At 45.0% G+C, this 235118-nt stretch overlaps 23 protein-coding genes and 1 non-coding gene across 27 annotated transcripts; 12 read left to right on the top strand and 12 right to left on the bottom strand.

The window, feature by feature from the left end:
* The first annotated feature begins 9485 nt into the window (after positions 1-9485).
* On the top strand, positions 9486-14185 carry LOC131294735 (pancreatic lipase-related protein 2-like). The gene is made up of 5 exons (XM_058322780.1): positions 9486-9816; positions 13118-13178; positions 13264-13655; positions 13721-14051; positions 14131-14185. Exons 1-5 carry the CDS (start codon positions 9486-9488, stop codon positions 14183-14185), a joined length of 1170 nt encoding a protein of 389 aa, XP_058178763.1.
* Positions 14186-17245: 3060 nt separating this feature from the next.
* On the top strand, positions 17246-18130 carry LOC131282118 (uncharacterized). Its single transcript, XM_058311515.1, has 4 exons — positions 17246-17395; positions 17513-17641; positions 17758-17889; positions 18041-18130. Exons 1-4 carry the CDS (start codon positions 17246-17248, stop codon positions 18128-18130), a joined length of 501 nt encoding a protein of 166 aa, XP_058167498.1.
* A 919-nt stretch (positions 18131-19049) lies between these two features.
* LOC131282222 (uncharacterized) lies at positions 19050-19861 on the top strand. Its single transcript, XM_058311631.1, has 4 exons — positions 19050-19223; positions 19369-19494; positions 19564-19692; positions 19757-19861. The coding sequence occupies exons 1-4, from the start codon at positions 19050-19052 to the stop codon at positions 19859-19861; spliced, it is 534 nt and encodes a 177-aa protein (XP_058167614.1).
* A 739-nt stretch (positions 19862-20600) lies between these two features.
* Positions 20601-21835, bottom strand: LOC131281417 (tetraspanin-9). The gene is made up of 6 exons (XM_058310747.1): positions 21773-21835; positions 21480-21671; positions 21223-21417; positions 20992-21146; positions 20810-20924; positions 20601-20741 (listed from the first exon to the last, which is right to left on the bottom strand). The coding sequence occupies exons 1-6, from the start codon at positions 21833-21835 to the stop codon at positions 20601-20603; spliced, it is 861 nt and encodes a 286-aa protein (XP_058166730.1).
* A 14451-nt stretch (positions 21836-36286) lies between these two features.
* On the bottom strand, positions 36287-42911 carry LOC131294734 (UDP-glycosyltransferase UGT5-like; the record flags this gene model as incomplete). The annotated part of the gene is given in 3 exon segments (XM_058322779.1): positions 36287-37411; positions 37500-37989; positions 42846-42911. Coding segments are annotated over 3 exon segments (1638 nt in total), but the record flags the coding sequence as incomplete, so codon positions are not given.
* Positions 42912-43242: 331 nt separating this feature from the next.
* On the bottom strand, positions 43243-53866 carry LOC131282237 (hyccin). The gene is made up of 6 exons (XM_058311648.1): positions 53535-53866; positions 53211-53471; positions 52619-53141; positions 52414-52530; positions 43776-44258; positions 43243-43694 (listed from the first exon to the last, which is right to left on the bottom strand). Exons 1-6 carry the CDS (start codon positions 53682-53684, stop codon positions 43333-43335), a joined length of 1896 nt encoding a protein of 631 aa, XP_058167631.1. The 5' UTR covers positions 53685-53866; the 3' UTR covers positions 43243-43332.
* Positions 53867-74156: 20290 nt separating this feature from the next.
* LOC131294733 (uncharacterized) lies at positions 74157-74965 on the top strand. The gene is made up of 3 exons (XM_058322778.1): positions 74157-74616; positions 74799-74865; positions 74956-74965. Exons 1-3 carry the CDS (start codon positions 74157-74159, stop codon positions 74963-74965), a joined length of 537 nt encoding a protein of 178 aa, XP_058178761.1.
* Positions 74966-76426: 1461 nt separating this feature from the next.
* Positions 76427-78734, bottom strand: LOC131283165 (probable lysine-specific demethylase 4A). Of its 2 annotated transcripts, none has more exons than XM_058312746.1 (3): positions 78537-78734; positions 77514-78466; positions 76427-77443 (listed from the first exon to the last, which is right to left on the bottom strand). In XM_058312746.1, exons 1-3 carry the CDS (start codon positions 78648-78650, stop codon positions 77200-77202), a joined length of 1311 nt encoding a protein of 436 aa, XP_058168729.1. In that variant the 5' UTR covers positions 78651-78734; the 3' UTR covers positions 76427-77199. The 2 variants fall into 2 exon arrangements, with proteins under 2 accessions (XP_058168729.1, XP_058168730.1); XM_058312747.1 differs by having other exon boundaries at positions 76427-77440.
* A 1949-nt stretch (positions 78735-80683) lies between these two features.
* Positions 80684-92190, top strand: LOC131294732 (protein eiger). Its single transcript, XM_058322777.1, has 7 exons — positions 80684-80842; positions 81085-81186; positions 89702-90198; positions 90588-90759; positions 90850-90996; positions 91067-91327; positions 91915-92190. Exons 1-7 carry the CDS (start codon positions 80684-80686, stop codon positions 92188-92190), a joined length of 1614 nt encoding a protein of 537 aa, XP_058178760.1.
* Positions 92191-104886: 12696 nt separating this feature from the next.
* On the top strand, positions 104887-107585 carry LOC131284116 (trichohyalin). The gene is made up of 8 exons (XM_058312974.1): positions 104887-104973; positions 105053-105149; positions 105236-105394; positions 105457-106518; positions 106591-106822; positions 106888-107060; positions 107147-107271; positions 107334-107585. Exons 1-8 carry the CDS (start codon positions 104887-104889, stop codon positions 107535-107537), a joined length of 2139 nt encoding a protein of 712 aa, XP_058168957.1. The 3' UTR covers positions 107538-107585.
* Positions 107586-109734: 2149 nt separating this feature from the next.
* LOC131284127 (phospholipid scramblase 4) lies at positions 109735-110908 on the top strand. Its single transcript, XM_058312984.1, has 5 exons — positions 109735-109867; positions 109928-109993; positions 110077-110223; positions 110281-110813; positions 110876-110908. Exons 1-5 carry the CDS (start codon positions 109735-109737, stop codon positions 110906-110908), a joined length of 912 nt encoding a protein of 303 aa, XP_058168967.1.
* Positions 110909-114655: 3747 nt separating this feature from the next.
* On the bottom strand, positions 114656-122028 carry LOC131285622 (protein nervous wreck). The gene is made up of 9 exons (XM_058314484.1): positions 121924-122028; positions 119492-119721; positions 117144-118227; positions 116946-117081; positions 116268-116851; positions 115949-116192; positions 115655-115768; positions 115516-115538; positions 114656-115423 (listed from the first exon to the last, which is right to left on the bottom strand). The coding sequence occupies exons 1-9, from the start codon at positions 122026-122028 to the stop codon at positions 114656-114658; spliced, it is 3288 nt and encodes a 1095-aa protein (XP_058170467.1).
* A 2410-nt stretch (positions 122029-124438) lies between these two features.
* LOC131282317 (UDP-glucosyltransferase 2-like) lies at positions 124439-126349 on the top strand. The gene is made up of 3 exons (XM_058311737.1): positions 124439-124557; positions 124626-125807; positions 126064-126349. The coding sequence occupies exons 1-3, from the start codon at positions 124439-124441 to the stop codon at positions 126347-126349; spliced, it is 1587 nt and encodes a 528-aa protein (XP_058167720.1).
* A 4581-nt stretch (positions 126350-130930) lies between these two features.
* On the bottom strand, positions 130931-145298 carry LOC131294731 (PHD finger protein rhinoceros). The gene is made up of 7 exons (XM_058322776.1): positions 144681-145298; positions 144404-144598; positions 144110-144326; positions 143853-144042; positions 135284-143607; positions 132721-135199; positions 130931-132657 (listed from the first exon to the last, which is right to left on the bottom strand). The coding sequence occupies exons 1-7, from the start codon at positions 144986-144988 to the stop codon at positions 131351-131353; spliced, it is 13020 nt and encodes a 4339-aa protein (XP_058178759.1). The 5' UTR covers positions 144989-145298; the 3' UTR covers positions 130931-131350.
* Positions 145299-155041: 9743 nt separating this feature from the next.
* LOC131292968 (BTB/POZ domain-containing protein 10) lies at positions 155042-158553 on the top strand. Of its 2 annotated transcripts, none has more exons than XM_058321057.1 (4): positions 155042-155502; positions 156425-156957; positions 157040-157417; positions 157502-158553. In XM_058321057.1, the coding sequence occupies exons 1-4, from the start codon at positions 155282-155284 to the stop codon at positions 157660-157662; spliced, it is 1293 nt and encodes a 430-aa protein (XP_058177040.1). In that variant the 5' UTR covers positions 155042-155281; the 3' UTR covers positions 157663-158553. The 2 variants fall into 2 exon arrangements, with proteins under 2 accessions (XP_058177040.1, XP_058177033.1); XM_058321050.1 differs by having other exon boundaries at positions 157499-158552.
* Positions 158554-158925: 372 nt separating this feature from the next.
* LOC131283137 (glycerol kinase) lies at positions 158926-161207 on the bottom strand. Its single transcript, XM_058312712.1, has 3 exons — positions 160982-161207; positions 159431-160900; positions 158926-159357 (listed from the first exon to the last, which is right to left on the bottom strand). The coding sequence occupies exons 2-3, from the start codon at positions 160811-160813 to the stop codon at positions 159181-159183; spliced, it is 1560 nt and encodes a 519-aa protein (XP_058168695.1). The 5' UTR covers positions 160814-160900; positions 160982-161207; the 3' UTR covers positions 158926-159180.
* Positions 161208-161458: 251 nt separating this feature from the next.
* Positions 161459-163113, bottom strand: LOC131281265 (uncharacterized). Its single transcript, XM_058310539.1, has 3 exons — positions 162849-163113; positions 162177-162727; positions 161459-162111 (listed from the first exon to the last, which is right to left on the bottom strand). Exons 1-3 carry the CDS (start codon positions 163006-163008, stop codon positions 161986-161988), a joined length of 837 nt encoding a protein of 278 aa, XP_058166522.1. The 5' UTR covers positions 163009-163113; the 3' UTR covers positions 161459-161985.
* Positions 163114-163464: 351 nt separating this feature from the next.
* LOC131285361 (isovaleryl-CoA dehydrogenase, mitochondrial) lies at positions 163465-165356 on the top strand. The gene is made up of 4 exons (XM_058314217.1): positions 163465-163541; positions 163644-163819; positions 163919-163998; positions 164117-165356. The coding sequence occupies exons 2-4, from the start codon at positions 163661-163663 to the stop codon at positions 165159-165161; spliced, it is 1284 nt and encodes a 427-aa protein (XP_058170200.1). The 5' UTR covers positions 163465-163541; positions 163644-163660; the 3' UTR covers positions 165162-165356.
* Positions 165357-165885: 529 nt separating this feature from the next.
* On the bottom strand, positions 165886-173413 carry LOC131287320 (ADP,ATP carrier protein 1). 2 transcript variants are annotated; one of them, XM_058316370.1, is made up of 4 exons: positions 173402-173413; positions 170418-170571; positions 169248-169744; positions 165886-166526 (listed from the first exon to the last, which is right to left on the bottom strand). In XM_058316370.1, exons 1-4 carry the CDS (start codon positions 173411-173413, stop codon positions 166281-166283), a joined length of 909 nt encoding a protein of 302 aa, XP_058172353.1. In that variant the 3' UTR covers positions 165886-166280. The 2 variants fall into 2 exon arrangements, with proteins under 2 accessions (XP_058172353.1, XP_058172346.1); XM_058316363.1 differs by lacking the exon at positions 173402-173413 and having other exon boundaries at positions 165887-166526; positions 170418-170673.
* On the top strand, positions 172205-173724 carry LOC131287311 (GDP-mannose 4,6 dehydratase). Its single transcript, XM_058316351.1, has 2 exons — positions 172205-172394; positions 172465-173724. Exons 1-2 carry the CDS (start codon positions 172320-172322, stop codon positions 173479-173481), a joined length of 1092 nt encoding a protein of 363 aa, XP_058172334.1. The 5' UTR covers positions 172205-172319; the 3' UTR covers positions 173482-173724.
* Positions 173725-173836: 112 nt separating this feature from the next.
* Positions 173837-175572, bottom strand: LOC131288615 (F-box only protein 9). The gene is made up of 3 exons (XM_058317769.1): positions 174808-175572; positions 174432-174743; positions 173837-174368 (listed from the first exon to the last, which is right to left on the bottom strand). Exons 1-3 carry the CDS (start codon positions 175542-175544, stop codon positions 174050-174052), a joined length of 1368 nt encoding a protein of 455 aa, XP_058173752.1. The 5' UTR covers positions 175545-175572; the 3' UTR covers positions 173837-174049.
* A 598-nt stretch (positions 175573-176170) lies between these two features.
* LOC131281519 (RNA-binding motif protein, X-linked 2) lies at positions 176171-176814 on the bottom strand. The gene is made up of 2 exons (XM_058310852.1): positions 176673-176814; positions 176171-176598 (listed from the first exon to the last, which is right to left on the bottom strand). Exons 1-2 carry the CDS (start codon positions 176684-176686, stop codon positions 176187-176189), a joined length of 426 nt encoding a protein of 141 aa, XP_058166835.1. The 5' UTR covers positions 176687-176814; the 3' UTR covers positions 176171-176186.
* A 12373-nt stretch (positions 176815-189187) lies between these two features.
* LOC131294730 (uncharacterized) lies at positions 189188-191530 on the top strand. The gene is made up of 3 exons (XM_058322774.1): positions 189188-189486; positions 189807-190107; positions 190373-191530. The coding sequence occupies exons 1-3, from the start codon at positions 189188-189190 to the stop codon at positions 191528-191530; spliced, it is 1758 nt and encodes a 585-aa protein (XP_058178757.1).
* Positions 191531-192059: 529 nt separating this feature from the next.
* Positions 192060-192131, bottom strand: Trnaq-cug (transfer RNA glutamine (anticodon CUG)). Its single transcript has one exon. It is a non-coding gene; the product is annotated as a tRNA-Gln (tRNA).
* Between the last annotated feature and the right edge of the window lie 42987 nt (positions 192132-235118).

Raw genomic sequence — 235118 nt, 5'->3', positions numbered from 1 at the left:
TTTCTAATAAAGAAATTTTCGTTTCGATCACAAGAAACTTCATAACGCAAAAGTATACCGGTAAGTGTTTAAACTGAAATATGCCACCACAAAAGAAGTCAGCCCAGTTAAACAAATAACTAATCCCTAATCGCATCAAAACTGTGACGTTCAGTACCCAGAGGAAGAAAAGTTGTCATTTATTGTGAACTCATTATACTTTTCCGTTTGGAAATGGACAGCCGGACCATCGCCTACAAATCTCAAAGTCTTTGACAGCGTTATTCAATTAGGAGGTTATGGAGAAATATACTGCTCAACCGAAACATTCGCGAGCATACCCGGGTTCGGTCGAAATCAAACTGCTCGGTGAACATTCCAATGCCAAAAGTATTCGCAGGTAAATGGGGTGGGATGAAACAATCATTATTATGGCCGTGTACCGCGCCTTTGGAATGCTTTAGAGGGAAAGTTTTGTCCCGACTCGAAATTAAATTACGGTTTCAGGTGGCCATCCTACACATCCTGCGTGCTTCATTTGCTTTCGGGCTTGAACCAACACGCCGTGCTGACCTTCTTTCGAGCGCTACCGGAGAGCAATCCGTACTCCTTGCGCTATTTTACAGACTTCTTGCCCATGGTCCACACGTTCGGCACCATTGGGAAGGGAATTCCATCGATTGTCATCGTGCGTTTGAAGTTTGAACTAGCATCGGGCGAAATGCCGTCGGCCACCGGATTGGATGTCGGAAAATCGCGAATTGGAAATTTGTGTACCACGTACGCGCATTCTGATTGTAGGCGTCCGTTTGATCTGAGGTACTCGAGCATTTTGCTTAAAAAACAGAAAAAAATGATGGAGGATGAATGCTCGCGTCGAAAGGACTATCCTTCCACGGTTTTCTGCATTCACGATGTAAAAGAGACCCGTTTCGTCGATACTGAAAGCTGCGTGCTTTTTAGTCAACAATCGGGACTTCGCCCTCGAGCAGCATTATTTGCTTTTTCCCGCACTCTGCACGAAGGTGTCTTTTTTTCCTGCCATACTTTATGGCAAGCAACAGGTCGGAGAACGTACTCCTGGTTCGATGACGTCCATCGAGACCGCTTAACGGTTGCGTTTTCCAGTGAACGGCCCCCATAAATCGGATTAATCTGTTCCATTTAGACAACTTTTCGTCCGACACACACAGAGATCTCGAGAAACATCTCGCCATTTCCCCTTGGTGCAACCTTGGATCTTTCTAGACAAAATCCAACATCGCCGAAAGGTTTAATTTCATTTTGCATTATCAGCCTCGGTTTTGGTGTTGTGTGCGCCTCGGTTTTAATACACCACGATGGATCGTTGCTTGGAATCAGCCCGAGTTCGAGGTAAATTCAATCTTTCATGCTAAAACTGTCCTTATCAGGTCAATGTTTGCAGGCTAAATGGAACTTTTAGTTATGGATACTAGCTACGGCCCTTTTTGCTATGTAATCAATCGTTTGACTTGTTGGGGACTTGTTTATATAAAATCAATAGCTCTCGGATCAATTTCGGATGCACCCCGGACCCATATTATTAACATAAAAGAGCAAGACGGCTATTTTCTAGTGGTAACGGATACTTATTATTATTATTTCGCAGTTAACGACGTCTTACAACGGTCTGACCTTGGCTTGGGCGGCGAAAAGCTCCCAGCACGTGCCGATTAAATAGACGAGATGGAACCCTAGATCCCGTCCCGTTTTGCTAATCCGATGCAACAATCGACCGGGCAGCGTTCACGTGCATCGGAAACAGCATCAGTAGGTGGCGTTCGGTCGGAGAAAATGCGTGCAAAAATGAACCGACACATACAATACACGTTTGTGACAAGGACGTGACTTTTCATCGATGGACACGCGCAGCTTCAGTGGAAATCAGCAGCACTCTTCATCCTCCCCGCCGGAAGTCCTACAACGTTTTTTTTTTTGTAGAATCAATCAACAATTCATTTTCCCGAACGAGGGGCGGGCTCATGTAGAGTTTGCCTAGGAAATACTGGCGAAATAGCCGACAGATGGAATGATGCCAATTCCAGCCACTTCGAACATCTCGTGGAAAAGATCATCACCGTTTTTCTATTTCGCTTTACTTTGTGAAACTATCATGAAACCCCGCACTCCTTGACCCCCCGGGGGGGGGGGGACGATTGTGGTTCGTTTCATTTTCCTTGTTCTTCCCCCCTTGGCTCGGGGTGGACATTCTGGGAAAACTGTCCAACTCACGAACACGTGTCCCAAGCAATTGCAGTTGCTCGATCCAGCAACGTCACCCAGCGGGAGAGCCGATGAAGGGGAAGAGGAAAATTATCATTGAGAGCACAGTTTTCACTGTATTTTATTACATTTTTATAAACATAAACACACCTACACACTTTTCTGCAGCACCAAGGGGATACAGGCGTTGCCGTCGATCGATTGTTCACATTAGTATCATAATAAGGACGGCGCAAAACCCGGCGGAGCGAAAACAAAACGAGGAAAAACCACCCAACAACCTGTTGCTTGATGGAACCCGGCTGATTGCTTCCCCGGGTGCTGATGGTGCATAATGTAAGCTGATTTAATTTCATTCCAAATTCCGGAAACTTTCCACCGTGTTCCGCAAGGGGATATCTTTATCCCCTTGGATGGCGTGTTGTTAATGGTCTGCGCTGGAAACGTTGCTGGCAGGTTCCCATAACCAATTCCAGCGACATCGATGGTGTGTTCCAATGGCCATGCGTTGAGCAGGGATGAGTGATGGTTGCAGCACGGCACTAAGGGCCATCCATCCTGCGCAATTGATATTCTATCGATGATGTTAATTAACAACCCATTGCAGCACCATTTGACCTTCTAACGTTTAAAAAAGATTAAGCACCGGGATATTCGATGCCGGATCGAATGGAAGTAATTGGAAATATTAAACTTTATTTCAAAAGATGCAAATAAGGCACGATACATAGGAAAGCCGGGTAAAAATTGAAAGATGTAAACCAATGGGGAGTTTAAATTGTGACAAAACTGTCTTCGATGGGGCATTGCAGCACCATTTGACCTTCTAACGTTTTAACAAACTTTATTACCAAAAACTCGTCAAAATATGCACCTTATGCTAATTTGAAAAGTTTATAAAATTCCTCGTTGGGTCAACTTTCAAGCGGGTTAGAAATTTTGAGCCACAAACAAGTTTACTCCGCTCAAGTTTTGTGCAGAGCCCCCGTGCAACGGAATGTAGTTGGAAAATTGCATCGTTCCTCTCGCTTCGAAACGCTTCCTGGAAAGCTGTTCGCACAACTCAGCAGAAATGTGATACATTACGGCAAGTGTGGCTCGTACACGATCGCTCATTTTGCATGCATTGCAAAACCATGCTGTAGTAATAGCGAACCAGGGGAACATCGAAGCGCCCGTACACCACACGTTCGGAATATATTTTCCCTCAGGTTCGTGCTGCTCCGGACCAAATGGGGGTTGTGACCGGCAAAAATTATTATGTATGTCATATAGTGGTCCCGGCATAGCAATACACCGGGCGGTTCTCGGCGGTACATCCCGCTGCGTTGAGCACTCTCGCCAAACTAGACCGCATGCCAGGGGGAGCACCATTTCTGGCGAGTTGAGGAAGGAATAGAAAAATGTCCGGAGGAGGGGACGTGATTGAATTTCAACCAACCAATTCCCCCGGCGGGCAATGTTGTGCATGTCTCGGATACGGAAATCCAAGGCTCGTCCTGCGAAGGGAAGTAAAACTGCCCAAACCGATGCACTTTAGCTGTTAGCAAGCATTAAGCCGCGATTGTGTGATTACACGGCGGCACGGGAATGCTCAACAAGGAACACTGGTTTCCAATCAGGCTCGCATTTTCCAACGTTCAAACGATCGACGCCGGAAGAGGGCTTTCGACAATTGGGTCGATCGTTGCGTTGGCCAGCTGTAGTCAAACTTCTCTCCACAGGATGTTGTCGTCGACCGGCGCCACCGACGTGCTATGGCCCATGCTGGGTGGAACATGGCAATGCAATCAGAGCAAAGCCACCACTGCCTCGGGAAATGGGAAATTCAAAGCAGGTCAAGCAGTAGGCAAAACACAACAAAGGTATTTTTCCCCCAGAGTAGCCGGACCAAAGTAGGCCAGCGAGTGTTCCGAGGGGTGGGAGTTGGGAATAGTTTTTCAACTTGAGAGGTCTAACAAGATTCTTCAAATCCTCCGCCAGCTGCTAGGTCGGATGTCATTAAAGAAAGTAGTTCACCGGTATTGGCGCCTTGCTAGCGTTGGAAAGGGAAGGAAGTGGACACACACACATACACAGAACGGCATGATTAGGCCGGATTGGGTTTCAAGGAATCAACCGAGCCGGTCACCTCGAACCAAAACAAATCTCGCAAGAGAAAGGGTAACGGGCTTGCACAGGCCGATAAATATGGTGTCCATACCATTGAAAGCCCCAACAGCGCAGCGATAGTGTCGGACCAGATATATCGTGTGTCTGTCGTCTGCCATCGGAACATGTTGTTATCAACGATAAGCGATTTTATTCGATAACACTCGTGCAACGGCGCAAATACAGGGCAAACACCACACAGGAAGCGACTGACTTTCTGGGGCGATTCGAAGCTTCAGTAAGCCGTCTATCATCATCATCATCACCATCACCACTATCATGACCACCGTCAGCGTCTTGGGAAGTCATAGTAGGAAATTGCAAGCCATAGAACTCTCTCCCTCGCCTCGATGGCCTCAATGTTTCGAGCGCCATATTTACTTGCCGCGCGCGCAATCAATAAAAGCACTATAAACATGATCAATTCCTCCGACCCGAAGTGCGAAGATGGTTACATTCATTAACTTTTTTATTGCCCTCAAGCACCAAGCCGCTAGCTGGAGGGTAGGGTAAAAACTACCATATAATTTGTGGCATCCTTCGGCGGGATGGAGGCGCATGGTGGATAGCACCCAGATGGTGACATGATTGTTTCCCTCGAGGAAAGATTAAAAAAAAAGAAACCCAACGGAGGAAATAGTAAGTGTAAGCCACTTATGTCGCGAGTAAAACGGAGAAAGAGGAGGAAATTATTAACTTTGCTTTATTGAAAACTGCAAAGTAACGAGAAAAAACCCTCAACAAAATGAAAATCGGACTCGCGAGTGGCAGTAAAGGTAAATACAAAAGGGGAAACGAAACATTTCTCGCAGAAACGATAATAGCCTTTCTTACTAGAGGCAGCCATTTTTGTAGATACTGTTAGATAATAGCGCTTCGGACGGACGAACCTACATAAATAGGCTACAGTATCTCACCTGCGGTGTGATTCCGCTTTTCTTTTCGACCATCCAATCAATAATATGGATGCCATGTTTGATAAATGATGAGGGTTCGATCTGTCTTAAGCACCGTTCTTCCTTTGCATACCTATCCTTGTGCTATTTTTGTTTGTTTGTTTTCCGTTCCCGCAAAAGTGTTCATCTGGGACAGAAGCCTTCGACCTTAATAAAGCGTTACCGTGCTTCACCTTTCAGTTTATATATTCATTCAAGAACTGTTATTACGCAGTTTCTCACGCAGTTAAATGTCATTGTCCAATTGAAGAAAGTTTCAAGAGCAACCGTTCCACGGAAAATTCCTTCAACTCATTGTAAATCATCGATAGATTGCCCATAAAAGCATGTGAAAAATACTTTTCCAAGCTTAAAGTATGTTCCCCATCCTTTCTAAGAGATCTGAGGTACTCGTTTTTGAAAGATGAAGTTTGGGTGAAATTTGAGCAGGTATGTTATTTCTCATGTTACCTTCTTCATTCTATAGAAACCTCGAGTATAAACTTGAAAATCCATCTTGCTTGTACAGCTAACAGGAACTGTATAGAAGAAATTTCTTCAAGGTCTCGGTACGAGATGTACTGCCTATCTCTAGGAGTGAGTAAACAGCGTGAAACACACCGTCCATGTCGGTGCTTTAGGGGTAATCGCATCGGACCTAACCAAATACGTACGTTGAGAGTTTAATCGGTAAGGCAATGAACAAATATCACCGAAAAAATGGGTTTCCTGTGAGCAACATCCGGCCCTAATTTCCAGCTACCGACGAGGAGCCTTCAGGAAGCCTTCCTGGGCGCTTCAACCGGGACCCGGGAGTATAGACGATAAAACAAGCGAGGATCTCCTGCCCGAACGTCATCAGCTTTATCTCCAGCCGAGCACGGGTTCGGAGGGTTTTGAACCGTGTCCAAAACCAACACGCAGACTATCAACAGACAGGCGACACGGTCGGTCTCGCCAGGCACTTCCTTTTGTCGGCGACAGAGAGACCCGGACCGACGCAACCGAGGCGTCTGCGGAGCTAACATCCTTTCCCCGAACCGAACCGTAACCTTTTTCGCCGGAATTTTACTCAACCAAACCCATCCGGTCAAGTTAAAACTCGTCCGAGGGTGATTCAAATCTATATATGTGTGTGTGTAAAAGTAGTATGTAATCACCGCGAGCATTCGAACCAGAACCGCTGCCTGTCTGACCACATCGTACCTCCCCAGAGAAGAAAAAATAGGTTACCAAAGGATTAACCAATGGAAAGTGCAAACCTTTTACGCCTAGGTTATAAAATGTCTCGGTTTTCGAGCAGGGTTAGTTGCTTTTTCCTCGTTATGAGTTTTGTCTTACTCTTTGATGAAGGATAACTCGATTCCAAACTGTCTAATTAACCAACTTAGGGCGGTCTGGTTGAATTATACTACAACCGAATTGAGAGGAAACAGTAAATGAAAAGGCTATTTCAAACAGCAATTCAATCATGTTCAGCGTATTTTATTTAAAACAAAACCTTCTCACTTCTAAGAAATCTAGCGACTTATTCAAGGTTCGCTAATCGCCTTCGATAAGGACAAAGAAGATCAAAACAAAATAACAGTTCATGAACATAAATACAAGTATGATATTTTCTTGTTCTGTTTGTGAATATTTGAACAATCTTCTTCAAGATAGAAATTCGAAATTGTTTCAAACGTAGTTCATCGTAAAAAATATCCAGAACAAACTCTCTTCACTCATTTCATCATTTATCCCGCCGACGTTTTAGTTGAACCGAAAAATCGGTATTTCATCAAAGCTTTTTCGTGAACCCCGGGCAAAACAAAAAAACATTTCATCACAAATTCACAGGGCAATCAAACACAGTTACAAGGTGGGGGCAGGTTCTTTTTTTCTATTACATTAGAGGAGGGTTTTCCGCGGAAAATTGCAACATAAAACCCCGGCACAATTAAAACGCTGGAAGCGTACAGTTTTTGTTGCTCGTTCGTGGTTCATTGTTTTTTTGCAACGCGTTTTTAATTTAAATAATGTGAAGGTGAAGGTAAAGGGAACTAAATTCCCAGAACAATGGCATGTGGAACTGGCGTTTTTTTTTTTACTTGTTTGCAGTGTGGATTTATTGATATTAAATATTTGATAAGCTGTAGGCTCGATCGGTTCGTCACGATTGACCAGAAACGGTAGAAGGATCAAATTAACCATAATCCGTACGAAATGTTTGAATCGGTAAAAACAGTACATTAATGCTTAAAACATTTTTCCGGTCACAAATGGAGACACCTGGTGGTTTGTGGCACACGAGGGAAATTCAGTACAAAAACCACATTACAACTGTAGAACCATACAGTTTTGAGTAAAGAGAATTGGAAAACTTCCCATCGCAGTTGGATAAAGCGTTTTCAAACTTATTATGTTCTACAAAGGTGGTTGTAACAGTTTTGCCGCAAGTGCTTGAACGCGAGCGAGGCAGGAGTTTTTCGAGGAATTCTTTTTGCAAAGTGAAACATCATTCCGAACTCATTTTTGCACTTGACGGGCGATGTCTCCCCCGAAGCAAAACAAAGATCACTGGTTACCCGCTCGCGGAGCCGTTTTTACAAGAAACAGAAGAAAGTATGGCAAACATTTTCACTCAGGGCCGAAAAAAAAGGATCTTTGATGGCAGCAAAAGCAAGACAGAAATTAATGGCACAAAGAAACAGGGACCCGAGAAGAGATGCCAACGGCTCAGAAATGACAAGAAGAACGAGCGACGAAGAGTGTGGGAAAGACTGGAGGGTAGAAAAATCTTCCCCCCGTAAATAATGAAGCAACACGATACACTTCAAACGCACTGTCGTCCGATGCGTTACCTTCTGAATTGCAGTCCTCCGGCTGAGACGCTGCTGCCGACGCTAGACTGTCCTTTGCGGAAGATGATTATGGTAATAATAATTTCACGATGCAATCATAAAACCCGGTTCACCCGGAGTCGTTCACTGTTGATTAGGCTGCGTGGATCGATGCCAGGTCGGAGCAGTTTCCTTCCGAATGAGCTTATGTCCTTATGGTTGACGTGGTTTGGAAAGGGTTTTCGTTCCCTAGTTTTTTTTCGCCCACTGGCTGCACCGGCGTTCACTAATTAAACGAAACTCAGGCGAACGAGTTGATGCTGGGAAGAGTAAACACTCGCAGCGGTTGGTCAAAGTTAATCAGCACCTCAAACAGCCTGGTGTTGACTTGCCAGTCAAATAAAGACTCGAGAACCGGGTAACACGACAGGTTCAAACCGGTGACCGAACAAACAAAACACAAATGCACAAACACTATTCAGCACTAACAAACAATTAGTTGTCTCTAGCAAAACGAGTCATTTTTCCTCTTAAGCCGACGGGAAGTTTGTTTCACACAATTTAAATTAATTTTTCTGTAAGAAGTGAACCCCCGATCTCTTCTAAGCGCAACGAACTCTCCAACGACGTCCGGGAACGATCTATTATCGGCGGCTGCAACCAACGAGTGTGCGATAACGAATGATAGCGGCCGACAACATTGCCGCCTCATTTATATACTTTATCGTCTCGGGAAAGCTTTTTCCGCTTTCACTTCGGTTCCGGGACTGAACTCTCTCTCTCCCTTGAAAGCATCCGCCGTGGAAAACTGAGAGAGAGAAAGAGTGGCCGACAGAAATGAACCGGAGTAGCGTCCCGGTTGGATACATTTAACGAGATTTTCCTCGTTCTTGCTCGCCATTTTCCGGCATGGGAAGGACGGTGAACTTTTCATTCTGCTAGCAAAATTTATCTTGTGTAGGTCATCCAAATGTTTGAGATTTGATGGCACTGAGATGGAGAAAAGACAACCGACAGCGAGAGAAATGTTAGAAGGAGATGAAATGTGGGAAAAATGCCAGATTATAGCATTATTGCCATGGAGTACTTTTTAAGGATTTATCACAAAGTAAAATTTTTCGTGTATTAGTGAACATGGGGGAAGGTTTTGTAATTGTAAATCCTTCCCTTCTTAGAGCGCTCTTTTCCGATAAATTTTCCTTCACTTCCGATTGACATGTTTGTAACGTATCCTCGGTCTTTTTTGCAAATTAAATCTCGAGCGCCACGATGGTTATGATTTATCACCATACAAACGCACTTGTCTGTACGTTCCCTGGCGGGATATTATCGGCAGATAAAGCAAAGCGCTGTCATGTCAAAATACATCAGCTTTTTGGGAGGGTTGAAGGAGGCGGAAAACGACAAACTGGCAGCGCGGGAAGGAGCAACAAGAGATTTGCAATGTTGTTGGGGTAGGCGAGTGAAATCAACCGCAAAGAGATTGCGCTGGGAGGATGAGAAGACAAATAACAGAGCGCCGAATAATACTATCATCAGACAGATATTCGTTCGGTGGAGTAGCAGCAGTAGTAGTAGTAGTAGTAGTAATGCCGAAAGCTTGCCATTGGCAACGGGAACGAGCCCCTCGCGTGAGCTGTCCGATGAAAAGCCTAGTGATATCCGTCGGGAAAAGCTGTCAATTGGTATACCGATGCTGGGGGAAGGAGCGGAAAATCGAAGGTACAAAGAGAGCAGGGGGAAAACTGGGCGTATTAGACTCCCATTAGTTGTAGCGGGAGTTTTACGTAGCGTAAAAAATAGAGCTCGGCACCGATGCCATCTAGTAGGCAATTTTTAATTTTTGTAGCATCCCCGCGATGCGAAGTTGCATCGCACGAAGGCTTAAGATAGGCTTAAGATTTGCTTAAAGGAAGTTAGAATCTTAAGCCTATTTTGAGTGACCGTGCGAGTGAATATGAGTTACCTTGATGAACTTCCCCATCCCCGATCTTGAAATGTCATCAATCCCTTCGGAAACGAACACAACACCAGTCGTAAATTCACAACAGAATTATTTATTTCTCACACCAACTTACATTCTATAAGCTTTACAATTCTTTTCACTTTATTTATCTGAAAACAGAAAAATATACGAGATTTATTATTCTGTTTGACGATTTTTCACGTTCACGTACTTACCCGATGCGGTACGGCTAGAACTTGGTTGTAGGTTTTTGTAGTGCTTTACACGGCTGATATGGCCTTTACTTACCGTTTTAACATTCTTCCCACTAAATACACATGTTACAATCACCTCTAATCTAGATTTTCTTCATTTAAATTGGTTTTAATTTGCTTAATTTTGCAAAGGCTGCCTGCACTTCCACTTACAACGAATGAAAACAACAAACTGCAGAGCCGGCTGAGATGTCAAATTATATGGCGAGGACTCTATGTTGTTGCACGATGAGCAAGTTTGTGGACATGCGGGGTAGCATACATAGTGGAAACATGGAGAAACGGGTGGAATCTGAGTGAACTGAGTGATTTTGTTCAGCCGGGATGTTTGAAGATACAATAAAATTCAAACGAAATTTAAAACTGTTTTGTTGAATTGCATTTAATCTTGGGCTTTCTTTTATTGTCAAACATCTGTAAAAAAATTGGGACATTTATTGTTTGTTTCAGTTGATTAATCAATCGTCAAGAACAGGCATTCTAAATAATAACTACCATGCTTAATGAATCCGTTAATTGCAACGGCTTCAGAAGAGGTGTTGAATTTATATAATTCCTCCTAATACCATGTATCAAATTTGTCGCTTGAGGACACTAGTTCAGCATTCGTCTCGTCGCCATCGTTTACTTACGCACTTCAGGGAAAACAGCGAGAGATAACACGAGGCACTGGAAGCTGCAAGGCAACAAGTGGAAAGGCATCTCCAAGCGAGAAGCGAGAGAAGAGTGATGCAATCGAAGCAATCGCCCAAGCGTTGACAGCTCCGAACTCTGGTTCTGGCTTTTAATCATCGGAAAACGATCCCATTGCGGGCGCTCGTCGCTTTCCATCACGTGCCTCCAGCTCCCAACCCCCGGATTCCGTTCCTTGGAAATTTTCCACGTTCACTCTCGTCTATCGTACGGCATATATATGTGTTTGTGTGTGTTCATAATGCTAATGCGTGCCAAGTTTTCCACCGTAACTCCCGCACGAGACTGCGGGAAATCTGTCAAAGTTGCTCCCCGCACGCTCCGCTGGTGTCACTCCGTTTGATGTGGTGATGAAAATGGGCATCCCGACAAACACTTACAGACGTTCCTAAACAACTCCTCGCAATGCCCAGCCCCAACGCGCAACAAGTGTTGGGTGAGGCGCGAACATTGCATGGGGGTGAGGATTTTGGGAAATTTACGTCAGTCTTTTGACGATTTTTTAGACATTTGGTACGCGATTGCCAAATCTGTTGCATGTTTTGAATCTATAATGCACTAAGTCGTTATTGATCAGGGAGAATTTGAGGCCGATAAATTCCACCAGCATTCCAGAGACGGAAAATGTTGTTACAATCATCAAACCATGTGCGAACTGGACATGCCCATTTCGACATCTAATTCAATTGGGAAACTGAAAGGTCATTGGGTTCGAGCAGTACACCGCACAAGCCAAAACATATCGAATGGAAATAATTCTTCGTTCCAAGAAAAACGGCATCTTCACCTTTTCCTCCAAACACTCGATCGCATCCTTTTTTTCCCGTATCCAGGAGACTGCGCGTACTTTTCCTTTTGGGCACAAACGGAACGCCTCGTTTGGGGGAAAATGTCAAACCATCTTTTAAAGTGTTTTCCCGCGACCCGCGAGGAGGATTCGCTTAATGCCGCGATACAACACTCGACCGTGCACAAAAGCGAACCAATCGAAGATGGAAAACCGTACGGCGCCGATATTTCCCGGGAAAAGCTGTCGTGTTTCCGTGAACATTAAGGTTTTATGAGCAGAGGTAAAGGTTATTCCCACCAATCAGCCCGCCGTGGTAATTGTTTAATGTTTGGTGGAAAATTGTGCACGGTAGCGTGATAATCTTCAATCATAATGTAGATCAAACGAACTGTTTAACATGTTTCACGACACCAGGGAATACGTTGTGATGTCTGGGCTCTTAAAGTGTTCAATTTTAAAGGTAACCTATCCGATTAACCATCCCTACGAATTCAAGCACCCGATGGAAGCGGCGTCCAAGGAACCCAGGCAATAAAAATCCCTCTTGCAAACATTCCTGTTCGCTCAAGCAAGTTGAGGAAGAAAGAAAAAGTGAACTGAACTTGAAGGGCTCATGGGTAATCCAATAATCCTGAGCGTACAAAAACAAATCGGGAATGCTCGAAATATTTATTTCGGCTCGGATTAAAGAAGACAAACAACACGTTTGCGTTTCCACGCCAGAAGTGGAATAAGAAAGAAGTTGTAGACAGATTCACAACAACCGACAAGATGATTTCAACAGACAAGTTTAAACGCACCGCGAAAAGTGAAAGAACTTTATCGACAGCTTATCGATCGCAATAAAGCAGACTCCAGGAAAATAATTAGCCCAACATGCATGCCGTTGGCGAAGCAGGTTTTCAAATCGTTTCCCCTTTTTTGCATCTTTGCCAGCGTTTGTCTTAGTTTTGTGGCATCAAGAACAACTGAGAACAACGTGCGCAGGGATGCCGAAAACTAATACATGCGGAAGGCCAAATTATCATCTAACGCAACTCTTGAGTATAAAAGAATGCACCCAAAATGTGCATCGTTGCATTCGCCGTCGGTCGGTGAACTTGTTCGGAGACGTCACTCGCCAGTGCTGAGTTTATTTTTAAACGGTTTTAGTTTTTAGCAAGTGAAGTGAATTTTTGTTGGGTTTTTCAAAGGATCTCCTGTTCAATAATTTCTTAGAATGAAGACCTTATCGGTGGTGTGTTTTGGGGTGATATTGGTGGGGCTTTTCAATAATTCTGCAGCTCTTCTTGGAAGCGTCAGCTTAGATTACGATACGGTTATAAACTTCCTTATCTATGATTGGTAGGTTGAGAAGTATTTTGGCCAGAATTGGAACCAACGCTGTGTGCGCTGTTTGAAGACTTGTACGTTGTCTCTGTAATCTCAGGAACAAGAACACCTTTGCCGATCATGGCACCCTGGAGACGAACTTCGATGCGTTCGGCTGCAAAGCGACCGATCCGTTCGTGGTGATCGTACACGGCTGGACGGAGGGTTGCAGCAAAACGCAGTGGGTCCGGGAGATGCTCAACAACTTCGTCCTCAAGCGGAAGGGCTGCATCATGTGCCTCAACTACGCCACCATCGCGGCCATGGAATACACCAAAGCCGTAGAGCAAATGGACGCCATCGCGCGCACGTTGGAGAAGAAACTACGCCAACTGTTCGCCTTCGGGATGGCGCCAGCGAATGGCATGCTGTTCGCGTTCAGCTTAGGAACCCACGTCGCCTTCCAGGCGGGCCGCAACCTGGGCACGCAAAAGCTGGCCCGAATCGATGGTGAGAGAGTCCTGCCGGACGGAACAGGTTTTGCGACTTCGTAATTCGTCATTCTTCTTCTGCAGCCTGTGATGCGGCGTGGCTGGGATTTGACCAGAACTCTACATACAGCAGTCTGAGCGTGATGGATTCGGCCACCAGCGTACAGTGCATCCACACCAGCACCGACTTCGGCACGCAGAGGCGCGTCTGTCACAAGGACTGGCAGATGGGTTACTGCGGATGGTTCCAGTTCGCCGCCGGCACGAAGACTTCGCATGGTCTCTGCCCGGAGTTCTACAATGCCGCGTTTTGGTTCGACTTTCCGGCTATCTCCAACCCGTACTATTGCCCCACCACGCGCGCCGTTAGCTCCTGGCCGTCCGGGTTTAAGATGGGTTACTACATGCCTCAGACGTGAGTTTTGGGTGGATTTAAGAATCGCAGATTAAACCTCATGTTGTTTCAATCCTTCTTTTCTTCCATTTGATTCCAGCTCTTTCGTAGGAGATTTGTTCGCGAGAACTTCAACGCAGTATCCGTACAACTGATCCCACAGAATTTGACACAGAATCAAGGAAGAAGATATAAATCGAATTTGAAATACACTTAATCATCAATGGAAAAGCGGGCGCATAATAATAATAATAATCTCATCAACATGCTCTGTAATTAATGTGACTCATTTCAGCGAACAAGAACAATTGAGAAAAAAAAGTGTACCGAAATACATACCACGCAACCGTAGGCAGAAGATCGTACGTCATAGTCGATAAGTTGCCCGACTAAATGAACGATATAATCGACATGGCATTGGCGTCATAGTAAGACTTTCCATGCATACCAGACGCCGAACACGTGTGTGATACATGAGTACACGCTTTCTGATGGCGTCATCAAGTGGAATCTTACACAACTAATTTCGAGAAGAAAGCTTAACACCAGGATAGTAAGAATTTTACAGCAGTTGCAATTAATCCCTCAATAAACTTGAAATGATAAACTAAGCTGAACTAAAAATTTCAAATCTAAAACAAGAAAAACTTACTATAGATAGTTCAGCAAAATAATAAGTACAATTAAAATGAAAATGTTGAGAAAACAAGTAAACCATGATAGGAAAAAAACAGGACTCCTGACTCCTTTTCCCGTGTCCTGCATTGCCGTGTAGCGAACAAGGGTCGCATTTCAATACACGTTTTTCCTAGTGGATTCGTGAAGCACGCGACGATTCGCACCACGGCATGTAACTGACATGTAGCGACTAGCGACTTGGACACGAGTTTGCGGCTTTGCTGCCATCGGAGAATGGGATTATCGGTGATAAACCGTGGAATGGGACAAAATGGAAACATATCCCGGCAGTTTGCGCGTGCCACCACCGTTGCCTGTCCGGAAGATTGTCTCCCGTTTAATCTCCTTTCATCGTCCTTTTATTACCCTCTTTTCGCGCGCTGAAACTGATGGATCCCCTCGGTGTACTTATGGCACGGCAACGTGAACTCTATCCCGTGACGGGACTCGTGATTTATCTCACCAATATGTCTCGCCCTGCATTGGAAGCTGGATGAGGGAAACATTTTCCCATGTAAAAGCGTTGAACCCACCTGGTTACGCATGTTGAATATTTGAACATAAAAATTTCAACCTATTGCGCAAGAATTATTGCCGGTTCCAATGATTTTTTTGGAGCATCTGCACGATTAAAAAGGAAACAGAATATTGATTCAAGAATGTTCCATTGATAAGGATGAATGAAATTTCTTCGTCCCGCTGAACTCAACCGTTTCAAAACACCCTACGTTAATCATGTCCTCTATTTTGAGTCTCTCCACGCCGGACCGGAAGCTGATTTGGCTTGGCCGTGCTCTTTGGCATTTATTTTCGCCAACCCTCTCTGAGAAAGTGTCGTGAATCAACAGATGGTTGTAGATAAAAATGTCCGTCGCGGAATGGCCTTTCGTCGCTGGCACCGGATATTAGGTCCATCATTTCAATTTTCAGCCCATTCATCAGGCAAACGTCCCACGTTGGGAAGGTTGTTTTTCTTAGCCGGACCTTGGATGGATAAACATTTCTTTTCGGAGAATACGCTTTAACCGAACCTTCGCCAGAATGTTCTATTTTGGATCCCATTTAAATACAACTGGACTACTCCATTTTCCTGGCGAGATGTTCCAAAAGGTGTTCAAATAGAAAACCGATAAAATAGGTGTTAACAAACAAGGCACAACACAAACGAAACCAATTGAGGCAACCTTGTCTTAATTTCCCCCAAGGTCAACGTTTCGACTCGCGCGCTCGAAACCGGAATAACTCACGCAACACAACGTGGATGAAAGCACACGGAAGCGAATTGACGGTCGAAAGAAATTGTCAAGGTTTTCGACGCGTCTTGATCTTCACGTGAAATGATTCGTCACTGTCGCGACAACGAATATGTGTGAATAATTAAACGTAAGGCGTTCAACTGAAATAAATAAAGGTTGCATTTAGAGTCAATACGATAGAACATTTATCCATGAAGATAAATTTAAGGCTTTCGTGTTTGTTGAATCAATGTTTCATGTCTGCAATGGTTTTGAAGTCATGCTCCAAATGTCCGGCACTACAGCGACTCCAATAAAATGGCCCAATCAGTTGTATAGTTGTTTTAAAATGATACTGGAACCTTCCAAAACCGGTACCACCTTGCTTGCTTTGCTCCATAGCTGAGCTCTCCAGCTGATTTGTTGAACAACAAACTGTTAACCCTTGAGAGGGCAGTAACACTTTTCCTTAGCAACTTGAACTACTGTTGTTCTCGCCATAAACGCACAACAGCACCCAAGGGTTTAGGGTGCACGGGTCGCGCTTTGTCGTAGTTCACTGATTCGGCGTGCCGGTGCAGAAGTCACTGCATCACAGCATCATTGGCAGCAGGCGACGAACCTGTAGCCGCAAGTGCGCATGGCCCATGACGCCGCGCCGACTTGGAGACCTACTTCGTACCGTGTAGCCAGTTTGCCTGCGCTTGCGGACTGCATAACACGTGTTAAGTAACCACCACACGGCGGCCGAAGGCGCGTGCTGAGTGCTGATGAAAATATAAAAAAAAGCCGGCGACTCTTTTGGTTTCGAAAATCGAATAGGCACGCCATTCCCCCCACCCCTTGCTGGGCAGGGGTTGCAGGGAGAATCCAACCCCGACCAGCCAGTAAGTGTGTCGCGGCGGTGTCGACTGTGTGAGGGTTTAAATGACCACTAACTACCACCTGCCAACCAGCGCCCGTGCGCGCGTGCACACACAAACAAATAACATGATCGTTGGCTCTTTCGTAGGCCGGCGGAGAGGGAAAGAGTATGGCCTACTAATATAAAAAAAAAAGCGGTCGCGATCTGGCGCTTCTTCCAGCTACACTTTACCACAAGCTCGAGAGTTCTTTTCACTTTCAGTTTTAACCGTGCATTACGTTCGGAACGTTCGATAGCTGATCGCAGCAAGGTAGTGTGCACTACACTCGAGGTTCGTCGTCTGTTCTTAAGGGTGAAATTAGTTGAAAGCCTCAACTTCGGTTTATCCTTTCATTCCACTGTTTAAGGATTAAGCAAAAGAATCAGATTAGAAAAAGATGATTGTGCGAGTTAATGTGATCCTGTCCCTGTTCGGTACGTTCTTGCTGGTGAAGGCCGCACCCTACGGAAAGCAAGATGACGATGAGTTTCGTGATAAAAAGTACGACGAGCAGGTGAAGCAGGTCACCAAAGTGGGCAATACTTATGTAAGTGGTAGGATGTTTGGAATAAGTTCAAAAACATACAGTGCGATAAACGTGTTTTGTTAGTGAATTTAGTTCCGTCGTCAAAGGATGATTATGTGGTCTTCTTGGTGCTTCCAGGTGGCTGCACTAGAAATTTACGACAACCCGCCCGATCAGGATAACGCTCGCAAGGAGGTGGACAATTTCCCATCGAACATCTACAGCAAGTACGATGGTCTGCAGCATAAAGTGAAGAGCTTTTTCGATGTAAGCCCCCGCGTCATGGTCTCGTTTATTCGTTGATCGCAATGTCTCAATCCAATTCATCTCTTTTGCTTCACGTGAATTCGCGAAATGTTCCCAAATAACGGACGCATCGTCAGGCCGAACCACTCATCGATAACATCAGGGAATCGGACAAGTATGGCAACACGGGCGACCAGTTCTACTTTATCACGAAACCGCTCGTCGAAACGACCGCCAAGGTGAACATGTTCATCAACTCCGTCATAGCGGTGAGTACCGTCCCGTTTAACAACTCAGTCAAGGACGTTCGTTCCCGGGGTTTACCGGGTTTGTTTTTTTTGCGGAATCCTCGGCGAAAACCATTTCATCCCGAAGCGACTTTTGATTGCCATTTTAACTATTTTATTTCTTCATAAACAGGCACCAAAGAAACTTCTTAGCGGATTTCAGAAGCAGGCCAACGATAAGCTGAACGACGTTGGAGCAGCTTTAGTAGGTTTGAGGCGATGATGAGTAAAGAGGTGGTAGATAAAGGCTTCAAGATCCAAAAAAAACATGTACAGTGTAAAGTGATAAAGGATAAGTGTATAATGTAAATAAACCTAAAGTTTGTACTTGCTTAGAAATATTAAACCAAATTATTGTGATTGTTGTAGGATGTTGCAGAATAAAGTGCTTTCTAATTTAAATTGATTTTCATATTTTATTAGAAGACAAATGGTTGGTAGAGACACGAGCATCGATTCCCAAAGTTTAAAAAATCAGTAGTCGCCGGGAGTTCTCTATACAACCAAGAAGCTGAAATGCATCTTAACCTCTTCAGGTACGACAGCGTGTGTGGACGCATCAGAGGTTAAGATATCAAGTGTACACCTTTGCTTGACCGACCGTGCAGCCGTGGTAGAAATGATAAATTCAAACAAACCCGCATTCATCAATGGACTTCTGCTGCGCGAGCACATTGTAGATGCGCATACGAACGCGCAGAGCTGCGTTTTCGGTTAGATAATCGCAAGCGACGGCTGGTTCGGCCGACGGAGAATCAAGTCTGCGCCATGTTCAGCCCTGCCAAACGTCTCCGAAGCAGCGTCCACTCAGCAACAGCATTTTACTCTGCCTGCAAAAGCAAACGCGAACCGCCGTTAGCTAATATTTGGCTTGATGTTTTGGAGGGTTTTCGGTAATAGCCGAAAAGCACGCGGAGAGGTGGAACATTTTGGGCAAGTTTGGCAAGCAAAGATGTGAGCAGAACGATGAGGTCGCTTGCACAAGACTGCGAGCCAGTTGCCCGTGATCGATCGAACGGATCAGGGGAGTTTCAGTTTCGGTGCGCTGCTGTATCTTTTGCTGTGTGAAGTTAGTTGTCATTTGCAGTGCTACTATAAGAAGGTTCCACTTACTACGAGCGATAAACGATCCGAAAAGCAAGATGATCGTACGATTCGGAGCATGTATTTTGGTGTGGTGTATCAGCATTTTGTCTCTAGTAAGTCAACTGCATTGCCTCCCACTACCAGGCCGTCTTAATCCAGCCGATGTGGAGGCCAAAATCCGAGATGACCATGAGCTACTACATACAGTGACCTACGTGGGAAACAACAAGGTGAGTCATGCCAGTCTCACGGTAAAGCAATTTGTTAAGCTCATGTGTTCACTTGGAACTTATGGTTCATCTGTGTACAGTTTTGTGTGATAAAAATGCTGTAAAGGAGTATAAAATGTTATTTTACATGCAATTGTCATTATAGGTATATGGCCTGTTATCAAATGAACAACCACGGATGCGTGAAGCAAAGCTCGAAAAGGAAGATTTCGATTCCAGTGTGTTGACAAAGCTAGACTCTCTTCAAAAAAAGTTCGTCGACAAAGGAAATGTAAGAATAATAAAGAAGCGAGATTATTAATGTGATATTAATAGAATATTTCAAACAAAATCGCTACAGGTTCCGGCACTTGTTGACCAAACACCACCGAAGGATTACTTCGGTAACGACGTAAAGGACGAACCTCTGCGAAGAGGAGTCGTTGGCATAGTAGAGCAGTTATCCAACGTGTTTAATGCAATTATTGAGGTGAGGATATGAATCCACGAATCTCTTCCACTTGAAACTTATATCTTTTGTTTAACCATTGTAGAAAATTCCGAAAGGTGCCGTCACCAATCTGAACAAGAGCGTCCTTGACCGACTGAACCAAATCGGAGCCGTACTGGTTGGGTTGGAAGATGCGGAAATCAAATAAGTCTATCGAAAATCAACCTCTCGTCTGTCAATCGTAATTTATTGGTTCTGTAAATACCTAAAATCGTAACATGCGCTGGGTATATAATTGCCTGGAATGTACCTCTATTGATCCTTTTCCGTGACTAAAGCGTTCCTGCACGGTGTCAACGAACCGAACACGCGAGAACTTGATCCTTGGTAATGGGGTTGTGGTAGTTGTAGGCAGTTTTTGTCGCCCCGTGTATTACGCGCGAGATATCGGCCAAACCAAACGAATGGTGGCCAAGAGTTAAAAATAGGTTTTCAATGTGTATAAATAAAAATCTGAAGTTCTACCTCTAATCTAGGGTCCCTGTCGCATCGCATATTTCTTAAACTGTAGCGTCCTCTTTGCTACATCAGCACCATTCTCCCATATTGCTCGTGCATCTAATCACGGGTTTCATTTGACCATTTGATCTGTACTTACGTCGTTATATTGTCTTCATTCATGCAGTTATCTTATGCATCCCGTGTTACTTTATGTTAGTTGATTTGTCTGATTTGTTTCATCGTTTTTGGCACAATCTTCTGCGCTATCTTGTCGCGCATCGAGGATCACACGTACGCTCTCGCGTACACACAACCATGTCCCTGCTTCCTGGCGGCGCAAAGCTGACCCCGGAGGAGCAGGTGAGTATTGATTCCCATTTTGGTTTAGTGTCGGTGCTGTTTGTGGTGTTCGGCTTTGGCGTTCGCGAAACCACTCAGCCATACAGTCAATCGTCCATGTAGGTGCCACTGGTTCCGTTGCGATTGAGCGTCGTGTCGACCGTTGGGGAGTATGATTTGTACGTTTTTGAGGAACGTTTGTGCTTGACCGTACAGAACAACAGCATCGACGATATTAGACCAAATAGCTGCCAGGGAATAGAAAACGAGAAATTCAACAGGCTATCTCACACCACAATCAGGGACGCATTGTTACCTGAAGGAAACCTATCACTAGGCCAACCGTTCCTACGATGTGAAGCCGCTGAACAAACCACATCTGGAGAATCTGACCACAGCTTTTGTCCCACAGCAGGGTTGGATTACCCGCTCTAAAAGAAAATTATTAAGAAAATGACGTTCATGGCCACGATTGTGATGAAGTGTGTGAACACCTACTTCCTACAATCAACGTTCGGTAGATCATCTCCAGAGCCCTCCGCAAACATTGAGCCATACTGAGGACGACAGCAGGATCGTGGAACCCATCGCTCGCCTGGCCACGCACTGATATCGTACCAATCTTCGTAGGATGACACACCACAGCATTGCAACTAAAATAAACAAAAAGCTAAGCGTCAGGAAACAATCCGCTGGAACACTTTCCCCGGAGAAACTTTCATAGCTTACATCGACTTGAAGATTGTCCCAAATGGAAGCTACCGAAGGGGTCAGGAAACCACCACGATCGGACACATTGTAGTGCTTCTCGATGCCGTACTTCAGCTCCTGGGCCAGCATGCGACCGATTCCACCGCGGAACACAAACGCCAACGAACCCAACAAGAACTCACTCAGGAACAGCAACACAACCAGTGTGAAATACTACAAAAAAAATTAAGGATGTTAGAAAATGGAATTTCACTAGCTTGTCTAGGGAGACTTACTATCACGAGAAAACATCTCGATTGGAACCAGGAGCCACAGCAGCCGAAGAAGGCGATCACGAAACTGATCACACCTACCGTGATGAACATGGAGTCGGCACTGAGCACGGCATGTTCGGGCAGTAGAGTTGCATAGCCGGGGTAGGCAAAGTGTAACCAAACACCTATGGCAAGGAAACCACTGCCGCAGAGCTAGTTGTTGAGCAAAGGGAGTCGTCACGGATTCGACGGGAGAAAAGACGACAAACGAAATCAGTAGAGGCTGTTCATGCCGAAACAACCGAACTACCTACCCAGATAAGAATGTTGAACGAGCAGAATGTCCGTCGTATGCACGTGTAACCTGTACTGCCCATTGTTCTAGAATTACAGCAATAAGTAGAACAGGGAGTTTAACGAAACGATTTTCAATAATTGCTAAATTGTTTTGCTATGAAAAATGTGCGCCCAAATGTATGCAACAAGCTAAGCAACACGTGCATGAATAGCGTGCAAAAGCGATGAAAAAGCCAAGCGATGAAAAAAGTATGAAGTTTTCAACGAAATTACTACTTTTAAACTATCAGAGCAATTAAACCAATCTTTGTGTTAGTTAGAAAAAAAAAACATGTGCAGTGTGTATTAAGTAAAATCATAAGTGAAAACAAATTTTACAACCAGAGTTATTATTTCTTTTTAAAGAAAAAGGGTGTGTAAAATGTGCTTACAAATGTTCCATTCCAAATAAACTACTTTTCTTACAACGACATCAAATATTCCATATTTTAGGTAAAACAATTTAAAATTAAACTAATTTTTTTTTCTTACCTCCCTATTGTAGGTTGCGTTACTATGCAATATTTACTAATAAATCATAAATTAAGCAAACTAAGCCCTGGGAACTTTGTACCACGGAACATTACCAACCCCTTTCCACAGCTTGGAAGCACAGCGAAATTATTATCGTTGATAACCCAAATTTCCGCGTGACGATAGCCTTCCTCCCTCGGTTGAGGATTTGGATTTGTTTTTTTTTTTATTTCGTTGCCCGCAACCTTGATTCTCAATTCCCACAGGAACATTTCGAAGGGTTGTAGAGCACTTCCCAACCCCTAGGGGGGAGGGCAACACAAACGCATTATGAGACGATCCGCTATGCGAGTGTCTTCTGCCGAAGCGGATGTATTCATTATGTACCATCATTTGCATACCGGTGTGGGGTATGATGAACCGAAAAAAAAGAAAACGAAACAAAACGGCTCTGGAAAAAAGGCAAAAACAGCTTCCGCGGTACGGAACTGCACATTCATAAATGTATACAAAACGACGGTTTAGCTTCGGGCTGCGCTCATAAAATATGTTTCATGTTAATATTTCAAAAGGGCCGGGAGGTGGTATCCACGTTGAGCTTTTTTTATATGGAAAGCGTGTTCCACCGTCTTCAAAAATACGTGGAAAGCATAAGCCCCGGTGCCTTCGGCCTACAACCGTTAAGCCAACAAAGGGCCCAAACATTAGCGGCCAATTATGCTCCGGGCTGGCTGCATCGGTCAGTGGCTTTCAAGTCACATCGATGAACCCGGCGGTATCGTTTCTTTGACTTTACTTTATGGTTCCGGAAACATTCATATGATCCTCTTTAAGATAATCCCTGCTGCCATAGACCCGGAAAAGCCCGACAAAATAATGAATTCGTTTGGCTACTGATATTGAATACGAACGAAAGCTTAAATTTTACCCATTTGTAATTCTATTAAATTCTATCCATCAATAACAGTGTCTGAGCACAAGAGCATTTACATAATTTGGAACGGAATGGAAAGTGCAACGTTTTGGAAGGTAAATCCAAATAAAAGCATTTTCATACAACGCCTAATTTTTCCATTTTTAAATTGTAGGGTTTCACATACGTTTCGCACTTTTATCGGAAAATGAAAATCCACAATTTGAAACACAATAAAAATGCACTTGTCAAGCAATTTCACCTCAATCAAAATAAATTATTGAGCACGTTGAATCCATCTGCTGAAAGCTCGCAATAGATTGACCGTAATAATGATGTTCATTGATTTCACTAAGCAGAAAGTATTACGGAAACACTTCGGGCATCCTACAGAAAAGTGTTATTTTGTAGTTTTGTACGCTTGACTCATCCCGAGTGTATTGATAGATTAGTCACTATGTTGCCTAGGAAATAAAACATCCTATTCAGAAAACGAGTAGCCGCACATAATCTGACCGTTTTATCCGTGACTATTTTGTTTCTACATTTCATCTAGCCTCTCTTTATGGACAAGTAGTTAAGACTCGCACACAGCCCACACCTAAACACCGGTGGGCGTCGATGAAGCGGAGGCGTGCGAGTTGATTTTGCGCTCGCTTTTGCCCGCGCCTCGTATTTTGCTCGAGAGCTTGTTTGTAATTGGTAATTAGCTGGACCACAGTAAGTACCCGTCGGTTCCGAAAAACAACTGACCAATTTAACTTAATCTCCCCCTTTAAGCCACAAATTTGTGGTTTTCGGGTTCGGCTTCGGTGGTGGTTAGTGTGGGCAAACGAAAGTGAAGCGTGGTCTAAATGGGCGAGGAGGTTGTCTGCTCAAATCTCGAACGAATTAGCAAATACGTACACTAGCGAGGAAACGCGATGAGCATCAATCTCAGCACACTTCGTTTTAACAAAAATCTATAGAGAAGAAAACAGAAACTTTCACCGACAATTATAAAGGAATGATTACAGTGTTATCTAGTTTCTTGTGCCGATCATGAGAATCGAAAGTAATCGCATATTGGAAGCATTAATGGTAGATCAGGTGTAGGAATGGAACATTCAAGGTTATTATGTTTGTAGGAACCTCGAAAGCTCAATAATCATATTTGGACGATTAATTTTAATTAGTAGCTTACTTAAATGTTGGAGAACTTAACTTTGACAAACTTGACTCGGTGTTGGACAAGAATAAATCTTGATCCCAAATTCACATTTCATCCAGCCAAACACACGATGCTTATTATGCAATATTCGATGAAGTCATTGCACCTTGAAACACAATTCCAAGCGAATACATTACACTTGGATAAACATTCTCAAGTTAGGTAGCCGTGGTACTAAGCCCCGAAAGAGCCGAATCATGCCTAGAGAGTTTGAATTATTCATAGCCCAAAAGCCATCTCCTGCTTCGACAGCGACTATTGGGGACAATAAATCATGTCTCGCCCGTCGTGACTTTTCCAGGTTTTGAAATTTACATTTCCTCTCGGACGGAAGGCAACCGAAATGGTACATTTTCTTTTCCGACAATTGTCCGCTCGATGAGCGTCAAGTTCGCGCCACATGAAGCAATTATCCACGGTTTGAAGGTGGAGAGAAGTGAAGCATACCAGGCCATTTGGAGGAAAAAAAAGCGCCGGCTCCAATGTCCAGCATGAGAAACGGTTTCTCATTCGTACACCAGCCTTTTTGTTGGTGGATGAGTTTCGTTCTTTAGCGTCTATTTTATTATCACCATCTTCATTACGCGCCCCGAGGTCCACGGGGCTGCTCGCAATCCACCGTGTATACCGTTAACCCTTTTTTGGGGTTGCCTACCGGACGACAAACGCCGTTGGATAAAGGCCACCAGCCGTATCCACCCGGCATGTCCGGTATGAAAGGTATCATGGGCATTTTTTCCTCCAAACTTCACAATCCGGAACGAACGGAACGAGCGGCTCCGTGAGTCAGAATCTACGCTCGAGACCAAGTTCCAGGCGTCAGCGACCAAAATGTAAGCGGTGACTAGTTGTATCGTTCCAGTTTGGTCGGTTCCAGGGGATATTCCAAAGGCACACGGTAAATAGCGCGGGTGCTCCCGATGTCCCATTTTGGGAACGTCACGAGATCGAGATGGCGGTTGGACAGAAATTGTATTGAGTTGTTATACATCTTTAGCATGAAGTCGACCGGGCTAAAAGGTGACAAATAATAAGGGTTAAAAATGATGGGTTAAGTTTTATGCGATATGAAATTTATTAGTACCATGCGCAGGGTAATTTTGTGAAAGCAATTATTATTAACAATATGTACACAAAATAATGAATTTGCATTATTCTACTCACTCTCAGTTTCAGTTTTCAGCAAGTTTTGTTGATAAGAGTTCCTTTAGAACATGTCAAAAGCACTCTGAAATAGAAGAAGAAAAGGAAATTAAAAAATAACCAATAAAAGACTATAAATTGATAAACTTAAAAAAAACGATAAAAAAGATATAAACGAGGGTTACAGAGAGTCTGTAAGCAATTCATTTGCGAATGAGAACCAGATTATAACAAACCTAGTTCGAATAAGTCTTTTTTCGAATGGGCATACATGTTTCAACTGCTAGACAGTTGTGACATGCCTTGATGCAAATTTATGAAGTGTGCCCTCGAATCCCCTCGTGTATTATGTCATCTCCACTGCAACCTGTGCCCCAGCCCCGCTTTCCTCCCCCTGCGCCTAATGGACGAAGCGCTGTGAAGTAGCCATGTCCGCTTGCGTTGAACTAATTTTCTCCCCAAGCTCTTCCCCTTGGCCTATTAAAGCCTTCCCCAACCACTGGCTCTAGTTTGCGGTGCACTTTGCCTGCAATAATCATAAACTCTATGCTCAGCACTGAGCGAATGTACCTTGCCTTTCCCTCGTCACTGGTGGCCGCGTTTTCGGTGCGGCGGAAATGCACATTTGTACTCGTTGCAATCACAAACTCTACTGCGGACCTCGGAACGAGCCGACAGACGGAACGGAAACCATCAACACCGCAGCGTTACCACTCAGCGAGGGTTACGTATGATTTATCTCCAGTCCTGTCAAACAAAACTGTCCCGTCGGGTTCCGCCAGATTTGCCTCGGCGCTTCGTGATGAACTTGTTGCTTCATTTTTTTTTACAAAACATGCCCTTTCGAACACGTGCCCCATACTTAGCTTTCGCCGGAAAAACATTTTCATTAAGCGGTGTTCTATCAATTCCCGGTTTCAACAGATCAGTAAGCAAAAGTCAAATCTAAAACATCTCAAAAAACGTGATGAAAGTGGCAAGTTAGCTGGAAGTAAAAGAACATCGGCTCGTGCTTTATTCCGCATAGAGAATAATATTTACTCGCTTAATCCAACTGCAACTCCAGCTCAGAAGCGCACACTAATGCACACGGGCAAATTACTGCAAACAATTGCATTCAAGGCGAATGCTTATCAGGAGCAACATTTAAGCAGGTAATCGTACCACCAGTTGGCGTTTGTCAAGATATAAATTAATACGCTTTTAGAGGCCTCCGTAAGGCCGAGCCCCCCATTCGTAAACCTTGAGCAGTTGCGAATAGACAAATGAAATGCAAAATTGTATATCTGATAACATACATTCAAGACATTCGAAGCAAATTAAAAGACCGTATTTTTTCTCATATTTTTTATTTTTGAATCATGAAAATCTAATAAGCTATCACTTCCATTCCTGAATTTAATCAATCAAACGCAAACTAAAGCTTATCGGGATGAAAGTACACAAATCAAACTAAAAAACAAAACACATAAACTGAATGTCTTCTTTCACTCGCTCGATGTTAAATGTCACCCAAGCTTGCCTTCGATGATGTGCGAGTGATGATGTTTGTTCCGCATTTCTCCGTCGTTCGATGGTAAATATCACTACAGGGCTTATTACTTGGCCATCGTAAAAGTTTGACGATTCCCTTGGTTTTCTTTGTGTGTGTGTGTGTGTGTGTCTGTTTTCTTTTAACTCCAGCCCAAGTCTTGCCTAAGGCTCTTAGCTTCGCTACACCTGGGAATAGATGGGGAGATGGGAAGCCGTAGAACACACACGTACGTTTCACACTGCTGGCACAAAGCGTACGGCAGACGGCAATGCCCGGCACATTGGGAAGCGGAAAAGGAAACAGCTTTGAGTCCACAAATGGGCAAAAGCCACAGCTCGCCGTCCGCAACCGAGCTGGCAAAGTGACATCGTAAATGTTGGCCGATTGGCCTCTTTCTCGGTACATCTTCGGTCTTCGGCCTCGGTCCGGGGGAACCTTTTTCTTACCTTCTCTTTCTTCAAATCATGCGGGGAAAAATCAACTCCACACGAGCGTTGCGGAGGGAGAAAAATTAAAACTGGTACCCCGGTGCTGTTTTTCACTCGATTGCATGATAAAAAAAAAAAGATCTGGAGACCAACCGCTCTTCAGTCACATCGGACCTTCGCGCTCGTCGGGAAAAGGGCTTTTACTTACCCCACTAATGGCGATCCAGTTCTCACCTTCTTCTAATGTGGGTCAGCATTCGGTTTAGGAACACTCTTTTCTATCTTTCACTATTCTCCCCTAAACACTGACCACCTCGCGCCTCTTGGGGGAAAAGGGACTGATTGTTTTTAAGATACGGTTTGAAAGCCACCCCCCGGTGGTGGCAATAAAACGATAATCCACGTGCTTCAAGATCAAAATCTAAGCAATGGTGAAGGGAAATTCTTTTACGGAAGCAAACGGGTTTTCTTCAATCTGTTCCGGAATGAAAATCTCGTTGGTACCACAAGATTTAAAACCGGTCAATTGTAGGGCCTTCTGAAAGAGTCATTTTTAAAGGTGAGAAAATCTCCCATGAGTAATTAAAATAAAGCGTAAGTATAGGTTTGATTTCACACAAACTTTTAATAGAGTTTTCTTGTCGCTCAAGTTTAGTGGAGAAATAGTACAACATTTTAATATAAGTTTTTTGTCGAGCAACATTTATTTTAGTATAGTAATTTTATATGAAAACAGACCAACTCAAATGTACGACAAGTCAGTTTATTAAAGTCATTCAGTTGTGTTAATAGTAATGGTCATTAATTACAGCTATAAAACACAGTAATAAACAAAATTGAATAAGTGAGACGGTTGATAAAAAATGGAACAATCTTTGGCTATGGAAACCGACAATAAATAGTTTCCCAACGTCTATCGCTGGTGCTATTTGAATTACAACTCATTCACACATTCTTGTGCTTCGGGGCAACGAACAGGAGAAAAATGTCTTCACAGAGGGATAGATACATACAAGGTGGCTCCTCAGATGAGAGTGAAGTAACACGTCGACCGGCATGAGAAACCCAAAGCGCTATAAAACGGCAAAACTGTTCTTAAGAATATGCCACTAAAAGCGGTGTGACTTAGCGTGTAGTAAAATTAACAACGATAATACCACGCCACCATCGGATCGACGAGGGGTGGTGAAGTTTTATAACTCCGCGATGATGGGAACCATGGATGTTGTGGGACGATTGAGTTTGTTTTTGCATTTTCCCTACCGCGTGCCAATAAAGCCACATCGGCTCGAGGCGAGTGAAAAAACACCAACCGAAATTGCAATGATTATGATGTTCACATGCGCGGGCCATCTTCGCCGCCCAGAAGAAATAAATAAACGTTCAATCTCACCTCCACTCGACCGTTCCTCGGCCCGGCGGCGCAAGAAGATGAAAATGAAAAGCTGGAAAAACGGAAAGGAAATGTGCGCATCGTAATTCTTGCGTTCGAGAGCCAACGCGAGAGCTTCTGCCATACGTAACCGCTTTTGTTTATGTTTTCACTTTCCACGTAACCAAGCCGGTGCTGCAGGCGTCAGGAGGGCAATTTTCCTGATCGTTCACACGTTTTGCTGTAGATCTGTGATTTTGTGCCCCGCAGCAGCCGGCTGATGAATTGCAGTCAAATTGCACGCAGCAGCAGCTTGTGGGAGAGACCGTTCTCTCTACATCATCTTCCACATTTATTTTTATCCCCAAATAAAAGGCGAAAAAGAAAGGCAACGTCGAATGAGTAATTTTCTCACATTACCAAATACCGCCGTGTAACTTATGCTTGCAACTTGCACTTAAAGATCACATCTTTCTTCAATGATGAAAGTAAAAGGAGGCTAACTAAACCCGGTTCCGTGCCGTTAGAAAAAAAAATCGTTCTCCAAACAATCTTCACTGGCGTCCAGAAAGAAGTTACGCAAGCGAAAATAAAGTTCCAAACCACAATAGAAACATGATGAACCGAGGGAAAAACGGTGCGTGCAAAATTGTCATTTATAATTTCTACACTTTTCTCCGACCCTTAAGAAAAAAATATGAACAGACTAACCGAGTTTCGTCGGTACGGGGTTTTTGTCCGACAGCGACCGAAATTGAGTTGATTAATTTTCCCAACCACTGACCACGAAGGGAAACCTTCACGCGTCCGGTAAACGAAGATGACGATGATGATGAAGCTATTAATAATTTCCACCGCTTACCCTCGGCTATGGTTCGTCCGTGATCCCCGAGCCGTTGGAAGCATGGCAACATAAACTCTCATCGAATTGATTCGCGTAACATGCATTTTCTTACCCGTCGAATGGACTAACAAATGCAGTTTGTGTCACGATCACTTTCGTTCGTAGATCGCATCGAAATGGGAAGCAAAAAGGTTTGGCGCCATTTCGAGAGTGAGTCACTGTTTTCCTTTCTTGCGGAAAAACATTTTCGAACTAACTGTGGTTGCGTTTTACCGGTTTTTCTTTTGTTTTCCCCCCGTTCGGTTCGCGGGTTTGTGTACATAAGAATTGGCTTTTGTGTGTATGTTTTATCCCCCGCTGCTTGTTTTTGGCTCATTTTCTATTTTCTTTCTATTGGGCAATGTGCTTTCCATCTGGAAGAGGGATGCAGGGGAATTACAAATTTGATACTTCTATTGCGCAATCGATTTTAATCTTTACAAACATAAAGTTGCATAAGCATGGGAGAGCGGTAAGGAAACAGGAAAAAAAGGCTATAACGAGCCAGCAATCCAAACTGGTATAATTTAAAACAATTAAGATATTTTTACGTCCACAAAAGTGCCTCGTAAAACGGAAGTCGTAAATTAATCCAATCACTATTCCATTTAAATAAATTTCAATATTACCTTTAAATGGGTTTAAGATAAGGATGTTTTCTGTAATAGACTACATTTGGAGGACAAGTGAAATGACAATATCTGCTAAAGAAGTTCATCTGCTAGCGGAAGCATTTTTGAATGAATTCCTTCTGGTAAGTGTGGAAAGATGAACGTGAAACCTCGAGACCTACTTCACGTGCAGCTTCTTCTAAACAAACCCTCGTTGGAGTTCCTGCCCTCAAACACTCAACATGTTCAAGCTACCCGTTTCCGGCATCATTCGTGGGTTCATGAAGTGAAGGTCAATTTCCGGATCATTAACACCCACCGTGACGCTTCAGATACGAAGTGATCAGTCGGCACAGAAATGCGCTATGAAAGATCAATTTAATTCAGAAGACAAAGGGCTTAGCTAATCATTCGCTTCATTTGCTCACTGAACGATTAAGTTATTTCTTTGTTCGCTTTAGTCGATGATGATTCGACGAGGTGTTTTGGTAGTACTTATATATAATTTAACATTTATTATATTTATACTACAACAAGTGTCAATGTTACAAACATATATAAAGAATGTTTATAAGTCAATGAACCACAACTTGGCTTATGGATTAGTAACTCTTTTTCATTTCAGACACCATACGGACGAACAGTTTGGCACATTTTTCCCCGCCATCAACACCATGTGTATGATCATATCTCACGCTCGATCGCTCCCCATTCGTTAACCCTCTTCTTACCACCCTTCCCATCGTGCCAACGCACCCGTGGCCCGTTTTTCCAGCGCAACATTCGCGCAACCACAATGAGGCGACAATTACCGTGATAATTTAGAACAATTTACTCGAATCAATCCAATCCGCGCCTCGACAATGCAGCAGAGTCCGGAGCTCTTGGCGGTTGAATTTGCGTTTGCTGCGTTTGGTGTTTCGGTGGGGAAGGGAATGATCGAGACGTTGGCAGGAGTTGACGTTTCGTTTTCGTGAGATGATCCGGAGCGAGGTCTCCCCGGGACCGTCGTCTCGTTTCGGTCTTTTATTTATGTTCTCCGCAGGTATTATTATTCGGTATCAGAACCGTGCATTACCATAATGCCCAACCTCCACGCGCCACCCTGCTATTGCATCACGAGCCGCCCAGCTGAGAGTGTGTTGGGAGGGTAGTAAAGTTTCCTGCCGCGAAACGGGTTGCATTTGTAACTTCCCGCGCCAAGCAGTCAACCGTCGGTGATGGGAAGGGGAAGAACCAAATCAAAACATCCAACCAAGCAACCGCCGACACGATCGCATGCGCCTCGTGAGCCAGGTTATCTCGGGGAGACCTATGGGTGATACCTCAAGGTCAGGCTGACCCGCAGCACCGGGTCGTTATAATCGGCGGTCAACGCGCCAACAACGGTCCAAGATTATGCACACCGAAAATCAAGCAAACACCACATTCGGCTGATCGTCCCCCTCGTCTCCCTTTGATCGAGAAGCACGTCCCCAACCGTTAGGGATGGTAGGAAACAGCTCGTTTAGGCAACCCGGATAGGAACGAAGGGGGTGAAGATAACCGTATTTGCTATTTTCAAATACCTGGAAAAAGGGATTTTTGGGGATTAGAAGTTTTCTGTTCGAAAAAGGTTCAGTTGATTCATCAGAGACATTTCCAGGAATGTTGACGTTTAATTTACTCATCACATAACGAAACCGATATTCGGCTTCTTTATGCTTGCTGTTTGCTATCTAATGTAAGTATCCGAACTAACGTTTGGCATAAAATGTTTGACTCGATGCTTTGCACATTTAACCGTCTGTTTTATGATTTCCGCCCGCTACAGCGAACCGTTTGATTCCGACGCACCAACCAAATTGTTATCTGGACTGGCTACTAATTTTGCAATCAAAAACAATCAAAGCAATGATCTCCAAACAGACCCCACGCTCGTCCCATCGGTAGAATGAATATTGCACAAACATGGTTGCATTTGTATGATATGCTAATGTAAAACAAGGGGTAACCGTAAGAGTATCTTTGGTCGTTCTGCGGGATTTCCGTTAGCATTTCAATACCATGTCAAAGTTCGTCTACAATGAAACCGTGTTGGTTGTTTGCTCACTGAGCCAGATAACAGCAACCATTGATATGACTGTACGAGCGAGGGTCACATTCGTTAAAAATTGCTCAAAATGTTGCAGAAATGAAACGATGGAAATTTTAAACTTTCTCTGATAATTTTATTGTTTTTGTCGTTGAATTCCGTTTTTGTGCCATCGACTTCAGAAGCAATGCCCCGTAAAGATGCTGATAAAACACATGTCTTACATTTTACAATCCAAAACAGTTCGTTGGTATCTGCTTTTATGGTGGTGATAAATATAAGTGAAAAACTAGAGTGAACCACATTGCGGAACCCTCGGAAACTTGACTTAATTGCGAGATACAATAAAATGAGGTCTACATTGAAGATCATCGTGTTCAAACCACTTTCTCGATCTTGGCTATAAGTAAGTTTTTGTTAAATATTTCTTCAAATCGTTTCAAATTTTATTTAAAAAAAACTCATTATACCCAATATAGCCATCTTCAACCCCCAAATTTGTTCATCTACATTTCTTTGGCCGGTTCGTTTTTCCTTGGCAAGCGAACTTCATCATGATGGTCCACCAAAGACTGAATTGATCAATTTTCCCATTTGAATGTGTTTTCCATTCAAATCTGCTCCGTGTGTATATCTTGATCGGTCATTAATATTCCGTAAAGAAAGCGAAATCGTACGCCACCTTGAAGTGGCCGGCATTCGGTTGGCAAAATAACCGTACCGAACTCCGTACCCACAGAAAAGCTTTCTTTTTCCGCATTTTTCACGGTAGCATGTGTCGCTCGCGAAGAAAGACTCCACCCTGCGAACCACACAAAACCAAACAAAGTGGCCAAAAAACCCTCTACGCAGCACCTCGAAAATGTGCCTCCAAATCTTGTTTGGCCGGAGATCATTTGCATGAAAAGAGAGGGAAAAAAAACATTTTGGCTATTAGTAGCCACCAAAATCATTATTCACCCCTCCCGCACAATTTCGCGGTCATTTTCCTTTCCGGTTTTGAGGCCCAAATTTATTCACACTTTTGGAGTGGCAGTTTTTGATGCCTTTAGTGATGAGACGCTCGAGCGAGTATGGTCAAAAAGCGAAGACATAAAACATTACAATAGTAAATATTGTTTCAACAAAAAATGCAGACACTACTTTTTCGATTCAAGCTACTTCTGTATCCCCAATTTGGAAATGGCACACAACGTAGTTCTTGGATATTTTGTCCAGCATTTTCGATGATATCATACCAAGTGCCGTCGACGTTGGCACATTAACGTCAGACGGTGTTAATCGTTTTCGGAATGTTTTCGTTCCTTGAAGACACTACAAACGTGCCGATGATCTCACGGAGCAAGAGTTGGTATACTTTGGTTCTTTGATTCTCAGTTACGTTACAATTACAAACCAAGGAGTTGAATGTAGAAATACTTACCACCTTCAATGGATGTCTAGCTGACTTTAACGATCTGAGCACGCCCAAGCCGTTGTCGAAGGTGACAGCGAGATAGTGTCCCGCTTGGCAAACTTCACGTTTCCGTTTTGCTCCTTTTGCTTGCTGTTAGACGATCACGTTCCCTGGATAAGCGGCGTTTAGGGCTTTGAGCAACGCCCAATGCAAATATAACAACGAAGCACTATCACACAACCGAAGACACGGATGCAAGCTCGGTTCAGTACCAAATAAACTCCACTAATTTCACACACCGCACCACAAACTTACCCGGCACTAAATCACCCACTCCGAAGTACACGTACAGCTAAAAATATGCAGAATTTTTTAAATTTAAAATAAACACAACTTTCCATTTCTTTACTTTTGCTTAATGGGTCAATTTGAAACACTCTGTTCGCAACTCGCAGCTCGCGGGGCGATCGCATTCCAATGGCCGTTTGATCGATTGATCAATTGATTGATTCATCACAATGAGAACGCTTATTCATTTGATATAGCCACCGTACTGCTCAGCCCTTCTAACGCCACGCATAGTGCACAATATGGCGACTGACGCGATCGGTATCAATCAATGGCGTCGCCGCGGTAGAATGCAGGCGCTAAAGTTGTCTCTTGTTTCACTGGAACTGGAATGCGTATACTAAAACAACAGCTACTACACACGATCAAGTATCCGGGTATATTACAGTGGCAGCTTCGTTCACCTGCATTACAAACCTCTAGCACATATTCGTAGCACATTGCACGCATAGAACGGTATCTCCTCCTTCCATGTTCTTATTGTGCTGACTGGCCGCCGTTTGTGCTGTCGGTGAAAAATGCTACCTTTCACTACCGTCACCGTTGCAGGGAAAAAGGCTGGGAATGTTTGGCCCTGCACCCATCCTCAAATCCCTTCGCTCCCACCGTGAGAGTGGCTAGTAAAGCAACGCGTTGTGGCGCAAAATAAAAAGCGACAACTATTGTAACTCGTTCAGCTGCCCAGCGGGCATTGTTGCGCATCATTTGCTTGCAACGCTACACATTTTGGCTAATCTTTAGCTAATCCTCGAAAAAGATTAGCCAAAGATTAGCCAAATATGAATGAACGAATCGTGACGTCACGCGTGACCATTCGAATGGTTCACGCGATCGCCTCCGTGAACTCTCCTCTCTTCGTGTGTACATTCGCCCTGCACCTCGAGGTTCCCAATACCCGAGGCGAACAAAACACGCCAGAATGAAAGGAAAGCAAATGATGTTTGTTTTAGAAAGATGTTTTTTATTATTTCATCACTTCCAAATGATGTCGTCGCCTCTCCACATGCATTCTTTTCACATTTGATATGAAAACATAACGTTTTCACGCGTAAATTCGTCAACTTATTTCACTGAAAACTTATCACTGTGTTCGCACCAAAACCCAAAACAACTATGATCGAGTTGTCAAGATTCACTCGCAGAGCTCGCTAGTGATCGCAGCGCTAGGAGAGGGAATGCAAATCACGCCATACACACGCAAGTACATGTACCGTATGCGTGGTAATGTGCTACGGAGTAGTGTGGCGTTTTTAAAAAATGAATTGTGTCGCACTTCGCGAGCAAGTGTGGGATCTAACGGGGGTGCGGGGAGAAAAAGCATGAAATTTGAGGGGAATTTGATAGGATGTATTGCAACAATGCCCGCTGGGTGGTTTGCGATTCTTGTCACGTATCACCGCGCACTGCTTGTATACCTTTTGTTTGGTGCTTTCTTTTGATTCACACACGCGTTTCCTTAACCCACCGGGGAACAACAACACCAACTCCACCAGAAAACAACAATTTCAACACGGAACGAATCAACGCGGCCAAGCACCGAACACGCGCGTGCTTCTTTCAGAACGGCCGAACGTGAAATGAATGAGGTTGAAAGATCGCCGCGCCGGTCGTACGCACCTCCGCTGGCGCAGCTGTTGCTTGGCTGCGTGTGCGATCCGCGTGCTACCACTACACCTTAACGCGAGGGCGTGCAAAAATCGTGCGATCGCTTTCTCCGGGGGATCCGTGACCGTACTGGCCGAGTGCTGGTCGAGAACTGATTGATCACACGGAAAAAACACTAGACGCCATCGCTGGACCAGTTGTACGATCAATTGATGATCTGCATATCACTTGCTTCATTTCATTTGTTAACTCTTATAAATATTTATAAATCGTAGGAACCTACTGAAAGAAAGAAAGACAATTTGAGATTTCCTAAAGTGTTGAAAAAATATTCATACTAGTTTAATAATAGTTAAAAAATTAAACAATAGACCATAGTGATCGAACACGAGTGTACTGTAAGTTGCCTACATTTAGGAGCAATCTTATTCAGAAGAACGTACCGGTAATTCAAATCAAATCGTTTATTACATCTTTACACCGCAACCCTTTTACATTTATCATCAAGCCTTAAGCTCTGTCTCAGATATTATATTTTATAATATTAGTCGCTTTTCCTTTTTGTTTTTTCATTCTTACCGAAAAGAGTTGAAACGATCTTGCGCAACGTAACGTAAATAACCAGCAGAGAAAGTAGCCCCAACGCAACGAGATCAAGGAGCGCAAGACTTATCCAAGGCAGATCCATTGCGGAGGACCGTAGCTGGGTCGCACCCTTGTACCGCGTTACGTATTCTATCCAGTAGATGGCCTCGTCGAGTGCGGGCAATGGGCGATCCCGGAACATTAGCGAAACTCGGTCAATATTTTGCTTGTAGCTCGGATTGTACAAAACCTCCTCCAGGGCCCATCGGAACGATTCTTGTGTGATGTTTGGAAAGTCCAGCTTCACGGCGTACCCTCCGACGGTTGCCTTGTTTATGTTCAGATGCTGATCGCAGTAAATCGGAATGCCTACCATCGGAACAGCTCGATGCACGCCTTCCTGTGTCCCCAGTAGACCACCGTGTGTGATGAACACCTTCACATTGGGATGGCCAAGTATATCACTCTGTGGTAACCAGCTGCGAACCAGTACATTCGGAGGTAGGTTTTTGATATTTTCATTCTCGAACTTCCAGACCACCCGTTGCTTCATGGCACCAAACACACCGAGTATGATGGCCAGTTTCGCCGGGGGCAAATCGGCCGAGCGGAGGTTTGTGCCAAGACTGAAGAATATCACGCCATCCTTTGCCTCGTCGATGAACTTTTGCAAATCGTCCGGAAGCCGCTTCGGTGGCTTTATGTGTAGTCCTCCGACCTGGACTAGCCCGGGTACCTTCGCTCGAACCGTAGTCAGCGGAAGGTGGCTATTCAGCAGGATAACCGAAACCTGCCGCTCGAGATTGGCTATGCGGGGTAACGGACCCGGCAGAAACCCGAAATGCTTGGCCGCCATCGCTTCCTGCTGCGGAAGGTAATACCAGGAGCGAAGCAGTAGCTCGTACATGCTCACGTACGCGTTGTAGGCTCTTTGGGGAAGTGACATACGGTCGGTGTAGGGTAGAAACTCGTGCGGAACATGCGACCAAGTGCTCATCAAACCCATCATGGGGCTCATATACTGCGCAAAGCCGAAAGTGCCTGTGGGTTGAAACATTGTACAGTAGAACATCGATTCTTCAAAACATTAAAAAAAAACCTTGATTAAGACGTACAAGCATCATCTTACCTATTGTAACGATCGGTACATTATACTTGTGCGCCAACATCAAGTAGGATTCCTGATAGAACTGCTCCGCTAGCAGCAGATCGAAGTGACCGGTATCGTTACGTATAAAATCTGCAACGTTTGCACGAGTGTATCCATACTCTGCCGTCTCCAAACCAAGCGGATACAGGAAGCCCATGAGCATGTGGTGGATCGAGATCTCGGTCAAATCATACAACGAGTCCACCTTCACCGACTTGCCCCAGAAATCGTACACGGGGGCGATAACAATTTCCGTGTAGTTCGGATGTGGTTGTTTGCGGGGATAGTTCGTAATGACGGTCACCTCATGGCCACGCTCGAGTAGTCCTTCCAAAATCGCACTGATCATCATCCAGTGGCTGCGTCCGGGGAACACGTTAACGGACAGTATCCGTGCGCCATCGGTGGTTGGTAGAGTAAAAGTAAAAAATCTGAAGCCGAGTAGAACACACACACAACCGGGTAGACGCTGGTAGGATGTTATAAAGTATGAAAAGACGGATACGATTTCAAAAACCGGGTAGAAAAACCGCTGCACTATCAATTGCATAGATCTAACGTCTTGGGCTGTCTTTGTCCGGGTCGAATGAAACAGCGAAAAATTTGCATGTCATCTAAACAAATCACTTTAAAAGAAAAAAAACGCTTATCATTGCAATGCTTCCCTCCCGTTTGGCCCATGACGTTTTTAACGACCACCCAAGATGGATGCAATTAAACACAACTAATGCTGATGAAAACTGCAACTTGTTTCAAACTGCAACTATTACACTGCCCGAGCTCTTCTAATGTTTTTCTTCTACTAAGTTTAGTTATTAGCAAAATACAAGTTCTAATCAAATTTTAATTTTCCAAAGTATGGTAGTATACACACCATTGCTTAGACCTGGCCAAAAACACACTGATTAGCTCGACTGCAGCCTACCGCAACTTGAACACTTGATAATCACATCCAGCTTCTACGAGCAACACAAGGCAACTAACGTTCGTAATGGATGAGCGCACCTTTTAACGCGGCACGATCAGGTTTAATTGCATGAGCCCGTGTGTGAATGATGCTTTATTTGTTTGCTTTATTGGCACTTTTATTTCCGATTGTAAGAAATATTTTGAAGCAGAATAAGTGAAAATGTTTATCACAAACATTGTGCAACAGAAACCATATCGCTTGGGGTGTTTCACATATTCTGCCATAATGTTTGTTGCTAGTAGACGAACCTAGGGAAGCTTGATAAGTAACGGTTCGTCCTCTATATGTGCAACCGCTAAGAATACCATCAAGCAATTTTTCAGCTTTTGTTACCAATCTGTCAAACATTCACAACGTCACGCAATAATATAATGAGGGCCAGCATTAAATTTTCAATTTTAAAATGTTTTTCGGCATTTCCTGTGTGGGCCAATTAAATCAACTATAGAGTGGCACGCATTTAAGCACCTAAAAATAGTTAGGTTTGTGGAATACGATACGAACTAGGGATAGAGGATAACAATGATTATGTATGAAATTATCAATAGATTCAGAACCCTACTCAAATATCGGACACAAGCTTTTCTTCTGGCGATGATTAGTTATGGCCGCTTGTAACATTTCATAATCATGTAGAACAGAAATAGAATTCGTGTAGAGAGGAAGTTAACAATGAGTTATGTCATTTTAATCACGTCATGCAATTATCTAAGTAGTAATCCCCCGATGGCGGTTTTCGGTTGGACTTAATTTCGGAATTGTTCAGTTGAAAGAATTACTCTAGGTGAATGAATTAAACTATATTCACTTACCATTTGTTCGAGAGGTTACTGCATGGCTGCGAACTGGAAGAGGTTATGTAAGAAGACAAAAATAACCGAGGGCACTTGTTTAGTTTGTTCGTAACGATATCATATATTATCCTTTCCTATACAGAATAGAATTTTCTCTGTTTGCTTGCGCCCAACCCCGTACACGCTCACAATTTCCCAATAGCCCGTATTTCCCTGCACTGCATTCTAGTCATGTTAGTAATTTTATTATGTTCACTAGACTCTTGCCCAACTACAACGATTAATACCTTCTGTGGTGCTGTACCATCTTGACCATACCATCACCGGAACTTGGAGGTGTGACACCATTAAACAGTTACGCCCTTATCCCTCACCGTAAGGTTCTCTTCGGCTTCGATTCTCTACCGTTCATGCAAAAAGATGTGTGCCGAGTGCAATTGATCCTTTATTAAGGTCTGACTACAACTATTTCAGTTATCTGTCTCAGAAACACCGATCCTTATACGCCTTCGCTAGTGCTCACGCATCTTCCTTTCCGGTTCCGCTGTGCTTCAATATCGTTTACTGTTGGTTTCGAGAGAGATTACACTGAAAATCGATTCCGTTTTAAATAGGTGTGTGTGTGTATATATTTGTATATATATGCTCTGTGAATTTTTCGTCAACAATACGATTGAGAATTTTCTCCACCCCCAGGGTGGACGATGGAAAGAAGAGAACAAGACACAAATGTGAACAATCGGTTCGCTGGAGCTCCCCTGTTTGTCACTTTCCGTTTTCCTGTCCACTCCCGCGGGAAGTGGTTGGATGTCTACTTAAGTATTTACACCGACTTTAATGAAATCTTACTGTTTTTTTAACGAATGTCTATGTACTGTGTATATTTGTTGTATATATAATCATCTTTTGGATCATTTTCTCCACTCGCTTTTTTCATCCCAAGGTGCGGGATCTTCTAACGAATCTTGTTGTGGTTTCATTGCAGTTGCTATACTTTTAGTTCAACTATTCGTAGATCGTGGGTAAGGGTTTTTTTTTTGTGGGTAGATGAAGAATTACTTTTTACAATACTTTTCCAACATTTTATCTTTCGTTTCGATTCTCTGTACGATGTCGTTGATGAAAGGTTTCTACCGGCCCCGGCATCAACTATGGAAAAATCAATACATTTCCTAACGATGACACAATCGAAGCTCAATGAAGTATAACAAGTGTTTGTAAAACATATATTCAATAACATAGCAGCGGCTAAACTGCTTTGGCTTTGTTCACTGACAGACAGTGCCTCATGCGGTAAATTATAATGATCGAAAATGATATGTATTTCGAAGTGTAAAACCCTATCCGTGGGGGCTTTTGAAGCACTCGTTCGTTCAATCGATGCCGCCTTCTTGCGGTATAGTAATATCATACGCATCAATTGTCCTTTTAAAGCAAACAATTGGGGAAAACATGAACCGTATAAACGTTGCAGCAATGATCTGCTTACATTGGATCAATCTAGCCTATGTTTAATGTTTTTGAACGAAAGTTGATATATTAGGATGGGTAATCGTCATAATCACATAGAAATGTATTACTTCTCATCATAACTTTCATAAAGGTCGACGAGGCAATCTTATATAATACGCTTGCAAGATGGTGTTTATTCTTAGGATGTTTTCTATTGCTTTAAGTTTACCTTCACGTTGTATGCGCGTACTGGTTGTTTTATGGGGTTTGTTATAGGTCTTACAACTTGAGACAAGGATGAATGAACCCATTAAGAAAGACATTAACGTTTTGCCATATGTGTTGAATTCCGCAATTATTATATCATGAAGCATCATTCAGTCATTGTTGTTTACAATTAGACAACGATTATTCACCACACACGGCTCATTTACCGATGTTTCAAACAGTTGCAAACAGTTTTGTTTGTTCGATTAACACAAATCAAGTAAAAAAACAACAACAAATGACGTTATAATAAAAATAAAACACATACGTACGTTATTGGCACATTCGCATGGAAGAAATGTAGCTTTAAAACAATCTGTTGACGCGAGTACATCTGTACACCATCGATCGATAGGATAGTAATTTACACTTAATGAAAAAATGCATAATAATCCTTCATAAATTCCTTTAAAACAAACACTTGGCATGCTCCTAAGCATGGTGCCAACGTGTTTTTGTTGTTGTGTAGTGCCTCTAACATGGAAACAGAACCACCCTACAAACCCCCCACCCGCGTGGCTTGGTGTTTATTGATTAGTGCGGAACGGTGCCATACTGTATTGGTGCTTCGACAGATTAGAGATGATAATCTTTCTTTGCAATCACTTCGTGCCTTTTCGAATTAGACGCCTCTGGCGGTGCTTTAGATCCTCCAAAGCTGCATCACATGGTCGTGGAGAAATTTGTGGCGTTATTGGTATCATAAGAAATAACGAAAATAAAATACCAATTCAATTTATCATAGTTGTTGATCTGCTGATACTGCTGTTGCTGCTGCTGCTTGTGGGCAGAGTTAAACAGACATGAACTGAATTTTCGCTAGCTTACCGGGCGTTTGGGTTCTACCAACTTGTTCATTGTGATGCACAATCAAATCAAATCAACATAAAATCACACCAATCTAAACAATTAAAAACCAAAACAAACACAACATTGCGGGCTGTTATCAAGTTATCACGCGTAATTGAAAAATATAACTCGAAAAAACCCAAAAAAAATCTCTCTACTTCCACGAATGTGACAACGGTTGATAAAGGAGCAGGATATTATACATCTGTAGGAGTTTTGCTCGAATGAATGTTATCTAGATTACGCCTACACGCGGTAATATGTGTCAATTACGCAAATGAAAAGGATGCCAATTACGGTGGCGTTGGAAAAAGAATTTCCGCTCACGCCACGGAACGAGCCACTAAGGATGGGTAATGAAATGATACTTTGGATTAGCTGATTCATTCATCCCCGAGATACATTGGAAGCGTAAAATCGTACGCTCCGCGCTGGTAGGCCATTCATATTGAATGCTATTGAAGCTGGAGGAGCACTTTCCCGCGGCATACGGAAATAAACGTACACTACAGTGTGTGGGCAGGATGTGGAGCCTACAGTCGTGTTCGGTTCACCATGCTACGTCACGTGTAGCTTCAAAGAACACGAGCTACACACTCAACATGTTTGATTTTTGTGTGAGGCAAAACGAAAATCGTGTTCCACCACATAGAAAAACATCAAGAACCAAGGCTTTAAACGGCGATATGCCCAAACTCCCACGGACAAAGGATACCAAATGAACAAAATATCAAGAAATCTGACAAAATAATGGTTTATGTACAAAACAGGACGCATAACGGCAAATAAAAACAAAAGCTATATACTACAAGAGGGAAATGTTTCTATCACATTAATAAGCAAAACGCATGTAATACTAAAATCAAACGAAATAATTCAAGCAAATACACCAAGAAATTGAATACTTTATAAAACGCGTAGTTTAGGTTGGATCACATTAAACATTTTTCCGATAATAAAAACAAGGTCTTATGAACTTTCGCTAGCAAAAACCGATAAACAAAAACATGTGTATAACATGAAACGAAGTTTTACGAGGTTATATGAAACTGGAGTTTAACGGAGCAAGGAATGGGGTCAAGCAACGTAAACGCGAGGGATAATGTCTCTCCGTCTCGCCACCTTTCCGGCACTCTATTGCGTACGATCAATTGTTCCTAACCTATCGTAGCTATATATGTATAGTTTTTGTGTGCGTGTGTATGTGTGTGTACGTGAGTGCCATAAGTTGTTATCATGGCGTAAACACAAGCGTATCTCCTCAAAACGGACTCTTTACCGTTAAAAAGTGACCTCAATTTTACGAATTGTGGAACAATTTGCACCAAAAACTCATCGTTACAATTATCAGGCTTCGTGTGATTTCCCCGGTGTTAGGTAAATAAAAAAAAATCAATCAAGGAAACGCTCCTACGCGCGCGCACATACACACAGACACACGAAAACACACAAACAACACCCAATGTACCGAAGGAACTATCTAAACTTGACTAACTTGTATGCTTCCGTGGTTCTTCATGTCCAGCACGGTGGTTTTAATCGTGCTGCCCCCGTTGCTGCTGTTGCTGTTGCTGCTGTTGATGACGGTGTTGCAATGATGCTGGATGAGCTCGCTTCCGGAATCGAACGATTCGCCATTGTCGAGCGATTGCTTGCCGAGTCCACCGTTCGCGGTGGCACCTCCACCGGCCGAACTTGGCGCCAATGTTGCCCCGATGATGGGTCCACCAGCATCCGTTCCGTCGCCATTCGTCGACGTAGCACCAGGACCGGAGCCCATCAGAATGCTGCCGTTGGAAAGCACCACCACCGTGGCCGGTTGTCCACCGCCAACACCGGAAGCTGTAATAACCCGAAACAAAAAAGAAAGTGAAAGAGTAAATTCAGATTCATTGTCTACCTCCAGCAGGTGCCGGTACTAACCACTTAGTTTATCCTTCGAGTTAATCTTCTTGGCCGATGACATCAGCGCCTTCGCTTCCTCGACTAGTGACGTGCCGCCAACGGTGGTTCCGGTACCGGCACTTCCCACCGGAACCGTCACACTGCCCGTGCCGGTTGACACGAGTACGACCGGCGTCGGACCGCTAGCATCTTTGCTGTCTTTATCTCTTTCCTTATCCTTATCTTTATCCTTATCCTTATCCTTCTCTTTATCCTTTTCCGGTTTCAGCTTCTTAAAGCCACCGAGCACCTTGTGGGTTTTGGAGTCCTTCGGTTTGCCCGGGGTAGACGTCGTCGACGCACCACCACCAGCCCCGCCCGCCGTAGCATTACCCCCAACGATGCTGCCCTTCATGCTCCCGTCCGCCGATGGGAGCCCACTTTCGCCCTCTTCGTTGATGCTGGTCAGGTGGGGCGGGCCACTGCTGTCGTCCTTCGTCGGACCCTGTATTGGAATATCATCTGCAAGCGACGATGCCGCATCATTATCATCATCATCATCGTTGTCCGGACACAGAGGGTGCGCAAAGTAAGAAAGTAAAAGCAACGAGGGAAATTAATTAAAGTTTGTCATACACCCGGAACGCACCGTCGATGGACAACAGGACGAGTGGGTGTTGGTAGTTTCTTTTTTCTCCTAAGGGGGGGAGTGGGCAGGAAGTTTCGATGCGGAAGAGGAAAAGAAATCAAGAAACACGAGGAAGTACCTAATCGTGCAAATTCGGAATAGACTTCCATAACGGGGAAGGCAAGATCTGGTGAGGATGGGGCACGACATTGCTGTGATAACACAGCACCTGACGAACCGATAACAACACACAAGAAGTTACAAATGGCAGCCCGTCAGAACACACAGCTTGAACCAGAAGGATGGAACTTGTTTTTACCGAGAAAGAAAAAGTGTTCCTAAGACAACAGTTTTCTTTTAAAGAGGTTTTGTTTATTTTTTGTTCCTGTTTTTTCTTGTGCTCACGGTAATCACCACGAAGGTTGTTGGAAAAACTGTGTCACGTTGCAAACTGAGAACGATTTTCTTTTATACAACGGTTACGGTAAATAAATTACTTGGGCAGATGGTTATTGAAAACTTTGTGGAAGCATAGGATTTTAATAATATGACGTGGTTTATGTTCAAAAAAACCTAGAATCATTAACATGTGTGGTAGGATTTTGTATATATTCAAAGGAATTTGTTTCCTTTCGTGGCCAATAAAAAAACATGGTTATCAACAGGGTACACACCAATGGTTTACAAAGGATTTCTTTTTACCTTATAAATATACATGAACAAAATAATGCGTTTCAACTCACGTTGCACATGGATATCAAAACAAGAACGAAAAACAAGCCTAAAATCAAACGTGTTCCGATTTCCGTCAATGAAATACACCGTCTCCTCAACGGCTCCATTGGGGTTAACGCTGTTAGGAAGATGAAAAACATCGTGATGGAGAAGGACCGATACGCGAATTGAAAAATAAAGACACAAACCACAACGCAAAAGCCGAACGATTCCATATGTAGAACGCAATCGAACATACGCAGCAGAACGCGGATTGATGTGTACTACACGTGGCGTTCGAACCACGAGAGAGTCATAAATAAAAACGCAAAAAACAACTTCACTCCTACGTTAAACGTAACGACCATGGAAAAACGGAAAATTGTTTGATGTTGTTTCAGAACAAACAAAAACTGGGAAATACGAAAAAAAAACCGTTGCACAACGCATGAAAAGAAAAATCACAACCCAAAAGCAAAGCTCTCTCGTGCCAAAACGTGTACGCCAACAACCTGTGGCGCAAATATTTGCTTTGGTTTCCGGCCGGGGATAAATACGCCACGTTGGCAACGCGGCGTACGGTTTAATACGGATGTGGAACGCGAAACAAATCTTTAAAACCTTACAAGTCTGGGGACTCGACAAAAGCCATACAGAACGAAAAATGGTATTCATGTCCAATAATGTATCAACATAGCATGTGCCACATTGTGAAATTTAATCAAAAATTATATCGAAGCAGTATAAAACGCAACATAAAATCGTACATGTGACCCGACATCGAAGAACTTGAAAGGCACAAATGATACTACAAACTATCAACGTTTTACTTCACAACAACTTTACCAGCAGTGATAAGTGAACTAGTGAGGACAGCAACATATAAAGGGTGTTTATTTGCAAAGTGGACAAAACAATTTCGCTTCTAATTTGCAAACGTGGTCTTTCTCCCACATTGCAGTGCATTTGTGCTGGTGCATGTGGATGTAGACAGGCGAAGTGGTGGACCACAAGACAAAAGTGACCATTGCAACAAATCACACGACAGAGAGAATCCAAACCGCTAATACTGAATCGAAATCAACGAAATCGGGTGCTTCGAGCAACTTTCAAGGCAAACTTGGATGCCATTTTACCGGCAACAGTCAGCAAGCACTGGATGCAGTGAAGCCGAAGGAAGTAGAGTAGTGCAGAGGAGCAAAGAAAACGTGAAGAGACACAGAAGAAGAGCGGACAGCGTACGTAGCGTTTGCGGTAGAAGAAGGACTGTTGTCAGAATTGCGTTGCAGTGGAAGCGATCGGATTGAAGATGTCTTACTTGATCGGCCTTCGTGAGATACTTTTCGAGCCACACATTTCTGGCTGTTGCTGAGGGTGAGTTTAATGCAGGTCAAAGTTGGCATCGCTTTTCTTTTGCTTGGGTAGATGTGGATAGGCTAAGCTAGGATCTCCTATCAATCGGTGGATCGGCGTATTATAGCGGCGTACAGAATACGGTATTTCTTAACGACTAGATCCTGGCTATGGTGGTTAAAGTGTGGACCTTTGATTGGCCATAGATTGGCAAGTATATAATTGTGGTGTAGAAGCAAGTGACCCCCATAAAGGATCGCGTGGTGATGCGGAGCTCTTAGATAGTTCGAGATTCGGGCAAGAGTTGATCCGTTTCGTGGACTCAGTATAAACCAGGTATGGTGGACGGTTGAATCAGGTGGATCGTGGCCGGGCGTCCGTTAACGATCAACGCCGCCAGCTCGTCCGAGTCCGAGTCCTGAAAGCTACTCTCGAACTCCTCGTACAGGCGGGCACCGGCGCTGGCCCTCGCCTCCGACCGGTTCACCGGTGACTGCTGGTTCTTGCTGGAAAGAAACTTCTTGCGCCGCAGGGATGCCGGCGAAATGCTGCTGTTCGAGTTGACATCCTCTACCTTCCCCGTACCGAGCAGCAGCTTGTGCTTCGGAGAGTCCGCCGGACTCGAGTGACGCGTCGAAGCTCCGGATCGCTTCGGTGAGTCGGCTTCCTCCTCGATGCTGGCCTGCTTGGGACGCGGTTGCTCGCCGTTAGTCGGGTTTGCATTGCCGGTGTTCGATTTCCAGCCCCAGTTCTTCCACTTTCGCGAGGATTCCTTCTTTTTCGGCTCCACTCGGGGACTGTTCAAGTCGTCCGGATTGCTTCCCGTATGATCCGTCGCTAAGCTACCATTGGCCATCGTTGGACCGCCACCATTTAGCGCTGATTGCGACCCACCAATGCCAACACCACCACCAACACCTGTTCCCTGCAGTGCTGTGCTGCTACTTGGTCCGGCAACCACCATTCCGGCGCCATGGGACGTGGTCCCATTACCTACGTCAGCATCAATCATGGCCAGCTTGCTCATCATCTCCTGCTGTGTCGTCTGCAGTGAGTTCACAAACTCTACCTCCAAATCATCTACATTTGAGCGGTTTGTCATTTCACCAGCATTATCAACATTCGCACGGGATTTACGGGATTCATGTAATGCGTTACACAGTTGATTTTTTAAATATAGAGAGAAAAAGATGGAGAAGGAAAATTAGAGAGAAAGTGGAGAGAAAAAAAGGAGAAAAATCTTTCATAAAGCATTCCATGGCAATTATCAAGAACGTCTTGTGCGGCCAAAGAGAGGAAGACCGGTATTCCGTCGTCTTTGCCAGCGTCAAGCAGTCTCTTTCGGGAAAATGTGCGATCGATGTTGTGTTGTGTTTGCTTGTGGTTGTGCAGGGTATTAATAACAGTAAAGAAAGAGAAAAAAGCCATATTTTAATATTCGCTCGGGCAAAAAACAAGCTCGTATTACAACTTTCCATCACAATGGCACATGGCCGCTTTTGCGCAGGAAAAGTAAAAGATGTTAGGTGAACAACAAAAGTATATCGGATAATGAACAAAACTCGTCAGGCGTAAAGTATTGCAATTGCTTCTGCAGACCCCAGACCCTGGGCCTATTAACGAAAGCTTCGAAGCAAAGAACAGCCAAGACATCGCAGAGATTTATTAATTTACAAATCAAACTGAAAAATAATGGTTATTACTTGAACAACCAAGCGAACACAATCCTGCCATGGTATGTGTAGGACAAATATTGTTAGAGAAACATGCACCCAAACATGCTACTTGCATGAGTCGTTAGCAACAATGCAGGGTAAGATCAGTCTGTTGGATCTTTATGAGCATAAGAATATCTCAATGGAATATTAATGTTTTGCTTTTTTATTAACAACCATTCTTATTAAAGTGTCAGTTTTAAATGAGGTGAAAAATAGAGAAAAATATTAATGATATGCTTCAATAATCAGCTGTGACACAAGATAGCGACTTAAAACAAAACATCGATGGTTATAGGTTATTGAAAAGCTCCACCGTTTACTATCTACAGTCAAAAGGAATTCTCCAGGTCCATATGTTCTACCGAATATCTCCATTGTTTGGATTGTTTCACAGGCTCTTTGCGTAAGATTTTGCCCACTCACTCCTACAGAGAACTTGTCAAAACCAACCAAAAGATGAACCCCCGAGGAGCAGCAGATACGTCTAACCGGCACCAACAAGCCTCCAACCTCGTGGAAACCACAGTGTAACAAATGTAGCAACTTGCCACTGCTTGTATAACAGATCTGTAGTAAAAACGCGTTTTATTTTATTTCCATCATTTCAGCCTATTTATGGATGTAAGTTCGTTACGATTGGACACCTACGAGTGGCAGTTTATCCACCCAAAGGCGAATAAACCAGTGGGCAGCAATCAGCCAGAATTATAGCACAACCTTCCCAACTTTACACGTTAATGACCACCGGTGTGCAAAGGCGATCTACCAACATAAGCGATACTTTTTTTCAACCACGGTGAGGAGGAAGGAAACCTCTCCACGGGAAACGGGCCCTGCCGCCAGTCAGTTGGAAAAGGCGTTTGTCACACGCATTCCTGATGAGTGCTTCCTGTTTTGCGTAATCATTTATCAAGCGTGCAGAAAAGATTCACTAATCGATAACATTGGTCACGTTTTTGTGCGTGCGTTGTTGAGTGAAAGGTAGGTCGGTCACATCCTTTCGCATTGCGCTGTTCAACCGGCTGTTAGAGATTATTTTCCGGGTTTGCATTTCGCAACCTTGTGTACGAATTAATTGGCTCCACAATGTTGGCATTACATTGTTTTGATTGAGTCAAACGATGTACGTTACGCTCCTCTGTTCATTATACTTAAACATGTTCCTTTTGCGTAGCTTGGGGCGATAGACGTCGCTTCATACTTTATGCAACAAAAAGGCTCCTAAATAGAGTTCACTGGTGCTTGATTTCAATCCATAAAACCGGATCAATCAGAGTCTAGCACAAGGATAAATGTTCTTCAATGATGCATGATCCAACAGACCACAGGATGATAGCATATTTCACTATTTTCACTAGAAGCGTTCTCTTTAGACGGGCAATGAAACTAGGGCTATGGAGGTAGAACATTTAAATTGCCCTTAGACATACCGGTGCCTTTAGAAAGGAAAGCATTGATTTCAAACGCCAGAGGCTGAAACAGAAGGCAAAACATGGCGTGCTTCTATTAAAAGGGGAATCCCGTTCCCAACTCATAGCTTGACCGGGATTCCTATGGGTTCGAGGGGCGAAAAGTTACGAAATCATTGTCTTCGCCACACTCAATCCAAGCTCTTTGTAGTCTCACGTTGCTGTGAAACGCCTAGTCTTAAAAGATAGCCGGTAGCAAGAATTGGTAATGAAGTTATTCGACGTGACTTATACCGGACCGCACCACTGCGTTGAACAGGTTGCTCTCCCTACCGGACAAAGATGATTTAATTTGGAAAGAGAAAGCTCCTTTTTTCCTTTCTCGTAGCCCCATGGTTTGTACGTTGAACGGTACGACGGACGGCCTAGGAACAATAGACTGTGTTTTCACATGGTTCACGTCTAACAAGGAACATCACAGTACACACAGATTTCCATGGCAACACCATTAAGGTTCAATCATGCACGCTGCGTTTCTTATACCAGTTTGTACACAGCTAAGGTTGCAGCAGCTAAAGAATGGACAACATTTAGATTTTAATTACAAAGTACATGAGATTACCGACGGTGGGATAGAAGATCTAAGATTCTTGGGGAGGAACACCAATACACCGGACCAAACATTTCGACCAGTAAACTTACTTGCCACATGACGAGCAATGAAGAATGTTTTTTAAACTTCCCGGAGGCCGTATGGATTCGACAATTCGGACACACTATAAACACCTGCGATCGTCCTGCCCTAAATCCCTAGCGAATCGAACCGTACAGATGGAATGCGCACTTTCCAAGAGAGAAGAAGAACGTAAACACAGTGATTTTGTATGTTAATATTGAACCGTATGCAGGAATTTATCAAACATTCTACAAAAGCAGATCCTTCCAACGAATTTTTCTTAGTTTCCGTTTGTTGTTGCTGCTCGATTGCTCCACCGATGCATTCACTTCCTGCGAGAGAATTTCTACCACCAAAAGACGCACTTGTTCTTGTTCATTTTTTTCCAGTAAGGCTTCCGGGAAAAAGTTTTCTTCTAAGATGAAAGAAGAAGAAAGGAAACCAGTATGAAGAAATTGTTTGATATAAAAAGTGGCATTGTGTAAAATATCAACCGTATCTGAATCGGAAAGCAAAGTTATGAAATAAAACAAGAACAAATTCCGAATACGCCCACATCATAGCCCGTATTGGATAGCCGAGTGATATTTTTCTGTCATTTTGATCAATAATTATCCTCCTCGTTGGTTAGCTGGATGACCATAATGATTATCTGCCAGTTTTTCTCTCCACGAGAAGCAAGTTTTTCCTACAATTTTTTCTTAACGTCAGAGACTTGAGACCACCAGGATAAGCCCACCACCATCGTGGAATACCAAGGATACTGATACAAAAACACTGCCAGTGTAGCGCAAGCCATCGCAGTGTAGTTAGACTCGAGGCAAATGTATAGTGAAGTCGTGGAGGCAAACACTCCTACCCACGTTTTCATCCATCCATCGTTTCAACCCTGGGAAAATGCACGCGGCTGCCGCCATCGGGGGAGTGAATCATTCGTTCCCTCCCACGATTGGAGCTTCTTTATCCAGCTGAGCCGGATAAACGATCTCGTGGAATACGGCAGTGACGGGCGGCTCGAAGAAATTAGCTAACTCTCGGTCTCGAGGCGCGTTTGTTTTCCACACCACCAACGCACACAACCGAAGGCGCTCAGTATCGTCGTACCTCAATCGAGATCCTTTCTCCCTTGGGATGATTTCAAAACCAAGATAACGAAGCTTACGAAGAGTGAACGACGCTGTGACAGATTTGCCACTGTAATGCCGAATTGAACCAGTTAGAAACAATTCAGCAACTTTATTTGTTTTGCCGAGAGAACCAACCCGGAGGAATGGAGAGACTTGCATTCTAGGAGAATTAAACCGTCGAAACAAACCAAATTGTTAGCAAATATTTTGAAACAACACTCGATTGAGTTTCCCTACCAAATGTCAAGGTCGTTTATCTGCCCATGAAGAGAAGAGTGCCAACGAAGTGAGTTAAAACAAAGCGAACACCAAGTGAACTAATTCTCGTTACCGATGGATTAACCTTTGAACGAAGGAGTTATAACTAGTAACAGTCCAGAGAAGTCACAGAGGTACGGAGATGTAAACTTCAACAGATGATTCAACTAACCAAATCCAACTACATCCTTAAATCCGTTTACACCGGGCTTCTACGGTGAATGGCAGGGAAACATATCAATTGCTCGTATTACCGGAATATTTCATTGTAAAGGTATGAAATCAAATCAAGCTCTAGTCACAAATGAACAAGGAACGTGATTGGACAGAAGAAAGGAATAGAATCGAAAATATACAGAACACATTAACAACAAGAAAGCATAAAGCGATTGGAATGTTGCCCGTTTCAGGCTGAAGCAAGAGGACTAGGGGGGAGTCGGTGGAGGTGGTGGAATGTGAAATGTACGACACAAAATGGTGAAGAAAATTTGAAAAGTTTGCTCTTTGGGTAGGTTCCATTTTTCCCGGACAAACGGTGCTTCGGAAGGTGACGGATTGAATGCTACGAAACGTCAATGTTGTCACCTTCTCGAGCACTTCGATGTCGCTTCGTTTTCGTAGACGGAACCTTTTTTTCGTGTGAATTTGCCTGATTACGATTCGCGACGAAAGGGGGGGAAAGTGAGCGGGCAAGAATGGAAGGTCACGCGCAGGTGAAATTGTGACGCGATGGTGAGTTTGGCGACCTTCGTTGGCGACAAAGCGATCGTCATTGGAACCGGAGATGTACGTACCTGGCAACTTCTTCGTCCGGAAGGATGCATTGGTGATCATCGACTTCGAGACCGTCACGGTCGTTGTGGCGGGTGTCAGTGCGACACTGATACCCATCGGACCGTCGCTCGGTTGGCCTGTGGAGGAGGAAACAGGAGGAAAACCAAACGCCGTAATTAGCACACACCGTTTGACGCGGGCCAAACACTTTTCACGTGTCCCTACCGGAAGGATTCGCGTGCAGCGAGTTTCGTATCGCGTTTGAGACCAGTATCACCTCGGGCAGCATTTCGTAGCACGCCCGACTGTGCAGGTCCGTCACGGCCTCAATCGCGGCCGACGCAAACTCGTTGAACATGGCGAAGTAATTGGCGTGAGCCAGCTCGACCAGGAACTGCGCGTTCACGGCGATCCGTGGTGGAGGTCGCACGACATGCGAGGGGGCCGCCATCGCCATCGGTTGCTGGGGTGAGATCGGATCGCTACCGTACGACGAACGGTGCATGTGGCCACCGGGTAGCTTCGGGAAGCCCTGGTTGACCAGCAGCGACGTCGTCTTGCAGAGATGATACAGGGCGGGCTTGTGTATTTGGTTCAGCTGCTGGTTGTACGTGAACAGCAGTGCCGTCATCACCTTCAGTCGGTTCTGAGCGTTGATCGACTCGATCGTGGGCAGTGGGCCCCAGTTAATGTCCTTGTTGCTGTTTTCCTCCCATCTACGCAGGTCGCTCGGTTGAAGACTTTTTTCCTGCAAGCACAGAATAACGGCAAATATGGAAAACGCATTCGTAACAACGTAAGGTGTGAAGAAACCCACCTCATGGTATACCGATGCTTGGGCAAGAACGGGCATCCGAAAGGATACCACCTTCGGGCTGCCGTCCTCTGAGCTGACCTCGATGTTGTAGATACAGATCAGCAGCGTTTCGATCGACCGACAGCCTTTTTTGTCGCCGAGCGCCACCGAGTTCAGATACAGATAGATCAGCATCGGTACGAACTGCAGCGTGAACCGGCGCAGCTCCACTTCATTTGACCGGTAGAAATTGCACAGCTGGTTGCAGATGGGATGTATGAGCTGGAAAGCGAAAACAAATTTTATAATAATCCGCGCCGTTGATGAATGCAAAGCTACACCTACATCTTTGTATTTGGTCCGCTCGTTCAGGATCGTGTAGAGGGCCTTCGAGATCTCAAAGTCATTCTCATGCTGGGCCGCAAACGTGCGCAGCTCCGTGTCCTGCAGGGAGCTATAGTCGGAGATCCAGTCGGCAATGATTGCCTCCGCCATCGCTTTCGCCTAACGCGCACCACCGTACCCCGCACCGCACCACACCACACCGGTAGCCGGCCTCTTTGAGCAATGCGTTTCCTCGTTTTCCGTTGACACACCTGGTTGGTGTGTGTCCGAACGGAGTGTATGCTGACGGTGGTAGGTACTACGTCCCGGGGATTCGATACATTCGGAAGCGAACCTATTTAGTTTGAGTTTTTTTTTCTCTATCACCTCAACCTTTCACTATCTTCACAAAACACTTGAGCCAGATAAATTCGACGTGTGTTCAATTATGCGACCGCTGATTTAAAATGGGATCATTTATCGTTAAAACTCAGTTATCACACAATATGCGCCAGTTGGGCTGAAAATTAATTACAGAGAACGAATGGATAAGGCGAACTGTAACCAATCGATAATAAGTTAATCGATTGCTGATGATCCGATAAGAGCATAACATTGCGTCATAATGAAGATATCATCGACACAGCTGTTCAATCATGAGAAGTTGACGACATTTTCATTCCAGCCCAGACGGGTTGCCGATGCGACGAGTATGTAAATTTCGTGCCAAAAGCTAAATTTAATTGCGTTCTATGAAATTGGTTACGTCCGCTTTGCCTACATGACGTTATTGTCGATTGGGAGAGGGTGTATTGTTAAAGAAAATTTGCGTCCAATTCATGTTAAAGATATAGCAGCTCCGAGGTATAGATATTGTAAAATCCTCTTGTCCTACTTTTTCCAATCGTTTTCCTACCTCGAACACCTGGTGGACCGCTTGTGCAACTAAAAGTTATTAAGGACACGAACGTGCCCCGCGAAGGCAAATGGCTTAATTGTTTCGTGACAGTATCACTGCCCTCTTTGAATCGCACTTTCCTATTCCAATCCCTCTGGAAAATGATAGGAAAACATAAAAAACATATTCCGACGATGTAATGCTCCATTGCAAGGAAAGAAATATGAACTCACCCCGCGAACACAGTTGCAGATTGGAGTGGCTCAAAAAAGACTTTACGATAAGCTTAGTCTCCGACGGTTGTCTCTTCTGCCGGGACGAGTCCGCGTTTGCCAGAGGGAACATCGAACAAATTTATTATCCAAAGTCCAGACACGACCACCAAAGGGAAAGTGGAAGGTGATACGCCGTTGGAGAAGGGAGTCGATTGATCAGAAATCGATTTCAATCCACTTATCGTCGATTCCGCTACCTTTTACCGATTCCGTGCGCCATCCGATGGTGCAATATCGTATCCGGCAGGACCATCACCTCGGGAGTAACGACGGTCCATAACTTGATGCGGTGTTTCGTTCCGGATGTACTACATTCGGGAACATTTGAACTTTCGAAAGATGGTGAATTTATGCAACGGGCGCTCGGAAGAGAGATTAAACGAAACCCGCCCTGGTCGAACTGCACGATGAGCACGAAGTTCCAGAGTGCTTCCGGAACAAATCAGTGCAAGTTACCGACAAGTTGAGCGTATATGTGGATATCCAAAAAACAATCCGGACATTCGGTCTAGTTGAAACGATGATTCTCAACCGCTTAACACGCTTGAGTCGGTAAACACATAAATAATCAACGAGCTGAATTCATTATGCGATACAAATCATGCCTGAGTTAAAACTAGCATCATAAACTACTTTCTGGATACACACCAATCGGAGTTCCACCGCAAACGCGAAACTTTACCAAGTGCCTCAACGAAACCAGATGCAAAGGAAGAAACTTCAGTTGACCAACATCCTGCTGGGGGAAGGGATGTAATAAACACCCATCTTAGCACAACTTTGAGGCAAACTCTGTCGATCTGTGTTGCTGTCCGGAAAATTGGGGAATTAAAAACTTTCCTCCAAGACAATCAGAGGAAGGAAAGCAATAAAGTAGGTCCGACAAACAACACGACACGTCTGGGATTGTTGCAAAAAACCTTGAACTAGGAGGTTCTATGATTAATTCTGAGAATTTGTTCTTACTTAGGCCGTCAGATGATTTTAAACCATACTCTAACTTAGTTTTTTCATACTACCTCTACGAACGATAAAAGCTTTACTACTTGAACTAAATGCAGCAGCAACTTTTAAGGGCAATTAATGTCCGTCCAAAGTAGGCCTTTTGCACGCATACGTTGCTAGAGCGTCGCACCATAATTAACATGGATAGCACCAGCGCTAGCTCAGCCCTCTATCGTGTGCGGCTCCATCAGTTCTGCCAGTTCATTGCTTGCACGACGCCAGTTGTCTTTCAGTTAAACTTTACGTAACGAGACGGACACTGCTGCAACCCCAATCACGGTCGCAGGTTGTCGTCATCCGAGATGAAATCATTTGCTAGCCTAGATGAAGTTGATATTCAAAGACGGTTATGGAAGCAACCAGGTCCAATAGATAAGGGTTCCGGTGGTACAGAGCCATCGATCTTACCTATAAAATGTTTACTATCAACAAATGCATTATTTTAATGATGGTTTGAAATGTTCTCCAACCTTGCATAGCCACTCGTAAGTGTTTTTGAAGAGCATTGATAAACTTGATCCGAGTGTGCCTCGAGTTGTCCACAGTACATATAAAATTCATCACATCTTTAAACCATAATACCCTCGGGTGGAATGGATGTCGTCGAGCACGACCGGGTCTAATTAAATCATGGTGATCCAATTAAATCATCAAAACGGTCTGGGAAAGCGGAATTTTTGGTGAATGCTGAGAGGAACAATCATACGGCCAACACACCTCAAATCAATTTCAGGCAACTAAGAGCAATGATGGAGCGTTTTCGAATGAATAAATGATTAAAAAAAAGTCAATTTCAATTGTCGTACAAATCACCCCAAAATATGACCGAAACACCTTGGGGAGGAAAATGATAGCGCAGCAAGATAACCTATGTCTACAATTATGTGCGGTTAATCTTATCAAGGAATGTATCAAATGCAATCTTGTACACCTCGACATCGACATTGAACACACCATGCCAAATTCTTGTCCAGCTAGTCGTACTCAAGTACGGCGCGTGAATGTGGTCATGATGATAAAATCAACCGGCGAAGCGAAGAATCTTCAATAACAAAACCCTAAGAAAAATCGGAAAATTGCCCCTCGAAGGGAACCGAATGGGCCCAATTCAAACGCACATTAATATTCCGTCCGGTGAGTGTCGAGCAACAGTTGGAGATCCATCGCAGCAGCCGGTAAATCTATCGTGAAAGTATCATAAGCGGTGGCATAAAAACCCCTCGTTACATATGTGGTTCTTTACAAACCTAAAATAGAATCAATTTTCTTCTGCCAACAACGCCGGCAGAATGGGCAATAAATCTCCATATTTCCAATTCGCCCCGGGCGAGACGGACAAACACACGTACCGGGGGGGACAGCAAAGTGTGTCGATTTGTTCATCCGAACTGAATCGCTTGCGACACTTCTGCATCTTCCTTTGTGCAACTGTGAGGGGAGGGGGAAAAAACGGATACTATGATGTCTGCGAGCAATAAGTGGAGAAATTAAATCATTCGGAAACATTAAACTCAAAAGCAAGGCAACTTTGGGCGGAGCCCTCTATGACACTGCAGTTTAAATCAATATTTAAACCTGTCAGTGATACTAAACTCTACAAACATATAACGAGCACAACATTAAAGTTCTCTCAAATTTAGTAAATCAATATTAGTTGAAGGGTCAAACACATAACGTGATGACATAACTAAAGGCGGCATAAGCAATAAGTTGTAGTATAAAAATGGAATTACTTCTTTTACGGCAAAACCACATAAAGTGAAAGTAAAAATGACTCATATAAGAGAAGCATTCAATTTGAAAAAAAAACCAATTTACGAGCCATCCCTAATTGGATATTGCATTTGGCTATTTTTGGTCAAACTTTAGGGAATCAGTAATCAATTTGATAGGCAAATCAATGCAGTTGTCTGCGGGGAAATTGAAAGCAAAGTAGGCAGGAAGCGAGTGGACGAACGTATCGATTTTAGGCGACGAAAACTATGACATAAGAAGGATAGTTCTTAAAGTAATACACCAGATAAATCATGGTAGAAAGGTGACCTTTAACCTGGCCGTGTGTGGCAAAGTAGCAGGCCTCCACAACTCATGTGGCAACGTCTAAAGCGAGTCTTACTCGCTATGCAAATTGTGCATACGTGTGCATCGATTGATTGAGGTCAAGGTTGTGTACTGATGGCTCTGCATTTTTCCCACCCACCAACCCAGCGCTCCAAGGGCATCCTGCGGAAAACAATTAACACCATTCACAGCCCCGAGGGGCATTTAATGTCGAAGGGAGGGTCAGTGGACGTAAAGGACACGCCAACGAGAACGTCTCTGTCTCTCTCTTTCGGTAACTAATTGGTGGTGAAGGCGCGTTTTGTTATCAGTGCCCTTATTATTGTGGGCGAGCCGCCTCGGCAGTAGGGCGTTTATCAGCATGAACACGCGCTTCCCTTGGAAGGTATCTGACAGCGAGGTAGAAAGGAAAGCAAACTTGCTGGCAACGACCATATTATTGGGGCGGTGATTTCATTACACGTTTTCTTCCACATGTTGGCCAATGCTTGCGGTCAATCAATTCGTCGCACTCCGTTGCCTTGCAGCGCGCAGGCAATATTCGCAATCGCTTTTAGAAAGCAGCTTTAAGGTGTGATCATGTTGACGATGAGCTCACTTTTCATTCCGGTCGTACCACACATCACTACGGGCTTGGCAGGAAGTACACAAGTATAGCACAGATGTACAAACTCCACACGAACGCGAAACACTGCTGTTAGCAAGCTCTTTTACTTTTCCACTGCCGTTTGCAACCTTTGGCAGAAGAAAGCACTTCAATTTCACGAAAACATCACAACACACTCTTTGACGTAAGACTGCTTTGCCCTCCAGCAGCGGACTGACTGGTGTGACTAATATATTCACGATAGTTTTCCTCCAGCGCACGGGGTAAACCCACCGAATCCCATGATCCCTTAGTGCACTACTGATTACGACACTTCTTCCAAGGACCCACGTATCCTGTCGTTTCACCTCAAGGATGTTTTCCGTAATGTAACACATTCACAACAGAACACGGAACATCCTTGCACATTCCCCAATCCTATTACCTTGGTAGGAATTTAGAAACCGAATAACACCATCACGCGGCACAACGCAACAACGATACTAATGATTTTCTGGAGCACCGAAATTCCGGGGGCGTAATATTTTGAACGAAACTTTAATTGTACAGACGGCACTGTGGCGTACCGCGGGCGGATAGGCTTTTCAGTAGTTGTTTTGGAAAAGTTTGACATTTCAACTAGTGTTGGCAGAATCGGGACTCGGAAGATTCGAAGATTCGATCCCTAGAGGGATTCTAAAGATTCGAATCCCATTTGACGGATTCTAAAGATTCGAATCCCTTTTGACGGATTCTAACCGCGTGACTACATTAGGCGTACCATACCAAAAAACTGGTGCGGCCCAGGTGGTAAAAACCGTTTTTTCTCTCTTTCTAGCGCACCATCGGCTCTGGTACGCTGTCACTCGATCGTACCAAGTTTTTGGTATGGTACGCCTAATGTGGTCACGCGGTAAAGATTCGAATCCCTTTTGACGGATTCTAAAGATTTGATTTGTTTGGGACTCAAATCTGTTTTGATTTGTTTGGGATTCTAATCTGATTTGATTTGTTTAGGACTCGAATCTGTTTTGATTTGTTTGGGACTCGATTTGATTCGATTCTGACTTGATCCTAAACTGTTTGAATCGACTCACAATGATTTGAGTCGAATTAGTCACATAACTAGTCGATCTAGAGACAATGTAATTGATTTAAATTTACTCAAATCGAACGCTGGGTAGAATGTCCAATGGACATAGATTGAGTTTTTTGCGCGATTTGCGAGTTAGGCTCTAGAAAAATTCCTAGAACCTATTTTTTACAAAGAAATACAGTAGAATGTCCATTATCCGAGTGCTTGGACCGACTGTTTCTTGGATTGGGATTCGGATTTGGGGATTTGGTTTACCCACCACTAGCATAAAGCTGCAGCGCGCCAACAAGCTTCAAAAACTTGGTCGCAGCTTGAAATAATAACTGAAATAGCCAAATTGCTAATAACTTTTTAGTGCCTAGGTCAATTTCAGCAACAGACACCACTAGTTTTGTTTTGGAAAAGTTTGACATTTCAACACGATGGCGTGAATTTGTCAAATTCTGACATCAACAAGCTTCAAAAACCTTAGTCACAAGTGGAAATAAAGGCTAAAGCAACTAATTTCTCAATAACTTTTTAGTGGCTTGGCCAATTACCTCTTAAATGAAAGGTCTTTTAAAGACTGATAACTCTGTGCAACAAAAACTCTTCCGTAATTCTTAGTTTATGAAACTCGGAGGCGTAGGTGCAGAAACCTTGGTTGGTATTTTCTGTTCAAATATCTAATTTGTTAATAACTTTAGAATTGCTGATCCGATTTGTACATGAAATTAAATTGAAACGTCTGCTGAAGACACACAGCTTTGTGCTACAATAGAACTTTCTATATTTTCTAGTTTTGGAAAAAACTAATTGTGTGGAAAAGAGACAGCACTCTACCGGGAACAAGGTGAATAAACTTCGATCTGCCTATTTGTTAATAACTATTGATTCTTTTAACCGATTTTCACGATTGACCCCTTAAATGAAAGGTCTTTTCAAGACGCGCATTTGTGTTGAAGGTAGATGTTACCGTTCTTTCTGGTTTTTGATAAAAACCACACCTGGAAAGTGTTCGCCCGAGGGGGCAAAAAGGTAAATCAGGTTGATTGACAATTTAGGTTAAAAAAGCCAATTGTCGCATAAATGGTTAGTTCCTTGACCGATTTCCACAAATGACCCCTCAAATGACGAATCGGAATCGATTTTCCCAACACTAGTCTTGGCACCAATTTTGTTTTTTTAATTAATCAAGGTTCTTTCAACAAAGCTTCACAAAAGTCCCAAAAAGGGCTTTTTCACGCGTTTTAAAAGCATAAAAGTCCGCAGCAATTTGATTCGTTTTTGAATTGACTGTTTTAAGTCGCTCTAAGCTACGATGACGATTTAAATATATTTGAGCTCGTTTGTGTAAACATATCCCAATTATTTCTGTTTCATACAGTACCATTTTCTCATACATTCTAATTTGCTGCTAAATGGTGATAGTTGTAATTCATTTAACAAACGAAATATGTCTATTGGAACCTCCAATTCTATGGTTCACACTTGTTAACGAAAAAAACCAAACCAATGACCCGTAACATGATGACCTATCCAGCATATATATGCTCGAACCATATCTGCTTGCTTGAGACTCAAGTGAAACTTGTTTCGCAATGGGTCATCATACCGTCGGCGAAAAGTGACCGCTTATCACCGTATGAACAGCATTCTGAACGTTCGGGACGAAATAGAACGTAGCGTCCAAATTTCGATTCAGCAATAATGAGGTCATTAACTCCGCCATGTTGATAGTCACTCTAGTACTATACTTAAGTATAATGCACGTTTCTACTCAAGCGTAGAGCAACTTCGGCGTGAGACTCACAGTCGCACGGAATTGTGATGGAGCAAGAAAAACAAAAGAACTGATAAGAGAGGTTCTCCAATTTTCCAACGGATCTATAATTTTTTGCAATTGTCTGCGTGTGGGAGATATTAACCGAATAAGAGATATTACGGATGCGTAATTTTTGTCATCAGACGCGGCTTTTTATAGAGTTGGACAACCCTCACCAGAAGGAGATAAGATAAGCAGATCGGTCCGGTTTGCGCTGGGCCGACGGTTGTATGTTTTACTTACTTATGACATTATGGCACCATCCAGCACCAGAATCTTGTCCTCCTATCTGATAGGCACCACCACGCACTGATTAAACCAGGATCAACCTTGGCTTCTGGCTTTTTGTGCGATGCATCTGCCCAATGATGGTGAGTGATCGTGATTCTCCTCCGAAATGGGCACGAGAAAAATTGCGGTCACCGGAAGTAAGCGAACGTTTGCGTCAGTGACATTTGACCGTTGGGGCGCTTCCAAAAACTCGTTGGCGATTTTGCGTTGTAGAAGAGACCGGTAGAAGCGAAGTGAAATGAAAAGAAGAAGATGCTTGGGACGATTGAACTAGAAGTCGCGGCTGGACACGTGCTTCTGGAAGAAGCGCGATTCCTTGAATCCCGTGGACAGCGAATGATCAAATAAAGTACGAGCCGAATGATCGATAGACCGCACAGTGGACTTTATCAACTAGATAGAAAGGCACGCTGTGGTCATCGATACGGTACCTTCGTTTCGGCCTCCGCTTAAACGTGATTATCTGCCGAACGCCGCCGCCGAGGCGCAAGGTTGCGCTACGTCCTCGACGCCGGCAAGCGGACACAACGGAGGCGTAGTGGGTGAAGGAACCGGGCTATCAACGCGGTATCAACACGCGGGTCGCCTCGGCCACGACGCCCCACAATCGCACACATTTGGGGGATGGGCTCGACCCAATCGGCTCCGATTGCCCCTTGGTAACCGCGGGCGACCATTGGAAATGCGGACTTTCGCTTGATAAGCGCAACTCACGTGCACGCATGCTAGGGCAGAGGCAACGCTGACTCAGCCCCGTGCATGACCCGCTCGGAAACGGTTCAAGGATTTTGGCAAGCCAGCCCATTTCCCCGAAAACTTGTTCGCTGCATATTTTTAAACATGTCTTGGCTCAAACGGGAACCATGCTTTATTTTTTCATTCCCGTTGTTTGGTTTGTTTCTTTTAATTGTTGCTCGGAATAATGCCAATGGTTTCAAGTACTCCGAACCCCCTTCATTAACATAAGCATAAGCGATGCTCGATCAGGCTGGATAGGCTTCCAGCAACGCACGGAATCCCTCGCCGTCAGACACGATGCGGGGGATTAAAAATTAGACTTTTAAAATCCATTCCAACGAAGCAGCTGACAGGGACTGAAATCGTACTTCCCCTCTAGAACGTTAAATATTCGGTGCCGTCCGTGCTGGTGGGTGGGTGGAACGATTCTTGGTACGCATAGGACACGTGTGTTCCTTTTTCGCGAAGCATAAGCGATGTTTGGAATCTGTTGGTTCTTTGGTTTTTCTTCTAGACGTTGATAAAGTATTCAAAAGATTGATTCTACAGCGTGATGTCGGTTTTTTCAAGAATAACGGAATCAGGAGAGAAACATAAAATCAGCTAAACTGACAACAATTGTTCTAAATAAGGATTTCAATCATTTCAACTTTTAAATTATGTTTTTTTTTAACGATTTGCATGTCAAATAAGCTTTGAACTAATTAAGTTACTTCCTGGTGTATGTTTTTCTTCGTCCATTTTACATAATCGAAAAAAAACGTTATTTTAGTTCAGTAGCACATCGATCTTTTCAAGAACCTCTTATTTCAGATGCTCGCCATTGATAATAGGCGACCGTTTTGCCTTTTTCTCTTTTGTTGGTTCATCATCCCCTGCTACAATCTTTGCACGCCCTCGATTTATTGCTCGATGGATGTTAAATAATCATTTAAACAGAAAGTGACAACGTTCAGTGCCAAAGTCTTTGAAAAAATGTTCAAAGGCAGATAGAAAATGTTCGGGTCAGGGTACTAAGCTTAAAACCAAAAATATTAGGCCGATTCATTCTATGGATCATAAAAGTTAGAATGGTGATCGAGGAGATCAAAGGTCACATTGAATTACGTGGAAAATCTGCGCAAAAGCTAAACATGTTTTACCATGTCCCATGGCCAGGCAAAATTTGCCAGTCTAATCTGGCTGTGATCGGTTTAGGAGGAGCGTAAGATGTGTCCTGTCCTTCAACTTCCACCCTGCGGCGATAAGCGTGCGACGAGGCTCGGAAGTCGTTGCTCCCTGATCGTGCCCAACCCCCGGGAAACATCTGTTTACATGCTGACGTCTGGAGTTCCAAGAAGTCCAATCCCCCATCAGCCTGTATTTCATTTCAGTTCATTCAAAGCCGCACTTTCCGATGAACAATGAATTGGCGAGTCGATCGCCAATCAGACGTGCTGATTCAGCCTCGTTTTCGCTGATTCCAAAGCGGCCGTTAAAGTAAAGCGATCCAGCGAAAGCCTGCGGTCGTTGCAGTTTTTCATCCCACAGGAATCGTCCAACGTAGTCATTTTTCTAGTCGACGTCGTGGCGTGATAAGGCCCTTCGGGAGCCGCCAAATAGGCCACCATCCTGCAGTTGTGGGAATCGGAAAACTTTCCGCCTCATTACCGTGCCGCCACTTAATTGCCACTTCGAGTAGGCCAGCCGTAGGACGTCGGGCGATGATAAGGACCTGCCGAGTAAAACAAATGGAGCTGTACACGTACATTACTGTGAAAATAAAAGAAAACAAATAAATTGCGTCGTAAATCGTGCATCCGAGTCGACGTGAGGTGCCGGGAACGGTTTGACCTGGTCGGTTGATGTTGGGGAATCGTTAAAACATTACTACTTCATTCAAGATTACGAGGAAACTTTTGATTGAGCCACACACCACGCAGGAAGGAAACACACCGCTGCCTTCTAGAGCATTGAATCACGCATTTTAGAAATAGCATTTGATAAGAGTTGGCTTGAAATTTTGATGTTCAGTCGTTGGACAGTTTTGGATCAAATATGGCACCCATTAGGACGTACAAAAATCAGCGTCATCGAACACGTCGGAAACATGCCGGTCGCCATACAAGCAGCAGGACGCGAAAGGTTATCGGGACAAGTGGCAAGATTCTCCATTTCTGTCAAGCTGTTTTACGATTATCGTTGCGAATGAGCGGTGCATTCGCTCGAATATTCATCGGCGGTCTTGATGGCGATAATGCACCGACAGCTGATAACTGCAATACACAACCCGGCGGTGCATAGTATTTCGTAGGGGAGTTTGAGTTTTTGCCCATCAGACCATTTTGGGACGATAAGAGACGACCTGATTTATTTATTAAGAACTTCAAGGGAAGTTTTCTTAAAACATTTCTTTCAGCTAGAGAAGCCATGGTTAGTGATTCCTTTATTTTCAATTTCTGGTATTCCTATTAAAATTCCTGGCATTTATGGTATTTGTGGTAACCGTGGACATGTTTAAAATCTAGAATTTTCGAAGCCGCCTTTAGACTCTCTGAAGTCGCTTTCTTCTTGTTCCCTTGCTGTGACGTCGGTCACGGTGTATAGCCGTGAGGCCGTAACAAAAACCCCCTGATGGCTGACGCCAAGGATGACGGAGGTCGCGGTTCCTTTCTGCGAATGTTTAGCAACACCGACGAGCAGCAACCGAACCAAAACAAAACCCAATCAAATAAACAAACCAACTTTGCACCAGGGCTGGAAACAGAAATAGTAAAATCCAAACACGGACACCGCCGAGTTTGACTAGCGCTTGACACGGTGACTTTATTCTATCCCGGTGCAAGCAGCCACACGAACGCCAATTCGTCGGGATTGACAGATTTGTGCGAACCGATGGTTCCCAGCAGTGGAATAAAGATCGGCCAGATCTGACGTCTATCGCTAGTCGAGCCTCGTAGGGAGGTTATCAGTATCAACGATCGGGAGGAAAAAGGCGAGGTCTAAGCCTGCCATGATTGGTTCGTTGGGTTTGTATAGGCTATGGCCCAGTAGAAGCGGTAGTTTCACATGGAGATGCAATCGAAGGAATTGGTCCCCTGCAACTTCAGTCGGGAGATGATACTGGAACTGGCACGGCTGGTGGAATGGCGTTGGGGATTCGTCGCATAAATATTTATTTCCGACGTGGTATGTTTACTACAAGGATCGGGACCTTTCTGACGGCAATCCAACGCGATCGGTGATTTGCCATTATGATACGGAACTTTGTTTGAAACGATGCTCGATCGATTATGGTGCAGGTCGCTCTCAAGCGTCATCTACCTGACGTAGAATTGCTGCGGAGCTGATTAGCGCTGGTGAACAGCAAAGAACTTGGTCTAGAATTGCGCGGGTTAAGATTCTGATGCCTACCATTTGAAGACCTCCATTTGAACTCCATTCTGCGAATCATATCGTATCGTTGATACCTTGAAATACAAACCTTCATCGAGAAGGATCGATTCATCGACTTCGCAATGATTTCGTAAACTCAATGAGTTGAGTTCTGGAAACTCGATCAAGATACGCCGGCAAAGTCGAATCAATCAAACTTTAACGGCTAAGAAAAGGTAGAACCTGGAAACCCAGAAAGTTCAACGCCTAATCGCTGGTGACGTGCCGTATCAGGGTCATTGATTGGCGAAGAATGAGCTGGAATGATGATTGGAGGACCCTCGACGCCAGCATATTCGTGTGCTAAATATAGATTCCATTGACCATCAATCATTCCGGTGAGTCTCATTTGCGCACGCCAAATCTTGCCAAGCCAAAATCTCGACTGGTCCCTGCCCCGCTCGTAACTTACGGCGTACGTCAAACATCGTAGCCAAGTGCCGACCATCGTTTTATCAAGGTCGATCGTGTTCATTCATGATCGTGGAGTTGAGCGAACCGATGAAATATGCCCGGTCTGGAAATACAAGGAGTTGCACAGGGTCTCGCAAAAAGGAGACGAAGACCGTACCGCATTCCGGCGTTCACACACAATTCCGCCCGTTGGTTCATCAGACGATCGTTGGGGAGGGCATTGATCATCGATCATCCGATGGCTGGTTGGACCAATGGCGTGTCTGGGGCTCGTCGCTGGCATTTCTGGCATCCCGTCCCATGGGTAGGTCCTGTCCGCGCCGAAGGAAACTGGAGGGTACCAAAAGTTCCTTCTAAAGAAAAGCGCAACGATTCAAAGACCCCGAAAAAGGAATGCCAGTCGGAATGCGCACCGTAGACTCGCCGAGTCAAAACAAGTAATTTCGGGAAGCCCATTAACGAGGCGGAGGCATAAACGATCCGAAAGAAAAAGGTCATCGAGCTTCCGATCGAGCCTGTATTTTGCTTTTTCTTGTCCACCGTCGCCATCAACACGATCGTCGTAGCGGATCGCGTGATCTGGAATTCCCGCCAAAATGGGAAGGTGAATGGAAGCGACCGACAAGCCATTGCCATTCACAAGGAAACGAGAAATTGGGCTGACGAAAGACGACGCAAGTGGCGCGTCATCAAAACGATGGGGGGAGACCCGAAAACGCAACCTAAGCGCCAATTTTACTTTGGTCAATGTCAAATCGCCATCGAGAAGAAAGCCAATGCGCAAAAAACTGCACAAGATAGAGCGAAGATAAGATGAAAGGAATAGAAAATAAATCGCACCCTCAGGTAGCTCAGCATGTTTTGGTTAGTCAACCAGAGGTCGGCAACTTGTTGACCAAGCCCATTACTCGATATCCTTTAGGTCTAGCGTATCTTATTGGAATGCAGAAGCTTTTTTTCAGCAGTTCTAGCGACCGGCTATCAAAATGTCTTTAAAACAGGTAGACCAATCTTTTTTTTAAATAAAATAATGACAAATTTGTAAAAAAAATTTGAAAAGTCTTATAACTTGTACAACAATAGTTCCTATTATTTTAAATCGCACAACATATTTTAAATCGAACAACTCTCTTCGACGTGATAAAACCCAACATAGTTTCTGGGTTTACCAACCCCTGATCGAGCATGATGCAATCGATCACTTTCGGTCCGTCAGCGATGAAATGATCCCGCGCGACACCTGGCACTGGGGAGCATAACCGAGAAGCAAATAAAAAGATAAAACCTAGCATCGGCCTCGCTACCATCACCCGTTTACGTTCTTCCCGCCAGGCGTGTGTGCCATAAATGTATGGTGGGCAATAAAAATAAAATAACGGTGAGGTGAAAAAAAAACGAAGAAAATCACATACACCAATTAACGAACGTGCCTCGTCGAAAGTAGCATATCGACGAAAGGGACGCTATCGCAAGCACGCACACAATCGGCGTGACGTGCACAAAAACCCTCTGCGCCGACGTCGTTTTAACTGGGGTGAGCCGAATTTTGAAAATCTGATGCAAACGTCCGTTGCATTGCCGCATCGGCCAAGAGGAATTGACGAAGGTGTGGAAAGGGCGCACTGGGCAAGAAATAGGGGTTCGAAAGGAAAAGATAAGAAATGTTGCGCTGCGTGGTGAAATCAAAGATTTGTGGTTTTTATAAACAGAAAAGAAGCCAATTGGCATGATCTTGTTTCGTTCTTCACAGCCGAAACCGTTCGGAGAGTTGAAGAAAAGATTTGAGAATCATAAAATAAACCATTTATGATATATTCCTTATTATAAAATGTTATTTCATATAAAATAATTAAACAGAACTGTTACAAGATAGTCGTACAATCTGGCTAAATCCAATTATAACTGAATCTACATACTACGAAATAAACACAATGGGTCACAAATCAAAGCGCACATTAAACAGCCCGACTTAATCGTCTTCTTAATCTTCATCCTTATCGCCGATCGTTCGATCGCGTACGCGCTGGTATGGGTTACGATCGTACGTTTCCGATCCATCCATCATCGGCGCTTACTGTGTCCCTTGCGAAGGTTATCGAGCAGAAGCAGCCACCCAAGGCGTACGCAATTGGGAAGGCCGGCGGTCGAGATGATAGGCACAAAGCTGAAGGGAGCCTCGTGGCATCTCACGTGCGGCGGCGACTTCCAGTACGAGCCTCCATGTTTAATGTACGCAATCAGCACCTTCTGCGCGTTTGACTGTGACGGCATAGGTGTCGAATGCGCGTGGCGTTTATTAGGTAAAGAGTTATAATAATAAAACATCGTATGAGCACAAGTGTTTATTGTTATTATTTTCGGTTAAAAATAATTCCAGCACCGCAAGCTAGAAAGATCATCGAGGTGAAACATGTGCTGCCAGATTATGTATGTCGATTCGAACAATAATCAGTGCTTTCCATTTGAAGTGACACTTGACAATATTTATAGCTTTTTCAATAAAATATTTGTTTGTAATGATATTGTTACTTAACTGCTTTTATGCCGAAAGACGAGAAAATTCTGTTGAAATGGAGGCGCCTAGTCGTTCACAATGTTTCGCAAATCAAACTTTTTCAACAACACACCAACAGTTTGGCAACTCTAAATTGTATATACATTTAATTATTAGCTTTAAAATTTTCAACTTTAACATTTCTGTAACACTTTAAAGATGATTTAAAGTATAAAGTCTATATTCAGTTAAATTAATTTTTAACCCTCCGCACTGAGCCATTTAAAAAAAACCCCTGAGGCTAGGTTTGACTGTGCTCTCCCTTCTCTTATTGCAATGCAAGGAAGTGAAGTCGGAGAATTTACTGGAACACCTTTTCTTAGTATTGTGTGACTGTAGGAATCAGCTGAAACAATAATAATTTGTTGGTGTGTGGACTTTCGTGGCGAGTAGAGAACATTTCTGTGGAATTCAACCATAATTAAATCGTGCATAACTCACGTTTGAACAGTTTTATTATTTCATCATTTGTCTCACACAGTTTTCCTTTATCTTAACAACAACTGGATAATAAAAGTGTCATAAGCGTTATTCAATAAAAAAAATTAAACACATCGTAACAGTCATTTAAGTCAAAAACCGAAGGGACCAAAAATTATTCGCGACATACCAGCGATCTATCAGCGAAGAAGTTAAAAATCATAATCAACAGGTGGCAAAGCAAGTAAACGCCAAAGGGACGCGGAAGTGGAGGGTTGAGAGTTGTAAAACAGTATGTTAAAAAGATCCAGATAAGCCAGAGCAAGCAGGCGATAAAGCGTGAGGGAGAAACCCGGTACCGGAGATAGCGAGGCGCAGTCCAAAATGAAGGCACGAAATCTACAGTGAAGTGGAGAGACGAGGAGAGAAAAAGGGAGAGCACAAACGAGCAGAAAGAGATGGAGTGTAGGCTCACGAACACATCGCGATGATCGCGTCGCGTCTTGGCGAGCGGCCAGCGAAACTCTATATAAAGAAGTGGTTGGGCCGTGGTCGGCATCAGTCTAGTTCTTGGCTACACCACGATAAGAAGCAAGAAAGCAAACGGTGGGGAACGAAAGCTCACAAGGAAGTAACAACGTACCAAGTTCGCCAAGCAAAGGTGCAGAGCCGACTACAACAAATAGTGAAAAAAATTTCAATGCAGAAAGTTTGCAGTGCGAGAAAAGTGTTTTGAAACAGAAGTGAACAAAGCAAAACATCTGACAAGTTTAGTTGAAAAGATTTAAGTTGAAGGAGTTGAAAAAGACCATTTTGCTGGAGTAAAACACCTAATAGTATAAAGACTAAACAACTGTTTAACGTGGTGGTAAAAGAAATAAAATAAAAGTGTTTTAAAGTGAAACGAACGTAAACGTAAAACTATTTTACAAGGAGCGAAAAATACATTCATCAAACGGCGATACAGTACTTCAACATTAGAAGGACACCTTAAAATACTTACCCATACCTAAGGTGAATATTTTTATGTTATTATTGTCATTATCTCTATTATTAGTCAGCTTTAAACTGCTCTATAACGTTGTTCAAAACACAATGAATCACTATTTATTCGTGGAAATTCATAATTAGAGCGAGCGTTTGCTACACTTTACCCTGAGCATTGAACGGGATCGAACGAGGTGGGGTTGGTGTTAGTGTTATGCCGCGGGGTAGACTACCGAAAACAAGACTTTTTCTCTGGCAAAAAAAAAACCTCTGCTCGTTAGGAACGGTGGTTTGGAAAGCGTGCTCGGAATGGAGTGGCTTTTCCTGTTTTTCCCGTTCGCCTCCGTTATGAATGCAAATTCATCGACGGCTTCACGGATCAACGGGTTTTAATAACGGGCGGTTTGGATGGTCGCGCGAAACATATGCGAAACAGGCAAAATAAATCCCAACTCACACAAATCACTTTCCTCCTCAGTCCGACGGGAGGCCAGACGAGGTTACCATTTAACCTGTTGCTCACGGTGGAGTTGTTTTCCCGCCGGTCAACAAAACGACCCACTTGTTGCTTCTTGTAGAGCGACCACTGCACGACCTCAATGCCGAGTGTTGGAGGATGTTTTGTTACTTTTCCTAGGTGAAATAGGTACAAAACCAGCACCATTCAATAACCTCTTCGTCTACCATGAACCAGATGATTTTCTTATTTTCCCTACCCCCATTAGCCCGTACTCGGGCCGGAATGCGTCATTGTTGTTGCACGAATGGGAACGAAAAACTTGCCCACCATGACAGAACAGGAAAGCCAACTTCGCAGAGAAAATTCGAGTGCTGGCTGACATGCATTTGAAGGAGTGCATGTATGTTTTTCACAGCTCGTTTGATTTTTGAATGAATAACTCGTGGATGCTAAAAAAATTATGTACTTATTTGAAATTCAAATTGAAATGTGAGACAAAAAAGGGTAGGGAGAAATTTAAAGATAAACAAAGATCACTTACGAATTCGCAGTATGGTATGATATATTCACCGAACTTCGATCCAACTTCTCCGAACGCAAACAAGGATTCTGGGAAACTCATCCTATGGAGCTCATCCATATTTCAAAATCCCAAATTTCTTCGAGCAACAGCTTTGAACAGTTTAGTCGCAGCAGGCCCTATCCATGCTGCTGCCTACTGTGATTGATTTTGGTGACCGGAATTTGGCGCCGATAATGTACCGAAACCGCACAGATCGTGAAGTCAGCAGATGGAGCACTCTCGGTTTACCGAAGGAATGTAGGAAGTGTGTCTCCGTCTTTCCAGTAACCATCGAACGTTAGTTGCGTGGGTCGAGTCGATGAAGTTTGACTCGAATCAATTGAAATCCCTCACGGCTTACCAAAGCCTCACGCAACGAACGGGCATCGTTTTGGGGTACAAAAATGTATTTTTCGCCCAACTTAACGTTCGAGATGAGAATGTCCCACTTGACGATAGTGAAATATCCAAAGTATGGCTTCTTCATCTGCGGCGTAGCGCGTCATCGGAAGAGCACCCACGAACAACGGCCTAAAGGACGGAAATATGCACTTGTTCAAGGATTATCTCCATGCTTTCTTGGGCCGCCGAATATGAGCCCACCCCGTTTCGAACGCCGCCCAGGACTTTGACGAAGGGTTCAAGATACAATTTTGGCGGTGACGTGTTTCCGAGAATCTAAAGCACGTGCTCAATGTGGTATTCTCTAAAATAGTGCCCAAGGCCGGTACCTAGAAGGCAAGTGAAGGTCGTACGATTGCCGGAACTTTTACAAGACTAATTAATGTGTTCTTGTTCTTCAACCCTGTGTTGATGCCAAACTGGACAAGTTATTAAGTAGCCCTTCACTTCTTTACAGAGTTAAATATGGTAACTTTCTCAACGTCAAACGAACAAGAAAAGAGTATCGACCCATCCAGAATTAAAGCTGTTTGGAGCTGTTTTAAGTTACCAGGGTCTGTGGTTTGCTATGTTCTAAAATTTCATCGGGTATGGTCGATACAATGTGAGGCGTTCTATCTTCCTACACGCTGCCTAAAACGAGTAGGGTTGATCCATACGAGGAATTTAACCGACTGAAATGTATGAATGAATAATGGGAGATTGAATTTCGTTATTGATTTAACATTTAAAATTTAAATACATACATAAATACGATAATAAACAATCTCAGAAAGACAAAAATAGCTACACTCTTCTTCTATTCGCCTTTCAATCGCGCTGGTACGTCATTCGCGTCATCGCAACCTCGGAGGATCATGTTTGGTTTCGCAAGATGGTGACGTGGATTCCCGCCTCGTAGCGGGTCGCGACCCGACAACGCGAATCGTACGATTTCGATGCGCCCGATAGCGATATGCGGTCGTTCATTCATTTTTGCTCACTCGCCACAACTTTAACTGCCGTTTGCATGGAGTTTTTCGCCGTCAAATATGTTAAACTCTTCTTTTACTAATTATCCTTACGAATGTTAATAGACGGTCATTTTTCTCTCACCCCTTGACTGATGGCAGTTGTTAGGAAAGTTTATCACTCTATTATTTTTTCCTACAACTTCATCATTTGAGGCATCACTCTACCTCTTTATGCGCATAAAGTAACGCTCTAGAAAAAAAGGTGGAAGGCAAACGAGAAAAAATCAAAATCGGAAGTGGGAGACCAAGTGCATCGCCAGTAATGGGTAGGAAAATGGTGTCGATGACGAAGAAGACAAAAAAAACCCGAATGCTCCACACGCGGCGAAGTTTACATATTGCAAAGCGGGCGTGGCTAAGTAACCTGAGGGAAAAAAGAATAAATCACGGAAAAGAAATAAATCATAATGATACGGTATTATGGATTGCGAAGAGTAGAAATCGGAACGCTCCGATTGGTCGTGAAGTTGAATGTGGCAAAAGCACCAACTCCAATAAAAGAATATTTGATTATGTGGATGTTAAAAAAAAAGCTTTTCATCGTTTAATACAACTCCATTCCTATCCACACAGTTTGTATTAGTCTCATTTGCATTTAAATTTTCCGTCAATTGATTATTTTCAGTTGAATTAGGAAACGGCAAACCTTTCAGAAAAACAGATTCAGTTCTAGTATTTAAAAATGAGTGAAGGATCCTTACTATACTTCTGTTAAACTTACATGTTGGTGTTGATTGATTTTTAAATCGAAGTCAAATTTAAGCCATTTTTTTCTCTACTTTTAAATGGCCTACTGATTGCTATTGAAATTTTGGGGAAATTTTGAATATTTAATTAGACAAACTTGCATTTTGAACATTTTGTTGTATTTAATTCAAAACAATTATTCTTTGTTGGATTGTAACAACCCCCAAGGAGGTAATGTATTACTTTCGAAACAAAGAATCACTGATCTTGACCAACCGGGCACGGGTTTGCGTGCAAGGTCAGGTCCAGGTAAGGTGTGAATTTGTACAAGTGCCAGGCATAACTTGACTTGCACCGAATGCACCGACATCGAATGCATACACCGTGTAATAGTGGTAACCTACCGTTACGCAACGTGACTTTCGCAGACCTAGTTGTTAGCAAAGCGTTAGAACTTTCTGGCAACAAAAAAGCATGCAGGACTTTTGCCACAATCCTTGACGAATGGACGTGCGACAGGAAAGGAAGCGTGTGGGAGGTTTGATTAAGAAAGTGTTGGCAAGAAGTTTCTTCTGCTGTGGTGGACGGAGGAGTCTGGAGTTTTTATTTCGGCAGAAACCTCGCTGCTTCGAAGGAGAAGCGGTAGGTTAACAATAATTAGGGAGATTGTTAGCAGCGCAAACTTGCTCGTGCAGTTCGGAAAACATCGAATTCTAATTGTTTTAAGAGAGGTTCAAGCAACGGAAGTTGGTAGCACATGAAGGATGGAAAGGGGAATTTAGTACAACATCAAGGATGCAAACTTTTTGACTAAAACAAATTTGAACATTCGAAAAGTGGCCGATAATTCTTGAGTACACATTTCTAACCAGCCCACCTCGTCGGGTTTTCTCTTGCTTGCAGACGTTGGCGGAACAATCCACAAGGTTGGCGGAAGTCTGATAGCCTACGGTAGGCACTGAAGAAAGTAGTCAAAATGATTACCCATTGGACGCTGATGGTGTTGGTGTCGTTGGCGATTTCCGGCCCGTACAAGGCACTAGCCCGACCGATGGAACCGGAAGCGCCGGCGGAACTGTACAGCAAGCTGGCCGAGGAGTTCCAGCGGTTCCACAACCAGGAGATCCGCTTCCTGCAGTATTTGTCGGTGCAGGCGGAACGCCAGCAGCGCGAGGAAAACTATCTTCAGCAGCAGCGCGAACAGCAGCAGCAACTGCTCGATTCTCGCAACTCCCTGCTGGAGGACGGTTCGATACTGGACGAGTTACGGCCGGAGTTTGGCGTGGACAACCCGATGGCGGCGGTGGACGATAGCATCGTGTCCAACAATGGACGTGCTCTGAACGGCTTCGGTCATGACGTAGTGGCTCAAACGGAACCGGCGCAGAAGGAAGCCCCGCACCAGAAGAGCAAAAACGAAAAGAGAAATCACCACTGTAAGTATTCCCTACTTCCTTACCCCAAACGCTGTCGAACAAATCAATAAACAAACTATTTTATCATTTAATTTTTTAGTAAAGCACAAGTGCTATTTCAAACTGTGCAACTTGCTTTTTTAAAAGTCGTGAGTTGTTGAGCAAATGAATAAAAGCACTGTTTTATCATTTACCTTTTGTAGACATGTCCTTGTGCCATTTCAAATTGTGCAACATGGGACGCAAGCGTAACCAACGATTTCCGCAATTGTAAGTATCCTCCGAAGCAGCCTTAGAGCGACATAAACCGTGCATAAACTGATCTTGTTTTTCCATCTTCTTGAATTTTTTCTCCCACAGCTGGAACTAAATAAAACGACTGCGCATGAATTAAGGATACGAAAATGTCACCCAGCGAACACATTGGCGCATTGCAGCAGCGCATGGAGCACACAGATACACTTAAACACACATACCCAATTATGCCATGCTGATGAAAACTCTATTTTCATCATCCTTTCTCAGTTGGAGAATCGAGATGAAACGTTTAGCTACATTAACCCCTAAGTTGGTGTAAAGCATTTTAAATAGAACTATGATAGCCGCAAAAGATAGAGAAGCGGCACACGGCACCGTCCGAGGGGGGCAAAATTATTGCTAGGGAACGTAGAAGGAAAATCTGTTCCTGGGCTGCACCCCACCCCAGACAACGATCAAATATGTATCAAACGGAAAAGAAACAAAAATACGAGAGACAAAAAATCTAATTATTTATGATACCTTAAATTATTGATTGACAAACTATTGAAATGTTACTTAAATTTATCTATTCACAATTCTCGATATTCACGATAGAAGAAATGAAACGCGAGCGAGTATGGAATATAGCAACCTGAGGGAAACAGTAATGAAGAGAAACAGGACTTAATGTATTACGAAACGTGCCAAACCCGTTTACGCCTGCGACATCCGCGGTTTGGGCGACGCGTAGATTGTTAATTAGGATTAGCGGCATGACAAAAGCAGGACAGCTCAGTTGGAACATGAACAAGTATTTAGAGTTCTTTGTTTTTTTTTTTGTGTAACTTCATTCAACGCCCTCCCAGCCTGCAGGCGATACAGCATCTCAGCGTCGTTTGTTCGTTGGATAGGTTAGGCTTACGGTACCATACACTTCATACACTAAAACAACAAATTAAATTATCTGCACGAGCCAAAAGGAAACATACTATTCGTATTATTAGCTTTAGTTACCCTCATTCACATCCCCATTCGCCTAGAAAACATGTGCAAATTGCAGTTAGGTAGTGATTATGTTAGCGCTAAGACAAAAACCCTGTGCGATGAAAAACCAAGAAACTGAAGAAAGACTTTGAAATCAAACACAAAATAAGAATCAAACGGACGTTGAAATTTAACCAGAATGATCCGAAACCGTCTGATAGCCGCTCGGGAAAGATATGGTAAATGTTGGAAGGGAACGAGAACAAAACAACTTAAGTGTGTCGATGTTGGTTTTATTTCAAGATGATAAAAACACAAAAAAATATTTCAAGTAAATCTATGGCAAAGCAAACCAATTGCGAAGTGTAACTTGAGTTCGATGAGAAAACTATGTTTGAAAGCAGAGATAAAAGATGTTGGAAAAGACGGTATATACAACTAACAAAATCAAACATCAATCTATTTATTAATCCAACGGCATGTAATGTTTCAAGCTCATTGAAAAAAAAACCTATATAAGATGCTGTATATGTGTATATATATGTATGGTAGTTGTAATCATTATCGCCATAAATAATATCGCTTGTTTTCGAAAGCTGTCGTTCGTGCATCCGCCGGAAGTGTTCATCGATTTCTTGTGTTAAAATGTCCAACAGCAAAGGATCAAAACTACACCAAGGTTTTGTTGCAGATGAACGAATGATTATATTTATTGCAGGCGGATTTCTAGTCTTTCGTCCCCATTCTACCGCCGTCCCTAATGCAAATACTTATCCCAAGGCAGGAGGGGCCTTTTCTATCATCGCACTAGAACTCTTCTTCCGTCAAGTATCGCACTTTGGTGGAACGCTATTCTCGTTCCGTTTACGGTTGCATTACTCTCCTCCGAAGCTCTTCCGAAACTAAACACTACACATGAAAGGTGAGGGCAAATGTTTTCTTACACAAAATTTTGTTTAAAAAATGCACATCAAACAAATAGAAAAAAAAAAAATTCATGATTCATTATGGTTCATCGAACAACAGATCTGGCTAGGGGGGTCATAATCCGTTGTGAGATCTGTTTTTCTTTTTCGTTATAGGAGTTGAGCGATGCAAAACACAAAAAATACTTGAAACATAATAATTACCTAACTACCGACCACACTGTTTGGTTCCATGCTAATTGGGAACAGTACGTCTATTGCGTACACTCTCCGGGTGATTCTACTTGCCTTCTAGTACTAAGATATTTTACCGATACGAAATTAATATTACAATTTATAACGTCCGTCAACACTGAAAGAAAATCCGGCCGCTCGGTTTGTTACGATTCCATACGACAAACATGTATGCCAAAACTGAAGCCTACGAAACACCATCCGTAGCTACGGTTCAACACTAGACAGTGTTGTTGTTGATCAAGTTAATGGTTTGCGTATGGAAGCGAAGGTTGTTGCTGCTCTTGACCGGTCCATCGATGAGCAGATCGGTTGCGACACCGCACTCTCGACCCTCCAGCTTGCTCCAGACGGATTTCAGTCTATCTTTCGCCTTTTCGCTCGTCTTTTTCACTGTCTTCTTCTTCTCCATCTTTAGCGGAGCACAGCCACGTTTCTGCGGCACTGGCGCATCGGGACATCTGCTGTTTGAGGCAAAGAAAAAGGCTATGTGTTAATCTTCACAAACTTGAACTCAATGCACTTGGATGATACCTTTTAAAATTTTTGGGAAGCATTGGCTTCGGTGCCGCATAGTAGTTGGTGGGGTCCTCCGGATGGTAGCCGAAATCTTCACCTCTTAGCCAACGCTCGTACCGCTCCGGTTGGAAGCGACGGACGAACGTTTCCATCGAAATTTTCACCATGTCCGGCCGGCAGTTGCACACCGACGCACGCTTGCCGTACTCGATCCATCGTTCCGTGGCAAAGTTGGTCGATTCCGCACAGTTGAATCCATGGTTAAACCCGGCATGGTAACCGTACGGGAAGGTTATCATAATCTCTCCCGGCTCCTGAGTAATCTTGTTGAACGGGATGCCATTCGCTTTCAGTACCTGCGTGCTGATGAGCGTCATCTTGTGGCGCAGGAACGCCTTACACTCCTGGTAGTTTGCCGGAAAGAAGCGTTCAGCCAACTTCTCCAGTTTCCGCCCGTGCTCGGGAGGAATCGCGTACCACGTTTTCGGTGCCCCAAAGTGCAAATAGTTTATCGAATACAGATCCATATCTTCCGTGTGCCAAGCGAACGTGGTCTTCCACATGCCGAAGTACAGGTAGGCGGTGTTCACACCGGCGATCGAAATATTATAATCGGCATTCACGTAGTCCAGGATGGTTCCCAGGCAGTTGATGTTCCACACTTTGACATCCGGATCGGTGATGCTGCCCGGTACGTCCGCGCCGTAGATCGGTGCCACATACGTAATGTTTTTCCAAAATTTCTTCTCTATATCCGCATAGTCGAAATGCTTCGGTGTGGCATGCCGTTCCTGTTTGGCTTTCTCGTAAAACTCCTGCACCGTCATTGCACGTTTCTGGATGTTAATCTGCTGGTAAATACCCTGCCTCCCGGATACCTCCTGCTCGATGGGAGTGCGAATGTTTATGTTTATGTCTTTGATGTCGTAGCCCTGCTTGCGCGGAATCCACTCCGGCGGTGGAACAACCTGAAAGTAAGGCACAATTACCGACCAACCGCACGACGGATGCCAAGGAAGTACCATACACTTTACGTACCTTTACCAGCCCAGCCTTGTGTGCTCCCTTCGATTCCATGTAGTCCACGTACGCGGAGAAGTCTTGGAACTCTTCCCACGTTGGTCGAAAGACCATTATTCTCGGTGTTGTCATGTTTGGATAGATGCAAAGGCTTCTCCTTTTATTGCATCCCCAAACTAAATTTGTTTTCGCGTTTCTTCGCTGGTTTCTCGTTTGTTTTGGTTGACTCTAGTGTTGGCAGAATCAGGATTCCGAAGATTCGAAGATTCAATCCCTAGACGGATTTCAAGCATTTGAATCCCAACTGACTCGTTCCAAAGGGTTGATTCGATTGGGATTCGATTCAGATTTGATTTGTATGGGACTTGATTTGATTCGATTCTGACTTGATCCTAAACTATTTGAATCGACTCAAAATGATTGGATTATGGATTGAGATGTGGATTCAAAGAAACGGATCTCAGAATAGATCTGAATCAAAAGATTCGAATCCCAGGGATTCAGTTTCCCCACTAGTTGACCCAACCGTTTGACGTTCCGCTGTCAATTAGCTGTTGACAGCACGAAATTACCTGCAGGTGGCGCTAGTGACTAGCTTCTGATTACGGACGTTCAATTTGAAACGGACTTTGAATTACCGACTCGGTAATAACTAAATATTTTTTGAACTTAATTTTCTCGAATATTGAGTTTCTTTTATGCTTAAGAACAAATGCACACATTTCAAACCAGTACCATTTTTTGATATTAAATAATTTTGTTTCCTACCCCAATTGGTTTGTGATTCACATATCCACTTAGTCTCTGATGCGTTCGTTGACATCAACCAAGTTAGTCGCAATAAGATGCTGACCAACCAAGTGCGAGGGTACGATACATAACATTAACTTTTATTATCATACGCTCATTTCACGATCCATTGGTGCTACCGAACATGCAGCGCATTCCAGTGCTAGCAAATGACCTCCGTTCTACGGCTACTTGTGTGAAAATAATACACTTTGATTGAGCCATCGGCAAACCGACAGGCGCCAACGTCATCTGGTCAAGTGATTAAGCGTGTCTGTGGATCTTGGATCGATCTTAGATTGATCTTGCGCAGGGATACAATAACATTGAAATTTTCTGTGCAAGGTTATGATCTAAAATGTACGCCAAAGTACGCTGAATGAATTAAATTTATCTAAAATATAAAGATTATTAATTTGTAATCGTGTAATCGATAATTGTGATTTCTATTTTGAACTTTACAAAAATTTCAAACGTTATCGTCATTATAAGAATGTTAATAAGTATTGCACATACGCCATTTTCTTATTTTTTCATATGTCGTTGGTTGAAATTAGTAAAATCTCATTTTAGAAGACACATTACACATTTAAACGCAATTCGAGATAGTCCACTCGACAAGCAACTATCGTCACCCTTTGGGTCACGTGGCGTCATATTTGCACGACACCAGGATGCCTCCATCAAATGGTTGCTTTTGGCGCAAAAAGAAATGCGCCCAAGATGAATTTACGATCATCGCATCGCGAGGGCGATGAGATGACGAAGGGTGAAAGAAAGCGATACGTAGCAAGATAGAATCCTCAAGATAGCATCGAGACGATGCGAACGAGAGAGGAAGAGAATAAAAAAAGAGAGAGTGTGTGTAAATGATCGTCTTTAAGATGAGAATTAAGATCACTTTTGTAGCGCGCACAGTTGATCGAAGCGTTCAGTTGCTCGACGGCGCTCGAGTTGGAATGCGCTTCTAATTGTTCCCTCATTTCGCTTCAAGATCGCGACGCGGGTGTGCGTTTGTCCCTTTGTGCAAGTACCGAACTTCCCGAGTGCCGATGTCCGCAGGAGGAGAGTTGTGAAGAAAGTGATTTTGCGACTGCTGAGAATGGCGCCATAAAATAACCCAAGTTCACGGCTGTATTCTTTTCGGCTTGAGCACCAGTCCGATACGGCGTAAAGCTGTTGGATTACAGAAACGTGTCCCAAGTGGCCACAGCATCGGCAGTTACTAAAAAATTTAGTTAGTGATTTGTGAGGCGCGTTTGGTGACAGTGTGTTTATTGGTGAACTTCGTGTCTTTTATTGTTCAGTAACGCGTTTTATAGAGCAGTGGGTTAGTTGCTGACGGTCAATTAGTCGACATCCTTTACTGCTTCGTCATGACGGCGGAGTCGCTTAAACCGTTCCTCAATCTACCGAACGCCACGGCAGCGGATCTGAAAGCGCACTGTGAACAGAAGTCCAATGCAAAGCGTTGTCTAGTGGTGCTGGGATGCATTCTTATTGTTGCAGTCTGTGGCACATTGATCGGAGTACAGGTAAGTCAGCAGACCATACAACTCCCAACGGAAAATGTAGTTTCGTGATATAGAATATTCGATTATGCAAAATGGAGAAAGTGCTACAGAACACTTAAGGAATGCTGCTCCACATCAACTAATGTTTTAAAAACATCAACTTTTAGTTATAATTTATGGCATAACCATGAGTAAAGGAGTGGGAGTTTCCAATATATTTAAAATTGTTCATACCATCCCGAATAACCTCTCAATTTTCGCAGATTTGGCATTTGGGCCAAACAGCTGCCCTGCAGCGAGAAGTCGACGACCTCAAGCTTCAACTGCAACAGTACAATCGAGCTGGCGAATTCAACGACTACGAGGTAAGTGCAGCAGAATCACTACAAGTATAAATACCAACAAATGCCAGCGCCAATGGAGGGACAACGAGCGACATTCTGCAGTCAGCATTCCGCACATTGAAACGACATTTAATCTTCTCAAGGGGTCTACCCGCTTAAATTCGGGCCATCACAAAAAGTGAACAAATGGCCACCGGAGATGACCGGATGTGTACAATTCCAATGACTTGGGGGCTGTCTGGAAGAGCTAGATGTGAAGGGTAACTGTTTATCGACAACACCGTGGCGTCGGCGGCATACCGTAATCCGACCGCGACGCGTGGGTGCAAAAGACGATGTCTATTAAATCAAAGCTCTCCAAAAACTGTGAGCAAAAACCGGGAATGGCGTCCCAGCGGTGAGACTGTGTTTTGGTGGCGGCAACGACATAATGTGTTTAACTGGAGCAGCAGGGAATGTCTCGACGGTGTGATGTGTTTATGAAGATCACTTTACGGAAATCTGAGAACGTGCCTTTTATAGGCACAAGCTTTTTGCCTACCAACGAGGCATATGCTTTAGAATGCTGGGACCAGCGCGATTCGATTTGCAAAACTTTCAAACAACTTTCTGCCAATTATCGGACCGCTTAATGCTTGACCCATCTGCAGCTGACAGCAACCATTCGAGTCATGCTAGACCGAGCAGTCACGCAGCCCTCGTATCGGCGATAGTCTTCCAAGAAGCTGAACAAACCTACAATGCACCCACATGTGCCGATAGTTTGGAGGCGAATGGCAAAGCGTGCAAGTAATGAAAATTAAATTTCCGTCCCTTTGCTTGACCCTCAATGGCCTCACTGATGACACTGATAAATTCTTTTCACTCTGTGTTTTGGGCTGGTGACTCATTGGCTCCCGGTGTTTATATCAAATTTCCTGCACGGGAAATACCGGACCTCACTGGATCATCGGTGAAGGGCAAGAAGGGCTTCAAATGAACCTTCCCATTGCAGATGATTGCCGAAATGGCCTCTTTTCATTATGTGGATCATTCATGTGAACCATGACACATCATGATAAGGGTTTGAACATGGAAAAACATATGCTAGGTTGGTTTGCAAAACAGAGACACATTTTATCTTGGTTTCGTAGGTCAAAAAGATGTCATTCAATGGAGGAGGATGTTTTCGGTTTCAATTTAGTGGCGAATTCGATCGTAACGATTTCACTTTGTACTTTAACGCTTCGATAACTATTTGATAAATCATTTTAATGTCCTCTACCAACTCAACGCCTGCCGGACGATCCATGCTTGGATACGTGTGACCCTTTCACCGGTCTCCTCTGGGGCGACTATTAACGCGGTGAGATGTCTTCGTTTTACGAGGAATTTTAAGCAAAACAGCATCATAAAAATTTGATCTCAAAGTAACCAAATTTCCACCAAACAGGGGGAGAGGGTGAAGGAGGTTGAAATTTGAAACATACTACAAATCAGATCTGTTTATGACAGGATGTTTTGTCGTGCCGAATGGTCAAGCGCACCACCGGACGTGATTTATGTTCCGCTAGGACCCCAAAGGCCTAGCATGTACGCTGAAATGGGAAAGACATCATGGAAAAGCACATTTTTCTTTCTTCCAAACGAAAATAGCGCTCACCGCTGGGAAATTTTTAGCTCAAGGCGAATTCTTCTCAGTTTTTACAAGAGGTGGCTTCTCTTGAACAGCATCGATAGGTCGGATAGACAAATGATCAGTCAGAAGAAGGAATGAAAAATTTATCACTAGAAATTGATATCTATTACCGAAACATTCTGAGGGTCGACTGCTTACAAATCAAACTTGATGTCAAACATTTGAACAAACTTGTAGAACAACTTCTTGAATCTTGCCAAGGTTAACATTCAAGTGAAGGATAAACTCTGACAGAGAAAAACATGGAACCAATAAAATCCTACTTTACACCTTGCGTTAAGTTTTTCCCGGTACGCTTTAAAATTCTCCAAAAGAACTTTGTTTATAGTTGATTCCATCCTCCACACCGAGCGTGCGGTATTTATTCTGGGTAATTATCGACTCGTTTTAAAAGCCACCCCAATTGATTCCCTTGCTACGAGCAAGTTAAAACCCCTTTCTCCGACCCCATCCCAGGTCTTTTCCAGGATTTAAAACTGTCCATAAACACACGCCAAGCTGTTTACGAATGACTGAACCATAAACAATTTCGATAGCAAGTGCATGTTGTGCAGCAACACAAGTGCATTCGTACGACGAACAATTCGAACCGTGCCGCACATGGTTTGCTCCGGAAAATCTATTTTTGTCTCATTAATAAGAAGCATCCGCGAGTCGACTAAGTTGGAGAGAAAATACCTTACCATGAAACGTGTACTTTTTCAAAGTAAGTAATCACAATTTTCAAAGTAATATCAAAGCCAACAGTGAACAGAGAGTTGAACAAATTGAAGAAAAAATGACAAAATTTCGAGTCCATTAGCGCAAATTGTTGCCAAATGCTACTCATCGTCTTTGGTTACTTTGAGTTTTCCTTCCGCTGAATGGACGGAATTTAGTGAGACCTGATGGACGGGACGCCCTGGACCTACACGCTCGTGTCAGTGCCGGAGAATGGCAGTTTTATTAGTTCAACGTGGCCATTTGCCGTTGCTTTCATCATGTCGTCCGTTCTGCATCTTCCCTGCATGGTGGCTTTAAAATATATCGGTTCTAACGGCGTCCCACCCACTGGCGCTACAAATTAGAGGTTCCACAGGAGGCACCACCGTGAACGGAAGCGGAATACCGAGTGCGTATGTACATGTGTGACAGTATGTAAACATCATGCACCATTTGCGTCACCATTTACAGTTTTACCGCGCCGCGTTGTGTTTGTCCTTGACTTTGGCCAACGAATTCGAACCCCGCACATTTTAGCCGGTGTCATGGCGGTGCATCGTGTTCACACAAACGCACACACATACGCATGCACTCATGAAAGACCATCAATTAATTCTTTAGATGATCCGTCTTGATTTGTCGTCAAGTGGACTTAATCAAGCCGGATGGTGAAAATATAGATGATCTCGGCAATAACATCAATGGGAATAAGGAATAAATGTTCTTGTTTCTAAAATCATCCAAATTGAGCCGAACCGAAAGTGTAAACCAAAGTATAGAAAACGTTGGGAAGTGGCTCAGCAAACCATCGCCAATGGGGATTTCAATCGGAAGAATTCGATCGACATCAAATGTTGGTACAACCGACTTAATTTACATTGCATCCTATCTTACAGAAACGAGTACCGACGCCAGCTGGTCAATATGACCTTTTGCCGGTTTGTGGTAGTATTCAGAAGCTTCTGTACCAAGTGGAAAAGGAAAAGTTTAGTGAGCGAGGGAGCCTCGCAAGTCCAAGACCTACCCCTCGCCTCACCTATGGGTAAATGTTCACATCATTGTACGGTAATGGACGGAGAAACGACAAGGCGCCACCATTTGCTGATTGTCCTTATTGACAGTTCGTTTGTGTGTGTGTGTGTGTGTGTGCGGTGCAAACCCTCAGACCGCCCCACAAATGGGCCGTTTACTCGGTCCGGGCTTATCGGTCGGCCGGCAATCGAGTGCCGGACGCCAAATCGTGCCAGTTCTCGAGCCAAGTAATGACCATCTCTTCGTTTGAGTGGCACAAACATGGCACATTCTCTAATCAACCATCGGTTTGGGTTTGTTTTCGTGCCCGAGTGGGTTTTCTACCTCCTAAAAGGATACGGTGTGGTTATTCCGAAGTCAAAAGCGGGTGATTACGCCATATTCTAGTTGATCCCTTCGGTGAACGTGGGATTCAAAAGTCTTAATCTATGTTTTCTGCGTTTTGTAGAAGATATCGAGTTCTTAGTCTTCAAAATAATACTTAAAGTTTGAAGGAAAAAGTTTTTGAAGATTTTTTAACTAAAATTACCAAATTAATGAGTTTAAATACCATGGTTTGAAAGCCAAACAACGTTAAAATTATAGGCTCAACTAGTTGCTATCTATAAAGATGGATTAAAGAATGACATCAAAAACATGATTCAAATGCTTGTGAGTATCGAAAATGGCCTCGCTAGAGTCGCGCCACAAAACGCGTCACGCCGAAACCTTCGGGAGAAGGTCATCGCATGGTGCTCTACTCGACAACTAGATCCAATTATGAACTCGTGAACTACATCTTATGCTGTGATCCATTGGGTTGTCTGCAGAGTTGGACCTAATGAATCAAATAGTACGCTGAGAAGCAAACGGGGCTTTTTGATTCGCTCGCCGAATAACCCTTTAGAACTTTCGTGGCCAAATATGGCGGTACTAAAGCTGGTCACTCTTGCCACCGTTTGTCTGGGACTGACGTTGATTTATAACGCTTCCCTTTTTTCGTTTGGCGACACGCGGGTTCGAGGGATTCGATCTTCCAACGAACGTGACACACTGGGCCTTGCGGATGGGCAGGTTCGAAGATTGAAGGTGCTTCAGAGATCGAAGCGGTGTGATAGCGTCGGCGAGGCGTGAACCGATTGACACACTTGCCCCGCGTAACATTAACCATGCGCTCAGTGGAAACTATAACAAACAGTTGAGTTGCAGTGAACTGATTCTAACCTTCGCCCTGTAGACTTTTTCATGCGAATCATTTTCTTCTGAGTAAGAGTTATTAAATAAACACCGACACTCTCTATTGGTTACTCGTTCGGTGTTACACACGATCCTCAGATCACGCACAAGAAGCTCTTGGCGACGAACAGAGAGCAGAGGCGTTTACGCGTGTAAACAAACCCGTCAGAAACAGCTGTAGAGGTAAGGAGGCGGCAATCTATTTTCAACTATACTCGGCTCGGTTTCGCAGTGCATTAAACTTGTTAAGGAGGTGGATGTGGTGGCTTCTTACGCCGCTTTGCCATATTTGTTTCAAGGGAGGTTATTGAAAAAAATGAAACTGTTCTTGGTTTATGAGTTTATTTTTAACCGCAATTGGTGTGAAATTGACCCGGGAGTTATGAATGATGTGGATTTATTTTAAGACCACTTATGGCCACGACTTCTAGAAACGTTTATAACAGCGCGTCCACTTGAGTTGCTTCAATATTGTATACCGAATGTTAATAACCACTTTTTTCTGTTTGATTCTCGTCTTTTATTTGCAACTATCATTGACTCAACTTGTGGATTCATTCGCAAATGCTTAATCACACACACCGCATGCTGGGACAGGGTAGCGCCATGCGGCCGCGGCTTCTGCACGCTTCTATGCGCTCGAGGAGCATAAATAACCGAAGCGGGCGCCACTCGGTGTGACAAGTAACGATTCATAAACAAATTCACTCGCAGCGCGCCATCGGGCGGAAAGGAATGGGACGCCAACCGGACGTGAAAACGCCGATGCGATCACTTTTGCTACCCATTTGTACTACACAGAACCGAAAACACTGCCGGCCAGGAGGAGGTCCGGAGGGAACGGAAGCGATTGGGAAAACCGCAAGAACCAACTGCTTAACCACAAGTTGGAATTTGGGCGTTTATGGGTTTTTTCTTCCCTCACTCCTTCGGGTTGATTAACGGTTTCGGTCTCGTTTGAACCGCCCGATGATATGACCGCCGAAGGCAACAGGCAGCATCGAGGGTTGAGATAGTGGCTCGGCAAAAGACTCGCTATCATCTGGGCAGACGCCATATTGCTGCGGCCATCGGCTCGGCGAACCATTCTAGTTGTTACGGGGGAAAAGCAGGAACGTCACACAAGTCGGATAACAAACAACTTGCAAACACATTGTTTTTTTTTATTCCTCTCTGTATCTTGCTGACAGCCAGAAGGACAGAAAGTTTAGACAGAGAATTAACGAAAACAGCAGCAGCACGCGAAAACATTAAAATGGAAAGATTTATCGCTTCACCGCCACTCGCGCGGATCCGCTGCTCGCGAGCGCATATGTGCGATGTGGTTATTTTTTATTCATTAACATTTCCCCTCCCGCAACAGAGATGTCTTATTTTTAAACCCTTATGTCCGGCATGTGGGACTCCGGCCGGCGGATCCGGATATAAGGCAGCGCGGCGAAACGACGCAAACGCAACGCCATAGTTGTTGACGCTGGTCAATGAGTTTTTCTCATTCTCGGAGGAAACCGAGAAGCTGGCCGCGGAATTGATGGTGATGGCTGCGTTGTTTAAAGAGTTTTAATTGTTATGATAATTTTTATTGAAGCCACTCTTCAATCGCCTCCGATTTCACTAACTTCGGAGAAGGTCAGTGACGCGTCTGTGGTTCTCGTGGTTGCAAGGACGCAAGTGTGTCCATCGGGTTGAGTTATCGACCAACGGTTCGGAGGCGACAGGATGTATACAGTAAAAATTCAGTGCCTATTTTAAACCATAACGCTAATGCTTAATGATTTTAAGATGTTTCTGAACATTGTTCTTTCCATCTGTTAGGTTGGTGGAGTCATCTTTGCAAAGGGCGCGGTTAAAATTATGAACAGATTATGACTATAGATTGCCGCCATAACTGTTTTATGGCTATCAGTTTTGATATTTCGAACCATAATGTGCTGACGTGAAACATTTATGAATCATTTTACGGACAGGATTAATGCTCGACAGCACTAAAGAAAAGCGTAAATGTATTAGGATCCTTTATAAATACTTCTTCGAACAATCTAAGTGTTACTATGACAAAGATAATACAATACAAAAAAGCAAGTTCTCGAATTAAAGTAACGTTAGAATACGAACTAGGCTAAAACCATGCATTAACAGCTGCTTCATCGTCGGGCGAATCAACACCGAAAGCATTCCGGCCAGTTCCGGACTGGCGCCAGCCGCCTGTTGCTCGTCCGGAGCAGGCACTCATAAACAACATTCCTACATAAAATACCATTCACGCTATCCAGCTCTTTTATTTATGTCCCACTCACGGATGGACTCACGCCGATACGGTTCTTTTCGATCTTAAATAGAAGAAAACTCATTAGAGGAAGGATTTTTCTTTTCTTTTTGATTCATCAATTTAATGGTTTGCAACAGTTCCTTTACCTTCAGGTTTGCCCCATTTGTTTTTGCATTACAAGACTTTGCGTAACCCACGCAACTGTTCGTCTCAAGTTTAGCTTTCATCCACTTCTATTTTTTACTTTTTTACTATTTATGTGTTTTTTTATGTGACATAATCTACTAAGAAAATAAAAGGAAAACTATGACTTTTATAAAAACTAAATACTTTCAATAAACTAGCAAGAGTCGTGAATGAAAATCGTAATCGCATTCTTCTGGTATGGTGTTGGAATGGAAATCGATTTTTCGAACTCAATTATACTCAAACTCAGTACACTTCAGTTTCAGTTTGTGAAGAAAATGGAAGATTGTAGACGAGCAGAAATAATCGCAATAAGTAGTCGCGCCGGGAGCGAATGGTAAAAAATCGAACTCGGTTTATTTTTAGTCACATAATTTAATGCGAGTATATTTTAGCTCAAGAATACTTCAAGAAAGAACGAACGTTCCCCTAAGTTCAAGAAACTTCTCCCATTTTGATGACGCAGATGGTTCCACCTTGCATACAGAACCATGCGAAGCATAAACGACGAGGTCCCGACAAAAAAAAAAGAACAGAGTGGAATGGAGATGGCCCCGGGAGCCGATCGGACATCGTGCTGTCTATTAATTTCGCCTTTCGGTTATTCAAAATATTTGTAATTTACTCCACGATCATTCGGACCATGATTAATGCCGCGCGTGGGTGGCCAAGAAGATGCCGAAGAAGCGATCCCTTTCATCGTCTTGCGTTTTGATTTCCCTTTAATTCGTGTACCTCTTTGCCGGGATTAGAAAAATGAACCCCCTTATAAAAAAAACACTTTTCAGAAGAAAGAGCTGTTTATATTGCGCGAGAAAAATTGGCCTTAAAATATGGCGTCCGTTTCGAGAGGGAATTAACGTGAAGTGTGTCATTTATCATCTGGCAAAATTTTATCTCGTGCGCTATACGGTGAGTTCATTAACGGAGACACTGATGTATATTCTCATCCAAAGAACCATGTGTTCCAGGTGTATTTTCTTATGAAGCATACACTTCCAGCATCACGCACAGCTGTTCAAGTTTTCCCCAATTCTTGGCAGGTTATGAGGTGTTTATGATGTTTGGATTATTCTGTCAGTTTTACAATGTGTTATTTAAAACACAATATTTAGAGATTTTGTTTGTTATTTAAATTGACACAAAAAATAACATAACTGTTACTGCGACACTCACTTTACGTTTACACTTAAAAAGACATTTTATTCTAATGAATTACTAGTGATAGTGTTCCAACCATTATAACACTATACTTCTAACGAAACGAACCATTACGGTTCCGGTTGACAGTTTCTTCTAATGGTGACGCACCAAGGACAGGATTCGTCGAATAACGAGTTTGAATGTTGACTTTTTTTATTCGTGCTAACCTTTCTTGAACTGCTAATTATTTTACTTCTCCTTTTTCTCCTTCCTTTTCTCATCGTTAAACGCCACGCTTTGACGTCCTTCAGTTCGATAATGAACTGTTCGCTCATCCGGACGAGTACGATGCCGGATATGAGCCGGATCTAGACCTCGACCTTCCCGGCGAGCGGGAAGCAAGCGAGCTGCTCGAAAGTGGCCTCGCCAGCAGCGGTATGCTCGACGAGGACGACGACGACGAAGGGGCAGCCGGAAGGGATTACACACGCACCGGAGACGAGCAGGGTCGCAGCGAGGACGACGAAGACACCAACGGCGACGACGAAGAGTACGACGGGGACGACGGTACCCTTTACGAAGCCGAGGACATCAGCGTGACGGCGGTGGAGGCAGGAGGAAAACGTCGCGCCCGGTCCATTTCCGGCGTCACCCGGCAGGGGGTGCCGATTGTGGACGAACCGTACGTTCCGAGGCGTAACCGGACGCGCCAACCGCACCGAATCTTCGAGCAGCTGCGCCATCGACCGGTAGAGGTGGTCACTCCACCGACCTCGGGTGACATGTTTCGCTGGGACGAGGAGAGCAGGTAGGGAGCCATATAGTGTTGTGTGAATCAGATTCAAATTCAGATGAATCTTCATAAATCTTTGAAAAGAATCAATGAATCTGAATCTCCATGTTAGAGATTCATGAATCTCCACGACTCGGCTTTGCTAGAGCTTTAAAACAACCAGGAAGAAAATGAGAGGGCACCAAGTGGAGAAAAGTCATTTACCAGAAATGGGTTGAGGGCCCCCCTTTTTTTTTTTTTTGGTCGCATAATCCACGCCTCCCTAAAGAATCGTGGAGATTCGTGAATCGTGGAGAATCGTGAATCGTACAGGTTCATGAATCTCACGAATCGGATTCAAGATTCGATTCGTGAATCTCATTTCGAACCACTTCTTGCTCGTGGATCTCCACGTTCTATTGTAGATCAACACAAGCAGCACAGCGAACGGCAAGTTCCCAGCAGCAGGAGTACGGATCCATCAGCATTAGGCCTTTCCCGCAGGGATCGCATCATCGCCGGCATCATTACGACTCCAGCACACCGGTCCCAGCATACTCTTCTCCCGCCAGTCCACTTTATTATCCTTACAACGAGGTGAGTAGAATACTGTGAAACAATTTACCGAGGCATAGAACTTTCTCATTAATCTGAACTCATGGCTCATTGGTCTCCGTGATATTTCAGCTAAACACTGGCAATCCGACAAAGGCCCCGGCACAGATCATCAACCGAATGAGCCGCGTGCAGAGTACGAACGGCGAAAGCAGGCGAGAAAAGTCGCAACAGCAAACGAGATTTCCCAAGGTGATCAGCAATCCTGGCACACACAAGGTCGGTCCACTAAAAGGAAAGAAAGTTGCAGAATGAAAGAGGTACCAATAATTAACTCTCTCCCTAGCAGGAGCTAGTGCGTTCACCGGAAACTCGTGTGCGGATGCGGTACCGTAAGGCCGGCGGACAGCAGCACGCCTCGGAACCGCTGGCCAAAGGTGTCCACTTCGTCAAGCAGTACCTGTCCGGGATGCGTCACCAAAACAAACGCCACACGCACTGGACCTCGAAGGACAACGCGAACCGGCACGCGATTGAGTCGAACACGTTCCGCTTCGAGAACGACGATCTGATCGTGCAGGAACCGGGACTGTACTACATCTACGCGCAGGTGGGTGACCACGAAGGTCGGCTGAAATATTTCCATAATAGAAGTGGCGCGTGGGTGCCAGCATTCCACACGAAATTAATTGGGAAAATGTGCTGGGAAGGGAGGGTCGGATGGGTGTACAAACAAGGATGATTTTTGGGAATTTCCAGCATACGCGTTGTTGGGAAACACCGGCATGAATTTTTACAAATTTTTCACAGAAAATCTACGTCCTAAATAAACATAGATTCCAGAGATTAAAAATAGTTCAGGATATTCAGGAGTACCCTAAAGTGACATCTAGTTTATGAGCTTCAATTATGATTTGTTACACCTGGAAGATAATTTGATAAACTCAGCATTCTTCGAAGATTTCTTCATTTCTCAAAAATCTTTGCTGAAGTTTTCTAAATCTTATCATGAAGAAAAATGAGTATCACTTAATAATAATTATTACTCACGTGGGTACGGAAATGAAGGTGTTACCCAAAGTATGAAGAACTCACTTTCACTTGCTCCTAACTAACCTGTTGCATTGAGACCCACCCATTAGATAGACGACCTTGATAGTTAATCTGTTTATGCACTTCTGCTCCCTTCCTTGCTAGATAACGTACAGCAACGAGTTCGAAACGAACGGCTTCAGGGTGCTGGTCCAAAACCAGGTCCACCTATCCTGCACCGTGCACTCGAAGGGCGAAAACACCAACACCTGCTTCACGGCCGGCCTGGTGAAGGTGGAGTCCGCCGGAACCCGCATCCACGTTGAGGATGTCGACCCGCACCGGCAGCACGTCATGTACCCGGACAAGACGTTCTTCGGTGCGTTCAAGGTGGGTCGGCTGGCACCGCTGACGACTCAGCAGCAGCAGCACCAAGCGTAAACCCCCAGCACATATATACACTCGAAGCTGTATTGCATCGTACCTGTAGAAGTAGACGATGGTTGCCGGCCGGACCAGTAATCGGTTGCCGTGTTTATCTCATCCTTTGCGACGACCGTCGGCCGGTCGGCCGGTGACGAATAAGTGTATTTATTTCTCTCTTACTAAAACTCCCTAAACGTTAAGTTGAGCAACGTGTTTAATAACCAGTTTGTAGCTTGAAGTCGTACTGCAGTCGTCTTTGGAAAAGGAAAAGCGGCAATGGACAGTGATGCGATAACACAGGCATAGAAAAAGAGAACGCGAGAGTTGGCAGGACGAAGGAACGAAAAACCACAACATCAATTTCACATCTAATTGTTTGCACGGTCAAAGAAAACGGAAGCGCAACTGGCACGGAACGCAAACGGTTTGTGATATTTTTATAGTAAAACGTGCTCCTTCTTTGCCGCAAAAAGGAACGGGCGTTTGGAGGTGGAATTAAAGCGACGTGAAAGAGCATACTAAGCACGGAACGAGAAAAGGCGTAACGATCGATCGGCCGAAAGCTCTGTAACTCGATCGGCCCCTGCATTGCGATTGCTAAAAGTTGTTTGTACGAATGGCAAGTTTTCAAAATAAAGATGTACCATTTGAGGACGCCGAAAGAATGCTGATCGTTTTCCCGATGTGGGGGGCAGGGGCCCACAAACGTTCGGGACGGTAACGATGACGATAACGACCGTCTCCGGCGGACGACAAAGTGGTAAGGCGAAGAATTTGTCGTTTGATTCCACTCCGTTGAAGATTTTCACACGCTCCGGTTTTTCGCACGCGGCTCCGGTTTGCAAGTTTTTCGCATTCCTTCACGCCGCTAAAGGGAAACCCATTTTCTCCCGGTCACTCACACTCACATCCTCCACACACACGCATGCACAGCCTTTTAAAGTGACATCGGTCTGCTGAGAAAGTGTAGTCAGGCGAACCGGGACAGCTCCTTTTGTCAATTCCGGCCCCGTTCTTAACCTGATCCGTGTCTTGTTTCGTCCTTCCCTCGCTCGAGAAGGTGGCAAATTCCATTCCATTCCATCCTTTTCAACAACGATGTGGAGCCGAGCTTGCAAAGGATCGGAGGAAAGAAGCTTACGAGGGCGCACGAGGGATGGCAAAATGGGGGAACCGACTTCATTTTCCCGCATCGCAGCTGTACGCCAGGCACGGAACATCAGAACACCCTCTATCATAAATGTGCACGGTGGCGTACATATTAAACTTCCCGGGCATCGGAAGGCTTCTTCGGATGGCAGCCTTCGCCTTTCCCTTTGCGAGATTCACGATAAAATTTGGATTATTTTCTGATGTATCTGTCCCAGCCCGGTTGACGTCATTAGAACGCCCGGATTCGGCGTCCCGTCCGTTCCATTTCGGGTGACAGAAAATATTCTTTTCGTGAGCAGCATTAAGCCACGCCAAATGGCCTGCCAGAAGCTAGTAAAGTCATCGAGTGACAAGGCGGGATTCATTATGGCGAGGGATTTTCGCTCAACAGGTTGGAAGGATTTCTTCACACTGTCGTCCATTTTCTTGACGGGGTTAAAGACACCAACAACATACAACATTCATTGCTTTCTTGGCACTGAGATGTTATATTTGCTTTTGTTTTTAACTTTGCATTTTCCCTGAAGCTATAACTTTAACGATATTTATTTACAATGTCTCATTCTAATGTTTCCATAAGAATTCCTTCAGAACATTTCCTTTCAAACATTCAACAGGTGTCGTTGTTATACGTGATTCGTGAAATCACACCATTATTTCTACCCAGATCGCATCCAAACAGTCACCATTACTGGAAAATAATAGAACTACACCAACGAAAGGGTGTGTCATTGCGTGTTCGCTCCATCGTCGGTTCGCTTTCACTGCCAAAGGATGCGAACGTGTCCAAAGTGGCATATTTTATAGCAACCGGCTTTGCCCCCGTCGTTCCACCGCGATGATGACGATCATCATATCCGCCCACCGCGTTTTATGCTGATGGTGCTGATATAATAATAAAAATGAACCATCGGAGAAGAAAAGTAAAAAGAAAAAAATGAACCGTGGTCGTCAGGAACTTTCCACCGACCGGAGGAAAAGCCCTTCGCGGGGGTGTTTCTGCATCTCGTTGAAGAAAGCTAACGAATGGTGAAACAAACCATGGAAAAACCACCCTTTGCAACGTGAAAATGTGATCGCTCAAAACCAACGAAATGGTGGCGCGGGGGGGAACCGAACCGGTGTTGGCAACGTGCGGGAACGGCTCTTCGGCCTGGAGATGGATGAGTGGAAATATTTCACAAGCTAAAGTCTTCAGCGAAAAGCATAGCGAAGGAAAAGCATAGCATAAAAAAAAGTCTCCCATTCCAAATGATTTGTCCGTTGCGTAAGGTTGGATTATTCTTTCCATTATGTGTTTTCTCTTATTATTTATTTATTTTCACTTATCGTTTCTTTAATCCCCTTTTGCAAAATCGCAGTTGGTACGCTTTTCTGGTGTGCAGGGTTTCTCAAACTTTGGAAGAAATTGGTTTTGTTGCAACCCCTGTAACGATGTATTTCGTTTCACTTTAAAAAAAAACCTTTTGCTTTTAACATAAATAAAAACGTTTTATTTTATCTTTTTACTTGTGATATAAAATTGTTTCCTTGAGTTGATTGCTTGTTAGATACATCTATAAATATTTGTTTACCGTTTACAAACTGAACAAACTACAAAAACAAAATTTGAAGCTAGTCACCACATGGAGTAGAATTTAATTTCCTTCCTGAAGTAAAGCAAGTCCTCGACGGGCAGGTAGTACAGGTTCACAACATCCTTAGGTATCCCCCAAAGCGAAGCAACCAAACAACAAAAACAAACCACTTCAAGAGTCGATGACAAAGTGCTGGCCCAAAGTGGCGTTAGTAATTTCCCAACCATTTCCCAGCCGAGTGGCATTAACGCGCGTGGATGGCGTAACAATTGGCCACGCAGCGAACCGGAACAAGAACAACATCGGAGCGGGGAGCATGAACAGGTCGGACTCTCTGTATGAGGCTGAAGATTAATGGTCAACTGTTCGAGGCGGATCTATAGCACCGGAGACGGCCACGGGGGGGTTGCTATTTCCCGTGGGGAGGAGGGATCTCTCTCTAGCAATCATGGGAGTGTGTGTGTGTGTGTGGAAAAGGAAGTGTGCGACCATGTGATCGTTATTGATTTCACTTAAGGACACGCCAAGGGATCCCGCCTTGTCCGGATCGTTGAGCACGCGTTCAAAATTTGAGTGGGATGGTGGTGGAAAACTGCTTTTGCAGGTAAGGGGGAATGCCAAAGGTGAAAAGGAAAACCAGAATCGAGTACGCCGCGTCTGACACGATGAGTTTTAAGCGGCGGACACACATTTTCGCACATTCTTTCGAACCGTTCCACTCGGGTCGATAAATATGGATGAGTTGTGGATGAATTCCCAGCGTGCGGCACAATTTCCATCATTCGACCCGCGCAGATCGCTTTTCTCTGGAAAACAGAATCGATATCAAATGACTACAGGCGAGTTTAATGCAAAAGTCCACTCAAACACCAAGCGGATGCTGATGGTGAACCGTAGAATGCTGGAGAAATGATCACTAATTAACTTTCGCTTTAAAAATAGTTCCATCATTGTCGAGCCACGTGCCTTCAGCAACCCATTGCGCTTCCACTGTAGTACCCGAACTTTCTCCATTTTCCTTAAAATTATTTTCCCAAACTTTGTGCAATCTTGCTGAGCTTGTTTATATTTTACCCTCGGCGAAAACTAGCCCGAAGCGGTTCCGTTTTCCAACATGTTGGGAAGATGTTTGGTTCAGACTTGATCAGGCTTGTTGTTTCTATGTTTTCTACCACAATTGAGACAAAACAGAGCACCAAAGTTAGTTACTTTGAGTTTTACACGTTTTTCATGGTAAAGGATTCTCACACAGTTTCGCGAAGAAAATAAATAACTTTGGATAAACATTTAAATTATGTATAATTAAATAAAATTGCTTCATAAATCACCATTTTGAAAAAAATAACAGTCCTTTTTGTATTAATACCTCCAAATGTCATTTAAAAAAAATCATTGCTCTAGAAGAATAAAACAAAGTCGTAATATAAACTGATTAAAGTGATCAACAAATATCTTATCACCATTCAAGTGTTGAATGAAAGTGCAAAAATAAACCAATACATTACGCAAACAGCCGGGCCTAACGAAGCACCGTACAAATGGGACGCCAGAAAACTTTCTCCACTTCCTTTGATCGCCTGCCCATTACGCGTGTCATCGTTATCCTCATCATAATCCTACTTACCGTTAAATGAATGCCCCACTCAAGCGTTTCCCGGGCGGTTTCCAAAGCCGGCTACATTCCACATTCGCATCCGGGTGGAATGAAAAAATGGTGCAGAACATTCTTGCACATTTCTTGCGCTATTTTCGATAGCAAGAAATACATCCGTCCTAGGTACGGTTTTCCCGATGGAGGCGCCAGGTGCTTCGTAATTTTTGCATTGTCAATGCGTGAAGTATTCAAGGGAAAGGGAAAGGGAAGGTGAAAAATTCATCCCCCCGATCTTTTTTTCCAATTTTCACCTTGTCTTTCCTTTCCTTTTATAGAAATCGACCTAATCCACTTCCACCGAAACCACTGGAAGCGACGGCTGCGACGGACGGCACGGTGAAATTAATTCAATTATATCATACTCTCTCCTGGCCCAGCGCATCCCTCAATGGGCAGGCTGCTTTTCCCTCCCCAGACGGAAAACGGGAACCCGAGTACCCTCCTCCGACAAAGATGAGGGGTCACAACGTCGCTTCCCATTGGTACGGCATTTTCCTGTTGCTTTGCAACGACTGGCGTGCCTACCGACACCAAGATATTAGCACAGAGCAGATATTAGCAGACAGGTGCGGGTGTATGTGTGACTTGTTTTCCTTTCATTTTGAGGCAGTTGTTTTTCCTCCATCTGATGATAAGCTTCTTCGTTTCCCGACGACAAGCGAGGTGCCCTGAACATGAATGAATCGAACGCGTATGAAACACCGTATGAAACATTGAGAGACGTTTATATATGTTTGTGTGTGTATATTTGAGAGAGAAAACAGGATTACTCTCCACCAGAAAGCAACATAAGTAATCTTTCCAGCCAACAGTTTCTCGCTAGAAAATACATGGTTGAACAAAGACAGCGAAAGCATGAATAGAACAAATCAACCACGGAAAATGAGAAGCGGAGAGAAATGAAAATCAGAACATTCTCCAGTGACAGTGAAATGAAAGGTCAGTGAGCTGTAGAAGAGAATTGCAGGCGCAATATAATCGATCCTTACACAAACTCGTCCAACATAATGGACAAAATCGTCCAAAAATCCAACACAAGACTCGATTTGAGGTATTCATGAGGAAAATGTCATCCTTCATACTTTCCCACTGTTCCTAGCCAGGACTCTATGTGCGAGTGGGAGATTTCCTGACGCTTCAGAAGCTCCAACTAATTTTCCAAAAAACTCTCTCCCGCTCTGTTTCGAATCCTTCACCAACACCACGGATGGTTCCGATGGGAAAAACTATATAAATAGGGGCACACGGGATTCATTTTCCAGCCGATCGGTTAGTTTGCACAACTCGGCAGCACGTTCAGTTGGTTGTGTGGTTGTTTGCCTGGCGGTGGACCAGGACCCGACTCTTTTTCCCAATCACCCGCATTGTGCGTGCGTCTTTGCGTGCACCCGTGAGTGTGCCCGAGTGTCGTGTGTGTGCTTGCGTGTGTCAACTTACCAGAAAGCGAGGAAAAGGTGAACAAATTGATTGAACTGTAGTGGACGCACCAGGCACGGCCGTGTTGGGGCCAGTGTTGGGGAGTTGATAACCGCAAAATCCCTCCCAGTTTCCCATAACGAGAATCTGGGCGTGTGTGTGTCTGTGTAAGTGTGTGTGGTGAGTGACAACCAGGCCTAGACGCAATCACAGCCCCGTCAGGGTGCCTTTGATGTGAGGTTAAACCCGTCGAGGATACAGGGAAAACACCAGGCAAAACCAGCAAAAGGGAAAAGTCGGAAGTCGGAAAGCGAGACGTCACTTGCCGAGTGGCAGACTTCGGTGAACTCATCAGCGCAAAGTTTGACGGTAATTAGTAAATGTTTGATGTGCACTGTTCATTTCACGCCTGTCTGTCCGATCGTGTAGCATTAGCGACAGTCTAATCAACTCACGGGAAGAAAAACAACTCGCGAAAGGAAAATCGCTCGCTACGTTAATTTTTATTTCTTTCACATCACGCACTTCACGGTAATTTGGTTAAGTGTGTATTAATTCGAGAACTCGCATCAACTGCGACAATCTCGTATGGGACGTACGTGTGTTTGTATGTATGTGTGCCTGTCCCCGATGAAGGACGAACCCGTGTGCTCATGTACAGCATGCGAGTAGGCGTTGAAGCTAATTGGCATCCAAAGGAGCGATTATAGTCCCTAATTCGTATTAAATATATTCTTGGCCAGGCCAGTGCAGAAGGAGGGTGAGGGTGCTCATTTTCTCCAGTAAGAAAAATTTTCCTTACTGACATTTCTTGACGTCGTTTCGAGATGCCTTTTGTGCGCGCACGATTGACGGGCTGCTAAAGCTAATGGCTGGAAAAATAATGACAAGTACTTGCAGAGCCTCCTTTTGTGTTTTTCCCCATGATTTTCTCGAGGCAAAAAGAGCACATGTTGGACGGAGTATGGCCGAGGAACGGCATGTTCGGACGAACCTAAGGATGCTAGCGAGCCTGCATGGAAAAGGACTCGCCCTCCTTATTCTATTCGTCCCGAGGATGAGCAACAAGTTATACACCATGATGAGATGGTCCCTGCGGCCTCTGTTTTCCTTCCGATGGTCGGTGTACTAACTTTTGCCGCAAACCAAGGACGACGGTGGTTGGGTGTAGGTGTGCGTAGAGGGAAGATGGTCGGGACAACGGGTTGCTGTTTATATTTCACCCCATGCCTCTGGGAAGGATCATTTACCATCTTTACCTTTATTTCACCGCGAGGCATGTAGGAGCGAAGCATTTTCCTTTACTCCCTTTATTTGCTTATTTTCATACCCCAGGTCGTAGAAAAATGCCAGCCATCGTTTCCCAATGAACGATGCAATCATGAAATTGGATTTTCATCCATTCTCCCGGCGTCACCTGCCACTAAAAGGTAGGCACCAGCAAAGGATGCGGATAGTTTGATCGGCCCGCTTTCCCATAAGAATAACAGCGTGGGGATGAAATTAAATTTCGAGAATCTCTTTTCTCCAGGGCAAAAGCTAACGCAAAGAAGGCAATCAAACCGTTGTGAGGCAAAGGGTATTCGATCCTTTCCATCCTCTCTTCCTTATGAGCTGATGAGGTGGGATGAAAAAAGGAAAATAATTCCATTGCTTCCTTAATCCAGCAATGATCCAGCGATCTTGATTCATTCCTCTCGGTCCCTGCAAATATCTCCGTTTCAAACACGGACTAGAATTCTTTGGAAAGTATTTTAATGAAATACTGTCCCCGGACCGGGTGCCTTCAAGCCCTATCCCATGATCCCAAATTGCCCATTGATTCTTCGTTGCTTTCACATTTGATATGCAAATTGCGCGCACTGTTCTTGATTGTTCACCTCCTAGCACTTAGGCCTGGTGATTTGGGTCAATTTGTCAGCATTCAATCAAGGGAAGCTAAGCTGTTTTGTTTGTTTAAAAGTATTTTACTGTAGAGAACAAAAGCACAATAAAACAATCTAAAAGATTCTTGAGGAATTAAATAATAACCGAATAATTTACGTTACATTTCATCACGAAAAATGAAACTAAATAGAAGGGGATGAAATCAGTAAAAAAATTAAATTATGTTCCTTAAGAGTTGCTCGAAGGAAAATCGATGTTTGATACCATATGCGATTGTGTATTGAAGTGAAAAGGATTCTTTTTGAACACCCAAACTACCCAGCCGCGAAGAATACTGCGCTGGGCAGGGTTTTGGTGATAAAATAGGAGACTTTCATAATGCCGCATCTATCAATCACACCTACATACAAGGAAATCGACCCAAAGGATTTAAAGTGACTTATGCGACAGAAGAAAAGGTTCCTTACTCCCACACACGCCCTGTTTCTTTTGGCAGAGGCTTTGCTACCGAACGAAGTGGCTACCGTGGGCATCTGTTTGCTTTCTATTGCTTGCTTTAAAAGGTTGTATGGTTTTTTCCCGATAACCCAGATTTTTTCTTCCCGGGTTTACTTTTTGCTTTGGTTGATTGTGTTCTTTCTTTTTATACGTGCATGTGTACCGTGTGTATGATTTATTTGAACCCGTTCGAACACTCGCCGCCGTTTGATAATCTCTCACCGAAAGGTTAAGGGAGTCCCCGGAGCCGAAAGCTTTTACTCGTCTCAATGGCTTCCCAAGCGAGGAGTTTTTATTTACTACGAAGCCGACGGTTCCGTACACATTATCATACATCACCGGCGTCAACATTAGTCGGCACAATCTACCGGCCATAACCGCGCGTGGGTGTGCAACCCGAGCGCCCGACGTGTCAATTCGCGATAAGAGAAAATAAAGTGAAACAATATTTAATAACACTCTACCGTATCGCGCCGGGAACGCACCGGCCTGTGAAAGGGAAATATATGAAACGGGTGGTTCGTGATTTTATTTTCCCACTTGTGACATTCGATGAACGATGAGGACAGCGCGAGGAATCCGAAACCGATACACCGACGGACGCATGGGACGTGATTTGAGTCGGCACGAATCCGGCAAACACGAAATCACATTTGTACGACGTGCTAATGGCGCTGGGAAAAAGGGTGTGCGGGGTGAACCAACTTGTTGAATTTGATTGATTTTGAAGGGTTAGTAGATGTACTCCGCCCGCCGCTTTCCTCCACCCATCGGAAAGTATCTGATATGTGCGAAAGGACAATATTGATCAAGCAGAATCGACGGAAAACAAACAACTAAATAAACAAATTCAAAATCCTTTGGCAACCTCGATTCCGTGCAGAGGGTAATTTTATTAATTAACCAAATGATTGAGTCATTTGTCACGAGTTTTTCCCAAAAAATCAAGCCACATCGAGCAAGTAGTTGGCGTGTCCTGACCTCCTGAAGCCGACTCACCGACTCCGGGAGATTAACGGTGGTCGGATATTGAAATTCACCCGTCTGCGGAAAACTCGGCTCGCTGGTTTTGGAATAAATTACAATTTTCGATCCCCGACCCGGTATTGCGGAAAATGTGTTCACCATAGGACGGTGGCGTGAAGTTGGCAACAAATAGGAAGAAAAACTCAACCTCAAACCAACGACCGCTAACGGTAACGAATTCCGAATCGATGCGGGCCGAAACCCCCCAGACGGGAAAATGTCCGGCACCACAGGACGGAATTCGTTACGGCCACGGGGAGAAGGTAAAACTTTGCAATCGAATCCGGTGAGATGATTGCCGTGTGCGATCGTAATAAAAGCAATAAAAAGCGATAATAAATTTTCCCACCAAACCCTCTGGCGCTTCCGCGGCTCGCTCGTCAATCGGTTTGAGCACTTTTCCCCGACGTCGTGTTCCTCACGGGTTTTCCAAGGCACGATTGATTGCCGTGGCACCGTGTGAAGGGAGGAAACACACATGAACGAACGGGAGAGTGATTGAAAATGCTGTACTAATACATAAAATGCAATTATAATTTCAACTCACCCTGCTCACAAAAGTGTGAAAATTTCTGATCTCTGAACTGCAACTGAACGATGAAAAGGCTATTTTTGCCAGTACGTCCTATAATCTACAACCTAATTACACTTCATTTCAGGAACGAAAAGGTTGGAGAGATCCGGCAAATCAATTTGCTGGTTTCCACCCGGTGATCGGAAAAGTTTGTCAATAGTCACCATTACCACCCAAGTGCCACTCAATCAAACTCATTCAGGAACACACCGTGATTTTCCGCTAAGCAAATCATTCGTAGAAGGTTGGTCCTAGTGACCGTCGATGAGACTTTGACATAAATGTCCTCTGAAACACACATACGTATACACTCGACCATGACGCACGTCTGGAAATTTGCAATTCAATCGAAGTGGAACTATTTGGTTTGGTATTTCACAGAGGGAGTTCAGCTGTCAACGACATGCGATCAAAAGCGATACCTTCTCTCTTGGTGCCCCTGAATTTTCCTCCCTCAGAATACCATGTCACAAAACCTGGAAATACAATTTACGAGTATGGAGGTATTTTGGTCCAATCCAGATCTTTCGCCTCTGAAAGCAAACGTTTGAGTGCGATTTCCAGCTGCCGGATCGTCCAAAGTGACCACGTTCTTCTCTACTTACCATCTCAGTTTAGTGCGACAGGTCAAACGACATGTGTACGACCGACATAAAACACTCTGTATTGCTTGCTATCTTCGCCACCAGTTTTCTGCCCGGTGAAGCCTCCGCCGTAATGCGATGAAAGCTGAGCCTCGGATGTCCCAGGGTGGGCCATAAATGTGATACCCAAGGCAACGTGTTGTTGGTTGTCGCTAGACCGGAGAAAGTAATGGACTGGCCCGTAACCCTAGAAGCGTTGTGGCGATGCCAATGGTCCGTTGCACCGGGTAGTGGAATGGCCACCGTGGAACAATAGTTACGGTCGCTTATAAAATTGTATAATGCACAACATGTTACCAACCTTGACACACATTTATGTCATATTTTCATTCCACTATATTAAGGGCTGCTTCACTAGCTTCCTTTGCATACAATGTCTAAACCTTTTGAACTTATATCTACTATAACTATAAGCAAAAATAGATGAACAGAAATCTATCTTCAACTAAGAGCTACTGCAAACTCTAGCTCCCTAATCTAACACTGATGGCATCCGTTAATCCGATTCCTTGGAAGCCTATTTAAAATAAGCAAATCGTTTAGAGCCGCCACCTGACAGTCCTCGAAGCCAATCAATTCCGTCGCGGTTTCATCCATCGGTCGAGCTGGGATTGGAGTAAAATTAATTAATCAGCAATTTTATCATTCTACCGGCCGGCTTGTCTGTAAGCTTGGCAAACTTGAGCCGACCGTTGGATGACGATGACGACGAGCCTGTCAGCAATGCTGGTACCCAACAACTTTCACCTAGGGTTCGAGGAAATCGTTTGTTATTTGCGCACCCAGCGGAAGTAGGCTTTCGTGTCGGACGAGTATCGAATGTCCTCCCGAGGATGGTTTGAGAGACTTTCTGTGGGAGTCCTGGAAACGGTGAAGATTAAAACTTATCGCCGCAAGCACAATCGCTTCTCTGTGCCGATGAAGATGGCATGATTGATGGATAAATAAAGGAACCTAGATGTTAGGGTAATTCTTCAGAATAAGGGTTCCCCTTGGGGGGCTGAAATTGATTAAATGAAACAAGAGCAATACATTTACCTCGACAATGATCACTTAAGTATGGAAGACAAACATAAAGCAACTATTTCACGCTTCTACCAACTGTAAATATTTATTCAAGGTTTCATTAACAACTTTGCGAAACGCTTATCAGGTGAATCAGATTCCCAGCTGGGTGTCCACTCTGCGGGAGCATTTCTGTTGAAACGTATCCCTTATCTGTCATAATCAGCCGGATTTAGTCAACTCTCGGAAAGCCTTTGAGATGCCCATGGGGGTCAGTCCTCTGCCGTGACAGTGCAGTGTGATATGTAACAGTCATCGACAGGTTGAGTGCCTAGTACGACTTAAAGGATAATGCGTCACCACAGTTTTTCACAATACAAAAAAGAAAATTAAATATCTCACATGAATTCTTTTCCTACAACGAATTGTAATTTTCTACCGGTTGGGAATGTATTCAGAATAGCAACTTTTTGTCCATTCTTTGCGGTCGCCATTGCCCCGAGATTTTCATTTCTCTCTAACCACAATGTTACACAAAGACCGAACTAAACATTGCCATAGACGAAGCTGCGCTCTCACGCGGCTAATTGCATTTCCAGTAGCAAGTCTGTCGCTAGATAAGCATTGCGTTATTTTTATCCTCTAGTCTTGCCCACTTTGCACAAGCACCCAGATCTCTGGCATCCACAAGGACCATGGCAAGTTTAGCTGAGAGTGATGTTTGACGGTGATGCGGATTTCCTCGCTAAAATACATCATCTCCCCCAAGAGAACACAACTTTGCAATAAACGCAAAACGTGACCAAAGGCTTCGGGGCGTTTGTTGGAAAACCGGGGAAAAGATAGAGAAGAGATTAGATAGCGCGGGGATGTTCCGTTGCTAAACGGAATCTGACGTCAGCTTACTGGATAGCACATGAGGTTTTTCTTTTTCCTTTTTTTTGCGAAAGTGGTTGGGCATGCGAAAGGCCACTTTCAACGGTTACAAGTGCCATTAGATATCAACAAGAAATAACGAGCGCATACCAGGGAGCATGCAGAAAATTGAGGAATGGGAAATTGAATGCTCAATTGAGAATGTGTAGTAATAGTTTGTGAAACGTGAAGCTAAAAATAAAACTTAACTCGATTTACGTGAATATCGAAAAATGTCATTAAGTTTATAGAAAAGTATCGAGGACAAAATCGTCCATTGTTATCTTTCCGAAGAGGATAAAACATAGAAATACATCTGAAGAAGAATATTTGCCCTGCTTCACAGAATCCTCATCAACCATCATGGCCGGATTAACTATTTACTCGATGCTGCTTCTCGGAACAAGTCTAGCCGTTCTTGGGTCACAGCATTCTCCTTACTCGCTACAGGTAAAAGGCCCTTCAATCCTTGGCCTTCCTCGCTTTCGAATTGGGTTTATTTAGCTTAACCTATTCCCACTCTTTACAGGCTGCCATCGATGCTCTGCACCGCCGGGAGGCACAGCTGGCATTGCGTGAGGAAGCGGCCGCCGAGCAGCTGGACGAGGACGGATACTGGATGGAGCGTAAGTATGCACGGGATATTGATGGTGTTGTCTTAACTCCCGAGGATAATTTCGGAACACTCACTTGTCGTCACTTACGGAAACAGCGACGGCAGACGAGCAGCAGCAGCAGCAGTTTCGCCCAAATCGCCAGCGCCTGAATCGGATTCTGGCTAACTACCTGCGGCGTGACGAAGAACCTGAGGAGGCGTACGATCCATACGACCTAGAGGCACGCAAGCGCTCCGTCTTCCGGGAAAGAGATGGTGAGTAACAAATTGTGTTCAGCCGTCGACGTTCCTTATCCATCGTCGTTTGGTTGCTGCAGAACTGCCCTCCTACCCGACGGTGTTCCGCGAGCGCGAGCTGGAAAAGACCTACCCCCGGCCGGACCTTTCATCCGAGTTTCTAAAGGAGGTGGACCGCCAGGCTGCGATGGAGCGCGACGAAGAGTTCCAGGATCGACTGCAGCGCCTTTGGAACAAGTACCAGCAGGAGGAAAACGAAATCGAACAGCAGCTATTTGAGGATGAACAGATGGCTCCTCTGCTCGCCAACGGATACGAGAAGCGACAGGGATTCCCCGTGTCACAGTCAGAACCCTCCGCCATGTACGGCCCGCCGATGGAGGAACGCAAGCGAACGCTCCCAATTCTACCCTGGCTTCCGGCGACGCGCAAGAAGCGGTTCCCGGTGGCGAAACGCTCACCCAAACCGGAAGCTCCAACATTGTCCGGAACCGATGAAAAGGTGGCCAAAGATTTGCAGGCCCTCTTCGGGGCACCGTCGATGGAGAAGGAGAAGCGTAAGCGATCGAGCGAACCGGTACATGCGCCCAGTTCCACCGTGAGCTCTGGAGTGGCCTCTGTAAGCTCCACGCCCGGGTCCACCACCGAACGAGTTGGATCGGAGGCGACCAAGACCAAACGGGATTCGAGCGATGAACACCACGAGCACAGCTCGGAGGAAGGCCCCGACGAAGAGGATCACGATCATGACCACGAGCACGATCACGAGGAGTCTAGCGAGGAGTTCGAGGGTGAGGACGACGACAAGAAGAAGCGATCAGTGCGGAAACGCTCGAATCTGGAGGTGGTAAAGGAGGACCAGATCTTGCCAGGCGACATCGGTGAGTTCAAGTCGAAAAAGTCGATCCAGTGGAACAAGTACTTCGGCATAGATCGCAGGAAAAAGGATGGCCGCAGTGAATCGGGACCGATGGCAGCAAATGGTGCCCGCGAGTACCCGCTGAGCTTCTACAAGTCGTACGACGAGGATCGCAAGAAGAAGATGGTCAACCAGGACAAACTGGAGGGCATGGATCAGAAGCTGAAAAACATCGAAGACCTCATCCTGGACCAGACGGTCAAGTATACCGGGGATCATGAAGGTGAGTTTGAACCAATCTTCTCCTTCAATCCACCGGTTAAAGGATAAATCTTCAACTCTCTCCAACCACAAGGACTTGTTGAGCCGGACGAGCTACAGAAACTGAAGGACAAGGTGGTGGCCCGGCTGGCGACGGCCTACAGCATCGAGAAAATGCGTCACACTCTAGAAAAGCTGAAGGAATCGGTCAACGGTGAGCCAAACTATCGCGTCAACGAGGTCGAGCCCGATTTGATGCTGGAAGAGAAAGAAAAGGCAAAACGAGTGGCGATCAAGAAGGAGAAGGCTGAATACGATCATAACCAGTGAGTGGTGCCTATGTAGCACTTGATCCATGATGTGTACTTATGATATCTTCCTTGTACGACAGGCACAGTATGGAAGGAACCGACAAAGTAGCGCATGAAGAGGTTGAAAATAATCTGGATGAGTTGGAGGCCGATAAGAAGAAGAAAAAGCGCACACAGAAACGCTACCAGGAGGTTTTCCGAGGTCTAGAGGAACCGGAAATGGACGACGACTACAATCGAGGATTAGTTGTTGGTAAGGCTTAATTGAATTCAGCTCAAACGCTTGGAAAACGCTTGGTAACGTTATCAACAATGTTGGAAATAATTTCATTTTGCCAGAGTCCACCGATTGTCCGCTGTTGGATGCTTTTGAACGTCGGTGTCGTGGTGTGGACGTCCTCAGTGGGGACATCTATCAGGAGCTTCTGCCAGCATGCGGTGCCCATCAGCTGTGTTACCTTTGCGTGAGTTCTATCCTTTGCGTAAACTGTGTAATTCCAATGCTAACGCATACGTTCTCTTGCAGGGAGTTTCTCCTAAAGTCTGCGACCTTCAGTATCTGTCCGAGGCGGATAATATTTGCGAAACGCAACCCGACTGCCTGTCGACCGCCAGATCGGTGTTGATGATTCTGCGTGGGTTCCCCGGACCGCAGCTCGGTCCCCGGGAGTGCGCCAAAAACCCTTGTCTCTATCGGGCCATGCTGGAAGTTGGCGTCGTTGTGAACTAAAGAGGCCACCAAAGCAGCAGCTCCGATACCCCGACGTGTCTCAAAGTGAAAAGGTTGAAACAATATTTACCTAAGTTTACTACCACAGGAAAACACTTTATTCCGCTGGCGTACGATTGCAAATGAATTGACCATGGCTGTATATTTAGTCGGGGAGGAAACAGAATTGACGCAGGTCCACTACAATAAGGACATGCGATGGTCCAACCTCCCCAGCAACGTCGCTTGCACAATAAAGTATGAAACAACGATGATCAGTATAACGAGAAGACTCCCCGGGGGAGAGGACCAGATCGCGAGTTTGCCATCCTGGGCAGTGGAGGAAAACCTGATACATTTCTTAACCTGCTTCTGGTTCTCCCTCTCTCTTTCTAACACACACACACACATTCTATCGCTACCAGCGACTGTATCGATTTGTTTAACCGATTCACCTACTTATGCGTAGGACATGTTTTAATCGCATATCGATAACTATGGATGTTTAACACGCACACATACACATACTTTAAGGCCAGCGATAAGCATATAAACAGCTTATCGGTCATTTTCTGTTGACGCATACTGGTTGAGGCATTCCCCAAACGGTGTGTGTAGGTCAGCATAAAGATAGAACGTCTAGGTGTGAACATAATCTCTATGAGTATTTTTCAAGTCGAGACAGAAATATCTATTTGCTTGGTTTTTTTTTGTATTTTGTTTCTTAACAATGTGAGTACTAACATACGAAAATAAACATTTTTGTCCAGCATTATTTACACAAGTATGGAAAAGACAGCGAGGAAAATATTTGACAAAAAAAACATATAAATTATAAATACATGTACGAACACAATGGATTTACTAGTTGTGTGGAAAAGAAACTCTATATTGAATCTATAGTATTTACATATACTGTGAATGTGTTTATGGCATTATTTATGGCTCTAAAACAAACGTATCAGTTTTAAGACGAAAAACATAAACCTTAAATGTTATCTACTAGCACTAGTCACGAACTACCCAAGGTAGGAAGCAGCTGTGGTACAACGGCAAAATTGAACTGCTAGAAAAAAGAATAAAAAAAACAATGCTGAAAAGCAAAGTGAAGAACAGTAAAAAAAACACAAACAACGTAAAACTCCGACAATAAGAACACATACGACCGAAAAAGTGAAACAAAACCTCACAAAAAACTCATTCCTGATGACTTCTTCGCGAAACGACAAGAGGAGTGGAAAACAAGAGTCAGAAAGACTACGCTGGCGAGACGAGTAGCGACCGGTGAGCAGGACAACACTGACCGCAAATGAACGATACTAAACTACCTACCACTATAAACTACTGAACGAACTGTGTGCAGCTAATAGATTTAATGGCTAAAAGAAACAAAAGAAAAGTAAACAAAAGCTAAAACATCCCACTATTTGTAAGAAATAAATAAAACACACATATTCTACTCTAGTCTCAGTTGGTTCGGACGAACGGAAGGGGGAACAGTCGTTCATTTACAACCGGAACATCAGTATGGGTATTTAATAACCTTAACGAATCATGTTTGTCGCGCTAAAGTGGCACTGTTAAAACACAAAATGGTTACACTTGGAACAAAAACCCAAACACAACAGTACCCCGCATAAGCCTGGTTCTATTGTAGGTGGCACTTGAACAGCGTCAGGCATTCGTAAAACTCAAAGCTGCGGGCCGACAGTGAAACAGTCGAATACTTACACTTACCTAACAAAGAAGAAATCATTTAACACACTAACAGCTCGTTTGACCCACAAACTATACCGAAGCTACACGAGATAACACACAATCAATGAGACAAAATCAGTATTTGTTGAAATCTTAATAAACTCAAACCAGTAAAAAGCATTTAGTTTCTTGGACTTAACTGAAAGAAATTGTATTTTTCCTTTCTTAGTTTCTGGCAGCTGTTGGTCAAAGCAAGCGGGTTCTCTGGTTTGAGAAACTTTTCTGTAAGTACAAGACAAACGTTGTTAGCAGAGCCGCTGCTTTCTGCACCTCTGACTCAAGACAAGCCTATCCAATCGGATACTTGAGTGCTATCAATGAAATGAAATGTGACTGATGGAACCGCAGCGATAAGATAACCCTGCGGCGAGTGAAACCGTGTACCATCCGAACGGCACTCAGTTTCACTTGGAAGGTCTAACCAAAAAAGTCGTCCCAAAATTGTGTTACATCGCGCACAATGTCTTCCGCTAGGGTGCCACCACAACAGCAGCCGGATTTCCACGGTCCGGATACACCAACGTTTGATCTGAGCTGGGACTACAATTACGACTCCACGCTTACGGCGCCACCCAACAATGTTCCACCCGTCGGTAAGATGAACAGTCGAGCTACCATTGACGGAAGTAATAGGCGTTGGTTCGTTCTTACAGTGCACAGTGGAGAGAGTCGGATTATCACAGCACAACCACAGTCGCTAGTCGCCGGAAGAGATGGAAGTAAGGTGTCTTAATAACATGGACATGTTAGCTTGGCGGCTCATTGCCATACTTTTCTTTCTCTACGTCTCGTTCTGAGTCAGTGAGCCTCCGGATACCTTCCCAGCGGAGCGATCCGATCCGTTCGGTTAACAGCCCTTTTCTGACGCCGTTCTCCCCCAGAGCGGGTCTTGATTTTCTCTACGGACTACCGTCGGTGTTTATCCAACAGACCTATGAGCTGAATGAGTGTAGGTTGAGTTAGTTGAGTCACGAACGCTCTAAACATCCATCATTCATCGTTCCAGTGCTGTCAGGTGTGTCGTCAGATAATCGGTTCACCATCCGAGGGCCCTCGAACGAAGCCCTCTACGCTGCGCTGGAAACGTCCGACCCGAAGGACCGCTTCTGGGGCTCGCTGAGACCCTTCCGGCTGTCCCTGGTCGACCGGAGCCATCAGGAGGTGCTGCTTTTCAAAAAGAACCTCGGATGTGGTGTGTTTTGTTGCTTCTGCAAGAATCAGTTCCTCGAGGTGTGGGCCAACCCTGGCGAGCTGATCGGATGCATACAGCAGGACTATGGCATACTGCGGCAGGAAATCGTGCTTATGAACAGTGACATCAACACAATGTTTCGCATACCCATACCGTTCGCGAACGCGCTCCGCATGCCAAAGGAAACGCACTTTGCCGTCATGGATCGGGATCTGCTGACTCAAAAGGGGACGATCACGCGCGCTTGGAACGTGAGCTCATCGAGCTACACGAACAACATCTACTACTCCGATCCTAACATGGACGTGAAGTTTAAGTCGTTGTTTATTGCGGCCGCTTTTTTACTGGTAGGTGCCATCCATCAGACGTTTGCTTGGCCTTGGTAATTTATTCTCTTTTCTTTTGCCAGGAATATCTCTACTTTCAATCCAATTGCTGTTAGCTCAAAATGACCGGGTCTATGATTGTCGACGTAACTTCTCAGCAGACCCACCACCACTGCGCCGCATGTTTTTGTTTGCAAGGCTACAGTATCCAGAACTGAGGAGGCGTTGGGAAAAATATTTATGGAAAATATTTTAAACTTTAAGAAAATAAATGTAAGCTGCAGAACATCACAATGGAACTTACCTTCATTTATTTTGACCACCTCTTGACAGCAGATCCTTAATGTAACTGAACAGATACACACTGTTCCGTTTAGCATTCTCATAGATTTATTTCATGATAGAATTAAGTACAATCATAATGGCAATCAGAGGTATATCAACACAGGATATTAAACTTAACCATTTCATTATTCTCTAAATCGCGCGACATTTTGCACTAGTGACCGCGTAGCTGGGATCCATTTATACTATAAAGGGCCTACGAAGTGCAACCGTACCGGGCGCGCCATTTTTAACTGTTGCGTTACCACGCGTTACTACGGCCGTAACGGTACATTTTACTGAACTGCAACAACGCGTGCACGTGCTCGGTTGCCGGTTACACTCGCTCCCAATTGCAATCGTGAAAGTTCGTAATCACTACTACTTAACATAACACAATGTAATCATTTAAACGGCATAAGGGATACAGGTGAACAAGGCGCGATTAACCGTGTGAGTTTGGTTTAGTGTTTTGAAATATTTCGCAACGCATTATCTACTTATTATTTATTGCTACATGGATGTACATAATGGGGCAAAATGACACGTTCACTTCGTTTACCGCGTTACCTACTGCTCGGTGATTTCTACGATTCCATCGCCGCCGGCCTCCCAACCGTTTCCCGATTCCGATTAAATGTCCAAGAGGAAATGAACGGGTCAGTGGTAGAGTATAACGTTACGTTACGTTTGCTTGCGCATTCGGTTTTTGCTTTGTCGATCGAATTCCATTAACAGGTCACAGGTAATTGCAAATACGTAATAGTAGGGGGGGGTAATGTTTATGTATATGTAATTGTCTTGAGATTTTATGTAATGCGTTTCAATTCTCCGATCGAGAAAGGGATTATAACGTGCGTTGATGCGGATGATGAATGTATGCGCGGTCGCAACGAGCGACATCGAATTTGGAAAACCAATTGGTGCCTAATGTCAGTTTCGTTGCCACCTCTCCTGGACCCCTGCTGGTTTGCCCCTCCACAGACTTCACACACATACTAGCTACAGAATACAGTGTAACCCGGAACGCACTACTCTCCGGTTAAGTGCCGGAACAAGAACTAAACAAATAAGATACAGGCGGAACTGGTCGCTAAGAACTGGTTACTGAAGCGGCATCGATCCCTTGGAACGTTTTTAGTTGTCACCTACGAAACATCAACCTATTTTTACTGATGTTAGGGACTAGCCTAGCCTAGATTTTCAAGAAGTTGCGCATCCAAAAACATACACTTGGCGCATGCAACGATTCAGTAACCTGTTACTAACGATGTGTTGAGTTTCTCTGCTAACGATAGGCGATTGGTTATAAGATTTCTAGTTTTTCGAAGCTACGGCGTGAGAGGAGCGTTACACTAAACGAGAACACCGGTTGGTCATGGACGACCCCATAATATAGTTTGTTCTGGCAGAACATGTCATCCGTATCATTAAATGCATTAGCAAGCCCTTTGCTCCTTACGCTCTTCTTATCCAACTGTTGCTTCATATATTCTGGAATGTGCTATCCTGCGTTTCGTGTCTTTCGTTCTGCTATGCGCACTGTGAGTAGGAGTGCTCAAGACCGATCCATACGACAAACAAGTTGTAATTTTTAAAATATCCCATTCCCTAACCCATCTGCCTTCCCAATAGCGCGGAGTTAGTGCACGAATGTTTGTTTTTCTTTTTGTATTATCAAGTTAATTTAGTTAGCATATTGTATTCAGGCGCATAGTTTACTGTTCCGTACCATTTCCTTTTTGATTGCAACGTGTGATTCTGTAATGGTTGTTTTGTTTTTTAAATAAAATGAATTGTCTTCGTTAATCTCTGCTTTTAATACTCGGTTAACGCCAACGAGGATTCGTTCTCCGATAGGCTATTACTTCATCGTCGTCGCTGGTTTGCTTCATTGGCAACCGAGTTGCGAATAGTAATTATTGTACGATTTACTCTTTTTCACTCCGATCCTCTCGTTCTACAGCTGGTTATATTGAGCTGTTGCGATAGATTCGATAAATTCTATAGATATAGGTCAGATTTGTGTATGGTATAGCTTTACTAGTGACATTCCGTTCGTGAGTATATTCATCTTTATGTTAGCTTCCTGAATCTCTCACTCTGTGCTCGAGCAAGCTGTTCCACTGTTCTTAGTTCTTCCCACTACTTTCCTTTTTCTTACGAACCCTCTCATTTCGCAACCATAATACTGCGATTCCCAATACGAAGAAGGAAAGACATGCCAACTCTTTGGGAACCAGTGGAATATGTAGAACTAATGTATGTTCGGCATATTATTAGTACATAAGGTAACGCGTTGTAGTAGGCAATAGGTTTGTTACTGGCTCGTCGTTTAGTTTCTTCTTACTAATCGCGATCCCGAGAGAGAGAGAGAATTTATTGTACACCTGACTACTACTGGTAGCTTTTTTGACTGCTTAACTCTGTGCGGTTGTACAGCGATCGATAGGAGTTTCTGCTCCCTTCAAGATCCTCTACGGAGTGGTATAGTACAGTATAGGCGAATGGAATTCTTTTAGGGTTTGCGGTTCCGTTCAATTCTTTCCGTCTCTTCGTCGTTCTTTTGCGTGCCTCCAGTCTGTAGTTTAGTTAAGCAAATTACCATTAATCTTTTGTTAGACTGCTTTCGCATAGAAATTGCTTTAGGATACGTAACGAAAACTAGCCACCAAATATCTGCATAGTTCGGGATGCACCCCATGATATGTTAAAATCATTTCAAACAACTCAACTTATTGCCACAGTACAACTGAATCATTTCTTCGGGCTGATAAGACTTCTCAACCGAAAGAGGCAAACATCACGCCGAGTCCTTTCGACGCCCATTTAGATTAGCCAAGACAATCACAATAGTAGACTGTTGCAAGTCCATTCCCATCGGTACAGTTTATCACATTCATGAAAAAGTGTTGGCCTCAACCAGAACCCTCACAGAGAGAAGATGAAGAGGATGGCCAACCCCTCTTTGAATTCAGCCTAGTCCTACTCGCTTCTGGCACGTGCAAACGACGACACTGACTACGACTATGACGAGTACATGCAAAATGGTGGTCGAGATGGAACCAATTCCGGTTCTCTCCAGACTCTTGCATAATGACACAAATACACACACACACACACACAACATATCAACGGATGTCAGGAGGCTGGGTGGTGGAGAGGGAGGACATTGCCACACTACATACACAACGAGTCGAGTGCGATCACGAACGCACTTAACCGCACTAAAAGAGGGTGTGAGATTGATCCTATTCGAAGAGTTATAGTTGCCGGAAGCAGTAGCCTAGAGATGATTGTTGCCGCAGTAGATTGTTTGGATTTTCGATCGCTTTGTATGAGTGATCGTTTCGCTCGAAAAATCCTCCGACAGTTTGAGGTTCGTGATCCTGGTCGCTTGTTACGAATTCACCTAAAAGCTTCATGAATACTGTTGTCTCGCTGATAGTCCTGGTTCCTAGTAGTTCGTCCATACCGCATTAGCATACCCTATCCCTATCTGCGCCCCGACGACTCCGTCACGATCGATCGGACGTCTATTATGCGTTCGACTCCTTCAGGTTCTGTAGCCGCGCCAGCTGGTGTGGCTCGAGCTCCTCCGGTATACTCGCACGCCCACCGACGACCTGCTTCGGAAGTTCCGGCTGGTTCGCGCTCTGCCCGAACGCGTCATCGAAGTTGGCATCGAAGTTAGCTTCAAAGTTCGCCTCGAATCCGCCCGCACCGCCACCGAATGACTCCCCGAACGGAGCGATCGGATCTTCGACTGGTGCCACCTCGTCCGACGAGAGATCCGCCTCGGGTTCCGGGTCCGGTGCCGCCCTGGTGCGGTCCGGCTTTTTGGCCTGTGTCTTCGGAGTCACATTTGTGGGCTTGGGGGCCGTCGCCGGCTTCTCCGGTTTCGGTGGTGAAGGTGGTTTGGCTGGCTTCGGTGGTGGTCCCGTCGGTTTTTCCGGCCTTCCCGCGGACGTCTTTGTTGGCTTTTCCTCCGGTGGTGATGCCGGCTTCGCCGTCTCCTGCGCGTCCTGGGACTTTTGTTTGCTGCTCAGCTCTTGCGTTTCCTGCTCCTGCTTCTCGACGATCTCCGCACCGACGGCGCCGGGTTCCTCGTACTCTTCGTCGTCCGTGTCGACCGGTTCGGCCGGTGGGAACTTCTTGTTCTCCTCATGCATCGGCGTGGCCGCCGTCACGATGATCTGCGCAAAGTTGAGCTGATTGCTATCGCCACCGCTGCCCGCTCCGCTAGCAGTAGCTGCTGCCGCTGCCCCTTGCCGAGATTCTTCTTGCATAGTGGCGGCCTCTTCCGCCTAAAAAGATAAACGTCTTATTAATATAGTAAACGGTAATACATCATTGAAAAACTGAATTTGATTTTAACTCCACAAACGGGAAATTTTACCTCAGGATCCTCACAGATTACAACTGTGATTAAAGTATGCGCAAAAGGGTAATAGTAAAGACCGAAATGAATGATTGTCTTCCACACATTCACAGACATCTAGACAGTTGTGAGTGGAAACCCATTGCACGACACTTACCTGGCGGTGGTCGGGCTGGTGGAGGGGCAGAAAACTGCGTCCCATACTGCTCGTGTTGGTTTGTGTTCATTTCGAACTCGAATTTGTCGATTGCCGGTCCACTGTTGGGCGATTCTAAAACGAAACAGTATCGGTTAGTACATTTTAATAACTTTCTCCTACAGTCTATCCTTTTCTAAGCTGAGGAACCTGTCGGAGGGGTCCTATATTTCAAGCCTAACTAAGCCTTTTCGGTTTGGAATTCACTAGTCTTTAGAGCATATAAATGAATTGATGTTTCACTGGAGTACGTACTTGGACTCTCGCCTTCCGGTGGTGTTGCCTCGTGCAGGATCATGGGTGGCGGTGGGGCAGGGGCGGCAAAGGTTGGCGGTGCCGACGGTGGAGGGGACTCGTCCTCGGCGTCCGTCAGTGGCTCGCCGTTCTCATCGCACTCTTCCACCACCAACGACGGGAAGTTACCGATCTTGCCCATCAGCTCGCCTTCCCACCAACCGTCATCAACTCCGTGCGGGCTCTTGGTGATCAGTTTGATGATCTGTCAAGGAAGGAACAACAAATCATGATGCTTTGATGCAAACAATCCTCCGGATGGGTTAGTTCTCCATCTCACCTGTCCCTCCTCGAAGGTCAACTCGTCCTCGGCGGTTGCATCGTAGTCGTACAGCGCCACGCAGTACAGCTGGTTGTTGACCTTGCGCGGTGCCGAGATGACCGAGATCTGATCCGGCGACTGACCCGAGTCCTGCATCGGATCCTGGTCCTCATTGTCGACCGTGTAGTCCACCGACGAGAAGGATATCTGCGTCGACAGCTGGGCCGGCGTGTGGGTGTCGACCGGAGTGTCCCGCTCGACGTCGAGATAGTTGTGCGGCACGAAGCCCTCCTCGCCGCGGTAGTTCCGTGCCCGCAGCCACCCGTCGCCATCGCCCTCGCCGACCACCTCCAGCTGCTCGCTCTCGACGATCGTCAATTCGTCCGGATTTTGAGCGGTGTACGAGTAAAGCGCGGTACACTTGAAGGTTTGGCTGGCCGCCTGCTGCGATTGTTGCTGCTGTTGCTGCTGCGCGGCCGCTTCCGCTGCCTGGCTGGCAGCCGCCGCAGCCGCCTCCTCCGCACCCCAGTCGACCTGGGTCGGATCATCCCAGCCGTGCGATATTTGCTCAATCTTCTGTCGCTCTTGTTCAACGCCAAACTCTGGAAGGAAATGAAATGAACGGAGTGTTGTGACTTTAAATCCTATTCTAGAAATTACAGATAAAATTGTTATCAACCTAATCATCAACCATACCTTCGTCTTCGTCACTATCGGCAACAAACTCATCCAGTGGAGGTTCCGGTTGTTTCGGCGCTGGCGAAGACTCCGACACCGGTTGATCCTGTTCGGCATTGTCGCTGTCGTAGAACGAGTCGGAACTCGGATTCTCCTGGAAACGAACCGACAATTAACATTGCGTTGTTACACTTGCTTGCGAAGGACCTTACTTACCCCTTGGCCGGAAGCATCGGTGCGCATGGAAAGGGAGCTCGCCGACCGAGGCATCTCCTGCACGCTGAGCGTCTCCGCCTCCTGTATCCACTCGTCCACGTTGATGCCCCCGATCCGCAGACACTCCAGCCGGGCCTCCGCCTTCGCCTTCGCAATCTCCGACTTGCGGATGTTCTCGCGGAACTCGTCGATCTTCGTCTCCAGGTCGGGGCCGTTCTGGTCGTTCGGGTCGGTCCGATGGCCGGCCTCGCGCAACGCCGTACACACCGCCAGCTTCCGGGCGCACTCCCGAATCACGTTGCTCTCCCGCGCGACCCGGCCCGCCCAGCGCTTGCCCTCGCGGCTGAGCGTCTCCGCCGCCGACTCGTGGTCGGCCGTGATCTTGCGCACCGGATCGTTGTCACACGCCTCGAACTCGTACTGGATGTGCTGCTTCAGCACCGGGTAGTACAGATAGCAGCACTGCAGGTTGTACTCGCGCGTCAGCTGCTGGGCCTGGTCGCGGATCTTGCCGAACGAGTTCTGGGTCGCCGAGCAGGTGAGCAGCTCGGTGCGGCCGATCAGTGCCAGGTAGTCGGCCACCCGCTCGTACACGTAGTTCTCCATCGTGGCCATCGTCGTCTGCAGGTCGATGGTGAAGTAGCGATTCTGGTGCGCGTTGGCCGCCGCCAGGCTGAGGATGTAGTCGTTGCGGGCGCCGGTCGACTTCTCCTCCAGCTGCTCCTTGCGCGACGTCACCCGTGCGCTGTTCTTCTGCAGCGACGTGATCGACTGGAAGAACGAGCCCTTCTTCTTCTTCAGCTTCTCCTCGATGTCGCGCGCCTTGTCGCGCACGTCGTGCGCACTGTGCTCCTCGTCGAAGTAGATCTTCTTCGTCTTGTCCACGTCGGTGACCGAGTTCTGCAGCTCCTTCTGCACCACCGACAGGTTCTCGACGCAGCGCTTGCTGCTGTTCAGCTTGGTGTTGCGGAGGACCTTCGCCTCGTCGGCTATCTGCTGCTGGAACACCTCGACCGCCGCCAGCCGTGCTCGAGCGAGCTTTTCGTTTTCCTCCAACACCGTCTGCCATACGCTCCACATGTTCCTGAGTGAAGAGTGAAACAGGACGATTAAAACATAGACTTAAACCATACCAGCTAGGTGTGTTTTTTTTATATTATATTGCAAGTACTTGAATAATTCAAAAATGTTCCTCTCAAATGCCAAGAACTGTGCTCAAAATCATCTCTATATGACTTAAAGAAGTATCGATACTCATCCGCTTTGACGTTTTGTTTGATGGAGACGCCTGGTGTGTGACATCGAGAGAAAAAATTCCCCCCTTGTTTTTAAAGTCGATTAAATTGTTTCTATTCCATTTAATAAACTAAAATTAAGATTTATATAGTGTTTCATATTCAACATTATCCAAGAGATGATGATCGATACATATTTTTTTAATAAAATGGAGGCGCATGGTACTTGTTGATACCTTTTTTTCATACTTCAATACCCTGACTCTTATTTCTTCCATATCTTTTCAGGGTAGGTATTATTCATACATGACCTCACAATCAATAGACTTTCTAAGACACTGAATTGTGTATCAGTGAGACATGCACTGCTGTCGCCAAGCTGACCCTTTCAAGTGTCCTTGTGCGGTGATGTTCATAATTTAGAAACTTGCTTTTCCTTTTTCTTCTAAAGCATAGATGTCGTTACATGTCTCAAGAAAAGGAATCTAAAACACAAACGACCCAAGCTACAAAGAAGAGGTGGAGTGGAAATGTCGTTAGTTCAGCATGATAGTATCATCAGTCCTTCAACTTGCTTACTTTGTGTCTAAAATTATACCGAACCGAGCCTGTTTTCCCACCATAACCAACAATGAGCCACCGGGGGTGTTTATGCATAATAAATAACTTTCTCGGCCACGCCGGTGTAGCACATGTCACCTTCACGATTGACAGTGTCAGTGAAAGGATATTTATCATTTTCGGTGAAGGTTTAGGTTTTTTTTCTGTTTTTATTCTGCTTTTCCTTCACAGTCGCTCCCCAGTCCGCCCCAACCCCTTCCCTGGTTTACCACAAAAAAAGCTAAACCACATGGTAAAACACAAAACACATCAAACACTGGTATGTTAGTGGGCGAAAAAGTGTAACGCTCACCACACTCCTCACTTGCTCACTCAATTTCTTCTCAGCGTGAACGTAAGCACAATCCCACGCCATGTTCGGTGGATTGTTATTATTGTTGTTGTTGGTCTCCCCAGTTTCATACACCGTTAAAATGTTTCGTGTAAAGCCATGTCACTTGGTGTGCACCTGAATGTCACGTTTACCTCTCCGACCCACGAGCATCCGCTTACCATTTCTCCTCCGCACCGTCCATTTTTATCTCCGGTATGCAGGCCTGCTTCTTGTTCAAGTAGGCGGACGAAATCTTAAGCAGCGCCTCGCTGTACGATTTCTCGATGGCGGACCGCTTGAGGGTAAACTGCCGGATATCCTCCAGCAGCTCGCACTCATTCTGATTCTTGAGCGCTAGCTTCGCCAGCTGCTCCGTGTGGAGATTCTTCAGAAACTTTGTGTAGTTTCCCTGGAAAGAAGGGAGCACAAAATGGAGTGGTCAACTTTAGGGCTTCGCAGATTGGATTCCCGGGAATATTAAATTTAAAAGAAATAAAGCATACGATTAAACTGAGAAAAAAGAAGAAACCACTTCTACAGACAAAAATTCTTCGCAACGCTAGCTGTCGTTCGCTTTTCACTAACAAAAACTCGCAAAGCTATGGGATGGAAAAACTTCTTACTTTCCGCGGAGGTGGCTGCATTTTGACGTTTTAGGTGCTCTGCCGAATTGAATGCCTAAGAAACGGAACCTTTAGCACACACTTTACGAAGTTGCACGGTTTTTCTGCTTTCCTTACTTTCCACTTCACCACTACTCCTCAACTGCTACCGTGTACCACTTTTCCAGCGGTGGCCAGCGGGGACTCGGCCTCCGTTTTCTTCACTCCCGCAACACTCACGCACAAACCCTTCCCACACTCATATAGACACCGCGTCGGGCCAGCTCCAGTTCTCCCTTCACTGTCTTAGAGAAAAGTTGGAAACATTTTAGAATGAAAAAGATTTCCCTCCCACTCGGTGGTGAACTCGGTTGTACGGAACGTTTCATTTTCACTTGCAAATTGCTTCCGCTAGCTCGCCATCGAAGAACGCCATGGAAATAGAATGAAACTGCGATGTTTTTCCGTCGCGAATTTTTTCAGCGAAGAAAAGCAAAAAAAAAAAACATCGAAGTTTCCGTCGCGATAACTTCACAGCCAATCGATAATGGGGAAAAGCGGTGGAAAAATTCGTTCTATTTCAGGCGTTCTTCTGTGGGGCGGTGTGGTTTCTCTGCCGTTTTTCTGTCCTTTCCAAGCGGACAACTTCCTGCCCCAGGATGTTCACACACACACACACACACATACACAGAGACGTTCAATCACAGACAGGAGTGCACAGATTCACGGTGCTGGTTGTTCCCTCAGATTATTGGGATGGTTAATCGTTTGGTGCTAATTCCAACCCTACCACGGAAAAACGTGTTTGATTTTCACTGGACGACAAGAGTTAAGTGTACGGAGGAAAACTGGTACACCACCTACACCTTACCGAGGATTCTCAGTCGCCTGCTTTTTATGTAATCATACACTCATTCAACCCGTGCACACGCGACTCACGTTCAGTTTCTCCTTCCTGGTTCTACACGCACTTTTCCTCCTCCATTGCGACGCACACGGACACGGACAGGGCAGGACAGCAGAACGCACTAACGTGCCGTGGCAAAGGAACCGTCTTCGTCCACCGTGGTCGGTCGTGAAAATTTTTGCTACCTCCCCCTCTGCTGCTGCCACCACCACTACTACCACCGCTTCGATTAGCACACCAAAGTCCTACTCTGCTGCCGTCTGAGGCGACCGTTCGCCATAAATGCAAGGAGCAGAGGCTACTGTGGGCCGTGTATTGATTCGTCCTCTCCGCGCACCAACACTTCGGGAACCTTTCGCCGTGTTAGACACACGCATACGGACGCCAGGCGCGCTAAGGGTCGTGAATGAACGGCGTGAAAATGGCTCCTGTACCTCATACACAAGACAGAAGCAGCAACACTAGCGTCATCCCGCTTCGAACTGCACCGAACGATTGCGTCACTCGTCCTTACGATTCTAACCCGAACGCTCCCAGAGTCACACTGGTATCTCGCTGTCTCTTCCTCTCCCGAGCAGTACTGGGTCCTTTTCGTTCCCTCCCACACCACCAATGGCTATCTTGTATGCATTTCCTTCTCTTGTTTTCCCTCATTTCCCGTATGCGCATGACGGGGTTTCCTTCAAAATTCCTTCACCCCATGCACCGTTGGTTGTTTCTAACTCTTTCTTTCTTTTCCTCTTATGCCTCTTCATCAATGTCACACAACAGCTTGTCACGCAAGGGTTAAAAAGCTTCAACGAATGAACGCTTTCGTTTGGCAGCTTCCACAACAAGTGCTGGGTAAGCTTTTCGCTGAAAATGTCGTTCCTACACTTTTCCGTTCCAAAGTGAGACATTTTTCGCGCGTTTTTTTATTCGCTAGTGAACTTGTTGATAACTTGACGAGTTTGACTTAAAAATTTCTCTTTTAAAACTGAAAACACGAATGATATTACAAAAAAACACACTTTCTTTTCCTCCCACGAAACTAGCATAATCGGTAAAAATTATCGAAAAAACAACGTGCTCAATCACCATCCCTCACCAAACTTTTCCTTACCTGTCGATAGTAGTATCGATTCATCAACTTCTGGCGCCGACGGGTCCGTTCCGGTGGAAAGGGAAGGTTCGGCATAGAGCCGGAAAAGTGCAACGCTTTCCCCATGGTTCGCCGAAACTAGCTTCGACGAATAGCAGAGTATTTGAACGTATTTACTTTGAATTATTTTTTCACACTTTTTCGTCACTTTTTCAGTAAACTGATGAGTTATCGCTCGAAAGCTGCCGCTGGTATCGGTAATTTGTTCCAACTGTTTTCAAAACCGCGACATACTCATCGTGCACTGTCCAGGTATCGGTAAGTGTGAGAGAGCTGCAGATAAGGTATCCACTTTGAAGGAGAGGAGGGTCGTTATCGGCCAAGGTAGTCCGATAATGGAAAGGAAGCGATTGATTTGGCGTCGTGTAAAAAAGGTCACCGTGCGGAATAGTTGTTGACAATATGTACTGGAACAACGACAATTATTTGGGAAACCTTGATTGATTTTACCTTCCTTATTGGCGTGTAGCGCCAGAGAGATAGTAGCGTTAGTAAGTGACACATAGTGTAAAAACTGCGAACTTCAGATATATTTATAGAATATTATTGAGAAAAAAATTAAATAAGCGTTTTCAAATGTCGTATCAACTAAATGTCGTGTCTATTTCTTTCTATCAAGCAGCAATTTGAAAAGTATTCCGCACATACGTAACTCGAATCACATTCTAGAATACATGTTCTGTGTTAACAGTTCAAACTTAATTGAACACCTAATTTGAAGCGCGCCTTCACGCCTAATCGGAATACATCATAAAACGAACGAGACAATGTTTTTTGTCGAGTCATTTCCAAAACAATTGAAGTATTTGCTCAAATCAGATGAATTGTTATCTCCCGAAACCGGTTGATTCCAGATTCGGTGGTTTTGCTAAAATGATCACTGGCAAGAACCTATTTCTGACGCGACCACACACGCAATGGACGCTCTGGAATACATCGTCTAGCGCCAAATTGAACCAAGGTCATCAATTCGCGTTGCCGGGTTCTCGGGTGCTGCCTTCTCTTTCCCTTTCAATCCTTCCATATCTTATCAAATGCGGTGAGTTGATTTGGTGTGGAGACCACAACATTTGTTGACGACAGTCGGCATGAGTTCTTGCTGTTTTGGTACACTGTCTGCAGTCAATCTGCGGGTCGCAGAGATGGCGTCAAGTACTATGGTAAAGAGTATTTTCCTTCTGATTAGGTGTCTTAATGCGAGTACCCCAGGATCGAACATATTGTACATTAACACGATTGCATCCCCAAGTCATATCGTTTGGTGAGTTAATTTAATAACTGGAAGGTGAAGGAATGATTTTAATATCCAAAATTACTATCGACAGGAACCGAGCCCTTATATGTGCTGGCTGATGATGGTCATAACCTGACCGTGTTCAGTATGGATAATGATACAAACCCACAACCAAGGGTAAGCACCTTCATCTTGATCGAGGAAGTGTACAAGTGAATACAGACTACATGGCGCAGATTAAGACGAGACCCTTTGCAGTACCCACAACTTTATCCTGGGAGTCTGACGGTAGACTGCAGATCATTAAGTCTAAGCTACTACCGGGGAATCTGGTGAAGCTACTCGTGGAGACGATCAAGGAAATAATGAAAAAGGAGAGCCTCAAAACAAGGGATTCTTACATCTCCCTTTCGTTTCTTGCTGCTATCGGATCAACATGAAACGAATGTCTGAACTATTCCGCGATCAACCGGAACATCCTCTAGCAGTCTGGTGGATCGACTGAGTTCTCCGGAATGCGGATTCAACAGGATTGGTAACACACCGTACACGTATCTACTGGTTCGTCAAGTACTTGTACGACGTATTAGTTTCACTGTTGGCCGTTGTCGCTTTTATCAGTTGTCGGCAAAAAGATTCGCAAACGACTGAGACTAGAAGAAAAACAATGGAGAAAGATAACAAATAATAAAAATTGCATCCAGTCTAATCTATCTTTGCCTCAATTTATTTCATTGTTTCTTATCCAGCCAACGACACACTCTCTCAGGACCATAGCAACAAACATAGGTCAGGACTATAAATTATCTAACCAGTTGCATAATTGATAGTGGCCCAAGCTTGTTATCACCAGGTCGATGCTCTGAAAAAATCAGTTCTTTTTCAAATCTTTGAGCTTCTTCCATATCTCACAGGTTCAAAAACCAATTCAACACCTTCCCATATATTCGGAAACCTTTGCACTCGATTTTGTTTAAATTTCCCATCGTTTCATTTCCCCAACACCGACCGCATAGACAAATCGTTTGGTGGTCTGATACGCCAACATGACAATGCAGATTTCAGCACGTTTCTCACACACAACCGAGTATTTTCTGGCTGGCGGCTAACCTTATCGTTGTACATCATCATGAAGGCAGTTGATTAGGATTCCTATCAGCATTCGTTAACGGGCGGCCAGAGTTCACATGGATTCGGTACATTCTTCTCAATCAGTCGGTTGCGTGCGACGGTGGTAGCAAGATGGCATCAGGTGCTGTGGCCAAGTGTGTTTTGTTGGTCATCGGGTGTCTCAGCGCGAGTACCCTAGCGGCGAATATTCTTTACATTAACACGGTCGCATCTCCAAGCCATTTTGGATGGTGAGTTATAAGGCGATCTATGGATCTTGAGGTGTGAGTATGTGTCTAATAGAAAGATCTGCTAATAGGAACCGTGCGCTAATGTACGCACTGGCTGATGAAGGTCACAACCTGACCGTGTTCGGTGTGGACAGCGATAAGAACCCCCCGCCAAATGTGACCTTCATCTTGCTCGAGGATGTGTACAAGAAGCTGTACAGTGATGAGGCATTGGAAACCGACTTCTTCGAGATAAACAAAATGAGCTCCTTCGCGATGCTGAAAATGTTCAACGAATATTTAGTGGGGACCTGCAAGATCGTCCTCGAATCTGGTGGCGCCAAGCGACTGTACGAGTATCCGGCAGATTTCGGTTTCGACCTAATCGTGCACGACTACCTTAGTGCGCCTTGTTTGACCGCACTGGCGCACCATCGCTTCGGGAAGCCACCCCTAGTGGCCGTCACTGCGTATCACGCGCCCTCTACAACGGCGTATATGTCCGGTGCCTATCAATACTCGGCACTAGTGCCTAACCACGCGTACGACGCCATGGAAGAAATGACCTACTGCCAACGGTTTATGAACTTCCTGCTCAACATGTGGGAGGAGTTGCTCCAAACGTACGACATGTTAAATGCGTCCACTCAGTTGCTACGACAGTACGAACCAAACCTGCCTGACGTGGCCGAATTCAACCGCGAAACGAAAGTGATCCTGCTCAACGCTGACCCTATAATTCAGTTCACCGAACCACTGATGCCGAACGTTATCCCCGTCGGAGGACTGCAGATCATTAAGCCTAAGCCACTGCCGGATGATCTGGCAAAACTACTCGAGCAAGCGCCACCCGGTGGAGTTGTCCTCTTCTCTCTAGGCACGAACGTACGCAGTGATACCCTCGGTGTGGCCCGTATAACGGCTATCCTCGATGCGATGGAGGCCCTACCCGAGTATCACTTCATATGGAAGTTCGAGTCCGATTCGATGCCACGCGCTTTGCCACCGAACGTACACCTGCGCAAATGGCTGCCACAGAACGACCTGCTGGCTCAACCAAAGGTACGCCTGTTTATCACACACAGCGGTCTACTCAGCACCCAGGAGGCCATCTGGCACGGAGTCCCGATCATCGGTTTTCCAGTATTCGCCGATCAGTTCAAGAACATCAACTACTGCATGGCCAAGGGCGTCGGAAAGCGGCTCAGTATTACGGATATCAACACGAAGGAACTCGTGGACACAATTCGGGAAATTATGACGAAAGAAAGGTAAGTTGATTTGATGGAAGCGGAACTTGATTTTCAGAACCTTGACTCATAGTGACCTGTTTCCATGGAAGTTAAATACTATAAATAGACCAGATGTATTTTATCTCCTCTTAAAAGATAATGAAGTCGAAATATGCTGAATAATCCTGATTAATCAAATATTATCAATATCATTCCACATGTCTCGAATCGGAAACCGATCATCGATTACACCTTCTGTTATCTAATTCTTACACGTTTCTTTCGCTTCTTGCAGCTATCGTATCAACATGAAACGAATGTCTGAACTGTTCCGTGACCAACCGGAACATCCTCTAGAACGTGCCGTTTGGTGGGTCAACTGGGTTCTCCGGCATCCGGATTCAACAGAATTGCTTACGCACGGCACACGTCTCCACTGGTTCGCTAAGTACTCGTACGACGTGTTGGTTCCACTTTTGGTCGCCATCGCTATTGTCTGTCATCTTGTTATCTTCACCGTACGTCGGGTCTTTTTTGGCCGCAAAACTGTCTCCAAAGGAGAAAAACAGAAAAGATCATAAACGGGAATAGGTACTCGAATGTAATTTCGGCACGATAACTTCATTGAATAAAAATTGCACCAATTTCACCCCAACTAAATATACCTTTGTTTCCATTGATTGTTAAATAAAACTAATCTATATAGTTCCGACTCGAGCCCAGTTTTATCAAAACAGTCCCCAGTAAGCCACATCTCCTTCATCACCAATTATCTGAGAACACTTTCACCCATTTCTTTGTTTTCGGATACATTGTTTATGTTTTGACCAAATCAAACACATTTCTTGTTTTTAATTATCATTTTCTCTGATTTTTCTTTAATTCTGTATTTTTAAGTGTAATAATTTATTTAGGTTGATTTTCTTGTTTGTAAATTCTATAATTTACAGAGATTTTAAAGGAAATTAAATATAAAAAATAAAAAATATTGCATTTTTTCACCTCCTATTCGCATTCTCTCCATGCTTTCGCGTCATTCTGTTTCCATTTTTCCTCGTATTTTCTTTTCCTTTTTGTTTATCGCATATAATCTTCTCTTAACTGCTTCGCTACTTAAATCATGTTATCCCAGGTAATCTACATTACTGTTACCATCTACTAATCTTCTACTGCTGCTCCGTTACACATCGTGGACATCCTTTACATCGCGCGAATGTGGGAGTGTCCTGCGCTACAACACGTTCCCCTACGATCCACGCCGATGTCTAACATTTCCCTAAAATCCCCTCACACGTACCACACACCGACCACAACATCTACAAAACCTACCACTGCATGCACCGCGGTCATCGGTGGCCGCGTCCGGTGTAAGGTGCAGCACGATTGGGTTGGCCTTTTCTTTATTGTTTGTGTCTTGTGTTGTTTTCTCTCTGTACACGCGAAACATCACAAAACATTGGGGGGGGGGGAGATGAATTGCATTCAAATTTACTAGTGGGAAATAAATAACGGTGAATGATGTTGACCGGTTTACTAGTTTTGTTTCTTATTTTTCGTTATCCATCGTTATCTACTCGTTTCACTGTAATTTATTTGAACAATTTGTTCAACCTTTTTACTACCGGGACAGGAATGTTAATTTCCTATCGACTTAAGAGTACGGTGTTAGCTTTGTTGTGTTTTGTTTTTATTTCTGTTTCATTTTTCATGGCGGTATACTAAATCTTGATTCGCTTAGAAACGTAAGCTGCACTGTTAGGATATACTAGACACTTTTTACAACTTGAAATACATTACGTTCCACACGGTAAAAATTCACTGTTGAACAAGCCGTGATGTTTGTGGATTCTTTTTTCTCCCAAGCATTTCCCTACCAAGTTTCAGCAATTTTACCAGAAGACCTTCTTAAATTTTCATTTTTCTCATGTTGAGCTGCAGCACGCAGTGTTTGTTTCTTGTGTACATGTGTGTATGTTTGTGTCTGAGTGTGTCCGTATGAGAAGGAATCAATAGTCAACATTGCAACCATTGGGCTATTTTATGTTTCTTCCATCGTGTGTGTGTGTGTTCAATAGTGTGTTACATTTATTGGTTTGATGTTTGTTTGCTTGCTTGTTTGTTTGTTTACTGTTTTATTTAATATTTTGTTTGCATTACACGCCAACGTAACCACAACGTGTGAGTTGTTGGTCTTTTTTGTTTGCGCTGCTTGTTACACCCCGTCCAAACCGCTATGCTACACTTTGTTCTAACCCTACAGATTTGTGTTTTCGTTTTTAAATAAATTAAATAACTTTTGATACAGTAAAAAAACCAATGCGAGCTTGTCGCTCGTCCCCGCGCACATCACACAATCACGATCACGACGAGGGTGGTGATGAGGGCGGGAAACGTTATGAATGCTTCTCAGCCTAATAATGTAGTAAAAAATCTCTATTTGTATATAGATTCATTCCTTTTCCACTCTATTAAACATTTGTTTAGTTGTTTGTTGTTATGATCTCTCATTCTCCCAATCGTTACGTTCTCCTGCTCCAACTCCTCTATCCTTATGTTTTGCGTTTTTCATTCACCTGAATATGTTACACCTCCCAGTACACCCTCGGGTCAACGATTCTACAACAGAAAAATGTAAATGGATGACTTCTACTACACACTCAGTCGCACGCCACTGTCCTCTCTCGGATCATTTCAAACTAGTTGCATATACTTTAATTTATATATATATATATTTACTCATATTCACATAAAAACTAACTACTGGTTCGCACAGAACCGTCCCCTTCGCTCGTATGTTGCGGGTTGTTGTTTGCGTGATTGATACTTTCAATGCTTTCACCTTATTTATACTGCTCGCCCTACGTAATCGTTACATTATAAGTATAGTTGGTTGTCCATCCTCCGGTATATTTGCGATAAGGTAAATTGTTTGTATCATGCGACTCCGAATTCGCCTCCGATCAGGCTTGTAATAGTGTTTATGTTTTCTTTACCTCGTGATAGTAATCGTGTAATCGGGTAATCGGGTGTCTGTAGCGACATTAGGGGGTTACTTTAATTTATACAATGCTTGGTGAAACAGCTGTTCTGTATTTGATAAGGTGTTTTGTTAGGTTGTTTGTTTGACTTTTAGCAACATATTTATGAATATATTAAGCTATTGTTTGCATCTGTCCTTGTTGTCGAAATACTACAAACTTATTTGTTCCAACCGCACCTGAGCCAGGGTTAAAACCAACAGCGGGATCTTCTTTACAATAATGCACACGCCAGAAAGACCAGAGTACAGTCAGCCGCAAGGTAGTATGTCGTTTGTGAGCTGGAAGAAGCTGCTGTTCCATTTCGATTTTGATTCCCACGTGTGCCGAACGATTCAAATGAAGGAAGTTTGCGTCATGCCTGGTTTATCGGTCTTACTTTGTGGTATTTTGTAATTCTTTACTAATTTTACTATTTCTTTAATCATATTAGACTGTACAATGATACCATGACTGTAAGAAAATGAGCATCCTTTAGTCGATCCTTACGTGGCCGTAACCATACTGCAACATGTCTTTCTGGCTATTTTAGTAAGAAAAAATCGGTAAGCATTTGTCTTCCCACAATGTCTCGTACTGTTGGTTACTGTGTTTGTCCGTTTTATTTATTCAAAATTTAGCCTGCCGAATTGCTTTTCGATCCTTCGCTTTTCGGTTCATTTTAAACATCGATGCCCTCAGGAATACTTCTCTCAGAGCTGCAACGAATAGTTTGATTTGTCTCTGCTCTCTGGTCTGCACAATGAGCGTGTTGATTCGAACGAAAAGCATCCCTCCACCACACACAGTGCACTCAAATTGTGTCACAACAAACCATTTTCCTTCCCCTTATACTAGTCGTTACATTATTCTACAGCCCTTTTTAATACCTTTTGCAGCTTCGCTTGCGTCAATGCGTGCGCTTAGTTGGAACATCTCTACTCTATCTGGCCTAATGAGGTGGTTTCCATAGTTCCGGCTAGTTGTTTTTACTGTGCATCTGTGTGCGGCCGTTGCTCAAAGCAATATATCTTTTTGAAACACTCGTTCTTACAACAAAATCTAACTACCCAGGTAGCAGCGGACACGGAGAATTTTGCCGTAGGAATTGCTTTTCTTTCCCTTACTTTAGTTCTTTCATTAACAATTAATTGTCCTTTCGGTTGATTGTGCGCGTGTGGTGAGAAAGAGAAAACGTTTTCCACAAACAAACAACGTAAGAAAGCGTCATCCAGGACCATCGAAAAATGTACAGATCATGTACTTTGGCTTTCCTCGACAAATGGCTCTGATTCAACCGAGCAGAGTTTGTATTTAGGAGCTGCGGTCAAAGAACTTGTAGTATGATCGCCTAAAGATGTAAGAGAAATTGCTTGAATCCTGCGTATGACGATTAATGTAAATGTTGGTTTAATTTTCTTCGCAAAATATACCGAACCGGATCGTGAAGTCGGAACACCCTCACTTGGTTTTTACAATGCTGCTTGTTTTATAAACAAAAAGATACTACGTACAAATGTTCCAAGATGTGTTTTGTTTTTTTTGCTACAAGATTAGCCTGAAGTGTGCAACACACGATAGCAGCGCAACAACACAGCAACGGACGGCAATGCGCCTTACCCCCTCCCAACTTTCCCTTGCATTACCTATACCCAACACATTCAGCAAATCCGACTTCCGGATTGATTCTTCTGCATTCCTGAATATAATTTAATTAAATTTAAATTAAACTATTTAAACTATTTACTAGAAGTGTTTACAAGTTATATACTTTGCAAATGTGTTTTGTCATTTAAATATCTTAAGTTACAACGTTTTCTCTCACTCTTTGCTTCATTCCATTGTCCGCTCTCTACGTTTGTTTTTTTTGCTTTAGCGAGATTTTCTTTAGCCTTCATAAAACGCTACGCCGAACCGTGCGAGAATATCCGGACATGGATGGATCGTAATGCAGCCGCTACGACATAACTACGGCTACGGACTCGCAAGGATGCGAATGATTGCACACATTGTCTATTATTGCTGGTTGGCCCGATGTTGTATAGTAATAAATTAAGCAGTACTGTGGTGTAAAAATAATAAGTTATCAATTTAAAAAAAAATTTAAAAAACCCAAATAGTACAATAGCGCTTGGTTTAAAAAAAAATGCTAAAACATATTATCGAACAATAAAACGGACCCAATATGGGTTTGCTTAAATCAAGCTTAAACATGTTCAACCACATCCTGAACCATAGAAGCATAAACTATACACGGAAGATGGATTTCCATACGACTGGAAACGTTATCACACGAGCAAGATTATTAACCCGCGCAAAACAATTTAAAAAAAAGTGTACCTTGTTTTTCCAGTAGCATAGCAAAGCCTACCGCTACCGGAAACGCCAGGAACACGTTAGCATGAAAATTTAACATGATTCCAACAGCACTGGAAGACTGTATCAAGAAAGCCAACGAAAACAATACCACAGTAGCCGCGCGGGCGCGTTAGCGTTGGAGGTATGCAGTAAGTAGAGCGCAATGAGAGACGACTACGATTACGCTACCTCCTAGAGCATATAGTGTCATCGCACCTCGCAGTCCTTCTTGGCAGCGTTGCTAGCCGTAGCAGCTGGTTGCTGTGTGTTGCTAGCAATGCTACTATTGCCACTATTGCTATTGTTTGATATTGGGTGCTGCTGTAGATGCTGCTGTTGCTGCGATTGTAGTGGATTCAAGGATAGTGGTACCTGCTGCTGCTGATGCTGATGCTGATGCTCCTGGTGGTGTTGCTGCTGCTGGAGAGAAGCTACTGTGCTGGACCCGAAGAGACCACCGGCTGCAGTGGCCGCGCTAACGGATGAAGCAGCGTGCGTCGTCACGGTGAAGTTAGTGTTGGTGTTGCTGGCTGCGAAATCTAGCAGGCTTTTGAACGACATTGACATGCCGCTGCTATTACCGCTGTTGGTGTTGTTGCTTGCCATAGCACCCATCGCTGAAGAACCCCCGTACAGCGAACCGCCGGAACTCAATCCCGCCGCTTCAAGTGTGGCCCGCTCGAACGAGTTTGGTGAATTGGCTGCCATATTTGCCGCCGTCAGCAAACGTTCGATCATATTTTTACTGGAAGCTTCAGCAGCTGCCACCAAATCCATCTGTCCGGCATGCTCAGCAACTCGCGACATAGAAGGACTTGGTTGTCCCGCCGCCGTCGCTACTGATGTTGGAGAATTGCCTGAGCCGGCCACCTTTCGATTTGGGCTGGGATTCATTGGCACCCTGTCGTCCGGAGCGTCAGCGCTACTCTTCGAGGACATGACGTACGCTCCACCGGCCGCATTGCGGGCCAACTTTAGACGAATCGGTGTGATGAGTGGTTTTTCCGCCGGTGCCGCTTGTGCCGCTGCCGCTCGTTCGGTGGACGAACCACGAGCACCACCACCACCCAGGGTGTGCCCCAGATTGTTGGTGTTGTGTATCGCCGCGAGATCGATGGCAAGCGGATCCGTTTCGGGCGAGGATGATTGCTGCTGTCGACTGCTGCTGCTACCACCTGCACCACCACCATCGTGAACCACTCGCTCGTGCGTGTTGTCCTGCGGTGTGTGAGATCCATCGACCGACGAGGCCGACGAGGTAGGTTTGTCCGATTTTTTCTTACCCAAGCGTATGACGATCCTCGGTGGCGCCAGCTGCGATGACTCGTCGCCCGTCACCTCCGCTGCATTGCAAATGATCTCCACATTTGACAGCTTCTCACCCTTGTCTCGCTTGTGTTTCTTCTCCTTTTTACGCTTCTTGTGCTCGGCACTACGTTCCTTGTCCTTGTGCTTGTGCTTCTTTGCTTTTGGCTCATCGTCCGTCGCGAGGGCACTGTTTGCGTCATTGTCCTCTTCGGTGCCAATGGTGCTGGCTGCACCTTCACCTTCTGGAGCAACTCCAGCCAATCTACCACCCGCCACCGTCGATGTATTCGCTTCGTCGTCGAACTTTATCGTTCTTGCGTACATCATATACTCACGCCGCAGGATCTCGTAGGATGGTTTGGCCGCATTGCTGGCAAGACGTTTCTTTGGTGGCCGTAAGCTGCTACTGTAGCTACCACCGGGTACACCAACATCGGACACTCCTACCTCACCGGAGGACGCTTCCATCATGCCGGTAGTGCCGAGCTTTATTTTCAGCTTAGGTGCCTGCTGCGGTGTTTCCTGGCTAACGGCCGTCACTGTGGCCGTACTAGTGTTGGCCCGATTGTTCCGCGAGCGACGCTTACCGCTTCCTGCTCCAGCGGCCGCACCACCGGCGACGCCAACACCGCCACCTGGTCCATCACTGAGCGAGCCGACCCCACCACTCATGGTCGAACCATTGGCACCGCTCACACCTGAAATACCACCAATAGAAGAGACCGCATTCCGCCTCAGCTCCATCATCATCAGCTCGTGGTGCTGCTCGGAGGTCACCGCCTGCTGGCGCAGCTCGCGTAACATGCTCGAAGACAGCTTCTTACGATGGATACCACCGTACTCCATGTAGTCATCCTTTGTCGGCATTGAGCCGAGCGAATCGATGGCCTTCGGGAAACCTATGGTGGTGCGGTTACTGTGTCCAGTACTTCCCGCCTGAGACATATCGAGCGCATGATGGTGCGGGACCGCCTGCGGATCGTCCTGATTCATGTCCTGATTCCAGTATTGCCGCAGCAATTCCTTCTTGCGCATACGCCGCAGGTTCGATGATCCACTTGTTCCACCGCTCGCGCCACCTCCGAGGTTTCCACTACCCACAGCTGGTGGTGGTCCGATGCCAACTCCCCCAACTGTGCCGATCGATGGTGTAATGCTGTGCGACGCACTGGCAATGGAATGCTGCATGGCTGAGGTCGCCTGGGAAACTCTTCCACTCGCACCACTGTCCAAGTGCGCCAGAGGACCTTTGATTTTCAGCTTCATTACGTTGCCGGAGTCCGCCAGCGAGGACATCTTGTGCGTCACCGGTGTCGTGATAGGGAGACTGTCCGAATCGTTCGTTTCCTCTTGTGGCGCTTCCAGCATCGATGGATCGTCGTTGAGCATAGCGGAGGGTAGGGCAGGGGTGGTGCAAGGCGTAATCGAAGCTACGGACGTTGCAACTGACGTGGCCAGTGATAGGGAGTTTGTCATCGGCAGTGTGTTGTTGGTGGCGTTCGATTCCGATGCAATGCTGCTACTGTTGCTGTTGCAGCTGCCGCCCGGAACTCCCGATAGCATAGAGACGCTGCCGCCAGTTCCTGCACCACCAATGCTCGCCACGTTCGTGGTGGCCGTGGTGACCGTCGTAGACTGTGCGAGAGACGTGGATTGCTGCCGATTGCTCGCCGTGTCCGCCTTGAGCGCCGACTGCAGTGCGTTCTCCATGTCCTCGTCGATGTCGGCGAGTGTTTGATCGGCGGTTCCACTCGCAAACACACCCAACAGCTGATTGTTGTATGCGTCCGTATTGGCGGACGAATCGAAGCCGGTATTGTACGTGCGCATATCGACAGGTCCGGGCAGTACGGCCATATCGGGTATGCTGCTAGCCGGTGGCCCTACACCTACCAAGCCTCCCGGCGCTCCCGAACTTCCCGTGCCGGATGAGCCGTAGGCACCGCTGGACGCCGATCCTCCTGAGCCTGCTCCGGAGCCAGCGGTCGATCCTGAATTCCTACTCGAGGATTTCGAATCAACACCCGCACCACCAGGACCAGATGTTGTGTTAGCTGCATTTGCGCTAGCCGCTTCAGCCGATCGACCTTCAATCGAACGACGTCGATCACGCATGTCCCGTAGCTTGCCACAATCAATCACCTCATCAAAGTCCAGATCGTACACCGTTCCGGCAATCTTGCTGTGAATCGAACCGCCACCAAAGCATCCAAAGTCCGGACCCGGACCGAGTGGACCACCGCGATGATGATGGTAGCCTCCTGGTCCTGCGTGTCCGTGTGGCTGCCCTCTTCCAGCACCAACGCCTCCACCACGGCCACCGCCGGAAGCTCCCATTCCTTGTACACCAACTCCCGGACCACCAAGGCCAGCGGCAACGTGTGCGCCGGCATGATGTTGACGTCCGGCAGTCGCCGCCGCTCCTCGACCGCGACCTCGCGGAGGACGTCCTCGAGACGGTTTGGTGCCCGGTTCCCCCTTCTGTCCCTTTCCACTCGCTGGTGGTGGTGGAGGAGGAGGTACCAAACTGGCTCCACTTGCCGCCCCGATCGCCTTGTGTAGATGGTCGTACAGTACCGAGGCAGATACGGCCGCCGCCCCAGTTTTCGGACTCTTTCCGGGGCTCTTGCCGGTGCCGACCGTTGTAGTGGGAGATTTCAATTGATGAGCCATCGGATGATGATGTCCCGGGTGTCCTACCGGTGCGCCTCCACCGTTGCTGTCGTTCATCATTAAACCATGATGGTGCGATTGTTGTTGCTGTTGTTGCTGCTGTTGTTGCTGCTGCTGTTGTTGTTGTTGCTGTTGCTGCTGCTGCTGCTGCTGCTGATGATGATGAAGATGGTGATGGTGATGTTGATGATGCATTGGTTGTTGCTGCTGTTGCTGCTGTTGTTGGTTTTGAATGCGGGATGAAGAACGGGACGATTTGGCGGGACTCTTCTTTGACGAAGGATGCACCATCCCTCCGCTTCCATCCATCGACATCATGCCGCCCATGCCATCTTGCGATTGCGCAAGTGTTTGAAGCGGATTGCTGTGGTTGTTGTGCCTCTGCGGAGTGCGTCGATGCTGGGGTGTCCTTGGCGTACTGCCGCCACTACCCGTACCACCACCGCCCCCACCTTGTCCAGCACTGTTAAGCATGAAGTTGTTTTGCTGCTGCTGCTGATGCTGCTGTTGTACATCCGTCGGTGTCGGTTGTCGACTACCCGCCGTTTGCTGTTTGTTTGGCGATACGGCCATTCCGGACAATGGCGATGACATTTGGTCCACCATTTGCATCTGCTGCTTCTGCTGACCGGATTGAGGTTGCTGACCCCGATGAGGTGAAACCATCGTGTCGGGCATTCCGAGATTGTGCATTCCAATTCCGGCTGCCGCGTGGTGATGTTTACCGGCCGCTCCAATCGGCGTCGTCGTCTGCGGCGGTGTTGGCTGTTGATGGTATGCCGAATTGGCAAAGTTCGGTGGATACAGACCGGCACCGGGCGATGGGAATGGAACCGGGACACTCGCCGGTGGAAACAGGGACACAGCGCCAGGATACTGCGGCGGTTGCTGTTGTTGGTGCTGGCCCGAGTGAGGGTCGTTGGCGAATCCGTACGGCTGTTGCTGCTGCTGCTGTTGTTGTTGTTGTATTGCACTATTATTCGACGAAGCAGTATTACCGTTGTTACCACCTGGTTGTGCGTTTTGAATGTCCATAAAGCTGTTCAGATCGTTCAGCTTATTGCGGTGACTACTATTGTTGCCCATTTGTTGCTGCTGCTGCTGCTTTTGAAGTAGCAAGTTCTCCTTCTCCTGCATCACGGCACATTCGTGCTGCTTCTTCTGCTGCTGCTGCTGCTGCTGCTGCTGCTGTGGATCGAGAGAGTTCAAACCATCGTTGGTCTGCTGCGGATTCCATCCACCAGTGCGCCGTCCTTGATGCTGCTGTTGCGGCGAAGGATGCTGCTGCTGCAGATTGTCAAACATTGACATCATTGAGGTAGCTTCGTTCTGATTCGGTGGCATACCAACAACCCCAGCGCCACCAGCATTGCCTCCAGCTCCGGGCGGCATTTTCATGCTCTGCATGAAGTCCAACCCTTGCATGAAGTGATGATGTTGCGGTTGATGCTGTTGTGGATGATGATGGTTCATTTCGTTGCCACCCGCACCTCCTATCTGCTGCTGTTGTTGCTGCATCGTAGGATGAATGTGGTTGGCCATCGTCGCACTACCATCAAATAGGCGCTTCTCTGCATCCATTGCATTGTTATTGATGTTGTTGTTGTTGTTATTATTGTTGATGCTGTTGGCCGTGTTGTTGAGTAGCCGTGCCGCTTCCATGCAGTTCTGGGCCAGCTGAGCCGTCGGAACGTTGTTCGAACCGAGCAAACCCGACGTCGGCGGAAGCCCGTGGATTAGCAGCGGGGCGGAAGAGGTGGATGTCGACGCAGATGATGTTGGTGTAGCCGATGACGGCGGTACCCAGCGCTCGTCCGACGGTCGCGATGTAAGATGATCCAGATGGTCGTCTTTGGAGCTTTTCGTAACGTGCTGTGATTGTGGAATCGTAGGTACAATCGCCTGCTGTTGCTGTTGCGTGGCTTGCTGAGATGTGGCTGTAGTTTGCATGCCGGATGGAGTGAGCTGATCCAGTGAATCGGGGCCGTACTTGGAAAAGTTCAGCTGTTCCATTTGCCCACCGTCCGTTGTCGTCGACGGTGTCGCCGTCGTCGGGGGCAGATTGTTTGGAATGTCTGCTTTCGACGCGCCGCTGTCGGTTACGGTGGTGTAATCCGGCAACTGTGGGGCCACCGAGTTCGGTACCACCATCGCGTCATCCTTCTTACCGCCATCGACAGAGCCCTTCGGGTCCGCGAGTGTCGGGCCAGTAGCATTACCGCCGGCATTATTTGTACCATGATGCTTTTTGTACTTCTGGCGCAGCTTCTCGACCAAATTGAGCGTCTCACGCTGCGTATCTTCCTTGCAGTCCTCCATGAACGGGAAGTTGAGCGTCTGGTTGAGCTCGAAGGTATCGTCGGTGACGGAGCTATCTTGAGGGATAAGCAGATCAAAGATGGACGTTGGTTCGCCCGTACCTGAGCCGGAACTGCCCAGCAGACCCGCCGCCGTTCCCCCGACGTCCCCATTGTTATCCTCTTTCATTAGCAAACCGTTATTCCCAGCAGCCGGCGTCGTCTGATCCGAACCAGCGCCAATGAAGCCAACGCCACAAACATTCGTCGCATCGGCAAACGGCGCAGTCGATCGGCTGTTCGTTAGCTGAAGGGACGCGGCGGTGAATGGTTGTTGCATCATTGCCGTCGGTGAACCCGAAATAAGGTTCTTCTTAAGAACTTCCACCTTCTCCAAATCTACGTTCGTTTCCATTGGTGTGAGATTTAAGTCATTGGCGGGTGCCATTGGCCCCATATCACCAACATCGGAGACCATCGGGTTCTTTTTATCGGTGCCCTTCACAAGAGCCTTATCCTCCTGATCCAGCTTTGGAGCAGCGTTTTCAGTAGGTTTCAACGATTCACCAACCTTGCTCGCTGCTTCGTTGCTACCGTCTTCAATTACAACCACGTCGTCATCGTTGGAGCGTGACGAGTCTTCCACCAGGGAAATGATTTCAATGTCCTTTTTCTTTTGCGCGACGACTTCCTGCGGATCTTTAGCTTCGGCGTGCTTCTCTACTGGAGTTGTTGATTTTCTGCCATCTTCCGTACCTACCTCCAGCTGTTTCTCTTCCTGCCTTGGAGACGATGTTACCTTGCTCGACGTCTTGCGTTTATCCACGGAGTCTTCATCGGTTAGCAACGATATCGCATTGTCACCCGATAGTTTATCGCCTCCAGCCACCGTGGGGGGTTCGGGTTTCTGCTCATCAACCTTGTTTACCTTCAAAGCAGGACTCGCCGTTGCTTCACGCGCTTCCTGCGTCTCCGCCTGACCAGTGGCCAATTTAGGACTTTTTCGCTTCCGCGTTGGATAGTGCTGATCGTCCGCTAGGGGACGCTTCAACGCCGACGCGTCCTCAGATGCTGCATCATCTGTAGACCGAACCGTCTCTTTACTGGCTTTACCCGGTTCAGTTTCATCGGCTACCGACGAAGGTTTCCGTTCGTTTGCTCTGGAAGACGGAGGTGGAGGTGTCATCGTAGATGGTGGTTTTTCCTGCTCAACGACATCGGTGGTGGTGCTGCTGGTACTCGGCTTGCGTCTGCCCCCACTAGCCCGGGTGTTTGTCACTATGTCTGGCGAGAGGAGTGGAGTGACCGTCAATGACTTTCGTTTCTCCTCGAGGTCGCTAGCAGTTACAAACACCGACTGACGACGACCACGCTTGGCGGGTGTCGAGGAATTGCTACCGATGGGAGTGCTTGGTGCAGCCAATTCGTTTGCAATGGCAGTTGCAGGTTGATAGGAGTTTCGTCGACTAGCGATTGACTTCGGAGTACCGCTAGCAGCCGGAGGACCGTCCGCATGCTTCCCACCAGCTGGTGATTGCTTGTCCTTGTTAGTAGCTTTTCCAGCGGAAACTCCACCGACAGCTCGTGCGGAACTGTCCTTTCCTTTCGCAGACATCGATTGCTTAGCAGAAGGATGATCTCCGCTGCTATCGTCGGCGTTAGCAGCTGTGGCAGTTGTTGACATTTTTCTCCCACTGCTAGCTCGTCCACCGGCCGTCGATGGGCTGCTTCCCTTCTTTGCCGCGGCTGCAGTGGCAGGGACACTCGAGGTAATCTGTGGCTGCTTCTTCGGATTGACATCTTCCTGTTTCGTGGAAACCGATTTCCTCCGATTTCGAGCAGCAGTTGTTGCTGTGGGTTTGCTTGCCTGCGACGGTGTCTCTTCTTCCGCGCTACTCGCGTTGCTACTGCTCGAATCGGAGTCACTATCGGACGACGAGCCCGACGAGGATGACGACGAGGAAGAGCTGGACGACGCGGATACAGAACGTGCTGGACCCTTGTCAAGAAAGGGCAACTCTTCCTGCCGCGCCGTCGCCCGAGGTTGCTGCGCTTTTGCTGCCGGTTGTCCTGTCTTAGCGGTCGCAGCCGTGGTCTTCGAGCGGTTTATCGTGCCAGCGGCAGACGCCGCAGCCTTCTTACCATCCATCGGTGCTTCTTCCTCTTCATCCTCGTCTTCCTCTTCGTCACTGTCCGATCCAGAGCTGCTCGAGCTGGAACATGACGAAGAACTGCTTCCGGATGAGCTCGAGCTGCTGGAAGGGGTTGAATTGGCCGTCTTACGATCTTCCTTGCTCCTACTGGCCGCCTTAACAGACGTCGAACTGGCCCCTTTCGTCGGCGCCGTAACCACGGAAGCCACTTTTTCATCGGGTAGTGGTGTCTCCCCGGTGGAAGGTTTCCCGAGTCCACTCTTGATGTGTTCAGCTGCCTTCTTTGCCGCCTGACGCTGCGGAACGTAGGCGAAAACTTCCAGATGATTTTCACGCTTCTGCTTCCCACCTGCTCCAGCTTCCTTGACTTTGCCTGCTTTATCCACAACCCCCTTTTCATCCTTCTCGCACTCAGTCGGCTCTTGAACGTCGTTAGAGCGATCTTTGACCGTTGCAGATTTTTCCCGCTGCTTCTCGACCGTGGTGGCAGGATGTTCTTTGGATTTGGTACGGCTTACCGGGTCGATCTTAGCAACCGCCGCCGTTGATTCAATACCTTCGACCTGCACATTTTCTTTCACCTGCGACGATGCCAACTGTCTGCTCCTGCTGTTTCCGCCACTGTTATTCGTTCCTGCAGATGACCGCTTTCCGGTTGTTGCTTTTCCGCTGCTCGCTGCTGCCACCGGCTTTGGCTCCGTTTCCTTTCGACTACGATTCGCAGTGAGGTTGCTTACGACGGAGGATTTTTCCTTACTATTACTTGCTGCACTGGTTGCTAACGCTAAGGCTGCATTGCTACCTTGATCGACACCGAGCTCAACCTTTGCACTGTTTCCACTGCTGCCCGTGCTAACGCCGCTACTCGTGCTGCTAATCGACACACTGCCACTGCTACTAGCACTACTGCTACTGCTGCTACTACTGCTGCTGCTGCTACTGCTGCTACTGCTGCTGCTGCCCGCTTCGCGATCCTGAGGTTTTCGCCCGCTCGCACCGGCACTGATCAGTAGTCCTGCACTAGCCGAGTTGCTGGAAGAAGCATTCGCGGAAGCCACCGACGATGTTGCACAAGCGAGCGCCGATGAGGTGGACCCCGAGGAAACTGTCACCGCCGAGCTGTTGACGACGCTCGTCACCGTGCTGCTGTTGTTGCTGGTTTTCATCAAATTTTCCGCCGCCTTTTTGGCTGCCTCGCGCTGCGGCACCACCATAAAGTCGGCCAAAAACTCCATCTTTTTCGAGGACGTGCTGATGCTGTTCACTGCTGCGCCCAGTTTGCCTTGATTGCTACTACTCGTCGTAATGTTGGTGTTGGCACCTATACTAGCACCGGTCGATGGTGTGTTGTTATCGACAGGTGTATGTTTGTCTGCCGCCTGCTGCGATTGCCTTTTCTTGCCACCCTCTTTGGTGCTGCCCGCTTTGCCTGTCGAAGCAGCTGTCCGCCCTGGTGCCGTGGGCTCACCCGTCGTACGCTTGTGTGCCACGTCCATGGCTTGAACAGAGGACGAGGAAGAGGAGGTTATGGAAACGGCTGTAGAGAGTGAAGACTTGCTCGCCGATACGGTAGATCCTGGTAGAGCCGATGACGGTGTTGCTACCGGTAAAATCATCGTAGGCGCTACCGTCGTCGTCGTCGTCGTTGACACGGTGGTGGCGGAAACTCGTCCCGATTTCAATGGAGATTTTTGCTTCAATCGATCCGCCTCCTGCTGCAGGTTGAACTCCTTCATGGCAGCCTTTGTACGGAACGGATGCTGCTGAGAATCGCTCGCCGTGTGATCCGTCTTATCCCGATCCGTACTATCACTGTCGGAGTAGATGTCGGAAATCTTCTTAGCGCGACCTCCACTACCTGCACCGACACTAGCATTGCCACCGCTGACTCCTCGACCACCGACGGCTCCAGCTCCTCCAGAATTTCGCGTCGTCCCACTGTTGTGCATCAACTCGTCGCTATCGTTGGAATCATCGTCATCGTCGGTTAAATGCATCGCACGCCTATCGTCCGCGAGCTCTCGCTCCATCTGGCGCAATGACTGATTGCGGAAATCTTTCTTCGGATGCCGTTGTGTACCGGCCGTTGTCGCCGACACACTACCCTTAACGCCTGGCCCAGAAGTTGCCACCGATGGTCGTAAGCGCGACTCAATCATTTCCTCGTCACTCGAACTGTCGTTCACAACACTGCGCCGTCGGTTGTTGGATTTCTCCGCCGAGGAACCAACATTAGTTCCCACAGTCGAACCACCACCACCCGCCGACCCTTTCCGGCGCTTCCGCTCAACAGCCTTCGTTTGACGGGGTTTCTTCTTCGAGGCGTTCGTTTTCTCCAGCTCGTCCTCTTCGCCATCATCCAGCTCGGAGGCGGAACTGTTGCTCACACTCATGCGCCGCGCCGTTCCGTTGACGTACGGAGTTGTTGGTGCCACACCCGGTTGCCGCTTGGAGGTGACGGAGAGCTGATTTTTGGTTCTTTGATTAGTGCTTGATTGTTGCTGCTGTCGCACACCGTTCACATCCGACGACAGCTTGCTCTTGGCCAGCTGCTGCTGCGATTGTGGAAGATTTTGGTGCTCGTGGTTGTGAGTCTTTTTAATCCTGGCCGCCTTGGATGATACCTTGTAGCTGCTGCTACTGCTGCAGCTGCTGCTACTACTGCTGCTACTACTACTGCTAGAACCACTACTGCTGCTGCCGCTGCTACTTGCACTGCCATTGTGGCGCACCTTTGCACTAGCACTGGCGGAGGACGACGAAGCCGCCTTGACCGTCGATTTCTTCCCACCAACCGTGGCGCCATCTTTGCGATTGTTGGCGCCACTAATACCGCTACTGATATTGCTCCCGCTATTGCTACTATTTACACCGCCAACGATCCGATCCACCAGCTCGTCCAGCGTCAACACTGCACTATCGGAATTACACGAGTAGAGTCTATCATATACCGTTGGGCCGTGGTTGGCCTGCAGGATTGCTTCGAGCGAGACCGGATCGAGCTGAGGAACCGCAGTGGCACTCGTCGATCCTGTTCCACCATTGCGCTGCTGCTGCTGGCTCACCATTGACGACAGCACGGTGACCTGCTTGTTGAAGGTTTGCTCCCGCATCCGGAAGAACGAACGGCTTAGCTTCTCCCGCCTGCTGACCATGTAGCAGAGATTGCGAACCCGCTCCAGATCCTGCCGCAGGTGCACGAACTTCTTCATCTTCTCGATCTCCGCCTGCTCCTGGTTTTGTGCGTTAGGATCTACCTCGTCCGTCTTCGGAGGCAGCAGTGGCCGGTTGTGCGCCGCCTTTCGCTTCAGTATCCAGTAGTTGTAGATATACTGCACGGCCTCCGCGTCCACGTCCAACAGTTGGTAGCTGATGTCTTTGAGACTGACATGCTTGTCGAACTCGGCCTCGATCTCTTGCTGGCGAGCCGCACGTGCCTGATTGCGTTCCTCCGATGTCATGTCCTTGCGCTTGCGCCGCTTCACATCGCCGCCTCCTCCGGTACTGGTCGATGGGCCGGCCTGCCCTGTACCGGATCCTCCAGCGCCCGTTCCAGATCCACCCGCCTCATCATCACTGCCGCCCGAGACGGAGCCGGCATTGTTGGCCGAGTTCCTGCCATTATCCCGCCGGCCCTTGTTCTCCCCGTGCTTTTGGCAGTACGAGCGCAGCTTTACGCCGTCTTCCGCGTGCTCGTCCTCGATGATGGCGCGCATCTCGAGCCCGTGCTGGAATGCACACGTCACGTGGTATGCCGTCTTGCACGTTTTCACCGAGCATTGGATGCAGGCACCGACACGTTCACGACACAGGGCACACACCAGCGCCCACCGGCTCGTTGGGATGGCGGAGATCTTCGTGATTGGCTCCATTCGATCGACCGATCCGATGCTCACCTCCGGGATCCACAGAGCACAGGAAACATGCGCCCACTTGTTCCCCGATCGGGTCGACTTCATTGCGCCACCCATATTCGGACACAACACGCACTTCGGCTTCTGTCCCATCGAACATGTCCTACATAACCATTGACCTACAATAGGGTGGGAGGAAAGAGAAACAAAAATTAAGACGAAATGGCGTGAAGTTAGAGCGCCTTGCGGTAGACCGAAAGCTAGCCTTCGGATTGATTTTCTGTTTCAACCTTCTTTCTTCATCTAAACCCTTACAGAAACCTTTTTTTTTTTTATAAATACGTTAAAACGTACTGCATTTTTTGGGAATAACATTTTCATTTAAGAGAAAGACGTCGCTTTAAACGGACCAAACCCTACTTACCAGATGGTATATTTGTTATTCCATAACAAGCTTGGTGAACGCAAATATTGCAATTATCACAGAAAACCATTTCATTCGCTTCCTCCGAATCCGGCGATCGGCACACGTCGCAGATTACATTCTCATCGTACTCGATGCCGAGGCCTTCCTCGGTTTTCATGATTGCCTGGATCTTATCCAAGCAGCGGCCCTGAATGAGAAGGAATGTTTAGTACAACAAGTGCTTGTGCAAATCGAATTCGCCACTCGACGCATACCTCCAGCTCCTCTATCACCCTCTCGAACTGCTCGTCGGTCACAGGAACCAGGCCAGACAGGTTGCGCTCGCCGTTCAGCACCTTCAGCCAGGCCGCGTCACACTGATCCAGATCGTAGTAGCACACGTTCTCTGCGATGACCGGCGTGCTCGAGAGATAATGCTGGTCATGGGTGAAATTCTCATCCTTCGTTATTCGGATGTACTTATTTTTCGGTCTATTGGGAAACAAACAAAACAATGGAGATCAGCATCGGAACATACGAACTGGTTTAAGGTCGACCGGAATGCTTACAGCTTAAAATCTTGCCGCTTCTTAAAGTAGGTCTCCTGCAGTGTCGCTACGCATGGTTCCGGAAGCGAGTCCGGGTTGACAGGCACCTGCACGCCACGCTCCCACTCCTGCTTCCACTGGTCCGCTATGACCCAGTAGTTTTCGGCCGCTAGTGGCTCCGAGTCCGGCAGTTTCATGGCACTGATAAGGTCTTTCCTGTAAGGCAGATGCAAGTAAAACGAATTAGTTAAATCTTGTTACAACGTCCTGGGCGTTTGTTTGGTGGCCGTATGCCTACCTAAACAGTTCTGCCGGTGCCTCCGGTGCGGTGCGATTGTAGATGCTCGACAGCTTGCAGTCGTTGACGGACCGCGGCTGCCAGTTTTTCGTTGGCGTCGTCGGTCCCCCGCCGCTTCCACCGGACCCCGCCCCGGAGGATCCGGCCCCACCGGCTCCGTTCGACCCGAGCGAATCCTTATCATCGTCGACACCAGCTCCGCCCGCACCGCCCGCTGACGACACGGGAGGCCGCCCCTTGCGTTTCTTGATCGGTGGCGGACCATCGTTCTCACCCCGATTGGTGCGCTTTTGGCTCTTCTGAGACATTTCTCTTCTTCCGTTGCAACACTCTGCTGCTGCCGCAATTCGCTTCTCCGCTGGCGCAATTAGTGGCGCGTTCGGGTCCGTGCTGTCCCGTTGCGCTTACACACAGGATGATGCGCTGGCCAGGACATGGGTACCAGCAGTAACATCACCGTAACCGCCCCCGCCACCACTATCACTACGGCTACTGCACACACACATACAGTCAGTGGGTGGGTGACAAACAGATATTTATAAACAAATATTAAACGTATATAAAATTATTCGAACGTACACAACACACTGAACACGCTTCCTTCTTGCTACGCTTCGCCACACCACACCACACCACCAACCCTGGGGCCACCCTACCACCCTCCACCAACACCTGCGCCGTGCACGCTTGTTCTTCGCTCCTCGCGCGCTGCTTCACGCAGTTGGGGTTGGTTATGGAGTGGGGTTTGATGGGGTGAACTATGGGGCTTGACTTGAGGCTCGAACTGAAGTCCTTGGTTCGGTGAGGTTCTTCTGCTACAAGCATTTATAGCGCAACTTTTCTTCCACTTGCCACCGTGCCGTGCAAGGTTTATGATTGTTTTGCTCAGTTTGTATGTTTACTTTTGCTACTTGTCGATTTGTTCGCACGTTCCTTGCACGCCGTTTTAGCGGTCCATGTGCTCTGTTCGTTCTGTACAATCGCGTTACACTGTTAGCAGGCATCAGCATAGCATTCCGTGCGCTGCAGTACGTCCTACAAAATTGAAAAAGAAACAAACATTAGTTTACAAATCCAGCTCAAAATTGATAATGCATCAATAACAACTGAGAAGTTGTATTCCGGAAAAAAGAAATAAATCAATCGTTAATGATACTTGCTTACGTAATTTGAATCTATCACATATAAACATGCCATAGTAGGCCGAGCCGGGTAAATAATCATTCATCGTAGAACAAGTAACAGATTTAATATCATTTGCCAGGCATAAGTGAAGGGTTCAACATAAGGTGATTTTCATTAGAATTGAGACAGTATTTTCAAATGCTACATGTTTTTGGTTATTAGTAAGTACGCTTAGTAAGTGAAACGTTTTGTTGAACATGAATCCCTTAAAAAAATGGGCCAAACAAAATGTCTGCAGTGACTTCTTTGGCTTCAAATCTTCCCCTGCATAATGTATCCCGAAATTCTCAACCAGTCACCCGATTTTCGCCAGCATCAAAATTGTGTCAAACGAAGTTGATTCGTAGGTGGCTATGTGAGTGTTTGGTTAACAAAAAAGCCTACATCTTCGCCACATTCCTGTGCACCTGATTGAAGGGAGATGATGTTTTTCTTCTCCGCAGGGATGTGTGTGTGTGTGTGTACACCCGTGTATCCTTCGCATAGTGTGTATCGGTGTGTTTGTAGACAAACATTCTATGCCCCAATAAACACGGAGCGCATCGGTGCGGCGGCACGGGAAGGAAGGGCAGTAAGGCTCTCATCCCTGGAATTCCTTTCTACTGCGCACCCTCGTCAGGGACCCTCCGTGTTCACTATAGCCCAAAAGAATCCTTCTGTGGCGCTTAGGGGGATCTCTTCCTCTCTCTGTCTGCTCCACTCGTGTTTTCCAACACCGGACACATGCGCACCACCGCCACTTTTCGCGCTTCCTGTAGCAAATGGGGACCCCGCCGTATTACACTACTAACGCTGATATGCCTGGTAGTAGTGTTGGTGACTGTGGGAGTTGTACGGATTTATTTATGTTTTCAAAACGCGTGCTGTGCGAGAGCGAGTGAGCCTATGTTTCCCCCTGGAGGTAGGTTTTTTTTTTATTTGGGCGGGAGGGATGATATCCGGAGGGATTTAGGATTAACCCGAGTCCTTCCTTGCCGTCGAAGAGTATGATGCAAGGCTTAAGAATGGCTCCTGGGGGGGTCGGACCAGCAATCGTCAAGCTTATTCTGTAACCATCATGGGTCGCTTCCGGGCCAACGCTGTGCCTTAGTAACGGGCGAGCTCGCTCTTTTTCGAATGTTCGCCTATGTGTTTCCGGAACTTATTTCATCCTACACTCATTTCCACATCGACAGCTTTTTGGTAGTGCCCGCATGTTTTTGGTATGTTTTAGCAAAGAGTTAGCGCACACTGTACAAGAAGGAGGAGCAACATGTAGCGAGCGTTTGGTGGAAAATGGAAAACGCATAACATGAAACTCATCATCGCTGTGTTTTTCAAACCCTCTCTTCCAGCGGGGTTGATCCTGTCCCATCGTATCCGTTCGGTTTCCAAGTATTTTCCACTTTGCCAATCCCTCTTCATTCAATAATTGTCATCCTTTTTTAGCGTTTTTACTCTTCCGCCAGCTACGGTGGTGATTTACTCCCTTTTTCCGTTTAATAATTGACAGTCCTCCTCTTCAGCTCACGCAGCCAGGGTGTAGTGTATGTGTGGCCACGCACCTTTTGCTCCACGACACGACCACCAGAAGGAAGTGGAAACACACATTCTCCACCCCCGTTTCATCCTTTTCCTGCTCCACCTTTGCACCATCATCCCCCCAACGTCATTATCATCCCTTTCACTTCCGCTTCTAACAACATTCGACCCGCGCTTCGCGGCCAACATTCCATTCCATTGCAGACAACATGCAGAAGAGCTGGCTTGCGAACGGAAAGATGCAGAGAAAAACCCCAAATGGAAAACTGTGAGAGCGAGAGAAAGTGGTGTCTCGCGGGAGGAACCGAGAGAGATTTATCGCAGCACGGCGGGCCGATTGTTTTATTGTGCTGCTGCTCTCTCATTATCGACCCGCGGAACGTTGACGACATGTCGCGGGGCTAAGACGTTGAAGATCCACCACGACCGCTCATCTTCTTTACCTTGGGGCCTCCCCCCCGGCCTTTACTCTCGCTCTACGCTGCTGGCGTCTGCTTTTCCGTCTTTCCGATCGACGAGAGGAGGCAGAGTTCTCCGAATCGGTCGGATATTCCCGGCGGAACCGAAAGAACAATCTCTGTAGCCAGAAATGTTCGGCAAAGCCGGCCATGGCAACAGGAGACGAGACTTTGCAAGACACGGGACGCCGCCCGACGGCATGTATAACTGTTAAAAATAATAAAAACCCAAGATACGCGCCATATGCATCGGCCGGAGGGTACAAGAGTCCCGTTTTTTTTTCATTCTTTCGGCAAACCACAAAGATGTTTGTCCGTGGGAATTCCAGACAGTACGGGAAGATGTGTTTTGGGGCAGCTTCATTCATTCGTACAGCTATCTTCGAGTGTACTTGCTTGCCAATTAGATTAGAATTTAATAATATGGAAAAAAAAATTGAAGACAACATTCCCATACCTCCAGGCGCCGGGGGGGCTTGGAAGGGCAGTGAATGGACCACTGTTATCTTGTGGCCAACATCCTTCAAAATCTGATGCGTCAAATATATTAGATTGTGCTTTTCTATCGATTATTTTTGCTTTCGACGCTAAAGCAATGCATTGACAAAGAGTGCACAATAAGTGCTTAAAAAATAAAAGTAATCTATTAAAGATATTGTTTATAAAATGTTTTCAAATTTACAATTGTCGCTCCACACGACGATTAAATGAATGATTTCACAATCCTCTTTAATCATTGATTCGTCACAGCGTTCGTTGCTCCTTTCTCCGTTCGAACCAACCACTATCTGGAGACGCCACCCCGTGGCCGTGGTTTCGATGCGTGCTTCTAAGGGTTTTCTCCCTTTAAAAGAAACCAACAAACAACGGCCCTATCAAAGCTTATCGAAACGATTGCCTTATATCGTCGTTCGCTTTTCCGGCAACAAATAGCTTGGGCGCGCATATACTTTGCCGTCATAAAAATACTAACATACACTAAAAACGAGCTTCGGTGCGGGTCACACGCATACGAGAACTGCATCTATTTTCCCCGCCACTAGCGAAACCGTGCGTCTTGGAACGCGCTCTTCTCGCGCTTGCTGGAAGGTGTTGCTTTGTTATTCAGTCATCGACAGCGTCTGGTTTTCTTCGCGCCAACTGCTTCCTCGCGCAGCACTTAAACCAAATCGCGCCTGTCAAAACGCTGTACCCACTGCTCCGCTTTGTCTTGCTCATTCATGGTTGCATTATATTTTGCTGCAAAATTCTAACGTTCATCGGAGACATCTGGAGAAACGAAACAACTGGGTTATCATAGCAATTCCATTTTTCATTCTGACTCATCATCATGCACACAAGCAGGTTATGCATTTTTGAAACCAATAAATGAGATTTGCGCAACCAAACTTACCAAATTACCCAGGGAGTTGTATGCATTTTATCTCCTACAATCATGTAATACTTCACATCCACTCGTAACTGTCGTGATCTTACCGAAAAGGAACGGTACGAGGTCGTTTAACCGGACCTTGGCGGCTATGGCAAGTGTGACTTTATAACAAAAAAAACCTTTTCTTGGTTTAACCCATACCACTCCACCGAGACGGCGCTTGCCATCAATGGACTGGCAGTCGTCTAAGGAAGACGCGCGGCACGGCAGCAATTGAATATTTATTGCCAGCTTCGTTCCAACATCTGGAAGGAGCGAAATATTCGATCACCAACACGATCGCCGGTATGTTGAACCCGAGCTGAGCGTTATGGAGCAACATATAGGCAAAGGGGAACAACAGCAGTTACTGTTTGTGGCTGTCAGTTTAATTGTCAACCATGTTTATGGATGCTTATCCTAGGGGTGCTTGGATTTACACCTTATTTTTTAGCGAGAAATATCTAACTCGAACCTCATGTTAAATTACAAGAAAGGAGAATATCACACAGTTGTAGTGCCAAAATCTATTTGTATTCATTTCTACCATAAATAAGTAGCTCCTGTTTCAAAACGGGCATAACATGCTTCTTAAACTTTGAATAAAAATGTTAGTTGTTTTAAAAACATAAATTTATATCTTGACATTAGTAAAAAAACTGTATTGGTAACAATACTTTCGTTTTCACTCAGATCCATCCATACATCAGAATGTATGGAAGATGGTAAAATCCCACCGTGGCAAAAAAAAACTCCCTACAAAACGAGAGAAGACAGATCATCGCCAGACGGACGCCTCAACAGGGAAGATTGCAAAGCGAAACCCCCTAAAACAATAAAAAAATGCATCTGCAGCGAGAAACTTCCGAGGATACATGAAATTCGCTCCCCTTCTGTCTCGCCACCATCATCATCGTCTTCGTTTACTGCCGCGAAGCTGATGTCCTCAACCTTTTTTTCAAACTAGGAGTGATGCATTTTATAGAAGCGCATCCGAGTGCACCAAACAACAGCCAGCCCATTCCCGGTATACCTCTCGTCTGCACCTTGCGTACTAAACGACGCACGCGAGGTCGATACACACGGCATGATGGTATCGACGAATATGGGATGGTTGTTGGTGGAGATGCCTTTAGGATGCATACGCGCGCGCCACTTCTCGCAGCACGGCGCTTGACTACAGAACGTGTGTGTTTGTCATCTCCATCTTTCCATCTTGGTGGCGCCTCGCGGTTGATACTCTTTTTACTCTGAGCAGGCGATCAAATAAGACAGGAAATCAAGGCAGGCGCGAATGTATGAAATGTATGGAATAATTAAATGGTCGGAAAATAACAACACGCAGCTGGTTTGGTAAAATGCCCTAAAAATGTTAGTTTCTAAGGACAAAAAAATAACAATAGTAAATCAATGAAGGCGTTTAGTTCCGATGAAAAGTAGCAATAGCAACATCAGATCAGCAGATCAGCAGCATCACCGTCACAATTTATCCACACCGCCACGAACATATTTCCACACACCGCGTAGCAACATAACACGAGCATCGAAGCAAACTCCCTCTCTCTCTCTCTCTTCCCCTCTTTAACATTTTTTCCCTCTCTCTCGCTCTCTCTCATGTGTATCATTCACACACCTTCTTCGCAAGCATTGTAATATTGTTGCTCTTTTTATTATTTACGAACGACGAACTGGTACAGTGCACCACGCATACACGCACACTTTCGATGCCACTAGTAAAAAAGGTTTTTACACTGTAGATTTCTATTGGATCTTCGATCGTGGCGATAAATGCATATTTTTTAGCACAGTGTTACTCAGATTTTCATTCGCGGCTAGATTTGAATTTGATTGATTATTTCCAAGGAGGAAGGTGCTTTCCGCAACGGGTGATACCTTTCGCATGCACCTACACACGCACATTCATTGATTCTCTTGCATACGGACTTTGCTCAAAGAGAGATGAAACTCTCGCCAGATCTCTCGAAGATTTCGTACATTCCTCGTACATTTCCCGTATTATTTCTCACCACACGATAGTGCTTCACGTTCTCGCACGCGGGCTTTCGTCTGCTCTCGTTCGCACACGTGCACCGCGCGCACGCCTAACCACACCAACACACGCGGACCTGCGCGTACAACAAGCATTCGAAATGCTGCTTCCTTCGTAATAGGAGGCGCTTTTCAAACGCTCTTATCCAGCGCGACGCATTAATCACAATCAGATCCGATGCCTCTGTTCTTCGAGCTGCTCCCATCGTATCCGTCTTCATCACGTCTTGAACGGCGATGCGCCCCATGCACACCACATCACACGCACTTCGCCTTCGCCATCCTTCCATCGATCCGCTCTCCGCGAAGCGACAGCGACGACGGAGCGAAGACATTTTTCTTCTCCTGCTTTTTCTCCACTTTTCTTCGTCGTCCACACTTTTCGCCGTCTTTTCTTTCGCTATCCTTACGACGGGCGCACGACAACCGTTGGTCCGAAATTGTTGACGGTGAGAAGGTTGAGAAGTAGGCTTCGAAGAAAAAATTGCTGCCACCAACATGCCTTTTTGTTTTTGGTGGGATGCATTTCTGCTGCCTGCTGTCAGTCCCCTCGCTGCATTTTGTGCTTTTTTTTTAAATTTTCCCACAATACTCACTTAATCCGCTATATTTGCATACAGTTTTGCTACCTTTCGATAAATATAAAATGAAAACTGTGGAAGCGAGAGGGAGATAATACGGGCCAGGGTAGGAGCGAGCGAGAGAGAGCGGATGCGAGAATTTTGTTTGACACTTTTGTTGACGCACTTTTCACTTCCCCCCGTCGCGCTGCAACCCCTCACCTGCTGCTGATGGTCGCGGTCGATCGAGCGGAAGCTGGTGAAATACACCCGCACACATACACACACACAAACGCACATCCCTTGCAGCCACCAACACCTTCCACCCTGCTAATAACATCAATGATCCTTTCGCAGGACTTTCATTCTTTCTCTTTACTGAAGATTCTCGCTTTCAAATATCGGCACACTTGCATTTCCCATTTTCTTTTCGCGCATAAAGGACGCCAAGGTTTTTTCTTCACCAGACCACACAGAAAGCTTTTTTTTAACCAATCACTTGCAACTCCGCAGAAATTGATCACTCACAGGACCGACCACCCCATTGTACGCACACTTACAGCGACTCGGTTACGGGGGAGAAGAGAAAGAAAATATTCCACTCCTAGCCACCCCCAAGAGCAATCTTCCTTCCTGCCTCTCCTTACCAACCCCACGAAAGGAAACGCATGACGAAAGGAATCCCCAAAATCCTCCTCCAGAACACCCGATGGCCATTTCCTTATGCACTACTTCTCCACTCGCTCCACCTGACCTGCTGATGAGGTTGCTATTGCTATTGTTGGTAGCTGCAAGCAGTTGGTTTCGCGTGAGTTTAAGGAGGCCAGGGGAGCCACGGGTGTTGACGATGACGACGATGACGATGAATCTGCTTCTGCTGCTGCTGCTATTGCTATTGGCTGCATTAATGAAAGACAGATTTTCCATTGCAGTCCATTGTACCGTTTTGCAGCAAAGGAAAACTTTCATTCGGCAATCGTTTTTTCGCAACGTACCGCGATTCGCACTTGCAGTAGCGCTTAGCATTGATACCGAGAAAAAGTTGCACTACACCACCATCATCATCAGCCTCTACTGTGTGGCCCGTCGTAAAAGAGTAAACAACAATTGTGACTGACCCGCCATTGTTTTCACTCATTTTTATCCAAGGCACACTGCAAACGCTGTGGCATTCGACACCAGCCACCTACCGACGCACAAGCACTTCTTTTCGTACGTACCATTTTCGATTTGCAGCGAATTAGACGCGTTTAATTCTGAAAAATCTACACGCCAAGACACAGCCGCCATTATAATTTTCCATCTTTTTCTTTGCTTTGCCACGGTTCCTCCAACGTGGGCTGTGCCTCGGGTGGCTTACCTTGCATATGAGAAGCTTGAATATGAAGCACACCTACGGCTTACATATCTTGAAAAGCACCTATCTTGAGTCTAAGTATCTTGTTCTACAACACGACTGCCACCAACATTTTCACATCATCGCTCTCTCTTACACGGATATCACTAACCCTTTCAAAAAAGCCCCTGTTAAAACGACGAAAAACACTCACATCTTCTCATCTTTCGCTTGCTCGCGTCACTAACACTTTCGCACACCTCATGTCATTTTTCAAGTTTTGATTTCTAACTGGCTGCGCACTGTGTGCCTAACGCAGCCTTAATGCTATTTTATCAAAAACAAGTAAATTTTGTTGCAAAATAGCACTTTTACAAGAAGAAATGCAAACTTTGGCTTCCTACGTATAGAATAAAATGATCTAAAATGTAACATTTTTAAATAATCCATCTTTTCAATAAGAAATACAGACGCGAAGAACATTAACATACTGCTCTATTCATTCAAACCTCCCAACTATTTCAGTTTCAACATTAGAGTCGAATAGCATCTTTCTTTTAAGTTCCCATACGTACCTATGGTGTTTTCATTCTGTTGATTTATTGCATTGCTGTTTATGCATGCTTTTGCTTCTAAATAGCTCAGATGAAGATGATGATATTCGGCTTATTTCCAATGTTCAGTTGCAGCTACAGTTAAAGGACACGTACGTAAGTCTTCACTCTGCGCCACTTCATTCACTTTTGAGCACCAAGCAGTTTTATCAAGCATTTAGCTGAATGTTCAACAACATGCAAAGTTAGTTTTCACTAAAGGAATCGTTCCCGTTAGTGTTAAACATGAAAATTGTGCCTGGCTGATTCAGTCCACAGTATAAATCGGCATTCTGGGCGCCTTTGTCTATAACTTTCATCTTTTTCACGAATGCAGCATGCAGAGTTGGTGCATTTCCTTGCTTGTCCGCCTTCTATCCCACACCAGAGCTGGAAAACCTCATCTTTGACGATTGATTCTTGCGTATTTGATACATAAGTGTTCAATAGCTTGCGAATATCGTTGACAACTGCTCTGCAATGGATTGTAGCATACGATATTTCTTAAAAATTCAATCCAAGCATAGTGCTACACCAACGATTAAACGATATGCACAGATTTCGTGATGTACTTCTTGTGTTGTTGAGTCTTGTCAAATGCAATAGATGCATGTATCCTTCGTATTCCACATCAAACAACGGAATGGTGCTTCCAGCTCAATGGTATTGCTGGCGACGATAGCGATGAAATTGTTAGTTGAATAGCGATGCAATTTCTCTCCGAGCTTTCGTTACTTTTCCCAACAAACGTGGAAATCACTGATTTCTTCCTTCGTCCTGGTGGGTTTCGATACTGCCGCTGATGCTGCAAATGTCGCAGTGAAACTACTTCACAAGCTTTTTTGTACGCCTGTTTTTGACTGCCCAACTGCATCGACGTACGTTTAGCGCTGTTTTCACCGAGTGTGAATGATTGCAGATGGAAACAACTCGATGGCTAAGCGTTAAACAGCCCAATTTTGCCATTTATTGCACAGTAACAACGTACGACCGAAATTTTCATCTCCCGTTTGGTAAACTGTAGATTGACAGCTCTGAGATTTTCCAACATCTACGCGACTGACGTTTGTCAAAGGGCCAAACGTCAAACGTCAAAATTCATCGTGCGGAAAATTCAGAAACAAAAGAAGTAAAACTTCCCGAAGTCGGAAGACATTTTCATTTAAACAAAAAAAGTGTGTTGTTCGGCCATTAGAGATAATTTCGGGTTTTCCCGAGGGCTAAGCCTGCTGTCCTACCGTGGTTTGGAGTTAATTTTCCCAGAACCACTTTCCAGACTGTCACGTCTGAAATAGGTTACAGTAGATCGAAGGGAGGAATTCGTAGGCGTACCGTGTCTTGTTCGGTGGTACGGAAAATCATACTCGCGTATGGTTGCGCGAGGCAAAACGTAACATTTAAGAGTGTACAGTCGCCGTCGTGGATAGGTTACATTTAATTTATCATCGATACCTCGATCGGGTGTGCGGTCTGGTGAAGCGCTTCGCGATGGAGCTTCAGCTGCAGCGGAAGCAGGGCACACCAGCCTCGGGGACACTGCAGCAGCGTGGCAACGACAGTGTGGCAGGCAACGGGGCGGCCACAGGCAGTTCCGCTAACGGTGCAATCGGGAAGAATGATAGCTACGACAGTTCGCACAGCAGCAGCAACACGGAGGACACTACCGAGACGGACGACCGCCGGAGGAAGATGATGAAAAACAGAGCCAGGTAAGAGGGGGTAGAAAATTCGAATCGTTCGATTCCACCCAGTTCTCCAGTAGGTGGTGGCTCCCATACCCTAGGGTAACATTTTCGCTTAGTAATAGCAAGTAACAGAACCTTCGGCAGAGGACAGAGAGATAGACACTATGCACTTCCCAGCAGCGTGGAAAGGACAGCGAATTAGTAAAAAAGAAGAAAAGTAGCACACAAAGGACAAAGCGTTGCAACCTTTCTTATGTGTGCGTATGCTACGGTGCACTACGATATGGGGGTTGGAATGCATCGAGGGTGATAGTGCATGATGTTGCTGTGTGTAGCAACACTGCGCGCAAGGAGCCCGCGAGGCTGTCCGATGATATCCTGGCTGACACAGACGCAGACCGTCCAGACGACGCTTGTCTCAGTCACGCCACCTTGCCTCCCACCAAGCAGTACTCCGCCCGTCGTGGCCTGCCCGACCGTTGCAGTCTCTCTCCACCCTTTCGGCCGTGCCGTATGCCTTACGTACAATCCCACTAGTTCACAGGGAGACTGGGTTTCTTTGTGTGCTAGGTCAGGGTTTGATCTGCTTTATATTTTTACTTCTGTTCTGTCTGCCACCGGACAGACGTGGTCGTGCCTGCCCCCACCCAGGTCCTCTTACCATGTGCTCCCTCGGATACGTGTCTGCTCCTATCAGCCTTCCAGTCTCCCAGTATCACCTTGTCTTAGTCAGCACGCGCGTCCCAGACGATGAAAAGTTTGCTACTCCTGTGCTTTGCGTTGAAGTGAGTAAATGCATCGCAGTAAGCCCCTTCGCAGCAGTAGGCCATTGTTGTTTAATGATCGTGTGTAGTAGCAAGAATTATTTTCTTCCAAGTTAATTCGTGGAAAGAATTAAATTTCCTTTTGTAAAAATGTGTGACACAAACATAATTAATCTTTGCAGAAATAATAGACTCATGCAGCAGCAACATCAAGCGCAACAGAACACCACCGATAGTGCGAAGGTCGCCGCGGGAAAGAAGCTGGCCGATGGTGAACGTATTACGCTGATCGTGGACAACACGACGTTCTCGGTGAACGTGTCGATGCTGACGGCACAACCACAGACCATGCTGGGACGCATGTTCGGTTCCGGGCTTGAATTTACGCACCCGAACGAACGGGGCGAGTACGAGGTAGCGGATGGCATATCGCACACCGTCTTCCGGGCCATCCTCGAGTATTACCTGTCCGGGGTGATACGCTGTCCGCCAACGGTCTCGGTGCAGGAGCTACGTGAGGCGTGTGATTATCTGCTGATCCCGTTCAACGCCGATACGATCCGGTGCCAGAATCTGCGTGGCCTGTTGCACGAGCTGTCCAACGAGGGAGCAAGCATTCAGTTCGAGGCGTTCCTGGAATCGCTGATACTGCCACTGATGGTGGATGCAGCTCGGCAAGGCCATCGCGAGTGTCACATTGTAGTTCTCTCGGAAGGTAAGTTTTTTTTTCACTGCATGTTAGAGTTGATTACTAATGAAACTGATCCTTTTTCTTCTTTTTTTTTGCGTGTACGCAGATGATATCATCGACTGGGATGCTGAGTACCCGCCGCAGATGGGTGAAGAAGACTGCCAAACGGTGGCCAACACGGCCATGTATCGGTTTTTCAAGTACATCGAAAACCGTGATGTCGCAAAGCAGGTGCTGAAGGACAGGGGACTGAAAAAGATTCGGCTCGGCATCGAGGGCTACCCAACGTACAAGGAAAAGATAAAACGTCGCCCTAGTGGCCGCATGGAAGTGATCTACAACTATCTGCAGCGCCCATTCATTCACATGTCGTGGGAAAAGGAGGAAGCGAAGAGTCGCCACGTGGACTTCCAGTGTGTAAAGTCCAAATCGGTTACAAATCTGGCGGAGGCAACTGCTGACCCGGCCCTGGAGCTCGATTCGGGTAGGTTACGTTTGCGCCATGCGCAAACGGCTCGCGGCGCACATTCGTTCGTTACTAACGCATTCTTACCCCATTTTCCAGCAGGGAATCCGCTTCCTCAGCGGCACTTTGAAATATCGCACGAACCAGACGCGGAACCCTTCATGCGGAACCCGGACGCTCTGCTCGACGGCGAAGAAGGTGCGATCGGTGGGCTGGCGAATGCGGACGAAATCGGCAATCTTGGTCCCGAGGAGCCACAGTAAAGGGAAGGGGACAGCATGCACGGGCAAACAAAACCAGCAATGCACGCATAGTTAGAGGAGCGGGTTGTAGCTTTTCGTCGCTTCCGTCCTTCCGTTATGTCGGTACACTTCGGCCGTCTGTCGTCTAGCGTGTTCTCCATATACAGCCCTACCGTTTCTTCCTGCGCCTACAAATCACAACGAGATTGATCGATGAACAAGCATACTACACCTCGCCGAAATGGTGATATAGCTAAAAGGGAAACATTGGAAGTGATAGTGAAATGAATTGATCCTCGTAAAACATTTCAAGCCCCCAACTCCTCTACACCTTACTCAAGGTTTCTAAGCAAACGCAAATGAGATTCTTAAAAAAATCAAACGAAGTCCGTGTGGTGTTCAATGAATGGTTCTTATTAGTCGTGAGAATGTTGAAGAAGGTATTTTTGTGTTGTTTCCTTGTTTTCTGTCCGAGTGCGTGGGTTGGTGCTGTTAGCCATCGAAGCAAGACGAAAACAGCACTAAAAGACCTCCTTAATTACCTGTCCTTTTTATTTTATTTTTTTGTTGGCGGATAACTATTTCCTTCCTCTTGATGTGATCAACAGGTTACAGACGTTCTGTTTTACAATTTTTATTATTTAAAAATGTTTTCATTTTTGTGTGCTTTAGATGTGTACATATGAATAGTTTACTCCATTCTTCATCTCTTCATACTCGTAACATTTTTTTTTATTTACTCATATATTACGCGATTTCATAATTGCTCCTCATGATTATATACTGACATTAATGTTCGTTCTTTTTATAATCTGTTTTCTTGAGTTTAGTTGTTCATTCTTTCTTGTGCGAGCGTTCTCTTTTAAGTATAAACGAATTAAACTTTTTTATACCATGCGAAAATGAATAAAATATATTGAGCCTTTAAACAACGATGGGACAAGTTTTGTCTTTTGCCCATCGAGGGTGAGAAATATTGCGTGATAATGAATTAAACAGATCTTCCTATTTGAATCGAATTATTTATTCTGGTCCAATCAACCAACAATCTAAACATAACCCGATTTAACTTATTTATCCTTCGCAGCCAGTTATGTATTATTTGAAAAAATTGGAATATTAATCGGCAGTTTTCTATACCAGCAAAGGATTTTTTCCTTTAAGTAACTCATTGAATTTTGATCGTCAACATGGAATATAAACATTAAAATAGTTATTTTTCTAACGCTGTGCAGTTTGTGTATTCGACTGTTTCTCTTTTTTCATACAACTTTTGTGAAAAATATACAATTTTGAAATCGAATATATTCTATGACACGTAAGAGCTTAGGAAACAAAATCTCTTTTAATTGGAAATACCTAAGAGAATTTTTTCGAAAGGTATATTATTTGTGTTTGGTACATCACTTCTTGAAGGTCGTCGAATCTATGTGTCTTTACCCTTAAAATCTACCCCATTTCCCATACAACATTAGATTGGCAACAAAACAAATAAATCAACACTGGCCACGTGCATACCACGCCATGAGAGCCCAGGAATCACAGTGCGTTGTTCTCCCATCCGAACGACCGTTCGATGGCCATCTTCCATTTGCTGTACCGCATGTCCCGTTCGTCCTCGCTAATCTGCGGCTTAAACGCAGTGCAGCTACTTTCGATGCTCACATTTTCGATGTCCCACTTGCCCACTGCTCGCCCGGCAACCATAGCCGCTCCCTGAGGTAAGATAAAACACACGATCGTTAGCTGATGAATCAAAATCATCTTTTGAGTATTTGTAGTATTTTACCAGTGCAGTTGTTTCAACAAACGTCGGCTTCAATACGTCCAATCCAATGAGATCCGCCTGCCACTGCATCATGGACGCATTGACCGTCATTCCACCGTCTACCTTCAGCTTCTGTAGGGGCGTCCCGCAGTCATTATTCATTGCGTCGAGAATGTCACGCACTTGGAAGCAGATAGCCTCAAGTGCCGCCCGCACAATGTGCCCACGCTGCGTGTCCTCTGTTATGCCGCAGATTACACCACGTGCGTCCTGATTCCAGTACGGTGCATACAGTCCACTGAATGCCGGTACAAAATATACATCCCCGTTGTTTTCTACCGTATGTGCAAGGACTTCCGATTCGCTTGCGCTAGCTAGCAGGTTAACGTTGTCCCGCAGCCACCCTAGGGCTGCCCCTGCAACGGCGACCGAACCCTCCAGGGCGTAGACGGGTTGTGCGTCCGGGCCCATCTGGTACGCGACGGTGGTGATGAGTCCGTGTGATGAATCGATCATAGCCGTACCGGTGTTGTACAGAAGGAAGCACCCGGTTCCATACGTCGCCTTTGCTCGACCCCTCGTTAGACACTCTTGGCCAACGAGTGCTGACTGTTGATCTCCCAGGCATCCGGACAGAGGGATTCCTTTCAGAGGGTTGAATTTGATCAGCCCGTACACTTCCGAACTGGATCGAATTTCGGGTAGTATCTCCAGCGGCACGTCGAAGAACTTTCCCAGGGTTTTATCATACTGGAGTGTCTCGATGTTCATAAGCATAGTACGGGAGGCGTTCGATACGTCCGTTACGTGGACACCGCCCTCCGGGCCACCGGTAAGATTCCAAATCAACCAGGTGTCGACCGTACCAAACAGACAGTTTCCATTACGAATCGCAGCCTTCACCTTCGGCACGTTGTCGATGAGCCAGCGGAGCTTAACGGCGGAAAAGTACGGCGACAGGGGCAGCCCGCACAGTGGCTTAAGGTAGTTTTTGTTTTTCGTCTTGTTCGGCACCGTCTCGAGTAGCTGCTCGACGGTCGAGGAGGTACGCATATCGAGCCACACGATGGCATTATATAATGGTTCACCCGTCGTCCGGTCCCACACGATGGTCGTCTCGCGCTGGTTTGTCACGCCAACGGCTACTATGTCCGTCGCTGGGTTGCCACCGAGTTCGACGAGTTTCTCCAACGTCCGCTCGATGCACTCGTGCACGACGGCAAGGATTTCATTTGGATCCTGCTCGACCCAGCCCTCCTGGGGATAACTTTGACGGAGCTCTTTCTGGTGGAAGCACACCACTTCGGCCGTTTCGGCGCGAAACAGCAGGAACCGGGCGGAACTGGTACCCTCGTCGATGGACCCGACAAGATCGCCAAACTTTTTCGCAGCTCCTGACGCCATAGTCGTCCCAAGCTAGACGTCCTCACTGTAAAGTGCAAAGTTCACCGTCCGAATGAATGGTTGTCGCAGCCTTCAATAGGGATTGAGCTAAGCCAATGACAAAATAACAAACTTAATCTTATGTCGATCCGATCGGTACTGGACGCGTAATGGAAGAGGCCCGTCTACCTCGCAACGAGGTTATCTTATCGGCGAACCTTATCGAACCTCCGTAATCATTGTGCTTATAATTCTGAAGGTAAATATGGGCGCTCTCGTTCAATGTGACCCGCGAATAAATTACTCCGATGGCGCTGAGTTATATGAAGGTCGTAAAAGTTGCTATTAGCCTTCACTACGCAATATAATGCAACATCAAAGGAAGACTTAGAAATTACGATAAGAATGCGTGAAAACGTTTAGATCGGCGTATTTATTTCACATATGTTTATAAACATAGTATACTATCTATGCAGTTGACATGTGTCATTCATTTTGCTCCACGATTGCTCTAGATGTGTTTTAAATTGAATTGAAATTTGAAAATTTTTGTAAAATAAAAATCTCGTCCAACGACAATGCCGTATTTTAAACATTTCTATTGTATATTTTACAATTTATTCATGCTTTTCACTGCACAACACAGTGTCTACAATAAATTACATGCCAAACATTTGAGTACACAAACATCGTTACAATCATCGTTAAATGTGTAAATTTACGAATATGTTTCAATAAAATTTCCACCTACCACAACTACAACTATCAACTAGAGACCAGTACATTACTATCTAGTAACATTTCGGCTGCAGAAAACTGTCTATCGTGTACTGTATTGTACGAAGAAGACAGTACAATTATTGTGTATATCATTTCCTTTCTCTTAGTTTCAAAACCAACATAAGGAGTGGAATTTAAAATGGAAAACTATCGATAATCTAAATCGCTTAAGTACAAAAAGTTACCTACAAAAAAGGATGATGCTTGAATTGAAGGTAGTTTTTAAAAAATATGCAACAAACTTAAAAACGGAGATCTGTACAGTATTTGAGAATCTAGCTGTAAGCACTAAACAATACCTAAATGGCAGTTAAAGCATTTGATATGAACTTTGGAAATGTACACTTTGTCATAAAATTATTGGTTTAAGCACCAACAGTTTATAGTTCCTATTGAGATCAGTTCGGTTTTGTTTAGGATGCTGCCACGGAGCTCCCGATGGCGAGAGCTTTTTTGCTTATTTTTTGGTTTATGAATCTAGAGTATAGCGAGCCTCCCGGGTTGCGTCTGTTAGGTCCACGCGGGATGTGATACGTGAGCTGAAATTGGCATATAAATTATTAACTTTGTATTATTCTGTTTCATACTATAACTACATACGTACTGGATTTTCGTGGGGAAACAGAGTCGCAATACAATAGGCATAGTTTTCTAGCTGGGGCGTCGTTATTTTAGCCTCGAATTCCATATGGTAGTCGATGATAATGGCCGTTAGCTGGTACTGTAACGACTTCCCCAAGCCACCGAGACATCCCATGGCCATAATGGATCGTCCAAGTGAGTTGCAGTCCAGAATTTCCTTCAAAGTGCTCGGTGTCATTGGCCAGCGGAATGATTGGTAGGAAACATTTTGTTTGCTGCATTGCGTTACGGGCTCCTTTTCCATGATCACCGATTGCGGGGGTAGACAGTTGTTCCAGTGAGGCAAAGCTGCCTGGCGTTTCGGTGGGACTGGTTGGGCGCAATCGGTCGTATCGCTGGGACGTTTGCGGGACGATACGGATTTGATGCTTTTGCACGGTAGGCCTATCTCATCGCGCCATTCCAGAAATGCCTCACGAAACAATATTTTAGCCCCCAGCGGCTTGCCATCGAAGAGCTCGTCCACATCTTCGATACGCATCTTGCGCAGACATTCCATATCGATTCCTTGGGCTGCGAAGTGAAGCAACAAATGATACACCACCAGTTACAGTTGAAACACAACAAACACCTGTACACCGTCAATCTAATATAAACTACACCAAAACTGCATGTAACAATATGCATTGTATACCTTCCAAAAGGGACACCGTTTCTTCTGCTACCTTCAATTTGTACATGCAAAGCATACGAAGCTCCTCGCGACGCTGGGTCTCTCCATCGGCTACCAGGGTATTGAACAGCTCCACATCCTCAATAATAGGTTCACATTTAATCATCATAGCGTCGTTCATGTCTACGACATGCCACAATGTTCTCAATCACACGGATTTGCTTAAACAATAATAACTTCTGTTAACTACTCAGATAGCTGCGAGCAAACATTGGAACCACTTTTACGATTTGTTTTTATTTTGTAAAATAAATAGTCAATCTGACACAAGATGTGCAGTGTTGCCAGTTGGTTAAATTTTCTAACGATCATTAAAAAAATCCGAAAACCAAAAATAAAAACTTTATCTTGCGGTTTCTAAGCAATTTAAAACGATGGAAAAATTAATGTATTTTTGTTGGAAGCAGTCGTAACAGTTAGTCCACGGGTTAAAATGCTATTTGAATAACAAGACGCATGATAATCGTGTTGCTGAAACTACTGGAAGGAACATTATAAACGCATTTAATGTGTCGAAGGCACATTGCTCGACAGACAAACTGGAACTGAAAAAAAAAGTTATTAAATTACTGGCACCGTCGAGCTTGTAAAGTAGTATCATATTCCAAACCAAGTGTTTGTAGTTTTGTCTACAGTGAGATTACTACCATCAAGGTGAGCTACAATTTATTTTCTCATCAGCTTTTGATATCTTGCCATTCACGGCCGATTAAAACGATTATGCTTATCAAATCTTTGACGTGGTTCTACGATCAGGGTTACGGAAGTGCACGATGTCAGCGATGCGTAACTTGACTACTGCGGCCAAGATTTTGTCCAGAAATCTTGCCCCAACATGCCGACGAGCTGGCGGTTCCGTTGTACCGGCTCGGTACATGCAGCACTATCCGATCGACGAATGTTTGTTTGGTTTGAACGAAGAGCAGCAACAGGTAATATTGTGCGCAATCGCGTAACCATCGGCGCATGTTGCCATGCGATGAATATTATACTTTACTTTTCCTCACGTTTAATGTATTTTTCGTTTACAGCTAAGACAAACTGTGTTCAACTTCGCTCAAAAAGAACTGGCACCATTTGCACAGGAGATTGATAGAAAAAATGAATTCAAGTAAGTATACGGACCGTTTGAAAGGATGACCGATTGGACATTGACCTAGTTGTGACGTGGTTACGTTCCAATTTAATCAATTCATCTGTGAATAAAAACTCTACTTCTACGTTTTTAGGGACATGCGCGCATTTTGGCGAAAGCTCGGTGATCTTGGAGTTCTTGGCGTAACGGTGAAACCGGAGTACGGTGGCCTTGGTGGAACCTATCTGGATCATTGCATCGTGAACGAAGAAATTTCGCGTGCCTCCGGCTCGGTTTCCCTTTCGTACGGTGCTCACTCGAACCTTTGTGTCAACCAAATCCATCGCAACGGTAATGAGGAGCAGAAGCAGCAGTACTTGCCGAAATTGTGTAATGGCGAGCATATCGGGGCACTAGCCATGTCGGAGGCCGGTTCCGGCAGTGACGTTGTCTCGATGAAGTTGCGGGCTGATAAAAAAGGAGACTATTACGTGCTAAACGGAACCAAATTTTGGATCACTAATGGACCGGTGGCGGACACGTACATTATCTACGCCAAAACCGATCTATCCGCCAAACCGCAGCACGGAATTACTGCGTTCATCGTCGAACGCGACTCGCCCGGATTCACCCAGGGTCCGAAATTGGACAAGATGGGCATCCGCGGCAGCCCAACGGGAGAACTGATCTTTGAGGACGTGAAGGTGCCCGCGAAAAACATCCTTGGTGGGTTGAACAAGGGCGTTTACGTTCTGATGTCTGGACTTGATTTGGAGCGACTGGTGCTTGCTGCCGGACCGGTCGGTCTCATGCAGGCTGCCTGCGATGTCGCATTCGAGTATGCTCACACCCGGAAGCAGTTCAACACGCGCATTGGAGAGTTTCAGCTGCTGCAGGGCAAGATGGCCGATATGTACACGACGATGAACGCGTGTCGGGCTTACCTGTACTCGGTGGCAAGGGCCTGTGACCAAGGAAAAGCAAATCCTAAGGATTGCGCGGGCGTGATTCTGTACTGCGCCGAAAAGGCAACCCAAGTGGCCCTGGACGCGATCCAGATTCTCGGAGGAAACGGATACATTAACGATTATCCTACCGGGCGCATAATGCGGGACTGTAAGCTGTACGAGATCGGCGCCGGAACATCGGAAATTCGACGTATGTTGATCGGACGTGCCCTGAACAAGGAGTACGAATAGTTTTCAATTACTATCGGATCCACCGAAGAGTGCATCTCCGGTTGCAATGTGACAACATGCTAGCGAGCAGTGCACACAGTGCATTTATTGACTCATAAGACGTTCAAAACGCATCTATAACTATTCCAAAACACCTCAAGTGCATTTACTAGTTGTAATATTTCCGGAAAGTGGGCAAATAAAACTATGCTGAGATTTAATTTGCATAATACTTTTTCTACTCTTTTCACGTGTCGAAAATAAACAGCATTCACCCCTGTAACAGGGTTTTAAGTTTTTATCGGAAAAGCACCAAAATTTGAGAATATCACAAGAAATGCTCTAAGCTCAAAAACACAGAACTCCACGCTAAAGGAAGGTGGTGCTAGTGAAAACGTGGAATACGACAGAAAGACCACATGGATTGGATGAGTTAGGTGTAATCTTTGTTGCCAACGTCGATAAGGATTTTTAGATTAGGTTACTATTTGAAACTCAAACGGGTGCTCGGAAATGTTACGTAAAATCTACTGGACTTGGTACTGCCCAAGAAGGCCCACTAACGAAATAGGCATAAAAAGGAAGCAGAAAAATTTATCACCGATGGAAACTAATCACTTGCGATCCCGTTTCGGCAACAACGTAAAAAGATCGGGACCAGACACTCAGCAACATTCACTTACAAAAAATGGGATGTATTTCTCAAACGCTCATTATGGGGGAGATGTCGTCTTTAAAATAAATACCTAGTTTTATTTCTGTTTTTTAAACCATGGTCATATTTCGAATCTATTTTTCATGTTTTTGTTGTTATTCAATTTTTTTTCTATTGCATTGCATGTGCACTCGTCGTTCAGGATGATGTAAATCCCAACTTCTGCGGGGTCGTGTGACTCGCCCGCAGCACGGCGTTTAACGAAGCTAGAGAAAATGCGGCGAAATATGTTCGTGTGTCTCGTCTTCTCCGTGTTCATGCATCATCTGTTTGCTTTTCAAATCGGCATCGGAACAATAGTAATAGCTGGTTAGGTTCGGTTGGTTGAAGCAATAAAACTGTTCCCAGCTTCCCACCATCTTCGGGTTCGGTTTTGTTGCTGCTTCTTAACTGGACATTACTAAATACACTAGGAGCTTCCGCGCTTAACCCAACAGGGCCTTAACCTCGTCGTAGAACACGAGCACCAGAGCGCCACCAGTACCACGGAGCACGTTGGAGAAGGCGCCCTTGAAGAAAGCACCGCTGCCCTCCTGCTTGCCGATCTTGACCCAGCAATCGAGAGTGTTCTTGTACATAATGTCCGCCTTGGCACGGCCAGACTGCATCATCATGCGTCGTCTGACGGTATCGAATGGATACGAAATAATACCGGAAGCCGTCGTCACAACCTGTGTTGGAATGAAATAGAAAGACAGAAACACATCAGTACCGAAAACATAAAACCGATCTATTCGAATTGTTCATAACCATACTCGATTCCAAACTGATAACAAAATTGCTATTCAAGTTACTTCTATTCAAATAACAAATGTCAGGGGGGTTTGATAAAATTTAATTTTGAATAACATTTTCATAAATAAACTAATGAGATTCAGTCGTAAGTGGATGAGATCTTAATTTCGATCTCTTCTCTTTCGAAGTCATTTCTGCACAGGAGTAAAACGAATGAAAGTCACATGTTCATCATATTTGCTAGCCTGTCTCTGCAGTGATGAGGTATAGACGAGCGTGTGCTCGTTATCGTAACACGCGCTGCTATCTATTAGTACCTTTATATTTTCAAGGCTACGCAACTCTACCATCTGTGAGTACGTCAACATCAGCTGATAAGCCTATGTTGAACGGTAAGACAGTAAAGGGTATGACACGAGTAAGATTTAATTTCAAATAGTACATGTGTTGCTTAAAAAGCAGTTATAATACTTTCGTCAAACTCATTTATTTATTTACAGTTAATGCCCAGCATAAGGCCATTCATTCTCTTTCCGCACCCCCGTAGCCAAATCAGGTGGATGAATATGCCTGCATACGGAAAGGGATTTATCGATTTCTTTGCCGGAAAACCCACTCAAGGTTGTTTAGTTATCCAGCAATCCGAACACACACACATTTACCTCGTGCATGTGTCGGAACAGGGACTGGATAGAATCCGTTGTTACACAACACGCGCGGTTTGCAGACCAAACGGTTGTTACATAAGGACGAAGAAAATATGTTTTAAAAAATCAGTTTTCCATAAAATGAAAAATTCTAGTTCCAAAAGTCGCATCAAAAGTTTGAATTCTAAATAGAGACAATACAAAAACACACAACAACTAGTGGGGGATGGGAAAGATTTCTCGTAGACAATTTTCGTCAAGTAGGCCTCTCCCTTTTCCTATAAATACTCGCTCTACCTCTGCAAGTGTTTGGGCTGCTTGGATCTGTTTTTTACGCCCGCTTTCTTTAGCACCGCATGCTGCCATGTGCATAGAAAAGAAACAGTCTGAGCGAAGAAGAGAAAACCGCTCCGCCAAAAGAAAGGCATCTAAGGTTGGAGGTGGAAGGGTAAATGTTTCGAAAGTCTTACTTAACCTGATGTCACATAGGACACGCAAGGAATGGCACTTTTTTAGTGATCTACCGAAAAGGAACGTACGAAACGATGTTAAAAATGTGCTGTTAGTCGAAGAAAAAAACAATCTTATTCCCGATACACTGAGTGTAGGGTGCATAATTGTTTTAATGCAGGGACAGACACAAAGCAGTTTGTAAAAACAGAATGGGCTGTTCTTAAAACTAGGAACATTGTCAATCAAGCATAAACCACGATAGATTGTGCTCCATGACAGATTCCCCGTAGACGTCGATTTTCTCCTGACAATTGAAACGACCTTGGACAATAAACACTATTGCGCCCGCGATGCTATTTTGTTCCCAAGAAGCGCACTCCGTTTATGCAACACACCAAATTTGTAACTTTCAAAAAGCAAAAAAAAATCCCTTCCGTTAGCGCAGCATAGAAAAAGAAAAAATCAAATCTCTATTCCTTAACAAGAAGGTTAAGAAAAGCGGGAGGAAAATATGGGTTTTTACTCTAAATATAATCTGACAATTGACGTGTGTGGTGTGTGCGTCTCTCCGCAGCGAGTTGCGTATGGTTTGGGGCGGGTTGTATAATCATCACCGGTCGTTTTGTGCTAGCGGACGAGAGAACACGAAGGCCGTTATGATGACGCGTCTAGAGAAGACAGTGGTACTCGAGCACAATTTGTTACGCAAAGGATTTGGGATGGAAAAAACAAATACCATCGGTGGATGAAAACAATCAAGAATCATCTGTGTGAAAGTTGTCCATGACCGAAGGCACCACCAAAGATTTGGTCCTTCTGATCGAAGAATACTTCTACTTCTTCGAATGTTTGGTTCTGTAGTCAAATGTTGACACTTGCGTCATGACCTGCGCGTCACCTGACGGGCAGAGCGTACATAACTCCCTTGAAACAAACTTACAAATACCACCACCGAGATGTACCTTCGCACCTTTCCTTTTATTGTTACACAATCCTTCGATTGATTAGCGCTAACATCGTAATCGATCACACGGTTTCTTGTGACTTTTTGGAGGGACCATTAGAATAGAATGGTGTTTTACATAATGTGGAGTGGATAATGTTGCGAAGCTCTCTTGCGTTCAAGTACCCTCATGCTGGTTGAGTTAAAAATACTGGAACGAACGAGCCACGGGTTTCAATGTCACACAGAAATATACATTTTCTGTCAGGATGCTCAAGGAGGTGCGGCAAGTAATGAGATTCTACTACTATTGCCCTGTTATCAGTGGAATCCGTGCCAATGGCCACTACTCATAACATTGAGATAATGAGGTGAGGACGTAAGGCACATTTACTATGAGTAGGGATTAAAAGAGCTCGAGTTGTCGCAAGTCACGAACAACTAAACGTGTCATGTGTCCTCTCTTTGCCCGTGTTTTACTTCATGTGTGTTCCTTCCAAACAAGAATGGAGTTGTTTTCACTCCGATCGATAGAATACGAGTACGGTTATGTAAGTTACACAATTTCCTTGTGTCAAACCACGGTCAACCGGAAATTGGGAGGGGAAACTTACCTGTGCGATAGCCCAAGAGACGAAGATCGAGGTGTTCTTGGGGTCCGGCAGCATTCCCTTGGCGGTATCGAAGCAACCGAAGTAGGCCGCACGATAGATGATGATGCCCTGAACGGACACGTTGAATCCACGGTACAGACCGATGATGCCGTCCGACTTGACGGTCTTCTTCAGACAGTCGAGCAGACCGTTGTACTCGCGCTGGCCGGGACCACGGCCGACGTCAGCACCCAGACGGGTACGGGCGAAGTCGAGCGGGTAGACGAAGCAGAGCGACGTGGCACCGGCAGCACCACCCGATCCCAGGTTTCCGAGGAAGTAGCGCCAGAACTGGGTGTTCTTGTCGACACCACCAAGGAACACCTGTTTGTACACATCCTTGAAGGCGAAGTTCAGGGCCTGGGTCGGGAAGTAGCGGATAACGTTGGCCAAATTACCGCGCCAGAAGGCACCGATTCCCTGCTCCTTCGGGATACGAACGAAGCAATCGACGATACCTAGGGGGAAGGCAGGGGAGGAAGAAGAAAATGATAAAATAGCGAGAAAAAAGAGAAATAGCATAAATTACCGAAGAAAAGAGGTTCCGTGCTGTGTTAGTTACTACAAATTAATAATCAAATTCGAATCTTTTTCACTGATGGTGAGTTTTCTAGAACATTTCCAGTCCAACTTGTGACCTGTTACATAACCATACAAAATTCGCATCACGTGAAGTGAGTTGCTATGCTAAATTATTAACGTAGCTTTGCACAGTACAAAAACCACCTGCACATGTGGATTTATTTTCATAAATTTAGATAGATAAACTGGTCATATTTTCATTCTATTTCATGAGTTTCATTGCGAAATGATCGACCCTGAGCCATTTCATTTAGCGGGTCGAGGTTTGAGAGGGTGAGCATAAATTCAACATGGCGCCGACTGTGCGCACAACGATAACTGTGTGTCGCTGTTTCGCTCCATCCGCTGTCCGCCAATTGCTAACCAGTCGCAGAAAAAATCCCATCCAACGTGCGGGGCGTTCGCGAATACGCAAGCAGCCAACGTGCTGCTTTCGTTGAACACGCGTCTTCCACCCGGCGGGAATACCGCACGCTTTCGCGCGGCCTCTTTTTCGCTACGGCTTTTTCCCCACCCCGGGCAATGCCGGAACCAGCCCAAATTACTCACCCTTGTACTGCTGGTCGACGGCGATCTGCTTGGAAGCAGCCTGGACCTGGAGCAGCAGCTTGACACGTTCGATCGGTGCGACTGCAGTTTTCGAGACAGCAGCGGAAATACCTCCGGCCAGGAAATCCTTGGCGAATCCATAGGGATCGGCTTTCTTCGTCATTTTTGATGGATTTGTCTTGGGGGTAGAACCACACTGAGCAAAAGTGAAAACCGGCGGGAGCGCACGCGATCAGGCCTTAACCGTTCGGAGGGCACTATCGAAAGAGAATGGACAACCGTGCAGTTCGAACCTCGAGGTGGACTTTAGTGTTGGCAGAATCGGAAGATTCGAAGATTCAATCCCTAGAGGGATTCAAAAGATTCGAATCCCTTTTGACGGATTCGAATCCCATTTGACGGATTCTAAAGATTCGAATCCCTTTTGACGGATTCTAAAGATTTGATTCGATTGGGACTCGAATCAGATTTGATTTGTTTGGGATTCGAATCTGTTTTGATTTGTTTCACGCTTTCCAGACTGCACCGTCACGGTAATTCTATTCAGTTAAATTAAATAATAAAAATAAAAAGTCCCTGTTCATTTTTTTACTCATCATCATCATAGTCAAAGACCATGTTGACAAATGCAATACTACGGGCTCAAAAACTACAACATTTACTAAATGCATTGCAAGCACAGCGTCAGACTACCCGCTTCACGCATACGGCGCATAGGCGTTTGAACTCCCTAAGATTTCACGCTTGTATAATCTCTCTTGGCATCCTGTTGTACCATTGTCCTCCTAAAAACAACAAACTTCGAGCGTTCCCAGACAGATAGCCGAAAAGTCTTGGCTCACCGGCATTAGGAGTGTGAGTCCTAACTACTATCCTTTCCCCCAAATACGCTGGTACCAGGCGTTTCAAAATTTTGTACACAAAGACCACAGTTCCAAAGGAACACTATCCGCTGCTTGGACCGACTGTTTCTTGGATTGGGATTCGGATTTGGGGATTCGGTTTACCCACCACTAGCATAAAGCTGCAGCGCGCCAACAAGCTTCAAAAACTTGGTCACAGCTTGAAATAATGACTGAAATAGCCAAACTGCTAATAACTTTTTGGTGCCTTGGTCAATTTCAGCAACAGACACCTCAAATGAAAGGTCTTTTCAAGGCAAACAACTTGATTCAACAAATATTCATGAAAATAATTATTTTGGGAAAGAAAAGATATCCTGAACCCAGCTCATATAATCTACTACGAATGGGTATACGTTTTTTGCGCGTATAGTCAGAAATAGGTGTTATAAACACGTTGCACAGTCACGTTGTCAAAACTGTTCTCTTTTGCGGTGTCCCGCAAGTATTAAGAGAATTGTTTTACCCTTCTTTTCAGAAGTGTTTTACATCCAAAATTGCATAGGAAATCTGCTGCAAAAGAAGGGGTAAAAGAATTCTCAAAAGAAGAGCGATCAGTTCTCAAGAGAATTCTTTTACCCCAAAACAACGCCAAAATTTCTCGTTGGGTAGTGGTTCAAAACTATTCAATGCTCATTATTCCAAACCCCCAAAATTAATTAAAAATATCTTCGTCCGTAATCCATATTAGTTTTTTGTTGTAATTTATGATAATTATAGTTTTGAATTATATTTTCATAGAAAATAAAGCGAAAAGATACTTTCCAACGCACATGCATTTGGCCATACCTGAAAAGTAAATCGTTTTTGGGTTTCCTGCTTCTGCGTACATCTTTCAAAACAAACAATTCATGGTAAATCAACACGTCAACCAATAGATAAGAAGTGAAAAACGCCGGCTAGTTTTAATAACAGGTTAAATTTTTCGAATACTGGTTATTATTGTACGATATCCAGTTTCAACGCGTTTGCATTTTGTTCCAGTCTATTGTCTTTCAACATGGAGGCCGCAAGTTCTGTGGTCACTAATCCAATCGATAGAAAAGTAGCGCTGATAACGGGCATTACGGGTCAAGTGAGTAATTTATCAGTCGTAGAAGTGGCTGAACTATCTTACGTTTATTACATGTGTCTGTTCATTGTAGGATGGTTCCTATTTGGCAGAGTTTCTGCTGGACAAGGGATACGAAGTGCATGGAATTATCCGGCGTGCGAGTACCTTCAACACTTCACGCATCGAACATCTGTACGCCGACCCGAAGACGCACAGGGAGGGTAAAATGAAGCTGCATTATGGCGACATGACGGACAGTAGCGCGCTAGTGAAGATAATCGCACAGGTGCGTCCGTCGGAAATTTATAACTTGGCTGCCCAAAGTCATGTGAAAATTTCCTTCGATTTGAGCGAATACACGGCCGAGGTGGATGCGGTCGGAACGCTGCGCTTGCTGGACGCCATCCGGACCGTGGGGTTGGAAAAGTCGGTACGATTCTACCAAGCGTCCACATCGGAACTCTACGGCAAGGTGGTGGAAACGCCACAGAATGAAAAAACACCCTTCTATCCGCGTTCGCCGTACGCCTGTGCCAAGATGTACGGTTACTGGATTGTGATAAATTACCGCGAAGCGTACGACATGTTTGCCTGCAATGGCATCCTTTTTAACCACGAGTCTCCGCGGCGGGGAGAGAACTTTGTGACCCGTAAGATAACCCGGTCGGTGGCGAAAATCTCGCTTGGCCAGCAGGAGTGTTTGGAGCTGGGCAATCTTGACTCCAAGCGTGACTGGGGACATGCGAAGGACTACGTGGAGGCCATGTGGCTAATGATGCAGCAGGAGAAACCGGAAGATTTTGTCATCGCCACTGGGGAGACGCACTCGGTGCGGGAGTTTGTGGAGAAGGCTTTTCAGTACATTGGCCGCGAGATTGAGTGGCGAGGGACCGGTGTGGATGAGGTGGGCGTAGAGAAGGGTACCGATACGGTTAGGGTGCGCATCAACTCGAAGTTCTTCCGACCGACCGAGGTCGATTTGCTGCTGGGTGATGCGTCTAAAGCGAAAGCACAGCTAGGCTGGTCACCGAAGGTAACATTCCAGGAATTGATTAAGGACATGATGGCGGCCGACATTCAGCTAATGAAGAACAACCCCTCTGCTTAGATGCCATTCTAGAGAGAAGCCAGTAAATGGCAAGATTTTTTATTGTGCACCATAATAATTTTTTCATATTTGTTTTTGTCAGTATTGGAAAGAAGAAAGATTTTGTATCTCGCAACGTTTCCAGCAAGAGCATAGCGCTTGAGGAACAATAATGACAAAGAATTGAAGTTCTGCTATATTCCAACATCATAATTCAAGTAAGAATTGTATGTTTTTTTAAAATAACGTTTTACCTGCAAATATAAATCAAAGTTAATAAGACAATTTGTTTTCTGTTTCATTATTTCCTAATCGTGTCATCTCGTTGAAGTTCACAAATATCATTCACCATTAATTTTTTTATTTCTTTTCCTTTCGGTATTCACTTTTCCAGCTCATTGTTGTTAATCCAGCACACCTGTTGCTTTGCTATATATCTTTTTTTTATTTCGATTTTAAAATCGAACCTATAACCTACTCTGATTAAAATAGGTACCAATGGTCAATCGGACCGTTCACTGGCAAATAATAAACCAGGTATTCCTTCTGTTAAGCTCACGAAAAATAAGTAATGATTCCAGCTCAGAAGCTATTTCAATGGTCCTTCCGATTCCTGGTGGTAGCTTTTGACTCGTGAAAAGTACAACGGTGGATACTTAGTCGTACTCAGATCGAACTGGGTCGTTTTCTCCTGATTGTTTCGTAGCTGCACCATCGTGTACTGCTTCCAGTGCAGCTGACTGAACTGCCGCTTGGCGGTGCTAACGATCTGCAGTTCCATGTAGAACGTTTGCTGTTGACCATACTCCGGCTCGGTATCGCGTACCTTTCTGCCCGGACGATGTAAGTGTGCGTTTGCCGGTGGACGGTTGCGCTGTATGACGATGATTACCATATCATCCAACAATCTAAATAGAATGAGAAAAGGAAGTGTTTTTTTTTGCTATGAAACACCTTTTACTTCGACATACCGATAGTGTCCACGAAGTATTTCGTTCTGTACCGGGTAGCGTTGTTTAAGCTTTACGACACATTGCTGCGGTTCATCGGCGGTTGTAAGCATCAACACTTTGCCATCGGCGAAGAATCGGAAATAGCGATAGTACTCCACCAGCTGCACGGGGCGATAGAATTGATCCTGGAAGCTGTTCTCACCGGAACGTAGATAGCTTGCGCGACTGATGTAGCAACCGTGGAATAGGATCCGTGGTCGCTTAATATACATCTCGCGCCAACTACCAAACTGACTCCCCTTCAACGCCCCAAGATTGACACCCCAGACTCTGCAAGGTGAACAATAAAAAGATATTAAATAGATTTTAAAAAAACCATTGAAAATACTCTTACCTCATACAAGCGTGACGCCATATTTCCGGATCTCTAGCAAGCAGATAGCATCCACGGCAAACTGATGCAAACCTTTCGAGCGATTTCATATCCAGATCGCACGATACAACCCACCGGAGGATGTACAGTATCAGCTCCATGGGAAGGTCCGATAAATGGGCCGAAGTGACGATAAGCATACGGTCGTTATTGGCCCGTTCGAATAGTTTTCGAGACCGGGCCATCAACGCCTGGAATCGAAGTCCCAAATCAACATTTTCCAAATTCTCTTCCTCTTCGTCGATGTTCGCTTCGATCATGCGTTCAACTAGCTCATCGACGATCGGATCAGCTCCGGTTGCAGCATCGTTCGACGGCGCTGGTGCGTGCTTTTTCTCGTAGACTTTAAATTCAATGTCTGGCACGAGCTGTGTTGCCCGGCGGTATAGACGCATGGCTTCGTAAACTTTGCCACTCCGTTCCAGCTCGGAACCTTGCATGTACAAGGCACGTGCCTGCTGATCGATGGACAGACGTTCCCAGTCCCCGTCTGTAACAACGACTGGCGAAGACGCTGGTGTCGGTTGCGAGGGGTTTTGGACAGCGTGTTGCTGTTCCTTCTTCAATTCCTGTTGCCACTTTTCGCGGAAATCATCCAGCTCCGAACGTTTCGGTGAAGTTGACTCTGTTCCACTGGACGATGAGGAGGAACTCTCGTCGTCGTCCTCCTTTCCGGCATCACCAGACGTTGAATCCATCGTCCGGTAGGGGAAGTCCAGAAGCGAGTGAAAGCTGAGGGACTTGTTTTAAATCCTATGTATGAAGATCGTTAGATGGATTATCCGAACGAATATCAATACAGCCCAATCAATTTAAGCTGTCCTGCAATCGTGCTAGTTCACGGTCGGTATATCGGATAACCTTCGAAGGCAACGATGATGACCGAATGATACTTTTTACGACGTTCGGATGAAGCAAAGGAACTCGAGCTCTTTCTGCGCACAGCCAGTTGGCCATAGTCTTTTAAACTAGGAATGCGATACGCTTTACACTAGTCACGAGACTTTTTGATATTTCTTTTTGTGTGGTTGAATACAACAGCTAATTTAGATAAATTCCCATTTCCTTGTGCATTTACGACTTGCACAGGCACACCTAAACCATTTTCACTTCTGCTAGTTTACAAAACACCGCGAAATTGTGGCAGAAGGAAATAGAAACGTCAACAGTAATCAGCTGGTTATCCGTGTGCCTAGTGGTTGTTGAACATATTGGCACGGCATGTAACTTGTGTGCAGTTTTTAACAACAAACAATCCACAATATTTCAAAATAAAAAAAAGGTATCTAAAAAAGGTGTACATATTAAATAGTTTATTATGCTAATTTACTGTTCAATGCTCAGCGTTTCTGAGCCTTTGGAGCACAGCCTTCCATGTATAATTTGCGAGTTTCCTCGTCTGTTTTTTCGTTCTCCTTCGGTGGTTTGTAATCCTGCACATGATCGACCCGTAGTGTTTTGCCAAGCAGCTTGATACCGTTTAGATTATCCACGGCAAGAATCGTTGAACGTTGATCTTCATAGCAGATAAAAGCAAAGCCTTTAGACTTTCCCGATTCCTTATCACGCACCAGGTTGATGTTTACAATTTCACCGTACTGCGAAAATACGCATATCACGTCGCCCTCACTTAGGTCGTACGGCAGTCCACCGATAAATATCCACGCGCTGTCGCGGTACTGATCGTGCCAAGAGTTTTTTCCACCATATTTTAGATCTTGCTCGCTTAGTTTGAGCACATTCTTCATATTTCTAGAAAGATAGAAGAGAGAAGAATCATCAACACTTTTGTATAGACTCTATGGATGGGTATCGTTCATACTCACGTCATAGGATTCATGGTGGGACTGTGAATTAATGTTATTTAACTTGAAGCGTAGAATCATAAATAAGAACGCTGTTTTTATTAATTCAGTAACAATTAATAACCAATTCCATGGGGTATGAGCGATGTACAGAAATACGGAGCACTTTTGTTTACATTTGGTTTGGCATTTCAAGGATGCGTATATTGTTCAGGTGTAACACATCTGTCTTATTTGGCAGTAAGTTAAAAATATTTTTTACGTTGCGGATAAAAGCCACATTTTTAAAAAAAATCACGTGTTCAAATGCATTTTGAAAATTGAATCTACGGTTCAAATGGTTGATTTACTTATTTCGAGCATGGTACATACTGATCTAAGTAATAAACGTTTATACACACAAATTTTTTATTTGTTATTAGCGAATTTTGATATACCGTAGAAGCACCATACTTGGCGCGGGTCCAAATTTGGCGCACTTTCTAATATTTTCTTCGATATTAGACTATTTCCAAAACATTTCAGCCTTAAATATGCAGTCAAATATTTGTTTATGTTTGTACAATACATCCGCATCAAAACATGTTATTGGTTTTTAGTTATTGAATGTATATATAATTAAATGTAAAATTCCATCTCACAAGTGCGCCATTTTTTACCCGCGTTAGCAACGCTGCTAAGGAGTGGGTTCAACTGTTTCCAATAATTTATACGCAAAGGAAAAATTATTAGAGATTTTATTTATCAGAAACTATCAAAAAGTAAGTATTTTCAATAAATCGTGGTTAGATTCGGCGTTTTTTGAGATTTTTATGCTAATTTTTAAGCGAAAATATTTTGCGCCAAGTTTGGCTCACAGTGTTCCTAATTATTCCCCGTGGAGAATATGAATGTTTGCGCTGCTAGATATTTTTGAATCATAGAAGGCTTTGATGAATGAAGATTATAAAAGCTAGGGAAGAGATAGTTTCATTTGCGCGAGATAAGCCAAAGTCCGCGGCAAAAAAAGCCAATTTGATTTTTTAATTGCTGTTCAAATGTGTTTCTATTGTTTTAAGTTGACTTTTGAATAAAATTGTTGAATGTCATGAACCTACATCCAATTTGTTTTGAGTGCGCCAAGTAAGGAACACATCGCGCCAAGTAAGGAACATAGCAAAAACCATACGCCAAGTTAGGAACATGATATGTCACACAAAGAGTTTCTGAAACTTGAAGAAATAGCAATTTAAGAGTTTCTCACTTATTTTTATTATATGCTATGGTAGTTAGGCTAGCACTGTGCAAAAAATGGTATGATTTGACCGAACATTGATTTTGTTATCCAACTTTCTATGCAGAATTTCCTTAACTGCGCCAAATATGGTACATCTACGGTATCCACTAATCTAAAATTTTGTACATTTTCGAGTCCATCGAATCAGCGTTGTATCATGGAGCGCATCCGATTAAAACCATTCAGATAAGCGGGCCTAAGAATAACATATCAGGATATCTTCTGTGCGGTATATTTTTGCGTCCTCAAGCTTAGTAACAAGGGATCGTGTGAAAAAATGGTAAAAGTTGAGTGGCGCTAGATGAATGAGCGTTTGCCATCAAAACATTTTTAGACTCGACTCACTGTGACCGTGCCACATACCGGCAGGTTATTTATTGTTTAAATTTAAGTTTGTTGAAAAAATAATCAGTAAATCAACGCAAATTGACAATCTGTTGCTCAAAAATGACACTGGGAAGATAGCTTTTGGTGGCGCAATTTCCTTTGCCTGTCCATTTAAACGATGTTTCCTAGAGAACCTTTTTTATTTAAAGTGTTTATATCGAGTCCACATGCCCGTTTCAATTAAAACCTAACGAGATGTAGACTGTTCATTTTGCTTTCACTAAATTAAATTTTCCATGCTTTTATTTAGCTTTGAACCGTTTAGGGTACAAGCTTGAAGAGTTTTTTTTTTAATTTCTAGTTTATTTTCTATTGAGCGCCGTATTGTACAGCTTCAATAGTTCTTGGCCAGATGAGGGTGCCAAGCTGTTATCTAACTAAATTTAGGGTATATAAGAGAGTGTAAAAGAAACAAACGAATTCTTCGGTGGTGCGAAGATACATTTTGTCTAGATAAAAAAAAATCACAATGATAATGACTGTGTAATGAATACAACAACTTTAAACACTTCAAACAAACAAATTCCAGTTTTGTAGCTTCAGTCACATCCGCCAATGACATTGGACAACCTACCGTTGGTAAGTATCTGTTTCGGGGCTGCATTTCGGATGCCCTCGATGGCGCACTCAAATTACCCAGCGCGCTACTTTATTACCGCATAACGCATTAGAAGTCCCTGTACCTTCCCCCGTCGGGAGGATAGAATGGTTGTAAAATCCCGAAAATCGTCATTACTTTCACCTATAAAACTGTCTCCGCTGGCGCTGCTCCGGGGCATCCGTCATCAATCCTTGGAAAGGAAGTGGTTCGTTGGCCGGGACCCGTCGATACGGTTTCCTATTTTGGCATCTTTCGTTGGTTGTGACCTTACCGGCTTAGCCAAAGACAGGCCCGATGGACCCGAATGCCGACGGGACGGCTCTGACAAACACATGTTTGCGCTATCGGGGGCAAGCCAGCCGCACTGGATGACGCGAGTCTCTGGAGTAATTTTCCAGTAATTGTGAGTTCGTTTGTGTGGTATTAAAAACACAAAAATTTCCCTGGAAGTAGTTAAATCATTTCCCTAACTCGTAGCGTCCCGGATTTTACGAGCCGGCGTAAACGATACCGGCTTTCTGGTTCGGTCGGAAGCATCATACCACATTGCCGCTACTGGCGGAGTGCATTTCGAGCGACAGAAACCTGCCACTCGAGTCCCGAGGAACCATAACCGGGAACCTGCATCGGCCGATGTGATGTTCTCGCCGATGTGTCCTGGCCAGGCCTAACGCAACGATCTGCTGAAACGTCGGTCACGTCAGGGAGGGCGCGGGCTTGCGGGTTGTTTAAATACAATCGAAAATAAATGGAGGCTATAAAAGTATAACCAGCTCGGTCCCGTGGCGATCAGTTTTCGAAGATCGAGTGATCTGGAAGCTGTCGGATATGGCGATGACAGTTAGCAGTTTATGTATTTCGTTGGATCAAACTGATTTTACTAATTCCGGTTGCACATCGCCTACGAGGAGAGTGGAATAAATACATCTCATTAGCAGAGAACCAGGAACTGAAAGCCATAAACCACGCTGTTGAAAATCGCTGTTGAAAGTTCGCCACATCCATGGGTGGGCCTTGATATTTACAACATTTTCAGCCACCATTTTCTCCCAACATGCAAAACACTGTCGAATCCCTCCCCGTTGTACCCTTCAAACGGACGACAGCGGTCCTTTAAATAGTACAGGTTGTTTCTTTCTTCACTCCGTGTAACAATTTGCTCTGCTTCTTTCATCTCTGGTTTGGTAGACCCCGAGGAGACTCCGCTGCACACAGTGCGTGCCACAAAGCGCCGAAAGATCAGCTCGTTCCAGCCAGCAGGCATCAGGCCCGGTATGGTATGGGAAAAATGTGATCTGTTTACAAATTGCTTCTCGGAAACAAATCGAACAAATCAGATCCGACCTTCGCTGCCGGCGGGGAGACCTTCCGCGACGACCAGCCAGCCACTAAATGTCGACGTCGGTTTGATGGGTTTTCGGCTCTGCCGAGGGGAGAAAACGAACGGAAAACGCGCTAGCGCGAGAATAGATCAAAAACGCGAGCACATCAGCCTTGTATAGTTCCCCTCGCGACGCCCTGTTTACGACTTCTTAAGATGCTGACGTCAAAATATGTCAATTAACCGTTTAAGTTGATCCATACTTACGCGTGCTCGACGGAGGGTTCGGGTGAGGTTGAGGGGTTTGAGGCGACACCAGAACTCACCATTCGCCAACACCGCCGTGGGACTATGATTGATCTTTGATGAAGCAATGAAAAGCCCGTAAGCGGCGTATGAACATTATGGGAATTTTTAAACGGATTCTTGGCTCACCGTGGTTGCTCGCTGGTTCGGAACCGTGAAGAGGATGAGGTCTAATGCACTTAATCGAAATTCATTGGCAATTGAAATGTTTATGAACGCTCGTTTAGAGTGTAATAAACAAGGTCAATCTCTGGGCTTCCATATTGCTATCGGTTGACGTGTTTTTTTTGTCTTCCACAGCTTAATGAGGACTTAGGATTCACAATGGAATGAAATAGAACGCAGCATTCGATGAATTATTGATAAATCAATTTTCATACCGTATGTTTTGGGCATTTTTGTACCATGTTTGTATAAAACGAGACAATTAACAATCAACTAGCAAAACATTTTGGTTTCTACACACAGATTAATTACCAACGATCGTGTTGGCAATCTCCACGGGAGACGACCACCCGTGTGCTTATTTTACGAGCAAGGAAAAATGTAATGTGGAAACCCCAGGCAGGGCCGCGTTTTCACTCGCCGAAAGCGTCGGTTGGAGAAAGATGGAACGAGTGGTTGCTTCCTTTGCTAAAAAAGATCAAAGTGTGCGGTTAAGATTTTACGATCGTTTGTGGGTCGTAAAACGCTGTTTTTGGAGCGGCAAAACCGCTGACCCGTCCAAAATGTACCGCCAGCGCGTTTTCCGTGTAACTTGCGGCCGTTGGGCGAGGCACAATAGTAGATTTCCTCCTCCTTCGGGGCGGTAGATCCTTTTGGATCCGGGTTTTGCTAACGAGGTCTCCGGGTAACGATCGGTTCCGTTGGACCGTTCGCACCTTCGAAACGATCGTTCATCATTGCCGGCTGCTGGTTCCTATTTTCCGGGTGGCCTCCACCGGGGATTTCCTCACGCTTCTTGCCCGAACGAATAAAGGCAAAACTGGTGTAAAATTCAAAACAAATAAACAATCGATCAAATAAATACGGAAAAAAACGCGACCGGCCGGTCGATTTTTCTGTGCTGCGGTTTGCGTCTCTTTCGAGCTGAACGAGTAAATGAGTAAATGAGGATCGGAAAATATCGATTGGTTTGGCTGTGAACGATCGGGTGGGGGGAAGCAAAAAGAACTGTAATAAAGTTGTGGCCAAGCTGAAGCAACGGAACATAATATTGCACCCTCAAGCTGTGCCGGATACATCCCCACCGAGGGCATCGGAGTGGCAGGCGGGGAAATGTTTTGGTTCCGTTGGAAAATCTGATTCCCGATTCCGAAAGAGCAGCTTTCGAACGAACCACCCCTTCCACGGTGCGGTTGGACAATGAAGAATGCATGGTTAAATAAAAAAAACCACAACCGAAACCACCCAAATCGAAGTCAATAAAAATCGGGAAAATCGTGAATAGTGAATTGAAAAACACACAAACAACCGTTTAACCGAATTTAACGGCCTTCTTCCGTTTGCCCAGACCGCGTCGGCATCGGTTCGTGTCCGGCTTGTTATTTTCCACCAACAGTTTTCCATGTATATCTCGTTGGGATAATGTTTTCCGTGCACCCGGGAGCTCCCTCCCACCGCCGGGTGGTGGACAATGCATCTCGCACACATAGGATCTGCATAAACACGGCCCATCAATCGATCTGATCGTGGGCGGCATCATTGAACCGGGCTTGGGAAAGTAGGGTTTGGTGGTGCGAGAAAATCCATCGGTCCGCATCTGGATTGGAAAATAGTGAGCTCATTAGATACTTTATCGGGGTGTTTTTACAACACGCTAGCACGAGTTGTTGATGACGTGTCAATATTGTGCGGTGGTCGTGTAGCCATTACAAATGAATCGACGGATTGGATAAGATTGCAGAGTTTATGTGGTATAATGATTATCTTTTTAAAATTGGCTACAGTCACAAATGAATAATTATTATTTTCTATGAGATTTAGATATGTTGAGTTATGGTGTCTTTAAACACTGAGCTGCAGTTAAAACGAACTTTTACTTTACATAAATTCGAAGAACATAGTTCAGATGACAAGACGAAGGTGACTTGTTATTTTAAGCTAAACATTCTTCCCGATCGTCGCCGTTTAATGTATCTTTGTTTGGATTGCTGCAGAACGTGTACGCTACGGTCCCCAAAACGAATCATTGATAATTTATTTATTTGCATATTTTGAATGCAACACTTTCCAGTTGAATTGAAGCTGCATCGTTCCCGGCGCTAAAAATAAACACTCCATGAATGAAGAAACCATGGCTCGCCCCTAGACTGCACGGTCCATTAGCATCCGGAATAACATTCAACCCACCGGAACCGAAAGAAGCACTGTCGCTTCCGCCGTGCGGTGGTGCGATCGCTAACCGCATGACACGATCTGACAGGTTTCGCGAACGCAAAGGCCGTCTTAAGGGTTTCCGCCGACCCGGTGCGGTAGAAGAATGTCACCGAAATCGAAATCGTCCTTTTTAGGGGTGGAAGGGGCTGAGTGAAATATTGCCATTAATCTTGTAGTCTGGGGAAAAATTCCGGTGTGCCGTCGCCCTCCGGTTTTCACAGCAAACATTTTCCCAGCAAACCACCAAGCGGCGTTTCTGCTTCCTGACGGGTCAGCTGAATTGCACGACAGTACTCTGGTGCTGACTTCCTGACCACACAAAGTAACGGAATGCCGGTTGGTCCCGGTTGAATAAACGATGCAAAAATGTTTCAAAACGGTGTAATGAAATGTGTCTGAACAATAAAAGTTGTTTTGAAAAATAAATTCTTGTTGTTGAAATAAACACCAAAGATATTAATTTGTTCAAATAATAACACATTATTATTTTTCAACACACAAATTTTCAACTACAAGTTTTGGGCATACGTCCTTTAATTTTTTGAGAAAGATGAATGTTAATGTCTATAAACAGATCTCTAGTTAGTTTTTTAAAAATCATTTAATAAACTAACACGTAACACACAATATGTTCGGTTTCAAAGAGTTTTGTTTATCTTTGAGCTAAATTGTAAGATTTTCATAGCGATAAGAACCGTTAAATTTACACAGGTCAGGTCCTATACATACTTAGTGAGGTAGAGAGTCTCGGAGTATCCAAAAATGGAACTAGAAAACCGCTGATGTGTAGACATTTTTCCATGTCAGTAGCGGATCGTGCTACCAAACGAGTAAAATCAACTAAATATCCTAGGTCGAATGGAAATTTGTCACCGAAATTGTCCACTCAAGAACACGTGCCTGTGGCTTTCCTTTGAATGGGCGAAAGTCTCATTTTTCGGAATGGTGGTTTCTTTTCTGTGGCGACACTTAGAACACTGGAATTTACGTACTAACGCTACCATTCCGTCAATTGTCACCCGGTCCAACAATGTCGCGTCGGTTAACTCTTTTTCGGACCATTTGGTAGGACAAATCAAAACAAAAGCACTCGCACGCGGGAAAATACTGCGTTCTGATGCATTCCTTCACACTTCACTCACGCGGTTCCTAACCGTTTGACTGTGGGACGAAATTAGACGGGACTTTTATGCACGGCTTAGTCCAACTCTGGTGCTCGTGATGTTCTCCTGAAAGTTTGATAAATATTTTGATTTCGGGCACGATCTTTTCCGGGACAATAAATAAATAAAGTATGCTTGATTGTGTGGACATATTTCCGACTGTTTATCTTGAATGTACCCGGTTTGTTTAACAATATCACAGTGGTTTAATAAAATAAAACATTTGTGGTAAGCTTTTGGTTATACTAAATAAATACTGTTTATTAGTGTTTGATAGTAGATTCAGCTATATAGTATCACTTCGTTTGTTTTTTTAAACTCCAAAATGTTAGATATTTTACTAACTTTATTCATTGATATGGTAGAACAATTTGGTTCACACAAACCCTTTCAATGCAAACCGCATACACCAAACCACTATTTTCCACTGCGTTCTGATTTTAGCACAAGCTTTACACAGTGGCACCATCAAACGGTAGAGATTAGCGGAAGTGGCTTCATTCCCTGCTAAACATCCCATTTTGTCGTCTCACCAACTAGCCGTGGATGCTGGTGGTAATAGTGATAAAAGTAAACAGCTTTTCGATGGCTTCGAATCCGCTGCCGGGCTTACAAACGGCGCCCATCCCCGGCACTTCGTGTATTAACGTCAATTAAGCAAACATAAAGAAAACAAATAGCGACACTAATTTGTTACTCCATCGCGCCCGGTGCATGCGGTACCGGTGTCGCTGGGCCAGATTCCCCGGCCAGCCGCTCGACCGAAAACGACGGGAACTGATGTTTGTGCAGCTCAAATATAAAATATTTTCCTTTTTCCTTTGCCCGCACTCTGGGTTGGCGCTGGTGGCGAGGTGCCGTCGAACAACATCAAAACCCAGGACACCGGTGGCACACGGTAGAGGGAAGTGGTCGATCCCGGAATCGGTAGCGAGTGAAGGAGAGAAAAAAGGGGACTAAAAAGAAAAGCCATAAATGTCACGTGCTCGACGGTGCAATCCGTCCTGTAAACGGAACGAAACTTGCCCGCACAGGAAAAACTGAAATCCCTTACAATTTGGTGATAGTAGGGGGTGTAGGGAAAGGGTCACAAAATAACACAGCACTGCATTTCGCTGCATCATCGCGTCTTGCTGCTATCGATGCATGTGTGTGTGTGTGTGTGTGTGTGTGTGGGTTGCAACTTTATAAAGGGAGCGGGGAAATTTAAAGCCGTTAGAAAAACAATCATAAAATTCCGCTCCATAAGTGTTGCCTTTAGAGGGGAGGGAATTTTTCCGCAACCCGCTTTTACCACGATCACTGCGGTGAAAATGGGGAAATGAGGCAAATAGACACAAACCCTAGTGCCCGGTGATGTCGTGCTAGCAAACGGACAGCCGCAAACGATGGTCTTTGGACTGTCATTTGTTCCACCGGCCGAGAGTTTTCCGACGTGATAGAGCACTTTTCGCGCCGTCTCACGTTAAGGCGGACTCACTTCGTTCAATCAGCTTGGGTTTGCAACGATCAATACATACAATATGAAGGTTCAACTGGCGTTTTCTGCAGTTAAGCCTTTCTTGGTAACATTACGAAAAAGATGGGGATAGTGGAAATGTTTGTCTTAAGATTTGTTTCCTCGTTTGTCACAGTTCAGCTCTTTGTTCTCCGTGCGAAGGGGTTTGCTTGGCATAAGAATCAGAGAATTATTTTTTCAGGTCAGTGTAGAAAAGAAATTAAACAGAATAAAAAGGAAGAAGGTGGGTGAGGAATCTATATTGACATATAACTTAGGTAAAAAGGTGTAAAGTTAATAATATTAGATAATGATGGGAAACATGGTATAGAGGAATGAATATTTATGGAAAAAAAATCTTTTAAGTGATAGAAATGGTCTTAAGAAAATGTGTTTTTAATCAATCCTTTCGTTTCTTGTGAGAAATACCGTTGCATTTCATGGAAGCAGAACTTGTCCGCATGTAATCCTCTATGCAGTAGGGCCCATGCCTAACATTTTCCCACTGCTCCGCACGGTGCCAAAAAGCGGGACTTGCCGGTCTGGAACGTTGCAGCCACGAAAGTCGTAAAACCTAAAGCCATCGACAGCGTGACGGGTGCAACGGTTGCCAGGAATCGGTGCGATCGTACGATGATGTTAAATGGGACAGCATGTATAAAAACATGGCTGGAAAGTGGAAAACATGCTGTAGAGCATGTCGGTTATGTACCGAATTTGTCCCGCAGAGCAAACGACTGGGATGGGACAGTTCATAAACAAATAATATATCATAAGGAGCGCAACCCACGATGTGGCGGGTGAAAGCTGCAAAGCGAAGAGATGAAACAATAAAAAAAGGTACTCGTAAAAATTGAAGCTGTACGGACAGGAAATGCATGAAAAAAATTAGAACCAACTGACTGGCTGGAACAACAGTAATAATTATGCGTGCGTTCCGAGGACATGTAGCATTGGGATAATAAGTCGATGAACGTGATGACAGGAAATGATGTAGACTGAGATTTTTTTCGCATTGAAATGTGCACTGTTTCAAGTAAGAAGTATACCGCTGCAACAAATTGACGACAGATGTTTGCTTGCGATGAAAGCGATCAGTAAAGGGGTTCATTTTCGCATTACTTTGATGATCTTCATTTTGCTTCTTGTCTGCGGAGACAGAGTATGCTAATTTGTAACAAATGTGCAATGCAGGATGTTTCTTGGAATTTCATTTTCACGTGGGAAAAAGGCGACCCAGATCGTACACTTGACAGGATTTCCATACGTCGATCAAACGATGTTCTAGAACCGTCTGCTAAAAGACGGTTGGCCAAGCATGAGAACATCTTTAACAATTATCTCAACTAAAGACTGTGGCGAGTACCCAAACTGATGCCGCCGCACAAGTCGGCAGCCACTTTCCCAGACGCACAGTAGTACAAACACACCGCGGGAAAGGTGTTTATTATGATGGATGTTTTGTTTATTTCCTGTACTTCTTTAAAGTGGCTTCAAAGATTAAAAGACTTGCGCCCGAGATAAAAAGGAACCGGCCGTGGGGTACTTTCGGACTTGTTTTCCCTTTTTTGTTTTGCTTCCAAAGTACTAAGCGGTTATTGGATCGTTTCCCGAACGGTGTTTACCGGCATTGGGCGGCCAATTTTCCACTTCCCGTGTCGGCACGGAAGCTAAGCGCGAAAACCTGGTATGGATTCCGGCTGATCGATTGACTTCAAAGACGCGTTGGAAGATTATTTGGCAATTTGGCAGTACTCAGCGGATGGAGCTGCTGAACAAACAACAATAGTGAGCAATCGTCATTAAGGTTGGGTGGGTATGTTTGTGAGGGAAATGTGTAACCGGTTCTAGGCAACGGCAAACTGACGGTCATCCTTTCGCCTGTTGTGTGGTTCAAGGTGGAAATGAGTGTTAACCGAAATGGAAATAAATAAAGATAACGTTTTCTGAAATAGTCTTAAACGAACTAAAGTATGAGCTTCAATTTCCAAATCACATGATTTAAAAGTAACCTTTCAGATACGATGTTTTTCTTGATTCATTTTCTATTACCAAGTTAGTTTTGATGTATCAGCAGAACCCATTCGTACCTGATTAAAACATTTGTTTCGATCAAAATTGTTAAACGTATTTACTAACCCCATTAAAAGATTTATTTTCTTTTGTTCCTCTTGAAATGCTTCTTGGAAAAACCTGATATCCATTTGAATCTCCAAATGAACACCACATTTTCCATGTTCCTCTCGATGTTGAAGCAAACGAATGAAGATAAATTTTCGCCAAATCCAAACGACAACAAATCGAAAACAGTGACCGAATGTGGTTGTTATCGAGATTTGAGATTTTAGTAACAAATGATGCATGGGATTCCCGTTCTAATCCCCGCCGTCACAAATCATACGTGAAATCGTCCATACTTTTCCACAATTCTCGACCAAGCAAACACTGCCCCAAACTGCTCCCAACCAGAAGGATCGCCCGGTAGGCCTATTGCGCACGTCTCGCGCGGCGGCTTAATGTCAAAGTAAACAAAAGGGGCGGAGTCAACAGCCAATGGGAAAATGACAGCTCGAACGCGGGCAATCGATTGAGTTGATCGTTCCTTCTCAGCCCGGCGTTAATCTCGTGCTCGATCGCGGTCCGCCGAGAGACCGGGAAAAGGAAGTCGTAAAACTCGCAGCGTGCACGGAAAACTCCGAGTCGGAAACAGCCGAGGAAAGGGAAAAGGCCGGCGTATGGAAAAACAGAATGAGCGAAAAGGAACGTACGAAAACTCGTAAAATTGCTCCGCATACGTCATGCTCTCGCCCTCGTTCTGCATGGTTTTACGATCTTCGTTGTAGTGTAAAGCATAAATAATGGGTAAGGTTGCGTTTTGGGTGTGCGCGATCCCTCACCGTTTGCCTCCCTCCGTCGTGCCTTGGCCATCCCAACCACCATCGGATCCTTTTTCTCTTTTTCACTTGCATTTCCTTCCTATTTTCCCGAGCGTGCAGCGCAGGCAATAGATCCTTTCTACGAAAAGAGCGCGTCGGTCGCGCGGGAAAAGGTTTGCGGGCTGGCGTGTTTGTGGAAGATGAAAGTAGTTGTTTCTGTTTTGCATTAAATAAATACGGATCCGTTTGCGTGTGGCGCGCAGCGGAGGGCTGCATTGCCGGAGGGGGGAGGGGGTTTTCTTGTGGGATTTTCCTCTACCGATCGGCGCACTGGGAAGCGGTTAACGATGCGCGAACGGAACCGTCAATGGCGTCGAGTGATCTGTCATCGTGGACCGTGGATACGATGGAAAAAGGTTCCCCCTGGCGCACGTTTAGTCGTACGTTTGATCTCGTTGTGGAAGGATCGCTGTTGCTTCGGTGAGGATCATTCTCGCGGTTTGAATGTGTTCTAACATAACATTTCTTGTGATCGAGTTATCTTTTGTGAAATCGTGAATGTGAAGATCGTGAATTGGAATTAAAAATAACATCACCTGATAAAATAAAAAGCAAGCATTGCAACCACCTACCGTTGCAATTTGCAGTGCAGGGGGTCATATTTTTCTCCCCCCCCCCCCAAAGGGAGTCTGTGTGCCAAAGGAGTGTATAAAATCCCCCCACAACGAAATGCTACCGTACAGTTCGTACGCGGCAGCGATACAACAAATTCAGAGCCTTAACCACGAGCTGGCAATGTTCAACCACCACGGAGTCCGCTACGGACAGCACCCCGACCCGGGTGTGGCCACCCTGGGTGGTTCATACTTTGGGCTGAACAACTGGTCGCTGCCGTTTTCGTTCCTGAAGTCCGTCCACCGGCCGGAAAAGCCACCCTTTTCCTACATTGCGTTGATTGCGATGGCCATCAGCAGTGCCCCGGACCAGCGGTTGACATTGAGCGGTATCTACAAGTACATCATGGATAAGTAAGTGAACGTACGGTGTACTATTCATGTGAGATTAGCAAAATGTCTCGTGGACGCATCTTCAGTGCTTGTTAAAATTTCCTACAAACCGTTAGTGTTTTTGTTTGGGTGTTCAATGCAAAGATATTTGTGGATGATGTGTTAGAACAGGCAGTGATGTGGAATAAAACTGTTGAAAAACAGTGGAGAAGATCTATAAGGACTAAAGAGTACAAATTGAGGATCTTAAATCTCATTCATAGTGGTGAAAACTACCGTGAAGAAACAAACGTGCAAACACTCGAATTGTAAACACTTTTGATCTCTTCTTGCTTCCCCAGTTTCCCGTACTACCGTGAAAACCGCCAGGGTTGGCAGAACTCCATCCGCCACAACCTTTCGCTGAACGATTGCTTCATCAAGGTGCCGAGGGATAAGGCGTCCGGAGCCAAGGGTGGGGGCGGTCAGCAAGCGGACGATCCATCGGGTGGATCCGACGGTGTCGCAGGTGGGGCCGCCGGCAAAGGCAGCTACTGGATGCTGGACCCGTCGGCGAACGATATGTTCGAGCAGGGCAATTACCGCCGCCGGAGAACGCGCCGCCAGCGGAATGCCAAAATGATCCTGAACGGCCACTTTCAGGTAGGCAGCGAAAGAGAGAGAGAGAGAGAGAGATACCTGGTGCTCATTTCCCCGGCAAACGGCTCCGAGGCTGATGTGGGCAGATAAATTTGTGCCTCTTCCAAGGCTTCAAACATCACAAGAACTTCCAACTTCCTTCTCACAGAATGCAGATTTTTATCGTGCCAATTTTTCCGCGATTCTCTCACCTGCTGTACATTTTCCCTCGTAGTGTAGGACACTTTTCATTTACATTTCGTTTCGTTATGCTTCGCCTTCCGTACAGGGCTCGCCGTTTGCATTAGCATTTCCGCCGGCGGGACCTCCGGTGGATTTTATGGGCCCGTCGTCATCCGTCGTGCACCTGCAGCAGGAGAGCATCGGGTCGAGGGAACACCGGCACGACGCCTCCGATCTCCATCATCTGATAGTGCGCAATGATTTGATCCAGCAGGTCGACCTGGCGGATCCGGCGTCGGTGCTGCTCGGCGCCGCCGGGTGCTACCATCCGGCCTTTGGCCACGGACCATCGTCTACGTCGGCGGCATTGCTGCGGCGTTGCTCCGGGATGCCGCCTCCGTCATCGCCGGATGGTTCGTCCACCGCTTCAGCCGGGCTTTCATTAGCGGGAACTGCCGGCGATAACGGAAGTGTGCACGGTGAAGACCAATTGGGTAGGGGATGGATGCAGGAATCCGATTTTGAAACTTCTTCTTCAGCCGCAGACGCTGTGGGGAATCGAAGGACGAGATCCCCTGAAGAAACGGACATTCAAGGAGTCAGTGAAGATTTGAACTGTATTCTGGAGGAAGCCGATTTTGGACAACCACGCAGGGAGAGTCTCTCCAATGGTGTCGCAATGGACGATGGTGAGGCGCAGCGAGCAGTAAATAGTGAAAATGCACATACTTCAAGACATCGACGCAAGCGTTCCCCAAAAAGTGTTAATTACTGGAGTCAATCAACGCCCAACTTCGGCTCAAATCAGCTGGATGCGTTTTTACTGAACGAACTTAGTAGCCTGAGAGTGAAAGGCTGCGATGTAGCTACATCCTTGTACGCCATCCCTGAAGGTCGATCAAGTTCCGACCGTTCCGGACCTTTTACAGCCGCACACTCGGCGTTAGGATTTACAACCCACGAGTTGCAAGGAACTCCACCGTTGAAGCCCACCTTCCCGAAACAAACCATCGGTGTGGAGTCGAGGACATCCTCGGCGACACCTTCCTCGGCGACATTGGCGTCTCTCGAGCGGCTGGTGACAGGTACCGGGAATGATGCGAATGTAAACAGCCCCCCAACGGCAGCAGGCAACGGATGTCCGCTCGGTACGGATAGTCCAAAAGCGTCCACCATCCCGACCGATTGCTGCGGAAAGGGGACGAAGGTTGGCGGTTTAAAGTCGAGCAACTTCACCATCGAAAGTATCATGCGGCGGGACTAGCGAGCGAGTTCAACAGGGCCATCGAGTTTCGGGTCGAAGTAAATGATACCATTTATAGGCCCGCACCAGGGAAGGGGGGATGTTGACATTAGCTTAAGTTGGCAAACTAGTCCGGATGATTTCGTAAATAAATGTTTGGTCACACTGGCCGGCACCTGCACCTTCCGGCTGGCGGTGGACATTCGGGAGATGATGACATTTTGGTGACGCTGAGATTCTACGCCAATCTGTTACAGTTTTGGGTTTGATGAAATTTGCCATTTCGTTTAAAATAAACTCAGTGATGTTGTTTTAGTGGAGGACTTCGTTGGGTTTCTAGCAAGAGAGCCTTTAGGTGGATAGCAGAAGGGCCATAAACTAATCGGGAAGGATATTTTTTTGTTATTTTGTCAGCATGGAAAATGCAAATTAAATTGATAATACAGAAAAGGTCACCAAAAGTCATTAAACTGGGCAACAAACTGTTGGAAACATAAAATATAGCCCGTGCAAATTAGATATATAGATATTGGACATAAAAAAAGTTTGAAGGTTCCACCGAGATTTGAACTCGGATCGTTGGATTCAGAGTCCAAAGTGCTAACCATTACACCATGGAACCTTGTTGAAAACCCTCGAGCTGGTTTTAAGTTTTTTAGAGTTCAATGGTGTAGTTATGTTTTCCAACCTTTCCTCCACCCCCGCTGACTACAAACTTACCCTCCTTTCACATTTTTTTTTTTTACAAAATCCTTTTATCATACCATTTTTCATTCGCAACTAAATCAACAAACTGGTTCGATTGAAATGGCATTTATTTTTATGAAAATGCCTTTTGATGCCACCACATTTGTCGTGTGGCAGGTGGGAGGAAGCCGTGAATAAAGTTTGTTTTTAAAATCTCCGCATCTAAATTCGATTTTTTCGCTCGTTACTCATGGGGCGAATCTAATAAAGTTGATTTATGCTACCGTCGGGTGGAACCGGGGCCCGCCAAGTAACTTTTGCCGCCGCCTGTTGTGCGTCCGACCGGGGTTGGTGAAGGGCGGGGGAAAAACAACCGTCAAGTCAAAACAAACTAACACCATGCGGCATTCCGGTGATTCTGTTGCGCCAGCGAAACGATGGAAGGAACTTTGCGAAGCGATTTTCTTCGAGTTAAGGATTTGAATCGGTTGTCCTTCGATGGCACTGCCATTCCTTTCCCTTGAGTTTTTCCTTCTCGGGTGCATACAAACAGAGCGCCGCAATCGTTCACACGGGTTTTGCACGGAGCATTTACCTAGTGGCGGCCGCGGGTCGGCCTCGTATATTTCCGATGATTTAGTTTTGCTACTTTTCTATTCCGTAGCTTTCTGGCAATATCAACAGGAACTCCGTTTTGGCACACGTGCGCCTATGGGAGGGCGCTTAGCGGGGCCCGAAAAAGAAGTGACATTCCCGATCCAGGGGTTGTCCACGAATCGAGCGGTTGCTGGCAAAAAGTCGTGCTGTGTACGGCGCTCACTGAAGCATAGGAGCATAAATGCATAAGCAAATCATCGTAAAATATTTGCCTTCGCCGAGCGAAACATAAATCTGAATTCCATGGTTATATGTTTTACCTGATTACAGTTCACTGGCCAACAGGCTAGCGGGAGGTAAATGTATAGCAGGAAACCACTTTTTTATGTTGTTTGAGATGCTTTGTGATTGTGCATTTGAGGGAAGGGCGAAAAATTCAATCGATTTTTAATGTTGGGCACAAAATGTTTCAAAATGAATGAGTGACATTTGCCCTAAACAAAAAACACCGTTATTTGAAAATTTAATTTTTATAACACATACTTATCTATTGCTTGAGACACAATAATTTGGTTCGTGAGGTATCTGTAATGTGTTTATTATAAATTAAATTATAGACTGCTGCAATCGATTGGAGCCGATTGCAAGTCATGCCTAATATTGTGTACAATCTTTTGTCAGCCCTCCTCGAATATTCCATCTGTTGAAATAATGTAATTAATAAACAAACAAAATTGTGTTCGTAACGCTGTGCATTGTACACAACAGTGTGAAATAAAATGATCAATTCAAACAACAGCACATACTTCGTCTTTACCGTAATACCACATGAAATCATATTGCTTGGATAGCAGTCAAGTGTGAGATTCGATTTTACTATTGTTTGCATTCCAACACATACTGGTACCGGGTGATCAACGTGATTTAGCGGGTGAATTAGGCGCAATCAATCATAGAAAATGTGACTCAGAGAACCTAAAGAATCTTCTTCGGAAGAAGATAGATGTGGGCCGGGGTATTGGGGTATTTTTCCATGTTTACCTGCCGGAATTTGCAGTTGTCGAAAATTGTCTATCCTTTTTGCTTTTTGGTTTTTGGTAGCTTTTTTATTTGATTGTTTCAATCATTTATCCACTTTCTTAATGCTTGCCGTTGATTGAATTGGGGCCAACGAATTCCAGGAGTGTGAGTTTTGCAGCTCTCACATTTGCGTGTGCACATTTTCTCGATGTTTGTCGTGTTTGGCTGATTGGATTCAACAGTACGGTTGGTTTGATTGTTTGTTTGGTAATTTCTTGCTTCATTCAACACACGCCGAAAAACGGAATGCCTGCTGGTTGGGGGGCGGTCGACGGCATATGTATCGATATGGGCCTGCCGGCAATTTTGTGAGCTGGAAGAATTATACCTTTTTTTGTCGTGTTTCTAATCGCTTTGCCAAACTACGGACGCAAAGAAGTGCTTGATAAACGCAGAGCTGTGGCATATGTTGACTTTTGCAGCATAGCGTGATGGCAGACCATTAGTTGGAAGGTCGCGAAGCACGTTGCGGTTAATTGGAGGCAATATTTTACATCCACACTTGTACAGAGAAAAGAGTTCTCAGGATGATTGCAAAAGGTAAAAAATGTGTTGAAATATATTATAAAGGCATTTTTATGGGAATTGTTCTATTTTGTGTTTTAAGATGATTTCATTAGTGTCAATTTATTCGGAAATGGAGGCGCATGGTTGTCCGAACGTTCCATTGGGTAACCATTCGTAAATAACAATCTTCAAAAACTTCCGCAAACAAAAATGGAAGCACATAAATAAATTCCAATATGAATTCAAAAATATTACGAAAAAGCTTTTAAGTTAACACCTTGACTCGGTACCCAACTATTATGAGAAGCTAAAAATGTACCATGGAGCGAACGGAAATTTATACTTTTCGAGGGTGTAAAGACGATTCAGAATCTAAAATCAAGAAATCATTGATACGCTTGCATTATTGGAGAGAGCTTAAAACCAACTGAGAGAAAAAGTGGAAAAAACTTCCACCATTATGTATGCGAGTCATTGCGAGAAAAGAAACGACGCACTTTACTTTTGGTTATAAATAAAATTATTCCTTAAAACGCCTTGCGGAAAATTCGTGATAGCAAGTCTGTTATAAGTAGTACCCTCGAAAGTGAAATTATTGGATATTGGAAAGAAGTGGGAGAGAAAAATGCTACAACATATTTTAAACATAAAGGCCCCAAAACCAGATTTTCATTCTTCGTGTAAAGAAGCTGTTTTCTCAGTACAAGGTGTGAAGTCTACCATCGTAGACACTCAGCTAGTTGGACAAAGTGTGAAGCACTTTGAGAAGATCGCTAAGTACCTGAAAAATCTAATTTTAAAGACTCTCAGTAACGCTCTTATGCAACGCTGCATAGCGGGGTGGAAATTAAAAACGCCAACAGCAAGCAAAATGATGTAAAAGATGTTTTCACTGAACGGCGCATTCGACGAAAAACCTGTAAAAAGTGAGGTGTAGCACCATCTTTTACCGCTGTAAATCACTTCGGATGTAGAGTGTTTTTACTCCAAGCTCCTTATTCCTTTTTTTTCAACCCTTAAAGTGTTTTTCCTTCTAAAAAATTTCCTTCCACCTCAATGGAGAGGCGGCACTTTTCCCAGATTACGCTCTATTATTTTGATTTTTTAATATCCTCAAGACATACCTGGCAAGGCGTCTGGTTGCTCGATCGCGCCGCATCCTTATATTTAATTTATTTCTTCGCACTTTTGTTTATGCTCCGCGATACTGGAAGTTATCGCCGGGCCAACACTCAAGGGGCGAAAGAAAGCAAAGACGCCCTAAGTGGGAAAAAAAGTGTGCAAGGATCCAACCGCGTTGTCGTGCGGCGAATCCGTTAAGCAAAGTAAAAGCTCGCTCGCTCGCTCGGGAGCTGGCGTGTGTTTACTGCACCATGAATAATCCGGCCCACTATGCTCGAACGGGTATTTTCTTAGACGGTCCCTTCACCAGAGGGAAGAGGTGGGGAGGGCAGGGTTGGACGACGGTGTTTCCATTGGTGTTGAAGTGTAAAATTGTAATAACATGCCAAGGTAAAGGAATCGTTTCGGGCACCTCCGATGGGTGGGTTCGGGTGTTTTGGGATGCCGGAAGGAGGAGGGTCTGTTTGGTCAGGAGTCGCATTTTTGCAGTTTCTCCGGAAGTGCCGCTGGCCTCCACCAGCTCCCTTCCCGTTGCGTCCCGTGCCAGCGAAGGTGAAGTGTAATTTAATTATGTTTTAATTATTTTAATTTAGACACACTGATTCCGTGCAACAGTTGACGCCTTCCGACGTCGGTTGTGTTGGTGGTTAAAGAACGCCGGCTGTGGACGGGGAAACCGAAGGAACGGGAAGGTTCCGCTTAAGTATACTGGAAGGTGGCAGGTTGATGGGTTGCATTACCGGATGGAACACATTCGAACACCAACCGGATCACATTGTTTACAAAGAGTTTATCAAAATTATGTTCGAAAAGCTATCCAACAACAACCTCTTTATTTAATTACATCGAAACCACTGTAGTCATAATGGAAAACTAATCAATCATTTTCAATTATTGCCCTTTTCAAACTCGGTAAACAAAGCCAAAGTTTCACTAGATCAATACAGACATCCTCAAATACAATTTCCATTGTTTGATTGCTTTCACTTAAAAAACGAAACTTTTTCCGTACTAAAGGAGCACTTCTAGCCATAATGGCGTAATAATATACGAAATCTGATTAGGGTAGCACGTGAAGACGGCAACTCGATCATGCACTTGAGCATAAATTTGCATCTCACGCTGCCCGTTCCCATTCGCTACAGAAGGAAATCGATTTGAAAACGCTACTCTCAAGCACACATCAATCGCACAGCGCACATTTCGGTTGCTTGAGAGGGGTTTTTCCGGATCGGGTTGCATTGTTTGCCATTTCATCAAACCGGATTCCGGAGTGTACACGGGTCCGGTTTCCCGTACCTCCGAGGGGGAGGAATGTTTTCCCACAGTTCTGCTGATTTGGAGTTTTGGGGCGAAAATTGAAAGTTCAAGTGTCCGCTGAAAGGGGGCGGTAAACGTTTGGCCCTGCATTAAATATTTCTCGCCAGCATGGGACTCCGAATGTCCAGATTCGACGGTGGCTGTTCTTGGAGTGCTGTTTGAGCTTGCTTACTGAAATTGAAATAGCAGAGAACTGGAAAAGGAAAAATAAAACCCGCCCACAGCTCAAGCCAACATTCGGACCTTGGACGTTCATTTGTAAAACCCTCGTGGTATGTGTGTGTGTGTGTGCCTTGGACCCGACGGAAGGAAAGAAGCTGTCTTCAAGGAGAGCCGCAAACACAGTGCAGTGGATTTGTTTAAGTTACAAATTCAATAAATTTATGGATATTCTATGCAAATATTAACTTAAATCATTTATGCAAAGAGAAATCGTATGGAAATCGGATCGGATCGCTGTCGAGAGATTTTGTTCGGGTTCCGGTTTGCGAAGTGGCTGAAACAACTACGAGCTTGTTTGGCGAGGGTGTCCCACGAGTTCCGGTACGAGGTTTCCGGGCCCACTTCCGTCCACGATGCGCTCGGGCAGATGAGGCTTCCGTTGCTTAGCCGCTTTCACTTTCCCCCATTTTCCAGGCCCCAGCTCTTTACGGACTCCGACATACGAATGTGGGGAGCAATGTGTTATGTCCCATCGCCCTAATCTCGTTCGTTTGGAGCTCGGGAAGGCCATGGCGACGGACAGTCTAGCGTCGATCGGGGAGGAAGGAAGCTACGGTCTACCATTTCTTGGCCGGACTGGACGTTCCGCTGTCGTTGTGCCGTGGTGTCCTTCGGCAGGTAGCTTGCTACAAAACCGAAGCATATGGTACGTGGCGCCCGAACGAACGTCACGGCAAAAACTAATAATTTCTCCATGTGGGCCACCGTCGCCGGCAGGAGAAGACTCATCGCCATCGTGGTAGGAAGGCCCGTTTCGAAAGATGAAAAGATGAAACCCATTTCAGAAATACGTGGTTTCGGGGGGGTTGGAATGGTTTGCGACCGAGCTGGACGTTGTAGGTGTTCATGATTTATAGCGGCTCCATCTCCCGTTCCTTTTTTAAAGCCCTGCAGCAGTTCGACCTCCAATTCTGTTCGAGTTGGACAGTAAGCATTTGGTTAGTAGTGGGTGTCCAGGTGCTCCCGAGTGCCGGCTTTATTATATGCATGCAAATGGTAAAAATTTGAGTATCTTCAAGTGTCCCGGCCAGACTGCAGACATGGTACACATTTCCCATGTAACGTCGGGATTGCTTGAAAGTAATAAAGGATACACCCTTTCACTTTCCCAGTCGGTTCTGCAAATGAATTCTCTTGCAAGTAAAGGGGTTTTTTTTGGTCATCATTTATCATAAAAGCTCCGTTCTCGTACTCATTGGAAAGAAAAGATTTCATTTAAAATCACCGACCGCCTGAAGGTGTTACCTTTCTTTATCTCTTTCGGAATCGACGCTGTTGAGCTTGGGCACTGATAGCACTATCGACAGTGAGCATTCAATTTATAGCTTTGCGATAGCTTCATTCAACAGTTCATAACTCAGATGAGCGTGCGTGAAATATCTACATCCACTGCAACGGAGTGTGGTGTTACCCGGGATTTCCTTCTGATGGTATGAAAAATTGATGCCATTTTCTGGCTTTCTTTCTCACCTCCGTCCTATATAGCCCTCCTCTCTCCAACCCCGGCCGGCTGGGTGCATTATTCCACGCTCCATTTCGGATTATTATAGGTGTGATCCTGCGCAGACCGTGCCGATGCCTGGGGTAGATAAGTAGAAAATTTATTCATCCAAAAATTCCCTACCCAAAAACAGGGACTTTCGTTCTTTTCGCTCACTCGGGGGGTTTGGTGGAGGAAAGGAAACCGGTCCGACGGAGGGGATAGCGAGAGGGCTAATGCACATTGTTGAATAATGGTGGAACATGGAAGCGTTTCCGCCGTATCTGGCATTCGTTTTCGCTTTCTCTCCAAAGGCGCCACTCAACCAGGAGCAACAGGAGCTACGGAGCAACTGAACGTACGGTTTTGAAAATTTAAAGTGACATAAATTATGCACAAACGGTAGGAAAATATATCATCGCCCCGGCGGTCCGGCTTTTCCTCACTGCTCGGCCGAAGTCGCGAAGCATTTTGGCGAGCTGGAATGTTATATGTTACGTTGCGTTGTGCCTAGGATCGTTCTCTGTTTTTTTTTGTATTTACTTCAGAGCAGATTCCCCTGCTTGTCGGTCCACCCCCTTCCAAACCAGTACCGGGGGCCCGTTTGTCTTGCATACATGATCCGATCCTAAATCACCGAAATCGGCACCATTCCATCGCTCGGTACGCTTCGTCGAAGGTGCGGTTTAATTGTTTTAGCTGTAATAACGAGGGTTGAAAGTGGCATTATTTTCACCCGAAGCTACTCGCTGAGCTCACATGGACATTATTGAGCGTTTTGGGCGTCCGTTTCGCGCATTTATTTGTTGCCAATGTATGGAAACCATAAATTAGCTCCGTTTTTACATGAACAGTTGGGATAAAATAATGGTTATGAATCCTTTCGTTCATGTTTTTGTTTCAATTAACTTCGGTTTCCATTGCTTCTTTCCTTGAATTGTATGTAATAGAAAAATGTTCCCGAGACTTGATCTTCCTCGTGAAAAAGCGAAGGGTTTTGATAAAAATCACCGAAAGGCCTTTAGGAAAATTGGCTTCTAGAAATATGGCACGGAATGAAATGCGTATGGATATCTAAGCCATTAAATGAAACGACGACTTCATACTCCAAAGCGAGCCTCTTTAGGCGTACAATCATACAGCAACAATCACTCTAACTAGCATCTTCAACAATTGTCGGAACGATTGTATTTTTTCTTCTCTTCAGCGTAATGGAATTTACTACCGCAAGCCTTTGCTGCGTAGCAAAAATTCAAGGCTTATATGTAACGAAAAGCATCGTGTCGGGTGGGGAGGCGGAAGGACGAAAGTTAGCCTACCAAATGCATAGAATCTTGCCCACCATTTGCAACCAGCATCCAACAAGTCGAGACGACGCCAGTCAATTTAATTTCAGCGCCCCGGCATAAACCTAATACATGCCGAAAATGGCCAGCACTTCGCTCACTTTCGATTTCGTATGCTGGTAGTATTTTTTTTAGGATTTCAGATTGTGTTTGTTGTTCGCCGCTTGCTTTCCCTCCGATATCTCTGATGAATGGAAAAATATGTGTTTTGGCTTTTTCCCACCCAGCGGAGCGAAGGCACGGATTTTCGGGCGGCGAAAGGATTTTGTTCGTTTACATGTTGCCATTACCGGGCCAGTGCCGTTGTTACGATGGCGCCACTTGCAATTTGTCGAGTGATTCTACTCGATTCAGTTTGGATCTTGGAAGAAAAAGACAAACGCGGTGAAGGAATGGCCAAAACACTTACAAATTGTAACAAGGATCTAACGGCGCGGCAGCCGAAGCGGCTAGGATGCCAAAAGGCCACTTACATTTCAACAATATACTCACTGTCCCTTTTCTCATTTTTTTACTTTCAAAACAAAAAAAAACATTTGGAGGAAAAACCAAGGCAATGGAAAGGGAGAAAACACATGTGAAAAGAAAGAATCCCTCCAACCAATTGCCCCTATTTGGTCAATGTTTTCTCGGCACGAGCATAGCCATACCGTATCCTTCTTGTTGATCTCATCAAAGTTCCACGAAGGGAAAGTTCGTCCACTTTTGTAGCATCTCGACATCCTTCCTCTCAGCACCCCCCCTGCTCAGGGTCACATACGATCTTGTTTGTTTTTATTTATTTATTCACGGTGTCTCTTTTTTATGCCTCTTTTTTTATGACAATGTTTCGCTAGGCCCAATGTGCAGTAAAGACTATGTGATAGCATTTTGCAATCCCATGAACAGCCGTTTGGGCGATTTGGTACAAGTGGACTGTACTTGAGATTTCAATTGTTTTTTCCAGGAAGATGATTTTCAAACAGCAATTTGCTTAAACGTGCCATAACAGCATTTTGAAGGCGAGAATAGATAAAGCGATAATGCCAATTCAATCCACCCTAAGAAATTTATACTTTCTAGCATACAAATAGTAAATGTGTTTAATAATAAGCATTTGTTCAACGACTATCATAGGATAAAAAAATATTGTAAGTAAACGTTTTAACTTTTAGGATAGTTTTTTAGGTTATTGCAGTACGGAAATGATATTGGATTTTGGCTTCTTTTTTTCTAACGTCTTTGCATTTAATTAAAAACTCCCTGGATCCCGATATAGTCAATGCTATCGAAGAAAATGGCGCATGATTACCTGCATAAATATTGATCAGATGCAATTCAATGTGCTGCTTCATCATTCGCTACGATATTCCGTGCAACGATATTCGGTAAAGCGATAAATCTAATGGAAATTCAAATTCGCCCGACCAAAACTTTGTTCCCATGTTTTAGTTTGCATTCCCCAGCAGGAATGAGATAATGTAGGAAGGTCTCGAGGACATGATATTCGAATAGAAAAGTAGCCAGGCAAAAAACGAAATCTGCGAAAACTCTATTTTCTTCTACAAAAGCAAAAGAAAAATGTTCGTCTATCGTTGAAGAATCGCGATAAATACGTAGTTAAACGAGAAGGAGTAGAATATTTGAAAAGAACGTTCGCACCATAGATTATATCAGTGATCTTTCTTGTACAGTTTGTAGAAGATAATTTCTGAATATTTGGGAAAACGCGGCACATCAGTTGGCAAGAAACAAATTAATTCTTTGAGGTGTTTATTGTTTTTTTATGGTGGTAGTTTTAAAATATATCAGTTATTTGTTTATAACACATTTTCACATTGATTGGAAAACATGGTTTTTAATCGAAAAAATCTGATGGAACAGTTAAACAAAACAGGACTATCTACAGGTCACAAAGTTCACAAGATGCATTAATCTCACAACAAAAACTTCGTGTTCCACACTACGACCTTGTTTTGCCTTAGGGTTTTATTCGGTTTCTTCGACAACAGTTTATGGTAATAAGCGGAGTGGTTATTTAAATGAACCAAACCTCGTGCCGTTGGACGAATGAACGATGGAGACATACGGAATCGAATACGAGCAATCCGACAAGTCCAAGTCGTCGGCACTCCTTGGACCAGTAATCCTTCGCAATGTCTCCGAGCGCCACGAGAGCACAACTTACTATCCTTCGAATGGAATTGCTAATTAGATGCTGACGCGGTGGTGGTGGTGAGCCCGATCGAAATCACTGTGGCCGCGCCATCGCTGCTGGGCGACCCGCAACAGCTCATCCGATTACGCGTCCCATGGAATACGAATGTGCCTCAAGTGGTGAGTGGCGTCTATTTTTCTTTCTCCACGACTGTATTTAATGAAATTGTTACTTACACTCATGGAGAGCACACAAACAGTTGGAGAGTTGGAAGCGTTCGGATTTGGGACGTTCTGACGTTTTCTTATTTCTTAGTATTTGGCCAACGTTTAACTGCACTGGGGGATCTGATAAGAAAATGAAATAGAATTGACCCGCCTTGACCTGGCCGGGCCGATTGCATCTGCAAGGATTATGTCAAGTGCAATCCAAGCGCAAAGAAAAGACTCCGAGCTCCGAAAAGACGGGCAGGGAGATTGAGTTGGTGCGAACCGGAGTGGACTTTTAAAGTAGTGTCTGTACGTTTGCCTCTAAGTGGTGTGTGCTCTCCGTGCAGTGCTTTTTGTTGTTTGTTCCCAATATACCGATCCGGATTCTCGCTTTCGCCTGCACCGGCCGCTGCATTATTCATCTGAATTTGTCACCATCGGATGCAGCAGCTTCCATCTCGCAGGTTTGTTGGCAACGTCTCCGGTCCTCCTAAGACACTAGTCTTATTTTAAAGAAAGGAATGAGGTTGGAGCTGATTTTAATCTATCCTCTCCGCCAGTTGCTCATGTTTTATGCACGACTTTTATTTCATGTGTTGGCGTGCAGTAAATTCTAGAAAGTAACGCCCCACTAGCTCTGCGGGATCATAACAAAAAACGAGAGAGTTGGTCGAACGAGAATTCCTGTGTTTGTGCGAATTTAAATTGAAATGGATCAATTAATATTTTCCATTTCCACATCAGTCCATCAGTCGTTAGCATGAAAGCAACTCAGCGGCTCAAAGAACTAATGGATTATTAGAAATAGGAAATATGGGTTGGCAAACCTTTGAAATTGCTAACTTAAATGTGAATTTATGAATTTATTAATCCATCTCCTCAGATGCACTTCGTATCTTTTCCAGACTATATGTAGCCACATTCCATATCAATGTGTATGTGTGTTACAATTTTCCAAAATTTACCGTCAATCGTAAACATCCCCGACGAGCAAATCTTGGTTTGCAATATCTTTTCCTTGACTGACTTCGATGACGAGATGCATCTACGTTGGTTGTTATCGTCAAGCAATTTCTAGAGGAGATGGAATGTAAATCTGAACTAGCTCGAGACGATGGCAAAAAAAAAAAAATGGTAAAGTTATTCACCGTTTTGCATGATGGCAAGTGTAAGCATGCATCTTGCCAGGACTCATCCATTTATTCCGGTCAAAGTGAAGGACCGCGCCGCGAGGGATCAAAGAGGCAATCCGTTTCCTGGTTTCTTAAGAACGATAGAAAGCAAGTTCTACGTTCTGAGCTTGCGAATATGCGAAATTCCACCACGGAAACACCACGGACGTACAATCGGATGTGGGAAATCAAATCGGTTTCATCATGAGTTTTATCCATCAAGCTTTTTTCCGGCTCAAATAGGATTGCAGGCAAATGGCGAAAACGACATGGAAATTGGAGTCGAGAATATCGGGGATAAAAAATGGCAGCTCTGAAAAGAGTGAAAAGATAGGACCTCCTGGGGAGGGGGGTGCGGAGAAGATCTACCAAAGGAGTTCTCTGCAGACTCTGCAGACGTTTGCCCATTCCGGACGGTTCAAGAGGGTCGGTTTCTTTACGCGAAGTTTTCAGGATGCGCGTTGAAACCTCGCGCGAACGGGAACCATTTCACCGCATTCGCCGCTGTGGCGTTCCTTTGAAGAGGCTTTGCCACCAGTGGCTGCAGTTTGACTGCAATATTTGTGCAGTGATGAACTTTCCATTCCACCTCCCGATGTTGAAAATGAGCGGTGGTAGAGCGGGCGGGTGAGGTCGTTCTTTGGTTGCAACTTTTTGATCCGCAATTTTCCATCAAATAGCTACAAACAACGCAAGGACACAACGCTGGGTTTGGGAAAAGCAACGATAGATCGCTTGGAACAGGATCCAGAGCCTCCGATGAGATGCTCTGTATGCTTTTCGCGAACCGGTGGATGTGTGTTTTAGTTTATTGGTGAAAGTTCAGTTTTGGGCGAGAAGTTTGCGTCCGATTCCTGACTAGCGAGAAGAAGTTGAAGAGTTTGAAGCAGCTCAGTTTGTTCTTCGGGTGTGTTGTTCTAACGTGATTTGTGATTAAGTTGGATAGATGATATTTCTTTTCGGAACATTTAAAACTACTAAAAACATTCCAGTAACTTGTATACAACAAAGTGTTGAGTGAACATTGATGCTACAAACTATTGGAAATTACAAAAGAAACTTGAAATGTGATTTTATGATATGGAAAGTAAGAAAACGTTCAAAACACAGTTGATAACATAAATAAAATATTCGAGTGTGTCGACTCCAAACGCTTGTATAAAGTCAACTTTTAGTTTGTGTAAGTGTTTTGGGTGATTCACTTTGAAGAAGGCTGTGCTTCACGTGTTGGAGTATCCTTCACGTCGTTTTCTAACCACGTATTCGTACAGCCTTCGAAGGTTTCCCAATCCTCCACCTTCTTGTGACTCTAAATGAGACAAAATTTCTGATCGTAAAGTTGTACGATTGAGTGGTAATGGGTTCTTTCTCGTCCTTCCCTTACATGGGTCACAATGTCTCATCCGGAAAAGCTGATGTATAAGGCGAAAAAAAAACCATTACGTTTGGCGCAAACAGTTTGAAAGAAGAGAAAATAAGTAAATCCCCAAGTGTAAGTGCATCCGTGTAAGTAGAAATAACAATTTGCACGGACAATTTTATCCCACAACCGAACACCCGTGTCGTTTCGAAGGTCCTTGAAAGTTCCCATGGTAGGAATGTGGAATAAATGGGACATTGTGTGACAGGACAAATGAAAAGTGTCGCCCGACAAGTACTCATAACTCGTAAAATTGGTGGTTTTATACGACATATTTTTTATCTGTTTATGAGATTTTTGTGTTTGTTCTGTGTTTTTCTTCTTCACTTTGCACTATAGTGCGGCAAACGGTAGCTTCACCGTAATAAAACGTTATTGTTGAATTTATGCTACAAGTTTTGTCCGGGCTAATGCTGTACAGCACACCAGTAGAAATCACAAACTCTTCCAATCGGTTCCGATAATTTCTGTCGCTTGGTGAAGCTGAAGGAAAACTGTGCGAACTAAAACATAAAACATACACAAATGGTGGGCTTTGCAATAGTCTCCGGTTGACAAGAAACACATTTTAACTTTCGCGGTAAACGTTGAGCAGCCGACATTATGGTGGAAACTGTTGCAGCCTCGTACGATCGTGGGAAAATGGTTTTCGGGATAGTGGGAAAGTTTGTCCACCGGGCTGTGGAAAAGTTCGCTCGAAAGCGTTTTCTTTTCAGCAACAAAATTATCAAATGGAATCGAAAATGGTTCTATCGACGCGAAGAAGTGTGATTCATGAGGGAATGTGTGATTTCTATCTTCGAGGATGGATCTGTAGTAAGAGCTTGGTTGGTATAAGAAAGCTTCATGAATTGCTTCAAGGCTAGTAATCTTCTTGAGCGCGAAATGCAGACAAAAGGACGAAAGTTGGTTGTTAAAGTAGAATCGATATTTTCATCGGGCTTACGGTCGATTGGAAAGGCGTGGAAATGATTTAGGAGAGATAATTCTTTTCAAAAAATCAATTTTCGAGCCGTTATCGAAATGTTGATGGATCTTCCGAAACATATTCGACGTTTATAACTGAAGAAAATTCAAAATATAATTTTCTCTTTAACATCTAGAGTAGTAAAGAATTGTTAATATTAAAGCTTCATGGAAGAAATATAAAATATTTTCGCGCTATTTTGTACAATGTTTTGCTATTGGTTTTTTTTCCTACATTTACCTAAATCGGCTCTTTCATATAGTTGTACAATGTGTTCAGATTTATGGTGCTTCGGAGATTATTTTTTTACGTTTGTGAAGTTCATAAAAGTTTGTATCGTTTTATGGATTCGATGTAAGTTGGATTTCAAATCAAAACACTTTTTCGATAAGTTGGATGCAGTTTTTTACGGACCGTTTTGCTTCCCTTACGGCTTGTGGGTGCGGGTGAGTCATTTTTTGTTTGAGGAAACATTATATCGCAGTTTATGTGCGTTCATAAAAATTCATACCGATTTATGGATGCTGATTGTTGATAGTTCCGTGCTAGTTGGATCCTATTGCGAAGGAACGTTCGTATATCGGATCTAGTCGTATGCCATCTGTTGGTTGCTCTGTCTCAGTCTGAGGAGAATGAAGAACAGGATTGGTAGCTTGGAAGCCATAAAAACCGGAACTAATGGAATGGTAACTCGTTTGAAATATTAGAACATTTCGTCACCTATCAAATTGTACGTAGAGTAGTTTAATAGCGTAGAATATCGTTGGTTCATCAGATGAGCTTTAAGATGAGAACGAGAGTAGAGTAGTGTCAGTTAAACGCGTTTCACAATTTGCTCCCTTTTTTCCTTTCACACAATTTCCATCTTTAAACACATCGAATGGAAACGAGGATGCGGGTGGGCTGTTATCGAAGAACTCATGCAAAAAGTAGGAAAAATCAGAATAAAAGGGTAGGGAAATTACAATAAAAAAAGAATTCATTTTAAGTTTGACAAGAACTTTGATTTGAAACATAAATCATCTACAGACATTGTGATTGCCATTTATACGCATGTTGACTACGAATGTATTTTTGTTTCATCCCTGGCAGTAGCGTACGTAATCGATTTACAAGTTCTGTTTGCTTTCAATTGCTAGAGTCTCCAATTTTGAACAAAACCCTCTCCACGAGACGATACTTTTAAAAGTGAACGGATAGAAAACGACTCCATTTCAAAACTTGTTCCCCCTTGTTAACTGGTTTCTATTTTTACCTGGTATCAAAGAATCAGTAGCCGTAAACCGTTTGACGTGATCCCACCGAAAAGAACAAAATCTCAAGTAAAAGTTTCCTCCAACTTCAAGCACAAAAGAAAAGAAAAACATTCATCATCAAACATGTAGTCTTATGTTTGATATCTTGAGTTTATGTGGTTCTATGTTTGAATTAGCATCTGAGAAATGTTTCAGGAACAAAGAAAACTGGGAGACTTTACAATGCAGTTGTCACGAACAGAGCTTGCAAACCCATGGGACACGGCTATGCTAAAGAAGTCATTCTGCAAAATTACCACCCAGGAGCATTATGGTGACTTTTTCGTGATTCTCTTTTCTCAGCTGGACACGAAAAGAAATAAAAAACACGAAAGGTCGCTAAAAGATGTTTAACCTACCTCGGTTGAATTGATCAACCGTGGTGGGCAATTTTAATCTACTACACACACAACAACCGCGGGCTCGATTTCGTTCGATTCCTATTTCCGACCGGAAGTGTATCATTACGGTACGCTTTTGACCGGAAGAGTATAACAAGCACGTTAGCGTGTAACACCCTGCTTCGCTAGCTTTCCGGTGTGAGCCAGATTCAATTTTACTCCATCCAGTTTGCCTCACTGAAAAGGTTCCCATTTTAAGGACACACCTTAAACGGGGGTTAGGAGAATGGATTTGTATTTTCAGCATGGAAACAACCACCGAAGGTTTGTGAAACATGAGTTTGCTAAAACACAAATTACGGTACAGTCCGTTTCGCCATTGGGGGGAGTGTGTGTTCGTTTTTTGAAATTTTTCATTCTCATGTACTCATTTTCTCATTCTTCGGTTTTATTTTGGTAGGAAAATACGCTACTGTATGACCCTTTTCTCTGTTACCTAAAAACAAACTACCGATCTCTGTTCGAGAGAAAGTTTATTTTGCGAGCCATGTACCCGCTTCGGTAGAGAGACTTTTTTCCCGTTTCGCAATCGGTTTTCCATTCACATCGTTCCAGGTGGGCAGGGGTGGGTGGTCACAATCACAGACTTTCCCCATTAACAGGTGCAGGTTGAATGAAAGGAGGAAAATTGCGAAAAAATGAAGCACAAATGTTGTTGTGCACGAGATAAAGAAAACCCAGAGCCAACGGAACGCCTGAATCCTATACTTTTATACGCTCGTTTATGGATAAAGTTTATAATTTGCTTAATCTCCTTTGTCATTGTGTTTAATCTTTCGGTGGTTGCGGTAGGTACGAAAGCTGGGCCCGGGAAGCGTTGACACGAAACCGGGTTGACCGGTTGGGAATGAGTTTTCCTAAGTGCACCGAGAATGGAAACCCCATTATCCACTGTTGCTCCACCACGTTTTGGGTGGTTTGTCTTGTTGGATCGGGAAATAAAGAAGAATGGGGCGCTCGGGAAAATCCGATCTTAATGTTGTGGTAGGGAAAACATACTTTGCACCTACCTGATAGCCTCGGAAGGGCTAGGAATATGGAAAGAAAATTAAAAAATAAATCTATCAGAAAGCGAAACGAAGAATGTAGGTAATGATAGCCTGACGAGGAGTGGCGCAGGGAAACTCAAGACCTGGAAAATCTTGTCTTTTCCGCTCGCTTCTTCACGGATTGCACGGTAGGATGGTTCACGCAAGTGGAGATAAAGTTATTAAAGAAAAGCGCCAGTCTGGAATCCATTTTTAGGCAGGGCACTAGCAAGAAAATATCATTGGCTTATTTTAATTTCGGCTTCTACACTGCACTTGCAGATGCAAAATGCTTCTTGTAATGATAATGCATTTTCGGTGCATACCCTATGCGGGTTTCTTTTTATTCGCTTTCCCTCCCTCTCTCCACATAATGTGCCCCGTGGCTAGGACTGGGAAATCTTTTTCGGAAGGGAATGTTTTTCTGTTCGGTTAGTTTTTCACTCTGCTGGTCATTTGGGGTAATTGTTCTTCGTGCACTTCTCTTCGGCGAGGTCGCTGCCCTTGGCGGAGGGAAGCAGGCTAAAAAGAGCCATAATGAGGAAAAGAGCAAAAGTATCCAGCAATGCAACGTGCCGACGGCGCAGAAGGGATTGGTAGTTAACGTGATTTTAACGATCCTGTTGCCTGTTGTGACTCTTGGTGGAAATTGTTGCTTCCAGCCCACGCGCCTGCAACTGGTGCGAAAGGGAAATTGTTGAATATTTTAAACGGAAATCTGGCAAAAAAAAAAATGCATGTTTAATGGGAGCACTGGCTTGATTTCGGTTCGTACGAATGTTTTGTTTGCTTGTAGTATCAGAGGTTTGCCGGATTTATCATATCTAAAAACGTGTTTTTCAGAACAAGACATTGAAAATGAATCATTGTTTCAAATATTAGATATTTGTTGAAGGTTTACTATGAAATACTGGAATTTCAAAAGTTTGTTTTTAGATTTCAGAGACAGTAATTTATTCACATGGCATACCATATAAATCTTGCCTTTGATTCAATGTCAGTTTTGACTTCGTTCTACTCCCGGTTTTCGTACAATTTCTATCAACCATCACTCAACATTTGTGCAAATTTCTTTCGTCATCGTCTAATCTTCTGTAGAAGGTTTTTGAAGACAGAAAAAAGAGAGCAGGAGAGAAAAACATCAACGGCATCACATCCTGACCGCCTCCGAGGGTTCACCGAAGGCAAAGATAATAAATTAAACCGGAACTTGTGAAGCGGCAATAAAACTGATAAGATGATTTAACACGCTCGTAAAAATGGCCCATATCGTCTCTCGTCGGGTGCCACATGTGTGTTTGCTGACTTTTTTTTGTTACTGCCCATGGTCATGGCCTCAGCGGGTGCGATCTTCTTGGTTCCGGTGGGTTTGAAGTCGTGCAAAATTCATCCCCCTCTCCGCCGCACGTGCGGCCGGTTAGGAATCGCGATTTGGGATGGAAGTTTTCTTCTGGTGCGCGGATAAAAATTCCATCTAGCAGAGAGGGGCCGGTTCCGTCGAATATCAGTTTTACGGGTGTGAAAAATATGATTAAGCTGCTGCTTCTTCCTTCGTTTAGCGCTTTAAAAATACAAAAACACCCTTACACAAGGTTTGAGGCTTGTTAGTCTAAGTTTTGCACCCTTCTGTTGTGAGTTTTTTCCCCTAAAGTCATCTCATCCATCTCATCTCATCGAGATGCGTAATTTGGTTGATCAAAATGGGCACATTGCAACAACCAACGTTATGGAATTGCATTTTTCAGAAGCATTTTCGGTACCAACCTTGGATTTCAGCCTGTTGAACCAAAGCAGTTGGAGGTTAGGAAAAAATGGGCTCACTCTTGTCGTAAAATGTTTCAATCACTCGCACGAATACGAATATACAAAATAAGGCTCATTTCGAAGTGCATCCCATTTATTTCAATCTCAACCCGTGTGACATGTATGTTGGCTGCCACGGCCAATATAAATATTTCCAAATGAAGGGGGCGTACATAGTTTTATGCACGATTTAGTGCGAGGTAATGCAATTTTCAACCCCTTCTCGCCCGCTCTTGTTTCCTTCTAATGGTACTGGGCATGGGGTGCGACACCATTAAGGGATCAAGCATCGAAGGCAACGTTGATTTTTTAACCCTGTTTCGTCGACGGAAGTGATGAACTAGAAATAATATGGACGACTGACAAAACCGATGCCCGCTATATGGAACGGGGATGGAATCGGTGTTTTTAAAAGTGAGGTTAGGAAAATGTATGTGTGCTCGTATGTGTAACCGTGCGTGTGGGAAGGGGAGCACGCCCGACGTGTGCTCGCGGTGACGATGGTAACACCCAGCCAGATGTTTTGGCGATTAATTAAGCTCTTAAGTGCTCGGGCGTTCGACGCCGGTCTCCGCTTAGCCGAAAAACAGCAAACTCCACTTAACGATAGACATTTTAGATGATTTTAGGCAAACTTTTTAACCCATCACGTTAAGCCGAAAAGGTATGGAAACCGTTGCGTAGGATTTGATGTTTGATATGCCCGAAATGGTTATATGTGTGTGATCACTAATACCTGGAACTAATTGAGAGCTTGACGCTACGCAATGTGACGGGTTCTACTTGAGATAGAAAGACTCCGCTTCATGATACATATATGATATATATGCCATAAGCTAAATTATTTTACATCTGTTCAAAGAAATTTTTAAAACAAATAGCTGAAATGTTTGTTAAAAATTAGGACAAACATATTCCTACCGTTTACATGTCAGATGAAATTGAATTCTATTTCCTTATTGATTGTTTCCACTGATTTATTGCGAAAAACTATCTGTAAAGTTCCGCTTTCGATCTCACGATTGACAAGTAATAGCCTATTGTTATGCTTGGATGGCGTTTATAAACCTTGTTGGGTTTCATTCCTCCAAATTACAGTAATAGGGTTCACCAGTAACAAACCACACAAGTTGCATTTTGTTGGGCATTTGATGTCGTGAGTGAAAAAGTATTTCAGCTAATGAAATTATTTTATTGGGCTTTTGTTTTTTTCCGCACTCCCCTGAAAGCGATCGAAATGTGTGACATTAAGGCATCGCATGGATGGCACCTTTACGTGGGTGGATGCGAGCCCAAGGGCGGGGAGGAAAGCAATCGTGTAATAGTCGTAACCTACTACGCCTTCCAGCCACCATTTCCACGGACCAATGGGGCCCCGCGAGGCATCCACCGAACCACCGATTGCGCCGATTTGGACAAACACTCACTTTGTCACTCCGTTCGGTACGATCGCAAATAAACCCATTACAGCGCCAGTTATGATCCTTCTGGGACTTTCACCGGCCGCCGGGAAGGTGGGTGGCACCGAGAACACACGAGAACATGCCCCATTTCCACGACCGGAAGCGTTGGGTGTTTAGTGGCCCTTTTCGGTGGTTGACAAAACGGAGCGTCGAATGGAGCGTCGTATTTTTGTCGCACCCGGCCCCGCCGGCTATCGAACGGCAATCGGAAAAATCAGATAAAAATGAATGTATCGTGCAGCAAGGGCGACGACGGGTCGCGGAGAGGGGAGAACATGGTAGGGCAGCAAAAAAAAACTGGTCACAAATGGACATAAACAAAACAAAACGCCGTACGAAGCGAATAAATCGACCACCGGAGGCTGTGTGTCGTTGGGCGCTCGGGAAAAATGCGAGCCCACCCTCCGCCCCCCCCTGGAGGACCTTGCTGCGGCTGATGTTGATGGCATCGATTGGATTTATCGTACCCGATGACCAATGGCTCGGAGAACCGAGACGGCCCCAAGAGGAGATGCGTTCGGTCATAAACGGGAAAAGAAAGAAAGCCAACACCGAAGTGCAACCGTAGAGCGAAAACGAACTTTCCCAAATAGCCCCTAGCGGCGCGTGGGTGCGCCGGACGAAAGAAAGCAATCATAAAATTGACCAGTAAAATCATATTGTTTATGGACCGCACCGTCAACCGGAGCGCAACGGATGCGGGGCGTAGGTGATGCTGGTCTATTTCCGCAAGGAGCGGGCGATATAAATCGCAGCAAATTGCCTTTTCTCACCCCCAAGGTGGTGGGAAAACTGTGCACGGCCCGCGGAAAAAGGAAACCGAAACCGAACCGAACGCGAAGCAACATGTCTTAAATACCCACACATGGGCACTTATAGGCGGCCCGGCTCGAGAAGCTCGAGGCTAGAGTGCTGGCGTTATTTATCTCACCTCTTTTGGCATTGTTTTTCTTACTTTTCATTTCGGCTCTCATTTCATTTCGCGTAGATCTTCTGCCATTGTTTTGGCGAGCCTATCGGTTTATGTGCTTCCCCCGGCGAACTGTGTCGTATGATGTTTGCCCTACACGGATGCTTTTTTTGACAGATGACTTGCCTCCGCGCAGATACCGCCGACCGGGAGGACATGAGCGTTTTCCACTTGATGCTATCGGCCCCTCGTATGATTAGTCAATGGAGGGTGGAACAGGAGACTCGGGCGGGTGTTTTGGTGCGGGTGCGACATAAATTATAACATAACACACAGTACATTTGTGCCGGGAGCGTCCTGCTCGATGGAGGTGGCGAAGGAGGCCGCCTACAACACCACGGTTACGATAGTGGTTTGCCCGGCTGATCTGGGGGTGGAAAAATAAAACTGCTGCGCGAAAGGGGGAATGTTATCAGCCACTCCCCCTAGTGCTGGTCCACCATACGCCATGGTGCGCCATTTATTATACACCGGGGATCGGCTTCGTAGCGTTCCGTCCGCAAAGAAAAAGGGGTGCATATTTTAATGGTGTTTTGATATCGTTTAATGTTTTTATTTTCACTGATTGCGATGATGAGACTTCGAACCCTCACTCGTATGGGGTGGTTGCTAACTAGGTTCTTGAAGTTTCTAGTTCCAACACCGCTCGTTTTCGAACCAGTTCCTTTCCCCCTGGCAATGTGTTTAGAAAGCTGGAGTGTGTGCGAGGAGGAATACCTTCGGATCGAGTTGTCTTGAAAAGAGCGACTCAACACAACCAATCATACCAACAACCATACCGCCAGCACATCCTTCTTTCACCACACGGCAATCTGAATATACTTCAAATTTCGTTTCCCAGGAGAATTTCTTCCTCATCCTCTCTAAACGCGCCTCAGCAGAATGAATTGACGAGTTTAACGATTCATCGGCTTTTTCGTTGGTGTAGCGCGGGCAAATATAATTATATAAATACAACTTACACGCGCACACACCTTTGTACATTCGTTTCCTTCCTCCGGAGAAAATCCTCGCGGGTTCCGATTGTGATCCAGTGCGATCAATTCCCTCGTGTGCGCGCGGAAGGCCCCGAAAAGGGATTTTCAATTTTCCTCATCCTCGTCAAGTGGAATCGAAATTAACGCTAGCGTGAGCGAAATTTGTCTGCCGAGCGGCGGGGGATAGGCAGGTGGGCTTACGCGATGTTTGCGGCATTATTGAACTTTATTGTGCCGTAAATTGTGCGATTTTATGATGCGTGCTCCTGAGGGGGAGTATAAATAAAGCTGACTATTATGCATACTTTTTTTTTTAATCGGATGCAGGAAGTGTTGCTTTTTAAAATTGAAAATTGAATTTACCGTTGCGGGCTCTTGATCAACTCGGTATGGATTGTATAATAAAAGTCCCAATCTGTTGAGAAATATAATAGTAATAATTTACATGCTTTGCTCCTGCTTATTATGCGCAAAATGTTTTTATACTTTCTTACACAATTGTTTACTTTTGTGACGAAGTATTTAGAACTAACTAATAGCTACAGTGAACAGATATTACAAAGTCGCTAATACATCGGTCGTTTTTGGGGAAGTTTTTCATCGTATTCCTATGTTGGATGGACGTCCACTTGTTTGAATGCGTCTGCAGTGTTGGCCCGGGGGAAGGGCTTAGCACGGACGGTATTTGCTGATATGGACAAGTTTTACGACCTACTAGAAATTCCCGCCACAAGCCTAAACCCTCGCCGATGTAGTACACATTGTCGGAGCGAAGGGAATCTGCTGACCAATGCTTGTCTGGCACTGCATAAAACCCATTTTTATCTCGCTCCGTACGAAAGCGCTCGAATGTGGAAGCGGTTACAGCCGTTCATACTCTCCAAGCTTCGGGGTTGACAGGGGGGGAGAGGGGACAGTGAACAGGAAATAAGGACATGTTATTTATGGCCGTAAACAAGATTTGTTCCATCGCAAATTCCGGTGAGGGATGGGATGCGTTCGGGAGAGGCACGTACGCGTGTACATCTGTTTCAGGATCTGGGATAGAATTTTGGAAGAAGTTGTTAACGACCTTCGGTTGGAATAATCTTTATGCAGACAAGAATAAAATACATGCATGTGTTGACATCCGAGGCCACGAGTCGATTGTTGTTAGTGAGAAAATATTTCTTTATTGATAAAACATAACACTTTGCGTCTTCGAAACCACACAAACGGTGGACATCGAAGAGGAAATAACCAAGTTCGTGGGGTTTTTTATTCAAGATGGCAAAGCTTGCCTCGATATTGAACGATAAATCATTTTTATCTGGTATTATTTCATTACCTCCAAAACTCCATAAAGCGAGGAAAAGATTTTCATCTTTGTCAGCGTAAAAAAAAAAGACGTTCGATATGTCCCTCATACAAGAGGGACATATTTCTACGTGGCACCGACTGCTAAAACATTTCATTTCCACACTACTGAGGTGGTGAAGGGAGGCTCCTGCACCGGTTGATACGCAACGGATCGTATTGGAATCACTTAATTATCCTTCCAACAATAAGGAGTCGGGGGGTTGATGAGACAGGGTGGGATGTTCCGAAAGAAAAACCACTAACATTGTCCGGCAGCGGTCAACCGGACGAAAGATAAGATAAGAACTTGCATTCAAACCGGATTCGGACAGAACTTGGTGTGTCCAACAAACTCTTCCTCAGTGGTGATACTTTATTTGTTATAGGAAGAATTTCCGTCGTCGAAGGAATGTCTTTTTCTTTTCTCGCTTTCAGTCGGTCGTTCAAATCGTTTCAATCACTTGTGTAGCAATTAATGCAAAAGTTTAGATACTTTGGGCGGATCGGCCCATATTGGTTCATATTGCTGCCGCAGCACCAAGAGTGTTGATGGTCTAAGTTTTAGACCATATTGCAGACGACATTGTTGGAGGTGCATTATCAGGCTCTAATAAAGGGTCAATATTGGTTGATGGAAGATCGAAAAGTTATCGATAAACTTTAGCTACAAATATTTGTTATGTATCAGAAGAGTATCGAACAGGGGATGGACCTAATTTCTATCAGCGTATATTGAGGAACATAAAACATATTTGCAGAATCTGCAATTCAAATTACGACCAATGTTATGAGAAAGGCATATTTGGATTCGGCATTCCACTAAAAGATCGCTAGTTTTGACACTTTTCCATAACCTAGCCTTTGAGTTAATTTTTCGTTTAATTAGCCACTCTTTCGCTACTTCCACCAGTGATAAACAGTAAATTACTACCTTCACAAAAGAGGATAATAGTTTAATTAATTTATATAACCGTCATCTATAACAGAGTAGATTAGATTGAATTCCCTCACAACACTTTTTTGCTTCACTTTCGAATTTATCTGCTTTAGTTTGAAGTGAGAAGTATGGTTTGGAGCGAAGAGAATGTTCAGATCTCCCAGTCGTATAAATACCAAAACCCTCCAGAGGTGTCTTCTTCACAAAGAAAAGGTCGTACGAACATCATTCCGCTACCTCAAAGAATAGGTTCATTTTGCCCGAAAAACCAAGGAAGTGGGAACACTCGGTTGGGCGCAAAGTAACATCAGTCACTGTTGCAGAGCTAACTGCAAACTAACAAACTACCATAAATTACTTAATAAACTCAATTATTGCTCCACTTGTAAACCGGTCCGCGTCCAATCTGCAAGCTCTTCGCCATCGAGTGCATTTGGACTGGTAGAAGAAAACTAGAGGGAAGGAGGAAATTCCCCAAAGGAGGTAGGAATACGATACCCACTTAGGGAACTGTTACAAAGAAAAGCGTCCCCGCCGCCGCCGGTAAAACAGCTTGGAGTCGGTATCAGCAGGCGGTCCAGTTGTTCCCGCGAGCGCTCCGGCACTGCACTCGATGCAACGGACGTCTACGAAGCAACACCGATGCCTTATTTTCCTATTAATAAATCCTTCCTCTTGTAGCGGCACTTTCCCCCCCCCGTTCGGCGAGGATCGTTCATCGTTTTTCGTGAAAGCACTTTTTTAGAAAAACTCAAACGAAAAATACCCAGCGGGAGTTCTGCACTTCCGAGGCAGTGGACTTCGAACTTGTGTCTACCTCAGCCCTGCGGGAGTGTTTTGAGTCTTGGCGATGATGGTGTGCACTCCTTTTTCTGTGTGCTTCAACCTGTTCACCAGACACCAGGGAGTGGCGTTTTCCGGGTTGACCGAAAATCATGCTCCCGTGTTCTGGCGGTTCTAAAAGACTTCTGGCGATGGTGAAACGCGTTACTACGAGCAGCTGAAGCAGTGGTGGTGATGTCGGTGACCGCACTTTCGCTATTTCCCTCAGAGAAGCAACCGACTATGGGTGAAAAGTAAGGCCCAGGAAAAACGGAACAACTTCTTCGCAACCCAGCAGAAGAACTCGACCAAACTTCGAGGCGCCGCACAGACCTTGAACCCTCAGGAGGGGGCCGAGTTGCACCGTCGGTGCACAGTTTGTGTCATACACACCGGATCCGTTGCGCGACTTCCGACATCCTGTTTGCGTTGGTCTACCATAAATTCGTTGCGAAAGAAAAATCCCTACCACCGGAATGAGGAATCTTGCGTTTAGCTCGGAACAACAGAAGAAGCAGCTCACAGCATGACACTAAATTATACTTAAGCAGTACGAAAACCCGTGCCAAACTGAGCGGAAAAGGTAGTCGAGTCGGTAAGTGTACTGGGCGTGAGGTATGGATGAGATTAAGGTTTTTAAAGCACGGTTTGCAAGAGTGCGGACAAATTTTAGCTCTCAACCTATAATGTTTGTGGGATCATGCTGTGACGCATTTTTCATAAAGAATTTTCAGAGTATAGCAAGACCCTTGCTTAACCTTTGCTTAAGGGAAGTTGATAGCAACAGGGTCATTTTCAGAAACATAAAGCTAAGGGGAAGAAAGCCCAAGAGAAGGAGAGTCAGGAGCCTGACAACACAAAAGTCCTGATAGGTGACCCAAGTCTGCAATGGAACGGCAATGTGTTGGATATGCCGGTTGATGGCATTACTTGGAACTTCTTCCCTTTTTTTACTCTCTTTCTCTGAAGCCAGATAATGAGGTTATGATTATGACACCCTGCTGCGTCACGAAGGATCATCTAATACACCACTAGGAGCCGTCTCGACGACTGGCGACTTCACGAACTCTCCTTACACACAGGGAGGCCAGACGAAACCGTGCCCAGATTGGCCAATCTAGGACTGATGAGTGGATTACGAGCGGTGGGTAATTTTAGTTTATTATTGCGAAAGTTATAGCACCCCCAACCCCGGTGACTACCTCAGAGACGAACCCCTCGCTTTATGTTGATTCAGGTGATTTGATTTGCTTTGCGGGTTTTGGGCGATTTTTTGCCATCGTCCACCAAGTGATATTACGATGGCTTGGCCTAGGACCACTGGGAAGGGAAGCTTAGTGGTCGCTACGGGGGGCTGTAGGGCCTCACATGGAGCATAATTAATGAATCGGAGTTTCAACGATATTTCATCGAGTTGGACTTGTGGCAATCAATTAAAACCCAAGCTGCAGATGATGGACTTTGCGAGTTTATGGGTTTGTCGTTCGGCATCGGGATGGACATCGAGATCCACAGATCCGTGAGGTTCCGTTGGGGATTCTGATTTATGCGAGAGTATTGCCATAACTTTTTGGGAAAAGTAATCTGCCGTAATTCATACTTGATTAGTTGCTGTAGTAGGTGCATTGTGCTTCTATATTAATGAAATCAATCTTTACAATGTCTTAAAGCTTAACATCGTTTAAAAAGCTTATTTCGAGAATTGAATTTGAAGAATTTGACAATGAGCTAAATAAATTGAGTTTGGTCTTTTATACATATTTGGACAGGATTGTAGGAATTGAATTTATTGTAATGTATCGATATTAGTGTTGTGCTTAATGAATCTTTTGGCGAGATTCATTCATATGAATCTCTCACCTAAGATTCATTCAGATTGATTCATGAATCTTTGCGGATTCGAATCTTCAAGGCTTAATGAGTCTTTCGAAACCCTAATGAATCTTCATGAATCTTTCATGGATCTGTCACGAATCTCCCCGGTTCTTTCATAGGCGTAGACAATGCGACCAAAACAAAAAAATAGAGGTCCGTCAACCCATTTTTGGCTGGTGACTTTTCATCAGTTGGTGTGTCTCTCGACGAAAGACTCATGAATCCCTTATAAGGCAGAGTATCATTCAGATTCATGAATCTGAATCAGATTTACACAACTCTAATCGATATTTATATTGTGGTATATATACAGATTAGTGTTCAGTTCTGTGTGGTAAAAATAGTAATCAGCATTTAGTCTTTCAGTAGACTACATTCAAGGAATGTCGTTTTTGTTTCATTATGTTTAACTGTACTCGATTGAACCCTGAATGCATCCATAACAATAACGTGGATAGACATAAACTTCCAATGTTTAGCGTCCAGTTTGGGTCCTGCCGTGTTTCCGTTTGTAGCAGCTGCAGGTTTGTGCGGTTCTGTTGCACTCCTTTTGGCTGCATCCTTCATCATGTTTTTCTAAGAGTGGTCTACACCAGAACCGTACCGAACGAGACGACGATATAGTGGTTGAGGTTTGTGGAGTCTCATGTACGGCCATTTGCTTTCGGCCTTGGTGTGCGGTGACCAGCATGAGCGTGGGTTTTTATTTTCTTCCAAAACGTTCTTTCCCTTTCCCATTGTTGTACGTTTGGCTCTTCATGTGAGGTTTTACCCCCACCCTTACGGGCTCACGGGAAAGCAAATCCGGATATCCTGCCCAGGAAGAGCGATCGGTTTTCGCAACTTTCCACCGGCCGACAAACAGAGCGCTGCAGAGGGGGAAAAAATTGCAACTAGTTCAACCGAAACGTGTTGGTTGGCAATATTTGGCTTACACCCAAGAGGAAACTCAGTTTTGCTTGCATTTATCACGAGCCGTTTCTGGCGTAACTGTTGAGCTGTGGTGGAAACCGTGCATTTGGGTTATTTTTTCCTCGATTTTTCCTCCGCAGAACCGGGTGGAAGATTTTAACTTTTCCCCCGTCCGATCCTCACGCAAATTGGAACATCTTTTGAATACGGGTTCCTTTGGAGAACAGTGTTCCTTTTTTTTTTTAACACGATTTTACGTCTTTGACCTTAGCGCAAACCGTCGGCTTAGCGACGAAGGCATTGAGGGTAACACATAAATGAAAATTTAAATTTTGCCTCAGCGCCACGAACAAACGTCCGTTGACTGTCCCTCACCTCGTCCAAACAACTTTCGGGTTCCGGTTTCTTTCCCCGGCTGCGCAAACATTTCCTCAGACAGCCGTAAAGCAAGTAAGCTTGAACGCGCCTGCAAAATGGTTATCTCATTTTCATGTCCGCTCGATGACTTGAAAATAGCAGAAAATCAGCATTTCCCGAATTAAATGGCCTGTTTCACTCTCTTGTCAAGAACAAAAAAAAGGGGGGGAAGAAAAAAGGTTGTGCAGATAAAAAGGCTGGGGCTCGGAAAATTGTATAATGATAGTGCCGGAACGGACCGAACGGACCATTCCGGTGCATCATGCGCATCATTCGGTTTGGCTGCACTTGGCGTCGTTGTCCGCCCCGGTGGGGAGTCCCGGACGGGAATGTGCCGGAACCTTTGGTGGATTTGGAATCGAAACGAACAGATTTTCGAGCCGTCGAATGCGGAAAAGGTCGCAGGGACGGAAGCATGACGGATACAGTTGGGGTTTCCTTGCGCGATGGTTTATGCTAAGCTGTGAATCGCTGTGGAAGATTTAATGTTCGCTGGTTGGTGAACCGATTTTGGGTCTGTGGATATGCGTTTTTCTACGGGTTGCATTTGCTAGGCATAAATTTTGTCCAGGATCTGTTGGCTTTTTGTCTGCCTCTCTCGCAAAGCCCGTTGACCGTAGTGGAAAAACGCCACAAATTCGTAATCTAGTCGTAACGATGCAAGAGAGTGTGTTGTCGATAAAAAAGGGAGAAGAAATTTGAAATATGTTAATTTTTCCTTGTTGTAGCTTAATGGAGGGTGAAAAGTTCTTGTTCGTTGTCTTTTGTCGTCGGATGAGGTCGTTGAAGTGATTTCATGAGCAAATGAAATATGTGAGAGACACTGTGCTTGAGGACATTAGATCCAAATAACTTAGTAGCAGTATTAAATATTGTAAATAATAATCAAATGGTCAAAATTAATGAATTTACTCTTCTATTTTATTATCTTAAGAATAAATCTTTCCTTTTGCAGTGGAAATAGTTTTATTATTTTTATTCAAGTATAATCGAACAGTTGGGCCCACATGAAGTATTTGGAATGGTGTGTCCTACGCTAGGTCTCTCGACCGCAATGATCTATTCCTACGCCAGTAGCTTCCGGAATCGGAAAATCGTTCCACTTTCAAACTTGACGCTACGGTGGCCACTACTCTCCCAAGACCAGGGTTTGAAGTTCTACACGATGGGAAGGGTTGTTTTCCGCGTTGTTTTCCTCCAACAACAGTACCGGTCGAAAGTCACCCCGTGCACACACACACACACACCCCAGCACGAGGCTTGCAGCAGCGGAAGCGGTGGAAAATAGCAAAGCAAAATTCAATTTATGTGCAAATTCCGTTTGCCAAATGTATTTCACATAACGCCGCATATAATTGAAATGCAAATGCATTTTAAAACGATTCCAGACCCCTTCGGCCCTGGACCTGTACTTTTCGGTACTTCGGTGGCTCGGCATCCGTGGCGCGTTATTTGTGCATTTAGTTCCGTGTTTGGGTGATTTGGTGAGGCACCGGTTCGGCCGGTCTGGGACTTTGTCTGTGTACTTTTCGGGGCCGAGGTAAACACAACAAGTAGCGGATTCGGAATTCACTTTTCGACCGGGGAGCGGATGGGGGGAAAAGGAAAACATTCTCTCTACCCCCGACGGAGGTCCTCTCGGTGTCAACTCGTACGATTCGGGCACACACGGGGCAATGTGTGTAAGGTGACTTCTCCGGGGGTGGAAAAAGCGAAGTTACCGGGTTTCGGCGACCAACGTTGCTGCGTGGAGATTTATATTCACGCTATATTGCTTTTCGCTTCGCAGAACGGGAACCTCAATATCTTGGTGGCAAGGAAAATTCGATGCGACGAACGTACGTCCATCGGTTTCTTCAATGGCAAAGCAAAGCGTTCCGAGTGGTAAAGTGACCGTTTGTTCTGCATTTCCTGTCCCGTGTGGCCCGTGTGGGAAGGTGAATCCTTTTCATCGCAACTGCTCCTCGAAGGAAAAGCCAAAAGGAGTAGTTTGGAATGCAGTGCTGCACCGGTCGGAAAAAAGTTGCACCTGCTTGAGGAAAAGTTTTTCGAGCGGAATTGGTCGTGCAGAAATTCAAATTTATACCCCTCGTTGTGGAAGTGCCTCCGAGCGTCTCTACGCGGTTTACGTGTCTTCTGGTACCTCGATGTTTACAAAACGTTGGTATTAGGTTAAAACTGCGGGACAATTCCAATTGAAAGATATAATAAGAGAAGTGGGGAAATATTATGTTCAAACGTTTTACAAACCGCTTGTAATACAGCTGTGAGTTTGCAACTTATTTCTCCACATGTTGATTTGATTTGATTCTAAGCACCTTAAAATTCATCGTTTGATTTCTATTAAAGAACTGTGAATAAAGAAGTGTCAATTGGTGAAATCGTAACGATCGTTTGTTATTTTTAAGCAATTAATTTCTAAATGAATCTTATTGATCAAACGATACACGGCAGATTAAACGACGGTTAAATAAACAAACCTAATGTTTGAGGACAGATCAGAAAATGTAAGCTTGATAAATACAATTTTTTATCCTTCTTTCAGAACCGTAGTTTTGTAAAGTCAGATTAGAGTAGCTTAAAAAATGGAATAAATGGAGAAGCAACCCGATGAAGCAACAGTTAATTTTTCGTTTCAGCAAGATCCATTCAAGCAATCAAGCGAACATATAGGAATTGAATGAAAAAAAACGGAGGAAATAAAAAGAAAACGATCCATCCCGGCTCATCCCCTGGTTTCCGGATGGCTGAATCAAATCGCAATCAATTTCACAGTTCAACCACCAAAAGTGACTCTGTCGTGTTTCTACCACTGCTGCCCGACAGTGATAAATCGTCCGCCATACGCAATTGACACTGGATTTCGTTGACGGCGTTGAATCGATTCATCGGTTGTGATGTGTGAGTGTGTGTGTGTGTGTGTGTGTGAGGGTGTGTGCTTTCCTGTCCACTGACCCAAGCTTTCTTCTCCATTTCCCAAAAGGGATACGATCTATGTTTCGCCACGGAAACGGTCGCTTTCGACTGTGGGTTTCTTTTGAACACTTTTTTTCCCACCCTCCACGGATGGGTGGTGGGTGTGTTGTGAGGGTGGCCAGCCGTTTTCTCCACCTCGGACCTTCCATACGGCGTTAGAGTTTGATGGGAAATTCCGCGAAGGAAATAAATTCGACTTCGACCAAAGTCGGAGAGTTTAATTCGATTATTCAAAAGTTTCAGTTTGCCCTTCGGAACGTATCCGTCAAGGGATTCCGGCGCGTTACTGTTTAAGGGAAAGTTTTCCTTTTCCGTTTAGTTTTGTGTTTTTTTTTCTTCTATTCTATTCTATACGTTCGCCACAAGTCGAACACCTGGTGACTGGTTCGAGTCAGGGGCGAAGTAAATATCGGTTATACATGGGTTTTCTAAGATACGCCATTTTGGATCTCGTTTTTCCGATCCTTCTATACGGATACCAGTTTCCTCTTACTACACCAAGCCAACGGTTTGGTGCGAGTGAAACAGAAAGGAAAATACTACTGCTTTTTGTTGGTTATTCGGTAGAAGCTCAGCTGCGATAAATTTGTCGATTCGCTACAAATTACGTCGATATCAAATCGAATCAGAATAAGTTTCGACCATGTGATAAGTGATTCCAGAATAGCAAATGCCAAACGTTAATTGGTGGTTTATGTGCAGCAATTTTCATGTTTCCAGCTGCTATTTGTTATCTAATCAACTTAGCCCACGATGTGAAGTGTTGAACTTAAAATTTTCAAGGAGAAGTAAGATGCGGAAAATTTATCAAAATGCTTAATTCTTTGTGCTATTAAAAAAGAAAAAAAAAAGCAAATTACTCGTAAACTTTCAATAATCGAAAGAGAGAATGCTAAGGCAACAACGGGCGCATATTGTTTCAATTAGGTTTGCACAAAAGACACCCTGCTTTCTTGGAAGCATCCGGTGCTTAGGGCTAAGAGAAAGCAGTTACAAATCGTTACATCTGTTACGGTGAAGCCTGCCCAGAACCTCGTTAACAAGGCACTCATTTTCTACCCATCGACCAGGAAGGGATGGAATGTCCAGAGCGAACGGAAATGAACGATCGGCCTTCGTTAAATTGTCGTTCATCCAAGCCGAGTACAAACCACAATATCCTGGGTATCGCTTGGCGAAGGCGAAGAATAGCCTGGGCGGTTGGAAAAAGCCGCCCGAAATGGCCGGGAAATGGGCTGCCATGGATGACCAAATCCTTTCCCTGCCTGCAGAGCGGGGAGGGTAAAATTGAAACAATCAAAATTTTCATTTTGTGATCAAATGAGCTGAGATAAATTAATCCGATTATCATTCAATAATTTATCGTCCATGGGCTCGAGGGCTTGACCGAGCGGCGCTGTGTTTGTGTAGCTGTTGCGTATTTACGCACCATGATCCTCTTCGGTTAGCCTTTACCGCCCCCCCCCCCACCCCCACCTTTCCTCCGGCCCTGGTAGACAGTATGGATGGTAGGTTGAGTTCGGTTCGGGCCATTTGATGGCACATTGTCGATGGCACATCATTTGTCGTGCTAAAGCCTGGACGGGAAAGGCTTGTGAATAAATAGGCGAGCTCTATTTAGAAAGGCCGGCGAAAGCCTGATTATCGATGTGGCGTTTCATTAACGAAACTCACGGACCACACTGTCCTCCCTTTCGCAACCCAAACAAACGTTCGCTTCAGCTCTGGAGCTGTGGGTTCGGGAGAGAGGATTACGACGGGCATAACCGCCCGCCCCCCCCCCCCCGTTTCGCCCGTTTCACCGTCGACGGAGTGACTTAATTTAATTTCATGATGATCCACCACCAACACGACCAATACCGGCAATGCCTTGGCTTCGACATTATCATCACAATCACCACCACCACCACCATCATGGTGGGAAAGTTGTGACATAACCAAAGTCACCGACCATCACCCCACTCGCGAAAAGTCGCCGTTCCATGTCGAAGCGACCGCGACGGGGACAATGGGGAGGGCGCGAAAATTAATGCCACTAAATGTGACAATTTGCGTAAGAATTATGTTGAGTAAATATTTATCACCGTGCACGTACGCGATCCCTTTCGGTCGAAAGCAGCCGAGAAGAGGGCCAACCGTTTTCCAATCATAATGCAAATGGCAAGAAATGGTCCTCCCGAGCGATTCGGGGGACAACAAATTAATTCCTTCGTCCGTCGGTGGTCGCCTCGGTTCGGAACGGCGTTTGCGCAAGGATAAGGGAACAATCACGCGACATGTCAACGGCAGGTCCGGTGCCGAAAAAAAAGGGGGACAACAAAGTGGATTTATTGTGGCTTCCAGTTGCGCAAACATGTCCCCTTTTAATAGGATTGAGCCGAGGACACGCTGTTGAATAAAAGAATTTTTAATTTTCATCCGGCAAGCCATTCGTCATCGGTGTTTATTTAAGTTTAATTACGTGGTCGTCGTCGTGTTGTTCCAACCACAAAGATAATGCGTATAGGATCGTTAGAAAATTCCTCTTCTGCTTATATGTTTTTCTCCAATCATGTTTTCACGTTGGCACTACTTCCGGATAATGTTTGCGGATGACTTTATATTGATGGGAGAAAGTGAGCAACATTCAATTAAACCTGGTACTCAACTCTACCAACCAAAAAACGATTGGTGGTAGTGATGCCAAATGGTACCGATGGCGGTAGGATTGATAATACTTTACGGTCGATCGATGTCCGGTTCCCTCGCCTCGATGCTATTTGCTGTTGATTCGAATTCAATTTAGCAAAATGAATCACACATCCGCTTATTTTGGATCGGTGGTCGTCCGTTCAGTTGATTTGTTTTCTTTTTTGGTTGCTTTTTCGCTTCGCTTATGGTTTTGAATTACGTTGTACTTGCGAACTGTATTGTTACATGTACTTTCTACTACCTTTGAGTTCAATTTAAAATCAGAGTTTTGTTTCACTCTGCCCAGTTTTGTTCGATGCAATACGCATTGTGAATATTTTCAACCGGCAATTGCTTTATTTCTTGTCAAATGTTCCCATAGACGGTTGTTGCTACACGCATCCGGAAATAAGCCCCATTTTGCCTCAGGCGAAAGGGTCACAAACGCGCGCTCCAGGCTTAGTGTTGGGTCGTTGGCTGCAATGGCCGATTTTGGGCGCTGTGTGTTAAATGGATCGAAGAAATTGATACAGATTTGTCTGGAGCGCTGACTATGGTTTTCTTTTTTTTGTGCCCAAGGTAAAATGGGATGGGTTCACGCAAGAGGCTTTAAAAATGAAAATGTGGACAAAAAAATAAAGTACTCGATTGATTGATTTTCATCCGGCTCGTGGAAAGCCTATACCTGTAGCGTTTGAATGGTGTGCGAACGAGCAAATCATCAAAAAAGCGGCTCCACATTTCAAATATAGGATAATGGAAAGCAAAACAGGATGAATGGCGTGAGGCGGAATAAGCCATTTGTTTTTTATTGCGAACCAGTTTGTCTCCGTTGATTGCCGATCAGATTTGCAGCGATTTCCGGGTTTTACTAATTGATGCACTCTGGTTGATAGTTTTATTTTTTAGTATTTAAAACGCTACCAGAAAGAAAAAGTTTTTCAACCTTTGATAAAATTGGAAAGTTTTGCTTAAAATTACTAGCCCTGAGAAATAATTCATAGTTTTTTACATTGTTACTTTCAAAATTTGTCGAAACGAAGGATCATCTTTTTTCAGTAATAAACACAATCATCCAATTTATGCTCTTTATACGACGTAGTTCTCTTCGAAAGGTCGAAAGTCCCAACAATAAAATGCCGCTAAGCTCCACATATGTTCTCTCAACTTTCATTAGAATTAACGATTTGGCGCATCGCAGTAAGACGCCCGAAGATAGTTGGTGTATCGAATTCATTTAAATCCCTTCGCACCAAAAGTTGAACAAATTGGCAGCTTGAACGCACGGAAATGGATTTTCAGTAATCCAGTACGACCCAGGGAACTGCTGGGAAATCGATGGCAAGCGGTGAAGTGCGTGCGTCACCGGATATTGCTGCAGGGTCGAGCAACCGCCATTAGAAGTTGAAAGAGTTTTCCAACAATTTGGCTTCGCTTTCCCCGGAAAGGCTGGAGGAGAATCGTGAGGATCTTCTTTGGGAAATGTGGGTGAAAGTCTCCTTTCGGGCGTGCCAGCAATTACACTTCTTAATCGGCAGTAGGGAAAAGTTAATCCGTACACGTCTCCGAGGATCAGCATGCAAAAGGCTTGTGGGTTCGGTTTTGGAAAACCGTTCGACAATTGTCGATTGTTTGACGAGTACCTAGGGATTTCGTTGTTGTTTTTCTCTTCGTGTTCGACTCCCATTGGGCAGGGCCATACCACCCCGGGAAAAGTCACCTCAGAATGTACCGTACCATTCCGGTTTAAGCCTCCGGGTGCTTCGATGCGTGTGTATAGTGCAGTTATGGCGAGGCGATTATATTTAACGGCAAAGAAAATGCCTCCCACTCGAACCGGTGGCGCATGGAGGAAAAAGGAAGCACACGTAGGAATCGCTGAAAAAGAAGGCGAGAAACCTTGCGTGTTAATATCCATAACCATTACAATCGAACAATATGATTCAAATAACAATAGTATCTAATCACTAACGCATCATTGAGCGAACAGAAAGGAACTGCGGTATCTTGACGGTGGATTGTTCTTGCACGATGGATCAGTTTCTCGTGATTTTATGTGGACTGCTTACTTTCGTTGGAGGTCCGGTTTCGCATTATGTAAGACTTATGGATGGTAAAACAACACGATTTGGCTTTACATGTTCTTGAGGACCCGAAATTTATCGATATAAGTTAAATTATTTCTTTTACATTGGGACATTGACTGAATAAAATAGAATTAATGCGGACTTAGAATGTATTAATTAAAAATGGTGTAAAGATGTAAATATTGTAAGACACTTGAAGCGGCGTAAACAAGGTGATGGAAAACGGGTTAGTAGGGCATGTGGTTAACACAACTTAATGAAACGCCTCGGGCTCAATCTGGGACGGTATTTATGGTTATGGGCGAAAACCCCCCTAACCCTCGTTTAAAAGTAAAAGAAGAAAAATATAGCTGGAAAGGGGAACCGGAATGGAAATATTAGGCACGTGACAGCCTCCGGGGGCGAGGGAAAGTCCTAGGCCACACAATACCTTCCCCCCCCCCCCCCCTTCCCCCGTCGTATATTGACCATTAAAAGGCCTAACCAAACATCAAGATAAAGTGACATCGGGCGAATGGGAATGGCGCGTTGAGCGGAAGGCCAAACATTCCGCAGTCCCATGATGGTCATCCTCAGCGCAAAGAGCCCACGGTCGGTGGCACTCGGAAGAGGGGTTCAGCATGACTTCCATTTTTCGGACCATTCGCTGCGGGGGACCTGCGTCGTGGGCAGGTTGTTTGGTTTTTCCCCCTTTTTCTATTTTTACCCCATTGCCCGCAGGAGGTTGTGCAACTCAATTGTTGAATTCTTTGTAAACGAATCAAAACGAATCATGGGTATGGTTATTGTTGTGTGGTTGACGGTCGTTATGACGGGGAGTTCATGTGTGTGTGTGTGTTTGGAAGTTGTGTTTTTTTTTATTCGTTGTTGTCTCCTTTAGCCGAACGGTGAGCCTTTCCCGGGATGGTAATGCGGATACGTGCTGTGGGAAAATCCTTGGCACGCTGATGGACGGAAAGGATGGCCCCCGAGGGGTCGCGGGTTTAGGGGAGGGAGCGCCAAACGATAGATGGAGTGTTTGAATGGATCTGTCGTATCATCTTCCACCGGGGGCCTATAAGTGACGGAACGAGCCATTGTTCGGCGTGCGAACAAAAGCGTTATGTTCTATGTTCTAGCACTTTTTTCTCTCTTTCCGTCGGTTTATCCGTTTGCTTGCTTGCTTGTTTGTTTGTTTGTTTGTGGCCATCATTGTTGCTGATGTCCTCGGCACTCGACCACATCATAATCCCGACGGACTGGACGGTGAGGCCTTGGTTTTGTTGGCTAGTTTAGATATCGGGATTGAGATGAATGCTTCGGCTTCGGTATTGGGGAAAAGTAATAGATCATTAGAATTGTTTTGAGTGAACAAACATCAGGCAATCACCTCTGAAAATTTACTAATAACACTATCGAAGATTAGTGTAGTTGCCAAAAATCGTTGAACCTATTTATGAACAACTTAATTCAACATGTTTTATGCCGAACAAATAGTGTTTTTCACAAAACACAATTTCTCACGATGTAACGGCAAAAGTTGTCAGTGAAAAATTCCTGCATTTCCCCAAACTTCGGTTCCTTATCGGGACTGGCGATAAGATGATCCTCCGCTCACTCCATATAACGTTTTGCAAAATGAACGAGGCAAAGAAAACATCGCTTTCTTCGTCCGAACTATGGACCATTTCTTGAAATGGAAGTTTGGAGGGCCAAACAATAACATTCGAAGACATTGGAAAACATTCACCTTGCTCCTTGGTCGTTTCTGCTTAGTTTTCCTCAACTCTACTCCTCTCGGCAGCGATGGGGTGGGCGGGTGGAAACTTGTACGAAGATGTTTTGTTGGCTTGAGTGACCTCTACAAAACGTGCGAACAAGACGCAGCGTCAGGACAGTAAATTTGATTACGCTTCTATTCCGTCCGGGGTTTCCGGTTTCCTTGCGGTGGCCCCGCCGTCTATTGGTTCGGGTTTTATATTTTAACCACTTCCTCACCCCCGCACACATAAACGCACACACATACGACATGCACTCAACAAATGGTTTTCGTTGTTTGATTGTTATACTCCTTCTTGCCAGGAGTTGGAGTGCAGGGAAAACAGAGTCTTCAAGGAAGGAAAAAGAGGGAGGATAGAAAGAAAGAGGGATAAAGTAGGAAAGAAAAAGCGAAGACGAGACAGGGAGTCACATTTTCCTTCCACTGGGCAACTGGTTTGTCGGTGGCTTTTCCAAAAGGAGCCTGTCTCGGCATGTGTTTGCTTTTTGTTCGCAGCCTCCTCGTCCCGAACGTCCGCTCCACCGCTTTGCGACGATGCCCTCCGGATCGGCCAGGAGTGCGCTGGGACCGCTTTCGTATTATGCTTTTCACATTTATGTTTATATGATGCTGTTTTGTTTGGTTTCTGTTGTTTCGAATTGTTTGGTTGTTGCGAACTGTTTGCTTTCCTTCTTTGCATTATGACGACAGTGGGGAGGGGCGGGTCGGGCGACGGGGAGACCGACGGAGGTGTATCTTGTGGGCACATCATAAGGGCATACGTGGGAGTATGTTTGCTTGGGTGTTTCAGAGGCACACACATCGAGGAAGTCGGAAGCTTCCTTGGACGACGCTTTCTTTGGTTGTTTTTCTTTCACTGGGGTTTTTCTTTTACTCTCACCACCACTGGCTTTCTTCGTTCCTCCTAGGTCCGGGCGACAGTTAAGTTTAACAGTGTTTGGTTGACGCTATAAAGGGAGGACGAAAAAAAAAACACGAGGAAAATAAGCTCGACCACTCGGGTGCCTATTGTGTTCCCGCATCGGAAAGGAAAAGCCGTCCTCGGGGAGCACTTGTTGAAGTGGCAGCATTTCCTTCGGTTACTCCGTCGACAACGATCTGGCCGGCCGGGCAGTACAGCGTGGCTAATAAAATGTGTTCCTCTTGCCGAGCGAGTCGAGCGAGATTATGGCCGATGTTCGTCCTTGAGGACGGCAGCCCGGCAATGAGTGTTCCGTCGGGGGGCGGTACACCCTCCGACGTTTCCGCCGACGTTCCGTAGGCTTTTGTTATTGTTTCTACGGCGCCGTGCGGCATATGTGGAGGCGTTTGTAAATTTGAATTTAATCGAAATCGCATCGGCAATGGGTGAGGAAAATTAAACAATAACAACACCGAAGCAACCGCTCGCGTTTGTGGCCGTCCCTGGGCAGTGGTTTGTTTGCTGCCTTTAGCCAGTTTTCCCGGCCACCCGTGGCCCCCCTTGGTGGTGGCATGTTTTTCCGAGATAAAGGCCGGATTTAACCGATCCCGGGAAAAGTATAACGACCACGTATGGCGTGGCACGACTTGATTGCGCTGGGAGAGAGGATAATCAGTGCCGGGATGAACATTAGAAAAGTTACCATGGGGTAAGTCTTTGGAGAGGTTTTAATGAGACATCTATTGATAAAGTAAGTATAGTTTCTTTGGTCAAAAACGGAAGAGGTTTGCCTGTGGGGCACATTTTAGGCTGGTACGTTTTGCAACATTAAAAGATATCATGTATGACAAGGCGTTGAACATTTGTTAGAAAAAGTGTAAAGTAAGTTGGTTGAAAACTAAATATAGTAGATAGGACAAAGAAAAAGTGCCTGTGTATCTAAAACCAGTGGATTGAACATCCGTAAGATCCAATTGAACCTTCAAAAATATGCTTTCACCCCAGACACAATACTTTGGCTAAATATTTCACCTCCTTTGCCGTTGTTTCAACGCGTCAGCGTCGATGATGGTGGCAGCTAAATAAATAGATCATCGGAAAATCTTTCGGTAAACAGTGACGTGTCCCGAGGCCGCTTCGAGGTTTCCGATTTGGCCGAGGACTTAACCATCCCTTCGAGCGAATCGACTGCGGTGAAAATCATCGCTTTGGCGTAGAGAGATTGTTGTTTATTTTGGAACCGATACTGCAAAACCGCACCCCACCGGGCGGCACGTGTCTCGGCTGTGAGCTAATATCGTGGAGTTGTTGTTTTTCTTTCTTTGCTTTGCCATTTCTCTCGTTCTCCAGCCCGAGAAATCACGGCAACGTTATGCGCGACGATTAGTTGAATTTACGCTGGTGAAAAATGCTTAACACTCCGAGCACGTACAGCCAGCATCGGGGCGTTGCGTTAGGAATGCCTTTTTTCTTGCTGCTCCCCGGCAGCCCCTATTTTCCTGGAGGACAGCTCCAGAATTTTCCTTTTTTTTGGTGCGCCACTCTTCATACGCGCTTATCACAGCGAGCGATGGGTGTTATTTTTTACCTTTTTTTGGCAAACGCCACTGATAAAGATTTTCCAGCAAAGAAAAGCACCCTTCGAGGTGGTGGTGGAATGTTTCATTTTTTGGTAGGGGTTGTAGAGGAGTAGGAAGGGGAGTATTCAGTTGGAAAATGATATGCGGTTGGTGGTATTTTCATCACCACGGTATCTTCCATCGTTGGTAAGGTAGCGGGCGCTACAAGGAACCTCTTTGAGATACCGTTGGACCACAAATTTCCCTTCCCTACCCCCGGAGACACCCCAGCATCCTTCTTAGACCATGTCGAGCGCCATCCCATCCATTTGACATTACCATAACAGTGTATGACGGGACTTTTTTCCCTTCACACCAACAGCGTCGCATGCAATGTTGTAGCCTGTATTACTCTCTTTAGCAAATTGTTGGAATTTCGGTGGTACCTCCTGCACCAGCGCGTCATTGTGTATGCTGCACCGTGCTCCGGCCTCACCGCCTTCAACCATTTCACAGTTCAATCTCGCCATCGCCGTTACCGTCGTCATGTTTTTTTTTCTTTCTGGCCAGTCGTTGCTTTATTTTTCCGAATCAGCGCGCTTATCTTCCATGCATGCATAATTTAAAATCTTCATCGAAACGACGCCGGCTAACCGGCGGCACGTGTGTGCGGTGGAGGCGCCTGGTGGTTTGGCTCCAATGCTACAACTGGCTGCGTACGCCCGGTCGGTCGGTGGCTGCATGCGTGCCGGGTAGTTTGGGGTGGAATATTATTAAAAATTCTAATGAAACCTTACCGCAACGATGAAGCCGGAAGCAAGGAATGTGTTGTTTTCTCCGTGTGTGTGTGTGTGTTTTTTGAATGCCAAAGGTGTACCGGGCATTACTGCGCACCGTTCGGTATCTTATCGTCGATCGAGGGTGTCGTACGGTGCTTGAAAACTGGGTAGGATTGCGCATGATGCCGGTAATTTGAAAATGGTAACAGTTTCTTTTAATTAGAAGCATGTTACCTGTTTGGAATTTACCTGGCGTGGTGCTGACTTTTCCTCCTGTTGAGAGAACCGATCCTGAATTTTTGGAAGCTGGACCTCACTTCCGGTCGGTAAATACACGCCACGTGTGTGATATTACAATGCACTGGGTTCGAGGAAAGTTGTATCGAGATTTAATCGGTCGTGTTATGTTAATATTTAGTTCGTTTTGAAGGTGGGGGTGGAAAATGAAATCACTGTACTGTAATAAGCGTTTGTGGAAGTTCCATAACCAAAAGATCTCAGTGAGGTGAGACTGAAGTAAGAAAATTTACCCTTGCATGTATCATTACTCTATTTATTTTGTTGCTTTAAAAATAGGGATAGAGAAAGTATTTAGAAACCTCTTAGCTTTGGTTGAAACTCAATGTTAAGGATGTTGTAGGATCAAATGAATGTAATCTGTTTTTGCTGCAAACCATCTCACGTAGCATATCCTTCAAATTCCCAGAATTTTAATCCTAAGTAACCTTAAGCTGCTTATGAAGAACGAAGGCCTACAAGAGTATGCAAAGCAATCATGTTTACCAACAAAACAAAACAAATAGCAGGAAGGAAAGTTTGATCCGGTCCGGGTAATTTGAGGCCCACCCGATCACCTATGGCAACGGAAAAGTAACCTCAAACCAACCGAGTGCGTTATGTAACAAAGATTCCTCATATGTTATTTGCCTGCGCAAAAGAACAATACCGAGCGCCGAAATTTTCCAATGCTGTCAGATAGCGCCGTAGTAATACCGTGCAAGATGAGTGGCTAAGCGAGTGAGGGAGGAAATAAAACAAATGCCGGAAATAAATAAGGGCTTGCTGCAAAAGTAAAACACAAACACCAGGCACCGGGAGACGAGATCAGGGCGGAACAATTTCATTTCGCGTAATTTTCCCACTTCGCTGACGTCATTAGCGCGATTGCGAACTTTCCGCCTGGGAAGCTAGAACCGCTCGAGGATGTTCCAGTTTCTTTGTCGTATGTTTCTCTTGTGTGTGTTTTTGTCCTGCTTGTTTTCGTTCGTTTTCCATTATGAAAACTCCCGAAGAAATATGTTCATTTGGAGTTCGTTTTTAACACAGGGACTTGTGTGAGGTGTAGGAAAAAAAGGCGAACAAACCTCGGTGCCCGGAAAAGATAAAATTCATCTCGTTGCCATACTCATCCGCGAAATTTGCGAATCATTCTTGTTTTCGCTATGCTCGCCATTGTGCGTTTTTTTTTTACTTTCCATCGTTATTTAGACGTAGGGGGGGGGGTGAAACGAGAGTGTTAGAGGTGGCTTTGGAAGAGGCCAAGATTTTTGAACGTGTACTGGTGGGCGCTGACTACCGGAACGACATTCCATCGCTCATCGCTGTGTGTCTGCCCCGGCGAGTGTCCCATTCCTAGCGAACGAAACTTACAAATAGCACGTAATTTTGAGTAATTTATTTTTAAATTCCTGCAGAGCCCAGCGAGAGCAAAGCAAGCTAACTACCATCGGAAAGGATACGGGCTTCGGTCGTTAGTCGCAACGACTTGCCGTGCAGTGGAGAAGACGAAGATAGAGGGGGTTGACCAGGACGGCGGGAGCCAAGGCGAACGATGTTAATTCCTAGTCAAACAAAAACACGTAGCTGTCATATTTATCTTTGGATTCTCAGATTCTTGACGCAGTCTCGCACCCTGACAGATGGAAGACGGTCCACGGCTGGAGGTCGGTCGGAAAGACCGGCTACGATTCGGGAAAACTTAAACAGCAACAATGCGAAGCAACAAAATAAGGAATTCACAAAAGAAAAACACAAGACGGTGGGGCAACCATCTGCACCGAAAAAACCGAACGATAAACCCGAAATAACGTTGTTGCGCTGACATCCCTGGACTGACTTGATTTCCTCCCCGGCGCTAGGAATGTGCTGTTTTTGGGCGGGAGGAATTCTTCCTCGGAGCGCGCTGCGGAGATTAAGATGAAAAATTCTTCGACTGCCACCGGTGGTAATAAGCAGCAGCGTCTCAAGCCGGCCGGTGGTAATCCACGGTCACGGGTGGTGAAGGTGAAGGACATACGGACGATGGCGTAACAAGTCGGTTTTTGTCAATCTTTTCACGTGAGAGATCTTTGCTGCAGTGCTTTTGGCGCTTTGT

Source organism: Anopheles ziemanni, chromosome 2 (assembly GCF_943734765.1).
Source record: "Anopheles ziemanni chromosome 2, idAnoZiCoDA_A2_x.2, whole genome shotgun sequence".
Taxonomy (NCBI): Eukaryota; Metazoa; Arthropoda; class Insecta; order Diptera; family Culicidae; genus Anopheles; species Anopheles ziemanni.
Note: the sequence above shows the minus strand (reverse complement) of the source record. Positions and strands in the feature narration are given on the sequence as shown.

Bases quoted from the DNA above. Each gene is read 5' to 3' on its own strand.
- LOC131294735 (XM_058322780.1), top strand. From the start codon at position 9,486: ATGTCAAAATACATCAGCTTTTTGGGAGGGTTGAAGGAGGCGGAAAAC. The intron at 13,179-13,263 runs GTAGGTTGAGAA...CTGTAATCTCAG, and splicing joins AACTTCCTTATCTATGATTG to GAACAAGAACACCTTTGCCG. The intron at 14,052-14,130 runs GTGAGTTTTGGG...ATTTGATTCCAG, and splicing joins GGTTACTACATGCCTCAGAC to CTCTTTCGTAGGAGATTTGT.
- LOC131282118 (XM_058311515.1), top strand. From the start codon at position 17,246: ATGATTGTGCGAGTTAATGTGATCCTGTCCCTGTTCGGTACGTTCTTG. The intron at 17,642-17,757 runs GTAAGCCCCCGC...ACGCATCGTCAG, and splicing joins AAGTGAAGAGCTTTTTCGAT to GCCGAACCACTCATCGATAA. The intron at 17,890-18,040 runs GTGAGTACCGTC...CTTCATAAACAG, and splicing joins TCATCAACTCCGTCATAGCG to GCACCAAAGAAACTTCTTAG.
- LOC131282222 (XM_058311631.1), top strand. From the start codon at position 19,050: ATGATCGTACGATTCGGAGCATGTATTTTGGTGTGGTGTATCAGCATT. The intron at 19,495-19,563 runs GTAAGAATAATA...AAATCGCTACAG, and splicing joins AGTTCGTCGACAAAGGAAAT to GTTCCGGCACTTGTTGACCA. The intron at 19,693-19,756 runs GTGAGGATATGA...TAACCATTGTAG, and splicing joins TGTTTAATGCAATTATTGAG to AAAATTCCGAAAGGTGCCGT.
- LOC131281417 (XM_058310747.1), bottom strand. From the start codon at position 21,835: ATGGGCAGTACAGGTTACACGTGCATACGACGGACATTCTGCTCGTTC. The intron at 21,672-21,772 runs GTAGGTAGTTCG...CTCAACAACTAG, and splicing joins CGTTCAACATTCTTATCTGG to CTCTGCGGCAGTGGTTTCCT. The intron at 20,742-20,809 runs GTAACAATGCGT...ATTCCCTGGCAG, and splicing joins TAGTGATAGGTTTCCTTCAG to CTATTTGGTCTAATATCGTC.
- LOC131282237 (XM_058311648.1), bottom strand. From the start codon at position 53,684: ATGGCGGAGGCAATCATTGCCGACTGGATCTCCGACTATAGCTCCCTG. The intron at 52,531-52,618 runs GTAGGGACACGT...CCTCCTCCACAG, and splicing joins GCTGCACGCGAATCCTTCCG to GCCAACCGAGCGACGGTCCG. The intron at 43,695-43,775 runs GTTAGTACCGGC...GGGTTATTACAG, and splicing joins CTCGAAGGATAAACTAAGTG to CTTCCGGTGTTGGCGGTGGA.
- LOC131294733 (XM_058322778.1), top strand. From the start codon at position 74,157: ATGATTACCCATTGGACGCTGATGGTGTTGGTGTCGTTGGCGATTTCC. The intron at 74,617-74,798 runs GTAAGTATTCCC...TACCTTTTGTAG, and splicing joins CGAAAAGAGAAATCACCACT to ACATGTCCTTGTGCCATTTC.
- LOC131283165 (XM_058312746.1), bottom strand. From the start codon at position 78,650: ATGACAACACCGAGAATAATGGTCTTTCGACCAACGTGGGAAGAGTTC. The intron at 78,467-78,536 runs GTACGTAAAGTG...CCTTACTTTCAG, and splicing joins ACAAGGCTGGGCTGGTAAAG to GTTGTTCCACCGCCGGAGTG. The intron at 77,444-77,513 runs GTATCATCCAAG...TGCCTCAAACAG, and splicing joins CTTCCCAAAAATTTTAAAAG to CAGATGTCCCGATGCGCCAG.
- LOC131294732 (XM_058322777.1), top strand. From the start codon at position 80,684: ATGACGGCGGAGTCGCTTAAACCGTTCCTCAATCTACCGAACGCCACG. The intron at 90,199-90,587 runs GTAGGGAGCCAT...GTTCTATTGTAG, and splicing joins CGCTGGGACGAGGAGAGCAG to ATCAACACAAGCAGCACAGC. The intron at 91,328-91,914 runs GTGGGTGACCAC...CTTCCTTGCTAG, and splicing joins TGTACTACATCTACGCGCAG to ATAACGTACAGCAACGAGTT.
- LOC131284116 (XM_058312974.1), top strand. From the start codon at position 104,887: ATGGCCGGATTAACTATTTACTCGATGCTGCTTCTCGGAACAAGTCTA. The intron at 104,974-105,052 runs GTAAAAGGCCCT...CACTCTTTACAG, and splicing joins ATTCTCCTTACTCGCTACAG to GCTGCCATCGATGCTCTGCA. The intron at 107,272-107,333 runs GTGAGTTCTATC...GTTCTCTTGCAG, and splicing joins ATCAGCTGTGTTACCTTTGC to GGAGTTTCTCCTAAAGTCTG.
- LOC131284127 (XM_058312984.1), top strand. From the start codon at position 109,735: ATGTCTTCCGCTAGGGTGCCACCACAACAGCAGCCGGATTTCCACGGT. The intron at 109,868-109,927 runs GTAAGATGAACA...TCGTTCTTACAG, and splicing joins CAACAATGTTCCACCCGTCG to TGCACAGTGGAGAGAGTCGG. The intron at 110,814-110,875 runs GTAGGTGCCATC...TTCTTTTGCCAG, and splicing joins TTGCGGCCGCTTTTTTACTG to GAATATCTCTACTTTCAATC.
- LOC131285622 (XM_058314484.1), bottom strand. From the start codon at position 122,028: ATGGGGAAAGCGTTGCACTTTTCCGGCTCTATGCCGAACCTTCCCTTT. The intron at 117,082-117,143 runs GTAAGTAAGGTC...GTTCGTTTCCAG, and splicing joins CCGATGCTTCCGGCCAAGGG to GAGAATCCGAGTTCCGACTC. The intron at 115,769-115,948 runs GTACGTACTCCA...GTTTCGTTTTAG, and splicing joins ACCGGAAGGCGAGAGTCCAA to AATCGCCCAACAGTGGACCG.
- LOC131282317 (XM_058311737.1), top strand. From the start codon at position 124,439: ATGGCATCAGGTGCTGTGGCCAAGTGTGTTTTGTTGGTCATCGGGTGT. The intron at 124,558-124,625 runs GTGAGTTATAAG...ATCTGCTAATAG, and splicing joins TCTCCAAGCCATTTTGGATG to GAACCGTGCGCTAATGTACG. The intron at 125,808-126,063 runs GTAAGTTGATTT...CGCTTCTTGCAG, and splicing joins GAAATTATGACGAAAGAAAG to CTATCGTATCAACATGAAAC.
- LOC131294731 (XM_058322776.1), bottom strand. From the start codon at position 144,988: ATGTCTCAGAAGAGCCAAAAGCGCACCAATCGGGGTGAGAACGATGGT. The intron at 144,599-144,680 runs GTAGGCATACGG...TCTGCCTTACAG, and splicing joins GCACCGGCAGAACTGTTTAG to GAAAGACCTTATCAGTGCCA. The intron at 144,327-144,403 runs GTAAGCATTCCG...GTTTCCCAATAG, and splicing joins AAGCGGCAAGATTTTAAGCT to ACCGAAAAATAAGTACATCC.
- LOC131292968 (XM_058321050.1), top strand. From the start codon at position 155,282: ATGGAGCTTCAGCTGCAGCGGAAGCAGGGCACACCAGCCTCGGGGACA. The intron at 156,958-157,039 runs GTAAGTTTTTTT...GCGTGTACGCAG, and splicing joins CATTGTAGTTCTCTCGGAAG to ATGATATCATCGACTGGGAT. The intron at 157,418-157,498 runs GTAGGTTACGTT...CCCATTTTCCAG, and splicing joins GGCCCTGGAGCTCGATTCGG to CAGGGAATCCGCTTCCTCAG.
- LOC131283137 (XM_058312712.1), bottom strand. From the start codon at position 160,813: ATGGCGTCAGGAGCTGCGAAAAAGTTTGGCGATCTTGTCGGGTCCATC. The intron at 159,358-159,430 runs GTAAAATACTAC...ATCTTACCTCAG, and splicing joins TTGTTGAAACAACTGCACTG to GGAGCGGCTATGGTTGCCGG.
- LOC131281265 (XM_058310539.1), bottom strand. From the start codon at position 163,008: ATGAACGACGCTATGATGATTAAATGTGAACCTATTATTGAGGATGTG. The intron at 162,728-162,848 runs GTATACAATGCA...TTCACTTCGCAG, and splicing joins AACGGTGTCCCTTTTGGAAG to CCCAAGGAATCGATATGGAA. The intron at 162,112-162,176 runs GTACGTATGTAG...TGCCAATTTCAG, and splicing joins TGTTTCCCCACGAAAATCCA to CTCACGTATCACATCCCGCG.
- LOC131285361 (XM_058314217.1), top strand. From the start codon at position 163,661: ATGTCAGCGATGCGTAACTTGACTACTGCGGCCAAGATTTTGTCCAGA. The intron at 163,820-163,918 runs GTAATATTGTGC...TTTCGTTTACAG, and splicing joins TGAACGAAGAGCAGCAACAG to CTAAGACAAACTGTGTTCAA. The intron at 163,999-164,116 runs GTAAGTATACGG...CTACGTTTTTAG, and splicing joins GATAGAAAAAATGAATTCAA to GGACATGCGCGCATTTTGGC.
- LOC131287311 (XM_058316351.1), top strand. From the start codon at position 172,320: ATGGAGGCCGCAAGTTCTGTGGTCACTAATCCAATCGATAGAAAAGTA. The intron at 172,395-172,464 runs GTGAGTAATTTA...TGTTCATTGTAG, and splicing joins TAACGGGCATTACGGGTCAA to GATGGTTCCTATTTGGCAGA.
- LOC131287320 (XM_058316370.1), bottom strand. The intron at 169,745-170,417 runs GTGAGTAATTTG...CCTTCCCCCTAG, and splicing joins CGTCGACCAGCAGTACAAGG to GTATCGTCGATTGCTTCGTT. The intron at 166,527-169,247 runs GTAAGTTTCCCC...ATTCCAACACAG, and splicing joins TCTCTTGGGCTATCGCACAG to GTTGTGACGACGGCTTCCGG.
- LOC131288615 (XM_058317769.1), bottom strand. From the start codon at position 175,544: ATGGATTCAACGTCTGGTGATGCCGGAAAGGAGGACGACGACGAGAGT. The intron at 174,744-174,807 runs GTAAGAGTATTT...TTCACCTTGCAG, and splicing joins TGGCGTCACGCTTGTATGAG to AGTCTGGGGTGTCAATCTTG. The intron at 174,369-174,431 runs GTATGTCGAAGT...CATTCTATTTAG, and splicing joins ATACTTCGTGGACACTATCG to ATTGTTGGATGATATGGTAA.
- LOC131294730 (XM_058322774.1), top strand. From the start codon at position 189,188: ATGCTACCGTACAGTTCGTACGCGGCAGCGATACAACAAATTCAGAGC. The intron at 189,487-189,806 runs GTAAGTGAACGT...TTGCTTCCCCAG, and splicing joins TACAAGTACATCATGGATAA to TTTCCCGTACTACCGTGAAA. The intron at 190,108-190,372 runs GTAGGCAGCGAA...CCTTCCGTACAG, and splicing joins TCCTGAACGGCCACTTTCAG to GGCTCGCCGTTTGCATTAGC.